Below are 278,539 nucleotides of genomic sequence, written 5' to 3' on the forward strand. Positions count from 1 at the left end.
AGTGTGAGGCCTAACCAGGGTATCAGCCCAAATTAATCTAAATAGCACACATGTCCAGAAATTTGGCTACTATTTCTGATCTTAATACTGCATTAAGATGTGAAGAAGGGCTTTTCCCTTGTCTGCCTCTGGAGCCTGGCTTGGTCTAGTTCAGGGCAGCCAATCACTTTCCACCAGGTACCATGCACGGTACTGGATAAGAAATTGAGATAGAAGAGTTTGGGAACAGATTGACTCAGGGTAATTCTTCTCTGGTATCTTATGACTCCAGCAGCTTTAGAGGTGGGTGCTCCCCATCTCAGCTTTTTGTGTTGGAATGTGGGAAACAAATTCTTCATCTGCCTTTGAAAAAGAAAGAAAGCCTGAGGGTATAGCTCAGAGATAGACCTAGCGCAGCCAAAAGAAAGGAAAAAGAAATACCTTGTGTTCTGATAGAATTCTTCATAAACTTGTCTCCAGAAATCAGTACAAATGGTCACTTTTGTTCTTTTATTTATTTATTTTATTATTTTTTTTAATATTTATTTTTTAGTCTTTGGTGGACACAACAACATCTTTATTATTTTTTAAATGTGGTGCTGAGGATCAAACCCAGCACCTCGCGCATGCCAGGCGAGCGCGTTATTGCTTGAGCCATATCCCCAGTCCTATTTATTTTTAAAAATATATTGACTATTACACCTACTGTGTGCTAGGCTCTGGAGATTTGGTGGAACGTAAACAACATAAAATGGTCCTGGCTTAACAGAATATTTGGGGAGGCAAACGCTAAACAGATAACTTATTAGTTACATAGCTAATTTTGATTATGACAAGTTCTAAAAAGAAAAGGATAGGATGCTTTGAGGGTATACAACTTAACTAGGGTTTTCCTTGTGCAAATAGTGTTTAAACTGATACAAAAGGAAGGCTTAGCTAGGCAGAGGGCTTGGGAGATGGTTTGGGGAAAGGACATGGAGCACATTATCTAAGCAGAGGGTAAACTGCAGCAGGTTTAAGGTGAAGTAGAAAACTAGAACTTATTCTGAGGGGATCACTGAAGACCATTAAGTTAGTGACTGGTGGAGAATAACATTAGATTTCTGGGGTTTGTTTGTTTGTTTGTTTGGTTTTTGTGGTGCTAGGGATTGAACCCAAGGCTTTGTGCATGCAAGGCAAGCACTCTACCACCTGAGCTATCCCCAACTCTAAATTTCTGTTTTGATTTAATTATTATTAATAATTATTTTTGTGTGGGGTGCTGGCGATCAAATCTAGGGTCGCCAGTAAGGTAAGCCAATGTTTTACTGCTGAGCCATACCTCCGGCTCAGATTTCTGATTTTAAACTTCACTTGCTGATAATACATCTCTAGAGGAAACATTAGGTGAGGGCAACAAAATGAGAAAGGCCTGTAGGTAGAACTGGAGGTGTAACTCGGTGGTGCCCTAAGTTCAGTCCCCAGTATTTATGTGCCAGGTCCTGGGTTCAATCTCAGCACTGGAGGGTTGGGAGGAAGTCTTGTAATAGGATAATATTGAAAATTAAGGTTCCAGGTTACTGACTGTGGGGGGGGGGGAGGATAAATGTCTTTTTAAAAAGGAGAAGCACTGCTATAGGCTTTAGTATGAGATCAGAGACCCCTTTCCTGTGCCTCAGGCTTAGGATGTGTCTCTCCTATAGTTAAAGCCTTCCTGGGTCACTCTACTCAGGCATGGCCAAGAATGGGAGGTATAGAGTGTGGGACTCCATTTTTATTACCTAAGAGTAAAGAGACAGCTAATAGGCTATGGATTGCTGTTTTTCCACTCATCTGCATACCTAGAAATCTGTGTACTGAAGGAAACACCTAGAGTTGTACTATGGGATGGGGGGACTGAAGGAAGGCGGCCTAGCCAGATGGGAGGCTGGGAAACCCCTTGATCAGGCAGCATCATGTTTCTTAATTTCCACTTTGTTTTTTTGCAGCTATCACAGAACTCCAGTAACCAGGAGAGAACTACCTGTTGTTTAAAGGCTGGCCTGGGGCATTTGCTGAGCACAAAGAAACCATGGAGAGGAGATCAACAGTTCTGTCTCACCCCGCCTCTTGATCTGTCTGAATTAACCACAGAAAACCAGCCAGGATCATCCTTTAAGTGACCTTAGACTCAGAATGGAATCCTCAGGGCAGTAGGGGACTGTGATATTAACAGTTCTACCTGCTCAAGACTTTAAAAGAGTGGAACTAACAATGTCCCTAGCATGGCTCTCCAGATCGGTAGACTGGCACCTCCCACTATGCCATTCCCAGTCTACTTCCCCTTAATCTGTCACAGAACTGACTGGAACACCCTACTTTCACTTCCTATTCCTCACACCATACAGAAGTTCTTTGGTGGCTGTCAGCATCAGAGCCCTTGGATACTTCCAGAGAGTAATCCTCATCTCCTCAGTAATGGGCTAGGGGAAAACCAAATGCAGAGGTTCATTTACTTTGGGTTAATTACTTGCTGAGCCTGTTTTTCTCTTATTGTTGATTACTTGTTCAAAAAAGGTCTTGAAAGGTAGCTCTTTTCTACTTTACATCTGTATTCTATTTTCCAACCAGTATTTGCCCCTGAGGAGCTCAATAAAGGTTTGGTCAAGTGATAAATGGTCCCATTCTGGTAGCTTCTCTTAGCTTTGGGAAAGGGCCTAAGCCCCCCTTCTAGAGCTATTCTGGGCCAAATGGTTTGCCTTAACATTTTCTCTTGAAGGATTAGGAAGTCAGCTTTTGAAAGGCTTCTGATTTCCTGGGTCCTAGGCCTAGCTGAGATTTACAGAGCTGCTTGAGAGATTAGGGACCTCCAGTGCAGCACTCTTCCCTAAGACCTTCAGGTTATTTATCCTAACAAAGGAACCAAGAGCTAGGACTGGTGTTTTTTTTTTTTTTTTAAGAGAGAGGAGGGGGGGGGGAATTTTTGATATTTATTTATTTAATTTTTTTAGTTTTTGGCAGACACAACATTTTTGTTGGTATGTGGTGCTGAGGATCGAACCCGGGCCGCACACATGCCAGGCGAGCACGATACTACTTGAGCCACATCCCCAGCCCTAGGACTGGGTTTAAGGAGGAAGACTGTCTGCATAACTATGTCTGAGGATATTTTCATGAATTTGGAGTCATTCTTGGGAGGTGTAGTGGAAAGGGACCTTGAAGTCAGTTGATTTACATTGGACAAGCTGTTGAACATCTGAACCTGCTTGTCTTCATTGTTGATTACTATAAATAGTAGCTAATTATACCTTTTGGGGGTACCAAAGATTTAATCCAGGGGTACTTTACGACTGAGGCACATCCCCAGCCTTTTTTTTTAATTTTGAAAAAAGTTTTTACTAAGTTGCTTAGGTCCTTACTGAGTTGCTGAGGTTGGTCTGGAATTTGTGATCCTCCTGACTCAGCCTCCCAAGTTGCTGGCATTACAGGTGAATACCACCATGCCCAGCTATGTCAAGCATTTGTATGCACTGTTTCATTTAATCCTCCAATCCATTATGTTTATTTTACACATGAGGGAAATGAGGCTTAAAAAGAATAAATAACTTGGCTAAGGTTAGAAAACGCTTCATCAGACAGCTACAAGTGCTTTGAAACTGTCAGGTTTCTGAGATATGGGACTTTCAGAGCTAAAACTAGGAAAGTCTTAGATGAAAAAGTTTGTCACTCTGCATTGGTGATTGGTGATTCTCAGTCCAAGGCTGGCCGCTGAGGCTGTACTTTCCTTGGCTTCTTAGTCTCTTAGGCCTTACTTTGTGGCCATTGTCCTTTCAGTTCACCAGACTAGGGAGGAGTTGCAGTGGAGAGGGAGCCAGATGGCATCCTAGTTACAGATAGTGGGTCATTGAGGAGTCTGCATTAGGTGAGGCCCCTCTGCAGGCATACCCCTCCACCCTTAGGTGTAGGATTTTTATTTGAAGGACACCAAGTTTTACTGGAAAGCTTACAGGGCAAAACAGATCTAGATCCCAAATCCCTGTATTTTTCAGGCCTGTTTACTCCTTAAAAGTAGGATAACAATCCCTTTCTACTGAAGGTCTGAGAAGCAAATGAAGTGTGTTTGAAATGCTTAGCGTGGGGTCTAAACATAACACTGCTCAACACATCCTTCCTGCTCTATTTCTGCTCAATAGGTCTTGGCAGTCCTGTCACCTGTAGCACACACCCTCTACCCTCCTCCCATTTAGTCCCTAGGGATCTTCCTTTAAGTACTCTGAATTGGTGATCCTACATGTCGGTCACCTCTGCAAGTGGAGAAGGATGACATCAACCTTCCCCTAGCCTCTGGACTGTTCTGAGCCATAAATATTTTAGAAAGACCTTTCTCTGGCTGTTGCCAGGGTGATGAGCTCTCAGGGGGTGGTGGAAGTGTGGAGGTGGGGCCGGCAGCCTAGGGTCTAGAAGCAGAGTTGAACTTAGAAGGGGCTTGTATGAGGCCTGGCCAGGAGCGAGTGCTTACCACTCTGAAGGCTGTTTTGCCTACCTTTCCTTACTTGGGCCCCCTCAAGGTGGTGTTCTTGAACACAGACCCAACTGTGCTGTGATCTTAGGTAAATTGTTCACATTTCTTCAGGCCTGTATTTTGACATTTATAATAGGAAAAAAAAAGTCCCTTCTTGTCTTTATGCAGATAAGTGGGAAGACAAGGTAAAAAAGGATTTGAAAATATCCTGAAGGAACTAGATCACATCATCTTTTCTGATGGACCTAGAGGCTAAGGTCTGATGCCACGTAGATACCACTCTAAAGACTCAAGAGATGACCCTCACTCTTCCTTTCCCCTTCCCTCACACTGCAGTCCCATCTAGTTTCCCAGGTCTAGCTAAACTAGCTGGCCTGACGGTATTCCAAGAAATTTGATCTAGTGACTTGGAGGCAGAGTTGATGGGTCTTGATGTTGATGGAGGCAAGCTCCCAAATAACCTGGTTCCTTTCCCTACTCTTCCGCCTTCTTAGATTGTTTTTTTTTTTCTTCTTCTTCTTTAAGAATGGTTGATTAGTCTTACTGAACCATTTGTGTGGGTGTGGGTGTGGGTGTGTGTGTTGCTAGGGGTCGAACCCAGGGCCTCATGCATGTCAGGCAAGCACTGTACCACTAAGATACATCCCTAGTCCTCTAGAGATTTATTTATTTATTTTTAGTTGTAGTGGGACACAATATTTTTATGTGGTGCTGAGGATTGAACCCAGGGCCTCACATGTGCTAGGCGAGCGCTCTACTGCTGAGCCACAACCCCAGCCCCCCTTATCTTATATGACCAAACTCTAGGTTGTGCAGCATGCCTCACCCCCACCATTGAGGAGCTCCAAGATTCTCATATCCTGCCCAAAGATGCCCAGCTTAATTTCCGGTGCTCTATGAACTGAGTGCTCTAATTTCTTTGTATTGTGCGCTCTCTGGTGGTTAAGATGTGCCTTGCAGGAGAATAAAATACCAATGTGAGACTGAATTTCAGGCCATCCTTAGAAGTGGGATGGTTTGCTCTAAAGATAGATAGATAGATAGATAAATAAATGTTAAAAAAAATCCTCTCCACCTCCTGATGGGTCACTGTTTCTCATACAGGATTTCTCTCCCATGTACTTATCTCCATCAGTAATTCTCACAACAATGAAGAGGAATTATCAGAATCTTCCAGATGAAACAGATTATAAAGTTTGGAATGAGGTACAGGGTTCAATTTTCAGCACCGTATATAAATAAATAAAATAAAGGTATATCAACAACTAAAAATATATATTTTTTAAAATGTAGTTTTTAAAAATATATATTTTTAATAATGTAGTTATTACTACATTATTAAAAATAAGTTCCTTACTACCTATATAGCATTCAAGATCCTCAAGTGATCTGAACTGAACCTACTTTTTCAACCTCATCTTCAGTTTTTTTAAGGGAAGATGAACTCATTCCTGGAACATAGCCTACCTTGCACCTTTGTTCTTGCTTTATCTTCATTACCTCCACACTTGCAAGTACGTTAGCTATCAAAACCCTATGGTTTATTGTTTTCATAAGGGGATATTTAGGTGAGTACTGGTGAGTAGGTGGCCCTGAGGTGGAAGGTTATATGGGAGGACTAAAGTATGCACGGAGTGAAAATGATGACCCGAGAATTTGAAAGAACATGAAGACGTCTAGAATTTCTTGTAGGTTTCTATATTGAAAATGAGATGTAAGTATTCTTACTGGCATGAGAAAGTGAGAGCAAATCCCTGACAGTCTGGGCTAGAACTACAGGTAACGTTATCCAAAGCCTTCATTTATAATACATGATTTGATAATAACTAATATTTAAGTAGCACTTATTAGGCACCAGGTACTGTTCTATACACTTTAAACAGACTAACTTGATCCTCCTCATAATTGCAAACAGTGTAGGTAATAACTCTATCCTCACTTTATTTTGAGAAAACAGGCATAGGGAAGTTAAGTAACTTCCTAAAGTTGTACAGCCAATAGGTGGTGAGGCTGTGATTTGACTCCATATAAATATGGCTCCAGATAAGATGTTCTTAATAATTAGAGTTTTAAGAAATATTTTTAGTTGTAGATGGACATTATATCTTTGTAGTGCTGAGGATTGAACCCAGTGCCTCACACATGCTAGGCAAGTGCTTTACCACTGAACCACAACCCCAGCCTAATAACTACATTTTTAAAAATATAGTTTTAGTTGTTGATATACCTTTATTTTATTTATTTATATACGGTGCTGAAAATCAAACACTTCGACCACTGAGCCACAACTCCAGCCCCCAACAACTACATTTTAATACTGAAAATGCCTTTTCCATTGGACAAAACTGCTTCCAGAAAGCTGTGTTGTTTTATCCTGTGGTTTTAGCATCTCCTCTATCTACCACCAGCTGTCTGCATAGTCCAGGTTGAAAATCACTATCTAGTGGACACACTGGCCAGCTTTATTCCTTGGCCCCAGAATAACATGACCAAGGAAAAGGACACAGGATTGCCCTGGAGCCAGTGGCATTTCCTCAAAGACTCAAGACTCCTGGGAGAGCCAATAGAGAACAAGTTACTCAGGAAATAGAAGCTCAGAGAGAGGATATGAGGGCTTTAAGGTCACAAAGCAGCAGAGATGCAGTTACAGATCTGGAGGACAAGAGGCTAGCCAATATCCTGCCATCATATGATTATTTTTTCTAGGGACTCTATAGGAGGCAGATATCAAAAGACCAAATCTCTAGATGTTTCTAGTAGATACAAGGATTAGTATATTAAATTATTTCAGTTGCAGTTATCAGGTAACCAAACTTATTTCTGTTACTTTTTGTAACAGGAAAGTCCAATAACTTTCAGGTTTGGTTGGATCCAGAAGTTTAAATGATGCCCTTAGAAAGTGATTATTTGAGGGGAGTGAGGCAATGCTGGGGATTGAACCCAGGGCCTCACGCTAGGCAAGCATTCCACTACTGAGCCACATCTCCAGCCTCACAATATATTGTTTCCCCCCCCCCCCCCAGGGGTGAGTGGGTTGCAGTACTGAAGATTGAGCACAGGGGCACTCTCACTGAGCTACAGCCCTAGCTCTATTTTCTTGACTGTGTATTGTCCAGGCTAGCCTAGTCCTTGCCTTCCTCTTGCCCCAGTCTCCTGAGTTGATGTGATTATAGGCATGCAGTATTTTGCCCTGGCCAGAATGTGATTTTTTTTTAATTTTTTATTTATTTTTTTTTTTTATGGTGCTGGGGATTGAACCCAGGGCTTTGTGCAAGCAGGGCGAGCTGTATCTCCAGCCTAGATGGTGATTTCTTGATAATGTTTCCTTGTCAGCTAAGTTCTTCCCCAAAAGTGGCAAGGTAGCCCCCAAGAGCTCCAAGTTTATATCATATTTGCTTACCCATCCCAGGAGGGAATAAAAAATTTTCCCCCAATAGTTTAATTATAGATCCTGGGATTGTATGTCTTTTAGCCTGACACTTCCCCCAACGTCATCCAGTCACTAGCTTGGGGTGGCAGGAATATTGGAATGCTTTGATTTGCCAGTTCAGGGTCATCTGCCCACTGGAACTGCAAGGTAGGCAATCTCACCAAACCACAAATGGACTGAGTAAGGAAAGGTAGTTCACCAAGAGAAAATTGGTTTTCTTACCAGAAGAAGGAGAAATGGATGCTGGGCATTAGCAAACATTAGTATTTACTATGTACAACCCCAACACCTTCCATGTAACAGATTCACAGTAACACATTTCCCTACCACCAACCCCATAGGCAATTACCAGATGCAAGCCATTGCTTCCTGATAGGAGCACAACAAGCAAACACATCTCAGAAACTGATGTCATCTCATATGAAGTCTTCACTCCCTCCCATCAGAGTTAAGTCACCCTCTGAGTGCCTCTGAACTTGGTACATACTGCCTAATACATCAATTATTCTGTCTCCCCACTAATGAGTGGCAAGCCACTCATTTACCTCTGTATCGCCAGTGCCCAGGATGTAGTAGTTGCTAAGAAATATTGACCTGATGAATTAAAATGTATTACTAAGAATGGTCTGGCTTTGGTTTTCTGTGGAATATTCCTGAAATCATTTTTTTAACTAACTAGGTTTCCTTTAAAAAAATTTTATTTGTTAGTTGTAGTTGAACAAAATACCTTTATTTCACTTATTTATTTTTTTGTATGTGGTGCTGAGGATTGAACCCAGGGTCTCACACGCGCAAGGCAAGCACTCTACCGCTGAGCCACAACCCCAGCCCTAGGATTCCTTTCAAGAGCTGATTTGCCACTACTTTCATGTAGCAAACCTCATACAAATTGAATGCCCTTTATGTGCCAGTTTGTGTTAGGCTCTCAGGGTTTGAAATTTGATATATTTTGGATTTAGCACCCTCTAAAGAGGCCAATTCTATCAGAATTTTTTTCCATTTTTTTTTTCAGAATTTCTTTGAAAAAAAAATCTCAGCTGGGCATGATGGATTGCACTTGTAATCTCAGCTATTTGGGAGACTGAGGCAGGAGGACTGCAAATTGGAGGTCAGTCTCAGCAACTTGTAGGACCCTCTCAAAAAATAAAAATGACTAAGGACTGGTGCTGGGGCTCAGCGGTAGTGCACTTGCTTAGCATGTGTGTGTGAGGCATTGGGTTAGATTCTCAGCACTGCATATGCATATAAGTAAATAATGGAGTGGGGGAGTGAGAAAGAAAGAAAATATCAGTACTGGATTCTACTCTGCTTAGAGACCCAGGGATGTTTATTTTTCCTCCCTGAGCCTCAACTTCCCTCTGCCCCCAGGTAAGGACTAATGTACCCCCCCCCCATCCCATCCAAGATGTCAAGTCCTGTTGACTTTACCTTCAAGTCCAAAATCCAACCATGTCTCATCTTCTTACCCTAGGTAGTCCAAAGCATCAAAATCTCATTGCTAAGATCAATGTTATAGCCTCCTGTCTCATTTCTCTGCTTAGATTTTTGAGCCCCTGAAGTTTTTTTTCACAGAGCAGAGGGTTCTTTAAAATGGAAGCTGGGCATGGTGGTATATGCCTATAGTCCCAGCTATTTGGGAGGCTAAGGCAGGATTGGTTGAGCCCAGGAGTTTGAGACCAGCCTGAGCAACAAAAATAAAACAAAACCTAGGAAGTTTAGACACTGCGGGAAGTTTAGACACAGTGATAGAGTGCTTACCTCACAGGCGCTGGATTCAATCCCCAGCATGGGAGGGGGTCTGTTCAAACCCTCCAAGGACTCCCCATCTCATTCATAGTAAAAGCCACACAACTCTACATAGTAAAGCCATACTGACCTTACTATTTTATTATTTTTTTGGTAAGAAGGGATTGAATCCAGGGGTGCTCTATCTCTGAGCTCCAGTCCTCATTTGAAATCAGGGTCTTGCTAAGCTGCTGAGGGTGGCCTCAAACTTGTAATTTTCCTCAGCTTCCCAACTTACTGGGGTTACAGGCATGTGGAACCATTCCCAGCATGATCTTATTTTTTTTTAAATACTTTTTAAGTTGTCAATGGACCTTTGTTTTATTTATTTATTTATATGCGGTGCTGAGAATCAAACCCAGTGCCTCAACATGGTAGGCAAGCAGTTTACTGCTGAGCTACACCCCCAGCATGATCTTGGTATTTCTTAAATGCACTTGTGCCCCAGGGCCCTTACACTGGTGGTTCCTTCTGCCTGGAATATTCCCTTTCTCATGGTTTCTGTGTGTGACTAACTCAGTGTCTTCAGTGAAATCTACTCTGCCCATCCTACTTAAACTGGAAACTTCCATCATCTCTTGTTTTTCCTCCATGCCAATCATTCCCTTCTTACATACTACAGAATTTTGTTTATCCATATTTTCCCACTTGACTGTAAGCTCTGTAGATATCTATTAATTAAATAGATAATTCATTCAATTGGTTTAATATTGATGTCTACCATGTGCCAAGCACTGTGATAAGAAATGTAGCTACAAGGTGATTAAGACTGTTTATAAGTCTTATTCATTTTTTAAAAATATTTTTTTTAGTTGTAGTTGGAGACAATAACTTTATTTTTATGTAGTGCTGAGGATCAAACCCAGTGCTTCACATGTGCAAGGCAGGCACTCTACTACTGAGCTATAGCCTCAGCCCTATAAGTCTTTTTCTTTTGAGAGAATAACTCATAATAACCCTTAATAGCAACAGCTCATTTATCCAATTCATCCTCTGGGTTAAGTACTTACCAAATATAACAATGATGGTTAACATTGATTAAAACAGACTGTTGCACATGCGTTATCTCATTTATTCCTCATGAAGACCTACAAGGTGAATATTTCCTATCTCATTGTAAAAACCAAGAAATGGGATTTCAAGGCTTGGAAATGGCAGAATAAGAATCAGGATCTGGGGCTGGGGATGTGGCTCAAGCGGGTAACGCGCTCGCCTGGCATGCGTGCGGCCCGGGTTCGATCCTCAGCACCACATACCAACAAAGATGTTGTGTCCACCGAGAACTAAAAAATATTAAAAATTCTCTCTCTGTGTCCCCCTCTCACTCTCTCTTTAAAAAAAAAAAAAAAAAGAATCAGGATCTGGATTAAGGTGGTGGGTGGCAGAGAATGGAGAGTGGGGATCAAATATGAGAAATTATTAGAATTTAGGGTCAGCAAGACTAGGTCAGATTGGATGTGGGGGCAGAGGGGAAGAAGGAAATGACTCCAGCGTTTTTTGTCCTGGGGAAGGAATCCAGGGTGGTAACACTGAGCTACACTTCTTTCCAACTCCTTTTTATTTTTTTATTTTGAGAAAGGGTCTCGACAAGTTGTCCAGGAGGCTTAGAACTTGCGATCTTCCTGTTTCAGCCTCCCCAGTAGCTATGCTTAGCCGCAAGCGCCCCTACTCCCAGGTTTTGGCTCGGGTGGACCAAAGTGAAACAAAGCCCAAGGGAAAGATGAAAGTCCAATTGGGGACACTTTGAGTTTGAGTGCCTGTGGGCTGCTCATGGATACAGATCCTCTCCAGCAGGAGCACAAAGGCTGTTCTGGCCTCTTCTTGGAGTCTGAAGATACGAAGGCAAACACGGGAAGAACTGGAGGTGAATTCCACTCCCTATTTTATCTCTTCAGCGGCTAATGCAGGAAGGGCGCAGGGAACTAGGAGACAAAGGGAGCTCAGGCACCGCCTTTGTTCGGGTGGCCCTTTAAGAAGCGCGCTCCCATCGCCTAGCCCGCCTTGTATGCAAATTTAGCAGTGAGGCGAGAGCGCGCGGCTGATACCCAGGACTGGGCTGCGGCGGTTAGTCCTCTCCCGGCCGCCGTCCTCTCCGACATATTGCCCGCAGGAACTGCGGCGGCGAAGCGGAGAGCGCCGGGGGGAGGAGATGGGTGAGCAGAGCGGATCAGGCTTGGCCCGGGAACTAGAGGGCGTGGGGGTCAGGGTGACCAAGCTGCAAAATTGCTGCCCCACGCGGACCAGATCCCAGCGAAGGGAGGGGGAGGGGATGCGGGTGCAGACGGGACCCCGCCCCCTCCTGTCGTTTAGCGGGGTGGGCCCTCTGTTGTGGGGGCGGGACATTAGAGTGGTGGGCGGGGCTTCCAAAATGAAGCGCTCTTTGGGGGCTTGGGCTTTGATGAGGACCTGTTCGACAGGGCTAGAAATGGGGGCGGGGTCCGGCGATGGGCGTGGCTTTATGCTAAAGGCGGAGCTTTTTGGGTTGTAAGTGCTTGTTCGTTCGGAGGTGAACATTCTGGGCTATAGGGGCTTATACCGGGCGCGGTGGAGCAGGAAGGAGACCCTGCATTACTAGGAAGCCCGTTCTGGAGCAGGGTTTCTGGGCTGAGTGCTTTTATTGGCTTGTGGGCGGGGTCTGTGGGCTGACAGTTGTGTGGGGGCGGGGCTTCTGGACTGAGGGGCTTTAAGAGGATGCAGAGCTTCTACAGACAGGAGAGGGTGTGGGCAGAGCTTCTGGGGTGAGGGTGTTTGTGTGGGGTTTTCCAAGCCAAATTTAATAGTGAACTTCTGTTCTGAGGGCTTGTTGAAGGCAAAGCTCCTGGAGAAGCACTTTTTGGTAAAATCTGAGAGAGGAGCTAGAGCATGGAGTGTGTGTGAATGGAGGCTGCTGTGTTGCCCTAAGAAATATGGACAGGTTATGAATTTGATTAGATGCTTAAGAGCTTTGTGCTGGGTGGTGCCTGGGAGCTTGAGCTAGACTGCTAAGCCTAGGGAAATAGGTTGTGAATTCAAGTTTTGGGTCCAAAACCACAACATTCTCCCAGAGCACACATTCTTGACCCTGAGCTCAAGCCTTGGGTCCTGCCCTTGAGACACCTGGATGCCCATTGAACTGAATCTTAGAACCTTGGAGGAATATTGTAAACCTCCAGAAACTTGTATCCAAATGGGGTCCAGTGTGTACCAGAGCTGAGAACTCTGGACTCAGACCCAGTCTCTGACACAGTGTAAGCTCAGCTTCCTAATCTGAACGAAGAACCGATTTTTCCTGGGCTTATTTGCTAATCAACATATACTTGCTGGGTATTGTGATGGGGATAGGAGAAAAAGCAGTGAAAAAGACAGATGTAGTTACTGACCTCACTGATGTTCTATGTTAGTGGAAGAGACAGACAATATACATATGTTAACAAATGAATAAGATAATTTTAGAGAGTGAATTGTGGGGGAAAAATAGAAATAGTATAGAGAATGATGGGGGCAGGTACTTCAAAAATATTTGTTAGGGCTGGAGGTAGATCAGTAGTAGAATGTGCTTAGCTTGTGTGAAGTTCTTGTTTCAACACCCAGCAATGAAAAAAAAAGAAAGAAAAGAATGAGGAATGAAAAATGGCATTCAGGGAAGGGTTTTTCAGACAGAGGATACACCAAATGTAAGAGGTATCAGCAAGCTGGACATAATGGCACATGCCCATAATCCCAGCAGCTCTGGAGGCTGAGGCAGAAGAAGTGCAAGTTCAAAGCCAGCCTAAGCAACTTAGCGAGACCCTGTCTCAAAATAAAAAGGGTTGGGGATGTAGTTCAGTGGCTAAGTGCCTCTGGGTTCAATCCCCAGTTCCAAGGAAAAAAAAAAAAAGAGGTAATGACAAAATTAATTCATAAAATGAGACAACAGGTAAGTGGTAGCCAGTATCATTGCTATTATCCTTGACATATACTGCCTGGCTTGAGCATCTACTTTATGTTGAGACCCACAGGAGGACGAAGAGGTCCCAACAGGACATCTTACTGTCGAAATCCGCTCTGTGAGCCAGGATCCTCAGGAGGCTCTGGTGGGGGCCACACTTCTAGCGCATCAGTGACCAGTGTCCGTTCTCGCACTAGGTAAGCCACTTCTCTGCCTCTTGCCCCTCCCTTTAGCAGAGTGAACTTCATTCTGGGATGATTGAATTCTAGCATGTAATATTCTGGATGCCAGATGGTGCTTACATGGAAGTAAGCAGCAGAAAAGACCCAGAGGGATCTCAGTTGAAGGTAGTCATTTGACAGCTGTGGTAGACATCGTAGAATAAGCTCAAAGTCCTGGATTCCAAGGACAATTCTGATTTACTGATGGCTTGGACTAGTTGCCTTTTCTCTCTGGGCCCCCTTTTCCTCATCTGTAAAGTGGACCTAATATGTTCCTTCTGGGGATGTTAGATGACCTGAATAAAATTAGGGATAGCAAAGACTTTGTCATCTTCTTTGTCTGTCAGTCAAGAGTAGGAGGATTTTGTCTGTTACAAGCTGCTTTTCTCTGTTCTTACCCCATAGTCCTGTGCCCCAGAAGCCCTTCCCGGTAAGGTTCTTAGGTCATTTCCTGATGTTATTCCCTTCCCACCCCAGGAGCAGTTCTGGAACAGGCCTCTCCAGCCCTCCTCTGGCCACTCAGACAGTTGTGCCTCTGCAACACTGCAAGATCCCCGAGCTGCCAGTTCAGGCCAGCATTCTGTTTGAGTTACAGCTTTTCTTCTGCCAGCTCATAGCCCTCTTCGTCCACTACATCAACATCTACAAGACAGTGTGGTGGTATCCACCCTCTCACCCACCCTCCCATACCTCCCTGGTAGGTGCCTAGCCAGGGCCCACTGTGTATGTGTGTGTGTGTGTGTGTGTGTGTGTGTGTGTGTGTGTGTGTGTGTGTGAGAGAGAGAGAGAGAGAGAGAGATACAGACAGACAGACATTTGGTTTCAGCTTAACATAGCCTACCAAGCACCGCTGTGCACTTGGCCCAGTGCTGGGCATTGAGGATTGTAGAAGGAACAGGAAACTGATTCTTGAATACTGCTAGTGTGCTTAGAACCACACTGGTCATTGTAAGGGTAACAGAGATTAATCTGACACAGATTTTGCCAAAAGGCACTCAGAGTCATCTTAAATCCTATCAGAGAAATAAGCCACAGACATACACAAGTGTTTCAGGGGTATAAAGAACCCTGTGCAGAAGAGAAGGTACAGGGACAGGGCATGGGTTTTAAGAACAAGAGGGCTTACACACCACTCTCTTATCCCCAGGGACTGTCCCACTTCCCTTCTCTGGGTCCTGTTCTACTCCTCTAGGTAATTTCCTGGCCTGACTCAGCTGGAGGCCAATAAAGGTCAGAGAGTGGGTACAGTCTCTGTGGAAAGGACTGGGCAGGGGGAGGTTGTGGGTATGAGAAAAGCCCTTATATGGGCAAGGGGCCCTCTTGACCCCCAGGCCTCTGCCCCCTGACAGAACTTCCACCTGATCGACTTCAACTTGCTGATGGTGACCACCATTGTTCTGGGCCGCCGCTTCATTGGGTCCATCGTGAAGGAGGTGACTGGGTCCTAGAGTCTGGCCAGGGACTTTGGGACTTCCCTTTTCCCCTGGGGATGCCAAGGAGATATGCCCAGAACATTATCCACATCCCATTGACTCTCAGAGTTTACTGGGCATCCAAGAGAAGGATTTTACCTTTCATGTTCTGCCCATCCTGCTGTGCACCTTTCCCTGGGTGGATCATAGGCCATGCTGGGTGGGATTTGGGCACAGTCCCTGTGGCCTCCATCCCCATCCCGTCCTATCTCGCCCTGACCCAGGCTTCTCAGAGGGGGAAGGTCTCCCTCTTTCGCTCCATCCTGCTGTTCCTCACCCGCTTCACCGTTCTCACGGCAACAGGCTGGAGTCTGTGCCGATCCCTCATCCACCTCTTCAGGACCTACTCCTTCCTGAACCTCCTGTTCCTCTGCTATCCGTGAGTACCCCTCACTTCATCCCTCACTGCCTAGCACCTGGCCCCTGATCTCTGCCTGTGGCTGGGAAGACCTCAATATCTGGAAGATTCCCAGGCAGGCAGCAGTAGTATCCTCTCACATTGCCTGATATCATCCCACTGAGATCAGGAAGATTAACTTTCTTTTACAGAAGAAACTGAGGTGGCATAATTTACCCAAGCTCCTACTGATGGGAGTTCAAAATGGGACTCAGATCTAAGTACATATTCCAAAGGAACATTCCCAAGGGGGAATGAACAGGCTTTGTTTCCCTCTCTTTCGTTTTTCTCTGGTTCCTTATCTTTCTCTGTTTCTCCCTTTCTGTGTATCTCAGTGTTTGTATAATCTCTTGGTGCCTCCCCAAGTCTGTGGCTGGCAAACAACTGCATGTTTGCATGACTCTGTGTGGGTTCTGCACGAAGCATGCCTGTATGAATGTGTGACTGTACATGCATGTTTATGTGCTGTCCCCCCCCCCCAGTGTCTAGCTCACTCACTCCTTACACCTCACCAGAACCCAGATTGTTGAGGATGGAGGAATAGTTCTAGAAAGAGCACAGGATTGCCCCTTTCTGACCTTTCAGGTTGAGGAGGGCAAAGGATCTAATTTTTTCTTTTTTAAATATATATTTTTTTAATTGTCAGTGGATCTTTATTTATTTATATATAGTGCTGAGAATCAGACCCTGTGCTTCACACATGCTAGGCAAGTGCTCTGCCACTGAGCCATGACCCCAGACCCTAGGATCTAATTTTGCTGCCTGAGGCAGGCTTCTGACTGCCTTAGTATTAACAGTCATTTTCCAATCCAACTTCCTGAAGCTGGGCCAATCATGACTCCTGGAAAACTTCAGAGCTCGACACTTTTCCTTCTCTCCCTGCATAACTAAGAAAGCACTGGCATGGGAGTCCTGTCCTACTTGATAACTAGTTTTTGTTTTTCTAGGTACTGGGGATTCAACCCAGGAATTGAACCCACTGAGCAATATCCATAGTTAATATTTTTAATTAATTAATTTGTTTTTTGGTACTAAGTATTGAACCCAGGGATGCCTTGCCACTGAGCTATATCCCCAGCTCCTTTTATTTTTTGAAGCAGGGACTCACTAAGTTGCTTAAGGTCTAAGTTACTGAGGCTAAACTCAAACTAGCAATCCTCCTGCCTCAGCCTCCCATGTTGCTGGGATTACAGGCATGCACCACTGTGCCCAGATTGATATCTAGTTTTTTTTTAAATTTTTATTTATTTATTTATTTTTTAAAGAGAGAGTGAGAAAGGAGAGAGAGTGAGAGAGAGAGACAATTTTTAATATTTATTTTTTAGTTCTCAGCGGACACAACATCTTTGTTGGTATGTGGTGCTGAGGATCGAACCCGGGCCACACGCATGCCAGGCGAGCGCGCTACCGCTTGAGCCACATCCCCTGATATCTAGTTTTTAATTACTAGAATGACATATATTTTATAAAAATGTTTACAGATTTTAAAAAAATTTTTGGAGTGCTGGGAATCAAACCCAGGGCCTTGCAAATGTTAGGCAAATGCTCTATCATTGAGTGACATCCCAGATCTCTATAGAAGCTTTTACATAGAAATGAAAAGTCTCATATAATCTCAATCCCCATAAGTTCATTTATCATTTGTAGCATGTTCTTCAAGTTTTTTCCTGTGAAAATACATATACATGTACTTTTTTAAAACAAAATATGGATTATACTGTGCATGATTTTATACATTTTACTGCATTTTTAATATCATCATATAACTTGAATATTTCTCTATAGTGGTATATATGGGATTGACCTTATACTATCTATTGTATAGAATTTTAAATTCAATTCTTTTATCTTCTATTGGTACTTTTGAATTGTGCCTAGCTTTTCCTTATTCACAGCAATGAGGCACATATATCTTTGCACATTTATCCAATATTTCTGTACAACAGGTTCCCAGAAGTAGACTCACTCCAAAAAAGTTATAGATGTTAACAAATTGCCCTTCAAAAGGATTTTACATCATTAAAAAAATCAAATCTAATGCTAAAATGCTTATAGTGAAAAGCAGTAGCCACTAACCCCACTCTCCAGATTTTTAGTTCTACTCTTCAAAAGCAATCTCTTTATTTTCTGGGTTTTTATTTATTTATTTATTTATTTATTTATTTTTAATTTTTTTTTAGAGAGAGTGAGAGAGGAGAGAGAGAGAGAGAGAGAGAGAGAGAGAGAGAGAGAGAGAATTTTTAATATTTATTTTTTAGTTCTCAGCGGACACAACATCTTTGTTGGTATGTGGTGCTGAGGATCGAACCCGGGCCACCCGCATGCCAGGCGAGCGTGCTACCGCTTGAGCCACATCCCCAGCCCTATTTATTTATTTTATTTTATTTTATTTTATTTATTTATTTATTATTTTTTTTTTAAAGGAGAGAGAGAGAGAGAGAGAGAGAATTTTTAATATTTATTTTTTAGTTCTCGGCAGACACAACATCTTTGTTGGTATGTGGTGCTGAGGATCGAACCCGGGCCGCACGCATGCCAGGCGAGCACGCTACCGCTTGAGCCACATCCCCAGCCCCTATTTATTTATTTTATATATTTATTTTTTGAGGTGTGTTTGGTGGTGCTCCACCAAAGAACTATATCTCTCACCTTTTTTATTTTTTTTTAAATTTTTGAAACAGGATCTTACTGAGTTTCTCAGGCTGGCCTTGAACTTGAGATCCTCCTGCCTCAGCCTCCTGTGTGGCTGGGATTATAGGCATGTACCTTGATGCCTGGCCTTGTCTGCAATTTTTTTCTTTTTTCAGTTGTAGTTGGACACAATACTTTTTTTTTTCTTATATATTTATTTTTTAGTTGTGGTTGAACAAAATACCTTTTTTTTAAATGTATTTTTATGTGGTGCTGAGGATTGAACTCAAGGCCTTGCACGTAGGCGAGCACTCTACCACTGAGCCACAACCCCAGCCCCATCATTGTCTGCTTTTGTTTTCTGAGTTACCTCCGTAATTCTTTTACCCTTATACCTTTGTTTATTACCTTCAAATTGTAATTGTTGGTTTCATAATTGGGTAATAGGTTTACATAGTTAAAATTCAAGAGGCATAAGAAAAAAGTCTCCCCTGGACTGTGCCTCTCAGTCACTGTTTCCATTTCTAAGATAATCACCCATTTTTCTGGTTTATTGTATATCTTGGAGATAAATCTTCTATGTACATACAAGTGTGCCACACACAGCATGCATGTGCATGCACATTGATTCTTTTCAATAACAGATGAAGTTTTATCTCAACCTTTTATTCCTACTGTTACCAGCATTTGTTAACTGTTATTTTTAGTTTTCTTTTGGTTTATCAGTAGTAAAAGTATGCTAGAGGCTGGGGATGTAGTTTAGTAATAGACTGCTTACATATCTTGCATGAGCCCCTGGGTTCCATCTCCAGCACCGTACACACATAAAAAAAGTATTTTTCATTCCATTAACAATAGTATTTTAAATCCCTTTTATGCAAGATGAGAATATTAGGAATCCTACCTATCTATCTTTTCTCGCCCTCTTCCTCCTCTTACTTCCTGGCAGCTGTAATCTTTTATATTGTCAAGCTTGACATTCATATTCTCCTATATAACCATATTTAAATCTTCTCTTCTTTGTCAAATGCTAATTATAAAAGTTAAATGCCAATAAGTAGCCTTGGTATAATTATATATATGAAAATATCATTCATTGCCCAGTAGTGTACATAAATGACATTCTTTACTTATAGTTAGTTATAATCTTGGGTCTCTATAAGAATGTTCCTCATGTCAGAATCAAATAGTTCCTCTTTTCTTACATTCCATCATATGCTTAAAATCGTCACATTTTTAGTTTGATTCATATTTAGATTGTAACTTTCTTAGCTTTTAATTTTTCTTGGAGTTTCTAATTGCCTTTCTTTTTTCTTGTTGACAAAAGAATGATGGGCCTTCAGCATATCCTCAAGTTTATCCAGCCTCTCAATCATGCTACCTGTTGCCTGGAGTTCATTTTTCCCCCTAGAGACATCCCTCCTGGAGGCCTCCATTCTCCTGCTCCAGTCTGGAGTGGTTGCTCTTTAGGCCTGCTGTACAGCTCTCAGCCTGAGACTTCCCTTCGCTGCCCTCCTGGGTTGGATCCACTGTTTCCTGGATCCCATGTCTTCCTCTTTCTTGGTTTTCTCCCTTATTTTGCTGGAGTACATTATCAGGTAATTCCCTTAAGAGTGGGTATGTGGGAAGTGTATACATTCTGAATCCTTGCATGTCTAAAAATGTCTTTAATCTACTCTCAAACTTTATTGATGGTTCTGTTGAATGTAGATTTCTAAATTCAAATTTTTGTTCCATTTTCTCCAGCATCCAGTGTTTCTAGTAAGAAATCTGATGCCAGTTTGATTCCTATTCCTTTGTAGGTAGATGATTTTTTTTTATTTTCTGAAAGCTTTTAAGAATATTCAGTTTATGTTTTGATTATTTGAGATTTCACAAAGATGTGTCTGGTGTGGAACTTTCTGTCATTCATCTTATCAATATTCTAGGATATTTTTTAACCTGGAGATTTGGGTATTTCTTCAGCTCAGGGAATTTTTCTTCTATTATTTCTTCAATAATATCTTCCTCTCCATTTTTTTCTGTTCTCTCTGGGACTTCTGTTCATCAGATGATAAACCTCATAGATTGATCATCTGTTTCTCTTATATTTTCCCATTTTTTTCCTTCTGTTTCTTCCCCTGCTTCTGTCCCTTCTTCTGTCTCTTTGCTTTGCCTTCAGAAATTTCTTTACCTTTGTCTTCCAGCCTTTTTAATGATTTCTTTCAGTAATTTTTTCCCCATTACTAAGGCTGCTTTCTTGTTTTCTGATTTGTTCTTTTCTCATGATATTCTGTTCTTGTTTTAAAAACCTCTTATGTTTTCTCGATTTTATCTTTTCACTGGGGCCAGTTTTTCTGTTTCATTCTCCTAGTTTTCCAAGTAGAGTTGTTTTTTCCAGTTGTTTATTTATATTTAAGAATGAAGGACTGAGTATTAGGAGTTCATTTCCTTTCCCTCTGCCTCTGTTTTAGTGGGTTGGGAGGTTTGACTGGGAGTTCTAAGAACATGGATAGGACACACTGACTGGCAGGTTTTACCTTAGAATAAATGAGTGAGATGTTAGTTGTCAGGCTGTGGGTCCCCTTAGGTCAGAAAGAGGGAAGGGGGTATTATTCTAAGATGGTCACATTAGGACCTCAGTTCTTCACACACAATTCATTCAATTTCTCTTTAGAATTGTTCAGAGTAGATTATGTGAAGTGTGTAGAAGAATAAAAGAACTGACTCTTACAGATAGAGATCTTTCTTTAATCCCATTTGTTCAGCCTTGTCTCACTTTCACCCTCTATCAAATATGCCCATTTCAAGCCAGTCTCTCTTGGGTCACTCTGGGCAGATAAGTTCCCACCCCCCAGTGCATCCTCTCATAGCATATTCTAGGCCTGTGCTGTCCAGTGTAGCAGCCTGTAATTGCATGTGGTTAGTAAGCACTTGAAATAGGCTACTCTGAATTGAGATGTGTTCTAACTGTAAAATACACACTAGATTTCTAAAGGCTTACTACAAAAAATATAAGACATCTCATTAGTAGACGTTTATCATATGTTGAAATGTATTGGTTTAATAAAAATAGAATATTAAAGTTAATTTCATTCTTTATATGTAACTAACTGGAAAAACTTATATTACATATGTGACACTCATTGTATTTCTGTTGGAAAGCTCTGCTCTAGGTAACAGCTTCCTCGTCTGCCAACAAATCTCCATATGCTTTCTAAATTTGTCAAAATCATTTGTGTACTAATAACCCCACTCTCATTTTTTTCTTTTTTTCCTTTCTGCTAGTATGGACTTATTTTCTACTTTTATACTGTCACATATTGGGTGTGGAGGGGGTAGGAGGGAATTTGTCATCTTGCATGTGCTTCTAATTTCGGACCTGTCAGAGCAGTCACTTACTATCACCAAATAATTTAATTGGTCACAGGGCCTATTTGCAGTCCTGCTTAGAGGAAAAGTCAAGGAGCTTCTTAAACTGTCCATTGTCCTATATATAGAACACCTATAAAAAATTTAAGTTGACCAACAATATACTAATTATGCTCTTCTAAAAATCAATATTGTTTTTATTATTTAGAGAAAAGTAATAGGTGAATGATTACAGCATTTGAAATATACATATTTGAAAATATGTATAAAGGCTTTATATCCTCCAGATTATGATTTCCAATTTATTTTAACGCACCTGTGTCAGTTTCATTGAAATAGTCACAAAATTTAAAAATAGGGACTTAATCGGTAAAGTACTTGCTTTTAAGATTGAATCTGTTTACCTTTTATTTTCATTTAAGTGCCACACACTCATTCCTATAAGGTATCCTGAAGGATGTTTTAGGAATTTCTATTGCAGTCTTCTTTCTTGTCTCCACACAATCACTATCCTTTTTTTTTTTTTTAATATTTATTTATTTTTTAGTTATTGGCGGACACAACATCTTTGTATGTGGTGCTGGAGGATCGAACCCGGGCCGCACGCATGCCAGGCGAGCGCGCTACCGCTTGAGCCACATCCCCAGCCCCATCCTTTTTTTTTTTTTTTTTTATATACAAAATTATACTGATCTTCTGTTCAGAACCAGGCATCATGCTGGGTTTTGTTTAAAAGACTAAGAGTATGAAAGCCCCTGTCATCCCACTACTCAGGAGGCTGAACTAGGAGGATGGAGTATTTGAGGCCAGCCTGGGCAGCTTAGGGAAAACCTGTCTCAAAGTAAATTTTACAAAGGTAAGGGATATAGTTCAGTGGTAGAGCATTTGCCTAGTACTCTGAAGACCCTGGATTGCTGGTGGTGCACACCTGTAATCCCACAGGTTCTGTAGGCCGAGGCAGGAGGATCACAAGTTCAAAGCCAGCCTCAGCAATTTAGCGAGGCTCTAAGCAACTCAGTGAAACCCTGTCTCTAAATAAAATATAAAAAAGTGCTGGGGATGTGGCTCACTGGTCGAATGCTTGCCAGGCATGTGTGAAGCACTGGGTTTGATTTTCATCACTGCATATAAATAAATGAATAAAATAAAAGTTCATGGGGCTGGGGACGTGGCTCAAGTGGTAGCGCGCTCGCCTGGCGTGCGTGCGGCCCGGGTTCGATCCTCAGCAGCACCACATACCAACAAAGATGTTGTGTCTGCCGAGAACTAAGAAAAAATAAATAAATATTAAAATTCTCTCTCTGTCTCACTCTCTCTTAAAAAAAAATAAATAAACTTAAAAAAATAAATAAATAAACTTAAATAAATAAATAAAAGTTCATCAATATCTAAAAAAATATTAAAAAAAAAAAAGCGCTGAGAATGTGGCTTAGTGGTTGAATGCCCCTGGGTTCAATCCCCAGTACCCAAAATAAATAAATTTAAAAATTTATGAAACTTACTATTTTGATGTGTGGCTGAGAGATGAGGATCAATATAAGCTATGTTACCTAGGGAAAGTTAAGAAAACTGAGGCTCATAGAAGTTAAATAACTTACCAGGTATAGTGTTGCATGCCTATAATCCCAGTGGGCGGGAGTTTGAGGCAGGAGGATAATAAGTTCAAAGCCAGCCTCAGCAAATTAGTGAGGCCTTAAGCAATTCAGCAAGACCATGTCTCTAAATAAAATATAAAAAAGTCTGGGGATGTGACTCAGTGGTTAAGGGCCCTTGGGTTTAATCATTGGTATGCCTCCCACTAAATAAATAAATAAATGTTAAGTAACTGGGGTTGGGGACATAGCTCAGTTGGTAGAGTGCTTGCCTCTCATGTACAAGGCCTTGGGTTTAATCCCCAACACCATTAAAAAAAAAAAAAAAAAAAAAGTTAAATAACTTATTCTAAATCACAGACCTAGTCAGTGGCAAAGCTGAGATTTTAATCCAGGCCTCTTTGACCTCAAATGTTGTTATTATACTTTTTTAAAGACAAGTTCTTACTATTTTGCCCAGGATGTTCCTGAAATCCTGGGAACAAGCAGTCCTGCCTCAGCCTCCCAAGTAGCTAGAACTACAGGATTGTATCGGTAGCACCTGGATAAGATCATACTCTTGACTATAGTTCTCTAGATATCTTACCTAACCTTACCTCAGAAAAGATAGTGACTGGGCTGGGGATGTGGCTCAAGCGGTATCGTGCTGGCCTGTGTGCGGCCCGGGTTCGATCCTCAGCACCACATACAAACAAAGATGTTGTGTCCGCCGAAAACTAACAACAACAAAAAAGATAGTGACATCCCTGGAAAATAAAACCCCAAACAGGCTGTTACTTGCCCCCAAACATTTAGGTATCCCTTTTTGGGTCCCCAGGAAAAAAAGTAAAAAAGATAAAGAAAAAATTGCCTCCACAGTGGCCACACCTTGTAAGCTCAGCAACTTGGGAGGCTGAGGCAGGAGGATTGCAAATTCAAAGTCAGCCTTAGCAACTTAGTGAGGCTCTGTCTTAAAATTAAAAAAGGGCCAGGGAAGTAGCTCAGTGGTAAAGTGCCTGTGGGTTCAATCCCCAATACCAAAAAAAGAAGGAAAAAAAATATTGTTGTTAAGAAGTATATCACTGTCAATGACCCTAACCTTTTGGAGACACGCCCTCACTGGAGGCCTTTTGAGGTTGTGTAATTCTAGGGACCTGGGGAAATTGAGAGGCCTCAAGCTGACTAAAAGGGAATACCTGCCAGCCGGCCGTGGTGGTATGTACCTGTGTTCCCGGCTACTTGGAAGGCTGCAGTGGGAGGGTTGCTTGAGTCCAGGTGTTCTGGGCTCTAGTGCACATGCTGATTGGGTATTTATACTCAGTTCACCATATTGATGACTTCCTGGAAGTGAGGAACCACCAGTTGCCTAAGAAAGAGTGAAGGCCAGTTTTGTTTTTGTTTTTGGTACTGGGTATTAAACCCAAGGGCACTTTACCACTGAGCCACATCCCCACCCCTTTTTATTTTTTGGTTTGAAACCCAGGGTCTCAACTAAATTGCTTAGGGCTTCACTAAGTTGCTGAAACTGGCTTTGAACCTATGATCCTCCTGCCTCAGCCACTGGGTTTACAGGGATGTGCCATGTATTGTTCTTACCCAGGAATAGTGGGAAGAAAAATCATCTCTAGATTACTGTGTGTGTGTGTGGTGGTGGGGATGGAATCCTGGGTCTTGGTCATGCTAGGCAAGCACTTTACCACTGAGCTATATCCCCAGCCCTTTTTAAATTTATTTTGAGGTGGTTTACACCTGTAATCCCAAGGATTTGGGAAACTTAGACAGGAGGATCACAAATTTGAGGCCAGCCTTAGCACCCAAGCAAGACCCTGTCTCCAAAGAAAAGAAAAGGAGAAAAAAAAAGGGGGGGGGGTGTAGCTCACTGTTAAAGTGTCCTTGATACCAAAAAAAAAAAAAATTTTTGAGATAAGCTCTCACTAAATTGACAAGGCTGGCCTCTAACTTGCAATTCTCCTGCCTCAGTTCCTCAAGTTGCTAGAATTCTAGGCATGCAACACCCTGCCTGGCTTTTAATCCCTAATACAACAGTAAATGCTATGTAAAATGTTGTTATATTCTGGAGAATAATGATAAGGAATAAAAGCCTGTACATGATAAGTTCAGTACAGGCTTAACCATTGTAAGCCTAAATGCAGCTGCACTCATTAACAATGTAACTTTTTTTTTTTTTTTTTAAACAGGGGTCCTCAGGATTAAACCCAGTAAATGCTCGGTAAAATGTTGTTAGATAAGGAAGTGCACCTTATCCCACTGAGCTACATACCAGCCCTTTTTATTTTGTTTTGAGACAGGGTCTTTTTAAGTTGCTTAGGGCCTCACCAAGTTGCTGAGGCTGGCCTCAAACTTTCAGTCCTGCCTCAACCTCCCTGTCGCTTGGTTTATGAGAGTATGGCACTGTGCCCAGCACTATGTAACATTATTTGCTGGGTATTTTCAATCTGGGGCTGGTTGAACCTATAGATAAGAAATCCACAGATACAGAAGACCCACTATATTCTTCTAGGCTGTGGGTTTAGGTGGTTTTTTGGGGGGGCAGGTGGGTACCAGGGATTGAACTCAGGGGCATCAGCCACTGAGCCACATCCCCAGCCCTATTTGTATTTTGTTTAGAGACAGGGTCTCACTGAGTTGCTCAGCACCTCACTGTTCCTGAGGCTGGCCTTGAACTCCCCATCCTTCCTGCCTCAGCCTCCCAAGCCACTGGGATTACAGGCGTGCACCACTAAGCCCGTGTTTATGTAGTTTTTTTCCTAATGAAGTACTATCTACACACTCAGAAAAACTCTTGACTGATTAGCTCCAGCCCTGCCTGGGGGTGCTTCTGAGAAGGGATTTGTACCATTTAAGGGTCTATTTTACTGCCTACAGTGCACTACATAGACACAAAATAAATATTCATCCCTAAATTGCCCTCTTCTGCAAACTGAAGAGCCACTTCTCACATATGCACCCAATTATACAATGTGTGCCTCTTTTTTGTGGTGGTCTATTTTTTTTTTGATACTGGAGGTTGAACCCACAGGTACTTTACCACTGAGCTACATTCCCATTATTTTATTTATTTGTTTATTTATTGGTACCAGTGATTGAATCCAGGTTTGCTTTACCATTAGGCCACATCCTCAGCTCTTTTTTTTATTTTTTGAAACAAGACCTCACTAAGTTGTGAGACTAGCTTTGAATTTATAATCCTCCCACCTCAGCCTCCCAAATCTCTGGGATTACAGGAATGCACCACTGCACCCAGTTTATTTATATATTTTTAAGGTTTTTTTTTTTTTTTTTTTTTTTTTTGTAGTTGTAGTTGGAGAGTGTGCCTTTATTTTATGTGCTTATTTTTTGTATATGGTGCCTCACATGTGCTAGGCAAGTGCTCTGCTACTGATCCCCAGCTCCAACCCCACCCAATTTATTTTTTATTTTGAGACAGGGTGTTACTGAGTTGCTGAAGTTCTCACTAAATTGTAAGGCTGACCTCAAATTTGCAATTCTCCTATGTCAGCCTCCCAAGCTGCTGGGATTACAGGCATGCATCCTGGCTGGATTTATGTATACTTTTAACTAATTAATTATTGGTAGTGATTTTTTTGTTTTGTTTGTTTTTACGTTATCTGTCTTGGTCTCTGGTACCAGAAGGGCTAGAGGTGAGCCTTGGCTCCATTTCTTCCTTACTAATTGTGTAACCTTTGAGAATTTACTTTACTTCTCCCAGCTACAGTTCATTCAGCTGAAAAGGAAACAAAAATAACAGTATCTAATTCCTTGTTTTTCTTATAAGAAAAAATAAGAGGATGCATGTAAAGGGTTAAAGTAACCGGAATATAGGCTGTACCCAATAAATGCAGGCTGCATTTAGATTGTGGGGCAGGGACTTGTCTCTTGTTCCCTGCCATATTCCCAATGCTTATGACACACTCAATGCTAAGGGGAGCATTGATGTGAAGATGGATGATTGGACAGATGTCTAAATCCTCCTGTTGTAGCATCCAGGAGAGCTGAGACCCAGAGAGGAAAGCAGAGTCCCCTCTGAGTCTCAGGGTTGGGATCCTGGCCCACAGTCAGGCCTGCCCATACCACTGTTTTCCCCAGCAGGTTTGGGATGTACATTCCATTCCTACAGCTGAACTGTGATCTCCGTAAGACAAACCTCTTCAGCCACATGGCCTCCGTGGGGCCCCGGGAGGCAGTCAGTGGCCTGGCAAGAAGTCGGGACTACCTGCTGACACTTCGGGAGACATGGAAGCAGCACACACGACAGCTATATGGCCCAGAAGCCATGCCCACTCATGCCTGCTGCCTGTCACCCAGCCTCATTCGCAGCGAAGTGGAGTTCCTTAAGATGGACTTCAATTGGCGCATGAAGGAAGTGCTCGTCAGCTCCATGCTGAGTGCCTATTATGTGGCCTTTGTACCTGTCTGGTTTGTGAAGGTATACAGCTCAATCCAGAGAGTGAAAAAGCCTGGCTGGGGCCGTACCCTGCTGCCTATCCCACAGGGGTCTTCCTGTTTCTATAAATAACTCTTCTGTTTTTGATGGGGTTTCCCATCTGTTCTCATCTGGAGCACTACAGTGACAATTGTCTCCATTTTGGAGTGCAGAGGCTTCCTGAAAGGAAGTAACCTATCCAAGGTCACTTAGCCAATGAGGGAGACATGGCATTGTTATTCACAGTGTTTGATGAGAAAGAGCAGTGACTTTGTATTTCAGTGGCTGTTTTGACAGCAAGCATGTCACAATATCCTGCTTTGTTCTTAAGTAGGGAAGCAAGGATTCATCCAGATCTGAGACACTTCAAAAATCTGTGTTTGTCTCTTATATGGCCTTCAAGGAAGGTATCTACACATTTAGGACTTCATGCCTTTGAGCACTTACAACATGCTAGGATGTTTCATGTGTATTATAATCCTTCTGATGCATCTTGGAGTGCTCTTACCTGCATTTAAAAGATGAGGACAATAAAACACAGTGGCTTGCCCAAAGTCAAATATTTAATATGCAGAGGAGCCAAGATTTGAGTTTATGTCTCTTGGACCCTGCAGCCTGTACTCTGGCTCAGAGCAGGGGCAGTGGGAGCAATTTTTCTTTATAGAAAACTGACTAGTTGGCACAGGATCTAAACCTTCTTTGTTAGGTGTGATTCTTGGTATCAGGCCATCCTGAGGTCTCCCCAGGACTTTCCTAACCTCTGAGGCAGGTAGAATCAGGGGAGAGAGGGAATGAGGCTGTTAGGAACATCCCAAGCCTTACCTACCTCCTTTTGTTCCCAGAACACACATTACTACGACAAGCGTTGGTCCTGTGAGCTCTTCCTGCTAGTGTCCATCAGCACCTCAGTGATCCTCATGCAACACCTGCTTCCTGCCAGCTACTGCGACCTGCTGCACAAGGCTGCTGCCCATTTGGGCTGCTGGCAGAAGGTGGACCCTGCGCTATGCTCCAACGTGCTACAGCACCCGTGAGTTGCCCCTCCTGGCTCTACCCAACCCCAGCCCTCCTGGTCGGCGTCTGGTATCACCTGCCCATTTGCTCACTTCAGTGAATAGTTATTGAGCTTGTTTTTGAGTATTAGGTATTACATGCAGGGTAGGGTGTGGTGGGGCCTAAGACAGAATTGTTCCCTGTCCTTGGGGAGCTTGTAGTATACTGGGGATGGGAGGCAGGCAGGTGGTAAATTCATGTACTCATTGGTTGCTTCATTCACTGGCTTATTTATTTATTCACTCATTGACTGACTTGCTCATGAAGTCATTCACTCATTCATTCATTCCTTGTTCAATCCTTTCTCACATGCTCACTTAACCACTCATCATCAAATTATCTGCTCTTTCAGTAGACATCTGCTTCTACCTACTCTGTACCAAACTGGGTTCTATGTATCAGGCAGAGGAACTTGCACTTTGACCGACAGGCTAAGGGGAGCAGTAGAGGATTTTGAACAGCAGAGGTGTTTCAAGGTGTGCTTTAGAAACATCAGCTTGGGACAGGATGTGGTGCTATGTTAGCTAATAGGGAACCCTGGCCAGGGAAGGAGGGCCACCATGAGGAAATGACTGACAAAATCCTTAACAAGTTTACAGACTGGTGGGGGAGAAACACATGTAAGTAAATAGTTAGAACGAGTGAGGCGAAAGAGGCCTAGCTGCAGGATGCACTATACCCAGAGCAGAGGCAGATATTACCTTGCTCAGGAACCTTGAGTTGCTGAGCTGTCCTCCCCTTAGCTTGGCTTATTCTTCATTGCTGCCAAATGTTTCTACACCCTTTATCAAAGTACTTTTTGCCCCAGGTTATACTAATTTTCCTGCCTATGTTCCCCCATCAGGCTGAAGTTCCTCAAGGTTAGGGCCACCTCTGAATCACATTTGAGTCTTGAGCCCAAGACAAGGCCTGGCAGAGGAGGCCCATAGGATAGGTTTATAGAGGTAGGCCCACTCAGGAGCAAAAATGTACAAGGAGGCCACATAAGCCAAGCTTCCTGGCATTGGTCCTCCTTGCTTATCAGGGTCCTTTTCTGTCCTGTCCAGGTATCCAGAAAAGTGACTGAATGGGCCAAAGGAGGATTGACTTAGCCTTAGGCTCTGAGGTGGGGAAAGAGTAGAAAGATAGAACATAGCTTAATGTGAGCATAAACTGATCTACAGCTCACTAAGGTCTTCAGATAAGATCTAGGCTCCTTTGCATGGTTTCCCAGCTGATGAACTGAGTCCTGCCAACCTTTCTGCTCATCTCTCTCTCTTTTTTTTTTTTTTGGTGGTGCTGGGGATTGAACTTAGGGCTTTTGTGCATGCGAGGCAAGCACTCTACCAGCTGAGCTATATCCCCTGCCCTCTGCTCATCTCTTACTGTGCCCCAGTTCATATTCTGCTCTAGCCAGACCAAACTGACCCAGGTCTTCAGATGCTTTATATATTTCTGCATCCAGCTTTTGCCCACAATGTATCTTTGGTTGGAATGCTCTTTCTTTCTTTGGTTGATTGATTCCTATCCATCCATTAGTACTTTGCTTCTTCTAGGAACACTTTACTGACCACCTCAGAATGGGTTCAGGCCAGGCAAAGTGGCATCTGCCTATAATCCCACTCACTCAAGAGGCTGAGGCAGGTGTTGTTCCAGGCCAGTTCTGCAACATAGTGAGATTCTGTCTCAAAATAAAATATTTTCTAAAAGGACCAGGGATGTAGCTCAAAGGTAGAATGCTTACCTCACATGAGTAAGACCCTGGGTTCAATCCCCAGCACTGGAAAAAAAAAAATGATAATAATAAGGAAATAACTGACGAAATCCTCAACAAGTTTATAGACTGGTGGGGGAGAGACATGTAAGTAAATAGTTAGAACCAGTGAGGTGAAAGAGGCCTCGCTGCAGGATGCACTACACCCAGAGCACCTTCCCCTATGGGGAACCCATCCCTTGAGCACCCCATAGTACCTAGTACCATACTTATTGTACTTAAGCTTTCTGCTGTGTTTACTTAGTTTCCTGTCTGCCATTCTAGGACTGAAAGCTTCTGGAGGTCAAGCACCTGCCCTATTTAAACCTCAGCTTTCTCCCCTGACCCCTGCCAGAGTTGCCTGGCTTATGATAGGTACATTGCAAAGTGTTTGTGGTTTTTATGGATAGTCTTCTCTTTTCTTTCTTTCTCCTTTTTTTTTCGGGGGGGGTTAAAAAAATTACACACAGTGAAATGTACAAATTACAAAGTATAAAATTCTTTGAGGGTTTTTTTGTTTTGTTTTGTTTTGTTTGTTCCAGCAATTGCCCCCAGGGGTGTTTTACCACTGAGCCATATCCCTAACCCTATCTTTATTTATTTTATTTTATTTTATTTTGAGACAGGGTCTCACTAAGTTGCTTAGGGCCTCTTTAGGTTGCTGAGGCTATCCTCAAACTTGTCATCTTCCTGTCTCAGCCTCCCAAGCCAGTGGGATGTGTGCCACCATGCCCTACTCAATTCTTTGAGTTTTGATAAAGATATGTACACCTTGTAACCTACCCCCATCAAGGTACAGAACATTTCTAGCCCCTCAGAAAATTTCCTCATGGTCCTTCCCTGTGACCCCTTACTCCAAAGACAACAACTTTTCTGCCTTCCTTCACTATAGGTTAGTTCTGCCTATTCTACAACTTCATATAAATGAAATCATAAGTAGATGTTTTTATGTCCATCTTCTTTCTTTCTTTTTTTTAGAGAGAGAGAGAGAATTTTATTTATCTTTTAGGTTTTTTTTTTTTTTTTGGCGGACACAACATCTTTGTTGGTATGTGGTGCTGAGGATCAAACCCGGGCCGCACGCATGCTAGGCGAGCGCGCTACCGCTTGAGCCACATCCCTAGCCCCCATCTTCTTTCATTCTGCATATTGTCTTGAAGTTCATCTTTGTGATTTTAACCTTTATTTTTATTTATTTATTCATTTATTTTTATGTGGTACTGAGGATCAAACCCAGGGCCTTGCATTGCACATGGACGTGCTAGGCGAGCACCCTATGGCTGAGCCACAACCCCAGCCCATATAGTTTTTTTGTTTTCTTTTCTTTTCAGGGGCACTCTATTACTGAGCCATATTCCCAGCCCTTTTTATTATTTATTTTGACACAGGATCTTATCTCAGTCTCCTGAGTTGCCGGGATTACAGACATGCACCACTGTAGCTGGCACACATAACTAGTTTTTCCTTTTCTTTTTCTTACTTCTTCTTCTTCTTTTTTTTTTAATTGGTTCTAGGGATTAGACCCAGGGACACTTTGCCACTGAGGTATATCTCCAGCTTATTTTTTTTTAATTTTTATTTTGAGACAGGATCTTGCTAAGTTGCTTAGGGTTTCAGTAAATTGCTGAGGCTGACCTTGAACTTGCAATTCTTCTACTTCAGCCTCCTAGTAGCTGGGATTACAGATGTGCACCACTGTGCCTGGCCATAACTAGTTTTTGAATGAACTAGTGGGTCAGGAATGGGTTAGAAGGGAGCTGTGGTTCTCAGTCTCTGGCCTAGAACATTTGGGAGGTTGTTAGAAGAAAGGATGTTAGAAAAAATTCACTGATTTCACCATGTTATACACATGCTCATGGGGGGGATTCTTAGTGCCAGGCTTTGTGGCATACTCTGAGGACACAGAGATGAATCAGACACTGTCCTATCCCTAAAGGGCTCCCAGCTTAATTAGGGATACAGATGGGGAAATAAATAAATGACCAACATTGGGGAATGTGGACCAGTAGCAGGAGATTCAGGTAACAGTAAAAGGATGCTCAACACTGGGGGGTTTTAAAAAAGACTTTCTGGCCGGGCATAGTGATGCAATTTGGGAGATGTGAGGTAGGAGGATCATAAGTTTAAGACCAGCCTGGGCAACTTGGAAAGAGACCCTGTCTCAAAATGAAGTAAAAAGGGCTGGGATGTAGCTCAGTGGTACTTATCTAACGTGGATGAGGCCTTAGGTTCAATCCCAAGCACCAGAGCAAACAAACAAAGGCTTTCTGGAGGAACCTGGGTTTTTTAAGTTGATGAAAAGCTTTCTGGAAGGCTATCAGGAAGGTCAATCCAGTTGGAGGGAGCAGCTTATGCGGAAACAGTAGTAATATGGTGTGCTAGAGGAACTGAAGTAGTTCTGAGAGGCTTGAGCATGAGCTATGTGGTGGGAATCACAGGCAGCCATACAGGACCTCAGAGGCCATGCTAAAACTGTGGGGCACTGGGAAGCCTGCAGCTCATTTGAAGCTCATAGTCAGGCTCAGCCTGGTATTTAACAGAGAACACTCATGAAGCTGTGTGGTAGACCAGTTGGAGGATAGAAATGAGAACAGGTGAAACAAATACACTAGAAAAGGAAAAAGGGTTTTCTTGTAGCCCTTCAGCTCTAGACTTTCTGACTTCCAGTGCAGTGAATTTCTCATGGTTCTTACCCTATTTAGAGCAGAGGCAGCTGAGGCCCAGAAAAAGAGAAAGTCACTGTGTCCAAGCAATGAAATGGAAATAGAGCCCTGGTAATCACCCTGTGCCCAATCTTCTGGTCCTCTCTTTCATGGGTGAGCTGGGGATAAGGGGCACTCTTGGACTGTGCCTTCAGGTGGACTGAAGAATGCATGTGGCCGCAGGGCGTACTGGTGAAGCACAGCAAGAATGTCTACAAGGCAGTGGGCCACTACAATGTGGCCATCCCCTCCGATGTCTCCCACTTCCGGTTCCATGTGAGTTTCTTTCCCTGGGAAGGAGGGCCATACCCTGATCTAGAGGATAGCGGGTGGATGGGGATCAGCAGGGAGGAAGGTGATGTCATAGCAAGAGAAAGCTATTTTTAGAATTTCCCAAGCCCATAGGAAGACAGTGCATTCATACAGCACAAGGACACAGATTATCTCTTCATAATTGCAGCTCACTTGGGAACAGATACTTGAGAGCACTGGATGGAGAAGATCATACAATAAAGGAAGGGATTCTTGGTGGAGAGGATAACGATCATTCCTTGTTGTATAACAGGAATTGTGCTAAGCACTCATGTACCCTCCCATTCAATATTCCCCAGAATCTTGTTTGAAAGAGAAATGCCAGGGCTATCTCTGTTTCCAAATACTGAAATCAGCTTAGAGAGTTTAACTTTTATTCAAGGGTACTTCCCGGGAAACTTGGGAACGGAGGGTAAGGATACATGACTCAGCACTGTGGAAAAGGGCTGCTCAAAATCAGCAAGGCTAGTGGTCTCCATTTTATTTATTTTACTGTCAAAAATCCCTGTTTCCAACACAAGAGACCAAAATTCAACATATAGGACTTTATGGTACTGCTCTATTTGAAGGGATTGGATCTCCCTTTATTTCCCACTTGCCTCCGTTAAAGCTTCTGAGGGAATTCTGGGAAACCTGGCACTCTAAAAATCACAGTTTGAGAAATCACTGATCCAGGGTGTTATCTTCATTTCACAGTTGTGAAACCTGAGGCCCAGAGAGGGAAGGGACTGTCAGGTGCAGAGTGGAGGCTGAGCATGGCATCCCGATTTCTTGAACTCCCATTTCCTGCCACCTCTTCTCCCAGAGAAGAGGTTTAGGTTCCTTAGCCCCAGCAAAGCTGAGATTTCCTACATTTTTTTTTTTTAGTTGTAGATGGACACAATGCCTTTATTTTGTTTATTATTTATATGTGGTGCTGAGGATTGAACCCAGTACCTCACATGTAGTAGGCAAATACTCTACTACTGAGCCACAACCCCAGCCTGAGATTTCCTAGATTTTGAGCACTCTGTTTTTTAGTTTTAGGTGGACACAATGTCTTCATTTTATTTTTATGTGGTGCTGAGGATAGAAACCAGTGCCTCATGCATGCAAGGTGAGCACTCTACCACTGAGCTACAACCTCAGCCCCTTGAGCACTCTTTTGAACTTAGGAGAAAATTTTTCTTAAGTTCAGCACTCTACCTTGTTCTGAAACATCAGGTAAGAGTGGGGTGTTTCCATGTTCCCTGGAAGCTTCCAGCCTAGTTAGAGATGCCACACAGGAAGCAGTAGGTAGGCAGGCTGTACAGTCTATAGTAACTTTCCATGCCAATGCCATAAGATTCTAATTTGTTTTGGCCCAGTAATACCAAGAGGATGACATATAAAAACATGTTTATTTTAGACCAGAGAGACAGTTTGAGAGAGCAAGCAAGACCTCAAGAAATGCTTCCAGGAGGAAGTAGGAGTTGAACAGTATCTTAAATGACTAGGTGAGAGGAGCAGACCTGTCAGGAGAATTACCACTAGCAAAGGCAGATGAGGTAGCAAAGTTCACGCACATCTTACAGTCTTCTCTCCACCAAGTGTGCATGGGGCCCCAAAAGCTTTTCCTTTTCCTAGCCTACCCTAGAGACTGCATCCAAGAGGCAGGTTTCTGGAGCATACCTTCTGGTCCATGCCTATCCTTTCCTGAACAGTTTTTTTTCAGCAAACCCTTACGGATCCTCAACATCCTCCTCCTGCTGGAGGGTGCTGTCATTGTCTACCAGCTGTACTCTTTAATGTCCTCCGAAAAGTGGCACCAGACCATCTCACTGGCTCTCATCCTCTTCAGCAACTACTATGCCTTCTTCAAGCTGCTGCGGGACCGCCTTGTTTTGGGCAAGGCCTACTCCTACTCAGCCAGCCCCCAGAGAGACCTGGATCACCGATTCTCCTGAGTCTCAGGGTAACCCCAGGAACAGCATCCAGGCTTCAGCCAGGAGCTCCCTGGAAAGTGGCTGTTGGGGAGGGTTGAGTGTGGGGTTTAAAAAAAAAAAAATCCACCAGAGCTTTGTATTTTTGTTACGTATTGTTTCTTTCTTTGATAATTGATGTGACGAGAAAAAAAAAAGTCCTATTTTTATATTCCCAACAAGCATGTGTACTGTGTGGTTCTTTCTCTTCTGTCAGAGAGTCAGAAATATGGAATTCTGGGTTGGGAAGCTTCACATGTGGCTTCTGGTCTTGGGGCCTCTGCTTTCTCTAATGGATGAGAGACATCAGAGGCCATGGTGGTGATTGTTGCTGCTAACTGGTTGCTGTGTATAGATGCTGCTCTTTTGTATTCAGGCCTTGTCAAATATAGCTACTGGGTATTATTAGACTCAGGGGCCCTTGACCAGTGAGCCACATCCCCAGCCCTATTTTGTATTTTATTTAGAGACAGGGTCCCACTGAATTGCTCTTGCCGTTCGTTGCTGAGGCTGGCTTTGAACTGGCCATCCTCCTGCCTCAGCTTCCCAAGCTGCTGGGATTACAGACATGTGCACTGGCCGACCAAATCTGACTTTTAATGGCAACCCTAGGAGGGATCACTCCTGTAGATGAGGAAGTGGAACTCAGAGAGCTACTGTGACTTGCCCGTGTTGGCACAGCTAGGAATTGGTAGAAATGGACATTTTTAAAAATACTTTTGAATGATGACACTGTTGCCCTAGTGAAAGGGGATGTCTTGACTCTCTCAGCATGCAGTCACTGCAGCTGTGCTGTGTGCCAAGCACTATGGTAGACAGGATGCCAAGATGCAGATGCAAACAACACTACACTGGATGAGTGTCACAGTTATAAGGTACAGAGTACCTCAGAGAAAGAATGTTTAACACTCTGTGGGCTTACAGGAGAGGATAGTCTGAGTTGTATTAGTCACTTCAAAGGTGAGCAAGAGGAGCAAAGAACATTCCAATGAGATAAAAGGGTACAAACAACAGCATATAGATTTGGAACATCTGGGTGTGCTTGGGGAGGGTAAGCAGAATGTGGTTTCTAAGGCAGAAAGGATAAAGAAGTGGGGTGAGAGGTGGGGCTGAAAGGACAACAGAGGTTAGATCAGGGAGGACCTAGGGCCTTAGCCTAGGGAGGTGTGTGAGTAGGGCCAAATGCTAGAATGGAAACAGCTGTGTGGAGGGTCACCTGGCTTCTATAGGTATTAAATTGAGGGAGCTTAGGCTGGAAGGAGAGAAGCAGCCATTCTCTTCTATACAACCTATACTCCCTGAACCCTTATTGGCCACAGGTATGTAGATGAGCTGGATGGGGGACAGACTCCTCAACATGTTTTTGATGTGTCTGTTGTGGTAGGCACTATGCTAAAAACTGGGATAGTTGCAAAGATGAGAGAGAGAGATGAATGCACCTTATGAATAAATTAGGGTGTGAAGTCCTAAGGAAAACAAAATGTCCAGAGTACTGTTACCGCTGTTGACCGGTGATGAGTCTTTGCTTCCCCAATGTTGAAGAATAGCACCAGAGAAGCACACTGAGGCAAGGTCAGAGTGGAAAGAAGTTTATTAAAGGACAGCAGAAAAGACTTCTCCCGGAGGAAGAAGGGAACCCAACAGGTGGAATCCATGGAAGTGTGGTTGTCTCCCCTTTTTATCTGGTCCCCTGCCCCCATTCCTGTCCTTTGTTCTGTTATCTTTCAGTGATGGAATGTAGGTGGGAAGGCCCAAAGAGTGGGGCACAGGTGGACCAAACAAATAATCTTTTAGGACTTTTGGGTAGGCATCTTCAAGTTTGCTGGGAGCTGTTTCATTAACATTTCTTTGGGATGGGCTCTGGGCCTTGGGAACATTAACATTCCAAGAGTTGTTCTGCTTCCCCAGAATTCATTCTCAACATGACCTCCATTTTGGATCTTACTCGATATTAGACCCAATTTAATTAACTACACTGACTACCTGTCTTTAAATCTAGGTTCAGTACTGTAGAAACAGAAGACAGAACCCTGATTAGAAAGGTGGGCTTCTCTGAAGGGTAATTGTTGAATTGTGTCTTAAAAGTGAATACTCAGGGGCTGAGGAGATAGCTCAGTTGGTAGAGTGCTTGCCTTGCATGCACAAGGCCCTGGGTTCAATCCCCAGCACCACACACACACATACCCATACATCCCCCCAACACACACACACACACACAGTGGCTCTGGAGGCTGAGGCAGGAGGATTGTGAGATCAAAGCCACCCTAGGCAAAAGTGAGGCACTAAGCAACTCAGTGAGATCCTGTCTCTAAATAAAATATAAAGATGGGAATGTGGTTCAGTGGTCTTCAAGTGCCTCTGAGTTCAATCCTCAGTACCTACAAAAAAAAAAAAAAAAAGTGAATACTTGCTATAGGGTCAAGGGGTGGAGGACAGTATATGCAAATACACATGAGAAGATAGGAGTATATTTGAGGAAAAAAAAGTTTCCCTAAATATATTTGAAGCCTGGTTTGCCTGATGGGGAGTGGCCTAAGAAGCTGATAAGGACCAATTTGTGTACCAGATTGAAATGTTTGGGAATTACCTAATCTGGCACCCAGGCAGTGGGAAGTTGCTAAACCAAGGTGTGGCACTATTAGGTCTCTGCTTTTTTTTTTTTTTTTTTTTGGTACTGGGGATTGTATTCTGGGCACTCAACCACAGAGCCACATCTCTAGCCCTATTTTGTATTCTATTTAGAGGCAGGGTCTCACTGAGTTGTTTAGTGCCTTGCCTTTGCTGAGGCTGGCTTTGAACTCCTCCTGCCTCAGCCTCCCGAGCTGCTGGGATTACAGGCATGAGCCACCACGCCTGATTTAAGCCACCACGCCTGGTTTAGGTAGTCTCTGCTTTTAAACTGTGGGGAAAAGGAGAATCTGGAGGCAGGATAAACAGAGTGATGAGATCTGACTTTAAACAGTGACAATAGGAAGGGAAATAGAGTGTTCCCTTTCCTAACCTTGAGACGGTTTACTTTTTTTTTGGTGCTGAGAATTGAACCCAGGCCTAGCACATGGAAGGCACAGGCTCCACCACTGAGCTATATCCCCAGCCCCTACAGTTTACCTTTTGAGTTTTTTCCTGAATGGCCAGACACACAACTAGAGTTGGCTATTTGTTTTGACAGTCCCTGGGCACCAGATAACAGGTACTTCAGGTCCTTTTTTTTTTTTTTTTTTAAATCTCTAAAACATAGCCCCCCTCCCTTTTTTTTTCTCTCTCTAAAACTTAGGTCCTTTTTGGGACCTGTGACCTGAAGACATAACCTGGCTCTAGGTTGAGGTACAAAGGGGGTGGACCGGCATTTCATTATGCCAAAAAGGAGGTCTGGAGCCTGGAATCCCAGCAGCTTGGGAGGCTGAGGCAGGAGGATCATGAGTTCAGAGCCAGGCTCAGCAAAAAACAAGGTGCTAAGCAACTCAATGAGACCTTGTCTCTAAATAAAATACAAAAAAGGGCTGATGATGTGACTCAGTGGTTGGTTGAGTGCCCTTGAGTTCAATCCATGGTACCAAAAAAAAAAAAAAAAAAGGTATGGCTCAATGGTAGAGCATACATGAGGCCTGGGTTTGATCCCCAGTGTGGAGAGGGAGCTAGTACCTAATGGGTCCCAGCCATAACTTTTTTTTATTCTTTATTTCTTGTAGTAATGGGGGATTGAACCCAGGGGTGCTTTACTTGTGAGCCCCCCTCCAGCCCTTTATTATTTTTAATTTTGAGACAGAATCTCACTATGTTGCTGAGGCTATCCTGAAATTCTGGTCCTCCTCAATCATCTGGATTATAGGCACTCTGTCCAGCCATTTTCTTGATTCAAAAGGCATATTGACATAAATGCTCCCAGCCTCTATTTCCTTATTGGTAAAAAAGGAGATCATGCCACTTGCTCTGTGTAACTTACTGTCCTATGTATTTGTTTATTCATCCAACACCATGTCTCAGATACTGAGCTAGGTGCTGGCCATACACTGGTGAACAATATAAAACTGATTCCTGCCCTCAAGAGGCTTGCTGCACAGGCCTTTCTCTCTCTCTCTCTCTTTTTTTCTTTTTGTTTGGTGCTTGGTGTTAAGGCCAGGTCTGTGGGCATGCTAAGTATGTGCCCTACCACTGAGTGATATATATACTCCCAGTCCTTATTTTTCTATTTCTTAATCTCCCAATAAGATTGCAGTCTTAAGTACAGCTTTGGGTGATGGACTTAGAAAACCTGGGTTTAGACTTGACTTCTTCCTTTCCTTATCTCTATGGCCTTGAGTGAGTCACTATTCTTCTCCAGATGATTCCTAACTCTTATTCAGTTCAGGGTCTGTAATTGGCTTTAATTACCAAAGGAAGGGATGAGTTTCTGGGCGAAAAAGTTTCTGGGGAAGGCCAGACTACAGAGAAAAAACAGTAACAGAATGTGCGGAGAATTTGGCACATTTAACTTTATTATGCATTCCTTCCAATTTCTCCCCACCCAGCCACTACTTTCGCGTTTCATCCCTATTCCCCACCGTTACTGGCTGCGGTCTCTTTAAATGCGCTTCTTTAGTGTAATCTAGACGAGAAGGGGGGGAGGGGGGAAATGCGTTTCGTCCCAGGGTGAATTTGTCCTATTCGGTGTGCCGTCCCGCAGATCCGCCATATTGTCTGCTGAAGCTACCGCAGCTGCCGCCGCCAAGTCTGAGCGAGCGGTGCCGCGATGGGTAAGGAAACCGGGCAATTGGGTGCATGGGTTGAGGCAGTTTGGGGGTGTGGGTCTGGCGAGCGCCTGTCCTCGATCTGCAGAAGATGTCTGAAAGCCTCTCTAGATAGGTCTGAGAAGAGAAATCAGGCCGGGAGTGCCCCTCAGGCCAATTTGGGGCCGGACTATGGCCGCGCTGGGAGCACCCCTCGGGGGCCGGTTCCGGGGACACCTTGGTACGCCTGGAGCCCCCACGTGCTAGCCTCGGGTCTAAATCCTCACGTACTGAAGGGGTAGAAAGGGGGACACCTTCTAGCCGGCGCCGAGAATGGGGCTGGGGGCCGGGCTCCCGGCGGCAGGCCTGGGCACAGCCAAGGGAGCCTTCTCCGGTCGTGTGTTTGGCCGACGCTCTAATTGACTAGGCTCAGTGGGTTTCCTGAACTCAGGGAAGTCGTATCTGCGTCTCTGGGCGAGCTACTTCTGGACCGGTAACCAGGGGCAGCCAGGTCGAGGGCAGCTTGGGCCGCTGAAGGCCAGAACTTATCTAGCCGAGGCGGAAACAGGGTGGTTCGATTAGACTCGGAATGACAGTCTTCGTTGTGGTAGAACCAGAGGCCAAGACCTCTTGGTCATACATAAGGTCGGGGACTTAAGGTTTCCAGATCAGTCCTGAATGGGAGAAAAAGAGAGACCTGTTGATCCTTTTGTGGGGACTCTGGTTGGCAAGGCCTCTGCCCCACGAGGCTACGATGGCGAAGTCTTTGAATTAGAGACAAAACCACCAATGGTTATCCGTCTACAGCATCGAAAACTGTTAAATTTGCTAAGCTGTCTGTGCAGGCATTGTTCGGCTGCCTTACTTGTCCTGTTTTAATTAATTTGTACAATCTTATGATAATGGTACTACATTTATTCCTGTTTTACAGATGGGAAAACTGAGGCTTAGGTAAAGTAATTTACCCAAGGTCATATACAGTGGGTGATCCAAGATGATCACTCCAGAGCCCTAGTTTTTAAAGGCTTTTTATGGCCTGGCCCTCTAGTGGCTGGACTGGAAGAAGGGGATAGGAAGCTTTTAACCCTACACAAAGTTGTAAAGATTGTGTGTGGTTATTTATTTATTTACTTATTTATTTGTTTGTGTGTGTGTGTGCCCACTTTTAAATCTTTGAAGTCTGAATGAAACCAGAAAAGTTCAGAGTGAATTGCTGACCCCAACTTGTGTGGGGGAACTAAGTGGAATTATAGAATTTTGTGTTATCTCTGGTCCTGAGCAAAATAAATATTCCCTTGAGCAGCAAGGCAGTGACTTTTAAATCGTATGTGGTTTTATAAATCAGGCCTACTGATTTTTAGCCTTCATCCAGAGAAGTCGTTTAATTGACAGATGAAACAATGCATATGGAAAGTATCTAGCATAGTCCACAATAAATGTTATTTCCCTTCATTTCTCAGCCTTCTGTTCCTCATTTCTGAAAAATAGGAAAGGACTGGGTACACTGGTGCAAACCTGTAATTACAGTGGCTCAGGAAACTGAGGCAGGAGGATTGCAAGTTTGAGGCCAGCCTCAGCAAATAAGCAAGGCCTTAAGTAACTTTGCAGGACTTTGTCTCAAAATAAAAAAGGATTAGGGATTTGCTCAGTGGTAAAATACCCCTGGGTTCAAATTTCAGTACCTAGAAAGATGGTAGTGTTGTCAAGTTGTTTGGAGCCTAATAAGGGCTTTGTAAATATCAGATTCCTTTCCACCTTCAATAATGTTAGTTTCTTTTCCCTAAGTGCTCTGGTTTCCAGAATCCTCTGGAAATAAGACTGATAGGCTTGTATGAGTAGATACAGCTTTATATATTAATGACAGAAATTTAGTGGGATGGGAATTTAGCTCAGTGGTAAGGCCCCAGGTTCGATCCCCAGCACTAGAAAAAAGAAATAAAAATAAAACAAAGATCGATCTTAGGAACTTTTATTATAGATGCTTTTGTTATATTTGTTATAGATTTTGGGTTGGTCTCAGTTTCAGAAACATAAGTGCCTCAAAGAGAAAAAAATAATATTTATTAAGCTTAGTGGAATGGATTGGGAAACAATCTGAGAGATGACAATCTGAGAGATAATAAGCAACCAAATTAGGAGTGAGGTTTTTACCAATTTTGCTGCACATAAACCTCTAATAATATTTTCAGGTGTTAGTACTTTTCTGGTAGAATTCAAGGTGAAAGTTTTTCAATAGAACAACAAAATCTGACTAGGGTCCTGAAGAGAATTTTTAGTCTAGATGTAGGTAACTTGCCCCTATCAGCTCCATCTGTGGTATTGCTTCCCCTGTTGTCCTGCCTTGGCTTTTTGGTTGTCAGCCTTTTTACTTTTCATATTACCATGGGGTTAGAACTAATATAGGACTAATGTTTAATCCTGACATCTAATCCAAGATAGTTTGGGTTATCCCCATTTAAAATGACAAACTGAGGCTTTGAGAAGATTAGGCGACTAGTCCAAGGCTGATAATCTACATCCTGTGGGTGCCAAGGATACTAACATGGCCTGTCCTTACCTTCCAAGTCCACAGTCTGCTGTTTTACTGTCTCCCATGTGTTCTCTGCTCCAGCTCTGGCCTATATCCTATACTTCTTCTGCTGTTCTAAGGTTCATTGCCCTTAACAGATCTCTATAGTGAAGCTTGCAGCTTTGGGGGTTTACTTTATCCTGATCCTCCCTAGCAAAGACTTAAATCTCATTAGTCTTGGCAGGTACTTGTTTTTCTTGGGGGGGCGGGTACACAGGGATTGAACCCAACAGCACTGAACCACTGAGCTACATCCCAGCCATTTTCTTTTCTTTTTTTATTTTATTTTATTTTATTTTTTTAAGAGTGAGAGAGGAGAGAGAGAGAGAGAGAGAGAATTTTTAATATTTATTTTTTAGTTCTCGGTGGACACAACATCTTTGTTGGTATGTGGTGCTGAGGATCGAACCCGGGCCGCACGCATGCCAGGCGAGCATGCTACCGCTTGAACCACATCCCCAGCCCATCCCAGCCATTTTCATATATTTATTTAAATTGTGGATGGACACAATATATTTTTATTTATTTATTTTTTACTGTGATGCTGAGGATCGAATCCAGGGCCTTACAAGTGCGAGGCAAGTGCTCTACCACTGAGCTACAATCCCAGCCCCGTTTTTATTTTTTATTAGGGCCTCACTAAGTTGCTGAGGCTCATCTCAAACTTCCCATCCTGACTCAGCCTTCCAAGTCTCTGGAAGTTGCTGGGATTACATGTGTCTGCCACTGCACCCTATAGATACTTGTTATCTTATCACCATTCCCACTACTTTGCTAACTAGGAATCTGGCAGCCCTTTTCCCAGCCCCAGGGTGGTAGGTCTTGATTAATATAAACTCTAAAACAATCATTATAATTCTGAAGTCCTCTACAGTGATTGGCTTAGGCATGAACATATGATGCCATTCTGGCTAGTAAGATGTGAAGGGAAGCCTGGGGAGACTTCTGGAGAAGCCTGCCTGCCTTAAGTGTGGTTAAGGATCGAATCCAGTGCCTCACACTTGCTAGGCAAGCACTCTACCACTGAGCTACAGCCCCAGCCCCGATTTTCCAGCTTTTTAAACTTTTATTATTTTTTGCCAGTTTGTATTTTAACTCAGGTTTCACCAGAGTGTGAGAGTCTCAAAAAAGAGGTAGGAAAGCTATAATAATAGTCAATTCTTATTTGGAACTTGCTAAGTTCTAGGCACCCTTCAAAATACTTTATATGTTAACTTTTTTAATTCTCAGTTTCTCATTTTTAAAAAATATTTTTAGTTGTAGATAGACATAATACCTTTATTTCTTTATTTTTGTGTGGTGCTGAGGATAGAACCCAGTGTCTCACACATGCTAGGCAAGGGTTCTACCACTGAACTACAATCCCAGACAGTTTCTCATGTTTTAGTTGAGGAAACTGAAGTACAGAAAGATTCAATAATTGAGGCAAGACCAGAGTAAACTCATGTAGCACATAATGACCTTTTAGTCAACAGTGGGTAGCAATTATAATGATTCCATAAGATTATAATGGAGATGAAATATTCCATTTGCCTTGTGAATATACAGCTGAAGAAAACCATTTTGCAGAACTTAACAAGCTCCTTTAAATGTTTGAAAACATACTGGGTGTGGCAGCACGTGCCTGTAATCTTAGCTCGCCCAGAGGCTAAGACAAGATGATTACAAATTAGAGGCCAGCCAGTATAATTTACCAAAATCCTGTCTCAAAATAAAAACTGGAAAGGGCTCAGAGTAGTGGCCCAAGTCTGTAATGTGAGTGACTCCATGGGCTAAGGAAGGAGGATTAAAAGTTTGAGGCCAGTCTCAGCAACTTAGTGAGACCCTGTCTCAGGGAAAAAAAAAAAAAGCTCCATGCATGTTATTGCCCCTGAAAATCTTTCAGTGGAACAATGTAGTTCAATGGTAAAGCTTCATTCCCCAGTACCAAAAAATAAAAGGGCTGGAGACATAGATCGTAGTGGACCGTGAAGATATGCATATAATGTCTAGTACTGCAAAAAAAAAAGTTTGAAAACATCAACCAGATGTGTTGACACATACCTTTTGTCCCAGCTACTCAGAAGGCTGAAGTAGGAGGATTACTTGAGCCCAGGAGTTTATGGCCATCCTTGACAACATAATGAGACCCTCTCTCAAAAAAGAGACAGGTTTGAAACATGGATCCAACAGCAGAAGGTTTTCATTAATAAAGAGGAATGTTCATGGTATCTGCTTATAAGCAATTCTAATTAAAAATTAAAAAAAAAACTGTGCTGAGGATAAGTTCAGTGTTAGAGTGCTTGCCTAGCATGTGTGAAGCCCTGGGTTCAACCCCCAGTAACATGCAGAAGCAAATCATCATGAACATATTTTCTTTTTTTAAAAAATTACATTATGTGGTGCTGAGGATAGAACCCAGTGCCTCACACATGTTAGGCAAGAGTTCTACCACTGAGCCACAACCCCAGCTCTTATGAACATATTTCTGAAAAGAATTAACAGGCTTTCAAGAAGAGCCTCAGGTTCTTTAGAAAGTATTCTTTAGAAGATATTATTGTAAGAGATGACAAGCTCCATGCATGTTACTGCCTCTGAAAATCTTTCAGTGGAACAAGATGTGGAGGTAGATGACAGCGATATTGATGATCCTGACACTATGTAGATCAAGGTTAATGTGTGGATTTGTTTTTTTTTTTTTTTTAAAGAGAGAGTGAGAGAGGAGAGAGAGAGAGAGAGAGAATGAATGAGAATTTTTAATATTTATTTTTTAGTTCTCAGTGAACACAACATCTTTGTTGGTATGTGGTGCTGAGGATCGAACACGGGCCGCACGCATGCCATGCGAGCGCGCTACCGCTTGAGCCACATCCCCAGCCCAAGAAAGTGTGTGGATTTGTTTTTGTTTTGTTTTTTGTTTGTTTGTTTTTTTGTGGTGCTGGAATTGAACTCAGGGCCTTGCACATGCTAGTCAAGCCCTCTCCACTAAGCTGTACCCCTGGTTCTAATGCGTGCCTATCTTAGTTTTTAGCAAAAAAGGTTAAAATATTAAATTAAAAAGTACAGGGGCTGAGGATATAACTCAACTGGTAGAGTGCTTGCCTTGCATGCACAAGGCCTTGGGTTCAATCCCCAGCATCACACACACACAAAAAGGCTTCCTCAAACATCAATACTTTAAATCAACAATATATATTTAAGACTGGGGAAATAGCTCAATTGGTAAAGTGCTTGCCTTGCATGAACAAGGCCCTGGGTTCAATCCTCAGCACCACAAAACAAAAATAAATTATCGGGCTGGAGTTGTAGAGAGCACTTGCCTAGCATGTGTGAGGCACTGGGTTCAATTCTCAGCACTGCATACAAGTAAAATACAGGTCCATTGACAACTAAAAAAACTAAAATAAAAAAAATACACTATTTTAGGGGTTGGGGTTGTGGCTCAGTGGTAGAGCAGCACTCAACCTAACACAGGTGAGGCCCTGGGTTCGATTCTCAGCACCACATGAAGATAAATAAATAAAGGTATTGTGTTCATCTACAACTAAAAAATATTTTTTAAAAAAAATTTTAAATGCATTAGAAGAGAGTTGGGTATGGAGTCACATGTATGTAATCCCAGCCACTAAGGCAACTGAGACAACAGAATTGCAAGTTTGAGGCTGGCCTGGGCACCTGTCCAGACTCTGTCTTAATGCCTATAATCACAGTGCCTCAAGAGGCTGAAGCAGGAGGATCCCAAATTCAGTGCCAGCCTGAGCAATTTAGTGAGGTTATAAGCAACTTAGCAAGACTGTCTCAAGGGCTGGGGATGTGGCTCAAGTGGTAGCGCGCTCGCCTGGCATGCGTGCGGCCCGGGTTCAATCCTCAGCACCACATACAAAGAAAGATGTTGTGTCCGCCGAAAACTAAAAAATAAATATTAAAAAATTTTCTCTCTCTCTCTCTCTCTCTCTCTCACTCTCTCACTCTCTCACTCTCTCACTCTCTCTTTAAAAATAAAAGACTGTCTCAAAATAAAAAGGGCTGGGGATATTACTCAGTGATTAAGCAGCACTTTGGATTCAATCCCTGGCACCCCCCCCCCAAAAAAAAAAAAAAAAGCAGGGGCAGGTAGGGGTTTAACTCAGTAGTAGAGCACAAAAGAAAATACTTTTCTAAAGCTAAACAATGTGTTTTAGTCTGTTAATATGAAAAATTTTTATGAAGTTACTATAAGCTAAGGTAAATTTATTATTGAAGAAACAAAAAGACCTACATCTCCAGCACTTTTTTTTTTTTTTTTTTGGTCCTGGGGATTGAACCCAGGGGCACTCAATCACTGAGCCACATCCCCTATAAATTTGTTTATTTATGAAACAGGGTCTTGCCAAGTTTTTTAGGGCCTCATTGCTGAGGCTGGCTTTGAACTCACAATTCTCCTCCTTTAGCCTTCTGAGTCACTGGGATTACAGGCGTGTGCCACCATGCCTAGCACAAGGCATTGTTAAATTGCTGAGACTGGCTTTGAACTTGGATCCTCCTGCCTGAGCCTCCCCGGCTGCTGAGATTGCAGAGCACCACTGCTTCCAGCTCTAGCATCTTTTATATTTTTTGAGACAGGGTCTCCCTAATTTGCCCAGACTAACCTCAAACTTAACAATTCTCCAGCCTCACCCTTCTGAGTTGCTAGGCTTTTACAGGCTTGTGCCACCATGCACATCTAAGAAAAATATTTTTGTAAATTTCTTGTAGCCTAAGTCTGGAGTATACAGTAATGCCCTAGGCCTTCACATTCACTGCTCATTCACTAACTCACCTGGTTCAACTTCCAGTCCTGTAATGTCCATTCAAATAGTAAGGGTTTTATATTAGTGTATCTTTCTTTCTTTCTTTTTTTTTTTTTTTTTTGTACTGAGGATTGATTGAACTCAGGGACTCTCAACCATTGAGCCACATCCCCAGCCCTATTTTGTATTTTATTTAGAGACAGGGTCTCACTGAGTTGCATAGTGCCTTGCTTTTGCTGAGGCTGGCTTTGAACTCGAAATCCTCCTGCCTCACCCTCTCAAGATGCTGGGATTGGGATTATAGGCATGTGCCACCACATTTGTTTTTTCCTTTGGTGCTGGGGATTCTAACCCAGGGTCTTGTACATGCAGACAAGCACTCTATCAACTGAGCTTTATCCCCAGCCCATCTTTGAACAACATATTTTTACTGTACTTTTTTCTGTTTGGATACTTAAAAAATACTTTAACATTGTGTTATATTTGCCTGTAGTGTTCAGTACAGTAATATGCTTTGTAGCCTAGGAAAAATAAGTTCCACCATATAGCCCAGGTGTGTAACAGAATATATCATTTAAGATGTGTAACTACATTTTGTGCTATTTGCAGGATGAAGGTTTTTTTTTTTTAATTTTTATAACTTTATTTTTTCATTTATTAATTTTTTTATGTGCTGAAGATCAAATCCAGTGCCTCACCCGTTCTAGGCAAGATGCTATCATTGAACCACAATCCCAGCTCAGGATGGATTTTTAAGGATGCATTTCTCAGAACATCCCATTAACATGTCTGTAATTGGAGAAGCCACTTACTCAGTATTGTTATGACCAAAATATGGGCTACAAAGGGCTATCTTCTTCCTGTGGAAAGAAAAGCCCTTTTGTGACTCTGAAATTGTCATTTTTGAGATTATGAGGCCGAATTTGTAAATAAGAGTAGAGAATTTTGAGACTTAGGATGAGGATAGAGAAGAAGAGCTCATTATAATTTGTATGTGAGGTAGAGTACTGGAGATTGAACCCATAGGAGCTCTACCACTGAGCTCATCTCCAGCCCTCTTTAATTTTTATTTTTTTAATTTTGAGACAGAGTCTTACTAAGTTGTCAAGGCTAGCCTTGAATTTGTTGTGGTCCTCCTCCCTCAGTCTCCCATATTGCTGTGATTACAGGCATGAGCTATCATGCTCAGCTACTGTTGACTTTACTAGTCTTATTCCATTTAGCATTTGCCCATGTATTCTGCATTCCACTCAGGAGTTTCTTCTTTATACATAAACATTCCTGGTGGAGGAAGTGGCAAAAGCGAAAGCAATCCTTTGCCAGCGGCTGGGGAAGCTGAGGCAGGAGAATCAAAAGTTCAAAGCCAGCTTTAGCAATGGCGAGGCACTAAGCAACTAACTCAGTGAGACCCTGACTCTAAATAAAATACAAAATAGGGCTGGGGATGTGACTTAGTTGTTGAGTGCCCCTGAGTTCAATCCCTGGTACCAAAAAGGAAAAAGAAAATTCCTTCCCACCCATCCTTTCCTATGAAAATCTTGTTTTTAAAGATATACTTTAAATACCAGCTACCTTTCACGAATACTTCATGTCTTCTAAATTGGAAGTGAATTCTCTTGAATATTTTTTTTTTTTCCGGGAGGAGGTCTAGGAATTGTGAACTCAGGGGCACTTAACCACTGAGCCACATCTCCAGCCCCTTTTTATTTTTTATTTTTGAGACAGGGTCTCACTAAGTTTCTTAGTGCCTCACTAAGTTGCTGAAGCTGGCTTCAAACTTGCAATTATCCTGCCTCAGCTTCCTCTGTTGGGATTACAGGCATGCACTACTGCACTTGGCTCCTTTTCCTTGTTTTATTTAGAGACAGGGTCTCATTGAGTTGCTTAGGGCCTTGCTAAGTTGCTGAAGCTGGCTTTGAACTCATGATCCTTTTGCCTCAACCTCCCCAGCTGGGATTATAGGCATGCGCCACTGTGCCTGGCAGCTTTCCTGAATTCTGCAGTATAGGTTCTTACCTTTCATATAGCCCTTTTAATTTTCTTTTCTATATAGTTATTCATTCTGAATAATTAGTTGTTTGACCAGTCAATCTTCAGAACCTCATTTCCTGGTCTTTAAAATTGTGATAATAGGATTGTTATATGGGAATTGAATGAGATATGTCTATAAGGCATTTCAGCATGTTGCATAGCACGTAGTAAACAACTAATAGCTGTTAGTCACTTAGTAAATAGTGTTTTCTGTGTTCTAGGTCCTGTAGTAAACCTAAAGGTAAAAATCAGTTGGTCTTTGTTTTGGAGGGAAAATAAAAACATGATGAATACTTGTCTGAAGCTTCTATTTTTAGAGGCTAAGTAGACCACAGTAATTCATTAAATTTTCAGCTAATGTTTGTGCACCATGTGCCAGAGACTGTTCTAGGCTCTAGAAAAGCAGTGGTGAACAAAATAGACAAAAAGCTGTCTTTGTGGTGAAATCCAGTTTACATTCTAGAGGATAATTGAATAAAATAAGTCAAATGGGACTGGCAGATAAACTAGAGAGCTCCATTCTGTATCTACCGAGTTCTAGCCTATTGTGGGCTTAATGTTGCCTTATTACGTGGTTTTCCATTTCTTTCCATAATACTCTCCCTCTTGAAGCTGTTAATCTGGGTTTTTTTGTGTTAAGTACTTTCTAAATGATACTTGTTAACTTTTAAAATGTAAAAACATAAAGTTAACCAAAGATAGGATTTTTTTTTTTTTTTTGGTATTGGGGATTGAACCCAGTGGTGCTTAACTACTGAGCCACATCCCTAGCCTTCTTTTATAGTTCATTTATTTATTTAAAAAATATTTAGTTTTTTTTAGGTGAACACAATCTTTATTTTACATTTATGTGGTGCTGAGAATCGAACCCAGTGCCTCACGCATGCTAGGCAAGCGCGCTACCACTTGAGCCACATCCCCAGCCCTTTTATAGTTTATTTAGATATAGGGTCTAAGGGTCTAAGAGTTGCTTAGGGCCTCGCTAAATTGCTGAAGCTGGTTTTGAACTCACAATCCATCTTTCTGAGCTGCTGGGATTACAGGTATGGGACACCACGCCTGCCTAAAAGATAGGATACTTAAGGCCAAATGTAGCTCAAGAATTGCTTGTCTTGGGCTGGGGATGTGGCTCAAGCGGTAGCACGCTCACCTGGCATGCGTGCGGCCCAGGTTCGATCCTCAGCACCACATACAAAAAAACCAAAGATGTTGTGTCCACCAAAAACTAAAAAATAAATATTAAAATCTCTCTCTCTCCCTCTCTCTCTCTCTCTCTCTCTCTCTCTCTCTCTCTCTCTCTCTCTCTCTCGCCTCTCTCTTAAAAAAAAAAAAGAATTGCTTGTCTTATTTGCCTAGATTGATCTGTTTTATAATACTCTGTTTTACAAAATTATGTGTGTTTGAATGGGTTCATTCATTTATTGTGATATAAGGATTGAACCCCAGGGGTGCTTAACCACTAAGCCTCATCCCCAGCCCTTTTTTATTTTTAGAAAGTCTCACTGTGTTGCTTAGGGCCTCACTAAGTTGCTGAGTCTAGCCTTGAATTTGAGATCCTCCCACCACAGCCTTCTGAGTGACTTGGATTACAAGTATTCACCACCATATCCAGCTTGTCTTGTTTTATTTTACTGTAATGTGTTATTTACTTAATTTTGGTACTTAACATCTTATCCTTTTGGTGGCATCAACTCTACAATTTTTTTGTTCCTCTTGTGCTTACATTGTTAGTATTATCTTTCAATCTTTTTTTTTGGAACCGGGATTAAACCATGGGCAGTCAACCACTGAGCCAAATGCCCAGCCCTATTTTGTATTTTATTTAGAGACAAGATTGCTTAGCACCTCAATGTTGCTGGCTTTGAACTTGAGATCCTCCTGCCTCAGCCTCCTGAACTGCTGGGATTACAGGAGTGCACTACCATACCCAGCTCCAGTCATTTTCTTGGTAGGACTCTAAGCCACTTACCCATTTTGTGTGTTAATTTAGTTAAAACTAGATAATTTGTAAATCCACTTAACTAGGCAGACTACAGGACTCAGTGGTATGTTAAATGTGAATGAACTATCACCTGCTTGTTATAGCTTTTTTTATATTTATTTTTTAGTTGTAGTTGGACACAATACCTTTATTATGTGATGCCAAGGATAGAACCCAGGGCCTCACACATGCTAGGCGAGTGCTCTACTGCTGAACCACAACCCCAGTCCTTGTTATAACTTGTTTCAGAAAAACTTGGCTATCTGATCAGTAGATAAAAGTTGGTAGCATTAATTGGTTAATAGGTATAGAGTATTTTAGAAGCAAAGATTGATTGGTTAGTTGTGTTGATAACATAAGGGAATGATGTTTGGACTTTATCCTGAAGGCTGCAAAATGCATTTGAAGGGCTTTAATCTCTGAAGTGACATGATCTTATTAGTTTTCACAGTGCTAAGGATTGAACCCAGGGTACTACCACTGAGCTACATTCCCAACCCTTGTTATTTTTATTTTTATTTTGTGACAGGGTCTTGCTAAATTGCTGAGGCTGGCCTTGAATTTGTGATCCTCCTGCCTCAGCCACCTAAATTGCAGGGATTACAGGTGTGTGCCATTGCATCCAGCTTATGATCTTATTTATTTCTGTATAAATATTAATATATAAATTTTAAGATTTGTATACATATATATTTAATTATACATTGGACTGCTCTGGAGAGAATGAGTGAGAGTGCAGTAAGATTTCAACTAGGAGAGTCTCCTTCCCCCCAAATACTAGGGATTGAACCAGGGATGCTCTGCCATTGAGCTACTTCTTCAGCCCTTTGAAATTTTTATTTTGAGACAGGGTCTTGCTAAGTTGCTGAGGCTGGCCTCAAATTTGTGTTATTCCTGTCTCAGCCTCCTAAGTCACTGGGATTATAGATGTGTGCCACTGTACCCAGTTAAAACTAGGAGATTCTTTTAAGTAGTGGTAGTCCTAACAAGAGATGATGATTGCAGTGACTGAAGTGATAATAGTAGGGATTTGAATATGCAAGACTTGATTATTAATTTCATCTAGTGGTGGAAGCTGAGTGCGTGTAGGGATCAGACAGGACTCCTAGATTTCTTGATTTGAGTAGCAGAATGGATAGAGATGCTGTTCACTGGGATGATTTTAAACTTGGATATTTGGGGATGTCTGATCTAAGCACTGGAATATAGAAGTCTATCTCAAAAGTAAGGTCTTGGAGTGGAGATAGAGTTTGATCATCTATATAATTCATCTCATTCTCTATGGTAGGAGTTGAGGTAGAAGGAGGGAGCGGGGCTGGGGATAAAGGTCAGTGTCAGAGCACATGCTTACTATGTACAAAGCCCTGGATTCAACCCCCAGTACCAAAAAAGTAAGGAAAAAAGTGGGGAGAGGGCCGCTCAAGCGGTAGCGTGCTCGCCTGGAATGCGTGTGGCCCGGGTTCGATCCTCAGCACCACATACAAAGATGTTGTGTCCACTGAAAACTAAAAAATAAATATTAAAAAATTATCTCTCTGTCTCTCTCACTCTCTCTTTTAAAAAAAAAAGTTGGGAGAAAAAGAGAACCTCAAGGTACATCAGCTTTGATGTGCAAGAAGAAAAGAAACAGCAACCAGAATTGGAGGTAGAAAATAGGAGTAATGGAACTCTCAAAGACCAGAGGAAAGAGGGTATTTCAAGAAGGAAGTGGCTATCAGAATTAAGTGCTGCCAAGAGGTCAAATAAACAAAAAATAATTTGTCATTATGTAGTTGGTCAGCAGCCTTTACAATAGATTGGCACAGATGAGAGAGGAGAGGCAAACTGTTATAAGAAGTTTGAGAATAGCCAATGTGATGGTACACACTTGTAACCCAACTACTTGGAAGTCTGAGGCAGGAGTATGTCAAGTTTGAGGGCAGCCTGGGCTTTAGTGAGACCCCGTCTCAAGGTAAAATACTAAAATAAGGGCTGGGGGTTTAGCTCAGTGGTAGAGCATTGTGAGGCATGGGGTTCAACCCAAGTACCACATACACATGCTCAGAAATATTTGGGTGTAAGGAGAGAGTAAGCAAGTTGATGAGTCTTGTAATATCAAAAAAAAAAAAAGCTTATAAGGACCTGAATTAGGGCAATAGCAATTGGAATGAAGAAAAAGAGACAGAGTCCGGGAATAATTAGGAAGTAGGCCTGGACATCTCAGTGATTAGACATAAAGACAGGGATAAGTGAAATGGCAATTCACGCATCCTCAACAATTCAAGGAGGACTCAAGTTTCTGGTTTGAAAAGCTGAGACCATATCGATACCAATCCTTAATCCCTTATTATGTCAGTGATGCAGGGAGTTGAGCACAGGTCCTCTAGTAGGATAGGCAAATATTTCAAATATTTTCTTTTAATTTTTAAAATTGGTACAATTTTTGTATATATTTCTGGGGTTCTGTATGAGTCCTTTTAAATTTGTTTTAATTAGTTACACATTTTTAATTTTTTAAATTAATTAATTAATTAATATTGTGTGTGTGTGGTACTAGGGATTGAACTCAGGGCCTTGTGACTCTACCAACCGACCTATATCCCCAGCTCCTCTAGTATGATAATTCTTTATGCTTATTCAGTAAATGTATGTGATATAATGATCAACCCAGGGTAGTCAGCATTTCTTTGTCTTCCATTATTTTTTAATGTGTTGGAAGTCTTTGGACTCTTCTAGTAATTTTGAAATATATTATAAATTGTTGTAGATTAGATTGTTGCCCTACTCTGCTATAGAACTAATTGCTCCTAACTACATTTTGCTGCCTGTTATCTAATCCCTGATATTCTACTTTTCCCAGTCTCTAGTGACAACTTTTATATTTTTCTTCTTTATGAGATCATTTTTTTTTAAACTTCCACAAATGAATAGAACATGCAGTGTCTTTCTTTCTGTGTATGGCTCATAGCACTTAACATCCAGTTTCATCCACATTGCCACAAATGGCATGATTTCATTCATTTTTTTTTAACATTTATTTTTTAGTTGTAGTTGGACACAATACCTTTATTTTATTTATTTATTTTTAAAAAAATATTTATTTATTTATTTTAGTTTTTGGTGGACACAACATCTTTGTTTGTATGTGGTGCTGAGGATCGAACCCAGGCCGCACTCATACCAGGCTAGCACGCTACCGCTTGAGCCACATCCCCAGCCCCCCTTTATTTAATTTATTTATTTATTTATTTATTTTATGTGGTGCTGAGGATCGAATCCAGGGCCCTGTATATTCTAGGCAAGCCCTCCACCGCTGAGCCACAACCCCAGCCCTGATTTCATTATTTTTATTTATTTATTTATTTATTTATTTATTTATTTATTTATTTTCTTAGTTCTCGGCGGACACAACATCTTTGTTGGTATGTGGTGCTGCTAAGGATCGAACCCAGGCCGCACGCATGCTAGGCGAGCGCGCTATCACTTGAGCCACATCCCCAGCCCCTCATTATTTTTTATGGCTGAATAATAGTGCATTATGTATATATCTCATTTCCTTTATTCATTCATCTGTGATGCACACCTTGGTTTGTTTCAGATCTTGGCTGTAGTAAATAATGCTATAGTAAGAAGTGCAGGAATCTCATTTGACATTACAATTTCATTTCCTTTGATTATAATACCGAGTAGTGAGATTGTTGGATTTTGTGGTAGTTCAACTTTTAGGATTGTTTTAGAGACAGGGTCTTGCTGAGTTGTTTAGGGCCTCTCTAAATTGCTAAGACTGACTTTGAACTCCTGATCTTCCTGCCTCAGCCTCCCTATCCAATGGGATTACAGGTGTGCACCACCATGTCTGGCTCGACTTTTAGTATTTTGAGGAACCACCATACTGTTTTCGATAGTGAATGTTCTAATTTACATTCCCAATAATATGTAACACTGTTGTTTTCTGCACCCTCACCAGCATTTGTTATTTATTTGTTTCTGTAATTGCTGCTGTAAATGGAATGAGATTGGTATCTCATTGTGATTTTGGTTTGCATTTCCTTATACCTAATATTGAACATCCTTTCATATATTTGCTGACCATTTATATGACTTTTTTTTAAGAAATGGCTCTTCAAGCTGGGTACAGTGGCGCATGCCTGTAATTTTAGTGACTCAGGAGGCTAAGGTAGGAGGATCCAAAATTCAAAGCAACCTTGGGCAATTTAGTGAGACCGTGTCTCAAAATAAAAAATAAGAAAAGGACTGGGGACATATGTAACTCAGTGTTAGAGCACTCCTGGGTTCAGGGTTTAATCCTCATTATCACCCCCTGAATAAAGTGTTTATTCAGATCATTTGCCCTTTTATTTGTGGTAGGCCTTGTACATGTTAGGTATATGATATTTTTGTTGTGCTGTTGGGTTTGGTTTTCTGATATTTTGAACTACATCATCCCTAGTCCTTTATTTCTCTTTTGTACTGGGAATTGAACCCAGGGGCTGCTTAACCTCTGAGTCATATCCCCAGTTCTTTTAAAAATTTTTTAAATTTAGAGGCAGGATCTGTCTAAGTTGCTTTAGGGCCTCACTAAATTGCTGAGTCTGGCTTTGAACTTTCGATCCTCCTAAGACTACTGAGCTGTTGGGATTACAGGTGTGTGGCACTGCACCTGGCCCCAGTCCTTTTTTTTTTTTTTTTTTTTTTGGAGTTATTGTGAAAATGGGATTGCTTTTTTAACTAACTTCTTTGTCAGCAAATGTGTTGTTGGTATATAAAAGTGATGCTATTTTCTGTCTGTGGATTTTGTATCCTGCAACTTAACTAAATTTGTTTATCAGTTCTAACAGTTTCATGGTAGAATCTAGGTTTTTCCGTATACAAAATCATGTCATCTGCAAACTGGAATAATTTAATTTCTTCCTTTCCAATTTTGATGCCCTTTATTTCTTTTTCTTGCCTAATTGCTCTTACTAAACTCCAAGTACTATGTTGAATAAAAGTGGTGAAAGTGGACATCTTGGTCTTGCTTCAGATTATTTAAAGGAAACATTTCATTTTTTCCCCATTTTAGTGTGTTATTTGTTGTAGGTTTGTCATATATAGCCTTTCCTACTTTGCCTAATTTATTGACAGTTTTTATCCTGAATGGATGTCAAATCTTATCAAATGCTTTTTCTATATCTGCTGAGATGATCATAAGATTTTTGTCTTTCATTCTGTTGATATTATATATTACACTTATTAATTTGTGTATGTTGAATCATCCTTGCATTCCTGGGATAAATCATACTTGATCATGTTGTATAATATTTCTGCTGTGATTGAGAATTTTTACAACTCTGTCCATAGGAATAATTGTCTGTAGTTTTCTTATTTGTTGTTGTGTCCTTGTCTAGTTTGGTATCAGGGTAGTGCTGGTCTTATGCAATTAATTTGGAAGGACTTTTTCTCTTAACTCTTCAAAATAATTTGAGGAGAATTGGTGTTATTTTTCTAAATGTTTGGTAAAATTCAGCAGTGAAACCATCTGTTTTGGGGCTTTTCAATGTTTGGAGACCTTATTACTGATTCAATCTTATTACTTGCTGCTGTTTTGTTGGGGTTTTCTGTGTCCTCATGGGTCAATTTTAGTATGTATCCTGAAACTTATCCATTTCCTCTAGGTTTTCCAATTTGTAGGCAGATAATTCATGATTGTCCCTAAGGATTCTTTGTATTTCTTTGGTATCAGTTGTAATGTCTCCCATTCCTCTCTAATTTTACTTATTTGAATTTTCTCTCTCTCTCTCTCTCTCTCTTTTTGTTAGTCTACCTAAAGATTTGTTTGTTTATCTATTTAAAAAAAACTTTTCATTTCCTTGATCTTTTGTATTTTTTTAATCTCTATTTTATTTATTTCTGCTCTTTGGGGGTTTTTGTTTTCTTTTGCAGCCCTGGGGATCAAACACAAGACCTTATTCATACTAGGCAAGCACCCTACCAACTGAGCTATATCTCCAACCTTTGTTATTTTTCTTCTTCTACTAAATATGAGGTTTGGTAGACTGGGGTTGTGGCTCAGTGTTAGAGCACTTGCCTAGCATGGAGCACACATGAGGCACTGGGTTCCATCTCCAGCACCACATTAAAAAAAAAAAACCCTCTTGCTTTCTTAGGTCCTTGAGGTACAACATTAGGTTGTTTATTTGAGATCTTTTATTTTTTATGTATACATTTATTATTATAAATAATAAATTTATATATATATATATGTATATATATATATATATATGTATATATTTTAGGACTGATTTTGCTTTATCCCATAGGTTTTACTGTTATTAAACTCCAAGTACTATGTTGAATAAAAGTGGTGCAAGTAGTTTTCCAGGAACATTTGTTCAGGTTCCATATATTTGAATATTTTTTCCTTTTTCTTTTTTGTTCCTGATGTCTAGGTTTTGTTTGTTGCACTTCTGAGGACTGAACCCAGTGCCTCACACATGCCAAACAAGCACTTTACCACTAAGCTATACCTCCAGCCTGATTGTTTTGCTTGCTTTCCATATCTTTTCTTTGGTACTGGAAATTGAACCCAGATACTTAGCCACTGAGCCACATCCCCAACCCTTCTTCAATTTTTAATTAAATTAATTTATTTAGAACTGGGGATTGGACCCAGGAGTGCTTAACTCCTGAGCCACATCTGCAGCCCTTGTTTGTATTTTTATTTGGAGGTAGGGTCTCACTGAGTTGCTTACACTCTCACTAAGTTGCTGAGGCTGGTTTTATTTAAACTCAAGATCCTCCTGCCTCAGCCTTCCAAGCAGCTAGGATTACAGTTGTGTGCCACTCCACCTGCCATTTAATATTTTATTTTGAGACAGGGTCTCACTAAATTGCTTAGGGCTTCAGCTTCCTGAGTCACTATTGTTTTCTACTTTTATTTTATTGTGGTTAGACAAAATACATGCATGTTCATGTTTCTTTCAAGACTTGACAAATTTTTAGCTATTATTTCAAGTTTGCAGTGCCTTTTCACAACCCCTGTAATGCAAGTATTTGCTTTAAATGAAAGTATTAATGATATCCCATAAGTTTTGTAGGTTTTCTTCATTCTTCTATTTTATTTTAAATTTTTCTGACAGGGTCGTTTCAAAAGACCTGTCTTCAAGTTCAGAAATTCTTTATTCTGCTTGATCTAATCTGTTAAGGTTCTCAACTTTTTTGTTGTTGTTGTGCTGGGGATTGAACCCAGGGCCTTGTGCATGTGAGGCAAGCACTTTACCAACTCAGCTATCCCCAGCCCCCTCAGTTGTATTTTTTGTTGTTGTTGTTTCACTGATTATATTCTTCAGCTGTGATTTACTATTTGTTGAATTTCTCATTCAGATTATGAATTGCTTTTCTTATTTCACTGAATTATCTATATTCTCTTGTAACCCACTATTTCCTTGGGATCATTATTTTTAATTTCTTTTCACATATTTCATTTATTGAGTAACCTTAAGAGGGGAAGAGTTTTTCATTAACATGGGATGTGGGTTTTTGGTTGGGTAAGGACTTTATAGAGCACAGAAATGTAGTCTTTGTGTGGTTTCAGCAGTAATCAACATCAGCAGTGTCTGGGCATGCCACAGTGGTCTGGACTGCAGGTAATGTTCAGGTAGCGGTACAACTTTGCAATTGACATGGACTTCCAAAGGTACTTAACTACAGGCACCAATAAGGCAAGTGGTGATGGCAGCCGCAATACCAAGGGCAAGTGGTACAGAGGGGCATGTTCTCTGGCCTCTTAGGGAGATCATAGATGGTGCTGGGGCTTCTGCAACTAGTAGTTGCAATCTCAGAGCTGCAGGCTTCAAAGGATCTATCATTAGGCACTTCAAGTTGAGTACTTCTATAACTAGGGCTTTTGGCAGAGGCTTCTGTGATCCAAGAGTCCCGGTCTGTAGAAAGGCCTATCCTCAGGTCCTTACGGCAGGGTAGACTCTAGAAATGGTTCCATTCTCAAGCTGCTACTGTGCTGTAGCAGCTTGGGCTCAAGGATAGAAGACCATGTGAGTTCCTTCTCTGGAATACAACAGTCACACTGACCCCAGGCAGCTCCCAAACTAGGTTTAATACCTGTGAGTTCTATGGAGCTCTGTGATTAGGACTGCCTGTTTGTAGTGGTGGTGGTGGTGGTAGTTGCTTGGACTTTCCTGTTTAATCCCACTCCCAATGCAAAATGTGGTTCCCCATCCCTGACCTGAGTTGGGGAGCTGGGGTTGCAGTTGCTTTGACTTTGTTTCCCTGCCATCTCTAGTCTCCGTGCTGTTTAGGGTTCTCTTTACTTCCTCACTGAGTTCCATTGTTCCCCAGTCACTCTCTAATTGTAGTCATTCCTTTGTTGTCCTACTTCATCTCTGAGGTGGTGGCATTGTTAAAAGTTTTTGTTGAATTTTAGTGGCAAATTTATAGATGTTTATTCTCCTAAACCACTCTTTCTTTTAAATATATATATTTATATATATATAGATAGATAGATATAATTTTTAAGTTGTTGACGGACCTTTATTTTATTTATTTGTATGCGGTGCTGAGAATCGAACCCAGTGCCTCATGCATGCCAAGCAAACATGCTACCACTGAGCCACAACCCCGCCCTCTAAACCACACTTTCAGTGTTTAAATAGTTCATGATAAAAAAAAAAGAGGAGAAAAATTGTTTTGTTCTTCATGAGAACTGAGAAATGGGGCAGTTGCTAGGGTGGGGGATGAATAAAAAGCAGCACTCACAAGTGTATGGCTGATGGTCAGTAGGAAGAATTGGAGATGGTGAGATTCCTGGAACTACTTCTGAATTATTGTTTTTAGCTAGCAAAATTGTGAATCAGCAATACCAAAATTTTGCTACCAACTTTGTATTCATTTGCAGTAATTATCTACTCAGTGAATGAATATTTTTAGTTGTAGTGGACACGATACCTTTATTTAATTTATTTTTATGTGGTGCTGAGGCTCAGACTCAGTGCCTCACACATACTAGGCAAGCATTCTACCACTGAGCCACAACCCCAGCCCCTGTTTTGTTTTGTTGTGATATCTTTGATAAGAAACTGAGCCAAGCAAGTTTTAGAAGAATATCTTCTAAATGTTTGGATTTATTAATCTCTTAGTATCTCTCGTGTATTGTGTGTTATCTTCCTACCTTTCAAATTTCAGCATTGTGGCTGACTTACTTTGGGAGAATTTTGATTTAATCAAGTCCAATATAGGTGTTGACCTACAATTGTACTTCAGTTTTGTAGCTGGTTAGATTTGTGTTCTAGAGAGAAAACTCGATGTAAAAGAAAAATTTATACTGTAAATATGAGTTCTTGAAAATCCGGTATGATAATTGTAATGTGGCATATTTTATTTTATTGCAATACTAGAGATTGAACCCAGGGCTTCACACATGCTGGGCAAGTACTCAGCCACTGAGCTACATCCCCAGTCTTAAGTGTGATGCTCTTAAGCAAGGGAAAATAAATAGAATCTCTTTGAGGTTCCCCCCCCCCCTTTCACTCCAGTACTGGGTATTGAATTTAAGGACACCCTACCACTGAGCTACCCTTTCAACCCTTTTAATTTTTTTAATAAATATTTCAAAAAATCATCATCATTATCATTAGTGTTACTTGGTACCAAGAATTGATCTCAGGGTTGCTTAGTCATTGAGCCACATCCCTAGTCCTTTTTATTTTTTATTTTGAGACAGGATCTCCCTAACTTGTTTATAGCCTCATTAAGCTGCTGAGGCCAGTCTCCAAACCGCACCCCAGAATTCTGAAGATTTTAGTGTTGCCAATAGCTTCCTTTTTCACAAAATGAACAGAACCTCAAGTTTGGCACCAAACAAGTCAGAGCTGACTTTAATTAGCTTCCTGATTTGTCACTTAACCTCTGAATCTCATTTTTATCATCTGTAGATTAGGAATCATGCCCACTTCTTAGGATTGTTTTGAAGATTAGAGATTAATTACATCTACAAAAAACCTTGGCACATTATACAGACTTATTCACTTGATAAGGCTCTGAGCTCTAAACACCAGTGTATTCTTCTTAACCAACACTTCCTCCTTCTTCCTCCCCCTTTTCTTCCTTCTTCCTCCTCCTTCTCCCTTCTCCCTCCCTCCCTCCCTCCCTTCCTTCCTTCCTTATGTAGTACTAGGAATCAAACCCAGAGTCTCTTGCATGCTAGGCAAGTGCTTCACTATTGAGCTACATCCCAGCCCTTTTTATTTATGTATTTGTTTGGCACCTGGGATTGAACCCAAGGGTGCTTTACCACTGAGCCACTTCATCATCCCTTTTAATTTTTTTATTTTGAGACAGGGACTTGCTAAATTGTTGAGGCTGTCCTTAAATTTGGGATCCTCCTGCCTCAGCCTCCCAAGCTGCTGGGATTACAGATGTGTGCCATCACACCCTGCCCCAGCCCTTTTTATTTTATTTTGAGACAAGGCCTTACAATGTTGCCCCTGTTTGCCTGGAACTCCTGCCTCAGTCTTATGAGTTGCTAGGCTTATAGGCGTGTTTCACCATTTCTGGCCTAGCCCTACCATCTTTCTTTTTTCTTTTTCAATGTGAAGTAGGAAAGAATTATTTTGGTTCCTGATGTCAGAGGTTTCAGTCCATGGTTGTCTGGTCCCGTTGCTTTTGGGTTTGTGGTAAGGCAGAACATCATAGTGGAAGGGTGTGGAAGAAGAAAGCTGATTACTTCACAGGGGGCCAGGAATTAGGGAGCTAACCCTTTCTTTTCAATTTACTAGTAAGTAGCTTTGGTGCTTTAACCCAAGAAACTTTTATTAATACTTATTTGTGTAAGATTCCTAGTGAAGAGTCAGTGGAGAGGCCTGCTGAAGCAAGCTAGTTCAGCCTGGGAGGAGGTAGGTTTCTTATATTCATGAAGAAAGAGGCCACATACCAAGAATGACTATTTATTTATTTAATTTGGGCCTAGGAATGAATCCAAAGGTGCTTTACCACTGAGCAACAGCCCCAGCTTTTTTTTTTTTTTTTTTTTTTTTTTTGCAGACAGAGTCTCACCAAGAGCAATTTATTTTTATTTCTCTTATTTTTTTTCCCAGTGCCACTAAGTAACCTTTAGTGCATTATGATGAATTACAAGCTTACAAACTGTGTTGTATCTCATTTAAAGCCTGAACATCTCAGTGACAGGGCAGTTATAATAATGTTTCATTAGAAGGCCTTCCTTTGAAAAGAGTGCCCACTCTGTTTAGTACCAAGACAAAGGTCATAATTTGAAAAGGTTGATTGTTTCTTGGAGTTCCAGGGTCTATCTCCTTTGAAGTGTGTCACATTATTACCTAGAAAATATAAGCTAGTTCCCTAATTTCTTTCATGGAGCGCTTTTGGGTTCTTTTAGACAAGTTCCTTAAAGTGATCACTTGGTAATCTTGGTATACCTTTTGAAGCATAGACTATGAATATAGACTTTGATTTGGAAAGTCTGAAAGCAAACAGTTATCCAGGATACTTTAAACCCATATTTGTGAGCTTGAGGGTATAATGATATTTTCATCTCATACATGGAACAGCTGGTTATATGCAGTTATTTCTTTTTTTTAATATATTTTTTTTTTTTTTAGTTTTCGGTGGACACAACATCTTTGTATGTGGTGCTGAGGATCGAACCCAGGCCGCATGCTCGCCAGGCGAGCGCGCTACCACTTGATCCACATCCCCGGCCCAATATGCAGTAGTTTCTCTTGACAAAATATGCATTATTTAAAATGTTTAAATAGTTGTAAATGGGTAGGGACATTGGCATACACCTATAATCCTAGCTGAGGCTGAGGCAAGAGGATCACAAATTGAAAGCCAACTTGAACAATTCAGCAAGACCATCTCAAAATAAAAATAAAAAAGCCTGGGGCCAAATATGATGGTACATACCTGTAATCGTAGCAGTTCAGGAGGCTGAGGCGGGAGGATTCCCTATACAAAGCAGTTTTGACAATTTAGCAAGGCCCTAAGGATTCCCTATTCAAAGCAGTTTTGACAATTTAGAAAGGCCCTAAGCAACTTAGCATACTACAGTGACACAGCCACATCAATGTTTATAGTAACTCAGTTCCCAGTAGCAAAGCTACAGAACCAACCTAGGTGCCCTTCAACAGATGAATGGATAAAGAAAATGTGGAATATATACACAGTGGAATATTACAAGCCATAAAGAAAAATGAAATTATGAGATTTTCCGATAAATGGATGGAACTGGAGACCATCATGCTAAGTTAAATAAGTCAGTCCCAAAAAACCAAAGGCCAAATGTTCTTTCTTATTGGAAAGATGCTAACATACAATAAGGTATGTGTGTGGTGGTCAGAATAGAAGTTCATTGGATTAGACAAAGAGGAATGAAGGGAAATTGCAGGGAAGGATTAGGAAAGAAAGTAGAATGAATCAGATGTAATTTTCCTGTGTTCATATATGAATACACGACAAGTGACACTCTACATAATGTATAACTCCACAAGAATGGGATACTAATTACAATAAGCTATACTCCAGGTATGTATAATATGTCAAAATATATTCTGTTACATAAACCTAAAAAAGAACAAATAAAAAAAATTAGGCTTGAGATGTGGGTCAGTGGTGAAGCGCCCTTGGGTTCAATCCCTAGTACCAAAAAAAAAAAAAAGGCTGGGGATATAGCTCTGTGTGGGAGTCCCTGGGTTTCATCCCTAATACCACAAAATAAATAAATAAATTATACCTGTGATTAAGTGGAACACTATAGAAATCTTGCTACTTACTTGTGTATGACCTGAGCCTCAGTTTTTCTTTAAATATTTTTTTTAGTTATAGGTGGGCATACTACCTTTATCTTATTTATTTATTTTTATGTGGTGCTGGGGATCAAACCTGGGGTTTCACATGTGCTTGGCAAGTGCTCTACCACTGAGCTACAACTCTAGCCCCTAAGCCTCTGTTTTTTAATCTATCAATTGCTAGCAAACTGTCACAGACTTAAATAACAGAAATATGTTTTCTCACAGTCTGGGAAGTAGAAATCTAAGATTAAAAGGTCAGCAATGTTGACTTTTCTTTTTTTTTTTTTTTGTACTGGGATTGAACTAATCACTGAACTACATTCTCAGGCCCCCCCATACTCACCCACCCCCTTTTATTTTATTTATTTATTTATTTTGAGACAAGTCTCATCGATTTACTTAGGGTCTCGCTAAGTTGATGAGGCTGGGCTCCAATTTGCAATCCTCCTTATTCAGCCTCCCAAATCACTGGGATTATAGGCATATGCCACTGTATCTGACAGGTTTGGCTTTTTCTGAGACCTTTCTGTTACTTCTGTTTTCATTGTATTCTCACTTTCTTATAAGGACATCAGTTATTGAATTAGCAAAACCTTACTTAACCTTAATTACCTCTGTAGGACTCTATTTCCAAATATAATCATATTCTGAGGGACTGGGGGTTAAGATTTCAGCCTATGAATTTTGAGGAGTACATTTCAGCTGTTAGAGGACTCATACCTATTTTGTATTGTTGCTTGCCCTTTGTTTCTAAACCCTTAGAAAATACGTGGCAACATTAGGTGTTTATTCTTTAGAAATAGGAGGTATAATTTTAGGGACCTATACAATTGTCCCAGATGTGGAATACCTATAAAAATTTAAAGCCAAGCACACACATAATCCCAAAGGCTCAGGAAGGAGGAGCTCAAACTCAGGGGTAGCCTGGGTAATTTAGCAAGACCCTGTCTCAAAATGAAAATTAAAAAGACTGGGAGTGTGACACAGTGGTAAAGTGCCCCTGAGTTCAAACCCCAGTACCTCCAAAATTTAAAGAGTTGAGGAAAAAAATATACAATGTGCTAATTTTGAAATCATTACTATGGTCACAGAATTGAAAACTTGGGACTCCATGGGCTAAGAAAACCAAAAGGTTTTCTGCAACAGTCAAGTGCTAGAAAAGGTGTTTTTGTTGTTGTTGTTATTGTTGTTTTGGTGTGTGTGTGTGTGTGTGTGTGTGTGTGTGTGTGTGTGTGTTGCTGGGGATTGAACCCAGGGTCTTGTGCATGTGAGGCAAGCACTCTACTAACTGAGCTATATCCCCAGCCCCAAATGTTTTATTTTTATTGTGGATTTTCTTGATCTTGCCTGAGCAAGTAATTGAATGCATGACAAAAAAGCCTCCTGGCCTTCTGTGTCTTTGAGTAGTAACCTAGTCTTCTTTTGGTTACTGATTGCATATGTGCGTCTGCAGGTAAATATTCATCCTTCCAATTTAAGCTTCCCTGCCTGCTTCTCCAGTGAAGTCATAAGCAAATATTTGTGATAGTTTCTTATCACCATGGTGACTAAAGAAACAGAGTCTGTGTCCCCTTCCAGCTTCACTGTCAACTCTGCTCAAAGGAGGGGACAGCCTCTGGGAGAGCCCAGGCTCAGTCATGAAAAACCATGTATCAGGTAATAGGCGACAGAATTCCAGTCTTGCCTTAAGGAAACTTTCTTCTACTTATATTCAGGCACAGGGGTAACTAGCGACCCAATGGAGAAGCCATTGCAGTTCCTTAGAATTTTTTTTTTTTTTTTTTAAACAGTAAGTTTACCTGATCTGGCCAAGTGGATGTGAAGATTTGCACGTTTTAAGACCTTACTGCTACTGTAGGTTCCCTGAACTACTTTCTAGAATGATCAAAGACACCTTCTAAAGTTTCATTTCCTCAGTAGCTATAGTTCTAGAATCAGCTCTCTCCCCTCAACATCCAGTTTCACTTCGCTTTCAATTAGGTTCCCTTGCAGACTACTCCTTCCATCATCCATTAATATACTTCATTTCATTCCTATTCCTGCTGAAGAACCAGCTCAAATCTTATCTATCTGTTCAAATCCATGTTTGAAAGATTTCTTTTAAATTCTATTATCAATTGCCCCTATTCCTTCAGATAAATGGAATAATAGAATTAGTTGTCCCCATCTGTGTGTCTGTAAAACTTATTTTTTTATCCCTTTTCCAATACTGTTAGTCTCTTTTTCAGATTAGAAATGGAGAAAATGAAAGAGAAAAGTAGGATGTTAAGGCTTCAGGCCGTTGTACCCACATCAGTATGATCAACTTCACTTTTTTATCTCCCTTGGTACTCGACCACTGAGCCACATCCCCAGCCCTTTTATATATTTTACTCATATTTTCATATTTTATTTATTTAGAGATAGGGTCTTGTTCAAGTTGCTTAGGGCCTTGCTAAGCTGCTAAGACTGGCTTTGAACTTGACATCCTCCTGCCTCAGTTCAATTTCACTTTTATCAGTTTTTTAAACATTGGGATTCTATGTCAGATTTAATTGGAACAAGTACTCTGCCATTTTTAAAAAATATATTCTTAGTTGTCAATGGCCCTTTATTGATTTTATTTATTTATATAGTGGTGCTGAGAATCAAACCCAGTTCCTCACACATGCTAGGCAAGTGCTCTACCACTGAGCCACACCCTCAACCATACTGTGCCATTTTTTTAAAAAAACTTTTTGTGGTAAAATGTGTTTAAGTATACAATTCAGTATAATATTAATATCCATAATATTTATGTTACATAACCATCAATACCATTTTCAGGTTTTTATCACCCCAAACAGAATCTATACCTGTTAAGCAATAACTGCCCATCCCCCCTCTCTTAGGACCTACTAACTGCTAATCTACTGTCTCCATGAATTTGCCTATTCTAGGTATCTCATATGAGAAGGATCATATAATTTATCCTATTTTACTTATTTCGCTTGGCATACTATCTTCAAGGTTCATCCATGTTGCAGACATATTAGCAGAACTTCTTATGGCTGAATAATATTACATGGTATGCATATAGCACATTTTCTGTAACCATTCATGTGTTACTACCACTTTTTGGCTATTTTGAATAATGCTAAAGTGAATATTGGCTGCAAGTCTATTTTGAGTACCTTTTTTCAGTCTTTTTTGAGTATATACCCAAGAGTAGAATTGCTGGGTCATATGGTAAATCTATGTTTAATTTTTTGAGGAACCAACATTGTTTTTTCCACAGCAACAGCACCATTTTACATTCTTACCAGCAGTGTCCAGATTCCAGTTTATCCACATCCTTGCTAACACTTGCTTTTTATAATTCCAGACTTGTAATTGTGAAATGATATCTCTTAATTTTGATTTGCCTTTCCTTAATGATTAAAAATGTTGAGCATCTTTTTTTAAATTTTTTTTAAAGAGAGAGTGAGAGAGGAGAGAGAGAGAGAGAGAGAATTTTTTTTTAATATTTATTTTTTAGTTCTCGGCGGACACAACATCTTTGTTGGTATGTGGTGCTGAGGATCGACCCGGGCTGCACGCATGCCAGGCGAGCGCGCTACTGCTTGAGCCACATCCCCAGCCCCTTAAATTTTTTTTTTTTAGTTGTAACTGGACACTTGTTTATTTTTATGTGGTACTGAGGATAGAACCCAGTACCTCAAATGTGCTAGGTGAGTGCTCTACTGCTGAGCCACAATCCCAGCCCCTGTTAATCATCCCAGCCCCTGTTAATCATCCTTTTATTTGTATATTGGCCATTTGTATATATTCTTTGGAAAAATATTTTTAATTCTCTTTGCCTATTTTTAAATTAGGTGGTATGTATGGTGAATTTTATTTATTTATTTATTTTAAAGATTTATTTTTTAGTTCTCGGCAGACACAACATCTTTGTTGTATGTGGGCTGAGGATCAAACCCGGGCCGCACGCCAGCGAGCTACCACTTAAGCCACCGCTTGAGCCACCGCTTGAGCCACATCCCCAGCCCCAGTGTGTTGAATTTTAGAAGTTCTTTATATAATCCACATTTTAAACTGTTAGAAATATGTTCTCCCATTCTGAAGGATCTTTTCAATTTCTTTTTTGTTTCTTTTGTTGTTTGTGCTTTTGGTGTCATGCCTAAGAATATATCTTCAAATCCAGGGTCATAAAAATTTACCTCCTATGGTTTTCTCTAAGACTGTTGGTTTTAGCAGTATCAGGAATGGAACTCAGGGCTTTGCACATGCTGGGCAAGCAGTCTACATCCCCAGCCCTTTTTAAATTTTATTTTGAGATAAGATCTCACTCAACAAAGGGTGGCCTGGAACTTCTGATCCTCCTGCTTCAGTTTCCTGGGTAGCAGAGATTGCAGCTGTGTCGCCGTTCCCAATTTATTGAGTTGATTTTTTAATGTGATATGAGCAAGTCCAACTTCATTCTTTGGCATCTGGAAATCTAGTTGTCTGGTGCTATTTAGTGAAAAGACAGTTCTTTCCCCATTGAGTGGACTTGATACCCTTACCTGAAAATCATTTGGCAGGCCACAGATGTGGTTGTTGTTTTCTTATTGTTTGTGTATGTGCTCGCACGCGTGCATGTGTGCATTCTGGATTGCTCTACCACTGAACTACAGAGCTAATCCTTTTTTAAGTTTTTGTTTTGAGGCAGGGTCTCACTAAGTTGTCCAGGCTGTCCTTGAACTTTCTATCCTCTTGCTTCCTCTTAGTTACTGGAATTACAGGCATGTACTACCACACCCAGCTGTGTGGGTTTTGTCTGAACTCACAGTTCTATTTAATTGGTCTATATAGCTATCCTTAATTCATTACTACACTTTTGGTTGCTGTGGCTTTATATAGGTTATTCCACCCCAAAAAATGTGGAATCCAAAACTCATTGAGCTCTGACGTCATATCACCATTAGAAAATTTTATACCTGACCTTGTGTGACAAGTCAAAGTACAAATAGAAATAGGGTGTGGTGGTTTTGCCAAAAACTGGGTCCTTGTCCCTGGTGCCAATCTAATAATGAGGACATGGTTTTGAGAAAAAGGGAAAAGAAAGTTTATTGCTTTGCTAGCAAAGGAAAAACACAGGGGACTCCTGTCCTAGAGGCTGTGATTCTGCCCATCAGCAGGAACAGGGGCTTTTAAAGAGGTAAGTAAAAGGCTACATGCCACAGGTTCTCTGTCTGGAGTTGGAATTCACTTGAAATTTGGGAGATAATAATTTCTGAGATCTTCTGGTACCATCTCCCAAAGACTGGATTACTTTGTTCCTATGATGGTTATATACTCAGGGACAGATAAATCTGCCTAGAATGAGGAAGAAAGGTAATCCTTTACCCTGAGATTAGAGAGGATCAGGGAGAGAGGAAGAGAAAGATACAGTGTCCATTTTAAAAATAAGTTTAAAACAAAAAGTGGACCACTGTTTAAGTGGCACATGCTTGTAGTCACAGCAGTTTTGGGAGGCTGAGTCAGGAGGACTAAATGTTCAAGGCCAACCTAGGCAATTGACACCTTGTTCCAAAATACAAATAAAATGGACTGGGGATGTAGTTCATGAGTAGAGCACCCCTGTGTTTAGTCACCATGACCACACACACCCACAAAACATACACACATACACACACAAGATGTAGAGGAACTAAAAATATTTTATAAAAGCAACTTCAGGGGGCTGGGGTTGTGGCTCAGTGGTAGAGTGCTTGCTTAGCATGTGTGAGGCACTGGGTTCAATTCTCAGCACCACATATAAATAAATGAATAAAATAAAGGTCCATCAACATCTAAAAATTTTTTTTTTTAAGAAAAATACTTTCAGGCTATGCGTACAAGGTGTGTTATGTGAAACATAAGTGAATTTTGTATTTGTATCGAAGATATCTCATTGCATATATGCAAATATAGTATGCGTTTATTTGTAAATTTTACGTGTATTCCAAAATCCAGAATACTTCTGGTACCAAGCATTTTGGATAAGGGATACTCAACCTGTAATAACTTATGAAATTAGGAAATGTGAGTCCTATTTTAAGAGTCTGTTGTTTAATTTCCACATATTTATTAATTTTCCAATTCTTCTGATATTGCTTTCTAGCTTCATTCCATGCAGTCAGTATGATTATAATCTTCAATCTTTTTTTTTTTTTTTTTTTTTTGGTATTAGGAATTGAACCTAGAGGCCCTTTACCACTAAGAAATAGCCTGGCCCCCCACCTTTTTTTTTTCCTTTTTTGGAGAAAAGGTCTTGCTAAGTTGCTAAAGCTGGCCTCAAACCTACAGTATTCATGCCTCAGCCTCCCAAGTCTCAGGGATCATAGGCATGCACCACCAAGCCTGGCCGAGTCATCTTTTTAAATGTATTGAGCCTTTTTGTGTGTGGCCTAATGTGCTGTCATGAAGAATGTTCCATATACACTTGGGGAGAATATGTACTCTTTTATTTTTGGGTGGAATGTTTTTGTATATATCTGTTAGGTCAAGTTGGTTTATAATGTTCAAGTCCTCTCTTTCCTTATTAATCTTCTATTTAGGTGTTCTGTTCGTTATTGGAAGTTGTATATTGAAGTCTTTGTGTTTTTTTGAACCAAGAATTGAACCCAGTGGTTCTATACCACTGATTGCATCTTTAGCCCTTTTTACTTTTTTTTTTTTTTAGAGAGAGAGAGAGAGAGAGAATTATTTATTTATTTATTTATTTATTTTTAAAGAGAGAGAGAGAGAGAGAATTTTAATATTTATTTTTTAGTTTTCGGCGGACACAACATCTTTGTATGTGGTGCTGAGGATCGAACCCAGGCCGCACTCATGCCAGCTCGCTACCGCTTGAGCCACATCCCCAGCCCCCTTTTTACTTTTTGAGACAGGGTCCAATTAAGTTGACAAGGCTGGTCTCCTGAGCTTGCAATCCCCCGACCTCAGCCTCCCAAGTAGCTAGAATTATAGGAGTTCACCACTGTGCCTGGCCAGAGTCTGGCACGTGGTAAGTGAGCACTCTTTTACTGATCCACAGCCCCAGCCCATTTATAGAGTTTTCTTTCATCATTTTGTTATCCCATTGCCTTCTGATATGGTTTCTTAAGATCAATTAGCTGTAGAGGAGATCCTTTGTATGTGATGAGTCACTTCTTAATTTGTAGATTCTCTCTTTGTCTTTTAACAGTTTGAGCACATGTCTCAATATGGATCTCTTTTACTTTATTCTCTTTAAGGCTCACTGAACTTTTTCATGTATAGATTCATGTCTTTCATTAAATTTGAGAACTTTATAACCATTATTTCTGCCCCCTTTTGTTTTCTTATTGGTAATTCCACAGTGTATATTATTAGTCCTTATAAGTGGTGTTCCATGGGTCCATTAGATTGTTTATTTTCTTCATTCTTTTGTTTTTGTGCTCCTCAGAGTAGGTAATTTCAATTGTTCTGTCTTCAAGTTTACTACCACTTTTCTCCTTTTTCAAATCTGCTATTGAACCCTTGTAGTAAATTTTTCATTTCAATAATTGTAATTTTCAGATTTAGAACATGTTTGGCTCCATTTTATAATTTCTTTCTCTTTATTGACATTCTCATTTTGATCATATATTGTTTTCCTGATGTTCTTCAGTTTTTTGTCTTTTTCTTAAGCTTTTTGAACATATTTAAGATAGCTGTTTTAAAGTCTTTATCTAGTAAGTTCAGTATTTGGGTTTCCTTAAGAATGGTTTCTAGCACTGGGGTATAGCTCAGTGGTAGAGCACTTGCCTAGTATGCGTGAGGCCCTGGGTTCAATCCTTAATACCACATAAAAATAAATAAAAATAAAGGCATTGTGTCCATCTACAACTAAAAAAATTATACGTGTGAAAAAATGGTTTTTATCATTTTATTTCTGGATTGGGCTGTTACCTATCTCTTTGTATGCCTTGTAATTTTAAAATGGATATTTGAACATTATAATGTGGTAACTCTGGAAATTATTTTGGTTTTCTATTTGTCCCATCTGTTTTTGGCTGTAACCCATTCTTCCCCTTACCTGCTTTCTTTTGGAATTATTTTTTAACCCTTTAATTGTCAATGGACTTCTATTTTATTTATTTATATGCAGTGCTGAGACTCAAACCCAGTGCCTCACACAAGTCATGCAAGTGCTCCACCACTGAGCCACAATCCTAGCCCTCTTGGAGTTTTTAAAAGTAATTTTACAAGCTGGATGCACTGGCACATGCACATTTCTATAATTCCTGCAGCTCAGGAGGCAGAGGCAGGAGGATCAGCCTCAGCAATTTAGTGAGGTCCTATGCAACTCAGCGAGACCCTGTTTCTAAATAAAATATAAAAATGGGGTTTGAGGTGGGGTTTAGTGGTTAAGAACCCTGGGTTTAATCCCTGATACCCCCCTCCAAAAAAAAAAAAAGTAATTTCACTTTAGCTTCATTATTCGTTAATTTGTTTTAAAGAATTATTGCCCCAGTGATGGTGATTGAATTGAGGGACACTTACACTGAGCTACATCTTAAGGCCTTTTGGGGGAGGGGGCATGCTGGGGATCAAACCCAGGGCCTTGTGCATGTGAGGCAAGCACTCTATCAATTGAGCTACATCCCCAGCCCCATCTTAAGCCCTTTTTATTTTTTGAGAAAGGGTCTTGCCAAATTGCTGAGGCTGGCCTTGAACTTGTATTCTCATGAGTAGCTGGGATTACAGGCATGTACCATCGAACAATTTTTAGGTGTGTGGGCGGGGGTTATAAATTTACTTAAAGTATTTATCATTTCTAGTGTTCTTCATTTTGTGGAAATGTGAGTTTCCATCAAGAGTCATTTTCCTTCTGCATGAAGAACTTTAAAAATTTTTTTGATGCAGGTCTACCAGAAGCAGTTTTTCAGCTTTTATTTATATGGACAAATCTTTTTTTTCCTTCCTCCCTCCCTTCCTTCCTCTCAGGGATTTAACCCAGGGAGCCACATCCCAGCCCTTTTTTGTATTTGGTTTAGAGACAGGGTCTCACTTAGTTGCTGAGGCTGGCTTTGAACTCACAATTTCCTGAGCCACTAGGGTTACAAGCGTGTGCCACCTCGCCCAGTCGTACTTTTGATGTTTTTTTTTTTTTTTAAATATATATATTTAGTTGTAGTTGGACACAATCCCTTTGTTTTATTTATTTATTTTTATGTGGTACTGAGGGATTGAACCCAGGGCCTCGCACGTTCTAGGTGATTGCCCTACCGCTAAGCCACAACCCCAGCATCCTTCCATCAGCGTTTTTTTTTTTTTTTTTTTTGGTACCAGGGATTAAACTCAGGGGCACTTGACCACTGAGCCACATCCCCAGCCCTGTATTTATTTTATTAGAGACAGGGTCTTGTTTAGTGCCTCCCTGAATTGCTGAGGCTGGCTTTGGACTCTCAATCTTCCTGCCTTGCCTGTCGAGCCATTGGGATTACAGGCTACGCCACTACACTTGGCCAATCATTTTTTTAAAAATATTTTTATTGTTATATCAGTCTATTATGGTGAAATACCTGAGGCTATGTAATTTTATAAATAAGTTGTTTATTTAGTTCATAGTTCTGAAAATTCAAGAGTATATTACTGACATCAGCTCTGTTCTAGTGAATACCTTATGGGATGGCATTACAATAATGTATGAGGGAGACACATGACCAGGCTTAGACTGTCATAACAACCTACTAACAGTTCACAAATGAAAAATAATTTATGGGTCCCCAGAGAACTACCTTAGTTCCTTCTAAAACCAATGCCCCCTGTGATCTGTGACCTCTTTTTAAATCCCACCTTCCTAAACTTCTCACCACCTGTCACACTGATAACCAGACTTCCAACACATGAAACATTAAGGGAGAATACACATCCAAACCTTAGCAATTGGATATAGAGTTCTAGTTTGAAAGATTTTCTTCTTTTAATATACTTATGGTATAGTTTCTGACAAAAAGTCAGGCCTTTTTTTTTTTTTTTTTTTTTAAGACAGGTCTTGCTAAATTGTTGAGACTGGCCTTGAACTTTCAATTCTCCTGCCTCAGCCTCCCAAGTCACTGGGATTACAGGAATGCACCACTGTGCCTAACCAAGTCATCCATTCTTATCTTTGATCTTTATGTAAAGGGTACTTAACTGTTTTTCTTTGTTGCTGGTTTTCAGGTGTTTTGTTTTGTTTAGTTGTCAATGGACTTTTATTTATATGTGGTGCTGAGAATCAAACCCAATGCCTCACACATTCTGGGCAAGCACTCTACCGCAGCCCCTTCAGGGTTTTGACCTTATTGTCGTCTCTGTTTTTATCATACTTTTTAGGCAGTATACCATCAAGTTTGAAATTTTTTAATCTTCATTCATAATCCTTCCCCCTCATTTTCTCCTGTGAAACCAGTTACACAAATATATTAGAACACATGATACTTTCACACAGGCTCCTGAAGTATCATTTATAGGTCTGCCTGTGTTAACTGATTTTATCCTCTTTATGAGTCAAAATTTTCCTAGTTCTTGGCATGTCTAGTAATTTGGGGGATACCAGGAATTGAATGGTTGAGTGGTACTCAACCACTAAGCTACATGACAGGGTCTCACTGAGTTGCTTAGCACCTCGCTTTTGCTCAGGCTGGTTTTGAACTTGTGATCCTCCTGATAAAAGTTTTTTATGAGTCAAAGGGCAAAGGAAAATCACAAGTTTGAGTCTCGTCTTAGCATCTCTTTCTTTAAAAATAAATATCTTTATTTTATTTTATTTATTTATTTTTATGTGGTGCTGAGGTTCGAACCCATCGCCCCACACATGCTAGGTGAGTGCTCTACTGCTGAGCCACAACCCCAGCCCTTGTCTCAGCATCTTAGTGAGGCCCTAAGCACCTTAGCAAGACCCTGTGTCAAAAAATAAAAAGGGCTGGGGATAGGACTTAGTGGTAAGACACCTCTAGGTTAAATCCCCAGTACTACTACTACTACTGCTACTACTACTATTACCAGTAATAAAACAGTTCCAAGTGTGTATACCCCTAATGAAATAGTGTTAAAATATTTAAAGAAAAATGAAATTACAGGTAAAATAGATATATTCAGTATTGAAAAAAATCAGTAAAGCAATAGAAGAGTTGAACAATGGAAGTGGTTAACACTGGCAGACACCTGTATTCCCAGCTACATTGTAAGCTGAGACGGGAGGATCACAAGTTTGAGGCCAACTTAGCAAGACCCTTTCTCAAAATGAAAAATAAGAAGTGCTGGTAATATGGCTCAGTGGTACAGTGTCCCTAGATTCAATCCCCAGTACTGTGACCCCCCAAAAGAAGAAGAGTTGAACCATGTGATGAACCACTTAATTCATTAGACACATGACATATAGAACGCCATACACAATAATGGAAAAGTACACATTCTCCTTAAACACACATTAAACACAGAGATTTTTTTTTTTTTTTTTTTTTTTGCTTAAGACTTACTTGGACTATAGGGGCTGGGGTTATGGCTCAGTGGTACCACACTTGACTGGCATGCGTGAGGCACTGGGTTCAATTCTCGGCACCACATATAAATAAATAAAATAAAGGTCTATCAATGACTAAAAAGATACTTTAAAAAAAAGGACTTGGACTATAGTGTCATTTATTAGAAATAATAAAGTTCCCAAGCATTACTGATTTTTTTGAGAGAGAGAGAGAGAGAGAGAGAATTTTTTTAATATTTATTTTTTAGTTTTCGGAGGACACAACATCTTTGTATGTGGTGCTGGGGATCGAACCCGGGCCGCATGCATGCCAGGCCAGTGTGCTACCGCTTGAACCACATCCCCACCCCAACATTACTGATTTTTAAATAAAATCCATGGATATTAGCTATTCATAACTGCATTATAATGATTTTAATTGAAGGAAATTTACAAGTCTTAGGTATTAAATTGTATCATAAGGTCATTACATTAATGACATAATTTAAGTACACATTAATTACATAGTTAAGTATACAGTTTAGAATAACAGGATAAGTACAAAGAAGATAGAAATCTTACAGTAGGGCTGGGGTTGTGGCTCAGTGGTAGAGCACTTTGCCTAGCATGTGTGAGGCACTGGGTTCAATTCTCAGCACTACATAAGTAAATAAAATAAAGGTATTATGTCCATCTACAATTAAAAAATATTTTTTAAGAAATTATACAGTAGGAAGGTTGGGCATGCAGCTCAGTGCTAATTGCCCCTGGATTGAATCCCAGCACTCCCCCAAAGGAGAAAAAAATAAGTATGGAAAGGTTTGTTTAACAATACACATATAGAAAATGCACACAAAAGTTTTAACTACATTAAAGTTAAGAACTTATGGGTGTGGTGGCTCATGCCTGTAATCCCAGTGGCTCAGGAGGCTGAGGCAGGAGAATCATGAGTTCATAGACAGCCTTAGCAACTTAGTGAGGCTCTAAGTAACTCAGTGAGAACCCTGTCTCTAAATAAAATATTTTAAAAAATGGTTTGTTTCCATAAAAGGAGAAATATGGCTAGTAAATCATATGAAATCTAACCTCATTAGTAATCTGGAATAATGCAAGTACTTATACCTCAGTGGAACATTGTATCACACCTAGTGTACTGAAAAGTGATGATTCTAAGTGTTGTTCAAGATAATATATCAGGAGCTGAGGTTGTGGCTCAGTGGTACAGCACTTGCCTAACATGTGTGAGGCACTGGGTTTGATTCTCAGCAACATATATAAATAAATAAAATCCATTGACAACTACAAAAAATATTTTTAAAAGAAACAAAACTATATATTAACAAAAGATGATATATCAGTGGGAACCTTTTGTTTATTGCTTAGCTAGTTAAATTAGCAACATACTGGAAGACAGCTTTGACATTACAACTCATTCCTTGGAGCATCAATTCTCAAAACGTGGTCTGCAGACCCCAGTGTATCCTTGTGACCACCACTTCAGAGGGTTTTTGAAGTAAAGACTAAAATGTTGTTTGCCATTTTCACTGTATTGATATCTGTACTTATGCTTTAGCTCAAATCAAGGCAGTGGTGTCAAAGAATACTAGTAATCTTTGTATTCTTTACTATCAACTGTATTTTTTTTTTTTAAATAATATCCTTGGTGAGACCAGGCTCAGTGTCCCATAGCTGTAATCCCAGTGACTTGGGAGACTAAGACAGGAGGATCCCAAGTTTGAAGCTAGTTTCAGTAACTTAGTGAGACCCTTCTCAAAATACAAAAAGGCTCAGAGTGTAGCTCAGTGATATAATTCCCAGTGCCACCATAAATAAATAAACAAACAAACAAACAAATAAATAAATAAATTCCTTAGTAATTGATCTGGGCATATATCTCAGTGTTAGAGTGGTTGCCTAGTATGTGTAAGCTTCTGGGTTCTGTCCCTAGCACTATAAATCAAAAGAATACTATCCCTGATGAAGCCATACAAATTCAACCCTTGAAAAATATCTGGGGAAAAATCACCTGTGAGCTTAAGTTGTTAACTATAAACTAGACTTGATGGGGGGAGAGAGGGTACTGGTGATTAAACCCAGGGAAGCTTAACCACTGAAACACATTTCTAGCCCTTTTCTTAGCTGTATATTTTCTTAGAGACAGGGTCTCGATGAGTTGCTTAGGGCCTTGATAAATTGCTGAGGTTGGCTTTGAACTCCCAATCCTTCTGCATCAGCCTCCAGAGCCAATGGGATTATAGGCATGCATCACTGAACCTGGCTAAACTAGCCTTTTTTTTTTTTAAAGTATTTATTTTTAGTTGTTGATGAACTTTTATTTTATTCACTTATTTATATGCAGTGCTTAGAATCAAATCCAGTGCCCCACACATGCCAGGCAAGCACTTTTACCAATGAGCCACAACTCCAGTCTGACCTTTTTTTAAAAAAAAAAAAAAATTATTTTTAAGTTTGTAAAATTATTATTATTTTTATTGTTGTTATTGTTTACTTATTTTTAAGTGGTGCTAAGGATTGAACCCAGTGCCTCACATTGCAAGGCTACATGTGCTCTGCCACTGAGCCACCTCCCCAGCCTCCTCCCCCCTTTTTTTAATGAATCTTTTTTTTTTAATATTTACTTTTTAGTTGTAGTTGGATGCCATACCTTTATTTTACTTATTTTTATGTGATGCTGAGGATTGAACCCTGGACCTTGCACTTGCTAGACGAATGCTCGGCTGAGCCACCCAGCCCTCTGACATTTTTTTTTTTTTTAACACTATTTTTACTTGGAAGAATGAGTATCAGACAAACTATGGTTATTCAGGCTTGGATATTAGTGATTTTCATAAAATGAGTCAGTGTTTGCAAATAATCCAATTTTAGCTTTTAAACAGAATTTCAGCTGGGTGTGCAGGTATGGTAGTGCACGCCTATAATTAATCCAGCAACTCAGGAAGATCAGTGTGGGGGGGGGGGCGGGGAGGGCTTCTGGGGATTGAACCCAAGGCCTTGTGCATGAGAGGCAGGCACTCTATCAGCTGAGCTATATCCCAAGCCCTGGCCTCAGCAATTTTGTGACACCCTGTCTAAAAAAAAAATAAAAAGGGCAGGGGGTGTAGGTAGCTCAGTGGTAGAATGACACTGAATTCAATCTCTAGTACTGCCCTTACCCCCAAAATTTAGAATTTCAGAAAATGTATCTATCACTGATTCCTCAGTAGCTTCCCCATAGATTTGTGGGTTTGTTTTTTTGTTGTTGTTGTTGTTTTGTTGTTGTTGTTGTTTTGGTACTGGGGATTGAATTCAGGGGTACTCAACCACTGAGCCACATCTCCAGTCCTATTTTGTATTTTATTTAGAGATGGGGTCTCACTGAGTTGCTCAGTGCCTTGCAATTACAGAGGTTGGCTTTGAACTTGCGATTCTCCTGTCTCAGTCTCTCAAGCCACTGGGATTACAGGCATGTGCCACTGCGCCCAGCATTCCCCATAGATTTGTAACAGGAAAAAGCTAGAGGGAAAAGACCCACAGAAAAATAGATAAAGTGTGATATAGTTAAACTGTGAAATAATAAAATAGGAAAAAATAATGAAATATAGCTACATGCAGAAACATGAGTGAATCTTAGAAACCCAGAAAATGGGGGTGAAATCACTTTCAGAAGACAAAACAGATTGTTTAGGGACATATATATGTGTGATTAATAGCAAAGACAAAAGTAAAAATGATAAAAATTCATGATAACGGGGCATTGTTATTGTTGTTGTTGTTGTTGTTGGAGATGAGGGATTCTAGAATAGGGGAAGAGCCCAGGACGACTAATTTTAAGCATATTGATAATGTTCTTAGATTGGGTGATAGGTTTGCAGATATGTACTGTATTATTTTGCTTGGTAATATCTGAGTTTATTGGGCAAATCATATGGCTCTTTTCTTTTTTGTGGAATCGCTTGATCATAACTTGTGATCATTTGCCCTGGCATTGTTCTGAGAAGTACTCACAGTCAAACTTTTTTTTTTCTTTTTCTTTTTCAGTGCTAGGGATTGAACCATGGGCCTTGTACATGCTAGGCAAGTGCTACCACTGAGCAATATCCCCAGCCCATTTCACATGCATTAAACTATTTAATCCTTATACAGGTTGAGCATTGAAAATTTGAAATCCCAAGCACTTTTAATCTTAAGTATTTAGGGTAAGGAGTACTCAGCCTGTAATAACTCAGTAAAATAGGAATGATCATGATCCTGTTTTTTGTTTGTTTGTTTATACTAGGGATTGAACCCAGTGACACTTAACCAACTAAATCACATCCACAGCTCTTTTTATTTCTTATTTTGAGACGAGGTCTCACTAAGTTGCTTAAGGCCTCACTAAGTTGTTAAGGCTGGCTTCAAACTTGTTATCTTTCTGCCTCAGCCTCCTAAGCTGCTGGGATTTCGGCTGTGTACCTCTGTACCCCTCTGTGACCCTGTTTTAAAGAGAAGATCCTGGGCTGGGGATAGAGCTCAGTTGGTAGAGTGCTTGTGTTGTCTGCACAAGGCCCTGGGTTTGATTCCTCGGCACCAAAAAAACAAAAAAAGAAGAAGAAGATCCTGAAGGAAAAAGATTAAAGGAATTTGTTCAGGTTGCTCGACTAACAAGTTGAAGAACCAGGATTTGAACCCAGACAATCTGGTCCCTGGGCCCATACTTTTTTAACTACTATATGTATACCAATTGCTGTGATACCACCTATGTAACAAGCTTATTATGATTAAAGGAGACTGTTGAGTATGTGTTCACCTGCCATGTTTGTAGGCATGGCACAGGAGATTTTAGGTACAGTTATTTGATTATTGGGCCTCCCTGAGAAGCATTGGTCCTACTGGAATAGAAGAGGATAGAGCACAATGAAAAAGAAATGCTGTCTACTTGAGAGTCTTTGACACTGTGTTTATATTTTCCCTTCTAGAGACCATGGCGAGCCCAGGAAAAGACAATTATCGAATGAAGAGCTATAAGAACAATGCCTTGAACCCCGAGGAAATGAGGCGAAGAAGAGAGGAAGAGGGCATTCAGCTCCGGAAGCAGAAGCGGGAGCAGCAAGTAGGTTAACCAGAATATTCTCAACATTTTATCAGGGAAACAGTGTTTAGTTGCTATGGTTATCCTTTACCTTGACACTCAACTTTCCCTTAGGAATGTTTAGCTTAGCTACTTAGTGGGCTAGTCATCTAGTTTCATTTTGGGTTTTTTTTTTTTTTCCCCAGTTCTAGGGATTGGACCCAGGAGTGCTTTGCCACTGAGCTACATTCCTAGCCCTTTTAATTTCTTTCTTTTTTTTAAGACATGTTACTAAGTTAGTTTGCTTAAGCTGGCCTTATAGCCTTAAACTTGTGGTTCTCTTCCTCAGCATTCAGTCAGTGAGATGACAGGTGTGCAAAACAGTATCCACCTTCCAGTCTGCTTTTGTGAAGAAGTGTTGGAAGCTTTAAGAAAGGGAGAACCGGGGCTGGGGATGTGGCTCAAGCGGTAGCGCGCTTACCTGGCATGTGTGCGGCTCAGGTTCAATCCTCAGCACCACATACAAACAAAGATGTTGTGTCCACTGAAAACAAACAAAAAAAATAAATGAATATTAAAGTTCTCTCTCTCTTAAAAAAAAAAAAAAAGAAGAAGAAGAAGAGAAAAACTTATTGAGTTTATTTTTTAAAAAAAAGGGGAGAACCAATCCCTACTTTGTGTCTTTTAGCCTTCAAGTTATACTTCCATGTGCCCCTTGTCTTTGTCACACTGCTGTCAGTGTAGGGTCAGTGTCCTTGAAGGCCCAGCTCCCAGACTTGTCCTTTAAGAGGCTTATCAGCCATTCTGGGCTGTCTTCTACTTGAGTTTATTCTTTGTAAGTGTCCCTCAGACTGAGACTATACTATTGCTTTACCTTACCACTGCCACATTGGTGCCTTGCTTAGATCTAGATTTAGTTACCTAACCTGCTTTTGCCCACCTTCTTGCTATACTGTTATTCCTTTCCTTCAAAGCCCTTTGTCCCCTCATCTCCAGTACTGGGAATTGAAACCAGGGGCACTCTACCATTGAGCTATATCCCTAGCACTTTTTGTTCTTTTATTTATTTTTATTGTTTCTAGACAGAGTTGGTCCTACTAAGTCACTGAGGCTGTCTTCAAATTTGGCAATCTCTCTGCTTTAGCTTCCTGAGTTGCTGGGATTACAAACAAGCATCACCAGACCCAGCACCTTCAAAACCTTTTATACCTATCATCTTTTATATAAAAGGCAAAGAAATAGTGTTATTTGTTTTTTGTTTTGTTCTGTTTGCTTATAAAAATGTAAACTGGTTGGGGTTGTGGCTCAGCAGCAGAGCTCTCGCCTACCACGGTGCAAGGCGCTGGGTTAGTCCTCAGCACTACATAAAAATAAATTTAATACTAAAGGTATTGTGTCCAACTACAACTTAAAAAAGAAAAAGTATGAACAATTAGCCAGGTGTGGTGGCACATGCCTGTAATCCTAGCAGCCCAGAAGCCTGAGGCAGGAGGATCACAAGTTCAAAATCAGCCTCAGCAATTTAGTGAGAACCTATTTCAAAATAAAAATTTGAAAAGATCTAGGGATATGATTCAATGGTTAATAATGTCTCAGGTTCAATACCCAGAACCAAATTTTTTTTTATTTTTTATTTTTTTATTGCCAGGAATTGAACCCAGGTGTGCTAGCCACTGACTAAGCCCCATCCCCACCCTTTTTTATATTTTATTTAGAGACAAGGTGTCTCTGAGTTGCTTAGGGCCTTGCTAAGTTGCTGAGGCTGGCTTTGAACTCGAGATCCTCCTGCCTCAGCTTCCTGAGCCACTGAAATTATATGTGTCTGCCACCAGGCCAGGCAGTAAAAAAAAAATTTTTTTTGAAAAGTGAACAATTCTATTGATGTAACATAAGAATAAAGCTATATATAGGGCTGAGGTTGTGGCTTGGCGGTAGAGTGCACACCTAGCACATGTGAGATCCTGGGTTCAATCCTCGGCACCACATCAGGATAAATAAATAAAATAATGGTTTAAATAAAAGAAAGAATAAAGCTTTGTGGTATTACATTCATGTCAGTATTTAAAGCTTGGCATCCTTTTCTCAGTTACTTTACCATTTGCTTGTCAGTTATGCCATAATTTAACATTGGATTATTGGTGTTTTGATTTGGTTTGTTTCAGTGAGTAGTCTTACCATTTTTCTTCACTTTACTTTTAGCTTTTTAAACGAAGAAATGTGGAGCTGATTAATGAAGAAGCCGCCATGTTTGATAGTCTCCTCATGGACTCCTATGTGAGCTCTACAACTGGGGTAAGGCCCTTGTATGTGCCTGATGCAGACCAGGGACATATTTGCTTCTACAGAATAGAAATTGGATGGTTCATATCATTTAGTAGCTTTGCCAATAATGCTAAGCTCTTTCTTCCATGGGCCATTTTATAGATGGTCAGGGTTTGGTTGTTTTTTGTTTGTTTGTTTGTTTGGTACTAGGGATTGAACTCAGGGGTACTTGACCACTGAACCACATCCCTGGCCCTATTTTGTATTTTATTTAGAGACAGGGTCTCACTGAGTTGCTTAGAGCCTCACTGAGTTGCTTAGCGCCTCGCTTTTTGCTGAGGCTGGCTTTGAACTCGCAATCCTCCTGTCTCAACCTCCCAAGTCACTGGGTTACAGGCATGCTCCACTTGGTCAATTTAAAGAGTCAAAAAGGGGGCTGGGGATGTGGCTCAAGCGGTAGCGCGCTCGCCTGGCGTGCGAGCGGCCCGGGTTCGATCCTCAGCACCACATACAAACAAAGATGTTGTGTCTGCCAAAAACTAAAAAATAAATATTAAAAATTCTCTCTCTCAAAAAAAAAAGAGTCAAAAAGGATTTATCTCTGATAGAAACACCTGAGGAAACATAAGAGAAGCCATTTTTTGCTTCAGAGATTAGGAATCACTTCTAAATGTTCCAACTTGAAGCAGCCATGGGTTAAAAGAACGCTCTCTCCTAAGCTACTATGCCATCCTCTTACCCTAAAATTTTTAAAAGAAGGATGCCAAGCAAGAGTGTGTGCTCACAGCTGGGTGTGGTGGCGTACGCCTATAATCCCAACGGTTTGGGAGGCTGAGACAGGAGGCAAATAAAATACAAAATAGGACTGGGTATGTGGCTCATGGTCAAGTGCCCCTGAGTTCAATTCCTAGTACCAAAAGAAAAAAAAAGTGTGTTTACATCTTTGTTCACATTTGGTTCTGGTGTTGGTTTGCAAAGTCCTAAACTTGTTTTATATTCTAGGAGAGTGTGATCACAAGAGAGATGGTGGAGATGCTATTTTCTGATGATTCTGACTTGCAATTAGCAACCACACAGAAATTCCGGAAACTGCTCTCCAAAGGTATAAAGTCTAGTCATTTTTGAAGAAACCCTATATGATTTAGCTTCTTTCCTTTCACTAGTATCAACTGTTCTGCCTCTTGATTATTCTGCTCTAACCCTTCTGGCTTTGGCATCTCTCTCTTTTTTTTTTCTTTAATTATTTTTTTTAATTATAGGTGGACATAATATCTTCATGTTTATTTTTATGTGGTGCTGAGGATCAAACCCAGGGCCTCATGCTTGCAAGGCAAACGCTGTACCACTGAGCTACAACCCCAGCCCCCTACCTACCTTTTTATTTCACCCTTTACTTCTATCTAAAAATGTCAAGCTGGGGCTAGGGATGTGGCTCAAGCGGTAACGCGCTCGCCTGGATGCGTGCGGCCTGGGTTCAATCCTCAGCACCACATACCAACAAAGATGTTGTGTCCGCTGAAAACTAGAAAATAAATATTGAAAAATTCTCTCTCTAAAATAAATAAATAAATAAATAAATAAATAAATAAAAATGTCAAGCTATCCCTTACACTTGGCAGTTTTTAATCTCCTTACTTATGTCCTTCTCTCCCCCCCTCAATCTCTACAGGCAATTGGGATTTCTTACATAAAATAGCATAGTATTAACCTATACCTATCCTCTGGTATACTCTAGGTTCATCCAGAGATTATTAAATACCTAATACAGTATAAGTGCTATGTAAATAATTGTTACATTATCTAGGAAATAATGACAAACAGGGAAAAGTCTATATAGATTTTTTTTTTTTTCCCTTTTGGTACTGGGGATCAAATTCATGGCGCTCTACCACTGAACTATATCCCAGGGTTTGCAAATATTTTTGACAGACATGTGGTTGGATATACAGATGCAGAGGGTAAATATACTTCCTTTTTTTTTAATTTTTTTTTTTTTTTTTTTGAGAGAGAGAGAAGAGAGAATTTTTTAATATTTATTTTTCAGTTTTTGGTGGACACAACATCGTTGTTTGTATGTGGTGCTGAGGATCGAACCCGAGCCGCACGCATGCCAGGCGAGCGTGCTACCGCTTGAGCCACATCCCCAGCCCCTATACTTCCTTTTTTAATATTTATTTTTTAGTTTTTGTTGGACACAATATCTTTTTTTTTTTTTTTAAGAGAGAGAGTGTGTGTTTTTTATTTTATTTATTTATTTATTTATTTAGAGAGAGTGAGAGAGGAGAGAGAGAGAGAATTTTTAATATTTATTTTTTAGTTCTCAGCGGACACAACATCTTTGTTGGTATGTGGTGCTGAGGATCAAACCCAGGCCGCATGCATGCCAGGCGAGCGCGCTACCGCTTGAGCCACATCCCCAGCCCTGGACACAATATATTTATTTATTTTTATGTGGTGGTGCTAAGGATCAAACCCAGGGCCCCACAAGTGCTCGGCAAGCCCTCTACTGCTGAGCCACAATCCCAGCCCAAATATACTGATTGTGACTCTGTGGTAGAGCACTTGCCTAGCATGTGTGAGGCACTGGGTTCGATTCTTAGCATTGCATATAAATAAATGAATAAAATAAAGGTCCATCAACATCTAAAAAAATATTTTAAAAAATATTGGTTGTGTGAGCTGGGCACACAGTGGTGCATGCCTATAATCTTCATTACCCTCACCCCCACAAAAAAAGGGAGGGCAGCCTGCCCCAGTACCAAAGGAAAAAAAACTAATAATAGTATGAATATATATGATGTATGATAGGAAAAATACTTCGTACTCCAGTATATTAAGCATTCCTCTCAAGAAAGGACTACTGGTCTTAGAAGGGAAATGTGCTCATCCTTTGGACTTTCTTCTTTCCCTTATCATTTTGCACTTACATTCAGTCAGTAGATCAAAGTAAGCATATCTAAATTAGGAATGATTTTATACTTCAGCATGACACCTATATTATGCAGTTCAGAAATGAGAAGGTATTTTTAAAACAATCTTACCAAAAGAGTGTTTGGGAATGTTTGTAAGGGTGGTCAGAAATATCTAAAAAAGATTGTGAATTCACCCCAGTAAACGGATTAGCCAAAGCCTCTCCTTACTTTTCATTTTTCCCCCCTTAACTCTTCCAGAGCCTAGTCCACCAATAGATGAAGTTATCAACACTCCAGGAGTAGTTGATCGGTTTGTAGAGTTTCTGAAGAGGAATGAGAATTGTACATTACAGGTAAAGACTAGGGGAATGCATGACCAGATGAAAGCCCTTCATGCAAGAAATTACAGTGAGATGTTTCTGCATCTCTCAGGAAATAGACAATAGTAATATGAAGAAACATTTAAGGGAATTGTCAGTTTCCCTCAGAGGTCTTGGCTTCAAAGAAGAGAGCCAAAATCTCAAACAATCTCAATGTGCCAGGCATTGTGGTACACGCTTGTAATCCCACTTGTTTGGGTGGTTGAGACAAGAGGATCAAGTTTTAGGCCTGCCTGGGAACTTAGCAAGACACTGTCTCAAAATAAAAAATAAAAAGGGCTGGAGACGTACTCATGATAGAATACTTAATTAGCATGCATGAGATCCTGGGTCTGAACCCTAGTAGGAAAAAAAAAATTCTCTTAAACTTAGCTAATGTGAGGTAACATTAGCCTCGCATTAGCTAGATTTAAGCATTTCCCAGTATGTATGTACTTCAGAGTGACCCATGGTGGTATGGTGGTGCAAGATTAAATAGAGCCCATTTAAGCCCAGTTCCATCTTTACCATGTGTCAGTGTCATATCAGTGCTCTTCCCCCAATTTAAAGTGGGGAGGGGAGAGACTTGTGTTTGATTTTGTTTTCACTCATGGGCAAGAGGCTTAGTGTTTTGAACCACCTGGTAGGCATGATTGCTCAGACCTCTCAATCATGGCTTAATCTCACTTTCAGTTTGAAGCTGCCTGGGCTCTAACAAACATTGCCTCTGGAACCTCTCAGCAGACCAAAATTGTCATTGAAGCAGGGGCTGTTCCCATTTTTATAGAGCTGCTTAACTCGGACTTTGAGGATGTACAGGAACAGGTAACGCTCACATTTTGCTAAATTCTTAATGGCATCAATAATATAAAAAGTATGTGTGTGTATCTTTGTCCCAGTTCTTGGCGTAGTGCTCTTAAATTGGTGGGAATTTTCTGAGTGATAAGCATCTTTTGTTGCTTATAGAACTCCTTTGGAACACACCTGAATATATGGGATGAGTGACTTAGAGGGGAACCTCTTGGTAGCCTTCAGATGATTTTGGTCACCAGAAAGACGAAATGTAGGATTAAAGGGTGGGAACTCAGCCCCACCTCCCACACATATCCCTAGAAAGTGATATGAAGGAGTCTGGAGATGGGATTATAAGAACTCTTGAACAATGGAACTTCCTGGGTTGGCAAGCACATCCATGTGCTAGAAAAGTGTCAGAGGGCACGGAGGCTTTTCATCTCTACTCTCTCCTACTCCATACCTTTCCCCATGCATCTCTTCCATTTGGCTGTTCCTGAGCCTTATCTTTTATAATATACTGGGTAAATGTGATGTTTTCTTGAATTCTCTGTCATTCCAGTTAATTATCAAATCTGAGAAAGAAATGTAGGAATCTCCAGTTTTATAGTTGATCAGTCAGAAGTACCAGGTGGTCCCTAGGGCTTGTGACTGGTATCTGAAGGGGAGGGGGGTGTCTTCTGGAACTGACCTGTGGCATTTGCTAACTTCAAGAGTTAGTGTTAGAATGAAATTATTGGACACATAGTGTCAGATAATTGTTAGTGTGGGAAGAATTCCATATATTTTGTGTCAGAAGTAATGTTGGAAGAGACACAACAGTAATTCAGTACTCACAGATTATGAAGATATAGGTAGGACTTCCAGGCTGAGCATAGTGGCTCAAGCCTGTAATCCCAGCGATTTAGGAGGTGAGGCCAGAGGATCACAAGTTTAAAACCAGCCTCAGCAATTTCGCAAGGCTCTAAGCAGTTTAGTGAGACCATCCCAAAATAAAATGGGCTAGTAATGTGGCTCAGTAGTTAAGCACCACTGGCTTCAATCTCTAGTATCAAAAATAAAAAGAACTTCCATTTCCCCCACTGAATTTTTGCTAGTTGAATGGAAATGGAAGAGTAGTTAATGGCATCTTTCCTCCATTGCTATGTATAGAGTTGGCTTCCAGGACGGCTATTAGAATACAACTTTCTGGTCACTTATTTTTCTGGGGTGTCAGGATGGTGGGTTCTGGATTTGGTTTCTCTGGAGACAGCAGTACTGTCTTCCTCTACTGAACCATGACTTCCTAAGGGAAAATTCCTTGTAGAACATGTGCTCAATAAGGACTTTCACGGGGAGGTTTCCTGAGCTTTAGTATGTCTCAGGCCTTGATTGACATTGTTCTCAGCCTACTGGGTATTCTGCAGGACTGAATACAAGGTTATTACAGAAGGTACCAGGCTCTGTTGATGACAGTTTTATTATCCCCTTTTCAGGCAGTCTGGGCCCTAGGAAACATAGCTGGAGATAGTTCCATTTGCCGAGATTACGTCTTGAACTGTTCCATCCTTAATCCTTTGTTAACGTGAGTAATTACAATTATTTGCACCTGGGGCATCTAAAGATGGCCTTGTGCCAGGTCATTTGGGGACAATTTACTTGATCTCTAAAGATAACAGATAAATACAAAAACCTTAGAAGTGCATTCTGATCCTCAGAATTTTATCTTTTACTTTACATAAAAGATACATTTTGAGACTAAGAAACTTTTGCCCCTGGTCTGTGTTAAGGAATGCCATGTTCCTTAACCTCGTAATTCTATAGAACCTTATGTTTGTCATATCTGCTTCATTGAACCAAGGAGAAAAGAAATCCAACCTTCTCTAAAATGTATTGATTTGCTATAGGGTTATTCATAGATACATTGGACAATTTTGTTGTAAATCATAGATCAGAGGCCCCATGAAAAGTCATCTAGGCCCCTCTCTCATTCCCTTCTCCACCCCATATTAGAGTAAGCTATATCTAAACCTAAAGATATGAATGAACTTCTCTTGCTCATAGACTACCAGTGTCACTTTCTTGAGAATGGAAAGTGATAGGAAATCATTCCATTATTGCCTAACACCCTCCTACTCTTTGTACAGGAATTGTGCACAGACTTAGGGGCACAATGTGTCCTACTTAAAATCTTTCAGGCTTACTTAAAGTCTGTCCTCTGTTTGGTCCCTGTTATCTATGGTGTACCACAGCGGTCCTCTGCAGAAGCCAGCCAAATCACTCTATTAGTTTAGTTCTATGAGAAAGTGGCTGCTAGAGTCTTAGGGTCTGATTGGATTTCTCCCCTTCCTCTGGGGTTTGAGCACCTATGCCAGGGCATCAATGCTTAGGATCTGGCTTTGCTCTTTCCTTCAGACTCCTCACCAAGTCCACACGTCTGACAATGACACGGAATGCAGTCTGGGCCCTGTCAAATCTCTGCCGAGGGAAGAATCCACCCCCAGAGTTTGCAAAGGTAAGAGAGCTGCTTCTCAGTCCCTGAGGACAGTTGATTCATCATGTGGAGTTTTTAACGTCTTTAGATTTCCCTTTGAGTCTCAAATCTCAGGAGTCAGTTGTTAATAAAGTAGGTGATCTTGCATGCCTAGATGGTAAAAGTGAAAAGTAGACCTGAGGTTTAATAATAGAGATTCCCCAGGATCTAGAATTACTTCTTGGGGCAGGGGTTAGCAATGTTAGTGTTAGTAATAGAGCTGATGTAACCCTGTCCCCGTGTGAGTCCTTCTCACTCTGCTTCCAACAGGTCTCTCCTTGTTTGCCTGTACTATCTCGCCTACTCTTCAGCAGTGACTCAGACTTACTGGCAGATGCTTGCTGGGCTCTCTCTTACCTGTCTGATGGCCCCAATGAGAAGATCCAAGCAGTCATAGACTCTGGAGTCTGCCGGAGATTGGTAGAGCTTTTGATGTGAGTGGTTTCAGGGTAAAGGTTCCCAAAGGTTCTCCAAGCTCATGCCAAAGAGCTGCAGCTAGCAGTTTGTTGTCCTACTCAGGTGTGGAGGCATGAGGCTGTCGCCAGCCCTGGTGATCAGCAGTGCTGAATATGATATGCTGGCTTTCCACTGATCAGATCTTCTCCTCTGTAGGCACAACGATAACAAAGTGGCTTCTCCTGCCCTGAGAGCTGTGGGTAACATTGTCACTGGGGATGACATCCAGACCCAGGTAAGGAAAAGGAATGTCTAGTATCCTAACTAAAACTAATTATAATATTTTGGGTTTTTTGTTTCGGGGTTTTTTTTTTTTTGGTGGTCCTAGGGATTGAATCCAGGATCTCTATGTGCTGGGCAGGTACTCTACCACAGTGAACTACATCCTCAGTCAATTCAGGCCAGCTATGGGAGAGCATTGTGGAGAACTTTCCTGCCTGATGGAAGATGGCATGGCATAGCAGAGAAAGCATAGTCTTGAGTAAAACAATTCCAGCTCTGCCAGCTCTGTATGATCACAGTTGATTGGTTTCTTCATTTCTTCTACAAATCAGAAACTGATCATCATCATCCAATTAGTCCTTGTGAAAGAAAACAAAATACAATAACTGCACTGAGTGGGATATTATAAAGTTAAGTCTGAGCTGTGATCCTTTTGAGATATGGAAACCTACACCCCTCTATCCTAGACCTTTAGGAACCCATCGACATTACCTCATGTTAATATAAGCACCTCCAAGCCAGGCGTGGGTGTAATCCCACTGACTGTAGAAGCTGGGACAGGAGAATTGCTTTAGCCCAGGAGTTTGACATCATTACAGTATTCTTTCTTTAATTTTGTACTGGTGATTGAATCCAGGGCCTTGCCGTATAGGCAAGTACTCTAACTGGACTACATCCTCAACCCAAGCCTGAGTTTGGGACTACCCTGGGCAACATAGTGAGATCTTGTTTCAAAAAAAATAACTTCTAGGTGGTCATGATGGTACATGCCTATAATCCCAGTGACTCTGGAGGCTGAAACAGGAGAATAAAATAAATTTGAGAGGTGCCTCAGCAACTTCTGCCTTAAGTGATTTAAAAAAAAAAAAATTTAGTTATAGATGGACACAATTTCTTTATTTTGTTTATTTTTATGTGGTGCTGAGAATCGAACCTAGTACCTCACATGTGTGAGGTAAGTGCTCTGCCACTGAGCTCCAAACCCAGCCCCTGCCTTAAGTAATTTAGTGAGAATCTGTCTCAGTAAATAAAGAATTGGGAATGTAGCTCAGTGGTAAAATGCCTCTGTGTTTAATCCCCAATACATAAATAAATAAATAAATAAAAGAAAACCTCTCCAGTGAGGACACAGTAGCCAGTTTCCCCTGGCTAGAGGTATAGGTATTCCACAGAGGCTCCAAAGGCTGAGAGAGGAGAATTGCATGTTCAAAGCCAGCTTTAGCAATAGCGAGGCACTAAGCAACTCAGTGAGACCCTGTCTCTAAATAAGATACAAAATAGGGCTGGGGATGTGGGTCAGTGGTTGAGTGCCCAAGTTCAATCCCTGGTACTTCGCCGTCAAAAAAAAAAAAAAAAAAGATATGGGTATTCTTGTAGTTGGCATAATTTTGTGGGATTCCTTTTTTTTTTTTTTTTGCTTAACCACTGATCCACATCCTCAGACCTTTTTGATTTTATAAGTGAGGAATCTCTCACTCACACACATACCCTCATTTTCTAAATCATTTTGTGTATGTGTGTGAGATGTGGGTATGTGCATCCATGTATTTGTTGTACTCAAACATTAAAATATAACAAAATTTATCATTTTAGCCATTTCTAAGTATATAGTTCAGTGACATTAAATATAGTCACATTGTTATTCAGTCATCACTACCGTCCATCTATAGAACTTTTCATTGTCTCAGACTGAAACTATACCCATTACACAATAACTCCCCATTCTTCCATCATCTGTACTCTAGTAACCACCAATCTACTGTCAGTGTGACTTTGACTTCTGTAACTACCTCATATAAATGGAATTTATTTTGTTTGGATTATTTCACTTAGCATAATAAGTTACTCCTTCTGGGTTCATCCATGTACCATGTGTCAATTTCCTTTGTAAGGTGAAATAATATTCCATTATATGTATATGCCACATTTTTCAAATCCATTGTCTATGGACCTTTGGGTTGTTTCTACCCTTGAAGCTTCTATGAATAATGCTGTTATGAACATTATTATTGTACAAATATTTGTTCAGGTTTATGTTTTTGCTTCTATGGGTATACACCCACCAGTGTAATTATTGGATGGTTTTATGTTTCATATTTATTGTTTGTTTGTTTGTTTTGCAGTGCTAGGGATTGTGCCCAGGAGTACTCTCTCTGTATTACTGTATTACATTCCCGTCCTTTTAATTTTTTGAGACAGACTCTCACTAAATGCCCAGTTTGGCCTTGATCCTGCTGCTTCAGCCTCCTGAACAGCTAGGATTACGAGCATGGAGCACTATACTCATCTATGTTTAATTTTTTTGAGGAACCATCATATTGCTTTTTTAGCTGCTACATCATTTTGTATTCCAGATTCCAGTGTGTACCAGGTTCTCTACATCCTTCCAACACTTGTTATTTCTGGGGGTTTTTGTTGTTTTTATAACAACTATCCTAATGGGTATAAAGTGATATCTCATTGTGGCTAGATTTGCATATCCCTAATTAGTGATGTTGAGCATCTTTTTGTGTGCTTTTTTGACCATCTAAATATCTTTCTTGGAGAGAAGTCTATTCAAGTCCTTTGCCCTTTTTTTTTTTAATTGAACACAATATAATCTTTATTTATTTTTATGTGGTGCTGAGGATCAAACCCAGGGCCTCGCACTTGCTAGGCGAGCGCTCTACTGCTGAGCCACAACCCCAGCCCTTCTTTGCCTTTTTTGTTGTTGTTTTGGGAAGGTACTTGGGGGTTGACCCTAAGGGTGCTTTACCACTGATCTATATTCTTAGTCCTTTTTATTTTTTATTTTGAGACAGGTTTTTGCTAAGTTGCTGAGGTTCTCACTAAATGTGCTGAGGTTGGCCTCAAACTAGCAGTCTTACCTCAGCCTCCCAAGTTACTGGGATTGGAAGCATACACCACCACTTTCATTTTTATTTCTTTTTCATATTTTTAGTTGTAGATGGATACAGTACCTTTATTTTGTTTATTTAGTTTTATATACTGCTGGGGATCAAACCCAGGATCTCACACATGCTAGGCAAGTACTCTACCACTGAGCTACAACCCCAGCCCCACTTTTATTTTTTAATTGGTTATTTAGGAGGTTATTTTGTTATTTAGTTATAAGTTCTTTTTTGTACTGGATATTAATTATCAGATAAGTATTTTCTCTCTGTGGTTGTTTTGGTACTGGGGATTAAACCCAGGGACACTCACTCAGTCGCTATGTGCTACATTCCCAGCCCTTTTTATTTTTTATTTTGATGCAAAAATTGCCTAAGTTGCCCAACTGGCCTTGAATTTGCAAATCCTCTTGCCCCAGCTTCCCAAGTAGCCGGGATTACAAGTATGCACCACTGTGCCTGGCTTGTTTATAAGTCTCAGTACACAACCTTTTTAATTTTTATTAAGTTCAAATATCTGATTTTTGTTCCATTTTCTATTCTTATGGTGTTCTAGGTCATTCTTAACTGTTCAGCCCTCCCTTGCCTCCTCCATTTGCTGAGCAGCTCCAAGGAGTCAATCCGGAAGGAAGCTTGCTGGACCATTTCAAATATCACTGCTGGCAACAGGGCTCAAATACAGGTAGAACAAACAGAGAAATTGAGGGATCTGGGGATGCATCAAGATATGGATGTCTGGGTTTTTTACTTCCAGAAAAAGAGTGTTTTTTCCTTTAGAAATTGGGTTCAAGGTCCTAGGAGTGGAGCTCAGCAGTGGTCCTCCTGCCTAGCATGCAGAAAATCTTGTATTAGATCCCAGCAACCTTTCCCTGCAAAATAATAATTATAATAATAAGTAAACCCAGAAATTGTAGTCAGTGCGCTATTGGTCAAAGATCCTGTGTAGTGGAAGCTAGGTTATCTCATATGTGGGAAAAACAAAGAACTCCTAGGCAGAGGATGATACCTAATTCTTAACTCATTTTTGAGCTGGATTTGCTTTCTCTCCTTGAGCTGACTATCTCCCTCCATGCCCCTTTCCTCAATTCTCTTTAAAGGCTGTCATAGATGCAAACATCTTCCCTGTGTTGATTGAAATCCTTCAGAAAGCAGAATTTCGTACAAGGAAAGAAGCAGCCTGGGCCATCACCAATGCCACATCAGGAGGAACCCCTGAGCAGATCAGGTATTATATTCCTCTCTTGAATGATATGTGTTTTCTCCTTCTTTGCTTATAGTTTACAAATATCCTATAAACTGCTTTTACTAGGATAGTTTTGCCCCTGGGTGCAGCTGCAATAAGTTTTAAATGGTAAGCTGCTACAGTGATAATGGAATTTGGAATAGATTCCTATAGACCATGACTTATAGTGCCTCTTTTCCCTCCCTGAGAATAGAAACCTTTGGCAGAGACACAACCATCCCTCCCCTACCTGAAATCAGTGTAGTTTCCATTATTCATACACCTAAATGAACTAGACAAAATGAACTAGACCAATAACTGGCAGGGTAGAGAGATGGATGACTCAGAGAAGGGATGGATAACTCAGTAAGTGTGGATTGCTGGGCACTGGGGCTGTAGCTCAGTGGAAGAGTGCTTGCCTAGCCCATGTGAGGCACTGGGTTCAATCCTTAGCATGTTTTTGTTTATTTTTATGTGGTGCTATCCAGAAAAAAGGGGGCGGGTGTAGATTGCTGAGAATGTTGACATGTATGACATGTCAAGCACCTGCCTAGCACTTTACTTGCTCTGCATTAATTTTAAACTTGCCTCATCTCTGGCCCCTAGGTACCTGGTGTCACTGGGCTGTATCAAACCGCTATGTGACTTGTTGACTGTGATGGATTCAAAGATTGTGCAAGTGGCCCTCAATGGACTAGAGAACATTCTTCGGCTTGGAGAGCAAGAGGGCAAGCGCAGTGGCTCAGGGGTCAATCCCTACTGTGGCCTCATTGAAGAAGCCTATGGTATGTTCCCTTTTCCTGACCTTACCTCTCCCTTAAGTGGAAAGATTCTAAGTTAGAACCTGGGACTATAGGCCTCCAAAGCCAAAGACAAATATGTATTTTGAGGGGGAGAGGAGTTAGCAAGCATCCATAGCTTACGTGAGCCTTGTCTGTCTCCAAAACCAGTGAAGAATTCCTGTGCTAGCCAATTTCTGCCATCCACAGGGTTTCAGATATTCCTAAGAAGCAGGCGTGTACTAAGTAACGAGATAGAGCTAAGATCTGTATCATGTTTCAAATCCAGTTTCATTTAATTGTTGTTTTTTTTATGTTTTTTTAGTTGCAGGTGGACAAAATACCTTTATTTTATTTATATTTGTTTCTAAGGATCAAACCCAGTGCCTCACATGTGCTAGGCAAGTGCTCTGCCACTGAGCCACAGCTACAGCCCCATCAAATCCAGGGTTTTATCCCACCAGTCCCTTCTCCCTCTGAGGAGCAGTAGATAATTTCTTTTTCTTATTGGCTCCACCTGATAAGTAGTGTGGTACAGATGGGAAGATAAAGATCCAAAACTGATAATAGTACCAGGAGCTAAAAGGTATGTGTTTCCAGCAGAATTTCTGGTACATTCCCATAAGAGTGCTGGATTGACTCATCATGCATCCATGATAAGAGAAGCAAATAATGATTTGCCCAATCTAGTTTAAAGCAGAATCAGGACTAAAATATCTGGTTTTTAAGTGATGTTTTGGTCTCATTCCTATGGGATTCTGTAGTTTGGGCAAGAGAGCTTGACTCTTTTAGGTTAAAGAGCAATCATATCTTTTTGTGTTTGTTAACATTAAATGCCTCATGAAGGAAAAATTCACAAATGTTCATAGACCCAAAGAAAAGTACTTACACTTCCCTCTCCCTCCTTCCTTCGTGCCACCATAGGCTTGGATAAAATTGAGTTTCTCCAGAGCCATGAGAACCAGGAGATCTACCAGAAGGCCTTCGATCTTATTGAGCACTACTTTGGTGTAGAAGACGATGATAGCAGCCTGGCTCCCCAAGTGGATGAAACGCAACAGCAGTTCATCTTCCAGCAGCCTGAGGCCCCCATGGAGGGTTTCCAGCTATAATGTCTGCCTCCGGGGAGGGGAGGGAATGGGAAGCACCACCAACCAGCAGAGGAGCAGCCCTCTGGTGGGCGGGAAAACAGCCCCCCCACCATCAGCCACCACACACCTGCTGCCCTGGAGACTGTGCTCTTGACCTGCTCCGCCCCCTTCCCTGGAGGGAGCACCCTCTGGACTGACAGAACCATCTGAGGCTCACATTTGGGTTTTGTGACAAGAAGGGGACGTGTTGGGTTTTTCTTCCTTACACTATATTTTGGCTGCACACATGTCTTTAACCCATGAGCCCAGGGGTAGACAAAGGAGGACTGAGGTAATCATTTTGCACCTTTTTTTTTTTTCTTTTTATCTTAGTGGTGACTTCTTTTTATCTTCCTTCATCTTTCCCAGTCCTCTGCCCTTATCTGTGTAATTCTTATCTTGGGTACTTGAGCAGATGGAATATTCCAGAGGTGGGAGGTGGGAGGGGAAGGGAGAAATCCAAAACAAAGTGTTCTTGCTCTGACAGAATATTAATCTTATATACTTGGATTGAGTTATTTAATTTTTTTTTTCTTTTGCACATTTTTCTTGTATTAAGGTTGCTCTTCCTAAGACCATGAGTTCCTGATTTTAGGAATCCCAGCTGCCAGCATTGTCTGGGACTAGAGGCTGATGGGGAGGCCATCATAAGATATAGGCCCTTCTCTCCTCTGAACATTTGCCCAGACCTCTTTAATTTGGGAGACCCCCTCACTCCCCTGGGGCAAGTACACAGTGGGAGTAGAGGAAAGGAACACAGGCCTTCAGACAGGGCTTCTCCTGTGTAGCTACTGACCCCCATGTTTCCTACCCACCTTCTGAATGGTGCAACCCAACTTCATTTGTTTACTTGAAAATTCCCCTCAGAGTTGAGTGAACCTCTGAGGTGACTGTATTTTCTTCTAAGCTCAAGACAGGGGGCTGTGGTCCTTCCTTTCTCCTGAGGAGAAAGTCCTTGCTCTGGTGACCCATAAAGTTGCAGAGGAGATTGGAGTGAGAGTGTCATGTATTGGGATAGTCAGGGATCCCTGCCCTTAGCCTTTCTTCTTCCTCTTCCATAGTTGGATCATGTATATTTTACTTCCAAAGGAGAGAATGTTAAAATGTTCTGTATTTTTTTATATTCTATATAATTAGGTAGGTCAATCTTAATTGGTCTTAGGAGGAACTGTCTGTAACTTCTGTGAGTAGGAATATACTGTAAGATAGACCAAAAAAAGAAATGTGGAGGCTCTCCCACGTAGAAGGTCTGAACTTGGTCCTTTTCCTCTCTGGTTTTGGTCTGGGCCATCAGCTGGGACCAGCCCTCAGCTCTAGAACCTTTATAAAGCAGGTCAGTATGGTTTGATTGTCCCAGTACCTAAAGAGAGCAAAGACAGCCTCAAGGCTGGTGAAGTCTACCATCAGGAAATCCAGAAAGTAGTCTTATCTTTTCAAAATCAATAAAGGCTGTTGTCCACACATGGCTGCCTCTCCTATTATCATAGAAACTTAGCAACCTGAATATTTTTGTGAGATCTGTTGTAAACTTCCCTGTTTGGGATCCTTGTATCTGGTTTGAGTTTGCCCTTCTTTATGACAATTTTAATATACATGCCTTTTCTTTCTCTCAGAGTAAAGCTAGTGCAGTGCCTCAGTGACTTTCCTGTGCCTCTGAATGGGTTATATATGATAGTAATCCCTGACTGTTGAGGAAGTTGTCAGCTTAGTGTAGACCAGCTATGGTGCTGATGGTACAATCTGCCCTGCCCCTGCATCCTCACTGTGGTTAGTCAGAAGTGTCCTGCCCGGCACTGCACTTCTTATCCCTTTTTGGCTCAGGTAAAACACTATACCCCTCTGCTTATAGATCTAAAGTTCAGGTTCTTATTGTCAACCATTGGTGTTGAATTTGTCCTTGGCTTCTATCTTTGAGGTCTCGCTCTAGAGAAAGGTGGTTTAGGGTTGGTAGTTGATATGGAAAAAATTATACCAATGTTATACTGCTTTGAGGCAGATACCACTCATCAGCTTAGCAAAAATTGCTGCCAACCCCCAATCTCCTAGGAAGGCAAAAGGCAGGAGCTTTTCCATTTACCCTGCTGCCTCCATTACAAAACTGTCCTATAGTTAACAGAAAAGCCTACCAGTCATAGAGTACTTGCCTTACATGCACAAGGCCCTGGGTTCAATCCTCAGCACCTCAAAAGAAAGAAAGAATAGCCTACCACCACCATTGGCTTTGTCCAAAGGGCAGAGCAATTTTAGTAGGATCTACTTTGTACCTCTCAAACAACGGTTAAGTCCTTGATGTCGAAGCTACAGTCTTATTGTGAGACATAAATGTCGTGCTTTCCCAACTGTTCCTTAAAAATTATTTTAGTTTCAGATCTGGATTCTGTACCAGATGAAGACTTTGTTGGTCATCTGTCTCCTGCTTAAAACCAGTTTTCTCCAAAGACTTCAAAGGCTGAATTCTATTGGAGGGCACAACTCAAGGACAGATTTCAGAGAAAAGTGAACTCTAAGCGCCTTGTGTCTTCTCTGAACCATGTTTTCTCCTTAGTCTTCCTTTCTGTCCACAGAAGCAGTTACATCATCTTTTGTATCTCCTCCTCTCCTTTAGTCATCTTTAGAGAGCCAGTCTTTGTGGACAACCCCCATCTGGACTCCAGCCCTTGACCTAAGTGAGGGCAAAACTTTCTTTCAAATTTCTGAATGTTATTACCAGGATGAAGGGGCTCCCCGGACCACTGTAGAAGCTAGAAAAGCCAAGGCATGTTTTTGGAATCCTTGTATGTTGGCACATGGTTCATATATCCATTTTAAGATCTTAGTCCATGTATTCAGATACTATTTTGAATAATGCCAGCTATTCTTTATTGCCACCCCCTCTAGGCATCCCATCCCCAAATCTTTTCTGGTATAGGGTATATGGTCTTAGAAGTCTGTCTTCAGTTGCCAGCCATTATGAATGGCTGCAGCTTTCTAACAGAACCATATGGGTTCCACCCTCAGCTTGCCAGCCTGGTTACTTGGGTCTCTGGGCATAAATGAACCTTCCAAGGAGCAGGTAACTTCAGCTTTCAGAGACCGTTAGGGTTTCCCCTTACCTGGATCTCACAGAGATCTACTGCTTCAAACCTTTTTTCCCTGGAAGCCATGTCCCAGAAAGCTAAACTCCACAGATTATAGCTGCTATTGTTCTAAGTTAAGGGAGAAGAAAAGGACTCTTAGGTACAGACTCTGTTTCTCTCAAGCCAAACCAGTTCAAAATGAAAACTGTTCAGCAGACTGTACTGTATTTTCATTTTCTCATGTCTGCCTGCTTGGAAAGCAGGAAACTCCCCATGGAAATCACCCCATGTGCCCCTCTTTGAAGGCCCCAACTCTTTTCCCCTAGGCTCACTCAACTTTGTATCCATTGTCTTGGAATCCCTCAGTAGATTCATTTTGTGGGTTCAGATTCTAGATTTTCTGATGAAGGCAGGGAGCCAGTTTCTCCAGGTTATTCTAGGCACTCCAGAGATTCAAGAGGAAGGACAGGCTAGCTGAGGGTTCCCTGGAAGGCTGGAGAAGGGTGCAAGGTTTAGTGCACTGAACCAAAGGAAATGCTCATAACCACCAGCAGATTCTTCCAGGTAGTAACACCTTGGTATTGAGGGTAAGGCTAAGTCTGTTCAGAGTTGATTTTGCAAGGCCATTTAAGATTGCACATTCTAGACCAACCTTGTCCAGTATTTTACCTTTTGGATTGTTTTGTTAAACAAGCTGAGATTTGGGCACTGTATGAATGGATCTGTGAATGGGTGTGCATTAGCTGTTCTGTGGCCAACACCTTTGTAAATGATGCAGTCATCCTATTATCTATCCTCTAGCCCCACCCCTGAATAAGACCATAGCAAGAGCTGGGTACAGTGGAGGCTGAAGCAGGAGGATCTCAAATTTGAGTCCAGCCTGGGCAACTTAAAGGGACCCTGTCTCAAAGACCAAAAAGGCTGGTGGTATGAACTCCTGAGTTCTGACCCCAGTAAAACACCAATACCAAGACAACAGAAGAATTTGATATCAAGAACAACCAAATCTGTGAAGTAAAACTCATTTTCCTCTGAGAGGGAATTTTGCTTCAGGTCTGAACTACATGCAGGACCAAAGCTGGCACTGAAAAAAGCAGCAGAATTAAATTTGAGGCCCCAGAAACGCCCTGGGAGAAAGGTTTGTGTGGTTTTTCTGCAGGGACTTAGGCCTACTGCCTACTTTTGGGCCCGCATGACTTCTGAAGCCCACATTAGCACATACCAGAATCCTTCTGCTACACACTAGCCCTGCCTGCTTGTGTAGATTCACTTTTCGGCGCTGGTTTTGAGAAACCTGGAAGCCATGCTCAGGGGTCTGTGAAATAAGTCGGAGCTCAGATCCTGAGACTGTGGGAACCTCTGACTCAGTATGTCTTAAAGAGCCCACACTACGTAAACCCTCAGACCCAAGTTTTGGGTATTGGCTTTTTAAGCCAGCTTTTGTGGGAACTGCCTTACAAAACAAGGGAAGGGGACATGAGGTCTCAGCCACCCAACAAAAAGATAACCCCTAAGGTACAGCTTGGGTTTCTCGCCAAGGACCCTAAGAAGGTGAATCAAATCCTCCTGTTTTTCTTTCCAAAAAAACTCATTTGCTTTTATTTTTCTAAGAACTGTAAACTCTGGCCATTTTCCACATTCTCAGGGCCCCTGGGTAGACAGAAAAAGCTTCATGATTTCAGAGCAGACATAGGCCAAGAAACCATGGCATTGAGTGTGCTGAGCCCAGACAAATGATATTTATATATACATCCAAATTTGAAGAGAAAATGTATTTCTTTAGGTTTCAAACAAACACTGTAATAGATATAAAGCAAAAATAAAAACCTGTTGCAAAGTTCTAAATCGTCTTCTTTGGTTTGGAGTGATCCTAGAAGTGAACAAGGAGAATACGGTCTCATTTGTAACTCAGCAGTGGAGATAAGAATTATACCAGCTTGGGTGAAATGGTAGCACGTATAGGTGAATCTCCTCAGAGGCTCAGACAGGAGAAAAGCTTGATCTTGGGAGATGTAGCTCAAAAAAGACACCAACCTGCTCCAACTATATTTAATTAGCTTTATTGAAATTTAATGAACTCAAATTGTACATTTAAAGTGTTATTTGACAAGAGATACTTGTGCTCATGAAACCATCAGTACAATCAAGATAAACACCTCCATGACCTCCCCCCATATCCATCATTTCTAAAAGTTTTTATGTGCCCAGTTTAGATGTGGCATCCTCCAAAGGCTCACGTGTAAGACGCTGCAAGAAGTTTCAGAGGAGAAATGATTGGGTTGTGAGAGCCTTAACCCAATCAGTGATTTAATCCCATGAGGGATTAACTGATAGCTGAAGGCTGGTAGGTTGTGATTGAAGGAGGTGGGCTTTGGGGGTGTGGCTCTGGGGGCATATATTTTGTACCTGGAGAGTGGAGTTCACTCTCTTGCTTCATGGTGATGTGAGCTGCTTCTCTCTGCCACATTCTTCTACCATGATGTTCTGTCTCACCTCAAGCCCCAGGAATAAAGGCTGGCCTTCCATGGACTAAGACCTCTGAAACTCTGAGCCCTCAAGTAAACTTTTCTTCCACTACCATTGTGCTGGTCAGGTCATTTAGTCACAGCAACAAAAAAAGCTGACTAAAGCATGCCCCTTGGGAATTTCTGCTTCTTACACCACCCAAGCAATCACTGATCTGTGTTCTGTCACTGTAGTTTAAAGAAGTCCCAGAAAATGCAATCAAAAGTATTCTGACCACTCCAAATTCAGCACCACTCTACATTTCTTTTAAGACTGTTAAAAGTTCAAAAAATTCCTCCCTTTGGTTTAGATCAATTCCTAAAGTAGAGATTACAGTCAAGCAACCAGAAAATTGATTGAATTCTCAATGAAGATTCTGAATGGCAGATAAAGTGATTAGTTGCCAACATTTGTTTTTGTTTTCTGCGCTGGAGATTGAACTCGGGGACTCTCAAGCTAGGCAAGTGCTCCCACCAATAATCTACACCATGCCTAAATAAGTCTTGGAAAAGTACTACCTGGCAGTATTGGCCTGAGTTCCTGCTCAGCAAAACCTGCAAGAGCTGTTTTGTTTTACTATAATCAAGTCCACTGCCAACTGGTTCCCTAAGTGCTAACATTGTGCATATATATTGCTTAATTGGAGAAAGTGACTTTTGTTTGGGAGGGGGATGCCACTGAAATGCATCCCTAGCTGTCTTGATTTTTCTTTTATTTAGGGGGAGGGGCGGTAAGGGCAGATTGAACTCAGGAGCACTCAACCACTGAGTCACTCCCCAGCCCTGTTTTGTATTTTATTTAGAAACAGGGTTTCACTGAGTTGCTTAGCACCTTGCTTTTTTGTTTTGTTTTAAATTTTTAATTATAGGTGGAAACAATATCTTTATTTTTATGTGGTAGCTGGGTATCAAACCCAGTGCCTCATGCATGCTAGGTGAGCACTCTACCTCTGAGCCACAACCCCAGCCCCCAGTGCACCGCTTTTTGATGAAGCTGGCTTTGCACTCACCATCCTCCTGTCTCAGCCTCTGGAGCTGCTGGGATTTCAGGACTGCCCCACCACACCCAGCCTTTGATCTTTCATTTTGAGACAGGGTCTAGAAGTTATTGTGGCTGGCCTCAAACTTGGATCCTCCTGCCTCAGCCTCCCAAGGAGCTGATTACAGGCCTGCACCACCACACTCAGCTTTTACTAGATTATCTGGTCTGTAACACCTACTTCCTATGCAAACCCATCAGGGCCTGATTTATATGTTGACCCTTCAGGACATTTCCAGACTTGTAGAGTGTTTGTCTAGTATGCATAAGACCCTGGGTTTGATCCACAGCATTGCCTTGCCATGGGGAGGGATTTCCCATACGTTTTTCTGGAAGTAATCAGGGACTTGGTTTTAACAGACCTGGATTCCAAATCTTTCTGAGTTTATCATCTCCTGGGAAAGGTGAATCTTAATCAGGTGCAGCGTTGCATGCCTGTGATCCCAACCACTGTAATGCCAGCCAATTGGGAGGCTGAGGAGTATCTCAAGTTCCAGGAGAGCCTTGGCAACATAGGGAGAAACAACCTGCCCCCTGCCTTACAAAGGGAAAAATAAATAAATAAAAGCATCTTGGAGCTGCCAAAAACTTGAAGATTCTATAGAACATTGGACCTAAAACGACTCTGTACCATATTCAGGTAGAGGAAGGAGAAGCTGTACTCCATTTGTGTTCAATGTGTCAAAACGCATTCTACTGTCAAGTATAACTAATGAGAACATATTAAAAATGTTTTTTAAAAAGTTCTAAAACAATGACTATTTGGCACAATTTACAACATACTCTACCTACAGCCTGGTGAGAACCTCTGGGACTAAAGCATTTAGCCAGTTCTTGGAAAGTTCACTGATTTGTAAGTAAACAGTAATTTCAACACCACTACCGATGCTGTAATAGAACTCTATACACAGCTAGGGAGCTAGGAGAGATTACACAGCACTGGGAAGGCTCTGAAGTGACCTTTGAGCTGGACCTCATAAAGATTCTCTTTTTACACAAGGGCATTTTGGAAGAACACCTGCAAAAACCTGAAACACCCTGGAAACAGTGAAAATTGCAGCAAAAAAGACAGGGGATGGAGAGAACTGACTGGAAACAGAAACCAAACAGGAATTAAGTTCAAATTCCAGGTGTAAGATTTTTGAGCTTCATTACGTTATCTATAGACAGTGAGAATAAAGAATGGATCTTTCTTTGGAAAGAATGTTTGGCCTTTTTCAGCATTAGTTCATGTGCAACCTGAACTTTGTAGAGTGAGCCAAAGAAAAGCCTTATGAATCTACCTGAGGCCAAAATGCTCATGCAAGGACCCCTTCCTAATTGATCGGCTGCCAACTGGTGATGGAGAGAGGAAAAAAATAATGTTCTTTTACAAGTTACCTGAACTTCACTTTAGGGAAAGATGGCCATGGTGGTTATTTCTTCTCTGAGTAAAAGGCAGGGTAGCAAGTAGCTAAGATGGGTGTCAGACTTCCTGGTTTGAATCCCTGCTTTGGCCAGTCAATATTTATGCGGCCTTGGAAAAGTTTTCTAGCTTTTATCTTACTGTCCCCCACCCCCACATTACAGGACAAAAATTATTTATCTGGAATAACTGGGGATGGAGCTACTGGTAAAGGTGAATCTTGGCTAAGTGCAGCGTCGCAAGCCTGTGATTCCAGCCACTGTAATGCCAGCCAAATGGGAGGCTGAGATACTGGGAAAGCACACTATTGGCGCCCAAAGCCTCCGGGGCGGTAAGGAAAAGAAAATGAATGCCCATAGCCAACTAGTGATTAACCCTGGACTGCAGATCTGATTCCCCGCGCGGAACTCTCCCTCAAGCTCACAGATTTCCTGGGTAGTCAAGGATGTGTGTGGCCAAGGAAGAAGGGCTGATGGAGTCGTGCAGAAAACAAAAGGTAGGCGCAAGGGTTTGGGGGCCGAATCGCAGTGTCTGCGCGATAGAAACGAGGCTGAGTGGGCACCCGTGGAGAATGACTGGCGCCTTTCGGACTTCCAAGGTATTCTGCCTCCCAGGACGAAAAGCCCTTTCTATTGCATCTTGGGAGCTGTGACTAACCCCGATGCATGGAGGGACGGGTAGTCTTTCCCTCCCCTGCTTCCGCTACGCTCCCGCCTCAAAGGCCGCCTTCATCCATCTTTCCCAGCAACCTCCGCGCCAGCGCCGGCCGCTGATTGGCTGCAGTAAGAGCAGGCAGCCTGCCGGCAGCGGTTACCCGGGGTTTCCGGTACTAGGCCAGAGCGGGGAACGCCGTCCGACGTCGGCGGTGAGGTGAGTACAGCTGCGGTCGGTAGGACGAGAGTGTCAAAGGGCCTATGGGCCCGGACACATCGGCTACTGAGGGAATCGCGTCAATTCCGTGCGTGGGCTGTAGCGAGGCGGTCGTCCTGCGCATGCGCGGGCGTTCGGCGCGGCTGAAGGGCGCGCGGGGCGTGGGTGGCTACGCGCGCGCGCGCGCGAGGCCCACGTGGGGCCTGGGGGGCGGGGGAGGGGTCGGGACTCGAGCGTCCCGCCACGTCAGTCTGCGGCCGGGAGCCAATCCCGCGCTAGGATTGCGGTGAGGGGGCCGTGTTCGTGCCGGGAAGTGGCTCTGGGAGAAAAGAGGCCTCTTTCCTCACCCCCTTCAGGAGCAGCGCCCCGACAGCCTGCCAGGGCCCGCCAGGGCCCCCTGACTGGCCAGAAACCGAGTACCATTGACTCCCTCCGGCGAAGTCCGACCAGGTTGTTTGTTGGCAGAAGCTTTGTGCGCCTGGTGTTGGAATTCCTGGTCCAGGCTGCGAAGAATTTGGAAGTCTGGAAAATAGCAAGTGTGTGTGTTTCTAAAGGTCTGCCTCTAACCTAGCATTACAAATCACAATGAAGAACCAAGACAAAAAGAATGGGGCTGCCAAACAGTCCAACCCAAAAAGCAGCCCCGGGCAGCCGGAAACAGGACCAGAGGGACCCCAGGGGCGGCCCAGCCAGTCGGCACCTGCGACAGAAGCTGAAGGTTCCACCAGCCAGGCGCCTGGGAAGACGGAGGGTGTGTGCCAGCTCTGCTTTTCCGTGGGCAGGGGGAGGGGTTTATGGTACCAGCCTTGCTCCTGGAGTTAGAGGTTGAGGCCACTGTTTACCCAGAAAGGAGGAAATACCGAGTGGGAGGAGATAGTGCCCCTTCTGTGCGAGCCCCATGGGGACATGGTAGAGCCTTCCCTCTTAAGACCTGGAACAGAACTCTTGGGAGTAGGCTCTGGCAGGATTTAATCAGGTGGCGTCCAAATGAGACAACCGTCAGCAAAGCAGTGTCCCCACTAGATATACCTCAGTCACCATTGGGTAGTTGTCCTTAATATTGGAGGCATTTCTAGAACTATTTGAATAGCAAGACCTAGCTTTTGAAGGGAAGGAGATGGATTAGAAGCTCCTGCTCTATGCCAGCCCTGCCCTATGTGTTGGATACTTAATGTTTGATTTCTCCTGTGCTCATAACATATTTGGGTGGTAGTAAGAAATAGGTAAATCATTTTGTAAGTTAATAAACTGAGGTTTAAAGAAGTTAGACAACATTTAACCCAAACTAGTGAGTTTGGGTCTGAAAAAAATGCCAACCCATAGCGTAACCATCTTACTTCTCATTCTACCTCTTGTTTTTTCTTGCTGAAGGGGCTCAAGCCAAAGCAGTTCAGTCTGGGGCCCTCCGTGATGTCTCAGAGGAGTTGAGCCGCCAGTTGGAGGATATCCTGAGTACATACTGTGTTGACAACAATCAGGGGGGCCCAGGGGAGGATGGAGCACAGAGTGAGCCAGCTGAACCTGAAGATGCAGAGAAGTCCCGGACATATGCAGCAAGGAATGGGGAGCCTGAGCCAGGAACCCCTGTAGTCAATGGCGAGAAGGAAACCTCCAAGGGAGAGCCATGCACAGAAGAAATCCGTGCAAATGATGAGGTTGGAGACCGGGACCACCGAAGGCCACAGGAGAAGAAGAAAGCCAAGGGTCTGGGTGAGAAAGGGCAGCTTTTTGGAATGCTAGTGAGGGGAGGGAGTTTGGTTCTGGCATTCCATGGAACTAGCCTGCCCTGCTAGAATTCAGAGAAAAGTTTACTTCTCAGAGCAGCTGGTTTCCATAGTTTAATCAAGGCAAGGGATGCTGGATATTCTTTATTCAAAGCCTCCTGGTCTTGGGAGCAAGTGGGGCTAAAATCTAGCTGGTTCTCTTGCTGAGAAAATGAAGAGCAGGAGCCTTTGATAGACTTTTTTGAGGGGGAAGGGGATGGAACTGAGGACTGAACTAAAGGGCACTCAACCACTGAGCAACATCCCCAGCCTTATTTTCTATTTTATTTAGAGACAGGGTCTGACTAAGTTGCTTAGTGCCTCACTTGGAACTCGAGATCCTCCTGCCTCAGCCTCCTGAGCCACTGGGATCAAGGGCGTGCGCCACAACACAGGGTCCTAGATAGACTCTTGAGCACCACTTCTAACCTGCTATGTGACCTTGGGCATGTCCTTTATCTCTTTGGATTTTAATATCCACATCTACATTAAGAGAATTGGACTAAACAAGGGTTGAAAACCAAAACCCAGTTGTCTGGATAAGCTAAATTAGACAGGAGGCCTTATGAGAACCAAGAGTGGGCCTGATTCAACCTGATTCAGCCACAGTTGCATGCACTCAACTGAATAGCTTAACAAAAGGCAACTAAAGTAGTAGAAACCAAATAAAACCCATCTGTGGGTTGAATTGGGCCTCTGTCACTGGCTAGCAGTTTTCATGATGATTTCTTCAGGCCTTCCAGGGCTAACACTTCAGGAGCCTGGTCTATGCTGTGTACAGAGGAGGCCTTCAGGGGAGGCAGATGGAAGGCTCCATAATTCAGGCACAAGACAGTAAGGAAAAAGCAGTGACAGTTCAACAGCTGTGCGTATGTGTTTAAGAATCTAGGTTAGGTCCCTGTCGTAGTCCCTATTCCCCTAACTTTTTTTTTTAAATACTTAGGACCACATATATGGAAAGGATATTCATTTTAAAATTCACCATTTGGCTACATTTGTTGGCAGGAGTTAATTTCTCAAGGAGACCAGGACTCTTATTGCTACCTCTGTCAGAAAGGCCATCCTTGCATTGAAACAGTAGCATTAGGTCACCTTTTGTCATTTGGTAGAGAAGGCAGTTTTTTCCTCCTACTAGTGCTACTCGACCAAGGGGATTCCACAAAAATTCAGTCCTTTATTTAATAAGCATTCATTAATGAACACATGCTTTGTGGTGAGACTATGGACACTACTGATGCTGCAATGATGTGCAGGATTCAGTTGGTTCCAACCTTGTTGAAGCACCTAGTCTAGTAGAGAACGTGGCCAACAGGCAAAACAGAAAGTGTGATAGGGGAGGGTTACCTCAGTGCTCATAAGTGTGAGCCTGAGAATGGGTGAGGGGAGGTGAGCCCTGAGAAGGGGCTCCTCACCTTTGCTCCTTTTGCTTTATAGGGAAGGAGATCACGTTGCTGATGCAGACACTGAACACACTAAGCACCCCAGAGGAGAAGCTGGCAGCTCTGTGCAAGAAGTATGCTGAACTGGTCAGTTTGCCCCTTCCACTGGCATCCCCCTGCCTTTGTAAAGTCAACAGACCACCTGGCATAGGGCTATGTGGGGCAAGTGACTAGCTTAATTCCTGTTCAACCTTTCTCTGAACCTTTCCCTCATCTATTAAATCGGAGTCAATTCCCATCCCCCCACTTTAGTGCTAACAATGAGGTAAAACTTCACATTGTACTGAGAATTGAACTCAAGGGCACTCAACACTGAGCCAACCTCAGCCTTATTGTATTTTATTTAGAGGCAGGTTCTCACTGAATTGCTTAGCACCTCACTTTTGCTGAGGCTGGGGCTTTGAACTCCTGATACTCCTGCCTCAGCCTCCCGAGCCACTGGGATTACAGGAGTGTACCACCATGCCTGGCAAAACTTTGCATTTCTTAAAAGAAATTTTTTTGGGGGCTGGGGGTTATTAAGGATTGAACCCAGGGTGCTTAACCCCTGAGCCACATCCCCAGCCCTTTTTTATATTTTATTTAGACACAGGGTCTTGCTGAGTTGCTAAGTTGCTGAGACTGGCCTTTGAACTTGAGATCCTCCTGCCTCAGCTTCCCAAGCTGCTGGGATTATAGGCGTGCACCACCATGCCTGGCTTAAAAGAAATTTCTGAAAGAGCAATTCCCAGGTGGTAGAGCCCTACCTAGCTCCTAGTTTGTCAAATTCTATGTGATCTTGCCATAGTGTACTTTTGGATACATCTTCCTAAAATAAGGAGATGCATAGGGCCATTATCACATTAACAAAATTAATGCTAGTCATTTGCTATTTATTTCCCTTTTTCCTCCAGAGCAGTTTTTCATCTCACTGCCTCTTGTTTTTTTTCTTTATGAAATCAAGTGTATTGCAGAACCAGTTTAATTGTCCTGTATGAGGCATTATTTCTACCTTTATTGTCTTTGTAGTAGCATTTAACTTGTCCCTTTACCTTCGTAGTTCCACTAAGTAAAATGGAAGTTAGCTCTAAAAATTTGATGCAATTGAGGTTCAACATTTGCAAAAATAATTATTCTTAGGTAGTATACTCTGTTTCTTGTAGCATCACAAGAAATACCAAGTGTAGTCTTCCCTCTTTTGGTGTTGAAAGTGTTGACTATATTCAAAGGGGTCAGCCAAATCCCTCTGGACAGGTTTCACATCAGAATTTGAATTAACAGGTTCATCTGTTAATGGTCATTACCTATTTTATTTTATTTTATTATTATTATTGCTGTTTACCTATTTTAGAATTCTTTAATTCCATCCACATTTCTTTTTAAAGAAAATTTTTTTAACCTTGATTTTATTTATTTCTAAGTGGTGCTGACGATTGAACCCAGGGTCTCATACTTGGTAGGCGAGCGCCGTACCACTGAGCCACAACCCGAGTCCCTCCATCCACATATAACTGGTTATTCTGTTCTGGAAGAAATTTGTCTGGAAAATGGGGGCAATCATAACCTGACTAATGGGATTTTTTTAATAACTAAAATAAAAAGGAAATCACCTTGGGCTGGGTATGTAGCGCAGTAGTAGAGCACTTGGCCTGGCCTACATGATGCCCAGTATCACAGAGTAAAAAGAAGAAGAAAATAACCTCCATTTTGGATAATCTGGCCAGGGAAAGAGGTTAAGGACTGTCAGGCCCAGGAATCACAGTTGTCTATTGATACTGAAATAACCAAAAATGAGAATAGGAATTGTGTAGAGAAAAAGAGTGAACCAGAACTGAAGTCTGAGAGGAATTAGAGGCAGCAATAGGGTCTGTGAATGTGTCTGAGGTGGGGTAGCAGGTAATTTCATCATAGTGTGAGAGTGTCCAGCAAGTTGGGGCCATGCAGTGGTCTGACGTATCTTGAGAATTCTATACCTAAAGTCAGAGCTAGGATAGAAGCTGATCTGCTGGTTGTGTGACCTTACTGGTCATAGTGAGTGTGCATTCCTATATTCCTAAGATGGACCCTTGAGTTAATGTGAGGAATTCACAGGAGGAGCATATAGATCACCAACATTGTGGGCCTATAAGAGTTCTCCTGGCCTGAGCTGCTTCATCTGGTGTCTGGGGATAGGCCAGTGCTCAGCTCAGGAGTTCTTAGAGCTACATAATCCCCATAAGGAGACATCTCCCCCCTGCCCCAGGTGTTCAGTGTCCTCCCTATCCCCAGCTGGAAGAACATCGGAATTCACAGAAGCAGATGAAACTCCTGCAGAAGAAACAGAGCCAACTGGTACAAGAGAAGGACCACCTGCGCGGGGAGCATAGCAAGGCTGTCCTGGCCCGCAGCAAGCTTGAGAGTCTGTGCCGTGAGCTGCAAAGGCACAATCGCTCCCTCAAGGTAGGCCAGGGGGCCTCTCTCTCTGATCACTGGTCTTTGATTGGCTTTCCCCTCAAAAAGTAGTGTAGGTTCACATTATACAAACACTTCACATCCAGTAATGCCCCACCTTCAAGAGAACTGCAACCATTGACATGTACTTGTCTTGAATAAGGTAAAGGTTAAGACAACTCGAAATGCAGTGGTCTTAGTATTTCTCAATTAGATGGCAGTCCCATCCTGTTAGTCACCTTTCCCTTTTTATAACAAATACCTGAGAAAATCAACTTAGGCCTGAGGGGAAGGCAAGGCAGAACAAAACTGCTCACCTCAGTGCTGGGAAGAGGCCACTGGTCCCACCAACCCCTTTTGGGACATACTTCCAATGACCTAAAGATATTTCAGTAGGCCCCACCTCTTTTTTTTTTTTAATAGAACTAGGAATGGAACTCAGGGTCTTATGCATGCTAGGCAAGCACTCTGCCACTGAACTATACCCCTAGCCCTTTTTATTTTATTTATTTATTTAATTTTGAGAGAGAGTCTCACTAAGTTGCCCACACTGGCCTCAAATTTGGGATCCTCCTGCTTCAACCCCTTGAGTAGCTAGGATTATAGCCATATGTCACAGCATCTGGCTAGGTCCCCATCTCTTTCTACTAGTGCCACACTGGGGACCAAGCCTTTACTACATAAATCTTTACAGGGGACAAAAATCTAAACTATAGCAACTACTAAGCAGATATCCAGTGCTTATCTCAGAGATTATTAGGATCCTGGATCCTGGGCAACTCCTAGGGTGGGTGGGGTCAGTGTGGTTAAAGCCTTGTTACTACCATGTCAGCAAGATAGGGGTTTGGTTGGTTGTTTTTGTACTGGGAATTGAACTCAGGGACACTCTACCACTGAGCCACATCCCCAGCCCTAATTTATATTTTATTTAGAGACAGAGTCTCACTGAGTTGCTTAATACCTTGCCATTGCTGAGGCTGGCTTTGAACTCACAATCCTCCTGCCTCAACCTCCTGAGCTGCTGGGATTATAGGCATGTGGCATCACACCTGGCAGCAAAATAGGTTTTTGCATATATCCTCCCAAGTTTTTATATTTCTTATAGAATTTGAATATGAATATACAGTGTATTGCAACTTGTTTTTCTTTGTCTATTCTAGGATTGAACCCAGGGGATTAAGCATGTTAAGTAAGCACTCTGCCACTAAAGTATAGTCCCAGCACTTTATTGAATTTTATTCTGGGACAGCCTGCCCAATTGCTCAGGCTAGCCTTAAATTCATGTAATTCAGAATTCCGAATCCTCCTTAAATTCAGAATCCTCCTGCTTCGTCCTCCTGAGTTGCCAGGATTGTAGGCATGGGCCACTAAATTTACAGTGTTGCACACCTGTTATTCCAGCTACTCGAGAACCCGAGGCAAGAGGATCACAAGTTTGAGGACAGCCTGTGCAACTTGCAAGACTTTGTCTCAAAAAAAAATAAAAAGGGCTTAGGTTGTAGTTCAATAGTAGAGTACACCAGCTTTGTCTCCGGTACTGCGGCAAAAAGTAAAATAATATAAATTTATTAAAGGTGACAAAAGTAAAGTTTTACATACAAATTATATATATGTATATATAATATATATATATAAGTATATATAAAATTTACTTTTATTTTTTGTAGTACTGGGGATTAAACTTAGGGGCATGTTACCACTAAGTAACATCTCCAGCCCTATTTTGTATTTTGTTTAGAGACAGGGTCTCCCTGAGTTGCTTAGTACATCACTTTTGCTGAGGCTGGCTTTGAACTTTCGATCCTCCTGCCTCCGCTTCCTGAGCTGCTGGGGTCACAGGCATGTGTGCCGCTGCTCCCAGCATATACTGTTCTTTTTTTTGTCACTTTATATAACATCTTATTTTTTTCCTCTCTGTTCATGCAGCAATATCATTCTTTTTTTACAGCAGTGTTGGGTGGATATATGTGTGCTTTTCTTTTGGTACTGGGAATCGAACCCAAGGGTGCTTTACTGCTAAGGCACATTCCTAGCCCTGTTTTGTTTTTTTCCTTTTTTTTTTTTTTTTTTTGAGACAAGGTCTCACTAAGTTGCTTAGGGCATCATAAAGTTGCTGAGGCTAGAGTTGTTTCCAACTTGGTTTTTTTTGTTTTTTTTTTTAACTGGAGATTGAACCCAGGGGCCTTAACCACCAAGCCACATCCTCAGCCCTTTTGTTTTCTATTTTATTTAGAGTCAGAGTATTGCCAAGCTCCTTAGGGCCTGGCTGAGTTGCTGAGGCTGGCCTTGACCTTTTGATTCTCCTGCCTCAGTCTCCTGAGCCACAGGGATTACAGGCATGCACTATCACATCCGGCTTCCAATTTTTCATGATTACATAGAGAGCTACAATGAAAATTCTTATTGTATATATCCACAGCCATTTATGTAGAATTTGTAGGATAAATTGCATAAGTGAAATAGCTGGGTCAAAGACTATGCACATTTTTTAATAGATTTTTCTAGATTGCCTTTTTTGAGAGCAGGGAGGGTACCAGGGATTGAACTCAGGCATTCGACCACTGAGCCACATCCTCAGTCCTATTTTGTATTTTATTTAAAGTCAGGGTCTCCCTGAGTTGCTTAGTGCCTTGCCATTGCTGAGGTTGGCTTTTGAAGTTGCAGTCCTCCTGCCTCAGCCTCCTGGGCCACTGGGATTATAAGCAAGCCCCACTGCCCAGTTTAGATTGCCTTCTAATGAGGTGGCAGTATATCCCAACCAGCAATATCTGATTGTCTAATTTTATACTATTCTATTGCCCTGGGTATTATTAACTTTTAACAACTTGCTTTCTGGGGTTTCAGGGAAGATAAAAGCACATTAAAACAGGAATACTTAATCTGCAGCCAGGTGGAGTAGCACATAGCTGTAATCTCATCTACTTAGGAGGCTTTGGCAGGAGTATCAAAGGTTCAAGGCCTTTTTGAGCAACTCAATCTTAGTGAGATCCCATCTCAAAAATTTAAGAGAGTTAGAGGGTGCTGGGGATATAGCTCAGTGGTAGAGGTTTTGTCTAGCCTTCATGAAGACCTGCTTCAATTCCCAATACTGCCAACAAAAAGAATATCTAAAATATTTTTTCTGGAGAATTTAGGAGGTCTAAGCTGTTTCAAAATGTAGCTGCATTTTTTCAGGGAATTTCATTGGATATCAATTGATTTACAGAGGGGTACATTAGGAAACATCATTGAATGACATCCTGCAGCCTGGCTCCAGGCTTAGTGGCAGAGAGGGCTCTTGGCACAGATCCCTGTGGGATAGTTGTGGGAGCCTTGTGTTGCTGGCTAGGGAACAGTGGATGATGATGCTGGGCTGGCTTCTCTGCCCAGGAAGAAGGTGTGCAGCGTGCCCGAGAGGAAGAGGAGAAGCGCAAGGAGGTGACCTCACATTTCCAAGTGACACTGAATGACATTCAGCTGCAGATGGAACAGCATAACGAGCGTAACTCCAAACTGCGCCAGGAGAATATGGAGTTGGCTGAGAGGCTTAAGAAACTAATTGAGCAGTATGAACTTCGAGAGGAGGTGAGGTTGTCATGGATAACAGTGGTGACCATCAGATTGTGAGGCTCTTGGTGTGTGCTGGGTACTAAAGCAGCACACTTCAGTCTTCATTCCATTCTTCCTCCTTCCTTGAAAAGAGGAATATTATTCCTCATAGATGATAAACTTCAGTTGGAGAAGAGACCAGCCTACAACCACACAGTTCACAGTTCCTGTTTTAAAGAACAAGGCCATGTATCTGTTTGAGTTAAAACTATCCACATTTTAAAATGGAGGTGTGTGGTATACCTCCAGCAAAGCTTGGGGCAGCACCTCCAAATCAGACACTTTAGCATTGAAACTTCTAGATACTTCCCTAGATTATAAATAGGTTTACAGTGGTACATTTGAGGTTTGACTGGCAGATTTTGGTATTTCAGTTTTCAGAACTTTTCTTATTTCATTTTTATTTTTTGTGTTAGTGGAGATTGAACCCATGGATCCCACATGCTAGGTAAAAGCTCTACACCTGAGCTACATCCCCAATGTTTTTTAGGCTTTTTGGAATTTGGAATTCCAGGGGAAATGCTGGACCTGTAGTAGGTATGGAATCCAGGGGATATAACCACTGATTTGCGTGCTGCTTGGCTGCCCCTGCCACTTGGAAGGTCAGGGTGTCCCTACCTTGGCTAACATTGGCTGTTGTAGCAGGCACTTAAAACATTCAGTCCCTTTTGCCAGTCATGTGTTTTCTGGTCATGAGAAGGGAAATGTGCAGCTACCTTACAGGCCTGGCTGGGGACCTTCTTTGAACCAGGTGCCTAGCGGGATATAGGCAGGACCTGCTCTCTTGGGATTGCTTTTCAGTATCGTGATTGTGTTGTACAGGACCTAGAGGGGAATCCTTGACCCACCCCTTAATTCTTTGTTCCTTGGGGGAAAGGATGCTTGTGGTTTGAGGGGAGTTAGTCTGGTTTGGGCCCTGAGCTCCCAGAGACATGAAGTCTTTCTGGGCCACTAGAGTGAAGTACCACCTCCCAAGAATCTGAGGAATCTCTCCTTCCTTCCCCCAAGGCTGAAGGATTTAATGTTGCCTATGGAGGAGGAGATGCAAGTCAATCAGGCCCTGTAGCTTCTCACTCCCCTCCCTAGGTTCGAGTATTCCCACCTGCTCCTCCTGAGCCTCTGAATTTTAGATCACAGGTGACTGGAACTCATCCTTTCCCATACTGGACCTGTCCTCAAGATACCTTCCCTTCTCCATCTGAAAAATAGATTCCCTACATCCCTTTTATTCAGTAAGTCCAGGGGATTTTACCTTCAAAGTAACCTGTGAGTGTATCACCTTCTCCATCCTTCTCTGAACTGAGGTCCCCAGAGCTCCTCCAACAGTTAAGACAGCTATTCCTTGAGATGCATGGTCTAGTCTTTGTCTATAGAAATGGCAGTTCTCTGCCAAATGAGCTAGACTGTTCGTAGAAGTGCTACTTTGCCCTTTCTTCCCACTTACAAGGGAGTCAGGGACTGCAAACGTGAAGAATGCTGGCTCCATGAGGTGGTCAGTCTTGGAGCCAGAGGTTTGAGTGTATTGATTGCTTGGCTTCCTGGAATTAATTCCAGTCATTAACCCCTAAGCTTGCCCTAGTCAATCTCAATGGAAGAGAAACCAGGTGAAGTTGGGATGTTGACCATAATCTTGGTACATGGGGCCCACATCTTGTACATGTTGTTGAAGTCCAGTGTGTCAGATCATGATGAAGGTTAGGCAGTATGCCTGGTCTATGGATGGGGCCTCCTTGAGAAAGGGAGCTCCTAACGTGCAGAACCCTCTCATCATCTTACCTGCAGCATATTGACAAAGTCTTCAAACACAAGGACCTGCAGCAGCAGCTGGTGGATGCCAAGCTCCAGCAGGCTCAGGAGATGCTGAAGGAGGCAGAGGAGCGGCACCAGCGGGAGAAGGATTTTGTGAGGCTCAGGTCCCAGGACTGGGGTGGGGGGAGGGTATAAAGTGGTGGGATAGGTTCTGGTGCAGCTTGGAATCGACTTTGTATTGATGACAAGTTGTTGCCTGCTAGTCCAGTCAGTTGCCCATACAACAATCTAAGAGCAGGTAGCCTCAGTGAGGTCAGTGCTTGTAGAAAAAAGGCCAAACAGCCCCTGGAGCTTCTGACAATGTCTGGGATTCTGTCTTGGAAATAAATAGCTCCTGAAAGAGGCAGTGGAATCCCAGAGGATGTGTGAGCTGATGAAGCAGCAGGAGACCCACCTGAAACAGCAGGTAAGGTAGTGGAACCTGACCCTGGGCCCCATCCTGGGGGTAGTGAAATGGGACCTTCATTCTAGAAGTAGCTCTGCCTAGATTGCTATGTGACCTTGACTGAACCTTTGTTCTTGATTGCACCTCTGTGGTGGTGACCAGGTAGCTAAATGAACTCGGAGGACTTCATTCCTAGCTTGAAAGTTGTGTTGCTTTTGAGGAGATGGGGACAGAAGTTTGTCAAAAGTGGGGGGATCTTGATATTTTGAAATCACTCCAAATCTTCGTTTCCAAATTTAGCATTTTGGATTTATCCTTCCAAATACATGTTTGTTTTGTTTGTTTATTTGTTTTACTGGAAAACGATATCTGAACGCAGTTATTGGATCAAAGGGCCAGAGAGGTCTGAGTATATTGATCAGAGATACCTTCCAGAGAAGCCCAGTCTTACATGTGGATTTCTTTCTCACCAGCTTGCCCTGTACACAGAGAAGTTTGAGGAGTTCCAGAACACTCTTTCCAAAAGCAGTGAGGTATTCACCACATTCAAACAGGAAATGGAAAAGGTAATGATAGTCTAGACCATGTGTGGCTGCTGAATTGAACATGGAATCTGCCCCCACTCCATGGGGCCTCCTGGGAAGCTGTACATAGTTACTGTGATTGATATCTGTAGAGAGCTATCACAGCCTTTTCACCCTGGAGGAGGGGTACTCTGACCTTATATGTGTGTGTCTGTGTGTTGTCCTGGGGATGGTGAGGATGGAACCCAAGGCTTGAATGTAATAGGCAAGCTCTCTACTGCTGAGCTACATCACCAGCCCTGATAATGGACCTTTTTATCCTGGGCCTTGTATGTGTTAAGCATGCATTCTACCACTGAATATACCCCCAGCAGTAGACATTTAACTAGAGATTTCCTAACTGCGAGGTGGCACAGATGTGATGATCTTTCCCCACTTTGGAGACAGATTCTTAGGTAGCCCAGCTCTGACCATTTCCTTCCTTCCATCTATCATGTAACTCAGATGACTAAGAAGATCAAGAAGCTGGAGAAAGAAACTACCATGTACCGGTCCCGATGGGAGAGTAGCAACAAGGCCCTGCTTGAGATGGCTGAGGAGGTAGGTAGAGGGTGACTGGAGCTCGGGGCAGGGGATGCAGTGTATTAGGCTCTTTTATGTTCTGCCAGTCGGTGACTGCTAGTGTGAAGTGGAACTGGATTCCTGTGTATGTCTCTCCAAATTCAAAGGCAGTATTCCTATTCCCAAAGGGAGGTGGTGAGCCCCATGGTAAGTCTGCAGTTGAACCCCAGGGAGCAAGTGGAAAAATAGGTTGAAGAAGCAGAAAAATTAGGAGTGTCAGTGATTCATGTGGTTTGCATGCAGAGCAGCCCAGATAATTTTACTTTGTGGCTTATGGTATTAAAGAAAGGAGCTAACTCTGATGAAACACTTACTGTAGACCAGTCTTGCTGAATGTTTTGTTTTTTACTTTTTTTTTTTTAATATTTATTTTTTAGTTGTAGTTGGACACAATACCTCTACTTTATTAATTTATTTTTATGTGGTGCTGAGGATTGAACCCAGGGCCTCACATGTGCTAGGCGAGTGCTCTACTACTAAGCCAAAACTCCAACCCTAGCTGAATGTTTTAGATATGCCAGTTCACTGAACCCTCTCTTGAGACATAAGGTTGGTGTTAAGAGTCCTGTTTACAGATGAGATAAGCTCAAAAAATAAATGTTTTGCCAAGGTCATCTGGTAGAAACTGGAGGAATACATTGTCTAACAAAGCCATGCCCCTTCTCTGTACCATACTACCCCCAGGTGATAGCCAAGCCATAGCATAACCAGGGCTATTTACTGTAAGGGGCCAGCTTTTGACTGGGCTGCTCCCAGCCTTGTTGAATGTTTCCAACTAAGTGGCAGTGAGGTGGGAGATTGCTCACTACTACTGAAGAACCCATTTCTCTCCATAGAAAACACTTCGGGACAAAGAGCTGGAGGGCCTGCAGGTGAAAATCCAGCGGCTTGAGAAGCTATGCCGGGCACTGCAGACAGAGCGGAATGACCTGAACAAAAGGGTACAGGACCTGAGTGCTGGTGGCCACGGCCTCCTCACTGACAGTGGCCCTGAGCGGAGGCCAGAGGCAGCCCCTGTCTCCAAAGAGCAGGTTGGCGAGGGGCCTGGGGTTCAAGCACCCAACTCCCCAAGGGCCACAGAAGTTCCTGGCTGCTCAGGAACACCATCCACAGAAGAATCAGTCCATACAGGGCCCCAGGAGCCCACCTCTGCCACCGCCTAGAGAGCCTGGTGCTTGGGGTGTGCTGGGAAGGGAGCAGCAGCTCAGCCAGGCCTGGTCCATACAAGGCTCCCATGCTAAGCAGCCCATTGCTGAGGCCAGGGTGTTCTGACCTGGCTGGCATCTGATACTTGGCAATTTTGGATTTTGTGGGTCAGTTTTACATATATATGACATATGTGTACATTGGGCTTGCATTGAGGGTGGGGTGTACGGATGAAGTCAGTGGCTTTCCAGAGCCCTGGAAATCCACAAAATGGCTGCAGACAGGTGTTTACCACCACTACCCAGTACATAGTACTGTGTAGCAAGTTTGTATGATGAAAGTTCTTGTTGTACACCTGCCAGGTTCATTGTGAGCTAGTGAATCTCATAGAGGCATTGTCATCTGTAGCTGCCATCACAGAATGCTGGCAAGACAAGTGACATGAATGATTCCCTGCCTAATTTGAGGCTCATACCCCTCCCAGCCCTTCAGAGCTCATGACAGGTGATAACACCTGGGCCAGTCTGCATTCTTTGTGAGCAAGGCTTGGGCGGCTTGGGTTCTCCTAGCTCCCCTGGAGGCTCCATTGCTTTTTGTAGCCCGGGAATGGTGCCCATGCTCAAGAGTCTTGGCAGGGCACTTGGAGTTCGTGGTTGAGCTGCTTTCCTGCCTAGGACGAGGCACCTGGAAAATGTTTCTCTGTGGGATGATGTGCTGTTTGGGAGCCCCTTGGGCACTGCTTCCCCTGCCCTCTGATAGTGCCAGGACCAGGCCAATGTTGCTTCTCAGTAGCCTTATCATTCACAGGTGCCTCTCTAGCCTGCACAGATGATTGACAAGAGATCACCCAAAGGATTCTTTCTGAAGGTTTTTTGTTTTGCATGTTGATACTTCATACTGAGGATCTTCTGAGGAAGGAAAAGGGAGGGTGCTGTAGCAGTGGTACTGGGTGCCTGGCCTCCATTGTTCCACCCTTCACCATCCTACCTGGCTCCCTTGCCATGTTGGTGCTGAGGTTTCCTGTTTGGTAAGATCAGATTATTTAAGAGAAATGAAAGAGCTTCTTATGGCTTTGCCACAAGCTTGCCTATGGGTTTCAATCTTAGGAGGCTACCACTGGTTCCTACCACCACTGTCTCCATGCAGCAGCAGCTGGGCCAAAGGGCCAGCTGCCCTCTTGGCTTTACGGGTCTGTTTCTGCTCTCCTGACACCCCAACTGTGCAATCCTTGAGGTTTCCCTGACACCTCCTTGCCCAAGAAATGAGTCCTTGGGATTCCACCTCTTCTGTGTGGGAGCCCCCAGTTGTTGTCTGATAGGTAAAGAATGAGATTCAACAATAGACTGAGCCCTGGAAATCCATAAAATGGATGGAGATGGGTGTTTACCACCACTACCCAGTATATAGTACTGTGCAGCAAGTTTGTATGATGAAAGTTCTTGTTGTACACCTGCCAGGGTATTTACCACTCTTTGTATAGAGCAGTTTCTTGAGGCAACAGAATGAGTCTTGGAAGCAGGGCTCTGCTGGGTCTCTAGTGAGCTAAGAGCCTCAGACTAAGATAGGATGGGTAGGGTTTTGTTTCTTGATGTACTTCTTTGAACTAGTTTATTATTCCACAGGTCCCTTCATCTTCCCCTAGTCCTTAACTTAAATTCTCCCAGATAAATAGGTTCATGAAGAGTGTTATATAGTCCTGAATCATGTTGAGACTTAAGAGATGGCAAATGAATCCCACCCCTCTTTCCCTTGGGTATCACTGATCCACTTCACAGTGTGTTCTGCTAACCCATAGTATATTCTTAATTCACTGAATATGCCCCAGCAACAATGTAAGTAAGTCTTTGCCATCCTTGGCTGAGATCTGCTCTCCTGTGGAGAAGTGTTTTCCCAAGATCTTTTCCTTCCCTTCTTTGAAGTCCCTGTGTTTGGTATGTTCCATGCCTCTGCTGGCCCCAATAAGGCCTCCCTTCCCTGGCCCCTGTGCCAGGCTGAGGTGTAGAACTGCCAACTCCACAGAGGGTGTGCTAGATTACAGAGGTGCCGAGAGGAGTCAGAGCTGCCTTCCCCCTTGGAGAAAGTGGAAAGGCCTACAATGGCCTACATAATTGCCTGCCTCACTTTAGCTACCTCTTAAAGCCCATGGGGGGTTAGGTCTGTTGGATCCCAGTGTGATGGGATGGGAGGCTACAGTGTGTAGGTGGCCCCAGCTGGACTCCTCCAGGTCAGGACCAGGTGGAACCTTGGCTCTCAGCTCCACACATTTCTAGGCACCCAGATCAATCTGTAGATGGGGATTTCTTTTTCTTCCTCTCCATTGACCAAATCTTACCAATCACTACAGCTGCTCTGCTCACTCTGCTTTCCAAAGTCAGCCTGGGTGCCACTCTAACTGGCCAGGAGTCTGGGCCAGATGTGGGGGAGGTGGCCTGTCCATGAGTGAGGGCCAGTGCCTTCCTCACCCAGGTGAGTCCCATGCACATAACCTCAGTTTTAGGACCAAGAGCTGTGTTGGTTTCTTAGATTGTTAGTTTTCCCTCCAGGGGACCACAGTAGGTGAGGCTTAGAGCCTAGCAGTTGGCTGTGCGAACATGTGTAACTCATGTTCAAGACCTTGTCCAGCTGAGAGCTTCGTGCACACCAGATTTTGAGAGGTGTCAGCAGCACTTTTTGTTTGTTTGTTTGTTTGTTTTCCATGAGATTTTTGGACCACGGGCTGAGCTCAGGCACTTTGTGTACGAATGTTATTTCTGTAAAGACGGTTATTTAAGCCTCCTCCATTCCCACCATGTTGGCCCTACCAAGGACTGACTGAGAGGCCAGTGGAGCTGCCCTGTGCCGGGAGGCTGAAGCCTGCTGAACTGGTACTCCAGCCCTCACCTTGCACAGCACAGGGTTGATCACTTGGGACAGCCAGGCATTTGCCCGCTCCTCTCACTCTGCCTAGGGAAGGAGCTGCCTGTGTTCCTGTAACTGCTTTCCTTATGGTCCATCCTGGCCACCCAGACTTGTCTGAAGTTGTGCTGACAGCTTTTGGGGGAGGAGGGGAGTTAATCTCCTTTTGGTATTCACAACAGCCAGGGACTTGATATTGATGTATTTTAAACCACATTAAATAAAGAGTCTGTTGCCTTACTTATTCCTCTCTTGCCTTGTGGTCATTTGATGTTTTTGGATACATCTGGTCCCTGCCATCATCACTGATGTCTGGATCTACTGCAAAGTGGCTATGGCTATGCCTAGCATCCTTTACCTTCCAGTGTTTCCTCCTGCCTTTTGGGAGTCACCACAGACTCAGGACACTGACATTTACTTAAGCTGCCTTTGCCCTTGGCAAAGTTAGCATGTGAGATGATTTTTTTTTTTTTCCACTCAAAAAATGTTTCTGAGGGCTGGGGATGTGGCTCAAGCGGTAGCGCGCTTGCCTGGCATGCGTGCGCCCGGGTTCGATCCTCAGCACCACATACCAACAAAGATGTTGTGTCCGCCGAGAATTAAAAAATAAATATTAAAAAATTCTCTCTCTCTCTCTCCCCTCTCTCACTCTCAAAAAAAATGTCCCTGAGCCAGGCACAGTGGTGCATACCTGTTAATCCCAGCAGCTTTGGGAGCCTGAGGCAGGAGGATCACAAATTGAGACCAGCCTTAGCAACTTAGTGAGATCCAGTCGTTTTTTTTTTTTTCCCAAAGGCTGGGGATGTGGCTCAGTGGTTAAACACCCCTGGGTTAAAAAAAAAAAAAAAAAAGATTGTCCCTGGCATCTGGGGGCTCACAGACTAAAGAAGGGAAAAGGTCCTTTTAGGTATGGAAAGGCCAGTGGTACTACATGGGAGCAGAGAGGAGGCCCTTGCCCCCTTTGGCAAGGGAGAGGGGTAGATATCTAGAAGGGCCTTCTGACCTGAATGGCAGGCAAATGATTGACAAGTTCATGTAGTAATTAGGCAATTAACCTGGAAGTCCAGGTGAACTTATTAGAGGGTAAGGGAAATGAGGCTAGGGGCTCAAGCTTGTGCACCAGGCTAAGGAATTTAGGTCAAATCTAAAGGGCAGGGAAGAACCACTGAATGTTCAAATGGAAACCAGCACATACATACTTGTAATCCGGATGATTCCAGAGGCTGAAGCAGGAGGATTGCAAATTCAAGGCCAGCCTGGGCAATTTAGCAAGACTCAGCCTGAAAAAATAAAAAGGCTTAGTGATAAAGTACCCCTGAGTTTAGTCCCCAGTAATGTGTAGGGTCCATGAGTGAAGCAAAAGGCAGGGCAGCATCCCTAGCAGTGGCCTACCCAAGAGGATGTAAAAGAACCAACCGATTCCTTTTGATTTTTAAGCATTCCTTGACAAGACCATATTTTCCATTATTGTTTTCCTTGTACTGGGGATTGAACCCTGGGGCACATTACCACTGAATTATGTCCCCAGCCCTTTTTTTTTTTTTTAAGTTATTGATAGACCTTTATTTTGTTTATTTATATGTGGTGCTGAGAATCAAACCCAGTGCCTCACACATGCTAGGCAAACGCTACATCCTCAGTCCCCCAGCTCTTTTTTAAATTTTCAGACTGGGTCTAAGTTGTCCAGGCTAGCCTCAGACTTTTGGTCCTTTTGTCTCAGCCTCCTGAGTTATAGATTATAGGCATATGCTACCATGCCCCAGCTCATTCAGCTGATTTCTTAACCCCTGTTTATTCACTGGGAATGAAGCTTGAGACATCCTACTGATGGCCTCATCCAAAATCCTATTACTTCAGGGACCTGGGTTATGTTCAAAAAGTGGTACATGGTACGTGATGTATGCCCAACAAATGGCAGAAGCAATTCAAGGGCCTTTGCTTTGCACTTATGCAAGTAAACCACCCACTGGCTGTGACAGTACAAGCCAGAAGATCAGAGCCTCTTTCCCTTCTAGCCAAGGTCTTGATAAGTGTTCTGTGCTGGCCACATTGGTTCCAAAGATCTCTGGAAGGGATGAGGGAATGCTGCTGCAAAGCATCTCTGCTTTTAATTGAGGCTTCTGAGGGTGGGAACTGCAGGGGAGCTCCTGTACCCTCTACACTTTCCTGGAGTAGCCCTAGCACCACTCTTGGCAGCTCTGGTAAGGGAGAAAAGGACTTCCTGTTGTCCTCTCTCCCTCTGACTCCCAATTATTGAAAAATTCCTGAAGTAATGTCTCCCTTTCTAGAGTAGTCTTCAGAGTGCATATATCTGGGAATGATGAGCCTTCCACAAGTGCCTGCAGAAGCAGGGCCTCTCTCTCTAACTCAGCCAGATGCCTGGCCCAGGGCAGCTGCTCTTGCCCAGTGTGAGAGGGAAGTGGACATGGTGGCTGTGTGCACTGCCTTGGGCCAGTTGATTTGAGCCTGCTGGGTAGCCTGACAAGAATGAGCCTCTCCCATGTGGCATCAGATAATGCCCTGAGGAACCGAGCCAGGATCCTCTGTCAGGACTTTAAATAGCTGCCCCATTGATGCAGGCTCCTCCAGGTGCTCAGGTTTCCCTTCTGAGCGTTGAAGTCAGATGCCAGGGAATGGAGTGGGCTTCTCTGGGACCTGGGGCTCCCCACATATATCTCCTAAGGCTGAGGGATGAGGAGGGGACCTGGCACTTGTCGATGCCAGAATATAGCCCCACTGCTCACCACCCAGCAGGATCTGGGTGTGGTGGGGAGAGTGCTGTTGCCCTGGAAATGACTAGTGTTTACTTTCCCTACAATGTGGACAGTGGCAATGATAGCGCAGGGTTAGGAGTATTGAGTAGACCGAAAATGCTTCAAGATTCTTGGATACTAACACGTTCTCCCTCTTCCAAGCCCTCCCTGCCTCCTCTTTATTTTCCATCCCCCTTCCCCCTCTCCTGACAAAGCCACCACCATTTTGTAAGAGACTGTACCTTCCCTCCAAAACTGACAGAAAAGTATTTATTAAACCGTTATCGCACGATCAACAGGGTCGCCTTAATTCCGGCAGGAGGTCAGGTGAGTGAGAGAATTGAGCTCAATTTGGGGACGCTCCTCCCAACTTGCTCCAACCCAAACCCGAGAAGGTCACTTTCTCTTTAAATGCAAATCACTCCCGCCAGCTTAGCTCCCACCCGCTGGCGTTCCGGGAGGAGCGCGGAGGGCGCCGGGCACCGGCCCTCGAGCATCGCTCGGGACACCAAGCCTCCAGGTCGGTCGCCTTCGAGGAGGTGCGGGCGTGCAGGGCGGGCGCCGCGGGCTGCAGCTGCGTTTGGGGCTGGCTTCGGAGGCCGAGCGTGGGAAATGGAGCCGGGGTTGCCCCGGCCGCTCCCGGGTACGGGGGCTCCAGCTTCCGACCTCTCCTGTCCCTCAAGGGGTCACCCCGCCGCAGCAAGAGGCGGACCCTGCGCCGGTCTTCCCTCCACCACGCCCAGTCCCATTTGGCGCCCGCCAGCCTCAGTGCTGTGACCTCGCCTCACCGCCCCAGAGAGAGGAGTCAGGCGGGTGGCAGCAGCGTGGAGGGAGGCCGCCGCCAGAGGACCCCTAGAGCGGAGGCTCAGGTGGTGGCCGGACTCCGCGGCTGCGCGGCCATTGTTGGAGGCCCAGGCTGCCCGCTGCCTGACCACGCACCACAGGGACTTGGAGAAGGAGGAGCAGCTGGAAGCGGTCCCTGGGAACTTCTGGAGTCCCTGGCACTCGCGGTTGGGCGCGGGGTGGAAGAGGAGGGATGCCAGTGTGAAGCGGGAGCACAGCGAGCCCCGCCCCGTGGGCCCGGACTTCTGCCCATACCCATCCAGGGTCACTGCTGCTTGACACTAACTAGGGCCTTCCCAGGTGTCTCCGCCCCCACCCTGGTCACCTCTCAGGCCTACCAGGTTAGTCAGAACCTGGAAGCAGCTGATAAACAGAATGGGGCCCAGCTAAGACACTCCTTAGTGTCTTAGCTGTACTCCAGCCATCTCACGGCCACCCTGTCTCCCTACGTCCACCCTGTCTCCCTACGTTTCCTCTCCAGCCCCACCCTTTTAGCCAGAGGGACAGGAAACTCCAACAGCACAGGGTAGCATCCTGGTTTAGCCCCTTCAGACAGGGCCCAGGCAGAAAGGGTCTTATGGGCCTTGGAAGGTCCTTAAAATGCACATCCAGGATCCCAGCAACAGGCAGTAGCACCTGACCCTGCACAGACAAGGGAACAAAGACTCTGACATTTGTGAGAAAACAAGTTGGAAGGTCCCAGGGCCCTTCCTTTGCACCTCTCAGGGATTGCTGGGTGAAGGGATGACTTTGACCCTCAGAATCTCAATGAGGTTGCTTCCTTCCCAGGCCTGAGGCTTACCAGCACCTAATGGATGACAAAAAGAAGAAAAGGAGTCCCAAGCCCTGCCTGACCCAGGCAGCCCAGGCCCCAGGCACACTACGCAGGGTCCCTGTGCCAACTAGCCACAGTGGCTCTTTGGCCCTGGGACTCCCTCATCTACCATCCCCCAAGCAGCGGGCCAAGTTCAAGAGGTGGGTACAGAAGGGATGCAGGGCAAGGAAGAAGGACTCTCAACTCTGGTTTGAGCCTTGTGGGGGAGGAAGGCAAAGGGGGCCATCAGCCTTTAGCCACTAAGGAATAATGGGTGCCTTCCTTGGGGCTGGCTCCCGCTGACCCCTGAGCACTCAGAGATGACTTAGATCCAGTACCTATCCTCAAGTGCATATGGCAAAAAGGCCAGATGGATAACTGAGATCACATATTATGAGGCTGTACTTCTTGGGAGGGAGGGAGCAACCTGCCAGAGAGTCAAAGGAAGTTGCTGGATGCACTGAAAAGGGAAGAATATTCTAGCTGAAAGCTTGCTTGGCCTAAAAATGAGAGAAAGATATTGCCACAGACTGGGAATTTAGCTCAGTGGTAGAGTGCTTGCCTAAGCATATGCAAGAGCCTGGGTTCCATTTCCAGTGTTTGTGAGTGGGGGAGATTGCCTAGAAGGTTCCAAGAACCACAGGTTCTTTGGGGGCCATGGAGTGTCAGGGAACAAGAAATGGAGAGGGGATACCAGGGTACCCAATTTGAATTCTCTGCTGAATTTTTAAAAATGATTGGGAATTTGTTTCCTACCTTATAAAGTGTCCATGTTTGTTCACACCAAATACAATGTGTTCTTTCTCCAAATGTTCAAATCAAAATCACCGTTTCCCCTGTGGCTTTGCATACCTCCTGCTTGAGAGGCATGTTTGGGAACAGCTACAGTGGGCTATAGCTGAAGCTCAGGACTGGACTTAGAATAATAGGAAATGCAGCCTTGAAAGGAAGGAAGGCCAGGTTGGCAAGGCATTCAGTGTTATCCTAAGGAAACAAAAAATTCAAAACAGTTTGTAGCTAGGAATGGTGGTGCGCGTCTGTAATCCCAGTGGCTCCAGAGGTTGAAGCAGGAGGATTGCAAATTCAAAGCCAGCCTCAGCAACTTAATGAGGTCCTAAGCAACTTAGAGAGATCCTGTCTCAAAATAAAAAATAAAAAGGGGCTGGGGATGTGACTCAGTTGTTAAGCACCTCTGAGTTTAATCCCTTGTACTAAAAAAAATAATAAAATAAAAATTTAAAAAAAAACAGTTTATAGAAGAGGGCAGAAGAAGTGGGGGTGGGGGGTAAGACAGTCTGGTGGCAATAAAGGAAAAGTTATACCCAAAATTATTGAAAGCCAAAGGGAACAAGTAACACATTCAGAATCACAGGAGACTGGAGGGTAACTGAAGCTCTCCAACAGAAATCCAGGAGTCCCTTGCAGGCATGGCTCTGGCTATGTCATTGGTAGAAAGACTTCTTTTTTGACCTCTTACCTTCTCCCTCACTTATTCCCTTCCTTCTATCCATCCCAGTGTCCAGGCAGGGCCAGAACAAAAAACTTCTATTTGTGTTGATGAATGAATGGGCAGATGATTTAGATAGATGGCACAGAAGATCCAGGAGCGCCTGGCTGTCCCCCATTCATGGTCATGTACACTCCATACAGAGTAGGCAAGGAGAAATGCCGCCCAGTACTGGCTGGAGGTGGGGGCGGCTCTGCAGGCACGCCCTTGCAGCACTCTTTCCTGACTGAGGTGACTGATGTCTATGAGATGGAGGGGGGTCTGCTGAATCTGCTCAATGATTTCCACTCCGGCAGGCTGCAAGCCTTCGGTGAGTCCTGGAGGCTGTGCAGAGAGGGGCTGTGGGTGGGGAGGGTGGTCCTGGTCTCCGTGGTGGGGCTGGAACAAGGTCCCAGGCTTACTGTCAGGGTTCCTGAGAATGAGGATTGCTCCCATTCAGGGAAGGAATGCTCCTTTGAGCAATTGGAACATGTTCGAGAGATGCAGGAGAAGCTGGCCCGGCTGCACTTCAGCCTGGATGTGTGTGGGGAAGAGGAGGATGAGGAAGAGGAAGAGGACGGAGTCACGGAGGGGTTGCCTGAGGAGCAGAAGAAGACTATGGCAGACCGCAACCTGGACCAGCTGCTTAGCAATGTGAGTTGGATCCTGGGGACATCAAGGGTGGGGAAGATACCTGCTCCCAAGGTCCCTGGTGAAAAGATGGGGGTGCATGAATCCAACAGCAATAAGCCCCTCAGTTTCTATTAGATAAGGGTCCCCAGAGCATTCAGACTTTGTTCTAGTCCCATTCCTTATAGAAACCTTCTTTTCTCTATTGACAGCTGGAAGATCTTAGTAATTCTATGTATCCTTTCTAAGACTCCACAGTGTACATGTCTTGCAGATGAGGAAGGGATGAGATGAGGTCAGGTTCCTCCCCCTCACCTCCCTCCCGGAGTGTGCACACATAACTAAATATCCCCACCCCTTTGCAGTCCTACTGAATCAGAATTAGCCACAAACAGCCCCTACCTGGGGGCAATGTAAAAAGAATTTCCCAACCCAAATATTAGGAGAAAGGTGAATGCAGGGATTATTTTTTTACCGATCAAAATCTTTGCAAGTACTTCAGCTGACACCAATGATGGCAAAGTGTGTCTGATGTCCTCCTGCCCTTTCGATATAGAACAATGTATTAATTTAGACTAATCCTCATTTAGCTCTGCAGAATGTGCATGCGTCCACATGAAGGCAGATCCACACACACACACACACACACACACCCCACCGGTCCTCCGGTTCTTCTGACCTGCATGATCTGGAAGAAAAGAGAAAGAGATAAGTGACCTAGCAAGATGGGCAGGCAGGATGGGCTGCAAGGATAGCTCAGGATAGATCACATGTTTGGCATGCATGAGCTCCTGGATTCAGTCCCCAGCACCATTCAGAAAAAGAAGGGCAGGTGGGGACTGAAACCTCAGACCGTGGGACAGCCCTTTGCACGGATGGGGAAAATAGACCCGTAGGGGATGTTTAGACTGATGAGAGGAATGACTGAAGTCCAAAGCATCACAATCCTTGACTGGCACAGACAGAAACTGCACCTGGCAGAGAATGCTGAGCCTGAGGAGCAGTCAGCTGCATAGGAGTAGTACCCAGGCCCACACTGCCTCTTTCATTCTCTTCAAACTGTGACTTCCCTTCGTGGTGGTGCACGCCTATAATTCCAGCTACATGAGAGACTGAGGCAGGAGGATCTCAAGTTCAAGACCAGCCTGTTACATTTAGACCCTGGCTCAAAATTAAATTTTTAATAAAGGAATTGGGGTATAGGTCAGTGGCAGAGCGCTCGCCTAGCATGTGCAAGGCCCTAGGTTTCAGCCCCAGGACCGGGAAAAAAAAAAATGACTTTACGGACTCTGGTGTTTCGCAGCTCCCCAGGTGCTATGAAGTTGGGGACATTGGATGGAATTAAACCAAAAATAAAAAGTAAAAAAGTGGCTCCGTGTCTTCCTTCCCCTCCTTGCACCTTTCTTCTCAGAATAAAATAATCCTGCACAGCACAGAGGGCTTGGAGTCCCCGCTCGGGCAGGAATTGGGATGAAGCTAGTGGCTTCAAGAGAATGGAAGGCCAGCCTGAGCGCTTGGCAGCCAGACGAGTCTAAAGCAGGCTAGGTGAAGGTTGCCTTGGAGGCAGCGGGGCGGGGCCTCCATGCCTTAAACTGCGCATGCTCAGGAGCTGTGCTGCCAGAGGACGCACTGCGCAAGCGCTCGGCAGGGGACGTTAGCTTCCTGATGGAGACCGAATTGTTACTTCGGAAGGTGTCGGCCTTGCAGGTTCGGGGCAGAGGGGTGGTCGGGGTTGCACCTAGGGTCTCCTACTTTCAGTAGGGTGAGGCTGTCACGGTCAGTCCCTACCCAACCTCTGGAGATGCCATCCCACCTCTGCAACTCCCGAAGAATGCGGAGATCCATGGACTTCCCTAAGCCCGCACCCTTGACCCGCACGAGCGTGTGGGTCAGGGAAAGTTCCGGAAGCGTCTAAAAGCGAGGAGAGTAAAGCCCAGCATACTCCCTTGAATTCCTGGAGCCCCAGCGCCCACTGTCACCTGTCCTTTCCCCGTGGCCATGTCCATTTTTGCAGTCTCCGGGATAACGTCTCCAGAGAATACCCCAAGATATGTTCCCTCTTCTAATGTACCAAGGACTTTTAAGCAAATATATTAGCAAAAATAAAAAATAAAGTGCCAAGGGTGTTCTAACTCTCGTTCTCCACACCAGGCCTGTGTCAGGGGCTTCTTGGTTCGACGCCAGTTCCAGAGCCTGCGAGCTGAGTATGAGGCAATTGTACAAGAGATAGAAGGCGACTTGGGCTCGCTTCAGTGGACTGCCGGCAGAATTCCCAGGCCTCTGTTTCTCCCAGAGGTAGTACACATCCCAGGGGGAGAAGGGAGAGTAAGGAAGACCTGGCAGGGAATTCAAAGGAGTGATAGAACCTACTCTTCCAGCTGACAGGCCTCTACAGCAGACTGCTCCTCACACCCCATTCCTTAATTAACTTGTCAGCTAGATCATGGTGCCAGGGGTTTAGCCCTGGGACTATCATACCTTTCTGGTTTTGCAGAAGGCAAAATCTCAACGCTCCTGGAAAGCAGGAAAGAGGATACCAAGTCCAGAGAAGAAACTATGCAGCCACTTTCCATATAAAGAGTCTGTGAAAGAGGCCCTCCGGGAGGAGATGGTGCTGAAGAAGTCAGGAGAGAGTTCAACAAACCCAGGAAGACTTCCCTGCAGAGATGACAACCTCTGGCTTCAGGTTGAGCAGAGCAGGAAATCCAGCCAAGAGGAAACAAATACATCAAGGATGAAGAACTCAGGTACCTCTCTGTCTAGATCAGGAAAAGTCCCTGATCCTCTCAGGGCCTTAGCCTCCCAGTCTAAAAAGTAAAAGGGATGTGCCAGATTAGCTGCAACCCTTTTCTCCCTCCCTCCCCTGCCTAGTTGAAGGAAACACATGAGCAGTGAGGGGTTGCCAGGTCTGGGGCTAAATCAGCTTCCAGTGTCTATAGCTCAATGCATTCTCCTTCCTGTCTTGCCTCCTTCAAAGAAGCCACAGGTCCAGGACCATCCCATAGCCAGCATGAGATCCAAGAGCTCCAGTTTCACCGCAGCCATTTGGCCATGGAACTGCTGTGGATACAACAGGCCATCAACAGTCGCAAGGAGGTAGGCACTAACTTTTAGAATGGGTGAAGGGTTAGGAGTTAGGGCCTGTATAAGCAGGCCCACATGTTACAGTATTTGTTCTCTCCCAACAGTACCTAATTCTCAAACAAACACTGAGATCCCCAGAAGCAGGCCAGACCACAGATGAGCCCAGCATGTGCACAGACCATGGGGGACTGGCCTGTGAGAAAGCCTGGTCACAACCAAACCCACTGCTGAAGGACCAGTTCTGCAGAGAGAGGACCACTGGAGAGCTGGACCATGCAGATGATTCCTGCCAAAAAGGCAAATCACAACTCCTTAAGTACCCAGAAAGTCTGGCCACTGTAGACAAAATCACTGCTGGGGCTAAGGGCAGAGAATTGTGCTATAGGAGGGTTGGACCACAGCTGCCTACGCCATCAGACAGCCAGGCTGGAAGGGACAGGTTCGCCAAAGAACAAAACCATGAAGGACAAACCTTTAAAGGGGCCTGCCTACAGCAGACAAAATTCCTAGAGGACCAGATCCTGAGGAGCCTCAAATCTAGGAGCCCCTGTTCTGGGAAGGCCAGAAGACAGCTGCCCGCATTGTGAGGACCCAAATATTGAGGACAAGTCTCCCAGAGACCAAACCACAAAAAAAAACCTGACTACCAAACAGCAGGCCACAAGATATGACCTCTCCAAGGACCACATACATCATTTATGATGGGACCATGGCAGGACCAAAGCATGGTGCCCTATATTTCAGGAGGATTCAAATGTCCAAGGGCCAGGGCCCTATGGCAGAAGTTCCATAGTTGGAACCTCCAATAAGCCTAGTCATGAAAGCTGGAAAAGCTAGAGGACTGTACTGTGGAGCTCAAGGACACCTGAGACCCTATCTTCCACAGGATTAGACCAGAAAGGAGAGGACCAGTGGAGGGACAGGCTACGGAAAGCAGGACCACCAAGCTAGATCCTGAGGAGCTAGCAGAGGAACAGGTTCCAAAGAGGTTTGCTATGACAAGGCTGTGGTGAAGACAGGCCTTCATCTGCCTCCCCTGCCCTCGTCCCCAGCCATCAATGACTAGTGGGGCCAATGGAGATTGGAGCAGAGACTAGAGGCATAGTGCAGAGGGCAAAGGACACCTTTTCATCCTCAGCTTTTGGCTCAATCCAAATTTCAGGTTAAGGATTAGTTATATGGGGAAAGACAAGTGGGAGGCCTGGAAGAGAATAAAAATTTTTCTTGGATTTTGAGCCTGGCTGCTTTCATCCCTCCTGTTTACTTCCTGTCATCATGGGGTGAGTGTCAATCCCAGAGCCAGCTGGGAGCCTCAGCCCAGGGGCAGATCTGAGGGCAGATCTTCTTTGGGGAATAGTTCCCAACCTGATCCTCACTTGAGCTCAACTGTTAGGCTTCAGAGTGGAAAAGGCTCTGGAAAGTACTGGAACACTGTATTTAAGTAGGATCTCTGCTGTCCTCTCTTACTGAGCCCCAGGGTCTTTTTTTTTCATACAGTGATCATACCTGTCCTATTCTTGTGAGGCCCTATCAGTGAGATTGTGAATGCAGAAAAATGCCCCTACCATAGGCTCTCCCTGAAAGGGCAGGACTCCACCTCTCATTGGCATGGCTCTAGCCCTGCCTTCGTTGCCTGGCAACAGTTCTGTGTCTCTTGACAGAGGACACACTATGGCAGGTGGAAGTTCAGGAGCCAAGAGGATAGTGGTATACCGAAATGGGGATCCCCACTCCCCAGGCCGCCAGCTGGTGGTGACCCAACGCCGTTTCCCCACCATGGAGGCCTTCTTTTATGAGGTGACATCAGCCGTGCAGGCCCCACTAGCTGTGCGTGCCCTCTATACACCTTTTCATGGCCACCCTGTCACCGACCTGGCAGAACTGCAAAATGGAGGGCAGTATGTGGCTGCTGGCTTCGAAAGATTTCGCAAGCTTCAGTAAGTAGGCTGAGCCTGGTCAAAGAGCCTCGGAGAGAGGCAGTAGCAGGAACAATAGTGAGTCTGGTGTGTAGTTACCAGCTTTATGTATTTTGTTACTTAAACAGGGAGGGGAGAAATAGTGAACACCTGCCTAAGTACGTGAGCAACAAGTGGTTGAGCTATAATTTAGATTGGATTTTGTCTGGTACTGGGGCCCATGCCCACCACAATCAGGACCATGGGAAGGAGACTATTCTGCAGTTTGAACTTTTTTGTAAAAGATCTTGATTAGATCCCCTCCCACCACCATCACCACTACTCTAAATCTGATGACACTTCCTCTCTCCCTGCTATGTATCCCAACCTTTCAGGTAGGCTAGGATCATCCCTCTCTGGAGGGTGGGCCACCTTCCAAGGTGGGAAAAGAATTTTAAGTTATCTGACTTTCCAGTCCAGCTCTGGCTTCCACATCCTACTCTGAGCTCTTAGCTGAGGTTGCTTACTACAATGGAGAGAACAAGGGTTTGGGAGCTAGACAGAGTCTTAGTCACTTCCTATGGTAAGTGACTTACCTTGGGTAAGTCACTTAGCTTCTCTTGAATCTCATACAAAATGTAGATTAAGCCATCCACTTCATGAATGTAAAAATTCCTGAGATATAGTAGGATATTTAATGTCCTCTTTTCTCTCAGTCTTTAACACTATTGCCAATAATCCTAGTCTGAATTTCCAGCCTGACCTGGCATTTAAAGAATTCTAAGGTAGGTTCAAGTACCAGCATCTGTTTCTGGCCTGAGTATGCTGAGAAACTGTCCTTGTGGGGAGAGGTACCTGGCAAGGTGTGCCCCAGCCCATGCTCTGGCAGTTACTTAGTTGTTGAAACACCAGACTCCCCAAAATGACCTTCATCCAATGTCTTTTCAGCTATTTACCCCCTGGAGGGAAGGATCCAGGTGGGAAGAGCAGCAGACTACAAGTGAGTACTGAGGAAGGCTGTCCCCCAGCCCCTCTGCCCTCCCAGCCCTCCTAGGTAGGATTTGGGATTGCTCCAAATTGCTCTGGGAAGTCAGAGACCCTGGAAGCAGCAAGAGCTGCAGGTTTCTTGGGGGACACTCTCCACTCCCACTCTGGAGCTTGCTGCTCTCCTTGGGGTATGGAATTTCAAGACACTATCCCGTGGTCCTGTGTGGTTCCCAAAGGAAAGAGGAAACTGTGAAATACACATGGGGGTAGAGGATGGTTAGAGTGACTTAAGGGATCTAAAAGCACCCTTTAGTGAAAGGGCCCCCTCCTTGCCTCCTTCCCTATAGGAGTCTGGTTCCTTCCAGCTCACTACACTTTTCTTGGGCTGACTCATCCCTAACCAAATACCTCTCTCCTGATTTGGGGATCTGACTTGGGTTTCAGGATCCTCTCATGACTGGCCACCCGTGTGACTGGGCTCTTGGACAGTGGCTGCCTGCAGGCATCCCCTTCTATATCCAGTGAGTCCAGCATCAGATAGCAGGGTATAGATAAAATGGGTGTGTTTGTTCCAGGAGCTTTTGATTACCAGTGGGAAATAAAAGGTCCAACATGCCAGGTGTGGTAATCCCAGTAGTTTGGGAAGCCATGCAGGAGATCATGAGTTTAAAGCCAGGCCCTAAGCAACTCATCTGTCTCTAAATAAAATACAAAAAAGGGCTGGGGATGCTGCCCCATGGTTAAGCACTCCGGGTCAATCCTGGATACAAAAAAAAAAAATGTCCAACATGTTTGATGGGTGGAATTGGATCAGTACAGTAGTTCTCAAACCATCTTCTGGCACCTGTGCCATCCTTCTCACATGAAGGGAGTCCCAGGTCCCTCCCTCTCACCAGGTGGTTCTTTGTCTCAGTGTGTTTAGGAATGGGGATCTGCTAAGTCCTCCATTCAATCTGAAGGTGTCCCAGGCTGCCATTCAGGACTGGGAAACTATGTTGAAGCTCCTGACTGACAAGGCCAAGTTACAGAATGGGGATGTGCATAAGTGAGTATGGGGCCTGGGGAAACCCAAAAGTCTCCAGAGAGTCTCCTTACTGAGTTCAGCTGTTCCTGAGGATGAAACGGCAAAAGGAGAATGTTCCCTCCAGCAGGATTTCCTCCTGTGCCATAAGAAGTGGTCTCTCTGGCCCAGCCCTCAGAACCAAGGCAGAGCCTAGGTCTGAGGGCCAGAGGCCAGAGGGTACCTGCCCCCTCACTGCCTGCTGACTGTGAAGAGGCAATCTGTCTGTAGGTCCTTATCCTGCTCACCTCTCCCCCAGACTCTGCACCCTGGAGGGGCTCACACTGTCATCGGTGGAGGCTTTGGTGAATGGCCATTACTACGTGGCTGTTGGAGAGGATGAATTTAAGGCCCTTCCCTATCTGGAGCTGCTGGTGCCCAGTCCCTCCCTGCCCAGGGGCTGCTGGTATGTATGTGGTTGCAGCAGAGAAAGGTGCCCTCTGGTGAGCGTGCTGACTCCATGTCCTCTGCCCACACAAGCCTTTCCTTCTTTCATTGTAGGTATCCTCCAGGCCTGAAGTATAGACCCCACAGGCAGAGGGTAGGTGATCCACAGGGCATGGGGGTCGGAATGAAGTAGAGAACTCTGATAAATTTGAACTCTGACCTTATTTCACTGCATCCTTTCAATAATCTCGTGAAATAGATTATCACCATTTTCCAGAGGTGGAAACTGAAGTTCATAGGAGTAAAATGATTTGTTCAGGGTGACACAGTTATTGAGTAGCACAGACCAGACCAGAACTGATCTTCAAGGTGAAGTTGTAGACCTAATGCCTTCTTTTTTTTTTTTTAACCATACAAATTATTTTTATTTATTTTTTTAGTCATACATGACAGCAGAATGTATTTTGACATATAATTTACATACATGGAATGTACATACATCAATCATATTGTCTATTCTATTCTGCTGCCCTTCCTATCCTCCCTACTCCTCCCCTCCTCTCCCATCCTTTCTTTCTATCCAATCTAATGTGACACACTTTTTTTTTCTCCTCACATCATATATGTATTCTGTATAACAATGAGGTTCTCCTTCCATCTTCCGTGCAACTCCCCTTCTCCCTCTTTTTCCCTCCCACCTCTCTTCCCTATTTAGTGGTAGTCTTCTTCTCATGCTCTTCCTCTCTATCCCATTTTGAGTCACCCCCCTTATATCAGAGAAGACATTCGGCATTTGTTTTTTAGGGATTAGCTAACTTCACTTAGCAAAATATGCTCTAATGCCATCCATTTGCCTGCAAATGCCATGATCTTGTTATTTTTTTGTGCTGAGTAATATTCCATTGTGTATAAATGCCACATTTTTTAAATCCATTCATCTATTGAAGGGCCTGATGCCTTCTTGATAGGTTGGATGCTGGGAGACAGAACTGGCATTCTTTGAATAGCAGTGCCCCAGGAACCTCAGCTCCCCATCCTATTACAGGTCTGAGCCCTCCGAAGATATGAGCCAGTGAGCATGAAGTCCAAGTATAGTTTGGTTTCACTGGGTATCTTCGAGTGCCAGGCACCAGCTGCTCCGTCCCTGGATAGGCAGTCTGGTGGGAAGAAGGGGTAGGAAGGGAGGATGCAGACTGTGAAGGTAGATGGCACTGCCTCTCCCAAGCTCCCACAGGCCTCATGGCATGCTGAAGCCTAGATTGGGGAATAAGAAAGGTGAGACAAGCCAGAAACCAGGGTCTGAGCCCAGTGTTCTTTCTGTAGGACCAAGGCCTCAGGACACAGGTCACTCTTCCCTTTCCAAAAGAACCAGCACAAATTGAACCATCTGTTTTCTATGCCAGACCCCAGCAGAACATTCAGCCAAGAAGCAAGCTCCCCACTCTCTTGTTTCCATCAGGTGAGGGGCCTCTGTGGACCAAGCCTTTCTCAGCCAATCACCCCTCTTTTTTTCCTGTGCTGGGGACTGATGTTGTGGTTTTGGTTTTGGTAATGGGGATTGAACCCAGGGGTGCTTAACTACTGAGCAATAACCGAGCTTTTTTATTATTTTTATTTTTTGAGACAGGCCCCTGGGCCTACAGTTGCTTAGGGCCTCTCTAAGTTGCTGAGGCTGGCCTTGAACTTGCAATCTTCCTTCCTCAGCCTCCTGAGTCGCTAGGATTACAGGTGTGTGCCAGCCACTGTGCCCAGCCAGTGCTGGGGATTGAAACCCATTCCATGGGTCTTAAGCCTTCTAGGCAGACACTTTACGTAGCCACCCTTTGACAGTGACACAGGATGGTACCTGCTATTGTTGGGGATATCTGTTGGGGCAGAATGCCCAGGTATAGAGCTGGCTCTGACCTCAGCATAATTGTCTTCTACTCTCCTGTTGGCATGTCCAGTCTCTTGCTTTTTCTTAGGGACTTATCATATGAAAAGAAGCACATGGAAAGGGCAATGCTTATCTCAAAATGATTCAGGGGTGGGCTTTACAAGGACTAGGGCTGGGATTAAAAGCCTGCCTCTCAACTTCCCTGCCATCCTCTGAATAGTGGGGAATGTGAAGCAAGCAGGGGAGGGGAAAGAGTATAGAGGTCAAGGGAAAGAAGGCCAAGGACTCTGCAGTCTGGGCATCAGTCAATTTTACCTCCCTCATTAGGAGTTAAGGGAATATACAGGGCTCCTCACCCAAGGAGGGAGACAACAGGGGCCCAAGACGTAGCAGACAATGAAGACACCTGGACAGAGCAGCCCTTGGACCAGGTAAACTCCAGGATCAGAAAGCCATACTTGGAGATGGGAGTTTAGAGCTAGAAACTGGCAGTTCTGAGTCCAGGAATAGGTCCTCCCTTTGTGACTGTAAGACCTCCTAACATCCTAAAGCTTGACTTTCTACCTCATTAAACAAAGAAGCTGGGCACGGTGGCACATGCCTGTAATCCCAGCAATTCAAGAGGCTAAGGCAGGAGGATCGGAAGTTCAAAGCCAGCCTTATCAACTTAGCAAGGCCCAAGCAACTCAGCGAGACCATTTCCAAATAAAATTCAAAAAAGGGCTGGGAATGTGGCTCAGTAAATTCAAAAAAGGGCTGGGAATGTGGCTCAGTAGTTGAGTGTCCCTGGGTTCAATCCCCAGTACCAAAAATAAAAAAAATAAAAAAAGTTCTTTTTTTGTTTTTGCTACCTGGAATTGAACCCAGGGGTGCTTAACCACTGAGCCACTTCCCCAACCCTTTTTAATTTTTTATTTTTTTTTTAAAGAGAGAGTGAGAGAGGAGGGGGGGGAGAGGAGAGAGAGAGAGAGAGAGAGAGAGAGAGAGAGAGAGAGAGAGAGAGAGAATTTTTAATATTTATTGTTTAGTTTTCGGCAGACACAACATCTTTGTTGGTATGTGGTGCTGAGGATCGAACCCGAGCCGCACGCATGCCAGGCGAGCGCGCTACTGCTTGAGCCACATCCCCAGCCCCCCTTTTTAATTTTTGATTTGGAGACAGGTTCTTACTAAGCTTGAGGCTGCCTTTGAATTGGGAATCCTCCTGCCTCAGCCTCCAGTCTGCAGGGATTACAGGCTTGTGCCACCATGCCTAGCTGGAGTTCTTAATTTCTAGTCTTTTCTGGGGGAGGGGGGGTTTCCTGCAGGGGGCTAGAGGCTGGACACATACATGGCTCCATTCTGTACTTATCATCATTTCCTCCAGAGAGCAGCACAAACAGTGGAGGAGGCCGTGTCCTCGGAACACAAGTCTGGAGCTAGACTGCATCCTCAGCCTTAGCCATTGCACCATCTTGAGAGCCAAAGCTCTAAAAAGAAACAGGAAGACAGCAGTTGGGTAGACACCTTTTGTCTTCAGCCTGTTCCTGAGAATCAACGTCTCCCCTGTGCTTATAGGGATGTGGTTTCCTCAACCCCTTCCCATTCTTCTAGGCCTATAGCCCAGTCTTCTTTCTCCTCAGCAGAGCAGCCCTAGATGTGGAGGCTGTTTTCTTATGGGATTCTCTGTCCAGAGAAAGGAGTAGCTGATTGAGCTTGGCAAGCGACCACAAATGTGAAAGTAGATTTGTCACAATAAAAGAATACTTAACTAACCTGTTTAGCACAGATTTATTGAAGGCTGCTACTGGCCAGGTATTGTACTGGATATTACAGTTAGGTGATGCTGGGGCTCAGTTGTCTACCTGTCTTGAGAGGGGCTGGCAGGTGAGCATTTCTGCCCACCTCATGGGTGGGAAATGCAAGGCTAACGGAGTTCATACGTCCTATATCTACATTCTGATGCACCCTCTTCTCCTCAGTTGCTCCCCTAAGTCACCAAGGCACTGAGCACTGGAGGTATCTCAGTCACATTTCTGGCTTCAAGACTGCAACACAGCAGCTGGTCTTTTCCATGTAGCTGGGCCTCTGCAGTCCCTGTATTCTGCCACCATGATGGTCCAGAGCTGGCCAGGGTAACAGTGGTTGGGTAATAATGACCTGAGATTTTAGCAGAAGAGCTGTTGAGGCAGAGAGCTGCTGAGGGTGAGTGTGAAGTGTCCCGTGCGAAATCCCAACAGCTGAACACCACTTGAAGATTACAAAATCCTTTTACTGCTGTTCTCTTACTGTGATCCACGAGGTAGCTACTATCCCCATAAGAGATGAGGAAACTGAGGCTCAGAGAGGGCAAGTTCTTGGTCCATCTGCTCATTGCCTGCACCTTGGCCCAGGGGTTTCCTGGAGATAGCAGAGCTGGAAGCTGGGGTTGGTCCACTCAAAAAGTAGATGGTGGCCTCTGAGTCTTGTTCACTGAGCTTGTGATACAAAGTGCAATTCCTGTTATGGTGAACACCATGCCAGCGACTGCTCCTAGGATAGTGGCAGAAATCAAGGGGCTCTGAGCCTAGCATGCTAGCAAGAAGGAGCAGGTACAGGGCTGGGGAAAGGGTTCATATGGGGCCCAGTACCAACTGCCCCCCCAGCCTCTTGTCTCCACACTGCTTAGGGTTAGGAAATAACTGATGGCCACAAGGAAGCAGGAGAGTTGCGAAGAAAAGGCATGATGGGAGAAAGCCCTCCTCTCTAACCCATGGGAGACGGACTGGGAAAGAACTGACCCAGGTACATCAAGGCCCAAGCAGCTGCTTCCTACATTCCCAATAGCGTGACTTACCTTTTCCACCAATATCTTCTCCAAGGACCTTCCCAACAATCAGCGTGAAGACAATGGCCAGAGAGTTACAGATAGGCACAGCTAGAGTCAGATCTGGGTAGTCAAAATGAGAAGAAGTGCTGAGATGCAAAATGTCTTATCACATTAGGGGAAAAAAAAGGGGGGGATGGGGGAGCAAGGAGCTTAATGCAATGGAAGACCAAGGGTGTTGAGGGAGGCAGACCTTGGTTCTCAGTATAATCTTGGTTATATATTTAAACCCTCTGAGCCTATTTTCCCACATGTAAAACAGTGATAGCAAGATACCACTGTAGGTATTTTTTTTGCAGGGATATTGTAAGATAAACTATGATAATAGTCACTACTGTTTTGATTATTAGAATAGGTGGATATTAAAGGATGGATACAGAGTAGGTGACAAGATAATAAAATTCTAAAATTATAATTTGCTCAAAACTTGGTGAACTGCATGCCAGGTGGCATAAGGTTCAACATTGTTTTGCAGCAATGAATACATCGGGCCAGAGGCTTAAATAGTCTTATGAGCAGCTATTTCTAAATGTAAAATAGATCAAAGAGGAATGACAAGTTGAAACCATGTGGCAGGAAAGTGGCTATCTTGTCCCTCATCTTCCCATGGCCCTTGAGGGGTTCCCTAGAACTAATTGGGGCCTAAACTTTCCTGGAGTCCCTGGAGGGTCTTGACTCCAGGGGAGGAAAACCACAGAAGTAAAATTCAAAAGCATAAATTTTAATATGTAGCTTCAAATCCTTTTGCACTGTCATGCTGTGAGACTAAGAGGGGTGAAGTAAATTGTCCAAAGTTTTGTAATATTCTATATGATGACAATCATGTTTGCTTCACAGGGTGATGATGGGACTTAAATGAAATATGTAACATCAGTAAAGTATCTGATGCAGTAGAGGGCAGTCAACAAATGTTGGGAGAAAGGAAATTTGTATTTATTGTGCCAGGCACTCTGCTATGTTTCTCATATATCGAATTTATAATCTTCACAATGCTAGGAATCCAGCTGTAAAACACCAAGGTTCAAATAAGGGACTTGTTCTAGGTCAGACAGGTAGCACTCACTAGAAGCAAGAGGGACATAGTCAGCATTTGGCACAACAAAATGAACTTTCCATCTTCCTCTGCTATTGCACAAGACTGCCAGGCTCCAGATCCACCTCGTGCCTGGCCATATCTCAACCAGTCCACTGTGCCTCTGCCCTCAGAGGAGGCTACCAAGAAGGGAACAGTAATATGCTCTCCCTCACTGAAGGGGAACAAGGTGTTTCAGGTTCCCTCCCCAAAACAACTTTCCCAGGTGGCCTCCACCACTAAGCAGAGCAGCCGTACACTAGACACCCACCTGTTGATGCCAGGGTGAAGTAGTAGAGAAGGGAGCCACACTGGTTGAGGAGAAAGGGCACCAGGTACTGGAAATAGGAGAAAACTGACGTCAGTGTAATTGCCTGAGTAGCACTGCCTTCTTTGAGCTTCTAGAAATATCCAAGGAACACTAAGCACTCTGAGAAGGACCCAGGGCAAAGACAGAAATAAACTGAACTCCACATCTTTGCTCTTTTTTTTTTTTTTTTTTTTTAAAGAGAGAATGAGAGAGAGGGGGGGGGACAGAGAGAGAAGAGAGAGAGAGAGAGAGAGAGAGAGAGAGAGAGAGAGAGAGAGAGAATTTTAACATTTATTTATTTATTCTTAGTTCTCGGCGGACACAACATCTTTGTTGGTATGTGGTGCTGCTGAGGATCGAACCCGGGCCGCACGCATGCTAGGCGAGTGTGCTACCGCTTGGGCCACATCCCCAGCCCCACATCTTTGCTCTTAAATGCCCTTTCCTTTAGCTTGACTACTTCCCATCCGTTTTTTTTTGTTTTTTTTTTTTAGTACTAGGGATTGAACTCAGGGGCACTGGGTCACTGAGCCACATCCCCAGCCCTATTTTCTATTATATTTAGAGACAGGGTCTCACTGAGCCTCACTTTTGCTGAGGCTGGCTTTGAACTTGTGATCCTCCTGCCTCAGCCTCCTGAGCTGCTGGGATTACAGGCGTGAGCCACCATACCAGCTCCATTCTGTAAGGTCTTTAGTGCCAATATTACCCCCTTCAGAAAGCCTACCATAAGTCTCCCATCTGCAGTCTCCCTCCTCTGAACTTATGCAACACTTTTATCTGTATCCCTCTCCTGGCCCTTAACCCTGAGAAGTTGTGGTGTCCATGTGTTCTTTCCCAGTAGCCTTGACTGGCAGACTTGGGGTCAGAAGTAGTTCCCCGTATCCCTTTTTGTCTTCCACCCCAAGGGCCAATTTGAGCCCTAAGCTCTCCCTCTGGAAAGACTTGCAAGTTCTTCATATAATTGGAGAGAACACAATAATAAAATACTAACAGCATCCATGGATGGAACACTTTTGATGTACTAGGTCCAATGCTAAGTGTGTCTTACTTCAATCCTCATAACTGCCCTATGATTATCATAATTTCCATTTTACAGATGACAAAACTGAGGCTCACAGAGGACAAGTGACTCCTCCAAGAGCTGCTTGGGAGTGATGGGATTGGGATTCTCACCCAGACCTATTTGACTCCAGAGACCAAATATTTAGCGGCCACTCTTCCGTGAGAGGGGCTGTTCAGAGACGCACCTCAAAATTCAAGAAAAGGGTCTTCATCTCCTGCAGCAACTGCCGGACCCAGGTCCGCTCATGAACCTGCTGAAGGCCGGCGGAGGCTCGCTTCAGCAGCGGCTGCGTGCCACCCCACAGAGCGGCCACGAGCACCAGAGCCAGCACCTGCCCTAAATACAGATGGACGGAGAGTCACCCTGACCGCCAGCCCCACAGGCCGCCCGCTGGGCCTCGCCCTCCTCTAGGCTCCTAGCCCCAGATAGCCTTCCGCACCGCTCTTTGGCTCTCCGACGCCCCGGGCTGCGCTCGACGGGGAGCACAGGCCTTGGGAGGCGGGGGAGATGGACTCAGGAGCCCGAGGACTGGAGTCGTAGCAGGGGCCGGGGTTCGGGGTGGAGGGGAGTAGGAAATGAACTGCTGGTGGGGATCAGAAAGTGCGTTGACGGGCGGAGCCCACTACCCACCCAGAGACGCCGCCATGGCAACGCCGCTCTCATCTACTTCCGGGAGCGAGGGGGGTGGAGACGAGAGAGCGGAAGTAGTTCCAAGCCTCTTCCGGTCCTGCTCACGCCTCGTTCTCGTCGCTTCACCGCCGAGATGGTGAGTTCCGCGGAGTTGGGGGTGTTGTGGTGGGGGTCCCGGGCCCGAAAGAGGTCCAGTTCTGGGCGCTGACACTCTTGTCCTGTCCCTACAGAAGCCGATCCTGCTGCAGGGCCATGAGCGGTCCATTACGCAGATTAAGTATAACCGCGAGGGAGACCTCCTCTTCACTGTGGCCAAGGACCCTGTGAGAGCCGGCGTCCGGGCGGGCGGGACAGGCGGAGGGGTCCCCCCAAGGGCGAGTTCCTTCTGCCCGGACCCTGGGTGGACGATCCAGTTTTACTGCCAGACGGGAACCTAAGAACATCCCATTCTAAAAAGTAGGGAGATGCCATCCCGGGGTAGGTTGATGAGGGCATTCTATCTAGGAAGGTAGGAAGGAATTCGACTCTTGGTAGAGATGAATAATTGGAGAGAAGAAAAACAAGAGACCACTGTGGATGGGGAACAGGGACAAGGATCAACTTGATAGAACAAGTCACGTCCAGTAGGACAAAGAATCATGGAATGTATCTCAGTGGTAGAATTAGTGCTTAGCATAACAAGGCCCTGGGTTCAATCCCCAGTATTACGAAAATAAACGAAGAAGAAGAAGAAATTTTAAAAAGACACGGGTCTTAATGAAGATGCGCCTAGTCTCGGTCCAATCAGTCGCATCTGCTACTCAGTGTACAATCTCACAGTACTACCTTTTGAGGCATCTACATATAGAGGCAGTTAACAGTGAGGGCTTTGAAGTCAAACTGATTTAATTTGAATACTAATCCCTGCATCTACTAGCAGTGTTACTTTATGCATGTCAGTTAATCATTCTAAACAAGTTTTCCTTCTTATAAAGTATGGGGATCTTTAGGGCTGGGATCCAGCTCAACGCAGCAAAGTCTCCCATATGGGAAGCCCAGGGTTCACACACCCCTCCCGTTCCAAAAAAGAAAAGAAAAAAATACATATATGGGGACTTATAGTACTGCCTTAACCAGATGAGTTCGTTCTCATAAAGAGCTTGGCACAGTTCTTCGTGCATAGGAGTACCTAATTAATATTATCACTTACGTATAAGTCCCATAGACATCATTTCATTGGAGCCTCCCCTTTAAAGAAGGCATTATTGTTCTGACTATTTTAAAGATGGAGAAGCTGAAGTTAAGAGGGATGAAGCACCTTATTTGAGATCATACCATGAGATAGTGACAGAGCAGGCACTGGAATCCAGACTTCTCTGCTATAAATTCCTCCCACTTGGACAGATCACCAGAGCTACTGTTTATTTGGACTGGAGTACAACCTAATCTTTTATTCTTATAAGAGATTCTGAATTGAGGAGAGGACAGACCCAGCAAATAAGGATGCTTTTGCAAATTTGACTCCCCTGCTATTTACATTCGGATAGGGAGGAGAATCTAGGAATTTTACCACTTTCTTGCCCAAGAAATCAGCAGGCTAGAGATTGAGGAGGGTTCCTGGGGCAAAATAGGTGGCCATTGCTACTCCTGGGGTGTGAACCATCCTGTCATTTGGCTCCTCCAGATTGTCAATGTATGGTACTCTGTGAACGGGGAGAGACTGGGCACCTACATGGGCCATACTGGTGCTGTGTGGTGTGTAGATGCTGACTGTATCCTTGTTTTACTCTGAGGCTGTGCTCCAGGCTCTGCCAGCAGAAGAGTTGCTGAGTTGAAGGTGGGAGTTTGGGATGCTGGTGTGGGTCTGTAGAATAATACCTCCTACTCCCAGTCTCTTCACTGGTTGGGGAAACATTCAGGACAAGTTCCACTTCTGGATGAGGAGGTTAGAGTGCCCTGAGTTAAGAGGAAGAAAGGCTCTTTGGGACTGAACTGGGAGATGATTCGGTTGGCTTCCCAAGGGCTCTGGTAAACTCAGTCAAGTTTCTTAACATCCTCTTCAGGGGACACCAAACATGTCCTCACTGGCTCAGCTGACAACAGCTGTCGTCTCTGGGACTGTGAAACAGGTAAGCTTCAGTCATTTACTCTTTCAGCAAAAATTGACCACCTTTAGTGTACCTCTGTAAGTAAACAGAGATTCTAGGAGAATGCAAAATAAATCTAGAGATGGTTCCCAGTCTAGAGAATAAGACAATAAGAAAGGTAGAGGAGCAAGAAGTATTACAGCAATGTAATAAGCCATGAGAGAGGAAACAAACTACTCTGGAAGGCCAAGGGGAGCAGCTGACTTCCTAGAGCAAGGGTGGGAGCAGCCCTGCAAGGTCTCCCAAAGTAAGTGACATGTGAGCTGGGCCTTAAAGGAAGAGAAAGACAACATCACTTTGGCACCTGCAGGAATGTAAGCATGGAGACTATTGTGTCATTTGATCTGGTTGATGCTCTGTTTTGGGGGAGTGGAATAGATAGGCAGGAGAGAAGATGAGGCTAGAGAAGCAGGTTAGGCCAAAAGAGTCCTTGGGTGCCAAATTCAGGAGCTTAGCTTGGGAGGAATTTGGCCTGCTGCAGAGGCCATTGCAGGAAAGAGTTGCAGTCTGGTTAGTTTTAGCAGGGTCCTGGAGCAGTGGGAAAGCTGACCCTGAAGATAGAGGAGCATATTCAACTCATTCATATTTAAGTGATCCAAGCTAGATAGGTAAGAGCTGGGCCCAGGGCTGGGGTTGCGGTGAAGGGTCCAGCTTCAGTATATGTATATACTGGCATCTAGTTCTATGCTGGGCACTAGGGACATCCAGAGAATCAGACCAGGTCCATTCTGTGGAGTAGCAAAGTTTGTGGGGGAGACAGATAGACTATAAACCATTATGAGCAGTGCCACGTTAACAGGGTATGTAAGGAAAAAGTGTAAAGATTTGAACAAAAGCACAGCAGTGAAGAAGAGAGCAGTAAGTTAGGGTCACCAGAGCAGGAGCAACAGTGAGGCGTGATGACAGGCAGGCAGATGATAAGACAGTCCTCCCTGCAGTGATAATGGACAAGTTGTAGCCCAGACCCTGCCTCTCTCCAGGGAAGCAGCTGGCCCTACTCAAGACCAACTCAGCCGTCCGCACCTGTGGTTTTGACTTTGGGGGCAACATCATCATGTTCTCCACGGACAAGCAGATGGGCTATCAGTGCTTTGTGAGCTTCTTTGACCTGCGGGATCCAAGCCAGATTGGTGAGGGCTGGGGCTCAGCTGGGGGCCTGGGTTGGTTGGAGGTGAAAGGTCAGCTCCTGAGGCTGGAGCTGGACATCTGCTGCCCCCTACAGACAACAATGAGCCCTACATGAAGATCCCTTGCAATGACTCCAAGATCACCAGTGCAGTTTGGGGACCTCTGGGAGAGTGCATCATTGCAGGCCATGAAAGTGGAGAGCTCAACCAGTATAGTGCCAAGGTAAGAGGTCAAGTGGAGCCTGAGCCCACCAGAATGATTTCTTACAAGAGGAGGTTAGGGCTAGGGATATGGCTCAGTTGGTAGAGTGCTTGCCTTGCACATACAAGACCCTGGGTTCAATCCCCAGCACCCCCCTCCCCCCAAAAAAAAGAGGAGGTTAGCACAATGATTAAGAGCAAGGGCTGGATTCAGATATAGAATTCATCACTTTCTAGTTGGGTGGTCTTGAGCAATTTACATAATTTCCCTGAGTCTGTTTATCTTAAATATCTCAAGGATCAAATTACATCAGGTTTTGAAAAAGTTGTCAGAGTACTCAGGACATGTTAATAATGATGATAAATAAGTATTTTCCTGTCGCCACAGAGCTAGGCCCTATGCTAGGCTCCTAGGCAAAGAAGTGAGTCAGTCATTGTCTCTACTCCAGGGGGACAGAAACTTGCAATTATCTGGCGTATGAGTTAGATTGAATTGTGCCATCATAAAGGTTTCAACCAAGTATGGAAGGTGTACTATGTCACAGAGGAGGTGGCACATACACTACCTTGTGAAGAATAAGAGGAACTTCAAACAGGAAGCATAGACTATTCCAAAGACAAAAGAAGTGGCAAGAACAAAGGCCCAGAGTTAAGGAAGTACATGGATTCTTAGGGAATCACTGGTGTAGGAGAACTGGACAGGGCCTATATTTTTAAGGTCCATTGTGTCTAGAGGTAAGGAGTTGATTTTCCTCTAGGCAGTAGGGAATCTTTTTTTTTTTTTTTTTTTTTTTTTAAAGAGAGAGTGAGAGAGGAGAGAGAGAGAGAGAGAATTTTTTAATATTTATTTTTTAGTTCTCGGCGGACACAACATCTTTGTTGGTATGTGGTGCTGAGGATCGAACCCGGGCTGCACGCATGCCAGGCGAGCGCGCTACCGCTTGAGCCACATCCCCAGCCCCAGTAGGGAATCTTTAAAGGGTATTTGATACAGTGCTTTATGCCTATCATCCCAGTGATTCAGGGTGCTGAGGTAGGAGGATCCCAAATTCAAGGCCAACTTGGGCAATGTAGTGAGACCTCTCCAAAATAAAAAGTAACGAGCTAGTTGTAGTTCAGGGGTAGAGTGACCTGGATTCAATCCCCTGTACAAAAAAAAAAAAAAAAAGCTGCAGCAGCAGTTAGGCATTGCTTTACACACCTGTAATCCCAGCAGTTTGGGAGACTGAGGCAGAAGGACTGCAAGTTTGAGACCAGTCTTAGCAACTTAGTGAGACCCTATTACAAAAAGGGCTGGGGATATAGCTCAGTGGTTCAATCCCTGGTATAGAAAGAAAGAGATTTAGGGGTAACTGATTAGGTTGAGGGAATGAATAAAGGGGAAAGTCCAGGTTGTATTGGTTTCTGAGGATAGTGGGCTAGTAAGAATCAGAGCTGGTCAGTCTCATAGTTCCTCCTTCCTCAGTCCGGAGATGTATTGGTGAATGTTAAGGAGCACTCCCGGCAGATCAATGATATCCAGTTATCCAGGGACATGACCATGTTTGTCACGGCATCCAAAGACAACACAGCCAAGGTAAGCCTGGGCAAGAGATCTGGTAGGACTGTACCCATCCTTTGGCTGCCCCCAAGAAGGACTTTTTATATATTTCTCCTTGCCTTGTCTCTCCAGCTCTTTGACTCTACAACCCTTGAACATCAGAAGACTTTCCGGACAGAACGTCCTGTCAATTCAGCTGCCTTGTCTCCCAACTATGACCATGTAAGGGAACCCCCACTCAGGCCAAGTCTCAGAAAGCTTCTTGGATCAGGATGTTTGTTTGGCAAGTAGGCTACAAATATGGTGTCAAGCAGAGAGGAGGAGCAATAATAAAGCTGAACATCTGAGTAGCCACAGGGGACTGGGCAGCTGAAGAGTCTATTTATCCCTGCCCTTGGCATCCCCCTGTTGTGATATGAGAGAGGTTAAGAACTTATAGGACAGGAGAAAGAAAAAAAAAATAGACCCATCTGCCCTTTGGGCCCATGTGGACTTTCTTCTTCCCTTTAGGTGGTGCTGGGTGGTGGTCAGGAAGCCATGGATGTAACCACAACCTCCACCAGGATTGGCAAGTTTGAGGCCAGGTATAGGGGAGGGGCCTTCTTCCAAATGGAAACCATGTGCAGTATTTTTTGTTTTGTTTTTGTTTTTGTTTTAATGTTTATTTTTTAGGTGTAGTTGGACACAATACAATGCCTTTATTTTATTTACTTATTTTTATGTGATGCTGGATCGAACCCAGGGCCTTGCACCTGCAGCCTCAGTGACTTAGTGAGGCTCCAAGCAACTTGTCTCTAAATAAAAAAATAAGAAGGGTTGGTGATATAACTCAGTGATTAAGTGCCCCTGCGTTCAATTCCTAGTACCAAAAATAAATAAATAAATCATGAATTTGACAGACATACCATTATGCATACCATTATATTTCTCTGTGCCCATGCTTTTTTTTTTTTTTAAACCAGGGATTGAATCTAGTGGCACTTAACTTCAGAGCCCATCCCCAGCCCTTTTTTTTTTTTCTTTTGAGATAGGGTTTCACTAAGTTGCTTAGGGCCTTGCTAAGTTGCTGAAGCTGGCTTTGAACTTGTGATCCTCCTGCCTCAGCCTCCCATGCTTTTGGGATTATAAACCTGTAGGCTGGTCTCCAGCTTGCAATGCTCCTACCTCAGCCTCCCAAGTCTCTGGGATTGCAATGCTGCACCCAGCTATGTTTTTTGGCCATATAATGGGACAGTAATAATATATTTCTTGAAATTTTGCTGATTAAATAAATGAGCCAATATTTGTTACAGCATTATCCAGCAATAATAAGCACTCATTAAGTTTTAGCTATGTTCAGGCAGACATTTGGGTCCCTTCTTCCCCTGACTTCATCTTACTTTGTTTATTCATTTTCACTTACTGTAATCTCCCTGCTTTATTAACTTTTTTTTATAAAGTTTGTATTTTGGGGAATGCTACCTTAGATGGGTTTTGGAAGGAGATGAAGAATGAATTAATGGAATCTCTCCTTTCCCCTTTCTTTCCTCCAGGTTCTTCCATTTGGCCTTTGAAGAAGAGTTTGGAAGAGTCAAGGGCCACTTTGGACCTATCAACAGTGTTGCCTTCCATCCTGATGGCAAGAGGTAGGGCCTCAGTGAAGGGAGTGAACTTAGCCTGGGTTGGGTCTCCACCCACTTTCATGCCAGGCCCCACAGGCCTGCCTCTGCCACAGCCATTTGACTGGACCTTGCCCATCTTTTTCCAGCTATAGCAGCGGTGGTGAAGATGGATATGTCCGCATCCACTACTTCGACCCACAGTATTTCGAATTTGAGTTTGAAGCTTAAGAAGCTGGATCTTCATCCAGGCCAGGGAGGCTGCTTACAGAAAGTTTTGGACTCTGAGAAATAAATTAGTTTGGTAATAAATGGTTTCTGTTTAGACATTTTGTGGGGTCTGTCTCATCATTTTCCCTCCTAATACCTCAGCAAACTGATGCCAGTCATGAACACCTTTATTATTTAGGCCTTTTCCCTATACTTCAGACACTTGCAAATTAGGACTTCAGTATTCTGGGCTGGCCTAGGTTGTAGGCATGCTCATCCAAAGTCAGAGGTCCTGGGGGCCTGGAAAGGTTTCAGGGACACTTCACCACTATTCAAGAAGTCATCACTTAGGTTAGGGGCTCAAGTAGAAGCTGTGGGCTGAGAGCCTTCTGTCTTCTCCCTTTCTGTCACTATTTGCCACACCTTCTCCCATGCTACTTCTGAAGACTCAGGTGGGCGGGTCCAGCGCAGAAACAGGCCTGAGGAAGAGGAAGACAGGTAAGGAAGCTGAAAAGAGAAGCTAACTACCCAGGGGAGGAGAGCAGTCACCTTGCCACAGCCGCAGGCTCTGGGGCTCCACAGAAGGCCAAATGGCCAAGGGATTGAGCACATAGAGTGGGTTCCGGAGTTTTCGTTGTTCCTTTAGGTGGTTGAGCCCAGACCACAGGGAGTGTGTTCGAGTCCTCACTTCACAGAGGCATCTGTAGAGAATGAGAGTGAGTTCCAGCTGTGCCCTCTGGGATTCTGGGGGTACAACCCTGGTTAGTATGGTGACAGTTACTCTGGGGCAGTGATTTACCTCACCTTTTTCTACAAATTATTTTGATAGATCTATTGGACTCTAGAATAAAACAGGAACAAGACAAAACCATATGGAGTTCTATTTAGAGGGAGAAACCAATTTAGTTTTGCCTAATTGTTAGGGAAGGCTAATTAAAAATATGTTACTCGAGGGCCTGGGGCTGTAGCTCAGTGGCAGAGCGATTACCTATAGCACATGTGAGGCACTGGTTTGATCCTCAGCACCCCATATAAAATAAATTAATAAACAAAGATATTGTGTGTCCATCTACAAGTGTGCTACTTTGAGCTGAGTATCACTAGAAGACTAGAAGTTCACATCTACAAAGACATGCTATGCATGGTTTGGGTCTGGAATTTCCCTTAAAGGCCTATATGCTAAAGTTCTAGGTTCCCACCTTAATGTTCTTGGGAGGTGACAGAAACTAAGAAGTGGGGTCTAGTGGGAAGTCTTCAGGTCATTGTGGGCATGTCTTTGAAGGTTATAGTGGGACCGGAGCCCCTTTGTTCTTCACTGAGTCCTGGCCATGAGATGAGATGAGGTGACTGGTTTTCCTCTGCCATACACTCAGGACCAAAAGCAACCAGACCAACCAATCATGGACCAAAACCCTGCCAAAACTGAGCCAAAATATAAGTTTTATAGATGTCTGTGTGTGTGTATGTGTGTATATATATATACACACACATACAAACATACATGTTATATATATCCAAAACTGAGCCAAAATAAAAGCTTTATATATATGTATATAATTATATCTATAATTTATATATAATATTTTTTGGTTGTAGATGGACATAATACCTTTATTTTCTTTATTTTTATGTGATGCTGAGGATTGAACCCAGTGCCTCCTATGTGCTAGGTAAGCACTGTACCACTGAACCCCAACCCCAACCCAAATAAGTTTTTATCTCAGGTATTTTTTTTTTTTATTTTTTTGTAGTTGTAGATGGATAGAATGCATTCTTTTTATTTGTTAATTTTTATGTGTGGTGCTGAGGATCAAACCCAGTGCCTCACACATGCTAGGCAAGTGCTTTGCCACTGAGCTACAGCCCCAGCCCATCTCTCAGGTATTTTGTTAAAACTTGGCAGGGGAGCAGAGGGTGCTGCATGAAACAAGGAAGAAATGGAAAATGAACCAATGAAAATACTTGTAGGTCTAATGAGTTATTTATTTTTTTTTTAAAAGAGAGAGTGAGAGAGAGAGAGAGAGAGAATTTTTAATATTTATTTATTTTTTTTAGTTCTCGGCGGACACAACATCTTTGTTTGTATGTGGTGCTGAGAATCCAACCCGGGCCGCACGCATGCCAGGCGAGCGCACTACCGCTTGAGCCACATCCCCAGCCCATGAGTTATTTAAAAACTAACGAAAGTGTCAGCTGTGGTGGCAAATGCCTATGATCCCAGCAGCTTAGGAGGCTGAGGCAGGAGGATCAAAAGTTCAAAGCCAGCCTTAGCAAAAGTGAGGCACTAAGCCATTCAGCCAGACCCTGTCTCTAAATACAATTAAATAAACAAATAGGGGCTGGGGATGTGGCTCAAGCGGTAGCGCGCTCGCTTGGCATGCGTGCGACCCGGGTTCGATCCTCAGCACCACATACCAACAAAGATGTTGTGTCCGCCGAGAACTGAAAAATAAATATTAAAAATTCTCTCTCTCTCTCTCTCTCTCTCTCTCTCTCTCTCTCTCTCTCCCCTCTCTCACAAAAATAAATAAATAAATAAATAAACAAACAAATAAATAAATAAAAAATAAAACAGGGCTGGGGATGTGGCTCAACTCCCTGAGTTCAATCCCTGGTACCAAAAAAAAAAAAAAAAAAAAAACAACCTGATAAAAGTAGAGGCAAGGAAGCCTGCTGAATATTCCAGATGGAAAGAAATGAGTCTGGATAAGGGTAATGGGAAGGACCTCTGGCAAGAAAGAAACAAGCTAAATGTTTAGGAGAAAGGCTAAAGATGAGGGATGGGGAAAGGGAGATAAAGATAACAGTTTCTAACCTGGATGAATCATGAGTGGAGTTAGTAAAACAAGCTAGGATGTGGGTGAAGATGACTAAATATTATCTCCACCTTGAGAAACTCCCTCCTCCCTCTCTCATTGATCAGACAAAGGGCTTATGGAGCTGATTGGGATGCAAGAAGCTGACCACTGATAAAAGTTACCACTTTTGTGTGCCTACTATGTGCCAGGCACTGTGCTAAACACTCCATGCTTTAACTCAGTTAATCCTCGCAGCCCCTCTATGGATTACAGCTACTGTTATCCTCTCTTTGCTACTGATGAGGAAACAATGATTCAAAGAGGTTTGCTCATGATCACTCAGCAGGTGAGTGGTGGCGCTGGAAATAGAGCCTCAATAATTTAAGTCCTCTTTCAACCTCTATTCTAGGGTTCCACTAGAATCTACTTTGCAAAGTTAACAGAGGCCCCAGCAATCATTTATTTCTGCAAAATCATTTTGCTGAGTGCACTGATGCAGGCTTGTAATCCCAGCAACTCAGGGAGCTGATGCAGGAGGATCACAAATTTGAGGCCAGATTCAGCAATTTAGCAAGACTCTGTCTCAAAATAAAAAATAAAAAAGCTCAGTGTAAAGCACCCCCCCCATTCGATCCCCAGTACCAAAACAAAAACACTTTCCCCTTTAGTCCTCATTTTCTTTTCTTTTTTTGGGGTTGTGGGGTTGGCAGGAGATTGAACCTAGGGGCACTGAACCATTGAACCACATTCCCAACCCTTTTTTATTTTGAAACAGGGTCTAGCTAATTTACTTAGGGTCTCACTACATTATGTAAACTGGCTTTGAAATTGTGATCCTCCTGCCTCAGCCTCCTGAGCCGCTGGGATTACAGATGTGTGCCACTGCTCCAGGCCCCTCAATTTCTTTTTTCGATGTATTTTTTTTTTTTTAAAGAGAGAGTGAGAGAGAGAGAGAGAGAGAGAGAGAATTTTTTTTAATATTTATTTTTTAGTTCTCGGCGGACACAAAATCTTTGTTGGTATGTGGTGCTGAGGATCGAACCCGAGCCGCACGCATGCCAGGCGAGCGCGCTACGGCTTGAGCCACATCCCCAGCCCCTGTATTTTTAATTTATTATTTTAATTTTATTTTTAACTGATACATAAAAACAAAAGTTGTAAATGTTATAGGGTAATGTGATATTTCAATACATGTAAACATTATGTAATATTTTAATCAAGTTAAATATTCGCTGCCTTAAACATTTACCATTTCTTTCTTTCTTTCTTTCTTTCTTTTTGGTACTGGGGATTGAACCCACAGGTGTTTGACCACTGAGCCAAATCCACAGCCCTTTTAATTTTTCTTTTGAGGGTCTCAATAAGTTGTTTCAGCTAAGTTGCTGAAGCTGGCCTCCAACTTGCAATCCTCCTGCCTCAGCATCCTGAGTCACTGGGATTATAGGCCTGCCTAGCCACTGTCCTCAGCCACTTATCATTTCTTTTATTCATTTCAAAATACTTTTTTCCTCTTCCAGCTTTTTTTTTTTCCTTGTGTATACTAGACAAGTACTCTACCACTGAGCTACCTCTCCAGTCCTCTCCTCCTGGCTTTCCTAAATATACAGCTTGTTATTATTATTGTTATTCATTCTACTGTGCAATAGTACCCCAGAACTTTTTGTTTCTATCTAACTGAAACTTAGTACAGTCCTTATTTCATGGCAGGAGTGCACTTGTTCTTGGCAATAAACAGAATGGGTGGATGTGAAGGGTTGGTCTTAGATTCGTCTATCTTTGGGTTTGCAGATGTTAGAGGGAAGTGTGAGATTAGGAGGGAAGAAGGGAAGGCCACAAAGAGTTTTCCTAAAAGAAAAACTCATTGAAAGGGAAAGATGCCCTCTAAGAAAGCAACGGGCATCTGCCCCGACCCACCTTAACACGCGATTAGCTCACCTCTCCTTTTCACTGTTGCAGAGGAAGGTGCCAAAAGGGGAGGCATAGGCGTGTTCAAACAGTGCCAACAGCAGCCCCTCCCCAAACTCCAGCGACAGCGGGAACTGGCGGCCCAGCTGCCACACGCAGTCCAGGAAGAGGAGAAAGGTGGGTGCCTCGTGCTTGGGGCGGGCATGGGAGAAGGCCGAGTGGGCACAGCGCAACTGGAAGGGGTGGCCAGCCTGGGGAGGGGGCAGAGCCATGGTCAAGGGAAGCAGGGTTTCTGGAGGGAGGGGCAGGGCTGGGACAGGGTGGCCACCTACCTGGATCCACTCCCGTTCCACCAGTTCCTGGAATCCAGTTATGGTCCGGCTCAAGGGGTCCAAGATGAGTTGGGCCAGTGAAGTCACAAGCAGAGTGCTATCCCTGCCTTCAGCCCCATGTACCAGGATGCAGGCTCCTTCCCTATCATGGGAAGGGCCCGTGAACAATGGCAACTTTTTCCCTGCCTGGGGTGGCAAGACCAGGAATAGGCTGTGCCCAGTTCTAGACTGTACATCCTTATGAATCATGGATTTCAGAGCCCTGCTCATCCCACCATATCCATTCTGTCTCACAGGGTAGGAACTTTACCTTTCCATTCCTTGGGCTGCCAGGCAGGCAGTGCTCAGTGCCTCCTTCACATGTGCCAGCCAGCGGCAGCCCTCTAGACGACTAAGCCATCGGTCCATGCTTTGCTCCGGGTCCCCACAAGCCTCTACTAGGCGCACAAAACTCTCCTGGAGAGCCCGTCCCCTAGGCAAAAGGGAATCTGGTCATCCTTTCCCCAGTCCAAGCTCTGGGTGAGCCCAGATTGGAAGCAAGTGCTTCATCCCAATGAGGGAGGGGAAATAGAACTTTCTGAGGAGCCCATTTAATAAGAAGGGCATAGAACCCTTTGGGGAGCTCAGTCTCATGGGGTATAAAACCCATGGAAGAGCCCTAATTTCATGAAAATTATGTCATATCTTTGAGAAACCCTCCATCTTATAGGGCAAAATAAGACTCTTAGGGGAGCGCTAGTCTGTTGGAGGGAACCACTGTATCACAATACCCCAGGAAACCCCCAGTTATCCTTGAAGTAACCCAATCTGATGAAAACAACACAGTTCTCCTTGGGGAATCCCCATCCAATGAAAGAAACAGTACTTTCCGGATTCTGCACCTGCTCCTACCTCTAGACACCACTCTGCTCAAGGCCACCAGTGACCCCCCCACACACACACACACCAGAAAATCTAATGCCATCAGTGGCCCTCTTCCAGAAAATTTAACAGATTTTTCCGCCCTCTTCAACATCTTCAGTGGATTCCCACTGGCTTGAGGATAAAGTCTAAATTCATAACCATGGTGTTCAAGTTTTTCATGTTTTTTCTCTAGACCCCATTCTCCCTTTAGCAGCATCTCTCCCACTTCCTACCCTACACTTCTACCACCGTGAAGTTGCTTGCAGCTCCCCCATAGGACACATGACCAGGCTCTCTTTGCAGTTCCTTCTCTCTTCAGTTCCCTCTACCTGAAATGACCTTCTCCCTCCTAACTAACTCCTCTGCCTCTTTCAGGTCTCACCAAAAGCATCCTGTTCTCAGGGAATCTTTCAAATTACTAAGACAGGTTGCCTCCTCTTGCTACAACTTATTTCAATGAGTTCTAATTGCCCATTTACTACTGAGCTCTGTCAAGTCTAGGCTGCTCACCATGGCAGCCCCTCTGCTCAATGTTGGGTGAATAAATTAATAAGAGTTTTGCATGATGAATAGGGAAGCAGCCTGCTCTCCCCAAAGCAACAGATACATCTATATCTGTGCAGGTACAGCCTTCAGGGAGGACTGTATGTGTGTGTGTATGTGTGTGTGTGTGTGTGTGTGTGTGTGTGTGTGTGCGCGCTCGCGCGCGCGCAGCTTTTTCCAAGAAGACCAAATTCAACTTAATGTAAAGAGGTGCATTTTCTTTCCAGGCAGAGTTGGGGTACTTAGTGATGAGCTCTCTCATTTGTGGGTTGTGAAAGTGGGGATGGCCAGCTGCCAGGATGGCTTCCAGGAAAGGTCTAAGCGTCTTCCAGAGCCCTGGCCCTTTTTTCCCTCCCACACACACACATTCATGAAGGAAATCTAACGCCATCAGTGAACCCCACCAGAAATTCTAACAGATTTTTCAGCCCTGTTTAGCGTTTTCAGTGGTTCCTACAGCTTTTAGGATAAAGTCTAAGCTTATAACCATGGTTATGCAACAAAGCATCTTCTGTGGCTAAGCCTGGGAGAAGATGGGAGGCCTCCTACCTCTCCAGGGGTCGGTGCAGTCGTTTCCAGCCAGGGTAGGCGGCCTTGGCCTCTGTGCCCCCTCCAGTCATCCGGGCCTGTTTAGCAGCCTGGGCCGATCGTGTGTCCACTATGAAGCCCCGAGCCCCAGGGTGAGCCCCTGCCAGTACAGCTCGAAGCAAGTCCTCATCCTCAGCGCAGCGCCTCTTCTGGGGACCAGTCAGTGGCTGACTGGAGCGTAGCAGAACCTGTGGACAGGGACCCATCTCAGGTTCAGGAATTGGACTCTGGGCTTGGGGACCTTTTGGGCTAGGCCTACACTCAGGAGCCGCCTACACTAGGAAAAGGCTGATTGTGGCGCTGGGGCCTTAGGTGCGGAATTCACAAGGCTTCAGATGGGCTCTGCGAAGGTCATGGCTGTCTAAGGTCAGAGGTAGGAGGGTCCCTACGAGCAGACACCAGGTCTGGGTTGACAAAGGAACTAAGCTTCAAGGGGCTGGGGTCGGGACTCAAAGGTGAAATCCAGAAAAGCGGGAGGGGCGGGGCCAGAGTCCGGACCGCAGGATTTCCAGGAGGCGGGGCTTGTTGGAGGCAGAGCGAGGCGGGGCCTGAACGGGGCAGGAGTCCCAGGCAGCAGCCAGACGCTAATTGGCTCCTCCAGGGCGGAAAAGGGCTTTTGGGTCTCAGGGCGGAGCCTGGGGAGGGGCTGGCTCACGGTTCCACTGGGTGCGTGGTGGTAGCAGAGCACTGGGAAGCGGCCTCCCTGGCGGAAGCGGGCGCTACGCGCCAGGGCATCGTCGTCCACCGCTCGAGGCACGATTACCGCACGAGGGTAACTGGGGCACAAACTAAAGTCCTGGTTCACCTCGCTCAGCCGCCACGCGTTGGTCTGCAGCATAGAGAGGGTCGAAGGCTAGGTCTAAGGCACCCAATGAGTTCCCAGCCGGCGTGCCCCTGCTAGACCCGGTGCTTCCTCATCCCCAGGCCCTCATGACCGCGCCCACCTCGCGAGCTACTCGCTTGTAGTAGCATTCGGGCGGATGGAAGTGCCAGGCGTCGCCCAATCTCAGGCCCTTGGGACGGTAGAAGAACGGAAAGGAGGTGATGACCGATTCCAGAGAGGACAGCGCCTGGGGACGAACGTCAGGGGCTGTAGGATTTATCTCAATTGAGTACATTCCAGCTCCTCCTCTCCTCAACTCCCAACACTCCTTGTACCCCAAGCCATCTTGCATGTCATGCCATTTAGCTGAGCCTCGGGACAACACTGGGTACAGAGCCCTTTTCACTAGTAACCCCTTTTTTGCTCCCCCCAGTACTGGATAGGGATAGCGTAAGGACCTCGGGTGCGCCCCCTGAATACCTCGATGGAACGGGCGATGTCCAGGGTCGCTTCCACGCCCTCTATATCCAGCTGCAGCACCCTCAGGTCCTTACAGCGTAGGGTGATTGTGCCAGAGTCACCCGCCACCCTAGGGGTGGACAGACCCAGGCTCAGTATACCCCGCCCTCCATCAGGGGAAGAGAACGAGTTTCATACAATTGGACGTTATGCAGGAGGGCGCCAGCTCCAAGTGCGCTGGCCCTTCCCCCTCTCCCCGTAGCGTCGCGCGCTCCCCAACTTGTGGGACGTCCCAGCCACGTCTCACCGCTTCTCGATGGAGTCGACACTACGCAACAGCAGTAGCCACAGGTCTGCAGTCGATGGGGGCCCTGGAGACAGCAGCAGGTGGTGGCCGGTGACGCACAGCGTGCCGCGCAGCGGGGGCTCCTCTGGGCCGGGGAGTAGCTCGGCTTGGGCCCGGCCGGTGCGGATCAGCTCTGAGAACTCCATTCTACCAGCGGGGGCCCTGGGGCCCAGCGGGACAGACTCTGGTAGCGTCGGGCGGGGCGAACGCGGGCTCCAAAAGGGACAGGAACTGGCTGGGCAGCTGGCGACGCCGGCAGGACAGCTGTTAAGGAGGCCCCTCAAAGGAAGGGATCGTACAGTTCCACAGGCATTTTCTCCTACTGCCAATATCAGTGAGGACTCAGGCCAAAGTCTATTAATAAAACCTCAAATTTCCTCATCTGGGAAATGGGGAGAATAATCTTGCCTGAAGCCCTTGTTTGGGTCTCAAGAGGCACTCGGTATTTGGGGCTTTTTATTTTGGGGGTGCTGGCACCCCTGCTGCCTTTTGAAAGAAAGAAAAATAACCATCTCTTCCTCTGCACCGTGGTGGATGGGTTGGAAAGTGTGAAACTGGGAACTACCTACTTCCTCCCATACCTCTGAAGCTTGAGTGGGGGAAATCCCTTGGTCCACCTTAAATGCATGCAGCTGTGTAGCTGGCGCCCCTCCCGCTCCACAGCTGGAAGTCCCTGCCTGAGGGCGCCCTCGTCAAGGGCCAATTCTAGCTGTGGCTGATCCTCTATTACTCACCGCTTTGCTTCATCCTTTCCCCAGGTGCCTACTGCCCAGACAATGAGCGAGGCCCTGTGTTTGGTGCTGAGGGGCAGGGGTGACTGAGGAAGATTCTATTCATAGAATTTTCAGTCTGATTCATCATCTATCCATCCATCCACCTAAGTAATTTTTTTTAATTTCTTATTGATGTCTGCACTATGCTGAATCTGATTAAGAATAATTCACTAGGTAACCCTTCTTTTAATGAAAAAAGTGAAATCATAGGTGGACTCCTATAATGAAACCATAAAATTGGAGCTGTTCTATCAAGAATCAGATAAAGAGTTCAAATTATAAAATTTCAGTCCAACAGCAGCAGTTATGGTGGGAATTTGATAGACATGCAAATTCTCAGGTCCCACTCCAGATATACTGAATCTGAAACTTTGTGAGTGAAGCTTTCCAGGTAATTCTAATGCATGCTCAAGTTTGAGAATCACTAGAATGTATACAAATAGGCAAAACTAATTTAAGCTGTCAGAAGTTAGGGTAGAGCTGGGACTGTAGCTAACTGGTAGAGCACTTGCCTAGTACACACAAAGCTCTGCGTTCAATCCCCAACACCAACCACCAAAAAAAAAAAAAAAAAAAAGGAAGAAAGAGAAGAAGAAAAAATATGACAGGCCAGGAGTACTGTACTTGTAATATATAACACTCCCGAAGTTATTGATCTGTCCCAGTAGAGGCTCACAGAGGGATAGGGACCTGCCCTGCAACCTGGTCTCCTTACTGCCAGGTGGGGCCTCTGGGCCCTATTCCTTGGCTGATGGGCTAGTGCTGTGAATGAGGATGGGGCAGCTTGTCAACCTCCTCCCCCTCTCAACTTCTGGTCTTGGGTCTTGGGAAGAGAGCCAAGACTGGTGTGAATGATGCTTTTCTTATCCTGGAGCAACTTCCTTTCTGGGAACTGGGAGTCTCCTTCTGGGCAAAGACAATAAATTTCATCTAAAGAACTAGAAAAGCAGGGTTCCTCCTACCCCCACCGGATGGGCATCACGTGGCTCCTGGTTAGGATTCCAGGAAAATTCCAGTCCTTGCACACTTAGCTTCACACACCCATATGCTCACCCAACCTGGCACACTCAGACTCTATCCCCACCTTGAACATTCACCATCACCCACTCTCTGGCACACTCTTTTTACTCTCAGCTTCTACCACCTCTCCCCGAACCATATTGCAGGCCTTTCCCTCACCCCAGAGTAGCAGCCCTGCCTTGTCACTCACTGCAAACCCACCATGTCCCTGGGGCCACCGAAATTCCAGGCAGTGGATGAGGAGGATGAGGAAGAGGAGGAGGAGAGCCTGGACTCTGTGAAGGCACTGACAGCCAAGCTGCAGCTACAGACTCGGCGACCCTCATATCTGGAGTGGACCGCTAGGGTCCAGAGCCAGGCCTGGCACAGGGCCCAAGCCAAACCTGGGGCCGGTGGACCTGGAGCCATCTGCGGCTTTGACTCAATGGACTCTGCGCTTGAGTGGCTCCGGCAGGAGCTGGTGAGTCTGGTGGCTTAGATTGCCTTACATGGGGTCTTCAGGCCAATCCTCCTTAGGGCCCAAGACCATGGGTGTGGGGAGGGGATGAGAACAGATCCCCTAAACAGCAACTGCCAGCTCCTGTGTCTCTGGGGCTCAGGAGCCAGAAATATCCTTGTTTATTATTTTATGTGGAAAGTCTTGCTGAAGAAGGATTACATCAATCTACAGAGCTTATCTCCTGTGGCTCAGGGGAGAGAGCCCTGCCCTTGGGGGACCATCAGTTATAGGTAGAGAAAGACATGGCCTCCCCTACTTTGGGAACTGCTATGCCCTCAGAGAAATACAGTGAAGTATACAAAAGAAAGTACTGAACATGTTGTAGGCAGAATCTGGAGAGTGTTGAATATTAGCTGTCAAGCCAATATGTGCACATATAAAGGTGTCCAGGCTCCAACTTGGAGATTTTTTTGGGGGGGTGGGGTGGGGGGGTTACCAAGGATTTCACTCAGGGACACTCGGCCACTGAGTCACATCTCCAGACCTTTTTTGTATTTTATTTAGAGACAGGGTCTCACTGAGTTGCTTAGTGCCTTGCTTTTGCTGAGGCTGCCTTAGCCTTCCAAACCGCTGGGATTACAGGCATGTGCCACGGTGCTCTGCTCCAACTTGGAGATTTTACTTAGTTTATCTGGGATGGGGTCCCAGGCATCTGTATTTGCATAATAATGGCTCTTTAGCGCTGAGAACTCCTCGTGTGGAGCAAGATCTGAGAGATGGGGAAGGATGAAACTAGGGTGAGTGGGAGCCAGGGACAAACCAGTGCAAAGAAAGGCCCAGAGTGTTGACAGGAAAGTAAGAAAGGCAGGTAGGTGACACTGGAGCAGGCCCCCGCAGGCTCACGCCCCCTCTCGGCCGCAGCGGGAAATGCAGGCTCAGGACCGGCAGCTGGCTGGGCAGCTATTGAGGCTGCGGGCCCAGCTGCACCGGCTGAAGGTGGACCAAGCTTGTCACCAGCACCAGGAACTGCTGGACGAGGCCGAGCTGGAGCTGGAGCTGGAGCCCGGGGCCGGCCTGGCCCTAGCCCCGTCGCTAAGGCACTTGGGCCTCACGCGTATGAACATCAGCACCCGGCGCTTTACCCTCTGCTGAGAGTGACCTGGGAAGACAGATGGGAGGGGTATCCCAGAGGGCCAGCACCTGTGTGGTGGGGGCACATTCAGGTCTCTTAGACCCCACCCTAATCTCCTCAATAAAGCCCTCTGCCTCCCATCAAGGTCTCTGCAGTTTTTCATTTAGGCCCAAGGCCTCTGTCAATCACTGGGACCAGGGGTTTCGAGGGAGAAGAGAAGATCTGGTTGTGGGTGGAGAGGACTATTACAGCCCCATCTCCCCACAGCTCATGGTCAGAAGTGGTAAAAAACTTGAAATCCTACCCACAAGAGGTGATTTAGGTACAGTGGGTGACTGAAGAACGCCAAATCTAGGCTGGCGGTGTAGTTCTGTGGGACAGCACTTGTTTAGCATGCACAGGGCCCTGGGTTTGGTCCCAGTACTGAAAAAGAATGCAGAATCTGATAAGCCTGGGTTTAAAGCCAGCTCCCCCACTTATTTGTTAGACATTTAGGAGGTCCCTAATTACTCCCTGAATCTGTCTTCTTCTAAAATGAAGATACTAATTCTCATTGGACAGGTAACTGACTATGGCTCAACTGAGGGAGTGCACAGTAAATACCCAGCCGATGTATTACTTAACATTGCCATCACATGATTACTCTTACACAGAGGCCCAGAGATGGACTATGAAGTGCTCAGGTTTACCTGGCAAGGGCAGCTGGACCTTGCACCAGGCCTGGGGCTCTGTTATCACCCTGGTTTTTTACTTTTGTGTTTCTCAGCCTTTGTTTCTGTTTTACCCTCTTTGACTTTCCAACTCAGGCTTCCTCCTCCCCCCACCCATTTCCTGTCCCCCTTCCCTCCACCGCTGAGGTGCACACAGACAGCATCAGCTTCCACCTCACAAACCCCAACAATGCTCTGTGGGCTCCCTTTCTCCCCACCCCCACTGCTTGCTCAGTGGAGCTCAGGAGGCCATGAACTTACACTTTTCTCCTAGTGGGGTCCAGGCTCAGTTCTTGGGCCTGAGAGGGGCCACCAGAGCTCTTCATATATCACTCACTGATGACCTGGTCCTCAGTTTATGATGGGTGCCATTTCCAGCCTGGATGCAGGAAATTGAATTTGGCCTGCCTGCTGTTTGTGGCAAGTTTCTTGCCTCCTGCTGATAACACAAAGTGCTGACAGTCTGACCAAAGCCCTTGTGTGCCTGGAGCAGTGCATTTTCTTGGCCTTCCACCAGTGTAGGAGATGGTGCCAGGCCGTGCTCTTCTACCAGGGGCTGTGGCCTCGCCTCTGCCTGCATTAGCAGTGCTGCCCCACCTATCAGCCATCATTAATAAGCATTATCCTGCCCTCTGTCTATAGCTGTCACCCTCTCCTCTTAAATGTTGTCCATCCTGACTCCCAACACAGGATGTTGTGAGTGTTCTGTCTGTAGAAGGGTTGTGCCCGTCCTTAGTCTATCCTGTGATTCTAATGAAGTTATTGTCCAAGCCCTGCAATGACATGAGTACTGTTCTGTCCTAACTATAGCAACTGTTTCAGCCTCAAGTGTGACTGTAACACATGTGGTCTTCTCTCTAACTATTTAACAGTCATATTGTTCTATCCTCTGACTGCCAATGAGAACTTTTTTTTTTTTTTTGGAATTGGGGATTGAACCCAAAGACACTTTAGCACTAAGCTACATCCCCCCAGTCCTTCTTTTTTTAGTTGTAGATGGACACATACCTTTACTTCATTCATCTATTTTTTATGTGGTGCTGAGGATCGAACCCAGCACCTCGCACATGTGAGGCAAGTACTCTGCCACTGAGCTACAACCCCAGCACCCCCAATCCTTTTTATTTTTTACTTTGAGACATAAATCTCACCAAGTTGCCTAGGCTGGCCTTGAACTTTCAGTCCTCCTGCCTCAGTCTCATGAGTAGCTGGGATTATATGTGTGTGCTACTGAACCTGGCAAATGATGTTACCTTTGCTGTCAGACTGAAACAAGGGGGCCACTCAGCAATCACACTGTGATAATGGTGCCACTTGCCTTTCTCTGACCAGGTATGTGCTCGCCTGCACTCACTGGGGTCAAGGGCTGCCCATGAATCACTTGCCCTGATAGAGTCTGGAGGGTAGGAGGGAGGGTCTATCAAACATCCTCCCCTGCACTTTAAACTTCCAAATACTACCCTCAGAATGAGTACGGTCCGGCCTGGAGATGTCTAGGACCCCTAGAGGCTGAGGGGCGGGGGGCTATTTTGACAGGAAGCTTGGGGTGCTACAGGCTTGTGGTTGGGCTGCTGGGGCCTGGTTGGCTGCAGAGCCCTCAGGAGGAGGCAGGAAGTCAGGGTGGAACGTGGGCGCAGGGAGACAGGTGGTGACTGCGACGGCAAGGGGAGCTGAGACTGTATCTGGGCAGCCGAGCAAGGCCAGGAGGACCATGTGAATGGGCCAGAGGGCTCCTGGGCCGGACAGGTAAGGAGTACTGGGAACAGGGGTCCAGGGACTGTGGTAGGAAGCCGAGCCCAGAGGGCTGAAGCCATGTGTAGGGCCACATCTGCAGCAACCCTTCAGGCTGAGAGAAATACGTCACTGGAGGTCAGCTGGATCTCCCCTTTCCTGTGAAATTGATGGCTCTTGCCTCTGCCACCATCTGAGGAGGAGATTATCGCTTCTTGGAGATCTGGCACATGGACATCAGGTATTAAAAAGGCCTTCAGAAATCACCACGTCCAGTTCCTCATCCCATGAGAATGAGGCATTTAAGACCCACCAGTAAAGCGGTGGCTGAGCTAAACCCTGGAGAGTAGTGGCCTAGGCTGGGACACCTTTTTGCTCCACAATGGAAAAGGGTCATAGGACAATCTTGAGTCAGAAGACCCAGGAATCCATACTTCTGGTCCCTAAGCCAGACAAGAACCTCTTGAAAGAGTCACCCAGAGGATCCAGATGGAGGGGTGAGAAGTGACCTTAGCCTAAGTGACCAGCATTGTTTGAGAGAGGGAGGAGACTACCAAGGGGAGCGAATGGGTTTGTGAGGGGATATTTGTCATCAGGGATGGAGTCCTTGGGCGGACACATCTGCTCTGACTCTGGGAAGTCTCAGAAAGAGAAAGATGAGAGAGGAAAGAGGAAGGGCTATTTTTATCCCGGACGGGAGTACAGCTGGCTCTAGGCAAGGAACTTCTGAACTTCCATCTGGAAAGTTGCCTTTCCTGCCTTGCCAAATGTCACAGCAGGATGTCCTCCCCTCTGCCCTGACCCTCCTGCTCAGCCCCAGCTGCGTGTATAGGTCAGTGTGTCCTCCCCATTCCGGCTTCAAACCCGGGTGGGGGAGCTCAGAACAGCACCGAAAGCTACCTCCGGTCTTCGGAGAGGCTAACTCTGAGCCTTCAGCTTCTGGGGGTAGTCCCCACCTCAGCCAGACTTTCCAGGTTTCCCCTGCCTCACTGGAGTTTTTCTTGTCACATATTTTCCACCTAGTCAGCATGTCCCAGCCTTTCTCCTATCTCCTGCCCCAAGGCCTGTCACCTGTTGTGGGGACTGAAGCTCTCCCTGAGTTCCAACAGGGCTCATCTACTCCTGGACAGGCACGAGCAGTCCCCTGCACTGAGCCCTGTGCTGGTGGATCCATCAGACACTGTGCCTAGCTTTTAGGGCTCAGGGACAGTGACTCTTCTCAAAGGGAGAAAGGGCCAAGGACAGGGGCAGAGAATGAGCTGAGGGTTCAGAGGAGGGAGAAGACCTCCCTCAAGGGGATCTGGAAAGCTTCCTGAAGAGTCAGGGAAGTTTTAGAACAGAGGCCCATTTTGGAGAGTGAAGCCCAAGGTCATTCATTATTCCTGAGTTCTGTTCCTTGGGACCATAAAGACAAAGTCCTCAGAGTAAAGGTAAGAGAGCCTAGAAGTGTGGTGTAGTGTGAAGAATGTGCATTTCAGGGTCAGAAAACCCAAGTAGAATTCCGGCTTTGCCATTTCCTTGAGTAGCTTCATAGCTCCAAACTTTAGTTTACTTATCTGTAAAGAGCAATAATAGATCTCTCCCTTACAGGGTACTTGCAGGAGGTCAAAGAGAAAATAATGACTCTGATGTGCCCTGGGTAGTACCTGACACATAGTAGGTGCTTAGGGGAAGCCAGGCACTTCCTTCCCTGCAAATGATGCACTAAGGGTTGGAAGGGCTGTCCACACCCAGAATCACACCTACTCAGCGCTTGGCCTTGGCAAGGCAATGAACCGCCCGCCCATTCCCTCACACTTGTGGTGTGGCTTTGCAAACGAGCTGAGCTTGTTTCCTGTGTGTAGTGGAGTGTGAGAACGAAGGCACACTGGATTTTGAGATAGGCTATAGGGTTTGCCTTAGAAGAGGGCCCCTTATATAGTCAGTCTCTCTCCCTCTCTCTCTCTCTCTCTCTCTCTCTCTCTCTCTCTCTCTCTCTCTCTCCCTCCTCCTCCTCCTCCTTTCCCTCTCTGTAAAACACCACAATTAATATCATCCTAAGAAAACTTAAGTATGCAGGTCTGCTCAGAGGTACAGGCAGGGGCTACACATACACCACAGGCTGGATCTTACAAATCCATAAAACACCTACAACTAGTGCTTCAAGATCAGGCTCAATTTATGAAAGCATTTCTGAGGAGAGGGGAGGTAAGGGCAGGTGGGACCAAGATATCATCCAGGAATGTTTTGTTTTTCCCTTTTGTCCTTTTTCTGCTCTTGCACTCTAAATAATACAAGTTCTACAATGAGCTACAGCCCAAGCTCTGGAATGTGTGTTTTTTTTTTTTTTTTTTTTTTTTTTTTTTTTGGTGGTACCAGGGAATTTAACCTAGGACCACTGAGTTACATCCCCAGCCCTTTTTATTTTTTGTTTTGAGACAGAGTCTCCCAAAGTTGCTGAGGCTGACCTTGAACTTGTGATCTTCCTGCTTCATTCTTCTGAGTCCCAAGGATTACAGGTGTGGGCCACCATGCCTGCCTGGAATGTGATCTTTAAAAATCCACCTCAGTGTGCATTTTAAAGTGTCTGGAGTTGTATCTCCAATGCTTGTGCTAAAGAACACTAGTTCCGAGAGGCACCTGGAAAGAAAAGGGCCCAATCAACATGGCCTCTTCTACAAGCTCTGTTTCCCCAGGAGTTTCACCGTCAGCGCTAGCTTGTTAAAAGCTCTGCAAGTCTCTCCAGAGAAGAAGCCTTAATTCATTTTGTCCGATCCAGTGTCTCCCAAATTTGCTGGGCACACAACCTCTTTTTCCTGTGCTGCCTGCCAGTTCCGCGTCTACACCTCTTGAGACAAGGATGGGAGTGGAAGGATACGACTCTGTACTTGACACTCCTCAAAGGATTGTGCCTCTGACAGAGTTTTTGTGTGGGTGGTGGTTTTGTTGTTTTTGTTTTTCGATTGTAAAATTAGCACATACTTGTTTTTTAAAAAAATTAGAATAGAGTCATAAAAAGAAATACCAGAAATGCAGCCCCCTCCAATTCTACTTCTGGGATGTACTCACTGGGAATATATTGGTGTGTGTCCTTCCAGATTTTTCCACATATAAACGATGCGAGACATCACAATGAAGATCCTGGTCCCCAGAGGCAGGCAGAGCAGGGTTCAACTCGAAACTCCACCACTCATTTGTTTGTTATGTGGCCTCAGACAAATGCTGTACCCAGTTGATGCCTCAGTTTTTGCATCTGTAAAATGGAGATAATAATAGCACTGATATCATAGAATTATCATAAGAATCGCATGAAATAATGCAAATAAAGGCTTAGCATAAGGCCTGGCTTGAAAGAATCCCCCACATACATATATTTAAATGCAAATTGGCTTACACTCTCCATTTTGTTTGGCAGCTTGCTTGCCCTGTTGATTCTAGGAGCTTTTCCTTGTCACAGAGCTCTACCAACACCCTTATCGACTTTAGCTAAATGGTAGTTTGGTAAAAGAGTAATGGTGATTTTGAGATGTTATTTCCTGGCCAGTTTTGCTGTCTTGTGTTGCTATGTTGTCAGGCGTCAGAAAGATTACCTTTCAGCCAGCTGATGACAGCCTCCTGTGAAATGAAGTGACCCATCAGAGGGACACCCTCTCTGTCACAGAGGGCAAGGCCAAGTGATAGCACTCTCTCTGTTTGCTTACCTCTGTGTCCCCCGCACTAGATCAGAGCCTGGCACACAGGAGGTGCCTGTTAGTTTTTTTATCAATAGGCTGACCAGTTAAGGCTGGGAATGTAGCTCTGTGGTAGGGGGCTTGCCTAGTTCCTGACATCATACCCGCAAAAAAAGGTGGTGGCTCCTTTAAGCCACTGACAGAGGCCTAAACCCAAAGATCTCTCCCATAGAGCAGCATTTCCCACATTATAGCCTGTTCCATCACTGATGTGTGTGAATAATTTCAGGGGATGATGGATGAACATTTACAAATGTTAATATGTGTGCTTATTTCATTGTGCACTAATGTGTAACTTCTGTTTACTTATGGCTGGTGATACTTGGTTTTTCATTGAAGGAGGTAAAGTTTTCATTTCGGGTAAACACATTAAAGGTAAAAAGGTGGTGTGTGGGAGTGCCAAAAATCACAAAAGAAAATGAAAATGGTAGAGATCATTTTAGTCTGGAAGACATTTAAGTCTGGTATCATAAGATGCCCGTGCTTAGCCCCAAATCATTCTCATATTTAAATTAATTACAACTGAGCCGCACCCCGAGCCCTATTCTTATTTTTTAGTCCTTATTACATACCAATCACCAGGTTAAGTATTTTATTATATGGGATCATCTATATGTAACCTAAAATGCTCATAACGGTCCCCAGATGCAGTTACTATTTTTTATTCCCATTTTGCAGATGGAGGAACTGAGGGAGGCTTAAAAGGTTTAGTAATCTATCCAAAGGCCCTTTGCCAGTGAGTAATTGAGAGATCATGAGATTGAACTTGAATCACTATGAAATGGACATAGTGAGCTGAGCTTCCATAACCTGTAGAAACTTTCATAAAATGTTATGGAGGGCTGGGGTTGTGGCTCAGTGGTAGAGCGCTCGCCTAGCCGTGCAAGGCCCTGGGTTTGATCCTCAGCATCACATAAAAAAAAAATAAAATAAAATAAAATAAATAAAATAAAATAAAGGTATTGTGTCCAACAACAACTGAAACAATATATATTTAAAAAATTATATGGATTGCCACACTATAAATAAGGTTGCATCCAAATAAAACTCCCAAGATGCAAATGCACATGGAAGTAACCCCAGGGCAGGAACTCGCTAAAAGGGGTGAATTACTGGTTAGGAGGCCTCTACTCAAATACCAATTAGAATAATTGCTTTATAGTTCTTATTGATGACAGTAACTAACTAGCAGAATAAGTTTTATGTTTAAACCACTCCTAATTTCTGAAAAGAAACACATCTTGTAGTTGGGGGTGTAGCTCAGTGGTACTGCACATGCTCATGTATGAGGCTGTCAGTTCAATTCAGCACACACACACACACACAAAAAAAAAAAACAGAAAGAAAGAAAATGGTACTATATAAAAAAGGAACATGTAAAAAAGAAGCAATCCTAGGCACATTGCTGATTTACCCACTAGCAATTATTTACTATGCCTGCAATCCTGATTCCCCCCCCACCCTTGGTACCAGGAATTGAATCCAAGGGCGCTTAACCTCTAAGCCACATCCCCAAACTTTTTTTTTTTTTTGTATTTTATTTAGAGACAGGATCTCACTGAGTTGCTTAGGGCCTCACTAAGTTGCTGAGGTTGGCTTCGAACTGCCATCCTCCTGAGCTGCTGCGATTGTAGGCATGTACCACTTTACCCAGCTTGCAATTCTGATTTTGGGGTATCATGATGAGGTTTATGTGGGTATCTATATCCAAGGCTCTTCACTGAACATATGCAACTTTGCCAATAACCAAATATCGGTGAGACACAAAGATCAAGTATTTAAAATGTTTTAAATGATTTATGACAGATTTTGCCACAAAATGGCCTGTGTACACTAATGATCTAAAGTAGAAGAGCCTACCTGGTCTTCATGTAAAGCATTGGCCCATATAACTCAGGCAAGAAGTTGGCACACATTTTAGACAAGATGTTTTAAAAATCAGTCTGGTTGGTGAGTTGGGAGAATGTCATCTTTTTTGTGGGGAGATACTGGAGAGTGAACCCAGGGTCTCACACATGCTAGGCAAGAGCTGTACCACTGAGCTGTATCCCCAGTCCTTTCTTGTTGTTGATGTTTTGTTGTTTTTTTTTTTTTTAAAGAGAGAATGAGAGAGAGGGGGGGACAGAGAGAGAGAGAGAGAGAGAGAGAGAGAGAGAGAGAGAGAGAATTTTAACATTTATTTATTTATTCTTAGTTCTCGGAGGACACAACATCTTTGTTGGTATGTGGTGCTGCTAGGCAAGTGTGCTACCGCTTGAGCCACATCCCCAGCCCCCGATGTTTTGTTGTTTTGAGACAGATCTTGCTAGGTTGCCCAGGCTGGGCTTGAACTTCAACTGCTCCTGCCTCAGCCTCCCAGATAGCTGGGATAATAATACACACCTCCAAGTCTGGCTCATTCACTTTTATGAGCTTTACATACATTGACTTAAAAAACATTAATATAGGGGCTGGGGTTGTGGTTCAGCAATAGAGCACTCTCTCTTTTTTTTTTTAACAGAGAGTGGGGCGGGGGAGAGAAACTTTAATATTTATTCTTTAATCATCGGCGGACACAACATCTTTGTTGGTATGTGGTGCTGAGGATCGAACCCGGGCCGCACGCATGCTAGGCGAGTGGGCTACCGCTTGAGCCACGTCCCCAGCCCCTAGAGCACTCTCCTATTACGGGCAAGGCCCTGGGTTTGATCCCCAGCACCACACAAAAATAAATAAATAAAGATATTGTGTCCAGGGGCTGGGGTTATGGCTCAGTGGTAGAGCGCTTGCCTGGCAAGTGCAAGGCCCCGGGTTTGATCTACAAGAATCAGAAATCCACAGCTACAATTCCTCAACAACCCTGGGACCAGAAAGCCTAGTTCAGAAGATTCACACAGCCTGAGATTTTTTTTCCTTTGGTATCAGGGATTGAATCCAGGGGTGCTTAATCACTGAATCAGATCCCCAGCCCTTTTTATTTTTGATTTTGCGACAGGGTCTCACTAAATTGCTTAGGGCCTTGCTGAGTTGCAGAGGCTGGCCTGGAACTTATGATCCTCCTGCCCAAGCCTCCCGAGTTGCTGGGATCACAGGTAGGCACACAGCCTGAGATCTTTTGGATCAATTAAACACACCATGTGTGCAGGGCTGATGTGTGTGTTGGGCAGGGTGAGCACATGGCTGAGGGGCTAGAAGGGCAGGCACCGGAATCCAGCTTCTACTCCACTTTTCAAGATTAACATGCCAGGGTTGGGTGGACCTCTAACAATGGGCAAAAAGTTCCCTGTGCCTCATGGGAAGCCAGGAACATTACAGATCCTAGTCAGAGATAGTCTAGAATCTACACAAGTCTCACTCTTGGCCTTGAGTTCCTGAGTTGGGAGAAGAGAATGTTCTCCTTCATTCACTCCAGAATTCGTCCTCATTGCCAGCTCTGGGAGCCCTGGGGATTCCTGAGATTTCTTTCTTCTTTCTTTCAGACAATGAGAAATTTATATTAAGCTTTAATTTTGACTTCTTTTTACTGACCTCATTATTAACCTGGTTAGATCACTTTGGCTACCCAGCAATTTTTGTCAAACTAAGACCAGAAAGATGAGACCTACATTTTTATAAACAGATGTATGTATCTATGGGCCTCACAGTGACACAGGGACGGGCCCTGCTGTACATACCCACATCTATTATGCATCCCTCTGTATGCACAGACTCATGCAGAACATGGATTTACACACAGAAGCACAACACTCCTGAATCCTGTGTAGACCTGCGTTCACCAGTGAGGAAAATGTAGATCCTGAAACATGCCTTCTAGGTAGAAGGCGAATTGTCCAAGAGAAAAGCCTTTGTTAGCACAATGGTCAAGTGCTGGGTGGGGAGTGGTCCACAGTTCAGACCTGTCTCTCTTCCTCTGGGACCTATCAGGACACCCCTTTCTCTGTAGGCTCCCCTTGGAATGAAAAATAGAGGAAAATACCTTGATAGAGAACATGGGATCTTGCCACGTTGCTCGTTACTAAAACACTCAGGGTCACTCCAGGGGAACTGGGCTGCGTGAAATAACCACACATGAGACAGAAATACTTTTTTCTTTGGGGGGTGCTGTGACGGTTCCTCTGACCTTAAGGGTCGGAAGAAAGAGAGCCCACACGTGCTGACCATTTTTATTGAGGAGAAGCCATTCAAATGAGGCAAAGGGTCAGGTTTCAAGGGGCTGAGTCAAGCTTCACAATGTCTGCTGTCAGCAGGTTGACTGACATCTAGGAAGGCCACACCCAAGGGCAGAGTAAGAGAAGGGGACACACAAACGGCGTTTCCATGGAAGATTCTATCCCAAACAGGGCAAAGGGAACAGGTGAGCATAGCTCGACCCCTGGGGCTGCAGGAAGGCGCGCCTATGCATGAAGACACATTTGGTGGCATTATTTCTACCCTCAAGATCGGGGCTACCGTCTTTAGCAACTTAAGAGTAGCCAGATCATTGGGGGGATGACCGGCAGTGCCTCAACTGATCAGGAGGGGAAAACGCTGGTCACAAGAGGTGACAGCCTCCCACAGGATCTGATTTGAGTTTGCTTCGGACAGGAACCCTTAGTGTGTTATTGGGAAAATCACCTAACCTCTTTGATCTTCCAACTTCTCCAGCTTTATTTTTCTTTTTATTAATTATTATTATCATTTCATCTCTTCAACTTGTTGTGGTTGTTTTGTTTGAGGTAGTGAGAATTGAACTCAGGGCACTCTACCACTGAACTCTATCACCAGACCTTTTTATTTTTTTATTTTATTTTTAATTTTCTTTTGTAGTTGTAGATGGACAGAATGCCTTTATTTTATTGTTAATTTTTATGTGGTGTTCAGGATCGAACCCAGTGCCTCATGCATGCTAGGCAAGCGCTTTGCCACTGAGCTACAGCTCCAGCCCTATTTTTTAAATTTGAGACAGGTTCTCGCTAAGTTGCTGAGGCTGGTCTTGAACTTACAATCCTCCTGCCTCAGCCTACTAAGTCACTGGGATTATAGGGGTGCACCAGGGCACCTGGAGCCTCACTCCCTCTCTTCTTTAAAGCAAGATTGGCAAATTACATGAGTACTTCTTAAACTCTTCCCTCCCAAGGACTATTGCCACTTCCTGTCCTACATTCCCTGACCCAATGGCTCTCATGGTTTAGAACTTTTTGCCTACTAACAAGCTTCACTTTTAGCTACTATTTTGTTTGTTTGTTTGTTTTCTAGTTTAAAAACTTTGTGTGTGTTTGTGTGTGTACTGGAGATTGAACCCAGGTCCTTGTCCATGCTAAGCATGTGTATAGTCCAAAGTTTAATCAGAGACTTAACTAATATGCACTGAAAAGATAATAATACAATTAGTCAAGCCAAGAACTAATTTCCCTACACACTCTTCTCTTCCTGGGGATGTGAACCCAGGGTTTTACACATTCTAAGCAGGTGTTTGCCACTGAGCCCCACACTGTCCCCAGTCTTAAAGGATATTAGATACTTTCTGGTGGATCAAGATTCAGTCCAAGACATAGATCCTCCTTGCATGTTCTCTTGGACTCTCCCTGAGGCTCTGTGGCTTCTCTTCTCTCCCCACCAGATCTCAGCCTGGACCAGGTGTGATCTCCATCCTAGATTCCTTCTGCCCCTTCCACTAGCTTCTCCTCACTTCTATAACCCAGTTCACCCTCTCTTCTTTTTTTAATTTTAATTTTTTTAGTTGTACATGACACAATACTTTTATTTTATTTAATTACTTTTTAATGTGGTGCTGAGGATAGAATCCAGTGCCTCACACATGCAAGGCAATCACTCTACCACTGAGCTACAACCCCAGCCCTCATCGACCCCCTCTTTTTTTTCCACCCCCTCTTTTTAACCCCAAACTTTTTCCTGCCTTTTTCCAAAATCTCCCAAACTGTCAAGCTAGTAAGAGACATTACTGATCTAGGCCTGCCGCCCATCTGATACTGGTATTCTCTCCTAGCATAACCAACCTGTGCTTTTTCTGAGGCGTGTTGAATCACAAACAACATGTCTAGTCTACCTTATTAGAGAGCTCGGCTCTTGGTATGTTCCAGGTTTCTATCAATCCTTTTGGGGGAGCTTTTAGTGCTCATCACTTCCTGGTTATAATCAAATGAGCATCCTAAAAGCCATACAGTCACAATGAGTGAACTCTGACCTGGCAGGATTTCTCAAATGTCCTCCTGCCCTCCTGACAGCAGTTCCTTGGGGTAGGAAGAAGAGTGACTCTGCTCCTTTTTTTTTTTCTGAAAGTCTTTTGGTTTGACTTAATATTCCATGAGCATTTTGTGTTTTCCTGCACAAGAGGTCCTTGTTGTTTAACTCATATGAATAAGATCGAGCAACATTCATGTTACAGGAATATGTGCACGCCATGACTTCCGGTATCTGCAGGAGGCTCTGAGTATCTCAGTTGAAGAAACATGAGCCTGAAGCAAAAAGTCCCACTTTCCCACCTTCCAGAGCAGGGGCTGATGGGGCAGAATGGGACCTGGTAGAAGTCTTTCCAAAGTGTATATTAAGATGACAGTTATATAAGATGACAAGAAAGGGATGATGATCCCCACATGACAGAAGAGGAAAAGTCAGGCTTCAAAGAATGATCTCAGTAAAGTCACAGTGTCACAACCAGTTTTTGAACATAGGTCTTTCAGATTCCAGGGCCTGTCTTCTGTCTTGCTAACCAGAAACCTCCAGGGCTCCCATCTCCGCTTCTACCTGGTATAGATCAGCCGCTGTAGCTTTGCTCTACCTCAAAGAGGCTCCGTGACTTTTAGCAGGCTTCCCTGGGCCTCACTTCGCTTATCTCAAATAAGAGGTTAAATCCAGGTCTGGTGGCTCTGGCCTGTAATCCCAGCTCCTTGGGAGGCTGAGGCAGGAAGGTTGCTTGAGCCCAGGAGTTAGACTCTCTCTCTAATAAATGAATAAATAAATAAACTCAGAGGGTAGTCTGATAGTTTCTAAGACCTTTACAGGTGGGAGAATCTGTGCACTGATCTTCTGCATATCAGTTGACATTTATTAATAATAACTAGCTCTCAGTGCTGAGTGGCTTTCAGGCAAATAAAGCACCCTTCATCAAGGGGGTGGAAGAGGCAGTAGGACTCCTGCATAAATCAGTCATCAAGGAACTCAGTGCCTGAGCTAATGACTGTGGTCTGAGTAGAATGATCCAGGGGCCTGGGGGGATAGGAAAACAAAGAACAATGGAAGGGCTCCAAAGAGTAGGTGACTTTTGAGTTGAACCTTGGAGGTGAAGTTCAAGTTCAGCAGATAGTCAGGCTGTGTGTGTGAGTGTGTGTGTGTGTGTGTGTATATATGTGTGTATGTGTGTGTATGTGTGTGTGTGTGTGTGTGTGTGTGTGTGTGTGTAGCTACACAGATTGAGAAGGTGGAGTTGATCTTGATATTAAATGGTCTTGAATGCAAGATAAATTATATTTTATCGGAGGACTAGTGTTTTCCAAGCAGTTCTGAGGAGCAGTCCCTGGGGAAGGATGTTTTCCATCCAGTCATCTTCAGAGGGAGGCTCCCACTCTGACTTGGGCAGCCAGCTCTTCTTTTACCTGCTGTGTCTATGTAGTTCTGCTTGATTTCATCTGACAAAAAGTTTCCGCTGCTAAAACAGGCAAACAAACAAAAAAGTTCTGGCCAACAAGGCCACTGAAGGGTTCTCTGCTGGTGAGAAGAAAAACCCTATTAGAAGGAGATTGTGTGGGTGTGGGTATGGGGGAGGGCAGAGGCCTGAGGGTGACTTTTGGAAGCCAGGGTCTCTCACCAGCTTCCTTAGTTGGCCGGGAAATTGTGATTAGGAGAGGGGCATCATCTTCTCTGGTAGAAGAGAATCTGATCAAAAACTTAGGTCTCCCTCAAGTCTTGGTAAAGTGTGTGACCTCTGGGAGGTAGTCCTCCAACTTGGAGACTGGCAGAGGGTGGGGAGGCAGGAAGTGGGTAACTAGACTGACAAAGGTGCTTGTGGCGGTTTGCCCATCCCAGGTGGGGGGCGGAGCATATGCGAGGCATAGGCCTGGTGTCAATGTACTTGTGGCCTGAGGGCTCTGAGGGGACACCAGTCAGGAACCCTCATTTCAGCTCTTCTGTAGCTGGTGAATGGGGGTCCGGCCGCTGACCATCTCAGGTACTTCCGGAAACTCCCAGGGCAACACCCTAAGACGCCTGATGTCCGGAGGGAACAGATCTAAGGGGAACTCCTTCAGCCCCCTCTCCATTTCCTCAGGGACCATGGGCTGTACCTGCAGCTCAAACCCTGAAGATGACTGGATGGAAAACATCGATGTGTGTGAGAACTGCCATTATCCCATAGTCCCACTGGATGGCAAGGGCACGGTAAGGGGCAAGATGGGGGTTGGTGAGGGAGCCAGGCGGGTGTGCAGCCCAGGAGAAAGAAAGAGCTCACTACTAGAGGCCCTTGAAATAACACAGCAGATCCTGGAACACAGAAGGAAAAAGAGGCCCAGAGATGGGAAGGGACCCTCCTGAGGTCACATAGTAAATACATAGTGGGCAAATTCAGAGATAAGAAATCAGGTGGGAGAAATGGAGGAGAGTAGGCAGAAAGGAGGGGAGCCAGGATCGGATCCGGTCATCTTTCTCTTACCCACCCTCATTTCCCATCCCACAGTTGCTCATGAGGAATGGCTCTGAAGTACGGGACCCACTTGTCACGTATGAGGGCTCCAACCCACCAGCCTCTCCACTGCAAGGTGACCCCAACCAGCAGAGCCGGGAAAATAAAGTCTGTGGATCCTTGGCTATTGGCCTTCTCCTCCCTTCTACATTATACTCTGTCCTTTCTTGGTCCAAGTCTCCAGAACTCTATTCTCCTAGGCCCGTTCTCCCTGACGCCCCCTGTCTTTACAGATAACCTGGTTATCGCCCTGCACAGCTATGAGCCCTCTCACGACGGAGACCTGGGCTTCGAGAAGGGTGAACAGCTCCGTATCCTGGAACAGTGAGTGTCCCTCCACCCACCCACCCTGCACTGTGGATTCTGTGAGAAAGCGTTGTCCCGGGTACTGCATCCCTCCTGGGGTCCTTGACTGGCTCGAAGTGGGTTCCTTTGGGACAAAATGCGAGGCTCCAGAATGCTGATCCAGGGGTCGCGGTGGCCTGAGTTACTGGGGACCCTGATCGAGGGTCTCCAGCTGACTGCCCCTGTGGCGCAGGAGCGGCGAGTGGTGGAAGGCGCAGTCCCTCACCACAGGCCAGGAAGGTTTCATCCCTTTCAACTTCGTGGCCAAAGCGAACAGTCTGGAACCCGAACCGTGAGTGGGGACCTTGGTGGGTGTGGGTGGGAACGGATCTAGGGATCTCGGAGAGGGGAGTGGTCCTGGGGATGGTGGCGAATGCTTGAGGATGATGGAGTTAAAAAGGACCCACAGCCGACGACCTTCGCTTCTTCCGTGCGCAGCTGGTTCTTCAAGAACCTAAGCCGCAAGGACGCTGAGCGGCAGCTCCTGGCGCCCGGGAACACGCACGGTTCCTTCTTGATCCGAGAAAGCGAGAGCACAGCTGGTGAGCGACTGGGCGGGGCCTGAGGGCGGGGCCTCGGAGGAGTGGGCGGGGCCGCGGGCGAGCAGGTGCTGGAGGAGCGGGGTTTGAGCCCTAGTCCAGGGCTGCAATGACAGTGCGGCTAGCAGGAGGCCACCCCTTCTCCTTTGCGTTTTTTTTTTGGTTTGTTCATTCATTCAGGATCATTTTCACTGTCGGTCCGGGACTTCGACCAGAATCAGGGAGAGGTGGTGAAACATTACAAGATCCGTAACCTAGACAACGGCGGGTTCTACATCTCCCCTCGCATCACTTTTCCCGGATTGCATGAACTGGTCCGCCATTACACCAGTGAGCCCCAGCAGGACCCCTCACCTGTGCCCTATCAGCCTGTCTCCCCCTAGTCCTTCTCAGGGGTACCTTCAACCATCTTTCAGGGTACTCCTTCATTACCAAGTGGGTGAGATGTGGTACCTGACCCTACAGCCCAGATGTAGGGTGACCGACCTTCACCCCGCTTCATTACATTCCTCTAGAAGGGAACTTGGAGAGCTGGGGGTTGGGGAAAGCACCCAAGGCCTCGCATATTGACAGCCCCCTCCCTCTCCCTTGCCCTTGCCCTTGCCCTTGCAGATACTTCTGATGGGCTGTGCACTAGGTTGAGCCGCCCCTGCCAGACCCAGAAGCCCCAGAAGCCGTGGTGGGAGGACGAGTGGGAGGTTCCCAGGGAGACGCTGAAGCTGGTGGAGCGACTGGGGGCCGGCCAGTTCGGGGAGGTGTGGATGGGTGAGTACGGGCTTCCAAGACTGCTGGGAAAGAGGGGAGAGGGAGGCGTCCACTTTCGGGGCAGCTGCTTGGCTCTGGGAGCAGGAGTTCCACAACTCCTTCACTCCCTCCTGTTCCCTATCCAGGGTACTACAACGGGCACACGAAGGTGGCAGTGAAGAGCCTGAAGCAAGGCAGCATGTCCCCTGACGCCTTCCTCGCTGAGGCCAACCTCATGAAGCAGCTGCAGCACCCGCGGCTGGTCCGGCTGTACGCGGTGGTCACCCAGGAGCCAATCTACATCATCACCGAATACATGGAGAATGGTGGGTGCTACAGCCATACCTGGACGCTGGAGGACACTGCTGGAGGACACCCCTTCCTACCTCTACTCTACCCCTATCCTACTGGAGTGGGGCGGGGGGATACCCCTTTTGCTCTGGCCAAACACTGAGGGTTTTCCTGGGCATCTAAAGACCCACCTACAGGGCTGAGAAGAAGCTGTGTCATCTGAGTCTGTCTACCACCCAGCCTGAGGTGGCAGCCTTTGGAAGAATATTCATCCCCATCTTTCCTGACCTGCAGTCAGTCCCTTTTGCATTTTTCCAAAGTCAAAGCATCTCAGGATGCTTGACCTCAGAAAATGAGTAGGTCCTTAGTTCTGTTTCTCTCCTTTCTTCCCTGGAAACTTGGGAGGATGGATTTGCTCCAAAGCCTCCTTTTCAGTTCTGGGTGAGCCCCACGCCTCTCTGGGACTGCTTTTGGACAGAGTGAGAATCCTATCAAGAGGGATATGAGTTTCTAGGCTCAGCTTTGAAGCCACTGATTTGCCATGTGTGGTATAGGCCAACTCCCTGTACTGTCTGTGGTATTCAGCTCCTCTAAGTTCAACAGCAGAAATCTAAAAGGGCTCATCCAAAAATAATATGCAATGTCCATTAAGGACCTAGAGTCTGACTGCCTGGATAGTCTTGGCTTCATGATTATGAAGCTTTGGGCAGATCACATCACTTATTTCTGCCATGGTTCTCATCTGTAAAATAGTGGTACTAATGCAATAGGCACTCCCTCATAAGGTCTTTGTGAGGATGAGAGTTAGAACAATCTCTGCCATAAATTTGTTGCTGTTATCTGGCTCTGATTGTTTGGGAGTACAAGATATGTCTCTCTTTCAGGGAGAGAAATAAACTGTTAATTAGCTACTGTGTTCTGGAAGTGGCAAAGAGGTTTTGTCTTGAGTAATAACTTTTATAGTTGCTTAGAGTGCTGAGTTGAGAAGGATTCTGAGGCTCATTGGAAATGAACATTGGAATTGATGCATCTGCCCCTAATGCTTGAATGGCAGCACATGTTCACATATTTACTGTGTCTGAGTGAGGTTTTCATCTTTGCTGCATAATTCAGCACTTATAGTGGGGACAGGTTGTTGTTATTCTCACATTTTTTTTTTATTGGTGCTTGAGATTGAACCCAGGACCTTATGCATGCAAGGCAAGCACTCTACCAACTGAGCTATATCACCAGCCCTTCACATGGGGTTTTAATCTCTTAGATAGGGCAAGTGGTCACTAACTCTATCCCAACAACTCACATCCATGGTGTCCTCCCAGATGCCCTCCACTACCAGAGAGGTGGTCCCTCAGGCCTCCAGGGACCACTTTCCCTACTTCTCATTCAATACATTCAGCACTGGGCACTGAAAACATGGATGCTTGGACATGGATGAATCAAACAAGGTTTCTACTGTAAGGGAAACTTGATTTTAACTTTGGGCAATGGGAAAACCAAAGTTTATGCCATGGGGGAAGTTCCAGCATGCCAGAGGAATGTGGATGATGATGTAACTTATTAAACCTGGTAAGATCTAGAAAGGCTTCCTAGAAGAATAATCTAGTGGACTGTGAAACAAGAATAGAATTTTTTTTAGCAGGCAGAGATAAAACAAAGAAATGTTGAGATGGTCTGTGTGAAGAATCTGAAAATTGTCCATAGTGGGGGCAGTGAGAGAAGTAGGGTGGGCAGAGCAACCACAAAGTGGAGCAGGCAAGGTTTTGGATGCCCAGCTAAGTTGTTGGGGCCTACTTTATTCTGACAAGGAGCTTACAGACCCCTCCAACCATACTCTATACCCTGAGCATACTCACCTTGAACTCCTCCATTCTCCTAATTCTTCCTTTCCATGTGTCAGACACTGCCTCTAGATTCCAGTTAGGGGAGGAGAGTCTGGGACCCTTTCGGGCAACTTGGTCAGCAACTCTTGCTTCTGCCCACAGGGAGCCTGGTGGATTTTCTCAAGACCTCCTCAGGCATCAAATTGACCATCAACAAACTCTTGGACATGGCAGCCCAAGTAAGGAGACTGGGGAGCAGTTTGGCATGGGTACAGACCCGTGGGGTGAGGATGCCCAGCCCAGGGCTGATGACCTGTACCTGGCCAACAGATTGCAGAGGGCATGGCATTCATTGAAGAGCGGAATTACATCCACCGTGACCTGCGAGCTGCAAACATCCTGGTGTCTGACACCCTGAGCTGCAAGATTGCAGACTTTGGCCTAGCACGGCTCATTGAGGACAATGAGTACACAGCCAGGGAGGGTAGGTGTGGGACATGAGGGAGTTCTGGGGTCTGCAGGGTCGGGCCAGGCAGACCCGGGTGACCTCACTCTTTCCCCACCTCCCTACAGGGGCCAAATTTCCCATTAAGTGGACAGCACCAGAGGCCATCAACTACGGGACATTCACCATCAAGTCAGATGTGTGGTCTTTCGGAATTCTATTGACGGAAATTGTTACCCATGGCCGTATCCCTTACCCAGGTCAGTGCCAAGGGTAGGAACCACAGGGTTATAGGGAAGGGCAAAAAAAATCTTTGTCTTCTTACTCACTGCTTTCCAGGTTCTGAATTTAAACTTTTGGCTGCTTATCCTGTATCCTCTGAGGAGTGTGACTCCAAGGATCCTAAGCAGATCCCAGCGCTGGCTTTCATCACTGTCTCTGGATCTTGTTCTTCTTTTCCAGATCCTTTCTTTAATTCTGGCATGGGCAGCCTAGTATGGTAGAAGTGGATCTAGCATGGGAGTCAAAAGATCTTTTTTTTTTTTTTTTAAACCAGATTGGTCATTGATTCTAACTTTCTGTTTGGCTTTGATCAGATCATTCTATCTTTTCGTATCTATTAAATATAAGATCAAAATAGGCTGGGCTCTGTGACAAGGGAGGCTGAGGCAGGAGGATTACAAGTTCCAGGACAGCTTCAGTAACCCAGGAAGACCCTCTCTCAAAATAATAAAAAGTAAAAAGGGTGGGGGAAGTAGCTCAGTAGTAAAGCCAAAGCCACCCCTGAGTTCAATCCTCTACATATACCTACAAAAAAAAAAAAAAAAAAGGAAAGAAAAGAAAAAAAAGTTAAAAATACTGCTTAACTCATACTAAGCTATTATTAATCATTACTTTGGGCAAGTAACGTCATTTCTCTCAGCCTCAATTTCCTGATATTAGAAAAAAGAGATTCTGTGAAAGAGCCTGACTCATAGTAGGTGCTCACTAAATACTGGTTTCTCTTTCCTCTGAAGCTTTTCATCTAAAGAGGGTGAAACAGATACTATCCCCACATCCTCCATGTCTGGAACAATATTCTTAACCCTAAATTCATCCAAGACAGGGGTGGGATTTTTTTTTTTTAATGGTACCAGAGATTGAACCCATGGGTGCTTAAAAACTGAGCCATATCTCCAGCCATTAAAAAAAAAAATTAATCTAGAGACAAGGTCTCACTAAATTACTTAGGGCTTGTCAAGTTGATGAGGCTGGTTTTGGACTTGTGATCCTCCTGCCTCAACCTCCTGAGCCACTGAGATTACAGGGTGCATCATCACACTTGGCCCCAGTGGTATAATTTTTTTTTTTTTTGAAAGGAACTCACTAAGAAACTCTAGGGAAAGGAAATGGAAAAGGAAATTGGGAGCAGGGAGGTTATGGAACACAGTGGCTGGATTTGCAGAGGCTTCCCACATTCCCAGTAAAATGTGAAAAGAACTTTACTCCTAGGAAGGTAAAGGCATCTTGTGTTCAGATGAGAGGTGGACTCTCTGCCCTGGGCTTTCCCCTCACACAGTCCAGAGCCATTGCTGGACCTAGACCACACTCCAGGTGTTCTGCCTACAGTCCTTCCCATCCTCCACTGTGCCTATGGAGGCAAACCCATAGAAAATGTCTCCATTAGAAGAAAAGGTAGTGAAAGCAGGATGACAGATCTTGGGGATATAGACAGTGGCAGAGCACTTGCCTAGCAAGCTGAAGGCCCTGGGTCTAATCCCCAGCACCACAGAAAAGAAAATGATGATGAACAGGAACTGACAGGTGGCATTAAGGTCAGGGGGACAAATGGAAGCAACAGGGATCTTGGTGAATTTGCATCTGCTCCAGTGGAAGGAGTTTATTGTTGTTGTTGTTGTTTGTTTGTTTGTTTGTTTAACAGTGCTGGGGATGGAACCCAAGGACATTGTATTACTGAGTCACATCTCCAGTTCATTTTATTTTCTATTTTGAGACAGGGTCTTGCTAAGTTGCCCAAGTTGCTCTCAAACTTAGATTTCTCCTGCTTCAGCTTCCCAAGTGGCTGGGATTTCAGGCACGGGCAACTGAGGCTGGAAATCTTTTTTTTTTTTTTTCAAGAGAAGCCCAAACTTGGAGTTTTAGGAAAACCTGCTTATTTCCAAATATAGGTGATCGATTCAAATTGTTTAAAACACCATATGGAACAAACCAAAGTGGGCCTGTGAGCTATATTTAGGCTGGCTTTTGTCTGTGGGTTGGCACCCTCCACTCTTCATGGGTGTTTGGTTCCCTGGTCTGCATTTTTCTGTGTCCTGATTTTAAAATGTGAGGGACCTGTAAAAGGTAAAGGCCTCCCAGAGCAAGATGTGGGCAAAACTTTTTTTCACTCTTGACCAGGCCCAAACTCTGCAGGAGCAAAACTTTTATTTTGCTAAGCATTCACAGTGCATGCCTATAGTTTATTCTACTCAGGCGGCTGAAGCAGGAGGATTGCTTGGGTCAGTCTGGGTAACATAGCAAGACCCCCATCTCAAAAACAAAAACAAAACTAGAAGGGTTTTGTCTTTGGGGATTAATTGTCTTCTCTCAAGAGACTGAAGAAGAAATCAGAGGCTGCGTGGGTATTGTAGAAATAGGGAGCTGTGGGTCTGGGGATATAGCTCAGTTGGTAGAGTGCTTATCTCTTGCCTCTCATGTATAAGGCCCTGGGTTCAATCCCCAGCACCACAAAATTATTGCTGTGACCATGCAGTTCTCCAGAGTACCTCCTCTTGAGAAAAGGTACATGCCAGAAGCTGCCATGGGGGCCAGAAGCTACCATGGGGACTAGGAGTAGCACAAAAGAAGGTTACCAACCCAATGACTATTTCATATGGCTCATGGAGAGGCCTGGTGAGCCTTCTCAGTGAGGGGCAGAGTCTGTTTTGCTGGAGTCTGGAGGTCCATCTGCTCTCCTCATGTGCCTTGTCCCAAAGCTAGAGATGCCTCCTCCTGCCCTGGGTCCAGACCACCATATCATTCCCACCAAATCATAACAACCTCAGGTGCCTTTATGAAGCCTCTCCTGTTCAAGCACTATACCTGGTGCTTTGTATGCACTAGCTCACTGTGTCCCCTTAAGAACTCTGTGAGGTAGGAACAACTATTTACTTCATTTTCCAGGTGAGGAAACTGAGGTTCAAAGAGGTGGCTTACACAAGGTCCCACAGCTAACACGTGTGTCACTGAGTGTGTAATCTGTAACAGGAACTCCCAGTGGTCTCACTGATATTTAGCAGGTACCATTAGTGTGGCCTACCACTGATGAAAACCTTTTGGATTGGTACTCACACAACCACGCCATTTAAATATTCTGAACATTGCCTGTATTTGTCAGTTTTCTGTTACTGTAAGGAAATACTTCATGGAGGTTAGGAAGCAAAGAGGAAGAGGAGGGGTTGGGGTCCAATACCCCATCAAAGGCAGGCTTCCAATGATCTCACTTCCTCGCTTGGCCCCACCTCCTAAAAGTTCAACCATCTCCCATAAGTGTCACAGGCTTATGGACTGTGGAACATAAGGTTGAGGACCAAGCCTTCAACACATGGATCTTTGGGGAATATTTAAGATCCCAATTCTAGCATCAGCCCTGCCTGTGGGCTTTCAAAGCCTGGAGGTTTGATGTCCTTGTTTCCTATTGATCTCCAGGGATGACCAATCCTGAGGTGATTCAGAATCTGGAGCGAGGCTATCGCATGGTTAGGCCTGACAACTGTCCAGAGGAGTTGTACCACCTCATGATGCTGTGCTGGAAGGAGCATCCAGAGGACCGACCCACCTTTGACTACCTACGCAGTGTACTGGAGGACTTCTTCACGGCCACAGAGGGCCAGTACCAGCCCCAACCTTGATATTGATAGGCCTAGCTGGCTTGAGGCTTTCCCCCATCTGGCCACCCTGGCTTGGGAAGTTGGGGTTCTTGTGCCACATTCACATGACCTATGCACTTATGGACTTTATACATGAATCTCACCCACATGTGACACATGTGTATTGTGTGTCATATGCATATCCCATAGTTGTGTGGGTTCTACATGTGTCTTGTACGTGTATAATCTGTGCACATATGTTTTGGAGACAATGATCTAAAGTGTCTCTTTCTAGACACTCCCATTTTCTGAGACCACAGAGTGGGGAAAGAGGTTTATGATTGACACCTGCTTCTGTCTACCTCTTTTCTTTCTCTGGTCCAGAAGTTCCTTGCAGCCTGGGACCTTATCTGATCATACCTTTTGTACTCCTCCTCAGGGCCTGGCACACATCAGGAGCTCAATAAATCTCAGTTGATGAAGGTTGTATATCTCTCTGCTGTGCACCACCTTCTTTCCTTGTGGGGAGATACTAGGGATTTGGAAGATGGGAACTAGGTCACCCTGAGTTGGATTAAGAGATGGGATGAGGGCTGGGGATGTGGCTCAAGTGGTAGCGTGCTCACCTGGCATGCGTGCGGCCCGGGTTCGATCCTCGGCACCACATACAAACAAAGATGTTGTGTCCGCCGAGAACTAAAAAATAAATATTAAAAAATTTTCTCTCTCTCTCTCTCTCTCTCCTCTCTCTTTAAAAAAAAAAAAAAAAAAAGAGAGAGAGAGATGGGATGAGTAGCCGGGCGTGGTGGCACATGCCTATAGTCCCAGAGGTTTGGGAGGTTGAGTTAGGAGGATTGCAAGTTCAAACCCAGCCTCAGAAAGTTATCAAGCTCCTAAGTGACTCAGTGAGACTCTCTCTAAATAAAATACGAAAACGGGCTGGGGATGTGGTTCAGTGGTTAAGTGCCCCTGAGTTCAATCCCTAATACCAAAGAGAGAGAGAGGTATGGGATGAATGGATATTTGAACTTTTTCAGCCCTGGTGATGCTGGGGGCCAAGGGAGGGCCCTACAACTGTGCTATATGGGCCTCTACAAACCTCTTCAAATGGAACACCCTCTCCCCAAAGGAGGAGAACCTCCTAGGGACTGGGCATGCCATATGACCTTCCTCTGCTTTATATTAAGAGCAATAGAATTTTTTTCTTATAGCTACTTATTTAAGAGTTATTTCACCTTCAGGATCTGTGATGTGTGTGTGTGTGTGTGTGTGTGTGTGTGCGCGTGCGCGCATTATCGGGATTGTGGAATTGAACTCAGTGCTCCACACATACTTTTTTTTATTTGTTGTAATTGGACACAAAACCTTTATTTTGTTGATTTATATGTGGTGCTGAGGATTGAACACAGGGTCTCGCATGTGCTAGGCAAGCGCTCTACCACTGAGACACAACCCCAGCCCAGGGCTCCACACATTCTAAGCAAGTACTTTGCCACTGAGCTACATCCCCAGCCCTTCTGTAAACTTCATTTTGAGACAGTGTCTCACTGAGTTGCCCAGGCTGGACTTTGACTTGTGATTCTCCTGTCTCAGCCTCCAGTGTTACTGGGATTACAGGTGACCGACACCGTTTCCAGCAAAGGGTGTTTTAAAATATTGATTTTTTAATTCACTCATTTAACAAATATTTATTGGACCTCTACTGTGTGCCAGGCACTGTTTGAGGCTCATAGGCTATGCAGTAGGCAATACACACACAAACCTCTATTTCATAACATTTACATTCTAGCAAGGGAAAACATGCAATAAACATCACAAAGAAGTAAAATTGGGGCTGGGGATGTGGCTCAAGCGGTAGCGCGCTCCCCTGGCATGCGTTCGGCCAGGGTTCCATCCCAGCACCACAAACAAACAAAGATGTTGTGTCCGCCAAATACTAACAAATAAATATTTTTTAAAAAAAAGAAGTAAAATTATATAGAATGCTGTAGATGATGAGTGCTAAGGCAAAATGAGGGCAAGGTAAGGGGAGTTAGGAATGTTATATTTTGGGGAGGTTTGCAATGTTAAAGGTTGTCAGGAAAGACCTCACTGAGAAGGCAACATTTTTTTATTGTTGTTGTTTTGGGTGCTAGGGATCAAACCCACGCCCTTGCACATGCTAGGCAAATGCTCTACTACTGTCACCCTAGTGGAAGAAAGTGACTTAAGCAAAGCTTTGAAGGTGAAGAATGAACCACATAAAAGGAAGGTGAGGCAGGAGCTTAGCTGGCTCTGGGAGGTAATGCTGGCCTGAGAGGGTGTAGATCCTATGGGGCTGGGGACCTGTGTCCCTTGCAGAAATTATTTTGAGGAGACTTAACAGGGATTTTTGTGAATCCCTGACATGATCTTTTTATTTTTATTTTTTCTACATGGGGGACTGAAGCCAAGGGTGCTCTACCACTGAGCTACATCCACAGCCCTTTTTATTCTTTATTTTGAGACAGGGTCCTGGGTTTGTTTTTTGTTTTTTTTTTTTTTTTGGTACCAGAGATTGAACTCAGGAACACTTTACCACTGAGCCACATCCCAGCCCTACTTCCAGCCCTACTTTGTATTTTATTCAGAGACAGAGTCTCACTGAATTGCTTAGTGCCTGGCTTTTGCTGAGACTGGCTTTGAACACTTACCCTCTGGAGTAGCTGCACCACTATGCTTGGTTCTTGATTTACATTTTTTTTATATTTATTTTTCAGTTTTCAGTGGACACAACATCTTTATTTTATTTTATGTGGTGCTGAGGATCAAACCCAGCTCTCCGTGCATGCCAGGCGAGCACATTACCGCTTGAGCCACATCCCCAGCCCGATTTACATTTTTTTTTTTTTTTAGAGAGAGTGAGAGAGGAGAGAGAAAGAGAATTTTTTTTTTAATATTTATTTTTTAGTTCTCGGTGGACACAACATCTTTGTTGGTATGTGGTGCTGAGGATCGAACCCGGGCCGCACGCATGCCAGGCGAGCGCGCTACCGCTTGAGCCACATCCCCAGCGCCGATTTACATTTAAAAAAAATTTTTTTTTTTTAGTTGTAGATGGACACAATACCTTTGTTTATTTTTCTGTGGTACTGGGATGGAACCCAGTGCCTCACACATGCTAGGCAAGTACTCTACCACTGAGCCACAATCCCCTTGATTTTCATTTTAATTTACTTTTATTTTTAGTAATGAAAATTGAACCCAAGGGTACTTTATGACTGAGCTACATCCCCAGCCCTTTTTATTTTTATTTTATTCATTTATTTTGTGGTACTGGGGATTGAACCCAGGGCCTTGTGCATGCAAGGCAAGCACTCTACCAACTGAGCTATATCTGATGGCCTTGCTAATTTGCTGAGGCTGGCTTTGAACTTGTGATCCTCCTGCCTCAGCCTCCGAGTTGCTGGGATTACAGGTAGTTGCTACCACCACATGCCCAGCTCGACTTACATTTTAAAAGAAAGTTTCTTGGGGATGGGGCTGTAGCTCAGTGGTATTAGGCTTATCTGGCATGCAGGAAGCCCTGGGCTCAATCCCCTGCACCAACCAATCAACAAATGAAAAGATCCCCTAAAAAAAATAAATAAATAAAAATAAAAGGATTGTGCTTACTGCTATCTTAAAGAAAGACTGGGGGTGCTGGGGATGTGGCTTAAGCGGTAGCGCGCTCACCTGGCATGCATGCGGCCCAGGTTCGATCCTCAGCATCACATACCAACAAAGATGTGTCTGCCAAAAAACCTAAAAAAATAAATAAATATTAAAAAATTCTCTCTCTCTCTCTAAAAAAAAGAAAGAGTGGGTTAACCAACTTATACAACTAGGGAGATATTTGTATAAAAGTGTAGATTCTGCCTTCTCTTGAAAATGGAAGACTTGGCTACACTGGACTTACTGGTCCTCATGGGGTGGAGTAATGGCTATCCCCATTCAGGTGAGTCATGGACTCTCCCTTTGACAGAGCCTCATCCAAACAGTGAAACAGAGTGTTAGTAACTATTTATCATTAATCTTGCACTGTTATTCTTACAATAAGGGAGAAAATGAACTGGTTTTTGGCAGCTGCATTTCCATGAAGAAGGAAGAAAATTAAAGATACCCGAACATGGGCTGGGGTTATGGCTTAGTGGCAGAGTGTTTTCCTCGCACATGTGAGGTGCTGGGTTCGATCCTCAGCACCACATAAAAATAAATAAACAAAATAAAGATATTGTATCCATCTATAACTAAAAAATTATATATATTTAAAAAAAGATATCTGAACATGGCAGTGTGTTTGATGAAAGATGGGAAGATAGAAGAAGAAAAAGAAATATTTCTCTCCTTTTTACTGTAGTATGTGTGTGTGTATGTGTGTGCATGTGTGTGTGTGTGTGTGTGTGTGTGTCTGTGTGTGTGTGAGACAAAGGATTGAACCACTCTGCTTGACCACTGAGCTACATGCCCAGCTTTTAAAATTTTTAATTTTGAGACAGAGTCTTGCTAAGTTGCCCATGCTGACCTCAAATTTGTGATCCTCCTGTCTTGGTCTCCTAAATCACTGGGATTACAGGAATGCACCACCATATTGGCTGCATGAAAGTGAATTTTTTAAAATATGCAAAGAACATGAGTCACATAATAACATAAACTCCTTCACTTATATCACCTGCTTGACCGCTGTAGGCATCTGAGGTTATGATATCCCTTCTGTATTTTATAAAGTGCTGCCACACCCATGAGCTCAAAGGATCCCACCCCTCCTCTTTTGGATACCCTATACAGCCATAGAGTCCTTGAACTTTGTTTTCTTCTCCTCCCTGTTTTGCAAAGAGGGAAATGAAGGCCTAGAAAGGTTAAGTAAAGCTGTTCAAGGCCAGCTGGGAAGTGGTGACAGAATGGGAAACAGGGTTTATTTCAGGCCAATTGCTATGTCTATGAAAAAACCAATGGGTCTTAGATTTTCTGTTACCTTATAACTAAAGGCCCACATGCAGTTCCCAGCACAAGTCCCCAAGCACTATTTAAAGAGGCAAAAGTCAGGTGTGGAGGTATACTTCTATAATGCCCACTACTCTGGAGGCTGAAGCGGGAGGATTGCAAGTTCAAGGCCAGCCTGGGCAATTTAGTGAGACACTGTCTCAAAAAAATAAATAAATAAGTCTGGAGATGGAGGTCACTGGTAGAGAACCCTAAGTTTCAATCCCCAGGACTGCAAAAAAAAAAAAAAAAGTAAAAATAAAAATAAATAAAGAGGGGCTGGGGTTGTAGCTCAGTGGCAGAGTGCTTGCCTAGCATATGTGAGGCACTGGGCTTGAACCTTGGCATGGTATAGAAATAAACAAAATAATAAAAGTGTGCTGTGCATCTGCAACTACAAAAACAAATTAAAAATAAATTAATAAAGAGACATAAATGCCTATCTTATTAGAGCAGAACCATAAATAAGTAACTTAGTACAATGTTTAGCACATATTAAGGTTATGGTAGCTGTTAATTTAATAGCTCAGCACAGTGCTTTTTGGTCTTTCAGTTTTCAGTAGTGAACTGTTAATGACTAGATCAATTTAGGATCTAGTGGGGTGATTTTATACCCTATCTTGTTTTCTCCCTCCCCAGATATTTGGCAATGTCTGGAGACAATTTGGATTGTCAAAGTATGTGTGGGGTGCCATTGGCATCGGATGGTTGGAGGTCAGCATGCTGATAAGTATCTACCATGCATAGGACAGCCCTTGAAATAAAGAATTATCTATGTAAAAGCCAAGCCATGACCTGACTCTGTCCCCACCTTCGGCGACCCTCGCTTTCTGAAGTCCCCCAATAGCTTCTGTTGTCCCCCTTCTGATCTCAGACCCCCGTTATCTCCAGAATTCCACTTATTCCTGGCAATCCCAGTGCCTTGACAGTCCCTGCAGACCCTACTCCCTAATGCTTTATTGTCTCAGTTCTGTAATTTACCCAGGAACTTGCATCCCATCGCTGTTCTTTGATATCTCCTCTAAGAGTCCCATCTCATCAGTCTTACAGGTGATCCATTAAAAAATATTATTATCCAGCTCCAAATGTCAATAGCATTAAAGCCGAAAAACCTGCTTTCCTAATAAAGATGATCAAATCCCCCCCACCTTTTTGTGTGAATGTGTGTCAGAGATTGAATCCAGGGCCCTGTAACTACTGAACCATATCCCTAGCCATTTTTTATTTTGAGATAGGATCTCACTAAGTTGCTGAAGTTGACATCTAATTTGCAATCCCCCTGCCTCAATCTCCCTAGTTGCTGTGTTTATAGGCGTGCACCACCAGCTCAACTTCAAATTTCTTTTTTAAAGACTCCTCAGTCATCTGGGGTGATTGTATCAGGGTGGGCAAGCTTTGGAATTAGAAAGGCTGGGTTCTGCCACTTTGTTACAGTGCTTCTTGTGCATAGTAGGCAATTAAAAAAAAAAATCTGTACAATTACCAGGGATGGGTGGCGCATGTCTGTAATCCCAGGTACTTGGATGGGTATATTTTTAACCCCAGCTACTTGGGAGGCTGAGGCAGGAGGATTGCAAATTCAAGGGCAATTGCATGCCCAGAGCAATTTAGGGAAACTCTCAGCTCCAAACAAAATTAAAAGACGGCACGGGTGGGGTGGGGGGAGGGCAGTTCAGCGATAAAGGGTTTGCCTAGCAAGGGCGGGGCTTTGCGAAGCTATTGCACAGTTCTTGGCCCACAGAAGTCCCTTGAGAAATATTAGTTTACTTTCTTTTTCTTGTCATTTTTTTCCCTCCTTGTAATCCAGGATCAGCCTATGCACTAGCTGAGTGACCTTGTACAAGTCACTTTTCTTCTGTGGGCCTTGATTTATTCTTTGTAAAATTAGAAAGTTGGCCTCTGCTCTCCAAGCGCGCTCCCATAGAAGAAATGGGACTGTGCACTTTACCGAGCTGCTTTCCTCCCCCGGGACTGATGGTACGGTCCCCGGGCAGCTCCCTCACCCCTCCGTCGCAGACCTTGGTACAGGCCCAGGGGGCCCGAGGCGGCCTCTCTGGGCTGCCCTTGCCCCCTGCAGAGTTCCGGGCCCGACCTTGCGCTAGCTGATTGGCTGGAGCCGTGCCCGGGCTGCGCGGCTATAGGTGAGCCCAGGAGGGGACGGGCGGGGCGGGCTAGAGAACCGCCCCTCCTCCTGGTCGGACGCCGTGCGGAGCCGCGGGCGGGAGGGCTGACGGACCGACTGACGGGAGGGACAGGAGGCAGCAAGATGGCGCAGACTCAGGGCACCAGGAGGAAAGTCTGTTACTACTACGACGGTGAGCATCGTCCTGGCGGCGGGGGCGGGGGCGGGGCCTGGCCGGCGGGACCGGGGATCCCAGGCTGAGGAGATCCGAGAGGGGAGGCTGGGCGTTGGAGAAGGGCTGAGGGAGAGGCTGAGAAGAAAGGAGGTCGAGGCTGAGGGAGGAGGCTGAGAAGGAAGTCGAGGCTGAGAGAGGAGGCCGAGGCCGAGGGGGGCGGTGCGGGGGAAGCGGGAGGTAACTTGGTGCGAGATTCCGAAGGAGTTTGATGTGGAGAGTTTGGGCGGGACTCCCGGAGGGGGAGGCTCAGTCCGAGGGGGGAGACGGAGTCTGATGGAGACGGTTGCAAGGATATATTTTCCTACCGAGAATTCAAAGATCTTTCGCTGTCCCGATCCTTGCTCATGGTTTTTTGGTGAGAGTCCTGCAGCTCGGGTCACTTGCTTCCCCTCCCCCAGCCTCTGAGCCGGGCCTGCAGTCCTGCTGGGAAGTGGGGCCCCAGGGGTTGGAAGGAGAAGGATGCACCCTGTTAAAACAGACTTTTCATTGAACAAAAATCTATGGAGCAGCTCATTCTGTTCTAGTTAAGTGTTTGGGCGCTGGGGCCGGGGCGCGATGGTGGGGGGGCGGTCATCAAGTCACTTCCCATCTTCAGCTCAGTCTAAAGGGGGAGCTAGACAGTGTTGAAGGGTCACCCCATTATGGTGCTGGGTGAGGGAGGTCTCAAGAGTGTTGGGGAGCAGAGAGAAGAGGCACCCCACGCCGCTTGAGGGGTCAGGGAAGGAGGTGGCAACTCACTTAGGACCTGAAGAATAAAAGTTTAGCCAGGTATAGGGAAGGCAAGGTTGGAGGCAAGCAGAAGACAGTACCTTTGAAAAACAGAAGGCATTTAAACAGTATGGCTGATGCGTAGCGAAGAAGGTGGGGAGCAGGGCAGGTCAGAGGGAGGAACTGTAAGTGAGGAGGCTTGAGAAATAAATAGGGACCGGATTGTGAAGGGCTGGGCATGCAATCCGGAGAAAGTTGGACTTTATTCTGAGGACACTTGTGAATCATTAAAGTCCTGAGGGTTATATGTTAGAAATATCTCTGGGTCAGAAATTATTGAATGTACCGGTAAAATAGGAAGGCTTGGTTCACAAGTTTCTGGTATGGGCAATTTGATAATAGATTTTTGCCAAGAACCATGTCAGTTAATAACTTTGGATTTTATTTTTATTTTTTAGAAGTGACTATGTGGTGCACATGCCTGTAATTCCAACAGTTTGGGAGGTTGAGGCAGGAGGATTGCAAATTGAGACTAGCCTGGGAATCATAGTGAGACCCTGTCTCAAAATTAAAAAAGGGCACGGGATGTAGCTTAGTGTAGAGCACTTGCATTCCATGTGCAAGGAACTGGTTCTAGTCTAGTGCTGCAAAACAACAACAAAACTATTGAGGTATTTAAGGGACATCCAACTAGAGGCTATCCAGTAAGCAGGTGACCATTTACATCTGCTATGTAAAAGACAGAAATGAGAAGATAGAAGCTTTTGGTAGATGTTAGTATAGAGAGTAATCTTAGTTATTTAGAAGGGGATGTAGTCACTCAGGAAATTGTATAGGATGAAAAGGATCCAGGGTGAAATTCTTTTTTTTTTTTTTTAGAGAGAGAGAGAGAGAGAGAGAGAGAATTTTTTTTTTTTTTTTTTTTTTTTTTAGAATTTTAATATTTATTTTTTAGTTCTCGGCGGACACAACATCTTTGTTTGTATGTGGTGCTGAGGATCGAACCCGGGCCGCACGCACGCCAGGCGAGCGCGCTACCGCTTGAGCCACATCCCCGCCCCGAGAGAGAATTTTTTAACATTTATTTTTTAGTTCTCAGCGGACACAACATCTTTGTATGTGGTGCTGAGGATCGAACCCGGGCCGCACGCATGCCAGGCAAGCGCGCTACCGCTTGAGCCACATCCCCAGCCCCAGGGTGAAATTCTAATGGACTGGACTGAGAAACAGTCTAGTGGTCCTCATGGTCTGTACTCCCCATAGGTACTTCTGACTATGTATCCACATTGCCCATTTGAGCTGGGCAGGGTGGTGCATGCCTATAATCCCAGTGACTTGGGAGACTGAGATAGGAGGATCATAAGTTTGAGACCAGCCTCAGCAACTTAGATCCCATATTAAAAGAGACTGGGGATATAGCTCAGTGGTAGAGTGCTTGAGTTCAATCCCCATACCACCAAAGAAAGAAAAATGAATCGCCTGTTTGCTTGTCACATTTCTTGTAGTCAGTAAGCTCTCTTGGGAAAGGATTGTGCCTTGTCTACTTCCCTAGCCCCCCAAACATTGTGTAGATCACAGTAGACTCAATAAATACTTGTTGATTAAATGAAGAAAGGATACAGAGATATGGATTTTGGTAGATTCAGGAATGGATAGGTGAAAAAGAGTCATTAGATTGAGACCCCCCCCCCCTTTTTGCTGTACTGGATATTGAATCAGGGCCTTATATAGGCAAGTCTTTTTGTATTATTTTTCTTTTGTTGCACATGGACACAGTGCCTTTATTTTGTTTATTTATTTTTATGTGGTGCTGAGGTTTGAACCCATGTTAGGCAAGCACTCTACCACTGAGCCATATCCCCAGACCTTGTTTTTATTTTTAAGGTAAGTGTTCTGAGGCTGAAAACTTTCTTCTTTTCATACTGGGATAGAATCCAGGAGCATTCTATCACTGAGTTACCTCCCTACCTCTTTTTATTTCATTTTATTTTAAGACTGGTTCAAGGGCTGGAGTTGTGGCTCAGTGGTAGAGCACTTGCCTAGCACGTGCAAGGCCCTGGGTTTGATCCTCAGCACCATCTAAAAATAAATAAATAAAATAAAGGTATTGTGTCCAACTACAACTAAAAAATAAATATTAAAAAAAAAAAGACTGGTTCAAAGTAAAATTGCCCAGGCTGGCCTCAAACTTGTAAATCTCCTGCTTCAGTCTTCTGGGTCACTGGGGTTTCAGGTGCGTACCACCTCTTGCTGGTCAAGGCTGAAAACTTTTAAAGGGAAGCTTGTGTGAGGCAAGGAGAGGGTTGTTGACAAAGGGGAGATGTAGTAACTAAGAGCTGGATATATTCAAATTCTTATAGAAAACAGCCAGAAGAGAGGGAGAAGTTGAAGATACAGGAAAGGGACTGGTAGTGATGGAGATTCCTGAGGAGACCAGGTGAGAAGGAAACCAGAGCCCAGGTAGGGACACTAGCCTTCAAGAAGTTCCTTTGTGATGAGAGGGTAAGTGGCCAGGAAAAGTTAAATGTAGGTAAGTTTGAAGGAGAGAAGATGAAGAGAAAGTTGAGGAGTTCTCAAGCTGGAGGAAGAGAATATCCTTTCTTTGAGAGTGGGGGAGGGTGATTGCTACAGTAGGAGTCTTAAAGAGAGGAGATTTAATTAACTGTTTTGAAAGAAAGAACCAGGGAAATAAATTTGGAAGGACTGCTGAGCAGTAGAGGAACCATTTGAAGCTGGAACCTATGATTCTGTAGCTATATCATTTTGCATAGTTTTATGGTCTTGATATTCTCAGTTTAAAAGAAGAAAAGTCTTCAGAAAGGGGACTGAACTTGAGAAACTCAAGAGTTTTGCAGTGTGGTCTTTTGGTTGGGACTCAGATTTCTTTGACTCTGCCACTCAGAAGTTTTGCAATATTGGACAAGTCACTTTACCTTTCAGGTTACTTTCCTGTAAAATGAAAATGTTAGTTTTCATTTTAGGAACAGTGATAACAAAGCTCTTTAAAACATAGGTTATCTATCTATCTATTTGAGGTACCTGAACTGAACTCAGGGTCACATGACCACTGAGCCACATCCCTAGCCCTATTATTCAGAGATAGCATCTCACTGAGTTGCTTAGCACCTGGCTTTTGCTGAGGCTGTTTTTGAACTTGTGATCCTCCTGCCTCAGCCTCCTGAGCTGCTGGAATTACAGGTGTGCTCCACCATGCCCAGCTTTTTGAAGTAGTGAGCTGGAGGTAGAGTACAGTGGTAGAGTACTTACTTGCCTAGTAGAGCTGCATGCAAGAGGCCCTGGCTTCTATCCCGACACCAGCCCCTCCTCCCCTCCCAAAATTGTTTAAAGTAGTATGTAAATAAAAATAATTATTTCTTTAAAAGTCTCAGGAACTTGATTAAAAACTGTTAAAAAAAAGATGGTGTCTCTGGGCACCACCCTCAAGTACTCATTTAGATATGGTTCTCCAGGTCTGGGCCTTGGCTGGATTTAGGCTTGATAGGTGAAAGAGTTGCTAGGAACCAAGGCCCCTGGGTACTGAAAGCTCTGCCTCATCCCAAAGGCCATCTAATTAGAGATCTTTGAATGTAAAGTTCACTCAATTTTGGAGCATTGTATTGTTCAAGGAACTTTCTACCTATAGGACCCTTTAGATTAGATACCTGGGAAACCCAGTGTAGCTTTTTTCATACTGAATTTGGAGTCAGAGAGTTGACTTCCAGATCCCTCATTACCTGTGTGTTTTTGGGCAGGCACTTAAATTCTTTCTTTCTTTCTTTCTTTTTTTTTTTTCTTTAAAATTTTTAGTTGTAGTTGGACATAATACCTTTAATTAATGTATTTATTTTTATGTGTTGCTGAGGATCGAACCCAAGGCTTTGCACATGCTAAGCCGGCACTCTACCACTGAGCCACAACCCCAGCCCTAGGCACTTAATTTTTTTGAGTCTCAATTCAGTGCATTTAATTTTTTTGTGGTACTGGGGATTGAATCCTGGGGGCGGGATTCCACCACTGAGCCATACTCTTAGTCCTTTTCATTTTGAGACAGGGTCTCATGTCTAGGCTGGCCTTTCATGATCCTCCTGCCTCCCAAGTAGCTGGGATCATAAGGCATGTGTCATCATCCCTGGCTTTACTTTTTATCCTGTAGGGGATGGGGAGCCATTAAGGATTTTGAGTATGAGAGTGGTGTTATTAGAACTTTGGATTAGAAAGATAACTCTGGTGACAGTGTAGTAGATGGTCTGGACTGAAAATAGAGTTAGATAGTTTGGACGGAACGTAGAGGGACCAATTAGAAGGCAATAAGGGTTTTCTCTATAAAGCAGGAAGGATACTCCACATCCTACTTATAAGAATCCAGTGAGAAAGTAAAATGAATGTGCTTTGACACTATAAAGTGTCACAATATAAGAGGTGCATTGTGGCTTATAATAATTCTAAGTAGTGATGGTTAATTTTCTGTTATAGGAGGGAATTCCTTAGAGTCGAGAAGTGAGTTGCTGCACTGGCTGCCGTTCCCCAGTAGCTTTAGAATGAACTCTAGTGCTAATGGGTTCCAGAAGAAGAAAGCGGGCTAGATTCATTTTTAAGTGCTGACCTTACCAGGGTCCCCTGCTTTTTGTTTTGTTTCTTTTTGAATTCCCCTTCCTCAAGGTGGCAGAGAATCTTGGAAACTAGAAATGAACCAGAAAGAGAGTTTGAGAGTTTGCTGTAAAAATTCCTGGCTTTTCCTCCTGGGAGTGTGTGTGTGTGTTTTACTGAAGTTGTCACTCTTCTTCAGGGGATGTTGGAAATTACTATTATGGACAAGGCCATCCAATGAAGCCTCACCGAATCCGCATGACTCACAATTTGCTGCTCAACTATGGTCTCTACCGAAAAATGGAAATTTATGTGAGTTCCTGGGAGCACTATCCCTGTCTAACCTTGGCTCTGATTCTCATATGTCATTGATTATCTCATTTTCTCAACTACTCATTCATTTGTTAATAAAAGTGTTGAGTAACTATTATGTAGCAGGTATTGTACATGATAGAAATTCTGGTTTTTGAGATATTTTCTCCAGTTCTGAGATCTACATGTAAACAAATAAACTGTGTATGTACCACAGTTAAAGAACATAGAAGATGCAGAAATAATGGGGAATGAAGGAAGAAGGGAGCCATGGAATGTTTCCTAGAGGTGATATCTAAACAGGGTTTTATTTTATTTTTTGTCTATCTATCTTTTTGGCACTGGAGATTGAACCCAGGGATGCTTTACCACTGAGCTTCATCCCTAGTCCTTTTTTTTGGGGGGGGCTGACCTTGAACTTGCGATCCTCTTGTCTCAACATCCCACCTCTTGTCTCAGCATCCCAAGCTGTGGGCCTATGCAGGGTTTTAACGATTTATTTATAAAGTTTAGCTTAGAAGGGACCAACTTTCTGGCCAAGGGAAAAACAAAGGCAAAGAGGCAAAAGTAAGGAAAATACAGTGTTTGGGGAAAATATAAGTAGATCAGTAAGCAGGTACCCAGTGTGAGTTAATGGTGTGAGTAATGGGAGATAGAGCTGGAGAGGTCAGCAAGGGTTGGATGGGCTGTACTAAGAAACTCTGGAGGGTCAGGGCCAAAAAAATTCGATGCTTTGTTGTTGTTTTACTTTGTTTTTGTTGTACTGGGGAATGAACTCAGGAGCATTCTACTACTGAGCTTTACTGAGTCCTTTATATTTTATTTTGAGACAAGGTCTCACTAAGTTGTGCAGGTTGACATCCAACTTGCAATCCTACCTCAATGTCTCAAGTTGCTGGAGTTACAAGCATAGGTTACTGAGCCTGGCTCAAAAGAAAAGATTAAGACTATGTAGAACTAGATGCCAGATCTCTAGTTGCCACAGAGTGTAGAGTCTTACCAACTTCGAGACTACTTCTTCAGCTATTTTTTGCTTGATTTTCCAGTTTTTAAAGAGAATCTAGAAATCTTGCTCATAAAATCTGCCAGATTTAAAATGGTGAATGAAGGTTTTTGTTTTTTAACATGTGTGTGACAAAACATCAGTACATTTGTGGATCAAATTAAACAGTTCCCAGTTTAACCTCTTCTAGAGGCAAATAGGAACAAGTAAAGTGTTTTAAAATAACAGGAACATGCATGCCTTTTAGAAGCAGTGAGGCCATTTAGGAAACTGTTGCAAGAGTTCAAATGATAAAATAAAGAGGGTCTGGGGGCCCATGTTGCCTTATGGAATAAGAATGTGTTGTAAAAATCTGTGCCAATAGCTAGCTGTTGTAACCTAGCAACAACAGCATCCTTCTTAGCATTCCAGAGACTGGAAGGAGATGAGTCTTCTGTCCCAGAGGGCCTTGTCATAGCTCTGGAGCCAACAGAGGCACCTAGAGAAGCAAGGAGGAAAATAGAGGAGTCAGTAGGCCTTGGGACCAGTGATCTTTCTTAAGCTTGAAGGGCAGCTGGGAGTGAAAAGCATAGTTTTCAGGGATATCCTGTCCTTTTTTGCTAAAGAAAACCCTTCCCAGAAGTTTCCCAGTAGACTTCCCCTTAAATTTTTTGGGTTATTTGCCAACTTCAGACCATCACCAGTGTAAATGTATAGGATTACTAGAACTGGCTTAGACTGATTATGATTTGATCTCTATGACTGGGTTTATCAACACCCAGCCAAATTGGGATTGGCTTTTGGGAAGGCAACCAAGAATGACTGCCATTGGAGTTAATACTTTACTGGCGATGACTTCATCTGTGTGGTGTTCTTATTGTTAACTCATAAAACAAAACCCCAGTATCATCTCTCCTCAAATCTCTAGACCTTGTTCTACTTAATATGACCTTTTTCCTCCTCTGGTGTTGCTTCATTGAGTGTGAATCTTCAATTTTCTCTATCCCTTCTGTCCTTTCTCTGCAATGTGACCTTTGCATCCCTTTCTCAAAGCACAGGTATCCATTTTAGTATCTGTCCTGAGATTGATGGCTTTTGGGCATCATTCCTGAAAGAAGCTCCTTAGATTTCCCATAGAAGTTGCTATAGTAGCTAGCACTGTGATGTGTACACCTGTAACCCCAGCAATTTAGAGGCTGAAGCAGGAGGATCACAAGTTCAAGACCAGCCTCAGTAATTTAGTGAGCCCCTCAGCAACTTAACAAGACCCTGTCTCAAAATAAAAAAGGACTGGGGATGTAACTCAGTGGTGAAGTGCTCTTGGGTTCAATCCCCAATCTGCTGCCCCCGCCCCACCCCCCAAAAAAAGAAAGAAATGGATGAAGTACTTCTGTTCTGTACCTGAAGGAGTCATGAGTCTTTTTCATATAATTTTACTCTTTCTGGTGCCTTCCTTTATCCTGTCTCCACACATATAATTAATTTCTCCTGGGATCTCCATCCTTATCAGTTACCTTCCTGTTTACATAATCAAGTTTTTTTTTTTTTTCCCTGTGTTGGAATACTAATTTTGAGTATTTTCAGGTTTCTTATTTGTTGCCCTCTGTGTCCCCTCCCAGGGCTGAGGCTGAGGACCAAACCTAGGACCTTGCATGTGCTAGGCAAGTGCTCTGCCACTGAGCTAAATCCCCAACTCCTGCCCTCTGTTCTGAGTGTGTGTGTGTGTGTGTGTGTGTGTGTGTGTGTGTGTGTGTGTGTATGTGTGTGTGTGAGTGATGCTGGGCTTCCCACATGCTAGGCAAGCATTACCATTGAGCTACATCCCCATTATCCCTTGTTCTTTTTTTATTTTTTAAGTTTGTTTATTTATATTTATTTATTTTTGTTTTTTATTTTGGTACTGGAGACTGAACCCAGGGGCACTTTACCACTGAGTTACATCCCCAGACCTTTTTATTTTCTCTTTTGAAACAAGGTTTTACTAAGTTGCTTAGGGCCTCACTAAATTGCTGAAGCTGCCTTGAACCTGCAGTCTTCTTGCCCCAGCCTCCTGAGTTGCTGGGATTAAAGGCATATAGCACCATGCCCCGCTTTCTGGTTCTTTTTTTAAAAATTGTTTTCAGCTGAGCATGGTGACACATGCCTATAATTCCATTGACTTGGGAGGCTGAGACAGGAAGATCAAAAATTTGAGGTCAGCCTGAGCAAATTAGTGAGACCCTGTCCCAAAATAAAAAATAAAAGGTTTGGGATGTAGTTCAGTGATGAAAGCCCTTGTGTTTTATCTCCAGTACCCATCCCCTACAAAAAATTTTATCATTAAATGTTTAGTTATTATTAAAGAATTTTTGTGAAACATATGTAAAGTATAAAGAATCACAGTAAATACCACCTACCATAAGAAAAAGAACATTTCTGCTATTGCTGAAACCCTTTGTGTGCCCTTTACTGATCTTTTTTCTCTCACAGAGTTTGTTCTGTCCTGAATTTGGGGATATTATTTCCTTCCTTTTCTTTATAATATTATCAATATGTGTTCTTAAACAGTGCATGTTTTAGTTATACACATTTGTTATATGAATGGAGCCACATAATACCTATGTATGACCTCTTGTATGCTAGGCAAGTGTTGTACGACTGAGCTACATCCCAGCTCTTTTCATTTTTTTATTTTGAGAGAGGTCTTGCTAAGTTGCTCTGTTGGTCTTTAGCTTGGTGATCCTTCTGCCTTATTCTTCTGAGAAGCTGGAGTTGTAGGTGTATGCCACTGTGTCCAGTGCCATACTGTATAGGAATTATATGACTGGCTCTTTTGCTCAACAAGTTCTTGAGTCATTCATGTTGATGCATGTAGCTATATTTGATTTTATTGTATTCTGTTGAAGTAATGTACTATAATTTGTTTTATTACTAGTGAGCATTTGATTTGTTTCTGGTTTTTTACTTTTATAAATACTGATATTGTGAACATTCTGAACATCTCTTAGAGCACTTATACTAAGAGTTTCACTAGGGGATACAACAAGGAGTGGAATTGCTGGGTTAGGGTGTATGTACATGCTCACCGGTATAAGATAAAGCCAAAATGATCTCCAGTTGCCCACAGCATACAGTTACAGCTGCTCTAAGTCCCTGCCTATATACTTGATTTTGATAGATTCCATTTTTCTTGCCCAATTTAGGTAGATGTCAAATGCTATCTTTCTGTTGTTTTAATTCGCATTTCCTTTTGAAATACCTGTTCAAGGGCTGGGGATGTGGCTCAAGCGGTAGCGCGCTAGCCTGGCATGCGTGCGGCCCGGGTTCGATCCTCAGCACCACATGCCAACAAAGATGTTGTGTCCGCCGAGAACTAAAAAAAATAAATATTAAAAAATTCTCTCTCTCTCTCTCTCTCTCTCTCTCTCTCTCTCTCCCTTCTCTCACTCTCTCTTTAAAAAAAAAAAGAAATACCTGTTCAAACCTTTCCTTCATTTTTCTATTTGGTTCTCTCTCTCTCTCTCTCTTTTTTTTAATACCAGGGATTTAACCTTGGCATGCTTTACTGCTTAGCCACATCCCCAGCACTTTTTACTTTTGAGACAGTATCTCCCTAAGTTGCTTAAGGCCTCACTAAGTTCCTGAGGCTGGCCTTGAACTTATGATCCTCCTGCCTCAGCTCCTGAGTCACTGGGATTATAGGCATGTGCCACTATGCCCTACTGGTTGTCTTTTTTTTTTTTTTTTTTTTTTAATTAGACCACAAATACACAGAATTTGGTTAATTATGATCCTTGGCTCATCAGCATCATTGGTCCATGCCTAGTTGTCTTTTTTTTTTTTTTAATATATATTAGTGATGGACACAATATCTTCTTTTTTATTTTTTAAATTTTTTTAGTTGTATATGGACATAATACCTTTGTTTATTTATTTCTTTATTTTTATATGGTGCTGAGGATGCAACCCAGGGCCTTGCGTGTGCTAGGCGAGTACTCTGCCACTGAGCCACAACCCCAGCCCCACAGTATCTTTATTTAACTTATTTATATGTTGTGCTAAGGATTGAACCCAGTGCCTCACACATGCTAAGGAAGTGCTCTATCACAGAGCCACAACCCCAGTCCTGCCCGTTTTTTTTTTTGTTGTTGTTAAGACAGACTCTTACTGTGTTGCCTAGGTGGCCTTGAACATGTTATCCTCTTGCCCCAGCCTCCCAAGTAGCTGGATTATAGGTGCATACCACTGAGCCCTATTTTGGGCTTTTTTTAAATTTTTTTTTTTAATGTTTCTGGGGATTGAACCTAGATAGGCAAGGCAAATATTCTACACTCTGGGGTACATAGCTAGTGCTTGGCATTCTTTTTCCAAAAAAATTATCTTGTTATTTATTTACTTAAAATTTTTAATAATACAACAAACATTCATATTCCTGTAATCTAATCAGTGTTTTTTCTTTAAGATTTTTTTTTTTAAGTTGTTGATGCACCTTTATTTTATTTATTTTTATGTGGTGCTGAGGATCAAACCCAGTGCCTCACATATGCCAGGCAAGCACTCTACCACTAATCCATAACCCAGCCCCCTAATCAGTGTTTTGAATTTTATCATTCTCCTGCTTTTTAAAAACTTTAGTGTGCCCATGTGTGTGTATGCACCTAAGAAATATATAGTATTCATTTATTTGTTTTTGAACTTCACAAAAAAGGTATCTGTGTATAGCCTCCTGGGGTTTGTTTTCTCATGTAATATATAGGTAAAATCTATCCATTTTGTTACTAGAGTAGCTAGAGTTCTTTAGTTTTTCTTTGCTGAATAATATTCTATCATGTCAGTATACTATAATTTATTCATTCTCCTACAGTCTTAATTTGTATCTAATTTTTTATTGTTAGAAACAGTACCACTGTCAGGGCTGGGATTGTGGGTCAGTGGTGGAGTGCTTGCCTAGCATATGTGGGCCCTGGGTTCGAGCCTCAGCACCATATTAAAAAAAATAAAGAATAAACAAATAAAATAAAGTTATTTTTTAAAAAAAGAAACAGTATCACTGTGAACATTCTTGTACATGTCTTCTGGTATATATGTGCAATAATTTCTTTGGCTATATCTTTATGAACAGAATTATTGGATTATAGGTTTTGAATATAAAATACTAAATTGCTTTCCAGTGTGGTTGGATGGACTTATACTTCCACAGTAATGTATAAGAGATATTTAAGTCATATCCCCTCCCATACTTGAATTAGATTTTTAGAACGTTCCCATTTAAGCAGGTATAAAACAATTTTTGTGATTTTGATTAGCATTTTGCTCATGACCAGTGACACTGAGCAACTACTCTACTATAAAGAAAGGTTTTTTAATTGTTTTCATCATTTTTCTCTTGGGATGTTTGTTTTCTTCTTAGCAATATATAGTATTCTTTATATTTTCTGGTTTATATAATCCACTGTTAGTATATTGGCTGTTACTATAAATATCTTCTATCTTGTTTTTGTCTTTTCACTATGTGTGTGTGTGTGTGTGTGTGTGTGTGTGTGTGTGTGTGTGTGGTGCTGGGGATTAAACCCAGGGCCTTGTGCACATGAGGCAAGCACTCTTCCAACTGAGCTCTATCCCAGCCCTTTGTCTTTTCACTTTAATGAGCAAAAGTTCCTAGTTTTAATGTAATCTTATTTTTCCATTACAAGTCTTTTATGTCGGAAAAAATTCTTTTCAACTTTTAAGGTTCTTCTATATTATTGATATTTTATTCTTCTATATTATGTGGTGACCCAGGGCCTCACACATGCTAGGATAGGTAAGGTTAATTGCCTTTCATATAGGTGTTTACAACATCTAGAATATTTTAAATTTTTTTTTTATTCTTTGTGTTACTGAGGATTGAACACAGGGTACTCTTACCAATGAGTTGTATCCCCATACTTTTAAATTTTATTTTGACATAGGGTCTCCCTGAGGTGCCCCAGGCTGGCCTGGAACTTGCAATTTTCCTGTCTTAGCCTTTCAAGTAGCTGGGATTATGGGCGTATACCTCTGCATATGGCCTCTGCATATGTTACTTTTTATTTATTTACTTTTAAATTTAATTTTGGTAGGTTTTTTTTTTCCTATTTTCTTTCTCTCTTTTTTTCTTGTTTCAGTACTGGGGATCAAACCTAGGACTTGCACATACTGTGCAAATGCTGTATTATTACGGTTTCTATGATACCTACCTTTTAAAGGCTTACTTACTTTTCACATATTGGTCTTTACTAACATCTAGAATTGATTTCAAGCCTTATTTATTTATTTATATCAGGGATTGAACCCAGAGCACCTTACCACTGAAAAAAATGTCTGAAAAAATGTCCCCTTTTTATTTTGAGGCAGACTGTCACTAAATTGCCCAGGCTGACTTTTGCTTTGAAATCCTCCTGCCTCAGCCTCTCAAGGAGCTGAGATTACAACTCTGTGTCACCCATGCTGCCTATTTTATGATTTTTTTTTTCTTTGACTGTAATGTCATCTCTTCTGGAACTTTGAGGCCTGGGGTAAAGATAGGTTTCTAGATTTGTTTTTATTTGTAAGACAGGCATTTGAGATGGGCTGTGTCCTCAGAGCTTTGGAATAAAGGATGAGTTTTCAGTAGAAAGAAGACAATCACTGATCCTGTGGTGGGAAGCAGTGCAGGTGTCGTGGAGGAAAAGCTGTTTATTTGAAGTATAGTATTTATCAAGAAGGCAGAGGAAATTAGGCTAGGAAAGGAACTTTGTGAAATTCCCTAATTGCCATGTCAAAGAGTTTAGAATCTTTTGTAATGATTAAGGATTTTTGTGATACTAACATGCAAGATGGAAGAGGATGAGGTTCAATATAAATGGGACCATTAAGGATACCAGAAATAATCCAAGTGAATTAACTTATTAGGTCAACAGATATTTATTGAGTTATACACCAGGGACCATGCATATTGCTTAGAATAAAGTTTGACCTGCTCCTGTTCTCCCAGAGTAGATCAAGCACACATGCAGTTTCTATGGTTTGATGAGTGTGATAAAGGAAGTACGGATTCTCAGAGGAGCACTTCAAAGAGTTTCTTAAATGAGACTCTGTAGGTCAAGGTTAGCATTGTGAGGGAATTGACTTTTTGGTTGCAACCTAAAGGTTGAATAGAAGGTGTGAAGACAACAGTGTTCTATTTTAGGTCATAGCATGTGCAGAGGCCTAAAGGTGCAAGATATTCCCCTTGGGGAATTGCAAATGAAACAGTGCTTGGCAGATTGGTACAGCACAAGATAAATTCAGTCCCTCAAACATGTTTTGTTTAACCCACAATTTTTTTTTTCCTGCCTGTGGTACTTGGATTAAAACCAGGGATACTCTACTACCAAGCCACATCCCTAAATCCTTTTTTAAAAATCTTAATTTTACATGGCAGAGGCTGGTATCAAACTTGGGATTCTCCTGCCTCAACCTCCTCATCACTGGAATTATGCACAACTCCCACAAAATATTATTTTTTTTTGAGAATTTTTTTAATATTTATTTTTTAGTTAGTTCTCGGGGGACACAACATCTTTGTTTGTATGTGGTGCTGAGGATTGAACCCGGGCCGCACGCATGCCAGGCAAGCGCGCTACTGCTGAGCCACATCTCCAGCCCCCACAAAATATTTTTAATAACTTTTGTTAGTGGGCAACCTTTATAAAAAATGAAGTTTGACTTGAAAAAAATCTGGTGGTTGTTGGGGTGATAACGTATACCTTTAATCCCAGCTGAGGCAGGAAGATAGCAAGTTTGAGGCAACCTTAGCAACTTAGTAAGACCCTAACTCAAGATTAAAAATAAAAAGGGCTAGGGATATAGCTCAATGGTAAAGTGCCCTTGGGTTTAATCCCTAGTACTTAAAAATAAAAGAATCTGGCAGTTGGGTCCAATACCAGGTGGGAGATTGCTGCCAGAATCCAAGCCAAGCCCAAAAGGTGATGGCCTGAGGTTGGAAGTGGACAGACTTGACATATATTGGTGTAGTTTAAGCGAAGTCTAATGTAGTGGTTGAGGAAAGAGAGGAATTAAAGGTGATACTCTGGCTTCTGTCTTAAGCAACTACGTGAATGGTGGTGAGAACAGGACATCTGGGAAAGAGCGATAGAAGAAATAGGGGTGGTGGATGCAGTCAAGATTATACAAGTATTGGGGTTGGGAGAGTGGCTCAGTAATAGAGTACATGTTTAGCAAGTGCAGGGCCCTCCTCCCAAAATAAGAACTATTAAAAGATTATGGAAGTATAGTGAGAGGGACTGGCATTAGTTTGCGATAGTAAAGCAAAAAAGGGCAGAGTTTAAAATGATACTTAAGTTTTCAGCCTGAGTATATGTTGGATTTATTAACAGAAATAGTAAAAGTTCTGGAAAGTTGAATTTGAGTGCTTCTACATCGTCAGTCACAAATTGTTGAGTCCAGTTGAATTTAAAGGCCTGTGTGGAGCTCACTGGGAATCTATTGGAATTTTTAATCCAGAGCACAGAATATAGACTAAGATGGAGTTAGAGTTAGGGTCGCATTTGTCAAGGAGAATAAAGGAGTTAGTGTAGGACAAACAACTTGATATTTAGAGCCAATTCTTACTACTTTCCCTGTGGATGTTTTTAATAATCTTTAAGTGATGGGAAGAAGAAAAGAGAGTGTTGGGAAGGAGGAATCAGAATGTTAGGATGACCAGGAAATTATCATGTCAAAGAAGTTTTGGGTGGATGTGATCAGAATTTTTTTTTTTTAATTTTTAGTTTTCAGTGGACACAAAATCTTTATTTTTATGTGGTGCTGAGGATCGAACCCTGCGCCCTGTGCATGCCAGGCGAGCGCACTACTGCTTGAGCCACATCCCCAGCCCGTGATCAGAATTTTTGGTGTGATGATTTATAAAGGATTGCTCATCCATTTCAATTGTCCTTAGTCATCCCTTTTTCTTAAGTTTTTGGAACCATTTGGACCATAATTATATATTGTTATATCTAATAGTAAGAAGTACTGGGAGGACTGGCAATATAGCTCAGTTGGTAGAGTGCCTGCCTTGCATGCTCACTGCCCTGGGTTCAATCCTCAAGAAAAGAAGAACTGGGGCTGGGGATATAGCTCAGTTGGTAGAGTGCTCGCCTCACATGCACAAGGACCTGGGTTCAATCCCCAGCACCAAAAAACAACAACAACAAAAAAAGAAGTATGAATTTATAAAGCACTTTATAGTTTACAAAGAGATTTAATGATCTCATTGGATTCTCATAACTTCCCTGTGAGGTAGTTGTTGTCCCTACTTAGTAAATGAGAAATTGTGGCTTCTGAGATAGTAATTTGCCTAAGAAACAGAACTTGAGCTGCAATACTGGTCTTTGATAATCTTGTTTGCCTAATTAGATTGTAGGTTTCTTGAGGTCTGAGTCTAATCAGTTATTTCTTTTTGTCCAGCACCTAGCTTAGTGCTGGGCAAAAATATAGGTGTTCAACTAGAGTGAAGCCTGGAAATGGTCAAAAAAAGAAAAAATAATAAAAATCTGAGAAAGTAAATAACAGTTTTGTTTGGGGGGTAATAAAGAATAATTTGCCCTCTCTCCCTTCTGCCCTCTAGCGCCCTCACAAAGCCAATGCTGAGGAGATGACCAAGTACCATAGTGATGACTACATCAAATTCTTGCGCTCCATTCGTCCAGATAACATGTCTGAGTATAGCAAGCAGATGCAGAGATGTAAGTCCATTCTGTTCCTTCCCATTCTCGGGCCCCCAGTCAGATCTCACTTTCCATTAGAGAGGCCTGCCCTATCTTCCTTGCACTTCCCATTCCACTGACGTCTGACTTCCCTTACCCCTCAAGGGTGCCCAAGTACGTCTTTTTTCTCAGGTCTGGTTTTCCTTATTTCCTAATTATAAATAATAGATGTTGGAATTTTTTCCAATTAGGTTTGTAACACTCTGTCCCAAGAGTACTATAATTGTAATGGGAAAAAGCAAAGAGCTGGGAAGTGAACAATAGACATAGGGCCCAAGTCTAACTCTTTAACTGTCCCAACAAGTCACTTCCCCTCAGATTTTTCTTTTGTGAAATGAACTGAACCATGTGATCTCTGATTTCCATCGGCATGTAAATGTTCTGACTTTGTGAGTATTAATTCAGAATTTAGGGACCACTCATGATAGACTCTAGATGACGTGATCTTGGAGATGAGGTGATTCTACCCTATGCTCTGGGACTTGAAACTCCAGAACAGGTCCCATCTCAGAAACAGATTTGGACCTGTTTGGGAGTTTCAAGTCCTGTTTGGAGGAATTGTGGGAATTACTTTAGCTGTGGGGGGAGAAATGTTGAGTTTGGGACTAAACTGTCATTTATTGTGTTATTTATTTATTTGCTTTTAAAAATTATTTATTTATTTTTATTTAGGTTTTGTTGTTGTTTTGCAGTACCAGGGATTGAACCCAGGGCTTTGCACATGCTAAGCAAGTGCTCTACCACTGAGCTAAATACCCAAACTCTCCCTTGAGATATTTTAGAAATTATCTTTTAGCACCTAAGGCCTCACACAATATACTATAACAGTATTGTCCAGAAATTTTGATTAATTTATGACAGTTTGTATTGTGATATCAGGAAATCTGTGGTACTTTTTTATTAATACTGGTCATAAGGTAGCCTGATTGAAAGGAAGAATGTTACTTATTAGTTGTAATAACTGCACAGTGGTAACAATGACAGAACTACAGTGACCTTTCTTGAAGTATTAAATTTCTTTGCTAACCACAACCCCAGAACCTTTTGCCTCCTATAATTGTAATGAGAAAAGCCCTGAGCTGAGAAGTGGACAATAGATATAGGGCCCAGGTCTGGCTCTTAACTGACTAGACAAGTCACTTCCACTCAGATTTTTGAGGTGTTTTGTTTTCATGGTGAGAAAATTCCTTTGCTGGACTCTTTAGGGCGAGGGTCAGCAGAATAGATTCTCATTGGAGAAGCAGATTGGTATTGAAGCAAGAAAATGAAGTTTTCATGCTTATTTTGAATGCTTGTTCTCCCACTTAGCTATGTGTTTTTAAGTAAGTCTCCTAGTCTCCCTAAAAGTGTTATTTTCCTCTTTAAGAGGAATACAATAGCCAGGTGCAATGGCGCATGCCAGTAATCCCAGTGAGTCAGGAAGCTAAGGTAGGAGGATTACAAATTTGAGGTCATCCTGGGTAATGTACCAAGACCTGTTTCAAAATAAAAAATAAAGAAGGGCTGGGGGTTAGCTCAATGATAGAGCACTCCTTGGTTCAACCTCTAGAACTACTCCCTCCCCCTCACAAAAATTAGGTCTGGACTGGGTGCAATGGCATGTGCTTGTAATTCCAGCTACTTGTAAGGCAGAGGCAGGAGGAGGATGAGGCCAGCCTGGGCAGCATAAACCCCATCTCAAAAAAATTAAAAAAGTTAGGTCTGGGATTTTTCTTTCATTGGAAATAGAAGTGCAAAGGATAAGTGGTAGGAAGGTCTGAGTACTTCAGGATACCTTACTGACTTGATTTATAGCATTTTTAGAGGATCAGAATAGGCAAAGACTTGCTGTCATTCAGCGCAGTGCTTTATAATCAAGACAGTAATAGAAATATAAGAGCTATGTTTAAAAACATTCATTAATACCTAATCTATTTAATATTAATATTTATTTATTTCTAATTTCCTCCCCCATCTCTCACAGTATTGACTCCTTTGGTAAGACCAAATAAGACTGTTTTCTTTACTCTTGGCTGGAATGTTATAAACTATAGTCACTTTGAGATTTTGAAAGCCTTGATCACAAGTTCTGACCTAATATTTAATTAGTAAAAATGAAAACACGAATCAGTGCAAGTTTTGGAACAGATAATTAGAACATCGGGCTCATAGTGAAAACATGATAGAAGGGATTTGTGGAGATAAAATATTGTATGACATTCTTGTTTGTTCTATGGACATAAACTGAGACCCAGGGAGTTGAAATGATTTGTCTAAGAGTTACATAGCAAAGTGTTAGTAGACAAGAGAATGGAACATCGCACATTCTGGAGTACAGTCAGCCCTCCATATCCCTGGGTTCTGCATCAGTAGATTCGGCCAATTGTAGATTAAAAAAAAAATTGTATTAAACATGCACAAACTTTGTTCTTTTCATTTCCTAAACATTGTATTAAGTGTTATAAATAATCTAAAGATTATTTAAAGTATTTGGGAGGAGCTGGGTGTGGTGGCTCATGCCTGTAATCCCAGGGGCTCTGGAGGCTGAAACAGGAGGGTTACAGGTTCAAAGTTAGCCTCAGCAATGGTGAGGTGTAAGCAACTCAGTGAGACCCTGTGTCTAAATAAAATACAAAGTAGGGCTGGGGATGTGGCTCAGTGGTTGAGAGCCCTTGAGTTTAATCCCCAGCATGTCCCCCCCCCAAATTAAATAAAATAAAGTATATGGGAGGAGCTGGATATAGTACATACCTGTAGCCCCATCTACTTGGAAGGCAAGGCAAACGGTTGCTTGAGTCCAGGAGTTCGAGTTCAGCTTTGGCAATTTTAGCAAGATACTGTTTCAAAAAAAAGAAAAAAAGTATATGGGAGGCCCTGCATAGATTATTCGTGATGCCTTTTTATATGATTTTATATGATTATATGATGCCTTTTTATATGAACTTGACTATCCAACAGATTTTGGTATTTGAGGAGGATCCTGAAACCAATCCCCCTAGAGATGGAAGGATGACTGATTGTACTTCTAAATGTTATGCATATAAAATATTTTGGACATATAAAACACATAAAAATTCATGAATAGAGCAAGATTCAGACTAGAATATAGCTGTTAAGTGCTGTATTGTTATTTCCCCTGCTCAAAATAAAGTTATGGTTTCTTCTTACCTATATCTTTCTGTTATACCCAAATAGCAGCTAGGGCACTTGGTCACATACATGTTGGTAGAAAAAAAATAATAATGAACATCCAGGTACTCAGTGGTCAGCTTAAGAAAATATGATTGATGGATTGAAGTCTCCTGGGTCCCTCTCATTCACATACCCTTTCTCTTCCACTGGCCCCATTCTATGACCATCATCATCAAGGTATAAACTATTTGAAAGTCAATGTTTAATCCTATGCATCTCTTAAAAAGCATAAAGCATATGCCTTCATTAATTATCTTTCTTGGTATAAAGCTAACTTAAGAATGAGAAAAGTGTTTATAGTGGATAGAGGGAAATCCTACAGAAATAGCTCAAGTGACAGTCTGCTCTCCCACTTCCCTCCTTTCCACCTTTAACCCAGTGACCTAAGAATAAATGGGCTGGCTGTTTGAGCCAAGTTTTAGATTCGAGTCCTGAAGGGAAATATTTTTTTTTCATATGTAAAACATCCATGCTGTTCTATGAGGACTTCACATCCCAAATGAGAATATAAACAAAACTTTGGAAACCCAAGTAGGCAGAACCCACTGCAAAGGGGAAAAACAGGTGCCAGTGGATAAATAGCCTGCTCACATGGACCAAAGTTCTTATTGACACAGCCTTTCAGTATTTACCCAGGAATCCAGGAAGAGCTACCCACTGCTGGCTTCCTTATGTAGCCGCTATTTCTCAGAGCACCCGAACTTGGGCACCCTCCAAGTTAGGGCAGTGCCAGCGTTGGTAACTCTTGTGGTTATTGGAAATGCTGAGCTTTGGCTGTGTCTTGAGATGTTACCATAATCCAAGCTGGCCCCTCCTAACCTCCTCATACCAGGACTCCTCCTTGCTCTACTTTGGGAACCAATGTTGATCACAGCAGGTGCAGTAAAAGGGCTGGGTCAAGAGAATAAGGATCTAGCCCACTCCTTTAACTTCCTGTATATCATTGATGTCTCAGCAGTTTCCTTTCATGTGAGAGACTTGGAGCCCCAGGGTTTCTCTCTAGCTCTAGGAGTCTACAACCTCCAGGTGTGCTTTCCTTCCTGTCTTTTTCACTTCATTTGCATCAGTGTTTGCATGTGTTTCCACATTATGTACAAGGTTGTACTTTTACCTCTGTAGGCCTGAAATAATTTTACTCACTTGTGGGTGTAGTGAAAAAAGAGCACTGGACTGTGGGAGACAAGACACCTGGATGCTGATTCTGGTTCTGCCACTACCTGATTTTATAACCTTGGGCAAGTCGCTCAACTTCTCTTTGTTTGTTCCTCTGCACAGTGGGGTCAATATCTGTCTTGTCTGGCTCATAGGGTTGTTGTGAGAATCAAATGAGATTGTATATGTGAAAGCACTTGGGAAAAGGCCAGGGTATATCTTCACAGACTTTTAGAACCAAAGCTTGAGGCTTGAACACTGCCTCTACCATTTGTTAGCAGTTCATCTCTCTGAGCTTGTTTCTCCATTTAGAAGATAGGACCAAATCCTACCCCAGAAGATTGTGTGAGGATAAATGTATCAGGCATTTAAAGCATTTAACAGTGTCTGGCACATTGTAGGCCCTTAGTGAAAGATAGGTAGGCAGGTCTGTGTTCTTCATTTCCTTGTTGGTCAGCTGGAGTGACGTGCAGGAACAAACTCAAGACTGGAAGAAGATAAATTTTTCTTCTTCAAGGAATGAACTAGTGTTTTCCAAGTTGCTAGATGCTTTTCCATATAAGATTTCTCATGCTGAGCATGTGACATAGTCCCAGATCTTTGGTAGGCTGAGACCGAATGATTACTTGAGCCCAGCTTTTGGAGGCCAGCCTGGGCAACATAGTGAAACACCACTCCCCCATCTCAAAATAGAATTTTAAAAAGCAAAGAAAAAGATTTCTGTTAATTATCTCAACAGTTTGTGAGGTGGTTATCATTATTGTTTATTATAGGAAATGGGCTAAAGTACAAAGAATTGAAACAACTTAGTAAGTGATAGAACCTGGACTAGAACACAGACCTTTTGATTTTATAAATATCTAAACAAAACCTGAAGGAAATTATGGAAACTAACCTTTTGCTTATTTCTTTCAAGTCAATGTTGGTGAGGACTGTCCAGTATTCGATGGCCTGTTTGAGTTCTGTCAGTTGTCTACTGGTGGCTCTGTCGGTAAGGAATATACATCCCCTCCCCAAGGGTTGTGCTGGGCTCTTCTAGGCCATAATCCCAGTAGGGCTAGGCATGGTGGTGTATGTCTGTAAGCTCAGTAACTCAGGAGGCTGAGGCAGGAGGATCAAAGCCAGCTTTAGCAATTTAGTGAGGCCCTAAGACACTTAGTGAGACCCTGTCTCAAAATAAAAAATTAAAAAGGCTGGGGATGTGGCTCTATGGTTAAGCGCCCTGGGTTCAATCCCCAGTACCAAAAACATCCTGGTAGGGCTGATCTGTAGCCATGGAGAATGGTCCTGTGGGTTTTTGTTTTAGCTCTAAATTTTCCTTTTGGTTTGATCCTAACCTACATTTATTTTCCAACATGATATTAAAAGGTGTTCTTCCCTGTCCTCTCCTACCAAGAGATCTTACATACAGAAATTCCAGGCTGGGATTGTGGCTCAGTGGTATGCGCTTGCCTAGCATATGTGAGGCACTGGGTTTGATCCTCAGCACCACATAAAAATAAATAAATAAAATAAATGTCTATCAATAACTAAAAGAATTAAAAAAAAAAAAAAGAAAGAAATTCCCTGCAGACCTCAAGGGGTTGTTCAATACTATATGTGAAAGCACTCGTGAATTGCAAAGTGTTATAAAAATGGAAGTGTCATCATCGATGTCTTATGGAAGAATATGGTAATTACCTTCAGAGGTTATAAATATTCCCCATGTGTCTCCCACTTCTACTTGGGTTACCTGTAGGATTACTCTAAATCCTTTCTTAGCAAACAATCATGTGTTGCTTAATGATGGGCACACATTCTGAGAAGTGTGTTGTTAAGGCAGTTTTGTTGTATGAACATTATAGAGTGTGTTTAGACAAACCTAAATGATATAGCCTACTACATACCTAAGCTATATAGGATGCGTACAGTATAGCCTATTGTTCCTAGGTCATGATGTACAAAACAGTGTAAGATTAGATCAAGCACCAGAGGAAATGATGTAATCAAGAAATGCAGTAAAGGGGCTGGGGATGTGGCTCAAGTGGTAGCGCGCTCGCCTGGCATGCGTGCGGCCTGGGTTCGATCCTCGGCGCCACATACCAACAAAGATGTTGTGTCCGCCAAGAACTAAAAAATAAATATTAAAAATTCTCTCTCTCTCTCTCTCCTCTCTCACTCTCTCTTAAAAAAAAAAAAAAAAAAAAAAAAAAAAAAAAAAAAAAAAAAAAAAAAAAAAAAGAAATGCAGTAAACATGAGGCTGCTGCTAACACAGCATACCATTTTACAGTGAACTTTTTTTTTTATTATAAGTAGAAGTACTTTCTAAAATAACTAGAATGTAAATACATAAACCAGTAACATGATCACTTATTATCAAGTATTACGAATTGTACATGATTGTGTGTACTATACTTTTTATATGCCTGGCAGTGCTATGGGTTTGTTTATACCAGTATCACCACAGACATGTGAGTAATGAGCTGTACTACAATGTTAGGAAGGCAACAGCTTGCTGGGCATGACAGTGTATGCCTGTAATCTCAGCTACTCAGGAGGCTAAGACAGAATGTTTACAAGTTTGAAGCCAGCCACAGCAACTTAGTGAGACCCTGTGTCAAAATAAAAAAAGGGCTGGGGGTGTAGCTCAGTAGTAGAGTGCTTGCCTAGTATCTGTGAGCCCCTAGGTTTGATTCCCACTATTGGGGGGGGTACACAAGTCTACAACTTCACTTAGGTAGTAGTGTTTCAGCTCATTCCTAATCTTTTGGAACCACTGTTGTATGTGTGGTCTGTTGTTGAGCCAAATGTTATGAGTACATGACTTTATTTTTCTATGATCGTTGTTTCCAACCTCTCTCCCTTAACATAACCTCAGAAAACAAAGATATGCACAGAAAAAAAAATGACCCATATTCACACTATCTGTGGATAACCACTTTTCATTTTGGTGTTTATTATCCATACTTTTTTCCTGTGTGAATATATCTGAACATAAATTATACATCAATATTTTTACAAAAATTTTTTACAGAAAATATTGCTATATACTATTGTATGTCTGTAATTTTACTTAGTAAATCTTTAAAATTTCTGTTTCTGTAGCATTCTACAGTGGCTGCATGATTATGTACTACTTTGATATATTCTATCATTTCTTTTTAGATTATTTGGATTGTTCTATGCTTTTATTGTTGCTCAAAAGTCAACACTGCCACAGATACTCATGGGTGTGTGTTTCTCACTTAATTTTGGATCTATTTCTACTTTGGACTAGCACTATTTTTGCTATTTTTTTCCAAAATTTTTTACTATGAACTACGAAAGAAGTACCTTTACACATGCAGTCCAGGATAGTTATGAGTGTGTGTGCATTTACACATGCATTCATTCACTCTAATGCCAAAGTTTTCACAGAAGAGCAGTTACTGTTACCCTTACTGTTATATTTTTATTCTACTCTAAGAATATTTACAGCTGGGTGCCATGGCACATGCCTATAATCCCAGAGATTATAGGATCACAGGTTTCAGGCTACCCTCAACAATTTAGCAAAGCCCTAAGGAACTTGAGACCCTGTCTCAGAAAATAAAAGGGATTGGGGATGAGGCTCAGTGATAAAGCACCTCTGGGTTCAATCCCCAGTACCAAAAATATATATACACACACACTAGTCATGACCCTCTAAATCAGTTCTAAGGCCTACTAATGATTTACCATCCTTGATTTGGAAGACAGTTTTTAAAGTGTAGCCAGTGTCACTGGAAACTGGTGCAATCCTATAATACCAGTGACTCAGGAGCTGAGGCAGGAGGATCAGGAGTTTGGGGTTGGACTTGGCAACTTAGTTAAATTCTCTCTCTTTTTTTTTTTTGTACCAGGCATTGAACTCAGAGGCTCTTAACCACTGAGCCATATCTCCACCCTTTTTTGTATTTTATTTAGAGACAGGGTCTTGCTGAGTTGCTTAGGGTCTTACTGAATTGCTAAGACCAACTTTGAACTCATGATTCTCCTCCCTCAACCTCCCAACCTGTTGGGATTATAGGCGTGCACCACTGCACCTGGCTCTGTCTCAAATTTAAAAAAAAAAAAGTCTGGAGGGGGTGTGGGGGTGTGGTTCAGGGGTAAAGTGCCTCTGGGTTCAATTCCAGTACCAAAGGAAAAAAAAAAGAGTAGCCAGTGTCGTGTTTATTCCCTGTTGAAATTATGGTAGGAGAGAGGGAGCTACCTTGTGAGTTGTACAATACAGCTGTTGAATAGGCAAGTCCTATCTCTCACTGGGTTCTTCGGGCTTCTTGGGGGAGGGGGAATGCAGCTTAGTAACAAGCTTATGTTCTCTCTTCTTACACCCAGCAAGTGCCGTGAAACTTAATAAGCAGCAGACGGACATCGCTGTGAATTGGGCTGGGGGCCTGCACCATGCAAAGAAGTCCGAGGCATCAGGCTTCTGTTACGTCAATGATATCGTCTTGGCCATCCTGGAACTGCTAAAGTATGCCTGCCTGGCCTTGTCTCTTGGAGGAGCACCTTAGGCCAGGTTCCCACTTCCCTCTCCCCTTGGGCTTGCCTCCCTAGTTTGCTTTTCCTATGGTGTGCTGGCTAGGATGTGTTCAGTGTCTCTGGCCATCCTCTCCTTGACGGGGTCTTGATTTGATCTGAGCTCACGGCAAGATCAGGGGCAGGCACTGCTCAGATCCTGCCTCCAGAGTTTCCCTGTGTGGCTGGAGTTGACCCTGGCTATAGAGTAGGAAGATCGGACTTGGTCGGATTGGTCAGGCCTCTGGAGACACCCGGCCGCTCTTCCACCTTCCTTCAGCCAGTTTCCACGTCTCTGGTGCTTAGAGATACCTGAGGGAGGCAGCCAGGCCGGTAAGCTGGGACCTGGCGCCCTTGGCGCGTCCCATCCCCAAAGAGCCCCCAGACCCCTGACCCACTTCTGATCCTAGGTATCACCAGAGGGTGCTGTATATTGACATTGATATTCACCATGGCGATGGCGTGGAAGAGGCCTTCTATACCACAGACCGGGTCATGACTGTGTCCTTTCATAAATATGGAGAGTACTTCCCAGGAACTGGGGACTTACGGGTGAGAACTCCCTTTAGGGGCCAACCAGCTCACCCTCAGCTGCCAGCTCTAACTCTCCTTTTCTGTGCCACTAAAAACCATTCCCCCCTCTTCTGCCATTTAAAACACTGCACTCCCATCTGGGCTGCCTGCCACAGTCACTTTTCCTCCCTTTCTGAAGGAAGAGAATGATGAGACAAGGGGTCAGAGGAGGATTGGGGTCTCCTGGCTCACTGTACTTTCCTCGTGGCCACTGGGTTGCATCACACTATTCTATTGTGCCATAGGCTTAAGTTTGAGGCTAGGAATTAGGACTTTTATGGATCATCTCAAGGGTTCTTAACATTTTAACATCACCTTCCTCCTTTGATCATCTGGCTAAAAGAGAATGACTCGACCCAGAAAAGTATGTGCAACTTTGCATCTGATGTGGAATAGTTAATAGACATGTCCCTGCTGAAGCTCCTTCATAGAACTGTTCTATTTGCTTCTGTTCACCTACAGTGAGATCGGCCACTTTCTGTGCTAGTAGTCCTTGGGTAAAAAAGTGGCTCTAATTCAGTTTGCTATGGCAAGCATTAGGATAAGTGAGCATTTACTATTCTGAAATTAATTGAAATAACTTTTCTCCACTCTTTGCCCTTGCATACCTTCCTAGAGATTTAGGAGAGAGTAAGGGTAGAGGAGTGTGCAGTAAAACTGGAAAAGAAAGGGTTATTTGGGGTGGGTGTTATTTCTATGATCCAACAGCTAGCCAGTCTAACCCAATCTGAAGGCAGAACTCTTTGCTGTGGGGTAGGATATTCAATCTCTGGCCCCATAATCAGCTCCCAGGCTTGGTGCAGGCTCAGTGGTATGTCCAGAGATGAGAGCTGGGCTTACCAGTGAAGGAAAAGACACTACCCAAGGTACTCTGCTCTGTCTTGGCCACCTAATGGCCCAGCTTGACTCCTAGAACTGTCAACTTTTTCCTTAGCCTTTCAGCCCCATCCTGAACTCCTTCCTAGCTTCATCTTTCAGTTTTCCTTTAATGTCCCTCTTGATTAGGATATTGGGGCTGGCAAAGGCAAGTATTATGCTGTTAACTACCCACTCCGAGATGGGATTGATGACGAGTCCTATGAGGCCATTTTCAAGCCGGTAAGTGACTTAATCCTCCCCTTTGGGTACAGGTGGGATTGGTCTAGGGGAAGGGTAGCAAAGCACCCCACCATATCTCAGGCTTCCCTTCCCACAGCTAATTGGGAAGTGAGAGGTATTTCAACCCATTGTAGTGTGATCAGTTAGGGCAACAGAAATCATCCAAATATTTGTGATGCCTTCTGTGGGTCAGGACCTCTGCTGGATACAAGAACATAAGAACATCTAAGGCATGATCTTTGCCCTCACAGTCTGTGGTTAGGGAGGCAGGCACTAACCCAGTAGCATGTGGTCAGTGCTGTTTTATATCTCCATTTCTGTGGAATCAGCTCCTGGGAAATTATTGGGGGTTTTTTGGTGGTGCTGTGCTTCCTGGATTTTTTGTTTCTTGTTGCTTTACATTGATGTCTGCATATTTGAAGAAGAGACTTACTCCAGTCCTTGCAGACTGGCTTTGTCTGGGAAAGCCCATCCAGGATTCTGGGGCCAGGCTTGCAGCAGGAGTCCTCAGGCAGGCTGGCCTAGTGCCTGTGTTTCTGAGGGATGAAAAGAGGAGTGAGATAAACTGCTGCCTGGGCTGGGAAGAAGGTAGTCAAGGATGAGTTCCATGGAGGTGGTGACATTCGAGCTGGACTTTGAAAAACAAGGAGGTGCCCATGTAAAGAAGGAGGTGGGGGCTGAAGAAATGGCATTTGGTAGAAGGAACAGCATCTGCCCAAGTACAGAGGTACCAGTATAGAGCAGCTTGTAGACAGATGTGTAGGCAGAGGGTTGGAAATGGATGTTGGAGTCTGCATTTCAAAGGCAGCCTTGAGTACCATGCAAATGAAGTCCAGTTTTTATTTACAAGGAATAGGAAACTGTTGAGTGTGGCCTAAGGAGTAATCTACTATGTGCCTAACTAGTAGTAAGGGTGACAGAAGTTTCTGAGTTATAGTTTCAGTCCTGTGTAACATTAGACTCTAGTGAGAACAAGATAGACAAAAGTAAAGTGCCTCCTTGCCATATGAGGCTCAAAGTCTGTAGGACCAAATGAGTAAAGCGGATGTAGTTAATGGTTGGGAAGCTTCCTAAAGGAAGTGGCACTAGAGCTTGGGCAATGACATAAAGATTAGGGAGGTGACAGCGAGGCCATTCGAGGTTCAGTTATTAGAGCTAGAAGTGTCTTGGAGATCCTTTCAAATAGAAAACTCGCACTTCTCTACCCCACAGCATGAGGGACAGTAGAAAGATATGAGTGAGTGATAAGAAACAAAGTGCTTTACCCACACTTTCTACCCCTGAACCTCATATAGCTTTTCTTGAGGTTGATGGTGACCATGATGTGTCTGTTTAGGTCATGTCCAAAGTAATGGAGATGTTCCAGCCTAGTGCGGTGGTCTTACAGTGTGGCTCAGATTCCTTGTCTGGGGATCGGTTAGGTTGCTTCAATCTGACCATCAAAGGTGAGAGCAGGTAGTATAAGCATGGGTGGGCAGGGTCCTGCTGAGTGCTCCGGTAACCCAGAACCCCTTTTTCCTCCAAAGGGCATGCCAAGTGTGTGGAATTTGTCAAGAGCTTCAACCTGCCTATGCTGATGCTGGGAGGAGGTGGTTACACCATTCGTAATGTGGCCCGGTGCTGGACATACGAAACAGCTGTGGCTCTGGACACAGAGATCCCCAATGGTACTAGTTCCAGGGCCAGGTTATACCGGGCAGGAGCTGGTGCTCATGTGCCCTCAGGTTCACAAGCTTATACCCATTGGTCACAGAACCTCTCCTCTGACACTTCTTGTGACAAGACCATAGCCTTGGGTTTTTCCTCACTAGTCCTTTTTGATGATCACCCTCCTGCTTTGGGTGTGGGCAGAAATTATCAGTAATTATTTACAGCTTTGGAATACCCTACTCAATAGGGTAACTAGGTTTATGAGCTAAAGGAATGCTCATAATGAGTGTCCTAAACCACTGGTTTGGGCCTTCCTCTCCTAGTGACACATATGCCACAGCATGTACACTGGAGAATGGTGTTACCAAGTTTCACCCTACCTCAGAGGCATCTTCTCTCTTTTATAGATGGGTGAACAGACCCAGAGAAACCGAGATGATTTTCTCAGGGTCCTGTGGCAGCTAAGTCTCTGACTGTCTTCTCCCTGCCCCAACCAGAGCTTCCATACAATGACTACTTCGAGTACTTTGGACCAGATTTCAAGCTTCACATCAGTCCTTCCAACATGACTAACCAGAACACGAATGAGTACCTGGAGAAGATAAAGTGAGTATATCCCCAGCTGCCTTTTGATTGAGGATTCCAGGCTCTGGTTTGTCTCTAACCAAAGCCCAGCCACCCTTTCTCTCATTGGTCATAGACAGCGGCTCTTTGAGAACCTGAGAATGCTGCCCCATGCACCTGGGGTCCAAATGCAGGCCATTCCCGAGGACGCCATCCCAGAGGAGAGTGGTGATGAGGACGAAGAAGACCCTGACAAGCGAATCTCGAGTAAGACCCCGACCCAGGGCCCTGTACCTTTCCATTCAGTAGGAAGCTGACTTCCCTGCACTCATTTCCCCCAGGCTACCAGCCTGTGGAGACACCCGTTTCAAGTTTAAGTGCCTTTAGGTTCAGGTTAGGGAGTCCGAGACCCCTCTTTTCCTTCTCTTGGTCCCTTTCCCTAGTCTCTTGGAGGACACACAGGAGAGTATTGGACATAGATCCTGAAATAAACTGCCCCTGGCTCTCTTACCCATTCTTTCCATCCACTGTCTCCCAAGTCTGTTCCTCTGACAAACGAATTGCCTGTGAGGAAGAATTCTCTGACTCGGATGAGGAAGGAGAGGGTGGCCGCAAAAACTCTTCCAACTTCAAAAAAGCCAAGAGAGTCAAAACAGAGGATGAAAAAGAGAAAGACCCAGAGGAGAAGAAAGGTGGGTTTGGGTTGGGCCAGGCTTGGGTCTTAAGCCCTGGAGGAGGATCAGTCTATATAGGGCACCAGGAGGAGGGAGATGACTCAGGCCTTGCCAGCTCCTAGGGGCCACTGAGCTCCTTGGCCTTTTAGTGGCTCCCAGAAGTGGCAGAACCCTGAAACAATGAAATACTCCGTCATCTCTACTGTCTGACTGAGCCTGGCTTTCACATACCACTGGAGCCCTTTTCTCAGCACTTCACCCCAGTTTCCCAGGGGGCTGCCTCCGCCCACTGGGTTCTGACTCTAGCAGGCTGGGAAACCGGTCCAACCTGTTTTGTTTTCAACAGGGCTCACTGGGAGGACCTGGGATGGGCTTTTCTATGTCCAGTGAGCTGTACTATTGGGAAAGGGGTTTTAGGCAAGTGAAGACCCCCTGGGGCTTTCCAGAGGGGCTACCCTTAACCATCTCTGCACTCTTACATTCTAGAAGTCACAGAAGAGGAGAAATCCAAGGAGGAGAAGCCAGAAGCCAAAGGGTGAGGAAGAAGCTGTCAGCCACCTCCCTGGCATCAGAGCATCAGCCCCTTTGTCCCACCACTCTGAGGGAAAGCACAAGGACAGCTGATCTCATTTACAAAGGCCTCTTTCAGGGATCAGTCTATCTCTGCAGTTCTAGGCAGAGCTAGGAAGTCCCAGCCCCCAGCAGTCACCTGGGCAGCCAGGGTCCTGTGGAAGTGCATTGTATCCACACTTTTGTCTCAGGGTGGTTTATCTCATGCCAGTCTCTGCTTTCTCCACAGGGTCAAAGAGGAGGTCAAGTTGGCCTGAGCAGACTTCTCCAGCTTTGGCTTCTGGCCAAGTTCCCCACCTTTTTCCTCCAATCCCTCAGATTTTTATATTTTCTATTTCTCTGTGTATTTATATAAAATATATTAAATATAAATGTCCCCAGGGACTAGATAGGAACCAGGGCCCTGATCCCAAGGCAGCTGTGTGGAGGAAACTTCCAGTAGTTGCCTTGTTCCCCATCCCTCTTTAAGTCTTTTGAACCATCTACAGTGCAGATCTGGGTGGAAAGGATGTAACCATAAGAAAAATCCTAAAATGACAAAGGTCTGTTTAGTAGCTTTGGAAAGGTGCCCTTACCAACTGTTCTAGAAGGGATGGGTGGGTCTTCAGGGACCCCCTGTATTTTTCAGACTCCTAACATCAGCCATTGGTTGTTTTCTTACCTTCCCACTGGCCTCAATAGAGCCAAGAAACACACTGCCCTGTCTTCCCCCCAGCTCCACAGGTGAAGGTTGGTAGTCTAGCTTCCTTTCTAAGATACTATTTTCATTTTTGTGAGACTTTGTAATAAAATGGTACATTTCTATACCCTCCTGAGCTTTTGTTTCCTGACATTGTCCCTGGGTTGATTTCAGTTCTTCCTATTCATTGGTGTGCCTTCTGGATACCTGGTCCACAAAAAAACCCCGAACTTACCTGTCTTTTCAAAATGCTTTCCTTAAGTTATCAACCAGTTTCCTCACCTTACCCCCAGAAGACCACTCATTAAAGCACCACTAAAGGGATGACATTTATTCCTTTTCCAAATGTTACAGTAAAATCAGGAAGATAATGGTTTTAGCAATTAGAAAAAAAAAAAAAAAGTACAAATCTGGGGTTTGGCCATTAAAAGTTATTTACAACAATGGGAGAAAAAAAGACAACAAGAAGTTGTTTCACATTACAGACCTCCCTCCCACCCCAAAGCCTAATACTTGCTTACCAAGTCAAAAAAGAGACACAGTTGATTCACAAGCTGGAGGTTTGAACTTGAGTAAGACATTTATAAAAACCTAGACAGGGGCAGTGTCCTCCCCAGCCCAGGTGCCACTAGGCACAGCACAAAAGACTAAAAACTCAACAGGGGAAAGGCTGGACACTCAGGGTTTGGGAGTACAAGCACCCCACTTCTGGCTCAGGGATTGGGGAGTGGGATAAACAAAACCTACTTGGAAAAGAACTGGGAGAGAAAACCAGCAATTGCCTTCTGCAGGGCTGGGGACAGGGAAGGAGGTAGGGTCAGGAACAGGAGCATTTCACATCACTAACCTAACTTGGGAAATTGTAAGGGACCATCTTCAACTGGCCTTAAGAGAAAAACCAGATGGCTGATGGGAGAATCCACAGGAGGGAGAGGAGAAAAGGGAACGTGGCTGGGAGGGGGCAACAAGCCCCTTCCTTTCTGGGCACAGGAAGGCAGCCAGGGCACCAGGTCCAGGCAGTGACCTCACAAGGACAGCACAGTTTTTGCAGCTTAGAGATCACCCACCTGTCCCCACCCAGCTACTCATTCTGCTCAACGCTGGCTGATGCAGGGCCACTTTCTGACCCCAAGGGAGTGGACGGCTCTGCAGCCTGGGGCCCTGCCTCTTCTTCTGTGTCTCCTCCCTTGGAGGCAGCACTGGCCTCTGCCCCTTTGGCCTGGGGCTCCTGGCTCTCGGGGGTGGCAGCAGCCTTCCCTTCCTGGGCAGTGCCCTCCTCGCTGCAGGCACCGATCTCCCCCTGCTCCTGCTCTTCCTCTGTGGGTGAGGAGGCAGAAGAATCACCCCCACCCTCCTTCCGATTTCTCTTGAAGGACAGGCCACTCAATTTAAAAGGCTTCTTGAAAGAGAATTTCTTCTTCTTCTTAGGGGTCTCCTTGGGAGCGGTCTCCCCCTTGGCCTCAGCGCCCTGGCCAGGGGGTGCTGGCTCGATGGCATCACCAGTGGCCCCCGCTGCCTCATCTGTTCCGTTCACCGGGGGCGACTCCCCTTCACCCTTAGGGGATAAGTCTCCATTGCTTTTCACGTGGCCATTCTCCTGCAGGGTAGAGGAGACAGCAGTGAGGGCCAGGGTTATTCTCCCCCTCCCCCAACCCGCTTCTGGATCTTTCCAGGTAACGGGGTCCACCACTCGGATCCACTGCGACCCATGTCTGGCTTCAGCCTCACCCTACACCCGGAATCCCGTCAAACATCGTCTCTCGCAGTCGCGCTGGGACAGCCGCGGAGGCCACCACCGGCAGGAGGCGCTGGGCATCGGGGCCCCCACCCCCCTCCCCCGGGGCGCGCTCTCCATTCCGCACGGAACCGCTGCGGGCCGCGGATCCCGGGCCAAGGGGTGAGCCTGCCAGGCGATATTGGGCGGGAAGCCGCCCCGGGGCGCTGCCTCTCTACACCTGGACGGCCTATTTTCCCAGCCTCCTGCTTTGTGTAAACGGCCCCCACCCACCCCAGGCTCTCCCCACCTCTCGGCTCCCCCCTTCAAAAAAGACCGCGGGCCACCGAGGTCGTGTGTGCGGGTGCATGCCCTCCCCTCTAGGCACCCGCCCCGCAGCCCCTGGGCGCCCCCTTGGCGCGGCCCAGCAGCGCCTTTGTTCCCCGCGCGGCACTCGGGGCGGCCGGGGGACAGCGCCGGGGGCCGGGACCGCGAACAAAGAAGGCGGCGGGGCCCGGCCGGCGCCCCCTCCCCGCCCCTCCCCTTGCTACGCCCGCGGGGGCTGCGGCGCCGAGAACAAAGGGACCGGGCGGGGGAGGGGGCGCCGCGTGTCCCGGGCCGGACAAAGCGCGCGGCCCCGGCCCAGGGCCCTAAAGGGGGCGAGGCGCGAGAGGAGGGGGCTGGGGCCGGCCGTGCAGAGCGCACCCACCTGTCCGTTGGCCTTCGCGGGGGAAGCGCCTGCTGCCTCCTCGGCGGTCACGTCGCCCCGGGGAGCCTTGGAGCTCTGGCTGCCCATAGTGTGGGGGGGTCTGCTGGGGGGCGCCCGGAGCCGCCCCGGGCTCGCGCCGCAGGGGATAGTCCGGCGGGGTCGACCCGGCGGGCGGAGGGGTGGGGCTGGCGCCTGAGGGGGAGGGGTATCGGGGGGAAAGCGAGCTGCACCCCCGCTCCGCGGCCGACCCGCTAGCTGCGCCCGCCGCCGCCGCGCTCCGCGCCAGAATGCCGCCCGCCGCCCGCCGAGCCGCCTATATATATGCGCCCAGAGCTCGGGGCGGGGCCGGACATTTAAATGAGCACCCAATCGAGGGGCGGAGGCGGGGTCGGTCGCGGGCCCCACTTGCGCAGTGGGCGACGCTGGCGGTCCGGTCTCCCCCAGTCCCTCCCGACTACCAGGAGCAGGTAGGGACGATCGTGGGAAGAAGAGGCAGCGGTCCTTAAGCGAGCTGAACGCAGAGGGCATCCTCGAGGAAAGAGAAGCGCGCAGTCTTTTCCTCTTCTCACCGCCTCCCTCTCAGGGTGGGCGTCCGCGCACAGTGGGGTGGCCCCCATCTCCTTGGTCCTGCACTGCAGCCCTTGTCAGTCTCCCCTTGAACTCTTCGAAGGGCTCACATGCCCAGGCTCGTCAGACGGCTGGTCCTGAGTTATGCTCCAGAAAATATGATCATAGCAGCCTTGGGGCCCCGCGCTGGGTCCGGCGCCACGAAGGTCTGGAGACCTGTCAAAGGTCCCATCCACTTCCCTACCTGCTTGCCGCTACCAGCCTGGGGGCGGGAGGGGAGGTGTGACTTAACGCGAGGTCACTCTAGTCAGACTTGTGAGGCTTGTCCATCAGTCTATCGTCCCTCCTCTCAGTCCGTCAGCCAGGACAGAGAAATTCACCTCTCTCTGGCCTTCGACCTGAACCCACTACAAAGTTCCTGTGTGTGTGATGTGGGTGGGGTGTAGGGATCTGTGATCTTAACGGGCATCTCCCCGCGTGAGGCCGATGGCCTGAGGCGCAGAGACGTTGATGTAACCCGTCTGCCTTGAGTTTGGTGTCCCCCACTTCCTGCTTTGCTCCCCTCCTCATACAGGCAACAGAACCCCAGTGAGGGACTCAACAGACCTTAAACACTCCAGTTTGAAGGGAAGGGATGGGATGCCACCAAAGGTCCCTCAGCACCTTTGAGAGTCGTTTGGAGACAGCCCCCAAGGTTGCCCAGCCCAACCTCTGACCCTGCCTGAGAGTGGGGAGCCTGGAGGTAGGAGCAGGGTGGAGATGGCTGAAGACCTTGGTTCTCTTCACTTCTCCTTCCCCAAAGTCCTGGCTAGTCCAGGATGTGTCTGTCTGGCCGCCTACCCTCAGTCCCCAGGAGGAAAGAGATGGGGGCTGGAGGAAGCAACGTGGTGCTACAGCTCAGCCGGTCCCTCCCTTCCTCTTACTGGTAAGACCTCCTGGGAGGCCTGAGGCTGTGAGGTATGGAGACACCCCAGGGCCTGAGAAATTGGGAATTCCCCACAGATCTGGCTGCAGAGGGGCCGGGAAAGCTGAGGTGGCTTCAGCATTCCCCATTCACTCCTGTATCCTCATCCCCACCCCAATTCTGAGATTTAACACTGCCCCTCATTTACAGACCAGCACACTGAAGTTCAGAATGGGAAACTGACATGCTCAAGGGCACACAGTAGCGAAGGGTGAGAAAGGGTCTGGAAAGATGGAGACTGGAGGCTAAAAATCCTTGGAGGAATTTCCTGTTGAAATCTGGATCTCCCTGGTCAGAGTGGAGGCAAGAAGACCTAGTTGGGGACAAAGCCCCATACCCCCACTGCAGCTCACTGACAGTACAGTGACTCCTCCATCTGCTACCACTCAGGGATGGACATCGTGACCTGCTCTCTGTCTTCACCACAATAGGGAACCCACAATGCTGCCAGGCGCTGCCCGCACCGGCTGGCAGGGCTTAGATGAAGGATGTGTGAGTCTTGGAGGGGTTGGGTGGGGTCAGAGGTTAAGATGGGATCCCACGATTCCTGATCTCCAGGTGCTGCCTGGTAGAGGTGAGAGGCACATTTTTCAGAGGATTCTAGGAGCAGGGTGGAGCAACACAGCTAAAAGATCTTGAGTGGCTAGAGAGCCTGGTCCATGGTGGAGGGGGGACTGCATCCCACCAGACATTCAGGGGGCTGGAGAGGAGGTGCCTGGGAGCCCAATCCTGTAGAAAATCCAGGTCCCAGCAGAATCCAACTTCTTGAAGAGGGAGGAGACTTAGTATGCTTGGGGGTGGGTGTCCTACAGCAGCCCTATGGCCTCCTCCCGGCCACACTGCGGCTCCTTCCTTCCCAGCTGCTGCCAACCCAGACAATGTGCCCATTGTTCTGTGTCTCTGGAAGCCTGTGTGCAACTGTGTGTGTCTGTTTTTCTCTGTGTGTGACTATGTATTACTCTGTGTCTGTGTTGAGACTTTGTGGCTGTGTATGTGTGTGTGTGTGTGTGTGTGTGTGTGTGAGAGAGAGAGAGAGAGAGAGAGAGAGAGAGAGAGAGAGAGAGAGAGAGAGAGACCAGGTGTGTATATTTGTGGTTGTACAAGTCTGCATCTTTCTTTGGCTCTGTGTATTCAAGGGGGAGGGAGAACTTTGGTGATACCTGGTGACTCTGAGACTTTCTGGGTGTATACCTCTTTCTTTGAGACTGTGTGTTGATGACTGTGTCTGTGATTGGGTGTGTGACTATGAGTGTGAGTGTGGGGGTAGAAGAGTGACTGTGTGAGTGTTCCCAAAGGGCTTAGGTGTGCCTCACTGGGTCACTGAGGCTGTGGTGGTCAAAACCTTTGAGAGGTGAGCCTTAGCCAGGATGGAGTGACAGAGAAAGGAGGAATACGAAGAACAGGATGCCTGGGATGGAGGGGGAAGGGGAGCTACAGGGACCAGACACCCCATAGACACACATTCCCTAAAGGATGTGCCTTGGCAAAGCCCAATTCCCAGCCCCAGAGTCCCCATCCTCTCCTGGGGGCATCAGCTTGACCTGGAGGCCTCAGTTCTGGCCCAGGTGGGCCTCCTCCTGATGTGACTGTTAGCCCATCCTTCCTCTTGGGCTTCAGTCTGCTCATCTGTTCAGTGAGAGGGTGGGCCTCCTGATTCATAGTCACAAAGACTTCCTGGAGTCCCTCCTTCGGCTCAAGTGTAGAAAGGGTAAGTGGTGAGTCATGCGGGTCCTTGCCCTCAGGGATTTCCCATGTAGTAGGAGAGACAGGCAAGGGGACAGAGGAGAGGCCCAAGGAGGGAGAACCTAGAGCGAGGCAATGCAGGAGCAATGAAGTCTGTGTGCAGGTGTGGGCGGAGGAAGGGCCAAGTCTGGGCCAAAGTTTGGAAGATGAGATCCTAGGATTCAGAGACAGGCTGGGTGCAGAAACAATGGGGACAGGGGAGTGATGCTGGGCCACCCGATTTTCTGTTTTAGGTGTCACTGGGTGAAGCAGACCCATTGACTAGGACAGGGCATCAGTGGGAAAAAGACTTGGTGGGGGAGTTGCTGAGTCTCAACTTGCTGAGTTCAAGAGACCCAAGGAAAATTCAGGAGGACATCAGGAAGCAGCCTGAAGTCTTTAGGCTTAAGTACACACATCCAATCACATTTCCTGAGCTAAAAGCCAGTGCCCAAAGTCTGGTTGGTGTCCTTACAGAGACAACACCCAGAGGGGTTTTTGTTTGTTTGGGTTGTGGTGCTGGGGACTGAACCCGTGGCCTTATGCATGCTAGGCAAGCACTCTACCATTGAGCTACATCTCCAGCCAGGACAGAGGTTTTAAATCAGTACTGATCCCAGGAAATCTGGCCTCTGATCACTGCCAATAAGAGATACCTGTAGCCAAGAGCTGAATGAGGTCACCCAGGAAGTATCTATGCAGCTGCATGGGTGAGGCAGGCAGCAGGAAAGGACCCAAGAGGAGTCATAGATTGGAATAGGAAGAACCCTGGAGTAGAGAATCATAGGGATTCCCAAGCATTGGGGAGATTTATAGAAAGGCAGGAAAAATCAACAGTAATATGGTCATGACTGTTGGCACTGGTGATGTGCTTGCTGTATGCACAGCCATGTACTGACAGCTCTCCATACATGACCTCAGGACCCATGAGATGTGCACCATCATGGTTCCCATTCATAGGAGGAAACCAAATCTTGATGAGGCGGATGTTGATGTGAGCGAGATAAAAGGATAAAGCTGGGCCCAGTGGTGCATGTGATCTGGGAGGCTGTGGCAAGAGAACTTAAGTTCAAACCCAGCCTCAGCAACTTAACGAGGCCCTAAGCAACTCAGTGAGTTGAGTCTCTAATAAAATATAAGACAGGTCTAGGATGTAGCTCAGTGGTTAAGCACCTCTGGGTTCAATCCCTGGTACCAAAAAAAAGAAAGATAGATAAAAGGAGGAGGGCAGGACTGGAGAAAAGTGGTTTTTAGGAGCTCTAAGCTGGAGGCAACTAGAGGTGCTTCAGGTTGAGAAGAGCAGTGGTGGTGGTGGGCAAGGCACAGGGCCAGGCCTCCAGGGCACAACTCCCAGAACCAGGGCTTCTCCCCATGGGCCCGGGCTCCCTTGACTCTGGCTTGGTTGTCCACAGCCCACCTGCTAATTATAGGCCTTGAACTCTGGTATGGTCCTTGGGCCTCCTCCAGGGTCCTTCACTGGGACACACTATCCAGTCACCAAATCACAAGGACAGGAATTCTGAAAATCCCCTTTCAGAATTTAAGGCCTCCCAGAACTTTGGTTTCTCTCTTTCCTCTTCCTTCCCCTGAAGAGGGAGAGAGATGTGTGTGGAGGGGAGGATGTTGGTGGGGGCTGCATAAACCAGTGGTGCCCAGTCACTACCCAAGAGAGCTGTCTCTGGGGTGCAGCTTTCCCATTAGCCAAAAGGCAGTGCTCCCAGCTCACCTGCTTACCTACCCAAGGCCTGAAGAGGTAAACAGAAATTCAACCCAGTTTATCTGGGCCACAATGAGACTTTCCTGACTCACTCCTCACCTCTTCCTGACTTTTAGTTTCTTTTCAGATCATGGGTGTCTTTGAGAAAGGAATGGCCAAACCAGTAGAATGTGTATTGCTTACAACTTTCCAACCAAAATCCCCATCTTAGGGGAAGTCTCTTCAAAAAGGAAACTGAACTGGGCACAGTGGCACCAGCCTGTAATCCCAATGGTTTGGGAGGCTGAGATAGGAGGATCCTGAGTTCAAAGCCAGCTTCAGCAACATCAAGGTGCTAAGCAACTCAGTGAGACCTTGTCTCTAAATAAAATACAAAAAAGGGCTGGGGATGTGGATTAGGGGTTGAGTGCCCCTGAGTTCAATCCTCGATACCAAAAAAAAGGGAAAGGAAACTGAAACTTCCCCCCAGTTCAGGCTCCAATCCCACTCCTTCCCCCATGAGCTCCAGCCTCATCCCCTCACTTTCCAATTCAGCCTCTTGCCCAGAGTAATTTGGACCACATTCTCCTACCTCCAGAGACCTGGAAAAGCCCTTCCCCTTAAGCCTCGCTCTAACCACTCTGTAGAGTGAGCACCCTGGGAGTCACTTGGGTCACTTCTGGTTGCTCCTTCACTGTGTGGTCTTAGGTCCTTTCCAACCCTCAATCCCCTCAATATAAAATGACCACAGTACCAGTTCTGTAGGATTATTGTGAGATAAAGGGGTTAACATGATCAAAGGAAGCCCTAAAACCCAGCCCTGAAGGCACAAGGTGCCCAGAGGCATTAAGTAATGTTCCTGGGTGCCACTGTAGGAAATTCTGGGCCAGAGGACGATTGCCTTCCCTTCTCTTTCTTGTGTGATCCAGAGGGAGAAGGTGGGGACCTGGACAGCCTGAGACAGCCCTGTGGCTCTTCCAGCACCTTCTTTCTAGGCTAGGTGGTAGAGGGACTGATCAGGCTGTTCAAATGCTGAATTGTTCGGGGGGTGGGGTGGGATTTATTTGGCCTCAATTAATTCCTTAAACGTTAAAGAAATATGTCTCTTCCCCAGAACCCTGAAGAAAGATGCTCTCCTTCTCTTATAACCCCAAAGTATCCGGCTGGGCGTTCTTTTTAGTGACTTTTCCCAGAGAGACATGCTTCAGTGCTTCCCCACAAGACACACTTCATCTGTGTCCCCTCCCAGCCCTTCCTAAATTCTCCTTTCCACCTTCTGTGAAGGGAGGCCTCACATTCCTGGTGACCCATTCCCAGTTTGCTCCTCAGACTGAAGATCAAGCTCCCAGTCCCATCCCCCTCATTTCTTCTTGTCCCAAGGAACTACTGGCCTTTCAGTTCCTCAGAACTGGGCTTCCTTCAACTTCAAGGCCTTTGAACATGCCATTCTCTTAGACTAGAAGCCATTTACTTGCCATTTTCTCATATCAAACCACTCCTGAGACCATTTCTAGATTCCCTAAAGCACATTCCCTGCCTCTGGGTACAGGCCTCCCACCAGCACTTCCCACTGTGTTTCCCAAGCCAGGAATCAGGGTTGATCTACTACGCTGCCATCTCAGCTTGTTATTTGCCCCATCTCCACCTCCAGGAGCAATGCCCTAAGCAAGACCCTTGTTTCACTCAGGCTGAACTGTATCATTTTTCACTGGTCTCTCTGCCACTACTCCTGCCTCTAGCTGTTCTCCACTATCTCAGAGTCACTGTCCAATAGAAGGCTCTCTCTCTCTCTCTCTCTGGGTATCAAAACCAGAACCTCATGTGCTCTACCACTCAGCAACACTCTCTGCCAATATTTGTTGATAAATGAAGTAAATGAGTGAAGGAAGGAATGAAGGGGATAAAGAAATGTGAAATCCAGCATACTCTTCTTGGTTTTTGTCTGTTCCCTCCTGCTCTCAGGACTAAGCCTGCACCTTGCACTTAAGTCTTCACTACCCAGCCCTGTCACATGATCTGGGACCCCAGCCACTCAGACCTCGCTCTCCTTCCTCCTTTTTCTGCTTTGTGCAGGCAGAGTTCCCTCTACCTGATTATCCTCCTTCCCTACTGTGCAGCAGGGAAACAAGACAGGCTTGTTGCAGGCTAGAGATGATGTGGCCTGCAGGAAGGGCAATAGGGACAGCAGCCAATATTAGCAATGTTTGAGATCCCTGTTCCTGCTGCTCTCTGTGCTGGGCTTAAGAGTGTGCCCTTGGAATTCAAGGTGGAGATGCCTAGGAGACCCATGGAGATGGCGGACTAGCAGTTAATGTACAGGGAAGCCTATTTTTTTCAGAGGAGAGGCCCCTTCTTGAAGTAACATGCTTGAAGCCATGAGGACCCCATCAGGTCCCACTAGAGAAAAATACTTGGCTCAAGAAGACAGAACTAGGACTCCCCAAATATTCATACTCTTGGAGGGGAGTCTGCAGGGAGATTTGGTAGTGGCCAATAAAGAGGGAATGAATAAGAAGCAGGGGTGTCTTCAAGGCTGAAGGAAGAAATGGTTTGCAAAGGAAATGAGTGATTTACCTTCTTAAATGGCATCAAAAGGTGGGGGAAGGTGGAGAGAGATAAGGAGATGTTCAGGGGCAGAAGGAAGTTAGGATGAGGAGGAAGAAAGGCTGAAGATGGTACTAAGTGTCTGTCATGGGTGACTGGGTTGAGGAGTGAGGAACCCCACACAGGAAGCCTAGACCAAGATCAGGGGGTTACATGTGGAAAGAGTGGTTTGTTTGGGTCAGGGTGACTTAAGGTGCCTTTGGGATGTCATTTAGATCTCTGCATCTAGAGAGAAATTTGTGTTGGTCAGAGAAAAAAAAGATCTCTGCCTCCCCCCATGTGTATCTGAGAGAATCTATATGCTAATAACGGAAGTCTGGATCTCCAGCCCGGATGTCTGTCTAGAACTCCAGCAGCTCTTGGAGGTCACCCTGGTGTCCCACAGGCACCCATAAGACACAGACAAACAGGCTCAGGTGGACACAGATAGGAGCGGACAGAGCTGGAGGCAAGAAACCCAAGGAAGAGTCAACTGGACTGCTCCAAACAAAGGCAATGGTGGCATGATCTAGGTGAGGGCAGAGGGCCGGGGAGAAGTTCAGGGGAGCACAGGGACGGGGCTCCACTGAGGGAGGGGTACTGGGAGTCTGCTGTTCCCAAGAGCTGGTGCTCCTGGGAGCAGCCCTAAGACTTCTTCCTCTAGCCATCAGCACCTCCCGCCAGGCCTTTCAGGGAGGCTCAGGTAGGACCACTGCCCAGACAGGACCTGAGACAGTGTGTAAGAGAAACCACAGGGACAGCAGCCTGACCACCGGCCTTGAACCCGATGAAGAGGCAGAGACCACTCCTTGAGCCATATCCTTCCCCTGCTTCAAGCGGATCATGGTTCCTTGTTTCCTCCTGCATAGTGTTCAATCCCTTGTTCTGGCCTTGGAGTCACTGAAGCTCTGGTCCTGACCGGCCTTAGTTCAGGCAGGGCTCACCTGGCTGCCAGTCCCATGGTTCCCTCAGTGGGACAAACACTTCAATCTACAAATCGCCAGGCCTTCCTCTGCACTGCCCTTCTTCCTGGGCATGCCCACCCAGTGCCTGCCCACCTGTCACGACCGGCTCCAGGGATCTCCCAGAAGTCTTTGCTGACCCATCAGAGGACCCACTGTGCCCCAAACAAACTATGTCACCCACACCTCAGACCTTTTAGTCAGCTAGTGTATATGTCTCTGCCTTTGTGTGGCAGGGGGAGAGTCTGGGAGCAGGAGCTGGTCTGGTTCATCCAATCTACTCTACTGGAGGTGGGATGGACTTAGTGTGAGGCAAAGGAGGATGCCCCCCATTCCTGTGGGTTCAGGACACTCCTGTATGTCCCCAGAAAGAATTCAGGTCATCCTCCCCCCAAAAAAGTGGAAAGTGCCCAAGAGAGACAGAAGGTGTTTTATTGGGGGCATGAAGGACAGGAACTCAGAGACTCCAGAAGGGAGAGGAAAGGTAGATATTCTTCATCCATGGAGAGGGGACAGTGGATCACGCAGTACTGCCAGTCCCAGGCCAGCTTTCTGCTCAACCTGCACAAGTCTGCTTTGGGATCATCATGTGAAAAGCCTGAAGCCTGTGTCCCCAAATCCCTGGAAAACAGGTATCTGTGATGCTACTCTGGAAACCCGAGGGCACAGGAAGTAACGCACAAGTACATTAACTCCCTGAGCCCAAACTGGTCCAGTTGAGAACTAGCTGGCGTCTTTGGACAAGTCACTCAATGGCTGTGAGCCCCAGTCTCCTCGTCTGAGGACAACACTTCACAGCATTGTGATTAGGCTTAAAGAAGAAAATGTATGCAGAGTTTTAGCACAGTACCTGGCAGAGAGGAAATGTGCAATGAACAGTAGTTCTTATTACTATTTTATCAAGCGCTTGGGTGCTGGTCCCAGATCTGCCACTATTTTCCTCTCTGCCCATAAAGTGGAGTGCTGAAGGATTAAATGAGATGATGGATGTGACAGAGGATCCTAAGATGAGTGATTATCTCTGTCTTTTGAAGTTCACTTGCCTGGGGTTGCCAGGTTTTGTCACCCTCATTCTGTCAGGTTTTTACTGTGTTCTCTATCTAGGCAGGACCTGCTGCTACAGGCCTAGCCCATCTCACCCCTCCTTCCATGAGGCCGAATGAGAGGACAAGGCCAAGGTTACCTCAGCAGGGACTGTAGTTAGCCAGGGTAAAGGACTTCCTTACAGGCCACAGGATGATGCCCTGGGAGGCAGCCAGAAATCATGGGACTGATGCCATTGTGGGAAAGATTGTTTTCAGGGAAATGACCAGGCCAGGCTGGGCTGGTTAGGCCAGAGTTGCCCAGTGGAGTGAATCAGCTCAGCAATAACCTCACTTTTAGGGACCCTGGAGGGGCCCTGTCTAAACCTGCCCCAGGGCATCCAAGATCACAGAGGCAACAGACAGGAACAAAGGCTCTGTAACATGAATTCTCCATGATAGTAGACAAGAGGTCAGCAACCAGATATGAGCTGCTTCCTCCACCCAAAATACTCTTCTTAGGGGCTGGAAATGGATCCTCATCCTTCAAGGTTAGTTTAAGATGTACCTCCACAGAGAGGAACTCCTGACCAGCCCAGGCATTCCTTCAACATTTTTGAGTTCCACTATGTGTCAGGCACTATTCTGGACTTGTAAGCAAGACAGAGTCCCCACCCATCTCATATGAAGTAGCAACTGGCCCACTCCTAGTCTCCAACACAGCACACTGTTTATCTCTAACTCTTCTTTATGGCTCACCTCCTTACCAAAGTGTAAGCTCTACGAGGGCAGGGGCCCCAACCATTTATTTCACCAATGTGAACCCAGTGATTAACACATTGTATAAACCAAGCACAAACCACAAAATAGGCCCTTGACAAATAAGCCCTTGTTGAGTAAATAAATGGACACACAGATAAACAATTCTACTTAGAGGTGGGCACTGACTTTAGAGATGCATAGAAATGTGAAGAATGCAGACACACACAAGATGATTGCTTTGACAGCACCCTTCAAGCTGATTCCCAGATCCCCAGTCTTCCTTCCCATTGTTCATTCTGTTTGATCACTAGGCCTTGGGGTGGAGTCACTCTTGCTCTGAGGCTGATTGAGTTGGTAGTCAGAAAACAACCTATCCTGGTCCCCAAAACTTCCTATGATGGGCACAGAACTGGCATTATGTTTGGGACTCTACTTGTTTGAGTGTCTTCTGATGAATAGATATTTCAATGTCACATCTGCCAATCTTTTTAAAAATATGTGATGGCTGCAAAAGGACAAGAAAGGATAACTCTGCAGGGACCCACATCCAGCCGGTGGGAACCCTCCCACGCACCTTGACACCTTCATGTCCTCCAGCCTCAAGGCTAAAGGTGGCTGGGCCCCATATGATGCTTTGCCTTGCTCTTCCCCACATCCAGCTAAGCCCCGCCCACGACCCCATCCTCCACAAGGTCCCGCCCACAGACCGCACCCTTCTGGCCCTGTCCCTCACCAGTTCTCACGGACGCAGGGGAAGTAGGTGTCTCTTCCTCTTGCCCAAGAACTGGTAGTTAATGTTCTGCCAACGGTGTTTCCACCTAGAGGGAGGGAACATAAGACAGGATAGGGGCAATGCGGGTCTTGGCTCTGACCGCCCGGCCCCGCCCCTTCCTGACGCCCCCAGGGCCCGCCCCCTCCCCTGGGCCCCTCCCCTCCCCTTAACCTCGCCCCTCACTTACAGCCCCGCCCTTCTAACAGTCCCGCCCTTCCCTAACAGCCCCGCCCTTCCCTAACAGCCCCGCCCTTCCCCAACAGCCCCGTCCCTCCTAGTTGGTGGTCCATAACTCTGGGGATCCGCCCCTTCCTCAGTCCCCGCCCCCGTTCAGGACTCGCCCCGCCCCTTCTCAGGGCCGGTTCCCGCGGGCGCTCACGTGAGGCGCGGGCGCGCGCCGTAGCAGCTGGGCCAGCGAGCCGACGGCACGTCCGCCAGACCCGTGGCCCCCGGCAGCAGCGTCAGGTTGCGCGCGGGCCAGCGCCAGGCAGCGCCCGGCGGACGATAGCGCTGCGGGCTCAGCCAGTAGTCGCCCAGGCTGCGGCGGGCGGCCGGCTCCGGCAAGGTCGGGCCCCGGCTGCCCCAGAAACACAGATCCTGGTCCAGGCGGTGCGGGGGCGTGGCCCGGGGCCGCCTGCGGGGGAGCCGGACAGTGTCACCCAGGGAGGGCACGACTGACCGGAGGAGGGAGCCAACTCGGATCAGAGGAGACGAGGCGTGGGTCGGGATCACTCCTGGTCGATTTAGAGGGACTGGGAGCGGGGTCAGAGATTCCTCTCCACCAAGATCCCCGGAACCTTTCCGGACTGGGCACCCCCTCCCTCAACCCCCAACCGTGCTGCCAGGCCAGGACTCTATCCCGCCACTGCCCTCCCTTGGTTCCCCTCACCGGGACAGAAGAAAATTCACCACGAAGTGGGCAGTCTCGGTGAATAGCATGGTGTCCAACCCGCTTGCCCCGGTTTTGGCCTTTTTAATACCTGCCTGAGCATGGGGGGCGGGGAGGCTTGAAAGCCCATATTCCCCCAGGGCCGGCTGTTTTTAGCAAGAGGCGTCAGCTGTCAGGTGAGGTTGGGGGCCGAGCTGGAGTGTTCTGCCCTCTCCAGCAGCTTCAACAGAGGGGGCTAGTCATCAGATCTTCAGGTTCCCTAGAGATGTGTCCCCTTAGGCCAAAGACAAAAGCACAGGACAGGCAGAGGGATCCAAAGGCAAGGAAGACCAGCTGTGTGTTGGAGAAACGATTTTCCACCCGCCCCCCACCCCAGGGCCTTCAGCCTCTGTTCCTTAGTGGGATGTTGTGCTCATAGGGAACCCACACCTCAGAGGGCCCAGGTGGTAAGGATCTGCAGAATTCCCAACACATCAGTCTTTAAAGAATAGAAAGGATCCTCACACCTACCCCCCAAAAGTTAAAAACCCTTGAGCTGGGCTCACTTTGGGGGCTGAAGAAGAAATAGGCTCAGAGCTGGGTAGACAAAAACAAAAGTAAACTCTAGCTTCCTTGACTATTCCTGCTCCTATAAAGGGTGAGACAATCTTTCTGTGCCCTTGTCTGGCTTAGAGCATGGGGTTCAGGGCTCAGGGCTTGGAGCCCAGGCTGGGCCCTGCTCCTGACGCCCTGGGGATCCAGAGGAACTCACTGGCCCAGTTCCCTTTCCCACACTGCCAGTTTGGGCTATTTCCCCCCTAGTGACTCACACTGGCTGCCTGGGAGAGTGGGCAGCTGTTTTGAGCCCCCAGAGCCCAACACAGGCCCTGGCTTGCCCCCTCCAATTGTGCAGCCATATTTGGGAAACTAATCTCTTTTCCCTCCTTGGGGAATCTCCCTCCTCCAATCCCTTTCTTTTTCCCCATCTTCAACCTCTCCCTCCCTAATGGCTCCTTCCCATCAGCAAGCAAACAGGTTCTAGTCTTTCCTATCTTTGAAAGAACAGAAAGCCCTCCTTCAACCACACCCTTCTCCAGCCCCCACTTCACAGCCAACATTCTTCAAAGAGTTGTGTGCACAAGTTATTTCCACTTCCTCCTCCCACCCCTGCAATCTGGCTTCCTCCCCCAGCATTGGACAGGACAGCTCTTCAAGGTCACTACTGACCTCCTAGTTGCTTAAATCCAAGGGATGCTTGCAAGTCTTTATCTGACTTGACCTCTTAGCAGTGGCTGACTTCAACACAGTCAAAAATACTCCCTCTTATTGAGATACTGCTGGGCCCTGGTTTTCAGGACACTGTGCACTCTTGATTTTCTCAGGACACTGTGCACTCTTGATTTTCTCACTATCTCACCAGCTGCTGCTCCATGGCAGGTTTCTCATCCTCTGCTCACCACCTAATCACAGTTGTTCCTGGGCCCTCTACAACCTGTGTCTGGAGTCCCATTCCTTCCCACTTGTTCTGCATTCAGCCTGGGTCAGACACTTCTGTTCTTCAGCCCACCCTGTCTCCTGGAGCCCTCCAGTGGATGTCCCGCCTCATAGAAAACCTGTCCCGCATCTGCTTTCCATTCCACATCCCCAGCTTGGCCATTTTCCATTTGTCTGAACCTAAAATCTGAGCCTGGTTCTAGGTTGACTGCTTTGTTTCTTCCTTTTCTTATAGAAGAAGTTATGAAATCTTGTCCTCTCCAGGACATATCTAAAACCCCATTGCTAACCAGGTGCAGTGTTGCATGCTTGTAATCCCAGCTACTCAAGAGGCACAAGGCCAGCTTCGGCAACTTAGCAGGACACTGTCTCAAATTTTATAAAAGGGGCTGCGGATATCTCTTAGAGGCAGAATGCTCCTCGATTCAATTTCCAGTGACACATAAACCCACCCAAAAAGAAAGAAAAAATGAAACAAAACCCCATTGTTTCCATTTTCACTATCCACACCTGGCCCAGTGAAGGTCCCATTACCTTATACCTGGGGACTACAACAGCCCCCCTTTTCCCTGCTGCCATCCTACATCCCCATATGATCTGTCCCCACAGGGCAGTCAGGGTTGCCCTTCCAAACATGAATATGACCATCCCCCTGCATGGTATCTATAATACCATGTTCACAGACATCACTTGCCATTCTCAGTGCCAGGACATTTCCCACCTCCATATCTTTGCCTGGGTAACTGCTTCTCACCCTTCAGTCCAAGTGTCAGTTCCTTATGAGAGCCATTCCCACCATTGGGCCAGTTCAGGTAGCTCCTCACCAGGACCTGGCCTCACCCCTGTGGACTAATCAAGCAGTCATTCACCAGCTGGTCTAAGCTGCAGACTGTGAGCCCTCCCATCATAGACCTGGAAATGTCAAGATGCATAAAACACAGTCCCAGCCCTTCGTGAGTCCATAGGGGCACGAAACTGGGATCACCGACACTGGGACAAGCAGTTACTATGTGAGGAGATGGATGGCTGTGAGGAGCCTTCTCTGAGAAGTAACAATGGATGAACCTGAAGGGAAAGTGGGGTTTTGAGGGAAGCTATTGCAGGAAAAAGGTACATGTGCTTAAAAGTGGGAAGAGATTTTTGTGAGGAGCTGAGGGTGTCCATTGTGGCCTGACAAAAGACATGAAGTCATTGATGAGATTTAAATAGAAATGACATAGCTGGGATTGTGGTTTTTTATTCATTTGTTTTTGTTTTGGGTACAGTGGATTGAACTCACTGCCACATCCCCAACCTTTTTATTTTTTATTTTGAGTCTGGGTCTCATTAAGTTGCTTAGGACCTTGCTTAGTTATTGACGCTGGCTTTGAATTTGTGATCCTCCTGTCTTGGCCTCCAGAGTTGCTGGGATTACAGGTGTGCACCATCATGCCCTTCCTGAGATTGTGGTCTTTATAAACTAATTCTGCACTGGAGGAATAAACAAGGAAGGAAGTAGGGGGATTGGTTGGGGGATGCTGGAGGAATCCAGATGGCTAGAGATGGGGGCCTCCCTCATGATGGTGGTAGTGAAAATGGGGCAGAATGAACTATTGTTGCCTGGGCTGGGGAGTGGGGAAAAGGGAGAGAATGAGAAAGTCTCTGGTCCTTGTACCTCAAAGGTGGGTGGGGAAAGGGCAGTAGGAACTGGGACACCCATCTCCCTGTGTCCATCCAAGGTTCCACCTGGCATGGGGTTGCCCATGGGTGATGTTTGTCACCCATCCTTTTCCCCTATAGAAGCAGATGCAGATGGAAGCTCAAGAGAGAGAAGGCTGGGGCTGGGGATGTGGCTCAAGCAGTAACACGCTCACCTGGCATGCGCGGGGCGCTGGGTTCGATCCTCAGCACCATATAAAAATAAAATAAAGATGTTGTGTCCACTGAAAACTGAAAAATAAATATTTAAAAATTCTTTAGAGAGAGAGAGAGAGAGAGAGAGAGAGAGAGAGAGAGAGAGAGAGAGAGAGAGAGAGAGAGAGAGAGAGAAGGCTGCCTAGTTCATTGGCACACATCTGTAATCCCAGCAGCTTGGGAAGCTGAGGCAGGAGGATTGGGAGTTCAAAGCCAGCCTCAGCAACTTAGCAAGACTCTGTCTCTAAATAAAATATAAAAAGGGCTGGGGATGTGGCTCAGTGATTAAATGTCCCTGGGTTCAATTCTTGGTACCAATGTGGGTGGGGGGAGGAAGAGATGTGGAAGGCTGCTGATAAGACATAGTACAAGACAGCTGGGAGCAGAAAGAGGAAGTTGGGTCAGAACCCGGATATGATGGGGTTTCAGGGAAAGTGGCATCTGGGGTTTCCTGAGAGCCTGGAAACTCCACTGTCTTTGGTTCTAACACAATACCCCAAATCCTGAAATTTTCAAACCTAGCCCAGTCCTTGGGGTCCCTTTAGAAACCACAACCCCTGACAGGTCCCAAGATGATAAACTAATGTCTGCGTGCCCTTCCTGTGGACTAGTCCCCACACCTGATACCTACGTGGCCCCGGGCAATCCTCATCATAAACCTGTGGAGGCTCATTTATCTCCATTGCACCTATGAGACTTCAAGGGGTTAAGGAACTTGCTCAAATTCACACAGCTAGGATGAGGCTGGGAGAGGATTTGAACTGAGGTTTGACTGACATCAGAGTCTGTGCTTTTAACTCTGTGCTATATTAAGCCGGTCGACCCTTGGTTGATTGGCTCAGCATGGGGAGGAGGCTTTGTGGGGGATTTGCTTGTGGTTGGGGTGGCTGCCCCCCTCTCGTATCAAGCGATAGGAAAGGGTAGTGCTGACGTCAATTGTTACCATGACGATACAGCAACCCTTTTCCTGCTGTTTCTATGGTAACCTGGGGGGTCCATCTGTACTTCGCCCCCTCCTTCTAAAAGGGGGTTCCTTAGGGAGGGGCCAGCTAATAAGGTGTCTGAGACAGAAGTCAGGAAAGCAAGTGATTTGAACATATCCCTTCCCCGAGTCCCTCCTCATTGCTCAGACCCAGAGAAAAAGGCTGGGACCCAGAGGTCCTGCACTGGGGTCCAGGAAAAGCTTTACCCCTGAGGGTGAAGAAAGCAGCTCTGCCCTTCCAACCTGGGGAATCTTCTGCAAATGCCCCCCAACCCCACCCCATTCTTAGACTCCATAGCAGAACTGCAGGGAAGTTGGCAAGAGGGTTTTCCCAACCCCCTGCAGGGCTGGCTACCCAGCCTCTGGAGACATTGTCCTTGGCTTTCTGGCTCTCTGTTGCCCCTTGAAGTTGAAGGTTGGAACAGCAGCAGTTGTGGCCTGCTCATGTACTGCCTGGGACTGTACAAGAATGACCTATGGAAGTTTTGCAGCAGGTGTCATTAACCCCATTTTCCAGATTTGGAAATGGAGGCTAAGAGAAGCTTAGAAAGAAGTCTAAGTTCATACAGTCAGTAAGTGGCAGAGGCAGATCTCGAATTCAGGACTAGAGTTTAGGCCAGAGACATTTCCAGTGCAAAAAAGAACAGAACAAGATGGACATGGAGAAGATAAATGAGAGAATGAAGTGGTTGGAGCCTGTTATACTCCCTGTCACCTACAAATCAAAGTTCAAACTCCTCAGCCTGGTATTAGGAGGACTCCTAACTCAGCTTCATTAACCCATCCCTGGATTCCCTGCATGAGGCATGAACTCTCAGCACATAGCATGGCCCAGGTAGGTGTTGGTGAACACTGAACTGAATTTCTTGAACTTGACCCTCTCTCCTTCCTGCCTCTAGGCCTTTGCCCACAATGTTTTCTCCATTCCATTTCTGGAATACCCCTTTCCCCTTGCTCATGGATATATTAGAACTAACTAGCCCATCCCTACCCCCAGATCTGGACCACTGGCAAGGTCAATCAGTGTCTGGAATCTTGACATCCCTCACAAACCAAGCATGTGGAAGGTAGCAGTAGTAAATGTTTTGCTTTTTTTTTTTTTTTTTTTTGGTATTGGGGATTGAACCTGTTAGGTCGGTGGTGGCGACTTGGTGGGGACTTAGTGGCAACTTAGAACAAAGCAGCCCGCACCGGAAAAGAACATCAATCAGATGCCTGTGGACAGATCTCCTGACTAACACCTGTCAATCAACAGGACCCCCTTGGCCAATCCTGGAGTTCAGCCAACTCCCCTGACCAACTCCAAGGGGGCAAGGGACTCTAAGAACACCTTTTCCTGTCCCAAGCCCTTCCCTTCCTGCTGTAAGCCCCATAAAAGTTTCTCCTCAGACCCTTCCCCTGTCCCCTCTGTGGCTCTGATGGAGTTCCACCTGGGAGTGATATCGCAATAAAGCCTCCCCCATCTGATCTGACAGAACCCAGGGGCTCTCTGCTACTGAGTTACATCCCCAGATTTTTATTTATTTATTTTGGTACCAGGGATTGAACCCAGGGGTACTTAACCACTAAGCCATATCCCTAGGCCTTTCTTTTTTCAACTTTTTGAGACAGGGTTTCCATATGTTGCTTAAGGTCTCACTACTGGCCTCAAACTTGTGATCCTCCTGCCTCAGCCTCCAAGTCACTGGGATTACAGGCGCCTGCCACCATGCTTGGCTTAATTTTTCAGACGGTGTCTCACTAGGTTGCTTAGGCTGGCCCTTCAACTTTAAGTCCTTCGCCTCAATCTCCTGAATTGCTGGGATTACAAGCATGTGCCACTACACTTGGCTGTGTTTTTCAAGGAAAAGAGAATTGAGAAGAGGGGTTGAAAGAAGTAAGCAAGGGCTAAGGCTGTAGCAGAGTGCTTGCCTAGCATGTGTGAGGCACTGGGTTTGATCCTTAGCCACATAAAAATAGACATTCTGTCTATATACTACTACAGTTTTTTTTTTTTTTTTTAAGAAGGAAGATGAGAAAACAAAAAGGAAGCATGGAAAGGATTCACCTTTGGGGGATGGCAGTTTGGAAGGGCCTGGGAGAGCATTTTGCATGGAAACCAAGAAGGGTGTCCCCTTCAGGTGAAGTGGGATCTGAAGTGCTCTTGGGAGAGGCTTGGACTTCTAGGGGAGGGCTATTGAGTCAATTGTGCTTAGATCTCTGGGGACAGCAGACTAACCTGATCTTTGGGTTACATTTTTTTCCCCAAATAAAAATACTTGTTCAGCTTTGGGCAGCCTTCGTGTCATGGGCTCCTCCTACGGATGGATTAAAAGGCATTTAGCCTGAGAACACTGAGGAGTGTGCCAGCATCACTCAATTCCTTCACCTGTAAAATAAGGAAGAAATCAGTTTTCCAAACCATCTCTTTCCCAGGCTCTCTGTGATCCCGCCAGTCCTAGGAGAATCTTACTCAAAATGAACTGGGTCAGACCGTAACCCCTCTAATAGAGCCAGAGGTGCCCGTGATCACAAAGTGGCAGACAGCAAAACCTAATTCCATCTTGGGAGAATGACATGAGCCTAGTGTGGCCAGTCTTTTTTCTAAGTTCCGTTTGCCCACCTGTCCCTCCCTGGATTCAGTAGGTCGCCATCGTCCAGTGTAGTAATCTGAATTTCACTGGTGACCCAAGGACAGAGATAGAAAGATGGACGATGACAGGACCCTGGGGAACATGACCAACAAGAAATGGAGGGAGAAGGGTGGCATCGGGCCAGAAAAAAGCGGACGTGGAAGGGCGGACCCCTAGGATCAGATCCGCAGGAGGAGGCAAGCAGCCCATCAGATGGACAGACATACACGGCCAGCCCGGAATGGAAAGAACAGTTTATGCTGTGCTTTATTAAAATGTGCATCATTCTTTTATTTTAAAATGTGCATCATTGTCTCGTGCTCGGCGCGTGCGACCTCAGCGTGGTGGCCCGCGGCTGGCCTCGTCCCGCCCGGCTCCCGCGGAGCCCCCTTGCGCAGGCGCACTCAGGTGGCGCGGGCCCGGGGGCTCCCGCCCATGGCCAGGTAGACGTCGATGGGCACGTGTAGCAGCGTCAGACAGTGGCAGCCGGGGCAGCGTCGAAGCGGCCTGGGGAAAGCGGCGCGAGACCGGGGGCGCTGAGGCCCTGCCTACGCCTTTGGGGCACCCCCGGACTCCAGTGGGGTTGGGGCGTGGATGCAGGGCCCGGGGGATGGGCAATGCGGCGGAGGGCGGAGCCCGGAGGAGGGGCTGCGGGGCGGGGCGGGGCGGGGCGCGGCGCCGGTCTCACCTGACCGGGTTGTGCTCCGTAGCTACCGGCTCCGGGCTGTCCTGGGACTCGGGGGCGGCGGCAAGGCCAGGGGAGTCTCCGGCCTCAATGGGGAATCTCCGACCCTGGGGCGGCTCCTGGGCACTCATGTCCAGGCCCCGGGGCGCTCTGCGCGGGGAGTGGTGGTCAGGCCGCTCTCGAGCCGCCGTGCGCCCCTTGCCCGCTCCCGCCCCCCTGGCCGTTGCTCACCTGCCGGAGGCCGAGACCGAGGCCGGTCCCAGGCTGGAAGCAGCTGCCCGAGCCCTGGCCGCGGGAGGACGCTCCGGTCCAGGGGGAGCCGGGCAGGTGTCTGCGGTGCGCCCGAGGCCGGGCGTCGAGGGGGAGGGCTGCATTGTGACCCGGGTCGTGGCGTGCTGACCTCACAGAGCCTGTTCCTCCCGCCGGAGAACCCCCTGTCGCCCCGGGCCGCCCAGCACTTAGCTCGGGCCCCAGCGGGGAACTATAAGATCATGGTGTTTGGAGAACGGGGTCGCGCAGAACCCCCGGCGGCCCGGTGGGGGCGCAGGCGACGAGGGCTACCTACGGGCAGGCAGCCTCCACGAGGAGGAGCTGGGCATCCCAGGCCCATGCAGACGCCCCGGGCGCCCTCCGAGACCAGGCTGCCACTCACTGACTGGCATGCGGGCAAGGCGGTGGCAGCGACTTAACCGATGTTGGGTTTGGTGGTAGTGGTGGTGAGGGCAGGTAGGGCCATTGCCCATTTTGGCCAAGGGTCACACAGCATTTACATCACAATTGGTCCGTAGTTTAAAAATGTCTGACCCTCTCCCTCTCCACCACCCGCGGCTGTGTCCAGACGGAGAATGTTCTAGCGCTGGGGGCGGCTGTGGATGAAGTCCTTGGGGGGAAAAGGAGCAGGCCAAGGGCGATGGTGGAGTAGAGCTGCCTCGCAGAGGCAGCATGAGCTGAGAGGGTGATAGGAAGGAAGGAGGCGCTAGACAGCATGGAGGACTTTCTGCTCTCCAATGGGTACCAGCTGGGCAAGACCATTGGGGAAGGGACCTACTCAAAAGTCAAAGAAGCATTTTCCAAAAAACACCAAAGAAAAGTGGCAATTAAAATTATAGACAAGATGGGAGGGCCAGAAGGTGAGCTGGGGCCCCTTTGGAGCAAGGGAGGGCTGGCTGAGGTGGGTGGGTACTTCCTCCAGTCACTGAAATCTCCCTCCTCCCTTTTAGTGGGGGAACCGAGGAGGATTATGGCCCTGGGATAGGTCAGTGGGGAACAGGGATGCTGGGATTCCAAGAACATCACACCTCAAATCCAAGATAAAATTGGCACAAAGTGAAGAGTCCTGGGGCTTTTCCTATTCCAGGAGGGGAACAGAGACTGGGAGACGCCACAGCCAGGGCTAACAGAGGGCAGGAGCTGGTTCCAAGGCAGGTGGAGGCTGGAAAAAGGAAGACTGGGCTTCTGGAAAGAACTGTGGGTCAGAAGGTAGGGGTAGGAGGAGGTGGTTCTCCACCCTGTGGGCAAATCAGGTCTCCTGAGATTCAGTGGCTTCCTCTAAAGTCCCCAAAGCAGCTTAATATCTGTGGTCTCACAGTAGTCCCTGACTTTGGCAGAGAGTAGTTCCTCTGAATAATGTATTAAAAAGATAATAAGTGAATATACTTTGCAATGTTTAAGCCACTAGATACATCTAAGACTATTTAACCCAGGAATAAGACCCAGTCATGGTGGGTAGAGTCAGGAGTAAGGAGTTAGGCCCTTCTGATCTTGATGTACATCTCTTTGTTTCCTCAGAGTTTATCCAGAGATTCCTGCCTCGGGAGCTCCAGATTGTCCGAACCCTGGACCACAAGAACATCATCCGGGTGTATGAGATGCTGGAGTCTGCAGATGGGAAAATCTACCTGGTGATGGAACTGGCTGAGGGAGGGGATGTCTTTGACTGCGTGCTGAATGGGGGGCCACTGCCTGAGAGCAGGGCCAAGGCCCTCTTCCGCCAGATGGTCGAGGCCATCCGCTACTGCCATGGCTGTGGTGTGGCCCACCGGGACCTCAAATGTGAGAACGCCTTGTTGCAGGGCTTCAACCTCAAGCTGACCGACTTTGGCTTTGCCAAGGTATTACCCAAGTCACGCCGGGAGCTGAGCCAGACCTTCTGCGGCAGTACAGCCTATGCCGCCCCTGAGGTGCTGCAGGGTATTCCCCACGACAGCAAGAAGGGTGACATCTGGAGCATGGGCGTGGTTCTCTACGTCATGCTCTGTGCCAGCCTACCTTTTGATGACACAGACATCCCCAAGATGCTGTGGCAGCAGCAGAAGGGGGTGTCCTTCCCCACTCATCTGGGCATCTCGACCGAATGCCAGGACCTGCTCAAGCGGCTCCTGGAACCAGACATGATCCTCCGGCCTTCAATCGAAGAAGTTAGTTGGCACCCATGGCTAGCAAGCACTTGATAAAAGCAATGGCAAGTCCTCCCCAATAAAGTAGGGGGAGAAAGCAAATCCAAAACCCGCTTCTAAAATGGTGATATATATTTTACACTTTGTTTAGTTATACTAAAGCTTACCTACACCCTCCCTAGACGACTCTTTCCCTCATAAGGGCCAAGGAACCAAGGCCTCATTCCCTTTTGTTATGGCTGACAAGTGATTTTCATACAGGTGTTTAACCAAAGTTAATTAAATTAGACCCCAGAATCATCCAAACACAGGGGGAGGAGAGGAGAGGAAAAAAAAAAAAATGACAAGAGCGATTGGAACCACTGTTGCTGCAACTTCCTTTCCAAATAAAAGCAGAAGCGTTGGGAATGCAGAAATGGCCTCCTGGCTCCTTGTCTTGGTGAGAAGCCAGTCGGGGCCCCATCCCTTCTTCATCCCAGAGACCAACCTAAGTCTGACATGGGGTCAAGGGATTAATTTCCTTAGGACCCAGACCAAACCCCCAATGCCTCTGTCTCAGCTTCAAGCAGGAAGCCACTCTGCAGTGTGTGGGTCCTGCCTGGGCTCCAGTGCAGCTGCCTTGGGGGACAGAAACAGATCCCCAGACACCTTCTGGCTTCTGTTGAATTTCTTTAATGCTGTTAACGGCAATTCTGTAAAAGGTTCAGGACAAAGTTCTTTTTTCTTTCCTTTTTAATTACAAAACTAACAGCTGTTAGAATCTTTTTTTTTTTCCTTTTTTCTTTTCCTGGCTACAAAATACTCTGGGGAGATGCATTATAATTTAAAATATATAATATTGCACAAACAACCAAAGGGTTAATTAAACTAAAGAAATAATTACAAAGAGAAAAAACCCCATCCCATCAAAAAAAAAAAAAAAAAAAGAATCAGTATTCTCTTCATCCCACCCCCTCACTCAACATTTGATGCACAGTGCCCCACTCTTGGCATCCCTGACCACAATCCCTTTAAATCACTGGTGGACACACCAGCTTATGTACAAGAATCACGAGAGCTGCATCGTGAAGCACCAGGGTCTCCAGGAATCCCTGCAGCCCTCACTACCCCATAAGAGATGTGGCTTCACCAAAGTGGAGGGTGGGAGCCACAGGTTGGCTCTGTCTTCCAGGAGAGCCTCTGCAGAAACCCAGGGAATCTCAGGACATTTGCCCCGGCACATCCCTTTGGAAGCAGAGGGCTGAGGCGGGAGAAGCTGGTCTTACCTCACCTGTGTTCACTGCTCTGTACCGCTGGTAGTTGGCTTGTGTCCTAAGCTACAGGGAAGTCGAGGTGGGTAGCTGCTTGGACCAGGTGTCCTGCCAGGCAATGCACAGAGGGGCCTGAAGTGGCCCCCTCCCTTCTTGAGGAGAGGAGGAAATGCAAGAGTGGACCCTTGCATTGGCACAGCTGGGCTAAGGACTTGGGTGCATTTGACATGAAGCCGCCCTGGGAAAAAACAGGGACATCCCAGTGGGGTCTGGAGGAAAGGAAGGAGGTGGGTTAGGGTTTGGTTTCTAGATTCTGAATCCCAAGGAACCTTTCCAGGAATGGAAAATGCCTGGGAGGGGAAGATTCCCAAGATAGGCAAATTTCTCATAGATGAGTGCCTTTTATCCACTGGCATAGGAACCAACATGTGCTTGCTGTCCCTGTTTAGCCAAGGGCAGGTGGCACTGCCTTCCTTGTCTGCTTGTGGGTGGACAGCATGTGCTCTTGTGGCTTCCTCCCAGAGACTGGTGGTTCAGCTTCGGCTTGTCAGCTCACAGAAGGGTTGGAGCTGCCCCTTGGGGCTTCCCAGCAGGAGGCCCCAGGAGCAGTGAGTGTTCAGCAGGGAAATGTAGGCTCTCCGGTGAGGGTGGTGTCCTCCCCTTAGGTTATCCTAAGGTTGGCAGGAGTCAGAGTCCTGGGCGTGGATTTAGACAGCCCCTTCCCAGGTGTGAGCAGAGGCTCAAAGGACCAGCAGGGAGCCACCAGAGGTCTGGATGGCAAAGGCCATTTGGGGGACATTCTCAGTCAGTGTCATCCAGGGCTGGGCTGAGATGAGCGAGGGAGGTGGGAGGTGCCGTGAGTGGGGGAGCTGTGTGCTCTGATTCCCCTCATTCCCAGTCCTCCCACTCTACATCTTCTAGCTGCAAATGGGAGGGAATAATGAAGAGCACAAACATACATTTACTCCTTTTTGTCAAGCCCAGACTCCTGCTGAGCAAAGCTGCCTCCATTTCTGGAAGGCTGCCCTCTATCCCAACCCTGGGCCATACCCTGATCCTGTAAGAGTGAACCCTTAGTCTTAAGGAATAAGTTGGGATATGTCTGGGCAGAAGAGCTGCCTTCTGCCTGAGGGACAGGCCTGCTGCTCGGATTGTTTCAGACCCATCAGAAATGCTTCCACCATAGTCAATGGAGGACACTGAAGGGGTGCACCTTGCCTAAGAAACCAGTAAGCCCACCCCTTAAGGAAACCTTGTCTCCTATGAGCTTAATTAAGGCCATGCCTTGGAAAGGCAGAAAACTTCAGAGTGGTCCTGTGACTGAAAGCAGGGTAGCAGTGGATTATAGGTGCTCAGGAGATCTTCACCAAGGACTCAGCACCCTAACTCCCAGCTCAAGTCTCCCCAGGGAACTTTCTCTTGCCTTGTTGCTCTTAGGCCTACTGTTACCTGCTGTCTGAAATGATGGCTTTATAGAATGACTCTTCTCAAAGCTGCAGGTCAGGATTTTTTTTTTTTTTCTCACAGTACTGGGGATTGAGCCCAGTGGTGCTCTGCCACTGAACTTATCCCCAGTTCTTTTTTTTTCCTTGGTACTGGAATTGAACCCAGAGGTACTTTACCACTAAGCCATATCCGTAGCCCTTTTTATTTTTTATTTTCATAAAGGGTTTCATTAAAGTTGTTTAAGGCCTTGCTAAGTTGCTAAAGCTGGCCTCAAACTTGTGATCCTCCTGCCTCAGCTCCAGAGTCATTGGGACTACAGGTGTGTACCACTGCACCCAGAAAAAAATGTATTTTTGAGAAAGGGTCTTGTGATTCTTCTGCCTCAGTCTCCTGAGTAGATGGGATTATAGGAATGTGCCATCATGTCCAGGCTACCTGTCAGGTTTTATTTTTTTGGTTATCAGGGATTGAACCCAGGGTCACTTAAACACTGAGCCACATCACCAGCCCTATTTAGTTTTTATTTAGGGGCAGGGTCTCACTAAGTTACTTAGAGCCTCGTTAAGTTGCTGAGGCTGGCTTTGAACTTGCAATCCTCCTGCCTCAGCCTCCCCCACCCAATGGGATTACAGAAATGTGCCACCATGCCCAGCCTGCATGTCAGGTTTTAAAGAAGACCGTGAAAACACAAAAAAGCTAGTAAGTCTCCGTGGCATTACAGGGTACCATGGGCCTTCTATGTCCTAAGTATAGAGAAGTCAACAGGTGCAAAATATTCTTAAATAGGTTACTACCTGCCCTGAGGCTTCAGTTTCCCAACATGAAAAATCAAAGCCTTCATATGTCTTTCTAATCTGCCCACATTTTTTCTAGTTCCTTAGGTGAGTGTGATTCAGAGCAATGGTTAAGAACTCTCCCTCCGTCCACCCTAAAACTGATGGGAAGCAGAACCTGATCGTCATGGACCTGAGTGGGAGGTCCCAGCTCTCTTCCTATAGCCTGCCACCTCAGCTAGGTCCAAGAATCTACTTTGACAGTACAGGGAGTTGATGAGGAGAGTTCTCAGACCCTGACATCACTAGGCTGGCTTGCCTGTGGCCAATCACACCCACTCACCTCACCGGAGGCATCCACTTTGGAAAGTGCCATTTGCACTTCTTCTTCGGTCATGTCCAAGTCAAAGTCCTTCTCCCAATCCTCACTGATGTCTGTGCTTGAGCCTGGAACCAGGAGGGACAGTGTGAAAGGCAGAAGTGGGGGGGGGAGGTGGGTACCTAATGAGGTTTAGCTGGGTGTGATGGCAATCTTTAAAAAGGTTGGCAATACACAATACAAACCTTTACAATCTACTTTCACGTTGGCTCAGCAATCTGACTTTTAGGAATCAGGAAAAATCCTGGATTCAGTAAAAAGTTTAGCCAAAAGGATGTACATTATAGTACTGTTGTATAGTGATGAAAACTTAGAAACAATCTAAAAGTCCACTAACAGAGAATTAGAAAAATAGCCAGGTGTGGTAGCGCATATCTGTAATCCCAGCAACTCAGGAAGCTGAGGCAGGAGGATCACAGGTTTTAGGCCAGCCTCAGGCCTTAACAACTTAGCAAGACCCTTTCTCGAAATAAAAAATAAAAAGGGCTGGGATATAACTCAGTGGTAAAGTGTCTCCAAGTTCAAGCCCCAGTACCAGAAAAAGAAGAAAGAGAAAGAAAAAGAAATGGTATAGATACATGTTGGAAAATGATATGGTTAAAAGCCAAGGTTAGGCTGAAGAATTTTATACACATGACAAAACATTCTTAAAACTCTTGAGAAAAAGCTAATTACTAGGGGATCAGATTATAGCTCAATGGTAGAGTGCTTTCCTAGCACATGTGAGGCAGTGGGTTCGAACTTCAGCACCAAATAAAAATAAATGAGTAAAATAAAGCTATTATATATCCATCTACAACTAAAAAAAAAAAAAAAAAAAAAAAAAAAGCAGGTTACTAAAGAGTGGAGAAGCACTTTGGCCCACAGGCTTCCAGGGAGCCACAGAAATCTACCAGAAGAAACAATGTGTGTCTTTCTCCTTCTTCCTTCAGTTCTACTCAGCTGACCTGACTCCTCCTGACACACCAGGGTCATCCCCACCTTAGGGCCTTTAAGTGACTGTCCCCTGTACTATACTCCTCTTCAGATACCTATATACAGCCAACTTCCCCACCCACTTTACACCTCTTTTCATGTCTTACCTTCTACAGGTGGCCTACCTTGACTGGCATATTTTTCAACCCATCTCTCTCATTATGCTCTTTTGTTGTTTTTTCAGGTGTTTTTTTTTTTTTTTTGTAATTTTCTAAAACATTATCAGACACACTATGCTTATTGTCTAATAATAGAGGGGCTAGCTCCACAAGGGCAGGAGTCTTGTTTTTTTTTCTTGTTCTTTTGGTAATGGGAATTGAACCTAGTGGTATTTTACCACTAGCTACATCCCTAGCCCTTTTATTTTTTTATTTTTCTATGGGGTTTTGCGCTTGTGATCCTCCTGCCTCAGCCCCCAAGTAAATGGGATGTCAGGTGTGTGCCACCCTCACTGGCTCTTTTTTTTATTTTCATATGCACTCCTAGTGTCCACAACACATAGCCAGCATCTAATAGATATTCACAGACCCTTTCTCTAAACCAGTGGTTGGCAAACTATAGTCTGTAATCAAATCCTATAATCTATTTCTGGAAATAAAATTTTGGAACACAGCCATATCCATTTGTTTATAAGTTGCCTGTGGCTGCTCTAATGTGGTAATAGCTGAATTTAGTACTGTTAAAACAGACTGTATGGCCCAAGAAGTCTACAGTATATACGATCTGGCCCCACACAGACCAATTTTACCACAACTCCTGCTCTAAGTGATTCTAATACCTGTCACAACGTAACAACCACTATACTAACCATTTCTTTTGGGTGACTTCTTATATGCAATATTTTAAAAATACATGTGAAAGTTATCAGAAAGAAGTAAACTACATAAAAAGTTGCCCAGGCCTACATACCACACACACAAGGTATTCCACACTACCCTCTCTTCTTTGCCACAAGTGGTGTAGTGTGTGCATGGGCTCTGGAGTCAGGCAGACCAGGGTTGAAAACTTATTCCTTTATTTATTGTATACCCTGGGCAGATTATCCTGGCCTTCAGTTTATTTACAAAATAAGATAAAACTACCCTTTTTCCAGGGCTGGGGATGCAGCTCAGGTGGTACAGTGCTTGCCTCGAATACACAAGTCCCTGGGTTTGATCCCCAGCATGACAAAAACAAAAACAAACAAACAAACTCAAAAAAAAAAAAAAAAAAAAAAAAACCATCCTTTTTGCAAAGAGCCACTGAGAAGCTTATAGAACACAGACTCTCTGCCTTGAGTTTCATCAGGTCTACTTGGTGGCTTGGGATTTTGCTTTATCAACAGGTACCTGGGTGATTCCATGGAGACCCAGGCCTGTAGTTTGAGAAATAATGGCATCAGAATTAGAGATATGAGGGGCTGGGATTGTAGCTCAGTGTCAGAGTGCTTTCCTCATACGTATGAGGCAGGGTTCGATTCTCAGCACCACATAAAAATAAATTAAAAAAAATAAAGGTCAAGAAAAGAAAAAAATAATTAGAAATATGAGCTGGACATGGTGGCGCACATCTGTAATCCCAGCATCTTGGGAGGCTGAAGCAGGAGGATTACAAGTTCAAAGCCAGCCTCAGCAACTTAGTGAGGCCCTAAGCAACTTAGGAAGAGCCTCTCTCAAAATAAAACATAAAAAGGACTGGGGATGCAGCTCAGTGGCTAAGCATCCCTGGGGTTAATCCCTGGCACTAAAAAAAAAAAAAAAAAAAATATATATATATATATATAAACATGAGTGTAGGCTAGGGATATAGCTCAATTGGTAGAGTGCTTGTCTCACATGCACAAGGCCCTGGGTTCAATCCCCAGCACTACACACACAAAAAAAAAAAAAAAAAAAAAGAGAAAGAAAAAGAAAGAAATATGAGTGTAAAGTGCTTGTTACACACAGAAATAGTGGATATTTAATAAATGGAATGGAGCTCTATTTGTTCTAAAGGTCTCATCTCAGAACTAAACAATTTTGCACAAGGAAACACAGCCAAGTCAAAGCAGATCTGTAACCAAGACTAAATTCTTCTGACCTTGCACCTAAGTTTCCCTTGCCTTTAGGCTGCTTGGGTGGCACTTGCCTGCCTGTCAATGCAGCTTCCTGTGGGTCAGACTGCTGACTGATTTCTCACTTCAGAACTGTGGCTGTGGCCATGACAGTTTCCCTTAACCTCTAGAACTTGAAACTCCCTCTTTAGGCTTGAATGCCATGGCAAATCCTTCTAGTGGTAGAAAAGAGTATAAGCTAACATTTCTAGAGCATTTCACATCCACCCCCTGGGGTGGGTGACAGTATCAATTCTCAGATGAGAAAATGAAAGCTTTGGTGGCAGAGATGGGAACAGAGGTGCTCCCTGCCATTGGCCTCCTCCTCCCTTTGTCACACAAAAAGCATACTTTTTGTAGCTTAGTGGTACACCCTTGCCTTTCACATGTGAGGCACTGGGTTCAATCTTCAGCATCACCTAAAAATAAATAAATAAATAAATAAATAGACAAACAAACAAATAAATAAATAAATATTGTGTCCATCTACAACAAAAAAATTTTTTAAAAAAAAGCATACTAAGATCTTCACTGTGCATGTGGCAGAGACATGATCTATGCAATTTAAGGCTTCATAATGGAGTTTGACTGCTTTTTGTTTTGTTTTCAGGTCATAAAATCCATGACCACTAACCTGCCTGGACCATCATCTTTGTTTTGCTATTAAAACTATTTCAAAGTGCTGTCACTCACGGCTGATTTTATTCTGTTCAATTGGCTGTCTGCTTCCTCAGATAAGAAATGGACACAAAAACAGCTCTCAGGTCTCATAGTCAATGTTGAAGTGGGGCCTTCAACCCAGGGCCACAAGCCATAGGCTTTCCCCAAACTCCTCTTTTCTGCTGAGCAAGGTAAGTGCAGTCTTTTATATTTGATAGGTCCTAGGGACAAAATACTGGTGGGAGCAACTCTGCAATGACAGGAATCATCCTGGGAGACCCTATGGCTAGGCAACTCAAAAGACTCTGCTACACCCAAGGACTAAGCCTAATACCTTTCTAGGATGTGGGCATAGGAGTCACTCTGTCTCCAAGCCTCTGTTCCTTTACTCCCTCTACTATGTTCCCACTATTTTAGCCTAGTCCAAGACCCTGGCTTCCCCCTATCTGACTGACTACAGTTGCTTTCAGGGGTCTTCTGCATGGTATACCCAGCTCCTCCTTTCACAAGCCCTAGTGGGTAAGAGGGAGCACAGCAGTAGTAAAGAGCTCTCACTGTACTTCCTCCATAATCCAGTTTCATCCAGTTTCCAAACATGACTAATTTTTTCTGATCACCCTCTTTGCCACCCAATTCCAAATGGAACCTATAACTCTTTAACCCTGTTTCAATATCCCTCATTTCCTCCTTTACCCAGCTAAGATTTCAGGAATCATCACTGATCAATTCTTGCATATAGTTGGACTTTTTTCTTTTCCTGTTTATTCTTTCATTTTTACATCTGATTAAACCTGAACTCTGGTTAAATCCAACTCCCATATGCTCTGTGCTGTAACCGAGCAACTGAGTATGGCTAGGCAAAATACAACAGGGCTGACAGTCTCACTTAATATCCATGTCCACCAACCCCACAGCACTTGTCAGGCCCATCACCTTACTTCCATAAGACTACTTCCCACTCTTCTAAATATTTATTGGATCAGTGATTGATCTCAGTTTCCTACCAGTAGAAAAAGGGGAGAAACTGCACAGATCTCAGAAGGCTTTTGTGAAGACTGACAAACATATCAAAGGCTTAGTATAGAGGTAGACACAGAAAATGCTCAGAGAATGTTACCTTCCCCAAAGCAGGGCTCTACCCCAATTTTTTTCTGATCAAGATCTATTGCAAAATAATTACCTCCAACTTATAGACGAGTAAACAGAGGCTTAACTTTTCTGAAGCCACAAGGCTTGAGAGCTAGCTGGGCTTTGAACCCAGAACTGGCTAAGCCCTTAACTGCTGTGCTGCTTTAGGGTACCAAGCCAATCTGGCTCCAATTTAAGTTGTTAAATTCTTAAGTTCTATTTTTGAGCCAACCCACCCACTCTTGTTGTACCTCCCCATCTTGGGAGACAATACAGAAATGTGCCCTTAGACTGGACTACCATTCCCCACACCTGTCCAAAACTCTCCAGATCTCCTACACAATGCCTGTCTCCTCGGTGAACATCCGCTGATGCTCAGAGATTCCTTCTTTCTCTGAACTCCTTCGGGACCAAGTCTGTCCCAGACTGCTTCATGCTTCATCATAAAGACTGCCACTTCTGCCCCTCCCCCCTCAGTGTCTCATAAAGAGCAGGTAGGAGCTCAATGTATGACCTCACTGAGTCAGTCAGAAGGAAAGCACTGTTTTAGAGACTGGAAACACTGAAGCTTTCCATCGGGGAGCAGAGTAGGGCTTGGGTGGGGCCCATTCCCCATCCAATGTAGCAAACCAGTCCCTCACTGCCCAGCAGGCCAGCGCTCACTTGCTGGCTAAGCTTTGTGGCTGTGACTGGTACTAAGTGTTAGTGATGACAGCATATATGTGTGTCAAGAGATGAAAGGCAGTTTTGCTGATGATCAGCAGTCTATGGAGAGGGATTTTGAAAAAGGCAAAAAGGCTGACAGCAGGGCTGTCCTTGTCCTTTAATTCCTGGAGTTAAAATGGTTGCTTTTTGATATAAACTCAGAGTCTCTGGTCTAAAACTCAATTATAGAGATACTGAAGCTTGCCAGGCCTGATGGTGCACACCTGTAATCCCAGTCTTGGGAAACCAAGGCAGGAAGTTTGCAAAGTTAAGGCCAGCCTTAACAACTTTGCAATACGCTCACTCAAACTAAAAAATAAAATTTAAGCTGGGCGTTGTGATTCATACCTGTAATCCCAGCGGCTCTGGAGGCTGAGACAGGAGGATCACGAGTTCAAAGCCAGCCTCAGCAATGGCAAGGCGCTAAGTAACTCAGTGAGACCTTTTCTCTAAAGAAAATTAAAAAAAAAAAAAAAGGGCTGGGTATGTGACTCAGTGGCTGAGTGCCCCTGGGTTCAACCCCTGGTACCCCCCACCAAAAAATAAATTTTTTAAAAGGGCTGGATATGTAGCTCAGTGGTAAAGTGTCTGTGGGTTCAGTTCCCAGTACAGAAAAAAAAAAAAAAGAAAAAAAAGAAACTAAAGCCCTATCACTAAAGCTGGTGCACCCTAAGTTCAAGTTTTCAAGTTCATGAGTATTCATTTCATTCTTTAAAACAAAAGCCTTGGAAAGTTGAACAACTTTTCTAAGGTTCCACAGGGGAGAAGACCCTTGACATTAACATTACAGGGATTCTTTACTCAGGACAAGACTGAATTATCCAAAAGGATAGAAATCAGCAGTATGGTAGTTAAGAACATGGCCTTGGAGTCAGACAGGCTTGGGTCTAAATCTGATCTTGCCAATTCCTAGTCATGACAATTTGAACAAATTACTTAACATTTCTGGACCTCACTTTCATAATTTTTAAAAGGACAATTTTAATACCGTCCTCACTGTTTTGTGAGATGTAAGTGACAAATTAAATGCCATATAATATATTTAGCACAGGACCTAACCTAAACCTTATTTTGTGGATTCTAAGATACCGACTATTGAAGTTGGTGTGGTGATACACACCTGTAATCCCAACGGCTCTGCTGGGGCAGGAGATCACCAGTTCAAGGCCAGGCTTAGCAAATTAGCAAGGCCCTAAGCAACTTAGAAAGACCTTGTCTCAAAATAAAATATAAAAAGGGATGGTGATGTGGCTCAATTGTTGAGCACCCCAGTATCAAATCCCAGTACCAAAAAAAATCCTGTTATAAAATGTGCATGTTAAGACTTGATGAAATACGAAATATGTTAATAAACATATTTGAAATATGAAATATGTTGGAAATTTGCTACTAGGATCAAGACAAGGGACAAGGAGACACATCTGCCTTATTAAGTGGCAATTCTTGCCTGCCCTGCCCAGACATCACCACCTCCCCACCCCGCCTTGAGCCTCCAGACCTACCTTTTTTGCCATTGTTGGAGGGTGTAGACTTCCCACTATCCGAATTCAGCTCAAACACCCGTAAGTCTGTGGGCACCTCCTCCCTCAGAGTCTCTACTCTGGCTGGAGGCCTGGGCTCTGGAACACTGGGGCGGCCAGCAGGAGTTAGGGGCTTGGAGGTAACTGGGGGTGGGGGACCAGTCTCGCCCTCATCCACAGCCTGGCCCTGTTCCTCCAAAGATGCGTCAAGCAACTTTTGGGACAGGTCTTTGGGAAGCACTGGTGCCTCAGGTGTACAGGCAGGATTGGCAATCTGTGTCACCAGGGAGATGCTCTCACTGCTCTCTGATGGAGTCACCTCTGCTGGGGGCTCAACTGGGATCACAGGAGTCTCTTCACAGGAGCTCTGGGGGGCAGGTCTTCCTTCAGAAGGTGTGGAAGTTATGGTCACAGGAATCTTTGCCTCTTTTGGAGATATGGGTGAATTGCTCACAAGTTCTTCTGCAGAGAAAGGTAGAAGAAAATGGTATTATACTCTAACTAGCCTCAAGACAACCCTGGAACTCTCAAGTTCAACCCAAGTTTACTCCAATGAAGACAAATGCCATTTCTCTCCATCCCATCCTCTGGTACTTCTGCAGACACTCCATGCTAGTCAGTACCACATGCCCCTCTGGGCCTTGCCAGCAATGTGGCTTAAGGTAACGTAAAAATTGGAAAACCAAGACTTGAAAGTGGATCAGTTTCAGGGTTCAGGTCAGGCTCTGCCACATACTAGGTGTATGACTGGGCAAGCCACTTCACTTTTTTTTTTTTAATATTAAAATATTTAATTTTAAGGACTTTACAGAAAACAAATGAGTTAATCTGCTTCTTGTGCAGAAGAGCGCAAGATTTACAGCAGTCATATTATGAATGTTTTACTAATGCATTGAGGGAGATCGACATTAATTATCCATCATGAATATGTATATTGCTTCCCATTATAAACACTTTTTTAAAAGAGAACACTCATGAGTATGCACAACTGATGTGCTATAGTATTTTCCTGAGTGCATGAAATACTTTAATAACAAATCAACCTAAGCTTTTTTGGAAACATTTTCTAATAAAGATTCATAATCAGCATAGTTCTTCAGTGACTGTATAAGTTCATCCAGTAGATAATCTCCTCGCATAAAAGTCTCAAGACCATGCAGTGACTTGTTATTCTGTGATCTGTGACCCGGTTCTGTGGAAAATAATATGTTCTTATTTTCTCTAATCTTCCTTTAGTTCTAACCTGAATCTTCCTAGCACTGTAATCTTTTACTTGTTTCTTCCTCTAGACGCATATTGTACAGCTTTGCACGCAAATTTTTTCATAGCCATCTCTATTTTTCAGTTGAGACCTCTCTTGTTGGCATTCAGAAACAACACCTGTTGGAAGATGAACAATCCAGACAGCACTGTCCGTGGTATTTACATGCTGACCCCCAACTCCACTAGCTCGCTTAGTATCAATTCTCAAATCTTTTGGATTAATCACCATATTAATCTCAGTGGGCTGGGATAATATTGCCACTGCCATTGTGCTAGTATGGATGCGGCCTTGCTTTTCTGTCCTTGGCACTCTCTGTACTCTATGCACTCCCCCTTCAAATTTTATGTGTTTATAGGCTTCTGAACCGCCAATGCTGGTAGATGCATATCTAAGGCCACCTATTTCACTTGGAAAGTATTCTAAGGTTTCAAAATGCCATCTTTTATTTTTATTTTTTTTTAAGAGAGAGAGAGAATTTTTTAATATTTATTTTTTAGTTTTTGGTAGACACAACATCTTTGTATGTGGTGCTGAGGATCAAACCCGGGCTGCACGCATGCCAGGCGAGCGCGCTACCACTTGAGCTACATTCCCAGCCCTCAAAATGCCATCTTTTAAATGCAGCATATTGCTGATACATATCAAACATCTGAGAAGTAAACAACATGGCCTCCTGACCCCCAACTCCTGCAGTTACCTCCAGGATCAAATCACTTTCATCAGTTTCTTCTGATGCTTCAACTGAGTTATTTCTTTTTGACACAAAGTTATTTCATTCTCTGCAAGTTTCCTTAAATCTTCATTTTCATCATGCAGCAAGTGCTTGGTCTCCCACAGCTCCTGCTCCTTCTCGCTCAGGAATTTGGTGACCACTACCAAATCTGGCCTCCTGAATCGTAACTGGCTTTCTGACACTGCCTGGCGCTGGAGGAAGGTCCATAAAGGCCTGCCACGGGCGACCAGCTCCTCCAGTGGCGGGCTACTGTAGCTTAGGGACCCACGGGCTGCGCCAACAGCCTGGCCAGCCCACAGACCATGGGCAGCGCCCCACAGAAGCCCACCCCACATGGTTGGCCCCATTTTTTTTTTAATATTTATTTTTTAGTTGTAGTTGGACACAATACCTTTATTTTATTTATTTTTATGTGGTGCTGAGGATCGAACCCAGGGCCTCGCACATGCTAGGCGAGTGTTCTACCACTGAGCCACAACCCCAGCCCCAAGCCACTTCACTTTTAACTTACCTGCCTCATTTGGGAAAGAGGAATAATGGTACTGTGGTAAGAACTACACATGTAAAGCCTCTAGTGTAGAGTAGGCATGTAGTATAAGCACTAACTAAAAGTGTAATAATCACGTCATCAGGGTGGCTCCAACATGCCATTCTAAGCTGAACTACCAGGTAGAGGATGCTCAGCTCCCTTTCTAATCTGTCTAGGCATTAGTATCACCACAGGAGGCTGCTAAAAATATATCTTTGGCCACATTCCTACAGTCTTATTTAGAAGGTTAGGAAGGAATCTGGATTTTCAATGTGTTCCCTAGTGTCTATGAAGCAAGCAGCTGGTCCACGGCTGGCAAGGCAGTCTGTTTCACCTGATACCTGTGATTTCTGAATATAAACTTGGGGTTTCACCAACCTTGTTCGATATTCTCTTGTTAACTCCATCTATGCTCAGCACATACACTGTTTATTCTTTAACTCTCCTCTGGGGCACCACAACTCTCCAGGCCTCAGAGTCCCAGAGACAAGCCTGTCACTTGCCTATTATATCTAAACACCTCTTACCTTCTTCTTCCTCCCAGCCAGGCTCTTCAGAGATGCTCTGTTCTGCCCGCTGCTTCAGGGCATCCCTCCGGGCCTGCTCCTGAGGGTGGGGAAGCAATGGCCAGAAATGGTCAGGGGACTCTATTTCCAGCTCCTGGTCCTGACCCCAGAACTCTTGGCACCCTGTCTCCCTTTCTTGTCTCAACAAAATCCAGCCTATGCTCCCCAGGGTTGAGCAGGGACCTCCCCAGGCAAGACCAGCATACCTGCTCTAGTTGATAGACTTTATAGAAATATCGGTGCCAGAATTCTGAATGGGAAACAGCTGCTGGAACCTGGAGGGAGAGGAAGGTGGAGGTGAGGATTTTGAAATGGTATACAGAGTCTCTGTCCCCAGTCTCATCAGTCTGTTCCCAATTGCTCTGGATTTCAGACACAGGAATTGGCTTTGCATTGATTATCAAAGCCCACCCTCATTTTCAGCCAGACCTAACCTCCTGACCCAGCTTGGTCAAGGAAGGAGAAAAGAACTCCCATCAGGCTGTGCTGGCCCTTTCATTTCTCACCATGCTCTGACTGCAAGAAGCCTAGCCAATCAGTCTCTTCCATGCAGATTGTTGGCTCAGGACAAGGCTAGTTTGGCTCTACAAGGTCTTCCACTGCCTCCCACTGCACAGGTCCCTCCCACCTGCCGAAACCTCAAGCCTGGAGCCAGGTGAGGTCCTGCTGGCTGGGACCTCACCATCTTGGTGTAGAGGGCCCGGATGGAGGGGCTGCCTACAAGGAGCTCTGAGATCTCCCCCTTCTTCTCTTCCAAGCAGAACTGGGAAAGCCAGGCGTCAAACATTTCCGGGGGCCCTGCAGAGGGACAGACACTGATGGTCAGTTTCCTGGGTCTGGGGAAAGAACCCTGGGCCTATAGAACATACTTAAGCTTGGATTTGGACAATGAGAAAAGTTTATGGGCTTTTTCAAAACCATTTGGCCCAAAGTGGGAGATGAGGCAGGGTGAAAAGGTATACAGGCCCTACTGGGATCAGAATGCGGAAGCTACGTGAACTTCAGAAAAGGCTGTATTCTCTATTTTCTCCTATTTCTGCTGGCTACTGAATCTCCCTCTGAAATAGCTGTCTGAGGTCACTTCACTAGTGGAATCATATTGCCAGAGCCATTGGCTGCTTCTCTTTTTCTCTCAGGTGGCTATACCACTGTTTATGCCCTGAGGGCCACTGCCTTCCCGGAAAGCCCTGGTCCCTCTGGCTTCTCACTCTTGTTCTTTCCCTCCCGCTCTCTGGTTATTCCATCTGAATCTTTATGGGCTTCTAGTTTTCCTTTCCTCTCCTTACCCGTCTTCACTTTCTATTTTCTACCAAAATAGTCTATCTCCACTAAACCATGAATTCCAACCTTCTTCTCCCACTGAAAATTTCTCTCTTTGCAACCTGGACTACCCTCCTGGCCTCCAGATTCAATTGCAAACATAACATGTTTATTTTCTTCCCTTCCAGGTATCCACTGGAAATCCAGGAGCCATTCTAGATCTCCCCAGACACCTCTCTTATCCTCTGGTCGACTCCACTTCCTCCCCCATCTCCTACATGCACACCTTCCTCTTCGTTCCACTTGCCTCTTTCTAAGACCTGGCCTTATCTCTGAGATGAGAATTCCCATGAAGCATCCTAGCTGGATTTCCAGTCTTTGTCTCTATTTTGTCCCTCATAACACTGCCTCAAGTGTTGCTTTATAAAATGACAAATCTGATAATCCCAGGGCTCAAAACTCTTTAGTAGTTTTCTATGGAAGGGCTTTTTAAAGCTAGGGTCTTCAAAGGGTTGAAGAATTCCCATACTGTACACAAAATATTACAGAGAGAAGGCTTGTTATTTTCAATAGTTTTAAGGCCTTTGTGACTAAAAAGAACACTACTTCGAACCTTGAAGGACAAAATTCAAACTGGGTAATCCAGCGCCACCAGCAGAATGGTTGCCTTTATTCCCTCACAAGGGCTCAGTGTGACCAAAAGTTAGGGGCTCCCTGTTCTTTCTGGATCATCAAATATACTGTTGCTTTTACTTGAATATCCTTTTCCACTTCTAAGAGTAAAATCAGTTTACTTCTAACCCATACTTAAAACCTCAATTCAAGTGTCACTTCCTATGTTCTCGAAGTACCTCAGGTGCCATTCCTTGAGCTCTCACTGTCCCTGTCTTTCTGAGGAAACTGTCACTCTACTTCTACTATCTCTGCTTTCTTTCATTTTTCCTATTTCTCCCTCCAACAGTGTGGTCCTGGGCCTGCTGGGCTGGGTTGAAGGTTTGACTTATTTCTAGTCTCCAGTTCCCAGCACAGACACAGGGGCTTAGCAAATAGGAGAACAGGAGCTGAAGGCAGGCAGGCAGGGAATAAGGGCTAGAAGGGAGGCCAAACAGAGAGAATGAGGGACCTGAGGAGTGAAGTCTCTGTATAGGACAAAGGTGCAGTGAAGAGAGCTGGGGTTCAGGGAAGAAAAGGGACCATCAACCCATCTCACAAGGCACTACTCTGGTCCCTCTATATAACAGGTACTTGGCCTCTGTTATCGGAGATAAAAAGGGTTCAAAGACCACACCCTCTATCTTAGTCTACCTGCCCAATAAGCCCTCCCTCACTGCTACCCCCTCACCATCAGGTTCATTGCAGTAGGTTGCTGGGTCTGACTGCAGGCTATAGAGGCGAGCCTGTAAGCAAAAGAGAACAGACAACAGAAATTCTGGGGTGGATACTGGGCAGAGAAAGCACCCCCTTTGCAACGTACCCAAACAACTACAACTCAGCTTCTTTTCCTGTTGATTTGATTACCAAATCCATAGAGCACTATCCATAAAAACTGTTATCACTAGGCTAAAATCCCAAACTGGGGCTTCCAGAAAAATGGTCTGTCTCCCAGTATTCTTTCTACTCTTGGGAACTGAAAATATAGTGTAATCAGTCTGCAAAATTATATGTATACAATGCTTCTGAAATATGTGAAATGTGGAAAATGTGAAATGTAAATGTATTAATAAAGTCCAACTTTGAGGGAAAATTGCAAAATAATACAACTATTCCAAAATTATAATCATTCATCAAGAATTTCATGGGCTGAGAGTATAGCTTAGTGAGCACTTGTTTAGCATGTATGAGGCCAGGGATTTGATCCCTAGCACTGTATAAAAAATAAAAAAGTTGGGCTGGGGATGTGGCTCAAGTGGTAGCGTGCTCGCCTGGCATGAGTGCGGCCCGGGTTCGATCCTCAGCACCACATACAAACAAAGCTGTTGTGTCCGCCGAAAACTAAAAAAATAAATATTAAAAAAATTCTCTCAAAAAAAAATAAAATAAAATAAAATAAAATAAAATAAAAAAGTTTCTTGAGGGCTGGGGATGTGGCTCAAGCGGTAGTGTGCTCGCCTGGCATGCGCGCGGCCCAGGTTCGATCCTCAGCACCACATACCAACAAAGATGTTATGTCCGCCGAGAACTTAAAAATAAATATTAAAAAAATTCTAAAAAAAAAGTTTCTTGAGCTGGGGATGTAGTTCTGTGATAAGGTCTTGCCTAGGTTGTGTAAGGTCTTGGATTCAATCCCCAGCATTGGGGGAAAAAAAGAATCTCTTAATTTTATAGCCATCTGCCAAATGAACTATAAGCTGTGTTCTCCTTAGGGAAGAGTCAGTCTGTACCAGAACTTCAACACATGGTTTTGGTAGTGAGTCACTGTTACTATAACTTAAAATCTCACTATTGAATGATTTTCACAATTCTGCTCACACATTCACTAAGTGGTGGCACTAATGTCAGTGCTGAAAAACATTCATGAAAAATTAGTATCTTTAAAATGGAAATTCAATATAAAAAAACTAGAAAGAAGGCCCAACAGCTATGATGACACACTGTGAGTTTAGCAGAAAGCAATCCATGAAACAGGAAAAGCCATAATGAGAAAATAAAATACAGCACAAATACACTACCATGGTTGTTTATTTAAGTGTTCTGAAAACAGGAAATTTATTCCTAATGGAAATTAGTCTTAAATAACATAAATGTGGAGAAAATCATGGCCCCCAAAGATGTTCTTCAAAGTGTCTTTATTAAGTGTGCAAGCTGAAAGGAATTCACAAGTACATACTTGGGAGATGACAGAATAAGCAATGCGATATTCATTTGTAAGAATTTAAAGACATTAAAAGCAATGGAGATGGGGCTGGGGATGTGGCTTAGTGGTAGAGTGCTTCCTTGCATGTGTGGGGCACTGGGTTCGATACTTAGAATCACATAAATTAATAAAATACAGATATTGTGTTCATCTACAACTAAAAAAAAAAGCAATAGTGATTAGGAAAAATGCTAACAGTGTGTTGTATATTTTTTTAAAAGCAGGTAACAAAACTGCTTGTATAAAGTGTGTATTTTGTTAAAAAGAAAAAGACCAAACTATCTTTACCTACAAATAAGAAAAAAAGGAAGGTTATATACCAGCAAGAAATCAGAGTTCTCTTTGGGTGATGGAATTATGGGTTTAGAAAAACAATAATTATCTTTTCCTTATTGGTGCTCTTCAATTTAGCTATATACACTCATTTGTTTTTTGGCCTGAGTATGTTTTGCTTTTGCAGGTAGAGGTTGGAGGCTAAAGCCCAGCACCTGTATGGGAAGCTCAGGGAATACCTTGGTGCCATCATAGGGCTCAGCTGTGCCAGAGGGTGTACCCATCAGGGTGATGACATCGCAGTCAATGGTTTTGTCCGGTGAGGGTGCAAAGGTGTCTGAGATCACCCCTAGGAAGTCAGACAATCCCTTCTTCATTTTTTCTGTCGCCCCTGAAGAGCCTTCAGTCTGCAGAGAGAACCGATAGAGGAAGCAAGTGCCCCAGGAACAGGCTGAAATCTGGAGTAAGGGGTGAAGCATCAGGGGCAAAGGTATACTATGTGTAGGCATCAGGGAAGTGCTCACAACTCTTCACCCCCTTCCTCTAGATTAAGGTGTTCAAGCATTTTAAATCTAGAATCTATCATAGAGCCTGGGCACAGGCATACAATTATATCTGTTAAATGAAAGAAAGGAATAAATGAATGAAATAAATAAGTGGTGCCTGTGCTAATCGCTAGACCTAGAGCCATTCAGGAAGGTTACCATCTGCCAATCATGCTCATCAGTAGCTATGTTTAGCAAGCAGACAGTATTTTATCAGAGGATTCAATAAAATAAGGTTGGCTAAGAAAACTCCCCAACTTGTTTTTCTTTCTTTTTTTAAAATGGGACCTTATTTATGTTGCCCAGGCTAGTCTCAAGAGATCTGCTTCAGTGAGTAGTTGGGACTATAGACACATGCCGCCATACCCAATTTCAAACTTGATTTTCAGAACATAACCTCTAGTCTTAAGGTGACTGACTAAGCTGGTGATCAAATGAAGAAATTGCAACGTGTTCCAATGCTAAAGGAAAAATTGGAATTTAAAAACCAGTATTTTGGACTAGAATTGTGGCTCTGTGGTAGAGCGCTTGCCTAGCATGTGTGAGGCACTGTGTTTGATTCTCAGCACCACATACTAATAAATAAGTAAGATTTAAAAATTCATCAACAACTAATAAAAATATTTTTAAAAAACAGTATATTGTACTTCACTAGAAATTTAAGGGCTGGGGATATAGCTCAGTTGGTAGAGTGCTTACCTTGCATGCCCAAGCCCTGGGTTTAAACCCCAGCACAAAAGAAAAAAAAAAGAAAAAGAAAAAAATTTAAGAGACATACACAATTTTTGCCTTTCACACTGACTTTAGTATGTAACTCCTAGGGCTTGGGTGGTGGCTCAGTAGTAGAGCATTTGCTTAGCATATGTGAGGAGGTACTGGGTTTGATTCCTAGCGCTGCATATGAATAAACAAAATATTTCTTTCTTTTTTTTTTTTTTAAAGACTATAACTCTTAGCTGGATACAGCAGAGCATGACTATAATCCCAGCTACTCAGGAGGCTGAGGCAGGAAGATCTCAAGTTCAAGGTCAATCTCACAAATTTAGCAAGATCCTGTCTCTAAATAAAGTGAAAAGGGGTAGGGATGTAGCTCAGTGGTAGAGCAACCCTGGGTTCAATCCCCAGTACTATGAAAACAAAAGATACGAACAAAGAAAAAGCAGAATCTTAACTCCTATCTCACAAAAGGATTCCATGGTACATCTCTGATTAATAAAAATAGGTCCAGTGAGAATATTTGTTGGCCCAAAATATGTAAAAATATTTTCTTGTGGGCAGTCTTGCAATATATATTAAAAACCATACTCACCCTCTGGTTCTTTCCAATATTTTATTTGATTAATAAGAAAATATGAAAAAAAGAAGAAGAAAAAAAAGAAAATATGGCAGGTGTAGTTCAGTGGTAGAGTGCCTGTCTACCATGTGTGAGGCACGGGGTTTGATCCTCAGCACCACGTAAAAATAAGTAAAGGTGTTGCGTCCATCTACAACTTAAAAAATATTAAAAAGGGATGGGGTTGTGGCTCAGTGGTAGAGTGCTTTCCTAGCATGTGCAAGGCACTGGGTTTGTGCCTCAGCACCATAAATAAATAAATAAATAAAAATAAAAGAATCAACATCTAACAAAAACTTTTTTAAAAAATTTAAAAAAAAAAAAAGAAAATATGGCAATGGGCAAGAAGTTAGCAGTCAGAATGTTCACTGTAGCTATGTGTACAACACTGGAAAAACTGAAATAACTAGGTACTACTGAAATCTACAAAATAGAATAACATGCCATTTGCAATGTAATGATGAAGTAAAAATTTAAAAAATTAGATTAATGGGCTGGGGATGTGGCTCAAGTGGTAGCATGCTCGCCTGGCATGCATGAAGCACTGGGTTCAATCCTCAGCACCATATAAAAGTAAAATAAAGATACTATGTCCACCTAAAACTAAAAAATAAATATTAAAAAAAAAGGTAGATTAAAAAGCATGGTACTTGGCCAGGCACTCTGGCACAAGCCTGTAATCCCAACAGCTGGGGAGGCTAAAGCAAGAGGATCGCAAATTCAAATTCAGCCTCAGCAACTAAGTGAGGCCCCACACGATTTAGTGAGACCCTGTGACAAAATAAAAAATAAAAAGGGATGGAGATGTAGCTCAGTGGTTAAGTACCTTTGGGTTCATTCCCTGGTACCTCTCCCCAAACAAACAAAACATGGTATTCAGTTGATCACAGTTTTAAAGAAAGTGAACATAGGGATAGGTCCCTAAAACATAAATTAACAATAGTTATCTTTGCAAGATAGAATTATGAGTGTTCCTAGGTTGATCCTGTCTTTTCTTTTACTCTCCTGTTTTTCTGCTTCCATATTTTCTAAGTTTTTTGCAATGAGACTTTGCTAATGAAACCTTGCTAAAAGAATACAGAAGTTGGAAGTTAATTATTACTATACTTGCTTGATGAACATAATTCTTTCAAAATAGGAGGAAAAATAATCCCGTATTTCCCCCCTATAGGAGGGAAAATAATCACCTAATGATAGGAATGTTGGGAGTCCCCACCAGGGTCCCAGGGCAAGTCCTTGAAGTGTGGGCAGTACTCACAGCCAGCTTCTCCTTGACCACACTGGCCGTGGCTGCGATGGTACAGGCTGTGTCATGTTGTACCACCTGAGTAAACTCTGTCAGGTCTCGCTTCATGAACTCCAAAGCTTCGGATGACTATGGGAGGACAGAGAAGGATGACAGAGCTGGCAGATTCTACCAGTCCTTGTTCCTATTACCTGTGCTTCTTCAGTACCAGACACATGGAAATCTCAAGTGATGTAAGAATCTGGGCTTGGAAACAATGCCCATTTGTCTAGTTCCATGACCTGGGATTACCTGGCAGCAGAGAGTGCAAGGTAATTCCTGCCACTCAGTACAGGGACTGAGCTACGTGGCAATAACTGAGTCTCACCTAGTCCTTGGTTTTCCCCTATACAATGAGGATGGACAGTAGACCAGGTCAGCAATTCACAAGAGCACAGTAGGGAAAGGGGACCTACCGAGTCTGAAAAAAGATTTCGATGAGTTGTTTTGATATGCTTTAAGTTATATGTGTTTCAAATTTCAAGTAACAAGAGACAGGTGGGTGATTTTTTTTAATCAAAGGAAGTAAGAGAAGATACTCTCTGAGGCCTCCTTGGCTGTACCATTCCACATGCATAAAGCTTTTTAAAAAAAAAAAAAAAAGCTCCTTTGGGCCTGATAACTTTTGTTTATTAAACAATCTGTTTCTTACCTTGCACTTGGAGCCAGCTTGAGAAAGCAGGCCTTCACCGCTTTCTACATTTTGCTTTTACCTTACTTGTGTCATACTCACTACCCTGGAACATCTCTGTGCTCACCCCACCCTACAAGCCCCCTCCTTTTACATGGGATCAATCACCTGTACTTTATAAAGCATGTTTTTTAGTGTTGTGGTGGTTAGTTTTTCTGGGAAGGGCCCACCAACTTTCATCAACCTGGGAAGTTTGTGAGTGGGGCAGTCTCATGCATGAGCTAGAGGCTTCTCTAGGGAACAGGAATCATGCCTCAGGATCAGACATCAGATTCCTTAATTGGGGGCAGAGGGTCATTTGTTTATCATGTGGTCTCAGTCTCAGAGTCAGAAAGGTTATTTATTACTTCACTCCATCTATCCACAGTGTCATCACCTTTTTTTTTTTTTTTTTTTTTAAGAGAGTGAGAGAGGGGAGAGAGAGAGGGAGAGAGAGAGAGAATTTTTAATATTTATTTTTTAGTTCTCGGCGGACACAACATCTTTGTTGGTATGTGGTGCTGAGGATCGAACCCGGGTCGCACGCATACCAGGCGAGCCGCTACCGCTTGAGCCACATCCCCAGCCCGTGTCATCACCTTAGTTCAGATCATCCTACTCTTTTATGTGGACTCCTCTACTGCATTTTCCTTATGACACCCAGTGGGCACTTTATTGGTCAGGGCAGACCAAGGTGCTCCCTGCTTTACATTTTTCAATGTTTACACACCATCTTAAGAGTAATTATAAAATCTTTACCTTCATTTATGAGGCTTATAAATCCTAGTCTCTGGCAGACTCTCCTCCCCGACCCTGCAAAGCCCCCTCATTTTACACAGGATCAATCACCATTGCACACCCTTGCTGAACACCAATGGGCCTTCCTCAGATTTCTCAAATGTCCTAGCATTCTCCTTACCTCAAAAAGTATGAATACATTATTCCCTTCCCTGAAGCATAGTTCTAATTTTCCAGAGCAAACAAGTAAGCAAACAATGAATGAACTCTCTTACTTGGTTAGCTCTTTAAAAAAAAAAAAAAAAAAAACCTTTGTTTTATTTGTTTATTTTTATTTGGTGCTGAGGATCAAACCCAGAGCATCACACATGCGAGATAAGCGTTCTACCGCTGAGCCACAACCCCAGCCCCAAACTGGTTAACTCTTATTCATCATTCAGATCTATGCTTCTATGCTACATCCCTAGAGAAGCTTCCCTGATTCCACTTTAGGTTCAGCTGGCTCCTCTGGCCTTACTTCTTTAAAATCTGCCATATTTTAGACTCCAGATTACTACTCAGTGTCTATCTTCCTAGATGAACTGTAAGTTCCACAAACACAAAGCCCAAGGTTTTATGTTCACTGATGCTTTCCTGATGTCTGACACAGAGCCTGGCATACAGAGGTACTCAAAAAATGTTGTTTGTTAAATGTATGTGCACTAGCGCAATTTAAATTATATAGTCACAGGTACAACTGTTTGATGTTGTCTTACCCACAAGATTGAACTCTGAGGGGACAGACATGAACAGACATGCTGCTTGGCCTCAAGAAAGTTACAGTCTATTGGGAAAATGCTCACTCCATAGGCTGATGTGCAATGGGAAAGCAGTAACTAGTATATTATAGAGAACTTGGGAAGATTTGGTAAAGGGAAGCCTGAAGTAGGCCATAGAAGGGCTGGGGTTGTGGCTCAGTGGCAGAGAGCTTGCCTAGCATATATGGGGCACTGAGTTCGATTCTCAGCACTGCATATAAATAAATACAATTTTAAAAATATTTTAAAAAATCATGGTTTAGGGCTGGGGTTGTGGCTCAGCAGTAGAGTGCTCCTAGCACAGGCGAGGCCCTGGGTTTGATCCTCAGCACCACATAAAAATAAATTAACTAATTAACAATATTGTATCCAACTACAACTAAAAAATAAATATTTTTTTAAAATAATGGTTAAAAAAAATAAATAGGAGCCGGATGTGGTGGTGCATGCCTATAATCTCAGTGGCTCACGAGGCTGAGGCAGGAGAATTATGAGTTCAAAGCCAGCCTCAGCAATTCAGCAAGGCCCTAAGGAACTCAGTAAGATCCTGTCTCGAAATAAAATACAAAAAGGGCTGGGGATGTGGCTTAGTGGTTACACACCTCTGGGTTCAATCTCTGGTTAAAAAAAAAGAATGACTAGGAGCCAGAAAGTCTGGATGTGGGGTTTACAGAAGCCTATAAACATTTTAGTCCTGATGAACATAAAATGTGAAGCAGAAACGGTGAGGAATAAAGCTGGAAAGGTTGCCAAGGACACCTATGAGTAGCTACCAAAAGTTTGAAGAGAATGAGACATGATATTTTTCTTTTTTTTTGGGAGGGGGGAGTCCCAGGGATTGAACTCAGGAGCATATGACCACTGAGCCACATCCCCAGCCCTATTTTGTATTTTATATAGAGACAGGGTCTCATTGAGTTGCTTAATGCCTCACTTTTGCTGAGGCTGGCTTTGAACCTGCAAAATCCTCCTGTCTCATCCTCCCCAGCTGCTGGGATTACAGGCATGAGCCACATGCCTGGCCTGATTTTTATTTTCAATAGGCCACTCTAGTGACTGGCATGGAGGACGGGTGCAAGAGTAAATAAGTTGGAAGAGGGAAGAACAGTCAGGAGGATGTTTACTGCAATCATCCAGTAAAGAAAAAATAAGAAAATGAATAAGGACAGTGCTGCTAAGGATGGAAAAGATAGGATTAATTCAAGAAATACTAAGCAAAAAAGGAAGATTTGGTGATTAAATAGATATGTTCAGTGAGGGCAGAAAAAGGACAGGGAAGAGTGACTAATACAAAAATAGATGACTATGTAGATGCAGTGCAGTTGGCTAAGTGAGAAAATATTAGAGGAGGAGCAAGTTTAGAGAAAAGATTGTAGAACTGACTTTGGGCATGTAGAATTTGAGGAGACCAAGGGATATCTGGAATAGTTGTGTAGCAGGAGCTAGCCTTGAACACTGAAGCTTGGGGAAAGAACTGGTAATCAACTTAACATAAAGGGATCACCTGGGAAGAGTTGGAGGAGTGAACAGAAGCAGTGTTCTGAGGATCTCAGAACAGAGGGGAACAGAGGAAGAGGAGCTCCTGAGCAGTTAGGAAAGGAAAGTCTAGAGAAGTATGTGGAGAACTGAGAATCACGTTGCAAAAGCCAAAAGAGCAAAGTTTCATGGAAAAGGGAGCGTTCACTAGTATCAAATGCAGCAGAAAGGTCCAGGAAGATAAGAGCTAAAAAACACCCACTGGATTTGGCAAGTAGTGGGTAAAGTTGAGTGTGGCTAGAGATAAATTTACCAGTGCTGGCTTCAGAAGTGGAGAGGGAACTGAGCAAGATCATGCTTGTTGACCTCAAAAAACAAAAAGCATGTGAGGTTGCCTTCTGGAAATGAAAAGACAAAGTGGTTGAACAAGGACTTAAAGGAAAAGTTTCTGAAGTCAACAGGAGGAGAAGAGAAACTGAGTGCTGGAGAGCACTCAGGCCCAGAGGTTGGGGAATTTGGTGAAGCCAAAGAGCAATGTGCCCTTCTCTAACTATATGTATACTCATGTGTGCACATATAAGAGCACACAGGACATAGCACAAAGTGTATCATCTCAGAAGTGTTGGCTCTGAGGCATGTATGCTAAGCAGCAGGGAAAAGAGTGTTTTGCTGGGGCCAGGTTGGGAAGCAAGGCCAGGAAAGCTCCAAAAACCAAAAAAAAAAAAAAGTAAGAAAAAATGGACTGGAGGTGGTCCCTAAAGTCCCCATCACTCTCAGTGCTTAATAAAAATAGTTAATGCTTATATAATACTGAATATGCTAGGCATTATTCTTAGTGCCTACAGACATTATCATTTAATCTTTATTATAATTCCACTAGGTAGGCATTATTATTTCCATTTTACTCTTGAGGAACTGAGGTCTAAAGAGGTTAAATAACTTGCCTAATACCTAAAGATGGAAATTTAAGTCTTCCCTTTCCAAAAAGGCAGAAATAGTGCTTTAATTACCAAAAACGAAGACGGAAGGCTGACCACACTGTGATTCCACTCTCTACCTATTTTTCATAAGTTAAGGTTTCCTTTGAGGGAAACATACAGGAGACCCTCTCGCAACACTTGCTGAATGTTTCTTCAGGAACTTGCTCAACAGGAAGTACACTACTTTAAGGTCTCTTAGATTAAATCTTAGAGTGAAATTCTCCCTCTTAATCCTCATCAACAAATAAACAACTCAGGGCTTTCTGAGATTTGCCAGACTGCAGTTGAGAAGCTGTACAGGAGTACACAGGCCAAAGCAGGAAAACAAATGTACCCAAAGGAAGGGGCTAATTTAATTGAGATTAGAAGACTCATGGACTCTGCTGCCCCAAAGCAGGACTCACCTCAATTGCTTTAAATAGTAATTAGTTTTTCCACAATTCAGTTGGACTAACTTTAACAAGCTAACATGGAATAAAACAGGAATATCCAGTGGCATTGCCAGTGACAGGGACAAACATTGTTCATCCCAGAGGTATTATTCAGCAAGAAATTCAAGGTCCTCCATACACTCTGGCCACCCTTCTCTTTCTCTCTCTACCCTTCTTTGGAAATCTGTTTTAGACAGAACTCCTCAGGTACATGCTTATCTCTGGCCTGGGTTCCTGCTTGTTATCCTGTCTAGTCAGGGTTGGCTTTGATATGGTTCCTTCCCCACCACACCTTCCCTAGTGTGTTCTAGAGAAGAATTAGATTAGACAGGTGCTCCGTACTTTCCTTTCACAGCACTTAACCAGAAGTAATTAAAACAGTTGTTTGATTACTTGGTTAATAATGCCTCCTCACCAGACTCTGAGCTTTGTGAGACCCAGGACTATATCTGTTTGGTTAAGGTGTGTGTCCTCAGAATCGGTCAGAGAGTGCTGGTTGTGGCATATACTCTAATATTTGGATGGCGATAAAAGTAAGTTTTTTCATTGCTAGGATTCTTTTTCTTCAAGGTCTATATCAAATGTTCTCTCTTCCACGAGCAAGCTGTTAATTTCCTAAGTTGGAATAAACTGCACCCTCCTACGGATTCCTAGGACAGGATCGCTCCAGCTTTAACACAATCGTCATTTTCACTGTGACTAGTATCACACTGGTTTGCATTAGGGCTGGTCCTTCCGTAGGCCGGTAGAGGCTGAAAGGCTGGGCCCAGGTCCACCTCTGGGAGGCCCAGGCCCAAAAGTCGGGCAGGGTTGGTTGGAACAGGTTGCAACGAGGCGGAGGGGATCCCGGCTTACCTTCTCTTTGACTGCCTGATAGCTCTGCTGCAGCCAGCTCCGCCACCACCCCACGTCCTCCCTGTGGAAGACAGACACATCTGGTGGTCCTGCGGTGAGACTCCTGCCCGCCCAGTGATCTCCGGTTTCCCCCTGCGATGTGGCCTGCGGGCCCAGGCTTTGCAGGCCACTTCCCCACCCCTCACACCGCGACTCCTTTCAGCCTTTTCATCTCCGTCCACGCCCGCGCTGTTCTCCTCTTCCCCATCGGGACCCTGGCCCAGCACCCCAACCCTGAGACAATTCAGGCCCCAACGCCTGAGAGCGGAATGACGGGCTCACCCTTCCGCCATCTTGCCTGCATGACATCACCACTATTTACCGACCTTTGACTTCCGACACGGCACCGCCCCCTCAAGCACCGCCCCCTCAAGCACCGCCCCGGAGCGCGCGACCCAATCCGCGCGTCGGCCCCGTCCTCAGCCTAATCCCCGCCCCGCTCCATCATTAGGCTCCGCCTCCCTGAGCTCTGTCCGGTTTCAGTCCGGAGTTTGCCTTTAAACTCCGCCTCTGATCTCTAGGCTCAATCCTTATTCAGACCCATCCTCAGGTCCCGCCCCCACAAACCTTAACTCTTTGTGGGTAGCCGCTGACATCCGATACGGTGGCCTCTGTGGGCCATGTTCGCCCGGCTTGCTGGACGTCGAATTGAGAGTAGACGGAAGGAAGGGAGGGGGCTGGCTCGAACGTCTGGATCCCAGAGCGCACGGCTAGGACCGCCCCCCTTTGTGAAACCAGCTGCGTAGCAGCTGCTGGCTGTCTCTTCGGGCTAATTCAACTCGCTCAGACTGCCAGGCTCTGGGCCAGAGTTTCGAGTGTGAAGGAAGCAGCCTGGGAGAGGCAGACACATATTTAATCATCACAACTTTTCGTTGCCCTGCTCAAAACAACATGAGCTGAATGTGATCAGGAGACTGCCACAAGGAAGGAGGTTGAATTCCATTGAGTTAGCAGGTTGGATGGGGTGGGGGAGTGCCCGGAGCTCCCACTGCCTCATCTACTACCTGCATTTGCACCCCCATACTTTGCCTTCCCTCCTGCAAGGCTGCACCTTTGCCTAGGTCAGCCCCTCCACTTGATCTCCTTGCTTCTTGTCCATCCTAATGATGGATCTCTAGTAATTCCCCCACTCTCCCTCACCCTGCCCACCTGTTCTTCTCTCTCTGAGATTATTCCTGTCATCATATATGTTATTATTAATTCCATCTTAAAAACTAGCCAGAAAAAAAAACCAAAACAAACAAACAAAAACCTCTCTTAAGCCCACACGATTTACCTACTCCCCTTCACAGCAAAACTCTTGAATTGCCAATACTCACTCTCTCCTTTTTCTCTCTCTCATTGCACTCCTTTTAGTCGGGTTTTTGTCTCCCCTCAATCCACTGAAATAATTTATTGAGGGTCACAGAGCAATGGCCAATTTTCAATTCTCATCTTACTTGAACCATCAGCGTCTTACATGACACAGTTGACCACTTTCTTCTCTTCAAAGGCTTTCTTCAAGGCTGGGGATGTAACACAGTGGTAAAATCCTTGCCTGACAAACGGGAGACCCAGGGTTCCAACCCCAGCACTAACAAATAAAAAAGCTCTCTTCATTTGGATTCTGGAATGCCATGCCCTCCTGACTCCCTCCTACCTCTAGGGCATGTCCTTCTCAGTGTTCTTTACACTCTTGTTGCTGGCATGTTCCCAGAGCTCAGCCCTCTGCTTTTCCATGTTTGTAATCATTCCTCCAGGGATCTCATCAAGTCTTGTGATTTTAAATGTCATAAATTTGCTGGCAACTCTCAAATTTTTCTCCAATTCAAACATTTGTGAATACCAGGGTCATTGTGTCTATTTTGATGTATAATAGACATATTGAACTCAACATGTCCCCAAATTTCTGATGTAGCCCACTTAAATTTCCTGCAAACTTTACCACATCTGTAAGTAAATGGCAACCTTATTTCTTCTGTTGTTCAAGCCCCAAATCTGGGAGTTATCTATGATTACTCTCCTTTCATCCAAAACTAATCCCTTAGCAAATCCAGTTAGCTCTGTCTTTAAAAGAAAACCAGAATCTATTCACTTCTCAACACTTCCACAGCTACCTTGTAGATCCAAGCCATCATTACCTGTCACCTGCTTAACTGCAGGAAACTTTAACTGATATCTCTGCATCCACTTTTGCTTTTTTAAGTTTAGTTTTAGTTTTCCCTGAAAGTAATCTTTTTTAAAAACCTAAGTTGGAAAACAGTATGGCATTTCCTCAAAAAATTAAGCCTAGAATTACCATGTGATCCAGTGATTCCACTTCTGGATATATACCCCAAAGAACTAAAAGCAGAAACTTGAACAGATATTTATACAACCATGCTCGTAGTAGCATTACACACAATAGCTAAAAGATGGAAGCAATTTAAGTGTCTACTAATGGGGCTGGGGATGTGGCTCAAGTGGTAGCACGCTCACCTGGCATGCATGTGGCCTCAGCACCACATACAAAGATGTTATGTCTGCCAAAAACTAAAAAATAAATATTAAAAATTCTCTCTGTCTCTCTCTTTTAAAAAAAGTGTCTACTAATGGATGAATAAACAAAATGATAAACATACTTACAATGGAATATTATTCAACCTTATAATAATTCTGACACATGCTACAACATGGATCAACCTTGAAAACATTATGCTAACTGAAATAAGACAGTGATAAAAGAACAAATATTGAATCCCGGCCCGTGGTGCATGCCTGTAATCCCAGTGACTCAGGAAGCTGAGGCAGGAGGATCGCAAGTTCAAAGTTCAAAGCCAGCCTCAGCAAAAGTGAGGCACTAAGAAACTCAGTGAGACCTTATCTCTAAACAAAATAAAAAATAGGGTTGGAGCTGTGGCTCAGTCAAGTGCCCCTGAGTTCAATTTCCAGTGTGTGTATATATATATATACACACACATATCATATGATTCCATTTATAGGAGATACCTAAAGAAGTAAAATTCATACAGGCAGAAAGTAGAATGGTAGTTACCAAAACTGGGTACAGAAGGGAATAGGAAATCTGTATGTTTGTGTGTGTGTGTGTGTGTGTGTGTGTGTGTGCACGCGCGCGCGCACGCGCATGCTGGAGATGGAACCCAAAGCTTCCTGTGTGCTAGGCAAGTGTTCTGCCAATGATGTCCTCAACTT

The 278,539-nt window shown here is 44.6% G+C and overlaps 16 protein-coding genes and 2 pseudogenes across 52 annotated transcripts; 11 read left to right on the forward strand and 7 right to left on the reverse strand.

Moving 5' to 3' along the window:
- The first annotated feature begins 11,673 nt into the window (after positions 1 to 11,673).
- Tmem39b (transmembrane protein 39B) lies at positions 11,674 to 35,589 on the forward strand. Of its 8 annotated transcripts, XR_013427680.1 has the most exons (10): positions 11,674 to 11,827; positions 13,652 to 13,778; positions 14,280 to 14,499; positions 15,152 to 15,235; positions 15,499 to 15,653; positions 27,335 to 27,671; positions 28,511 to 28,698; positions 33,311 to 33,431; positions 34,488 to 34,563; positions 35,150 to 35,247. XR_013427680.1 is itself a non-coding variant. In XM_005317738.4 (9 exons), the coding sequence occupies exons 1-9, from the start codon at positions 11,824 to 11,826 to the stop codon at positions 35,390 to 35,392; spliced, it is 1,479 nt and encodes a 492-aa protein (XP_005317795.1). In that variant the 5' UTR covers positions 11,675 to 11,823; the 3' UTR covers positions 35,393 to 35,589. The 8 variants fall into 8 exon arrangements, 7 of the variants coding, with proteins under 7 accessions (XP_005317795.1, XP_021590748.1, XP_021590752.1 ...); XM_005317738.4 differs by lacking the exon at positions 34,488 to 34,563 and having other exon boundaries at positions 11,675 to 11,827; positions 35,150 to 35,589; XM_021735073.3 differs by lacking the exons at positions 11,674 to 11,827; positions 13,652 to 13,778; positions 34,488 to 34,563 and adding an exon at positions 14,950 to 15,032 and having other exon boundaries at positions 14,360 to 14,499; positions 35,150 to 35,589.
- Positions 35,590 to 39,780: 4,191 nt separating this feature from the next.
- Kpna6 (karyopherin subunit alpha 6) lies at positions 39,781 to 101,137 on the forward strand. 3 transcript variants are annotated; one of them, XM_005317740.4, is made up of 15 exons: positions 39,781 to 39,854; positions 40,071 to 40,140; positions 80,608 to 80,741; positions 82,899 to 82,991; positions 83,964 to 84,063; positions 86,132 to 86,226; positions 86,926 to 87,057; positions 88,500 to 88,588; positions 89,419 to 89,518; positions 89,807 to 89,970; positions 90,149 to 90,227; positions 93,662 to 93,787; positions 94,203 to 94,330; positions 94,934 to 95,112; positions 96,031 to 101,137. In XM_005317740.4, the coding sequence occupies exons 2-15, from the start codon at positions 40,137 to 40,139 to the stop codon at positions 96,216 to 96,218; spliced, it is 1,611 nt and encodes a 536-aa protein (XP_005317797.1). In that variant the 5' UTR covers positions 39,781 to 39,854; positions 40,071 to 40,136; the 3' UTR covers positions 96,219 to 101,137. The 3 variants fall into 3 exon arrangements, with proteins under 3 accessions (XP_005317797.1, XP_040144230.1, XP_077881950.1); XM_040288296.2 differs by lacking the exons at positions 39,781 to 39,854; positions 40,071 to 40,140 and adding an exon at positions 40,246 to 40,354; XM_078025824.1 differs by lacking the exons at positions 39,781 to 39,854; positions 40,071 to 40,140 and adding an exon at positions 69,356 to 69,379.
- A 3,828-nt stretch (positions 101,138 to 104,965) lies between these two features.
- Txlna (taxilin alpha) lies at positions 104,966 to 121,933 on the forward strand. 3 transcript variants are annotated; one of them, XM_005317741.5, is made up of 11 exons: positions 104,966 to 105,110; positions 105,467 to 105,861; positions 106,482 to 106,820; positions 108,308 to 108,399; positions 110,560 to 110,730; positions 114,091 to 114,285; positions 116,092 to 116,211; positions 116,450 to 116,524; positions 116,977 to 117,069; positions 117,532 to 117,627; positions 118,485 to 121,933. In XM_005317741.5, exons 2-11 carry the CDS (start codon positions 105,696 to 105,698, stop codon positions 118,809 to 118,811), a joined length of 1,674 nt encoding a protein of 557 aa, XP_005317798.2. In that variant the 5' UTR covers positions 104,966 to 105,110; positions 105,467 to 105,695; the 3' UTR covers positions 118,812 to 121,933. The 3 variants fall into 3 exon arrangements, with proteins under 3 accessions (XP_005317798.2, XP_040144232.2, XP_013219533.2); XM_040288298.2 differs by having other exon boundaries at positions 104,977 to 105,110; positions 105,682 to 105,861; XM_013364079.4 differs by lacking the exon at positions 104,966 to 105,110 and having other exon boundaries at positions 105,349 to 105,861.
- A 2,902-nt stretch (positions 121,934 to 124,835) lies between these two features.
- Ccdc28b (coiled-coil domain containing 28B) lies at positions 124,836 to 129,585 on the forward strand. Of its 4 annotated transcripts, none has more exons than XM_005317742.5 (6): positions 124,836 to 124,962; positions 126,075 to 126,260; positions 127,750 to 127,916; positions 128,046 to 128,239; positions 128,428 to 128,450; positions 129,177 to 129,585. In XM_005317742.5, exons 2-6 carry the CDS (start codon positions 126,097 to 126,099, stop codon positions 129,229 to 129,231), a joined length of 603 nt encoding a protein of 200 aa, XP_005317799.3. In that variant the 5' UTR covers positions 124,836 to 124,962; positions 126,075 to 126,096; the 3' UTR covers positions 129,232 to 129,585. The 4 variants fall into 4 exon arrangements, with proteins under 4 accessions (XP_005317799.3, XP_013217678.1, XP_040144235.1 ...); XM_013362224.4 differs by having other exon boundaries at positions 124,955 to 125,085; XM_040288301.2 differs by having other exon boundaries at positions 124,957 to 124,981.
- Positions 129,586 to 129,750: 165 nt separating this feature from the next.
- Iqcc (IQ motif containing C) lies at positions 129,751 to 132,528 on the forward strand. The gene is given in 8 exon segments (XM_005342986.5): positions 129,751 to 129,922; positions 130,367 to 130,510; positions 130,710 to 130,962; positions 131,193 to 131,311; positions 131,404 to 131,882; positions 131,884 to 131,986; positions 131,988 to 132,072; positions 132,075 to 132,528. Coding segments are annotated over 8 exon segments (1,401 nt in total). The 5' UTR covers positions 129,751 to 129,880; the 3' UTR covers positions 132,251 to 132,528.
- Positions 132,148 to 139,258, forward strand: Dcdc2b (doublecortin domain containing 2B). Of its 16 annotated transcripts, none has more exons than XM_078025846.1 (10): positions 132,148 to 132,287; positions 132,961 to 133,236; positions 134,143 to 134,194; positions 134,626 to 134,702; positions 135,095 to 135,226; positions 135,501 to 135,647; positions 135,743 to 135,782; positions 136,952 to 137,087; positions 137,832 to 137,935; positions 138,871 to 139,258. In XM_078025846.1, the coding sequence occupies exons 2-10, from the start codon at positions 132,971 to 132,973 to the stop codon at positions 138,943 to 138,945; spliced, it is 1,029 nt and encodes a 342-aa protein (XP_077881972.1). In that variant the 5' UTR covers positions 132,148 to 132,287; positions 132,961 to 132,970; the 3' UTR covers positions 138,946 to 139,258. The 16 variants fall into 16 exon arrangements, 10 of the variants coding, with proteins under 10 accessions (XP_077881972.1, XP_005317801.3, XP_077881973.1 ...); XR_013427684.1 differs by lacking the exon at positions 132,148 to 132,287 and adding an exon at positions 137,256 to 137,356 and having other exon boundaries at positions 132,684 to 133,236; positions 137,032 to 137,087; positions 138,871 to 138,897; XR_013427682.1 differs by lacking the exon at positions 132,148 to 132,287 and adding an exon at positions 137,256 to 137,356 and having other exon boundaries at positions 132,684 to 133,236; positions 138,871 to 138,889.
- Positions 139,256 to 143,509, reverse strand: Tmem234 (transmembrane protein 234). Of its 2 annotated transcripts, XM_021735144.3 has the most exons (5): positions 143,428 to 143,509; positions 142,982 to 143,133; positions 141,693 to 141,759; positions 140,320 to 140,412; positions 139,256 to 140,015 (listed from the first exon to the last, which is right to left on the reverse strand). In XM_021735144.3, exons 1-5 carry the CDS (start codon positions 143,441 to 143,443, stop codon positions 139,921 to 139,923), a joined length of 423 nt encoding a protein of 140 aa, XP_021590819.1. In that variant the 5' UTR covers positions 143,444 to 143,509; the 3' UTR covers positions 139,256 to 139,920. The 2 variants fall into 2 exon arrangements, with proteins under 2 accessions (XP_021590819.1, XP_040144236.1); XM_040288302.2 differs by lacking the exon at positions 142,982 to 143,133 and having other exon boundaries at positions 143,428 to 143,498.
- On the forward strand, positions 143,414 to 150,348 carry Eif3i (eukaryotic translation initiation factor 3 subunit I). The gene is made up of 11 exons (XM_005317745.5): positions 143,414 to 143,563; positions 143,658 to 143,750; positions 145,091 to 145,178; positions 145,470 to 145,535; positions 146,534 to 146,683; positions 146,776 to 146,903; positions 148,347 to 148,457; positions 148,554 to 148,643; positions 148,932 to 149,005; positions 149,954 to 150,046; positions 150,169 to 150,348. Exons 1-11 carry the CDS (start codon positions 143,561 to 143,563, stop codon positions 150,248 to 150,250), a joined length of 978 nt encoding a protein of 325 aa, XP_005317802.1. The 5' UTR covers positions 143,414 to 143,560; the 3' UTR covers positions 150,251 to 150,348.
- A 51-nt stretch (positions 150,349 to 150,399) lies between these two features.
- Positions 150,400 to 159,173, reverse strand: LOC101958718 (myotubularin-related protein 9-like). Its single transcript, XM_005317746.5, has 10 exons — positions 158,888 to 159,173; positions 158,602 to 158,710; positions 158,243 to 158,368; positions 157,954 to 158,127; positions 157,260 to 157,486; positions 155,575 to 155,736; positions 155,265 to 155,406; positions 154,963 to 155,183; positions 150,779 to 150,930; positions 150,400 to 150,708 (listed from the first exon to the last, which is right to left on the reverse strand). Exons 1-10 carry the CDS (start codon positions 159,070 to 159,072, stop codon positions 150,590 to 150,592), a joined length of 1,617 nt encoding a protein of 538 aa, XP_005317803.1. The 5' UTR covers positions 159,073 to 159,173; the 3' UTR covers positions 150,400 to 150,589.
- Positions 159,174 to 159,854: 681 nt separating this feature from the next.
- On the forward strand, positions 159,855 to 162,430 carry Fam167b (family with sequence similarity 167 member B). The gene is made up of 2 exons (XM_005317747.4): positions 159,855 to 161,179; positions 162,080 to 162,430. The coding sequence occupies exons 1-2, from the start codon at positions 160,922 to 160,924 to the stop codon at positions 162,308 to 162,310; spliced, it is 489 nt and encodes a 162-aa protein (XP_005317804.1). The 5' UTR covers positions 159,855 to 160,921; the 3' UTR covers positions 162,311 to 162,430.
- Positions 162,431 to 164,627: 2,197 nt separating this feature from the next.
- Lck (LCK proto-oncogene, Src family tyrosine kinase) lies at positions 164,628 to 185,615 on the forward strand. The gene is made up of 13 exons (XM_021733183.3): positions 164,628 to 164,746; positions 176,684 to 176,793; positions 177,089 to 177,170; positions 177,328 to 177,418; positions 177,633 to 177,731; positions 177,878 to 177,981; positions 178,159 to 178,308; positions 178,591 to 178,743; positions 178,869 to 179,048; positions 180,996 to 181,072; positions 181,164 to 181,317; positions 181,407 to 181,538; positions 184,966 to 185,615. The coding sequence occupies exons 2-13, from the start codon at positions 176,689 to 176,691 to the stop codon at positions 185,166 to 185,168; spliced, it is 1,530 nt and encodes a 509-aa protein (XP_021588858.3). The 5' UTR covers positions 164,628 to 164,746; positions 176,684 to 176,688; the 3' UTR covers positions 185,169 to 185,615.
- Positions 185,616 to 192,228: 6,613 nt separating this feature from the next.
- Positions 192,229 to 223,557, forward strand: Hdac1 (histone deacetylase 1). Of its 3 annotated transcripts, XM_078025826.1 has the most exons (15): positions 192,294 to 192,421; positions 195,532 to 195,608; positions 197,958 to 198,070; positions 208,642 to 208,759; positions 214,020 to 214,094; positions 217,440 to 217,578; positions 218,033 to 218,174; positions 219,201 to 219,293; positions 220,630 to 220,738; positions 220,820 to 220,960; positions 221,441 to 221,549; positions 221,644 to 221,774; positions 222,047 to 222,199; positions 222,668 to 222,716; positions 222,981 to 223,557. In XM_078025826.1, the coding sequence occupies exons 3-15, from the start codon at positions 197,996 to 197,998 to the stop codon at positions 223,006 to 223,008; spliced, it is 1,362 nt and encodes a 453-aa protein (XP_077881952.1). In that variant the 5' UTR covers positions 192,294 to 192,421; positions 195,532 to 195,608; positions 197,958 to 197,995; the 3' UTR covers positions 223,009 to 223,557. The 3 variants fall into 3 exon arrangements, with proteins under 3 accessions (XP_077881953.1, XP_077881951.1, XP_077881952.1); XM_078025827.1 differs by lacking the exons at positions 192,294 to 192,421; positions 195,532 to 195,608 and adding an exon at positions 192,229 to 192,247; XM_078025825.1 differs by lacking the exon at positions 195,532 to 195,608 and having other exon boundaries at positions 192,263 to 192,421.
- Positions 223,558 to 223,746: 189 nt separating this feature from the next.
- On the reverse strand, positions 223,747 to 226,147 carry Marcksl1 (MARCKS like 1). Its single transcript, XM_078025829.1, has 2 exons — positions 225,854 to 226,147; positions 223,747 to 225,027 (listed from the first exon to the last, which is right to left on the reverse strand). The coding sequence occupies exons 1-2, from the start codon at positions 225,938 to 225,940 to the stop codon at positions 224,512 to 224,514; spliced, it is 603 nt and encodes a 200-aa protein (XP_077881955.1). The 5' UTR covers positions 225,941 to 226,147; the 3' UTR covers positions 223,747 to 224,511.
- Positions 226,148 to 234,763: 8,616 nt separating this feature from the next.
- On the reverse strand, positions 234,764 to 245,811 carry Fam229a (family with sequence similarity 229 member A). 2 transcript variants are annotated; one of them, XM_040288304.2, is made up of 6 exons: positions 245,669 to 245,811; positions 245,441 to 245,587; positions 237,793 to 245,259; positions 237,283 to 237,537; positions 236,865 to 236,949; positions 234,764 to 234,968 (listed from the first exon to the last, which is right to left on the reverse strand). In XM_040288304.2, the coding sequence occupies exons 1-3, from the start codon at positions 245,809 to 245,811 to the stop codon at positions 245,157 to 245,159; spliced, it is 393 nt and encodes a 130-aa protein (XP_040144238.2). In that variant the 3' UTR covers positions 234,764 to 234,968; positions 236,865 to 236,949; positions 237,283 to 237,537; positions 237,793 to 245,156. The 2 variants fall into 2 exon arrangements, with proteins under 2 accessions (XP_040144238.2, XP_040144239.2); XM_040288305.2 differs by lacking the exons at positions 234,764 to 234,968; positions 245,441 to 245,587; positions 245,669 to 245,811 and adding an exon at positions 236,244 to 236,636 and having other exon boundaries at positions 237,793 to 242,429.
- Positions 245,812 to 246,422: 611 nt separating this feature from the next.
- Positions 246,423 to 248,762, forward strand: Tssk3 (testis specific serine kinase 3). Its single transcript, XM_021735153.3, has 2 exons — positions 246,423 to 246,567; positions 247,226 to 248,762. Exons 1-2 carry the CDS (start codon positions 246,423 to 246,425, stop codon positions 247,885 to 247,887), a joined length of 807 nt encoding a protein of 268 aa, XP_021590828.1. The 3' UTR covers positions 247,888 to 248,762.
- Bsdc1 (BSD domain containing 1) lies at positions 248,490 to 275,979 on the reverse strand. Of its 4 annotated transcripts, none has more exons than XM_078025828.1 (11): positions 275,936 to 275,979; positions 275,330 to 275,390; positions 269,356 to 269,472; positions 266,459 to 266,626; positions 264,435 to 264,489; positions 262,515 to 262,630; positions 262,039 to 262,107; positions 261,794 to 261,872; positions 258,723 to 259,202; positions 251,646 to 251,749; positions 248,490 to 250,004 (listed from the first exon to the last, which is right to left on the reverse strand). In XM_078025828.1, exons 1-11 carry the CDS (start codon positions 275,962 to 275,964, stop codon positions 249,972 to 249,974), a joined length of 1,311 nt encoding a protein of 436 aa, XP_077881954.1. In that variant the 5' UTR covers positions 275,965 to 275,979; the 3' UTR covers positions 248,490 to 249,971. The 4 variants fall into 4 exon arrangements, with proteins under 4 accessions (XP_077881954.1, XP_021590822.2, XP_005317811.2 ...); XM_021735147.3 differs by having other exon boundaries at positions 266,459 to 266,677; XM_005317754.5 differs by lacking the exon at positions 275,936 to 275,979 and adding an exon at positions 275,651 to 275,698.
- Positions 259,168 to 260,484, reverse strand: LOC110596882 (peptide chain release factor 1-like, mitochondrial pseudogene; annotated as a pseudogene).
- Positions 260,607 to 261,781, reverse strand: LOC101960624 (peptide chain release factor 1-like, mitochondrial pseudogene; annotated as a pseudogene).
- Positions 275,980 to 278,539: the final 2,560 nt, after the last annotated feature.

The sequence above is a fragment of the Ictidomys tridecemlineatus genome, chromosome 11 (assembly GCF_052094955.1).
Source record: "Ictidomys tridecemlineatus isolate mIctTri1 chromosome 11, mIctTri1.hap1, whole genome shotgun sequence".
Classification (NCBI taxonomy): Eukaryota; Metazoa; Chordata; class Mammalia; order Rodentia; family Sciuridae; genus Ictidomys; species Ictidomys tridecemlineatus.

Coding starts and splice junctions, on each gene's coding strand:
- Tmem39b (XM_005317738.4), top strand. Junction 15,654..27,334: donor CTCCTGTTCCTCTGCTATCC/GTGAGTACCCCT, acceptor TTTCCCCAGCAG/GTTTGGGATGTACATTCCAT. Junction 28,699..33,310: donor TCCAACGTGCTACAGCACCC/GTGAGTTGCCCC, acceptor CTGTGCCTTCAG/GTGGACTGAAGAATGCATGT.
- Lck (XM_021733183.3), top strand. CDS start 176,689: ATGGGCTGTACCTGCAGCTCAAACCCTGAAGATGACTGGATGGAAAAC. Junction 179,049..180,995: donor CACCGAATACATGGAGAATG/GTGGGTGCTACA, acceptor TTCTGCCCACAG/GGAGCCTGGTGGATTTTCTC. Junction 181,539..184,965: donor TGGCCGTATCCCTTACCCAG/GTCAGTGCCAAG, acceptor ATTGATCTCCAG/GGATGACCAATCCTGAGGTG.
- Ccdc28b (XM_005317742.5), top strand. CDS start 126,097: ATGGATGACAAAAAGAAGAAAAGGAGTCCCAAGCCCTGCCTGACCCAG. Junction 126,261..127,749: donor CAGCGGGCCAAGTTCAAGAG/GTGGGTACAGAA, acceptor CACTCCATACAG/AGTAGGCAAGGAGAAATGCC. Junction 127,917..128,045: donor CGGCAGGCTGCAAGCCTTCG/GTGAGTCCTGGA, acceptor GCTCCCATTCAG/GGAAGGAATGCTCCTTTGAG.
- Dcdc2b (XM_005317744.5), top strand. CDS start 132,908: ATGGCTCTAGCCCTGCCTTCGTTGCCTGGCAACAGTTCTGTGTCTCTT. Junction 133,237..134,142: donor GAAAGATTTCGCAAGCTTCA/GTAAGTAGGCTG, acceptor ATGTCTTTTCAG/CTATTTACCCCCTGGAGGGA. Junction 137,936..138,870: donor CAGAGCAGCCCTTGGACCAG/GTAAACTCCAGG, acceptor CATTTCCTCCAG/AGAGCAGCACAAACAGTGGA.
- Bsdc1 (XM_021735147.3), bottom strand. CDS start 275,964: ATGTCAGCGGCTACCCACAAAGAGTTAAG. Junction 266,678..269,355: donor TGGTCAAGGAGAAGCTGGCT/GTGAGTACTGCC, acceptor CCCTTACTCCAG/ATTTCAGCCTGTTCCTGGGG. Junction 264,490..266,458: donor AGCCCTATGATGGCACCAAG/GTATTCCCTGAG, acceptor TTTTGCTTACAG/GCTCGCCTCTATAGCCTGCA.
- Tmem234 (XM_021735144.3), bottom strand. Junction 141,760..142,981: donor CCCTTTTCTTGAATTTTGAG/GTGCGTCTCTGA, acceptor TCCTATTTCCAG/TACCTGGTGCCCTTTCTCCT. Junction 140,016..140,319: donor AGAAGATATTGGTGGAAAAG/GTAAGTCACGCT, acceptor CCACTATCCTAG/GAGCAGTCGCTGGCATGGTG.
- Hdac1 (XM_078025825.1), top strand. CDS start 192,373: ATGGCGCAGACTCAGGGCACCAGGAGGAAAGTCTGTTACTACTACGAC. Junction 214,095..217,439: donor GTCTACTGGTGGCTCTGTCG/GTAAGGAATATA, acceptor TCTTACACCCAG/CAAGTGCCGTGAAACTTAAT. Junction 222,200..222,667: donor AGACCCAGAGGAGAAGAAAG/GTGGGTTTGGGT, acceptor CTTACATTCTAG/AAGTCACAGAAGAGGAGAAA.
- LOC101958718 (XM_005317746.5), bottom strand. CDS start 159,072: ATGGAGTTCTCAGAGCTGATCCGCACCGGCCGGGCCCAAGCCGAGCTA. Junction 157,487..157,953: donor ACCACGCACCCAGTGGAACC/GTGAGCCAGCCC, acceptor CCCTGTCCACAG/GTTCTGCTACGCTCCAGTCA. Junction 150,709..150,778: donor GAGCCTGCGGCTGTGGCAAG/GTGACTGCTCTC, acceptor CCTCTTCCTCAG/GCCTGTTTCTGCGCTGGACC.
- Txlna (XM_005317741.5), top strand. CDS start 105,696: ATGAAGAACCAAGACAAAAAGAATGGGGCTGCCAAACAGTCCAACCCA. Junction 105,862..106,481: donor GGCGCCTGGGAAGACGGAGG/GTGTGTGCCAGC, acceptor TTCTTGCTGAAG/GGGCTCAAGCCAAAGCAGTT. Junction 116,525..116,976: donor AGACCCACCTGAAACAGCAG/GTAAGGTAGTGG, acceptor CTTTCTCACCAG/CTTGCCCTGTACACAGAGAA.
- Fam167b (XM_005317747.4), top strand. CDS start 160,922: ATGTCCCTGGGGCCACCGAAATTCCAGGCAGTGGATGAGGAGGATGAG. Junction 161,180..162,079: donor AGTGGCTCCGGCAGGAGCTG/GTGAGTCTGGTG, acceptor TCTCGGCCGCAG/CGGGAAATGCAGGCTCAGGA.
- Kpna6 (XM_040288296.2), top strand. CDS start 40,306: ATGGCCGCGCTGGGAGCACCCCTCGGGGGCCGGTTCCGGGGACACCTT. Junction 40,355..80,607: donor CCGGTTCCGGGGACACCTTG/GTACGCCTGGAG, acceptor TTTCCCTTCTAG/AGACCATGGCGAGCCCAGGA. Junction 89,519..89,806: donor CACCCCCAGAGTTTGCAAAG/GTAAGAGAGCTG, acceptor TGCTTCCAACAG/GTCTCTCCTTGTTTGCCTGT.
- Eif3i (XM_005317745.5), top strand. Junction 148,644..148,931: donor TGTCTCCCAACTATGACCAT/GTAAGGGAACCC, acceptor TCTTCCCTTTAG/GTGGTGCTGGGTGGTGGTCA. Junction 150,047..150,168: donor TTCCATCCTGATGGCAAGAG/GTAGGGCCTCAG, acceptor ATCTTTTTCCAG/CTATAGCAGCGGTGGTGAAG.
- Fam229a (XM_040288304.2), bottom strand. CDS start 245,811: ATGCAGCCCTCCCCCTCGACGCCCGGCCTCGGGCGCACCGCAGACACC. Junction 245,588..245,668: donor TCGGTCTCGGCCTCCGGCAG/GTGAGCAACGGC, acceptor CTCCCCGCGCAG/AGCGCCCCGGGGCCTGGACA. Junction 245,260..245,440: donor ACGGAGCACAACCCGGTCAG/GTGAGACCGGCG, acceptor CGCTTTCCCCAG/GCCGCTTCGACGCTGCCCCG.
- Tssk3 (XM_021735153.3), top strand. CDS start 246,423: ATGGAGGACTTTCTGCTCTCCAATGGGTACCAGCTGGGCAAGACCATT. Junction 246,568..247,225: donor CAAGATGGGAGGGCCAGAAG/GTGAGCTGGGGC, acceptor TTGTTTCCTCAG/AGTTTATCCAGAGATTCCTG.
- Marcksl1 (XM_078025829.1), bottom strand. CDS start 225,940: ATGGGCAGCCAGAGCTCCAAGGCTCCCCGGGGCGACGTGACCGCCGAG. Junction 225,028..225,853: donor CCGCGAAGGCCAACGGACAG/GTGGGTGCGCTC, acceptor TCTACCCTGCAG/GAGAATGGCCACGTGAAAAG.